The 288,358-nt window shown below is 39.0% G+C and overlaps 5 protein-coding genes, 1 long non-coding RNA gene and 1 pseudogene across 15 annotated transcripts in view; 5 read left to right on the top strand and 2 right to left on the bottom strand.

Moving 5' to 3' along the window:
• The window catches only part of LOC144615318 (uncharacterized), a 48,014-nt gene extending 21,033 nt beyond the window's left edge, over positions 1-26,981 (top strand). For 6 of the 7 annotated variants that reach the window (XM_081794739.1, XM_081794738.1, XM_081794735.1 and 3 more), the window contains 9 exons: positions 7,478-7,549; positions 8,113-8,187; positions 16,006-16,124; positions 18,158-20,142; positions 20,525-20,629; positions 24,806-24,855; positions 26,393-26,447; positions 26,527-26,669; positions 26,771-26,981. In XM_081794739.1, the coding sequence (XP_081650865.1) occupies positions 7,478-7,549; positions 8,113-8,187; positions 16,006-16,124; positions 18,158-20,142; positions 20,525-20,629; positions 24,806-24,855; positions 26,393-26,447; positions 26,527-26,669; positions 26,771-26,873 (2,707 nt within the window). In that variant the 3' untranslated portion in view covers positions 26,874-26,981. The remainder of the gene's footprint in view (positions 1-7,477; positions 7,550-8,112; positions 8,188-16,005; positions 16,125-18,157; positions 20,143-20,524; positions 20,630-24,805; positions 24,856-26,392; positions 26,448-26,526; positions 26,670-26,770) is intronic. The other variant, XM_081794740.1, reaches the window with a different exon arrangement.
• A 4,692-nt stretch (positions 26,982-31,673) lies between these two features.
• LOC145715123 (uncharacterized) lies at positions 31,674-39,077 on the bottom strand. Its single transcript, XR_014137141.1, has 3 exons — positions 39,018-39,077; positions 35,424-35,556; positions 31,674-32,207 (listed from the first exon to the last, which is right to left on the bottom strand). It is a non-coding gene; the product is annotated as an uncharacterized LOC145715123 (long non-coding RNA).
• Positions 39,078-39,117: 40 nt separating this feature from the next.
• Positions 39,118-59,599, top strand: LOC144615320 (pleckstrin homology domain-containing family M member 1-like). 4 transcript variants are annotated; one of them, XM_081794741.1, is made up of 8 exons: positions 39,118-39,255; positions 41,683-41,825; positions 44,990-45,078; positions 48,575-48,822; positions 50,557-51,183; positions 56,828-57,054; positions 57,984-58,142; positions 58,988-59,599. In XM_081794741.1, exons 3-8 carry the CDS (start codon positions 45,031-45,033, stop codon positions 59,110-59,112), a joined length of 1,434 nt encoding a protein of 477 aa, XP_081650867.1. In that variant the 5' UTR covers positions 39,118-39,255; positions 41,683-41,825; positions 44,990-45,030; the 3' UTR covers positions 59,113-59,599. The 4 variants fall into 4 exon arrangements, with proteins under 4 accessions (XP_081650867.1, XP_078298368.1, XP_078298370.1 ...); XM_078442244.2 differs by having other exon boundaries at positions 39,121-39,255; positions 59,010-59,599; XM_078442242.2 differs by lacking the exon at positions 41,683-41,825.
• Positions 59,319-83,062, top strand: LOC144615331 (EF-hand calcium-binding domain-containing protein 13-like). The gene is made up of 10 exons (XM_078442249.2): positions 59,319-59,439; positions 59,739-59,810; positions 62,835-62,978; positions 63,553-63,624; positions 67,431-67,580; positions 69,100-69,150; positions 72,790-72,933; positions 74,718-74,789; positions 78,943-79,086; positions 82,989-83,062. Exons 1-10 carry the CDS (start codon positions 59,319-59,321, stop codon positions 83,024-83,026), a joined length of 1,008 nt encoding a protein of 335 aa, XP_078298375.2. The 3' UTR covers positions 83,027-83,062.
• Positions 83,063-127,409: 44,347 nt separating this feature from the next.
• Positions 127,410-231,782, top strand: LOC144615214 (uncharacterized). The gene is made up of 12 exons (XM_081794733.1): positions 127,410-127,428; positions 212,081-212,185; positions 216,742-216,846; positions 217,666-217,719; positions 218,834-218,938; positions 219,608-219,661; positions 220,566-220,670; positions 229,800-229,853; positions 230,495-230,599; positions 230,776-230,829; positions 231,099-231,200; positions 231,712-231,782. Exons 1-12 carry the CDS (start codon positions 127,410-127,412, stop codon positions 231,780-231,782), a joined length of 933 nt encoding a protein of 310 aa, XP_081650859.1.
• Positions 231,783-232,453: 671 nt separating this feature from the next.
• On the top strand, positions 232,454-269,755 carry LOC144615215 (uncharacterized). The gene is made up of 15 exons (XM_078442080.1): positions 232,454-232,560; positions 233,345-233,398; positions 235,534-235,632; positions 237,971-238,024; positions 239,067-239,171; positions 239,701-239,751; positions 240,649-240,753; positions 252,124-252,177; positions 252,997-253,101; positions 254,228-254,281; positions 254,876-254,980; positions 260,524-260,577; positions 268,444-268,548; positions 269,204-269,257; positions 269,634-269,755. Exons 1-15 carry the CDS (start codon positions 232,500-232,502, stop codon positions 269,753-269,755), a joined length of 1,182 nt encoding a protein of 393 aa, XP_078298206.1. The 5' UTR covers positions 232,454-232,499.
• Positions 269,756-275,129: 5,374 nt separating this feature from the next.
• On the bottom strand, positions 275,130-275,495 carry LOC144615211 (iron-sulfur cluster assembly 1 homolog, mitochondrial pseudogene; annotated as a pseudogene).
• Between the last annotated feature and the right edge of the window lie 12,863 nt (positions 275,496-288,358).

Below are 288,358 nucleotides of genomic sequence, written 5' to 3'. Positions count from 1 at the left end.
TTCACCTACACAGGTGCAGACCGATGGCTTATTTTAAAAAATTCACTTCATTGCTTCTAACAGTACGAGCTCCATGAGTTTAGAAGCCGAAGGACTCTACGATGTAGAAAGGCTGTACCTTATCGGGATAGAGCACATTCACATGCTGGCTCGTCTGTGGCGCATCAGTATTGTGCCAAGAACATAAGCTCTAAGGGAGAATAAGGAAAATCTAAGCCTTACCCCTTTTGAATTATTGTTGAGAATATCGTTGAGGTAGGTGTGGCCACCCTCTGAAGGCAAAGTCGAGCCGCAGTCACAGAGACGCCCTAACGCTCCCCCAGTCAACCACCATCTGCTTCCTTTTAGACGGCTGCGTGCCCACACAAGTTGACACACTTCAGGATATTGTCATCGCTTTTTGGTATGTACTGGAAATCCTGACAGCTTCTTCTCAGATTCAGAAAGGCATCAACGTTAAGGATGAAGATGACAACTCAGGGCTGTCCTTTTGGGGTGATTTAGGGTAACTTTTATTATTTTCCGTGTGTGGTAGTTCAGAAGCTTTGCGATAGTCATACCCAACTGTTACTTTTCTTCTCCCAGCTGCCTCTGATTCTTCCCACGTATATGCCAAGGCATCTTCTTTCTCTGGGAAGCATGGTAGTTGCTCCTCTGCCCCATATCATTTCTTTAATACCTACCTCTGTTAGGTATTTACTGCGCCCCGGCACTACGCTGAGACCTTTCGCTTGTGCTGCAAGTAAGACAGTGTGTCTTAAACTCTTAGAATAGAGCCTGGCACGTGGGAAATGCTCCGGACGTGGCCCCTCACACGGCACTTCATTTTCGTTTTTCCAGCAACTCTTGTGATACAGGTAGTATCATCCTCATTTCGGGGATGAGGAAGTTGAAACTCAGAGACATCGGGTGACTTGCCTAGGTTCACACTGTCAATAAGTGACAGAACCACTTAAGAAGCTTCGCGAGTAATACAATTCCGCATTCCCTGGCACTAGGTAGGACCTGAATGACAACCGGCCTTTTGGGCGTCGTCCCTTGGAGTCAGCTTCTCACTGGAATAGGACCTTTCGAGCAGGGAGCTCCTTTTCCCTATGCTTCGGGAGCTCCTGGCCATGCCACCTATGGGCATCCCCAGGCTTCCTGCTCACCGCCTGGTGCAAATATCACATCGTCACTGCTAGGCACCCACTCTGTGCCCAGCCTTATGCTAGGTGCTTTGCACATGCTCTTTCCTTTAATCCTCAAATTGCCTTATGAGGTAAATGCTGCTAAAAAGACTCGGAGACGTTCGTTACTTAAGTCCCTTCACCAGGAAGTGACAGCCAGAATTCAGACCTAGGTCTGCCTGATTCCGGGGCCCTTGCTTCTTGGGCTGTTCCTCACTGCCAGAAACTCCTCTTCAAGGCTGTTCTCAGAACTTGAATTAAAACATGGGCTCACCATTTCAGATTCTTTAGGCTTCGCCCCTCCCCCCGCCCAACCCCTGAGAGAGGATCTACGTGATGCCGTTAGATGTCTTGTATTGAGGAGCTTCGCATGGGGAGTCATGTTCTCATGGCTCATGGACCTATGTAGATGAATAAAGGAAAGGGGTTATTCTATCCCCAAGTACTTCAAACATACTGGAATAGGGTCTAGATCACTCTACTTATTTCTTCAACTGCTTTCCTCCAAGGAGCCAGTTTTCCCTCCATGCCTTGGGATTCCAGCATAGAGAGTTTGGAGTCTGTCCTATTTGAAATGTATTTTCACTGCCTGCTTTGGACATTTTTTCAGCCAAAGCTGTTAGGATTTCAGGACATTCAGGACAGTGGTGACAAGCTTCAGTCCTCAAGTCTTCTCTGTCTCCTCAGTTAATAGAAAGGAAACGTAGCCCATCTGTCTGGACCTCTGTAGAAGAATTTGGAGAAAAAAAAAATAACACGTAAGAAATGTTCCCTTATTTTGTGAGCTACCTTTAGTCTGTCCCGTTGCTCTGCAACGGAAAGCTTTTGCAAAAATACTTGAGTTTTCCTCTTCAAATAAGATAGAGTTTTTTAAAAAACAAAAAAATATCTAGAACAGTATTTCTTCAACTTTGATTATGAGACAGTCTTTGAGGATAACTGTTGTTATGTTTTACTCCCATAAAGATAAGCCCACGAATATCCAAAAGCCAATAGACTGAGTCAGCACACGTTTTATCTGTAAAATGAGGGAATTGAACGGAAATGGAGATGATGTCTAGTGCAGCGTCCACCGTTCGTGCGTATCGCAGTCTGTGGAAAGACAATTGCTGTCGGTCCAGCAGATGTAACCTGTCGGGTCAGTTCTCATTCTCCCCTTGGCTCAGGCACAATAGCTCCATGAAGAGAAGGCGGCACTAAAGACAGGAGGAGATAGGATAACTTGGAGTGGCCTGTATTTTGTTTTCACTACAGATAAACACAGGGCATTCATCTCAGCAGGAGGGCTGCCTGGGTAAGAGGAAGCACCGAGCCGATGGGTATAAGGCCATGGGTGAGCTACCAGGAAAGAGGGGGGGACAGTGGGGGTAGAGCACTGAGATAGTTGGGGGAAGGATAACAAACTACTAAATTGTTTTGGCTGCATAATTCTTCATAGTCTTTCTTAATAGGGAGCCAGGGGGGCGGGGCGGGGGGGGGAGAAGTGGGCAGGGGAAGACACACACGTGGAAGAGGTTACTTGCACAGAGCCCGCCAGTAAGCTTGTAGGTATTAATGCCATTTTTATTTTTTCAAAGCCAAAGGACATTCGGAGCCTCAAGGTTGAGGAACTGTGTTTAACCAGACATGTGACACTCACGTTCTTTCTCTTCATAACATCGTCTGACTGGATATTAACTAGTGTTACACAAACCCGACATGTTAATGGGCCTGAAAAAACGTAGAAGAAGGGGCTGGAATAGGAAGAATAGGGGAGTTTCCAAGGCAAGAACAAAAATGCATGGCTCCCAGCCGCACCGCTAACTCCCTCTGACCTCCGTTGTGGAAGAGTTTGAATCTTCGCTCCCCTTTTCTCCACCTACTAACATGTTTGATCTTCTGGCAACTGGTTCTCTATTTATCACAACATGGTTCTTTTTTTTTTTCTTCAAATTGAGATATAGTCCGCATAATAGAATATGCAACATTATAAAGTATATAGTCCAATGGTATACTTTGATAGACAATAATCACTGCTAATTCCAGAACATTGTCATTGCCCCCCTCGAAAGAAATACCATACCCATCAGCCTTTACTCCCCATTCCCCCCTCCTCCCAGGCCCCTGGCAACAACTAATTTACCTTCTGCCCCTATGGATTTGCCTATTCTGGACATTTCATAGAAATGTGTGTCTAGTTTCTTTCACATGGCTTGTTGGCTTCAAGATTTATCCGGTTGTAGCATGTTTCAGTACTTCATTCCTTTTTTTAATGTTTATTTATTTTTGAAAGAGAGCGCACACACAAGCGGGGAAGCGGCAGAGAGAGAGGGGGACAGAGGATCCAAAACCACAGAGCCTGATGTAGAGCTCGAACTCATGAACTGTGAGATGACGACCGGAGCCAAAGTCAGATGCTTAACCGACTGAGCCACCCAGGTGCTCCAGTCACATTTTGTTCATCCATTCGTGAGTTATTGGACATTTGGATTATTTTGACTTTTTGGCTATTGTGAATAATGCTGCTATGAGTATTCATGTACAAGTTTTTGTGTGGTCATATGTTTTTAATTCTCTTGGGTACATACCTAAGAGTGGAATTGCTGGGTCATGTAGTAACTCTATATTTAACCCTTTTGAGGAACTGCCGAACTGTTTTCCACAGTGACTACACCATTTTACATTCCCACCAATGTATGAAGATTCTGGTTTCCCCAAATCTTGCTACCACTTATCATTGTCTCTCTGTTCGATCATAGCCATCTTAGTGAGTGTAGAGTAGTATCTCATTGTAGCTTTGATTTATATTTCCCTAATGACCTAAGACATTGAGCATCTTTTCATGTGCTTATTGGCCATTCATGTATTTTCTTTGGCGAAATGTCTCTTCAAATCCTTTACCCATTTAAACATTTGATTATTTGTCTTTTCACTGAGTTTTAAGAGTTCTTTATATATTCTGGATGTTCTGGATACTAGACTTGTATCAGACATATGATAGTTTTGGGTTGTTTTTTTATTTTTAAATAAAGTCCAGTTTATCTATTTTTCCTTTGGTTTGTTGTGCTTTTTGTGTCATGTCTAAGAAACCGTCGCCTAAATCCAAGGTCATAAAGATTTCTCTCCTGAGAGTTTTATAGCTTGAGCTCTTCCTTCTAGGTCTTTGACTCATTTTGAGTTAATATTTATATATGGTGTGAAGTGTAGGAATCCAACTACATTATTTTGTATGGGGATATACGGTTGTCCCAGCATCATTTGAAAAGACTAGTCTTCCCACGTTGAATGGTGTTGGCACCCTTGTTGAAAATCAGTGGGCCATAAATGTGAGGATTTGTTCCTGGACTGTCAGTTCTGTTCCATCAACTTACATGTCTGTTCTTTTGCCAGTACCACACCGTGATTACTGTAGTTTTGAAGTAGGTTTTGAAACCAGGGCGTGTGAGTCTTCCCATTTTGTTGTTCTGTGTCAAAATCGTTTTGGAGCACCCGGGTAGCTCAGTTGGTTAAGTGGCCGGCTCTTGATTTCAGCTCAGGTCATGACCTCATGGTTTGTGAGATGGAACCCCGTGTTGCAATCTGCACTGACAGCATGGAGCCTGCTTGGGATGCTCCCTCTCCTTCTCCCTCTGCCCCTCCCCTGCTCACACTTTTCCCCACTCACACTCGCTCATGTTTGCTCTTCTGCACGGGTGTGTATGCTCGCTGTCTCTCAAAATGAATAGATAAACTTTTTTTTTTTTTTTAAAAAGATCATTTTGGCTATTCTCGGTCCCTTGAATTGACATACAGATTTTAGAATTAGCTTGCCAATTTTTGGAAAGAAGTCAGTTGGGGTTTGGATAGGGATTATACTGAAACCACAGTTCAATTTGGGGTATAGTGCCATTTTAACAATATTTTCTTCTGATCCGTGAACATGGCATATCTTTACACTTATTTCAATCTTCTTTAATTTCTTTCAACAACGTTTTGTGGTTTTTAGTGTGATTCTTGCACTTCTTTGGTTAAATGTTTTCCTAAGTATTTTGTTCTTTTGAGTACTGTTATACATGGAATTGTTTTTCTAATTTTATTTTTGGAATAGTCATTGCTGATGTATAGAAATAAAGCTAATTTTTACATATTGATCTTGTGTCCTGTAACCTTGCTGAACTCATTTATTAGTGCTAAGGTTTTTTTTCTACATTCCCAGGAATATGTCTTGTGGTCTTCTAGTTACCCAGGAAGATGTTGGAGCATTTCAAAGTCCCTATGGACATCTCATTTCTCAGCTTTTTCCTTTTAGGCTTTTTGTTTAGGCTATTTTTTGTCTTGTTATCAATTGCCTCACATAGCTGCCAGATTAAAACATTTATCTATAATTGTTTTCAAAAAATGCCCCTTGGGAAGAGGCTATTTTAGCACTGTGCAGTTCTCAGTGAGGTCAAGGGCAAGGCTTTCAAGTGAAGTTTTTTAGGGACCCCACTAGACAGGTAAAACAATGACAGTTTGTTCCTTGGGAATGAGGCTTTAAGGAACTTGAGCTCCATTCTGTTCCCCTGGGATGTGGGCAATTTTTAAGGCTACCATCACGATGGAGAGCAGAGGTTGAGGACAAGTTAAAACAACAGAGCTCACTGTTCTCATAGAAATTAGTAATTTTTTCTTTAATAAATGCTCTCCGGGTTGCTGCAAGCCCATTGGTTAAAATTTCCAAAGTTCTGAGAAAGTTGATTTTGACCATTTTTGCTAGTTTTTTGTTGTTGTTGTTGCTTTTACGGAAGGATGAATTTTCAGACGTCCTTCCTTTCTCATTTTCACTGATTCACCTGTAACAGGGCTTTAAAATGTCTAAAGTCTCAGGGCACCTGGGTGGCTCAGTTAACTGCCTGACTCTTGATTTCGGCTCAGGTCATGATCTTGCGGTCATGGGATCAAGCCCCATGTCAGGCTCTGCACTGGGCATGGAGCCTGCTTGGGATTCTCTCTCTCTCTCTTCCTCTGCCTCTCCTTCACTCATACTCTTGTACTCTCTCTCTCAAAAAATAGAATACAAAAATAAAAAATGAAATCTCTAAAGTCTCAATGATCACAGGCTAATTAAATACTTAATCATGGGAGATGATTAGAGGAAAGGAATAAAAATAGAAAATGTAATTCTTAGAGAAGCTCTCCCAGATGGAGAGATGAAGTTCAGCAAAGTGTTTCTATATTTAATGCTCTCAAAGTTAAGTTTAAGGTAACGGCTATTTTAAACCCCCTTTTTTTTTCATACAAGTTAAATACAGGCTTTGGAGTCAGAACTGAGTTCAGATTCCAGCTCTGCTTCTTGACTGGCTTGACAAACTGGGACAAATTATACAACCTCTCTGTACTTCAGTTTCCTCACTTGTAAAATGGGGTAATGATGTATCTATCACATAAGGTTATTGTGAGGTTTAAATGTGAAATGCTGATCACAGATGCCCTATGGCTCAATAGTATTGGTTGTGATGATTATCCTTATAATTTTGCAAAAGTACAGTGATGATTCTTGAGCAGAGTCAACCTAAAGGCAGATTTTCTTTTCTTTCTTCCTGTTTCCTTCACTTTATTTTTGCTGTAAAGAACTGAGAAGAAAATCTACTTGGCATTTTGGAATAAAAACTTGTGTCAAGCAGTGACAAAAAGTTATTTATTCAACAAGCCTTCACTAAGTAACTAGTAAATAACAAGCACTCTGTCAGGCACAGGGACAAAAATGACAATAGAGTATGGTCCCTGCCCTCAAGGAGCTGGCAGTCCAGGAGATGGATAAGGAAACGGGATCATATGCCACCTAACAAAGGCTGTCATAGGAGAATACACATGGTGGGGGTATAGCTTTCACCATTTCCTCTTAGATTAATCCCTTTGTCTTTGGCCCCCAAACTGAGGAATTGGTCCTATTTTTGTCTTTAACCGGGTGTTTTAAACTGTGGAATTTTTTACATTTCTAGAGATAAAGGAAAAGCACCTAGAATTACAGAGGACACTAGAAACAGTATTTCCTACAGAGCCTGGGCTTCCTACCAGCATAGTCACTTCTAGGATTTTCAGCCCAAAAAGTTCTTTGGCATATCTTTGCTTTGCTGTCCACGTAAAAAAAAAATTTTTTTTTTTCCTCTTTCTGTTCTCCACTTTATCGTCCAGAGAGCTGGGTAGTTCCCAAAGGAAGAGTGCTTTACAGAATCTAAGGGTGATTTATAGGCAAAGGCAGAAAATGATTAGTTTTCACCTTCCAGTTCCATACCCCCAAAATGAACATAAACTTTCATGGTAGTCATTACTGGAAATGCAGATAATTTTAATTCCATTGCATTTTTCAGAATTATCAGTCGTAACCCTCTGTCAACTGTTGAAGATTCCTATCTTTTTAAGTTGCCAGCATTAAAATATTTGTAAGTATTGCAACAATCTCATGGCTCATGAGATGATTTCTGATCTTTTTTGTTGTCATCAAAAGATTAAGTATTTTGCGTTTTGGTTAAAAAGTCGTAATTTAAATTTTAACTGGGTTATTGAAATAAGCATTATTAGCAAAGAAAAAACGTATATGGGCAAGATAGCCTGCAGAGGAAGGAGTAGTATTGAAGAACACATAACAGACATGGGACTTGTAGATGTAGGTAGAAATACCATTTATCTCAAAGTGGAAAGTGGAGTAAGGTGTATATTAAAAGAAAAAAAGACTAATCAAGAGAGGTGGATGCAATTGAGAATGAAAATGAGGATAAGAGTAAAAAGGATTGTACTGTTGAGCACCAAGGTGATTAATTTGATGATGCACATAAAATGTCTTCATTGGGAGCTTTCTGAAATTATTGTCCATAGCAAGAAAACTCTTGAGCTGACTTGACAAAGAAGCCAGAATTGAAGTAATCACATGTTGCTAAGTATCTTTTTAGGTACAGAATTTTTATCCTTGGGTTCAAATCACGCATGTTTGGGCTTTCTCCTTCAGAGACATGGGATCAACACAGGTGTCACTTACAACAGTTGAGAGCATCCTCATGATGACCGTTGAATTGGAAACACTGTAAGTTGATTTTTCTTATGTGTATTTTCACTTAGTTGTTTACTTAGATTTGTTTTATTGTTTTCTTAAGTCAGATTTATTGAGGTATAAAATTTACTCTTTTTAAGCATACAGTTTGATGAGTTTTGACAAACGTGTAGTTATGTAACCACCATCACATTTGAGACGTAGAACATTTCTGTCACCCCAAAAGGCCCCTATGTGCCTTTGCAGCCAATCCCCTTTTCTCACCACCAGCCCTGGCAACCACCAACCTAATTTTTGTCCCTATAGTTTTGCCTTTTCTACAGTGTCTTATAAATGAAATCATACAAGGGGCACCTGGGTGGCTCAGGCAGTTAAGCGTCCGACTTCAGCTCAGGTCATGATCTCGCGGTCTGTGAGTTCAAGCCCTGCATCGGACTCTGTCCTGACAGCTCAGAGCCTGGAGCCTGCTTCAGATTCTGTGTCTCCCTGTCTCTCTACCCCTTCCCCATTTGCACTCCATCTCTCTCTCTCTCTCAAAAATAAATGAACATTAAAAAAAATAAATAAATGAAATCATACAGTATGCAGTCTTCTGTGATTGGTTCCTTTCAGCATAATCCTTTTGAGATTCATCCATGTTTGTTTTTTTTTTAACTTTTTTAACGTTTATTTATTTTTGAGAAACAGAGAGCATAAGCAGGAGAGGGGCAGAGAGAGAGAGAGAGACACAGAACCCGAAGCAGGCTCCAGGCTCTGTCAGCACAGAGCCCAATACAGGGCATGAACCTGCGGAACATGAGATCATGGCCTGAGCCAAAGTCGGTCACTTATCTGACTGAGCCACCCAGGCACCCCAGAGACTCATCCATGTTTTTGCACATGTCAGTAGTTCATTTCCTTTTTATTGCCGAGTAGTATTGCAGTTGTGAGGATATACCAGTTTGTTTATGCATTCATCAGTTAATGGGCATTTGAGTTGTTTCTAGCTTTTTGGCCTTTATGAATAAAGTTGCTTAAAACACTTACATGCAGGTCTTCGTGTGAGCATATGTTTTCATTGGGGGAGGGGGGCAGGTGGTAAAATACCTAATGGCAGGATTGCTACATCATATGCTGAGTGTATATTTAACTTTTTAAGAAACTGCTTACCTGTTTTCTAAAGTGGATGTACCATTTTGCATTCCAGCCAGCAGTATATGAGATCTTCTATCTATCCTTTCTTCTAATGTCTTTATCTATTTTTCATAAGGTGAATGTTGGCCTTAAAATTGAGTTGGGAAGTATTCCCCTCTCTTCAATTCTCTAGTACAGTTTGTGCAGAATTGGCATTATTTTTTCCTTAAATGTTTGCTAGAATTCACCAGTGAAGCCATGTGGGCTTGAAGCTTTCTTTGTGAGAAAGTGTTAAACTACAGATTTTATTTTTGTAATAGTGCTACTTAAATTACATACTTTATTTTTTTGAGTAGTTCATGTCTTTCAGGGAATCTATTTCATCTTGAAGTTATTGACATAAAGTATTTTATAATAATCCCTTATTATCCTTTTAGTATCTGTAGAATTGTAGTGATGTCATTCCTCTCATTTTTGATATTGATAATTTGTGTCTTCTCTTGTCTTTTCTTGATAAATCTGGCCAGAAGTTTATCAGTTTTACTTATCTTCTCTAAAAAGTGCCTTTTCATTACAGTGACTTCTCTATTTTTGTTTTCCTTTTCAAAAATTTCTGCTTTGATCTTTATCATTCCATTTTCTCTCCTTACTCAGTGATGAATTTCCTTTTCTTTTTCTAGTTTCTTAAAAGTGGACACTGGGGAAGATGAATACTATATGAGCAACATCCCACATGTTGACATGTTGTGTTTTCAGTTTCAGTTGGTACAAAATAGTTTCTAATATCCATTTTGACTTATTTGACCAATAGGGTTACTTAGGAGTGTGTTGGTTAGTTTCTAAATATTTGGAGATTTTACAGATCTGTTAATTTGTTATTTAATTCCATTGTGGTCACAGAACAATATGTTGGATGACTGAAATCCTTTTAAATTTATTGAGGCTTGTTTTATAGCCAATGAATTCTGGTAATAGATGAGAATATGGCCTATTTTGATAAATATTATGTGTCCACTTGAAAGAAAATATGTAGTCTGCTGATTTGGTGTGGAGTATTCTATAAATGTCAACTAGGTCAAGTAGGTTGGTAGTATTTTTCAAGTCTGATGTATCATTACTCATTTTCTATATATTTTTTCTGTCAATTATTGAGAGAGGGATATTGAAATCTCCAACTATAATTGAGTGCTTATGTGTCTCTCTTTCCTATTCTCCTTAATATATTTGGAAGTTCTATTATCAGACACATAAATTCTTAAGTTATGTCTTTTCTAATAGTTGACATTTCTATCACAATGGAATAACCTCATTTATCCCTGGTAATATCTTTGCTTTGAAATTGACTTTGTCCTATAGTAAATATAGCCACTCAAGGTTTCGTTTGATTAGTGTTAGCAAAGCATAATTTCTTCCATATTTTTAACCTACTTATATCTTTGTATTGAAGATGAATCTTATAGACAGCATATAGTTGGCTTTTGCTTTTTTATCCAGTATGACAACTCTATCTTTTAATTAGGTGATTATACCATTTATATTTAATGTAATTATTTATATGCTTACATTTAAAGCTACTGTCTACTCTTTTCTATGTATCCCATCTGTTCTTTGTTTCTTTTCTTTTTCTTTTTCTTCTTCTTCCTGCTCTTGGGTTGATTTAGTACGTTTTATTATTTTTTGGTGGGGGGATAAATAGTTACAACTCAGGTTTTGTTATTTTAGTAGCTGTTTAATGGTTTGTAGTGTTCATGTTTAACTTATCACAGTCTATCTTCAAATGATATTATATGATTTCATGAATAGTATAAGAACCTTACAATAAATAGTGTACTTCCATTGTTCCCCTCCTGACCTTTGTGCTATTGTTTTCATACATTTTACTTTTAGCACACCATATTATTTTTTTTGTTTAAATAGTCAGTTATCTTTTTTTATTTTTGTATTTTTGAGAGAGACAGAGTGCAAGTGGGGGAGGGGCAGAGAGAGAGGGAGACACAGAATCTGAAGCAGGCTCCAGGCTCTGAGCTGTAGACACAGAGCCTGATGTGGGGCCTGAAATCACAGACTATGAGATCATGACCTGAGCTGAAGTCAGATGCTTAACTGACTGAGCCACCTGGGTGCCCCTCAATTATCTCTTTTATTGAAGTATATATAGATCATGTAATATTAAATTAGTTTCAGGTGTACAACACAGTGATCTTTTATATACATTATGAAATGCTCACAACACAGTGATCAATTATATACATTATGAAATGCTCACCACAATAAGTATATTACAGTATTATTGACTATATTCCCTATGCTGTACTTTTCATCTGGTGACTTATTTATTTTATAACTGCAAGTTGGTACCTCTTAACCCTTTTCACTCATTTTGTCCATATCCCCAGTTTGTTCTCCGTATTTACAAGTGTTTTCTCTTTGTTGTTGTTGTTTATTCATTCATTTGGTTTTTTGTTTATTTTTTGTTTATTTTTTACCTTGTTTTATTTTTTATTTTTTAAAATTTGCATCCAAATTAGTTAGCATATAGTGCAACAATGATTTCAGGAGTAGAGTCCTTAGTGCCCCTTACCCATTTAGCCCATCCCCCCTCCCACAACCCCTCCAGTAACCCTCAGTTTGTTTTCCATATTTATGAGGCTCTTCTGTTTTGTCCCCCTCCCTGTTCTTACATTATTTTTGTTTCCCTTCCCTATGTTCATCTGTTTTGTCTCTTAAAGTCATCATATGAGTGAAGTGATAGGATTTTTGTCTTTCACTGACTAATTTCACTTAGCGTAATACCCTCCAGTTCCATCCATGTAGTTGCAAACGGCAAGATTTCATTCTTTTTGATTGCCAAGTAATACTCCATTGTATATATATACCACATCTTTCATCCATTCATCCATCAATGGACATTTGGGCTCTTTCCATACTTTGGCTATTGTTGATAGTGCTGCTATAAACATTGGGTGCACATGCCCCTTCAAATCAGCATTTTTGTATCCTTTGGTTAAATGCCTAGTAGTACAATTGCTGGGTTGTAGGGTAGTTCTATTTTTAACTTTTTAAAAACCTCCATACTGTTTTCCAGAGTGGCTACAGCAGTTTGCATTCCCACCAGCAGCGCAGAAGGGTTCCCCTTTCTCCACATCTGTTGTTTCCTGAGTTATTAATTTTAGCCATTCTGACACATGTGAGGTGGTATCTCATTGTGATTTTGATTTGTATTTCCTTGATGATGAGTGATATTGAGCATCTTTTCATGTGTCTGTTAGCCTTCCGGATGTCTTCTTTGAAAAACTGTCTATTCATGTCTTCTGCCCTTTTCTTAACTGGATTATGTATTTGATTTTTTGGGTGTTGAGTCCTTTATATATTTTGGATACTAGCCCTTTATCAGATTATGTCATTTGCAAATATGTTCTCCCATTTCATCAGTTGCCTTTTAATTTTGTTGATTGTTTCCTTTGCTGTACAGCTTTTTATCTTTTTTTCATGGATGTTTATTTTTGAGAGAGAGAGCACAAGAGTGGGGTAGGGGCAGAGAGTGAGGGAGACAGAGGATCTGAGCAGGCTCCGCACTGTCAACAGAGAGTCGATGCGGAACTCGAGCTCACAAACCGTGAGATTATGACCTGAGCTGAAGTCAGAAGCTTAACCGACTGAGACACCCAGGTGCCCCAGAAGGTTTTTATCTTGATGAGGTCCCAATAATTCATTAAAAAAAATGTTGTTTGTTTGTTTGTTTATGTTTATTTTTGAGAGAGAGAGACAGAGTGCAAGCAGGGGAGGGGCAGAGAGAGAGAGGGAGACACAGAATCTGAAGCAGGCTCCAGGCTCCAAGCTGTCAGCACAGAGCCTGACACGGGGCTCAGACTCACGAACTGTAAGATCATGATCTGAGCCAAGTGAGATACTTAACCAACTGAGCCACCCAGGTGCCCCTATTAATTAATTAATTAATTAAGAACATGGACACACACATACATGTATGCATGGGGGGGAGCAGAGAGAGAGGGAGAGAGAGAATCTCAAGTGGAGAGAGAATCCTGATGCGGGATTCAATCCACGACCCTGAGATCACGACCTGAGCCAACACCAAGAGTCAGGCATTCAACCCGCTAAGCCACCCAGGCACTCCTCAGTAGTTCATTTGTACTTTTGTTTCCCTTGCCTCTGGAGACATGTCTCTAGTAAGAAGTTGCTTTAGCTGAGATCAAAGAGGTTTCTGCCTGTGTTCTCCTCTAGGATTTTGATGGTTTCCCGTCTCACATTTAGGTCTTTCATCCATTTTGAATTTATTTTTGTGTATGGTGTAAAAAAGTGGTTTAGTTTCATTCTTCTGCACGTTACGGTCCAGTTTTCCCAACACCATTTATTGCGAAGACTATCTTTTTTCCACTGGATATTCTGCTTTATCGAAGATTAGTTGACCATATATTTGTGGCTCCATTTCTCGGTTCTCTATTCTATTCTATTGATCTATGTGTCTGTTTTTGTGCAGTACCACACTGTCTTGATGATTCCAGCTTTGTAATACAGTTTGAAGTCCAGAATCATGATGCCTCCAGCTTTGTTTGTTTGTTTTTTCCCAACATTATAATTCGGGGTCTTTTCTTGTTCCATACAACTTTTAGAATTGTTTGTTCTCGCTCTGTGAAAAATACTGGTGTTTGATAGGGATTGAATTGAATGTGTAGTTTGCTTTGAGTAGTATAGACATTTTAACAATATTTGTTCTTCCAATCCTTGAGCATGGGATGTTTTTCCATTTCTTTCTGTCTTCTTCAATTTATTTTCATAAGCGTTCTATTGTTTTCAGCATACAGATCTTTTACCTCTTTGATTAGGTTTATTCCTAGGTATCTTATGGTTTTTGGTGTATTTTTTTTTTAATTTTAGAGTCAGAGTGTACAAGTTGGGGAGAGGGGCAGAGGAGAGAGAGAGAGAGAGAGAGAGAGAGAGAGAGAGAGAGAGAATCTTAAGAGAATCTTAATCTAATCCATGCTGAGTGTGGAGCCTGACACAGGGCTCGATCTCACGACCCTGAGATCCTGAGCCGAAATCAAGAGTAGGATGCTTCATCGACTTAGCCCATCCAGGCACCCCTTGTTTGTTTGTTTTTTTCTGAGATTCTACATATAAGTGAAATCATATAGTGAAATGATATACATACATATAGTGAAGTGAAATCATAACCTATATAGTTACCAGTTCTAATGTTCTTCATTCCTTTGTGTGGATCCACATTTCCGTCTGCTATCCTTTTCCTTCTGCTTAAAAATACTTTCTTTAGGGGCACCTGGGTGGCTCAGTCAGTTAAGCATCCAACTCTTGATTTTGGCTCAGGTCATAATCTCACAGTTTGTGAGCTCAAGTCCCGCGTTGGGCTTTGCTTGGGATTCTCTGTCTCCTCAGTGCTCTTTCCCCCTTGCACACGCATACTGCACGTGCCCTCTCTCTCTGTCTCTCAAATAAACATTTAAAAAAATACTTCCTTTGGCATTTCTACAGTGTAAGCCTGCTAATGATGAATTCTTCCAGCTCTTGTATGTCTCAGATAGTCTGTCTTGCTTTTATTTTTGAAAGATTTGGGTATAGAATTCTAGCTTGATAGCTATTTGGTCCCCCTCTCCTTTTCACTGCTTGAAAGATGTTGCCCCACCGAGTTCTGGCTTACATTATTTCCAACAAGAAATATGTTGTCATTGTTATATCTTTGTTGCTCTGTGTGTCATGTGTGGTTTTGTTCCTTTGGCTGCTTTTAAGATTTGCTCTTTATCGCTGGCTTTGACCAGTTTGATTATCATGTGCCGTGGTGTAGTTTTATCCGTGTTTAATGGATTAAACTAAACATGTAGTTTAATCCATGTTGTGCTCAGATTTCATTGACCTTGCTGGATTTGTGAGTTTATAGGGTTTACTTATTTGGAAATGTGGGGGCTATTAGTTTTTCAAATTTTTTTTATATCTCCTCTCCTTCGTGGACTCTAAGTATACATATATTAGGCCACTTGAAGTTGTTGCACAATTCATTGAGTTAAGGAGAGGCATGGGGTTTTTTCCATATATGAAATACTGTTATAATAACTTTTTTAAATGCCCTTGTCTGCTAATTGTAGCATTTGTGTAGATTATGGATTAGTTTTTGATTGATTGCTTTTTTAAAAAAAAAATTTAACATTTGTTTATTTTTAAGACACAGAGAGTGATCAGGGAAGGGGTAGAGAGAGAGGAAGTTAAATCTGAAGCAGGTTCCAGACTCCGAGCTCTCAGCACAGAGCCTGATGTGGGGCTCAAACCCATGAACCACGAGATTATGACCTGAGCCAAAGTTGATTGCTTTTTATCCTCAGTATGGGCCATATTTCAGATTTATTCAAACTCTTAGAAGTCTACCCTCTTTCTGTGTGCTCTCAACCCGAAGTGAGACTTTTGGCTTGGAAGGAGTTACCTGTGTATTAAACTACTGATCAGTGTCACCCAGTTCTAATCTCTATCTCATTCTAAGGGTACCATACCCCATGTCATCCTTACCTTTCCGTTGGGCACCTCTGTCCTTCTATCTGTGTATTTATAATATTCAAGAGCAGCAGTTGGCCAACTGGTCCCTACCCAACCATCCAGGCCATGTGCCTCAAGAATTCCTTTTTGCACAGCCCTGTGATGACTTTGGCCCGCCTCTTCTACCTGCTCGAGTAACTCCTTTACCACTAATTTAATTGTCTGTGTTTCCATTTATAGGATTTTACCTAGCCGTATGGCCTGCTGTCTCTGCCAATTTAAAAATACTATTGAGGTTGTCTGTAAGACAGTCAAGCTACATTGTGACAGTGCATGTCTGACAAATGGCACACGTTGTGGTAAGTCCTAATTGCCTGATGATAAATTTGTAAATTTTTATTTTATTTGTGGTTTAACTTTTATTTTTAATCAACAATGATAATTTTTTTTAATGTTTATTCATTTTTGAGAGAGAGAGCATGCACGTGCGTGAGCTGGGAGGGGGCAGAGAGTGAGTGAGGGGGACAGAGAATCCGAAGCAGGCTCTACACTGACAGCAGCAAGCCCCATGCGGGGCTGAACTGTGATATCATGACCTGAGCCAAAGTCGGATGCTTAACTGACTGGGCCACCCAGGCACCCTAACAATGGTAAATTTTTAAACTAATGATGTCATTGCATTATTTTTACTCATTCAGAGTTCAGATCCCTAAATTTCTAAGAACTATTCCTTTGTGAAAAGTCAGATTCTCAGTTACATTATTAAGTCAACTACCCACCCCCAAATGAAAACCTGTTCACATAGTACATCACAGCTTATAAGCTGATTTTACGTGCGTTAGGTCTCAGGTGCCCTTTGTCTTATAGGACAGGTGGAGATACCTTTTTGTTTATTTTGTTGTTTTTATAAGTGTGTAAGAGTACAAGTGATGCTGATTTCTGAAAAAGTTTTATTTGGAGCCTCTGTGTTTCTGTGCCCTAACCAGAAGCTGCTACCCAACCGTTCTAACAGATGAGAGGGCTCTTCTATTCTTGGGCTGTCCAACTCTTGTTCTGAATCTTAAGCTTTTCTATCCAAAACACAGGTGCTTTTAGGTATTTTTCTGTTCTTAGGTTTTATTGGCACTAACTTGGTGACTTCCAAAATGTGCTTTTGCACCTGGATAGCTTGAATATGGGTCCCTGTCAATGGTCTAGGGCACAGCATAAATTACACTTTGCTACTTCTATAAGTGGTGTTGCTTGTTTTCCAAAACAATGTTTTACCAATTATCTTACTCCCTTCTCCCTTAGAGGTGGGCAGAATAGGCATTTTTTTTTTTTATCTCCTTTGACAGGCGAGGAAAAATGAGATCAGAGGTGCCTTAGCCTAGCACTCGAGTCTCCTCTCCCGTTTTGGGCGCTCCGCCAGCCCGCTGCTCCTCCTCTCTCGTGACCTTTATCACCTCCTCCTCCGATTCTCACCAGCACCACTAAAAATACTTTTAATTCTTCTGGAAAAACCCAGCTGCACAGTGCTGTTCAGTGTACACAAGCTGTACGCTTGACCTTCATGTAGTTGGAAGCTCTGGATGGTTCTCTCAGTAAAGCTAGAAATCTGGAAATGAAAGGAAATGAAAGCAAAGTAGGCATTTGACCAAAGTTTCTTTATCCCTTCTGCATTTTAAAACCTCAAGTATCATTCCGTTGATTTTTTTGAATGCCCCACAGTGGCATCTCTCTCATAGCTGGAAAATCTCTTAACCTATACCCCACATCTCTGCCCAAATTTAAGCAAAGAACCAGGGTGGACTTAGCGGGTCTTGTGTTTAGTTTTTTCTGTCTAGAGCTTATGTTACGGGAGGTGCGATATATGGGAGCAGGGACCAAGCGAAGGAATTGGTGGGTGGGCGGAGAGGGCGTGTCCAGATGAGGGCCTGCTGGTGACGGGTGTTGTCCCGTGCATATGTGATGGTAGCAAGAACTCAAGCCCACTGAAGACGTAGAAGGAGGAAGACTCGCGCTCCCTCTGCCCCCGAAGCAGGACAGGGTGGGGTATGTGAATGCCAGGAGTCGCACTAGAGCTGCACACAGTTTAGCCGAGTATCTTCCGGCCTTGGCTTTTCTTGAGGCCTGGGCAATCGGCCCTTAGGGACCAATGGAATAACTCTAAATATACTTATTCACACTGTGGAATGTTCTGAGGAAATAGCTACTTTTTCAAAACACATCTTTTTGTCCTTTTGTTGTTGCCAATCGTGGGTCCAAGTTTGAGTTCGTCTCCTCTCTAAATGGCGCTCGAGTATTTGCTGATTCTTAATTTGCTTGACTGGGACGTATGACTGTGCATTGACAAAGAGCTGTGCTGTCAGTCTTCCATTATCAGAACTCATCTCTTCTTCTTCTTCGACAGATCAGGAAGTATACCTAAGGAAGGCAGAGGGATCATTCATGAAGGTATTGACAGCTCGAAAGAAGAGCGCCAGCACGGAGCTGACTATTGAGCCAGAGAAGGCGTCCTCAGACATAGATCGTGTCAGTTTGTCAGCCTTTATGAACGAGCAGCTAGACTTCAATGACGAAAGTGATGTCATTAGTGCACTGAATTACATATTGCCTTATTTCTCGGAGGGCAATCTAGAAGACGTAGAATCGACGCTGTTACCGTTCATTAAACTTCTGTTTTCAAATGTGCAAGAGGGAGACAAGCCCGTGGGTCACTCGATGAACGACACAGGGGACCCTTCTCTTAAACCTGGATCCAACAATTCAACTTACAAGAATAAACTGAGAAAACTCTACTTTCTGGAAAATTTGGTAGATGCAGAAATTCAGGAAAAAATTGATGACGTGAAAAAGAAAGAAAAAATGGCCATGCTTATACATTCCAGCCTTTTAGGTCCCAAGTTTAAACGTCAAATCTTTCCAAAGAAATTGGAAACTGCCCAACCGCAGGAGAAGAGCCTAGACGAGGTTGAGAGTGTGGGGAAAAAGTTCCTGAGAGTGAACAAGGTCATCAAGGGCCCAAAGGGCATACGGAAAAGGCACTTAAAAGAACTGAGACGTCAGAACATCCAGAGGAAACAGAGCGCCCAGCCATCTGTGGAGAACATGGCCAAGGAAAGAAGGCTCAGGACACCATCCCCGGGGGAGCTTCCCGTGGCGCACAGGCCCAGCAAATCAGTGGGAAGCTCCTTCAATACAGAGCCTTCGTTCATAGATGAGCACAAGGCAGCGGTCTCTTCTCTCATGAAGCAATACTTTTTGGACAGGCCTTCTGCCACCCCCGCTCCCAAGGAAAGAAGGCTCAGGAGACCATCCCCAGGGGAGCTTCCCGTGGCGCACAGGCCCAGCAAATTAGTGGGAAGCTCCTTCAATACAGAGCCTTCGTTCGTAGATGAGCACAAGGCAGCGGTCTCTTCTTTCCTGAAGCAATACTCTTTGGGCAGGCCTTCTGCCACCCCCGCTCCAAAATCCCCACCTGACGTGAAAAAAGAATCAAAAGACTTAACGTACACCATTTTTGTTTTAGAAGATGCAAATGCTAGAGTTAGAAATATGAAGGCTTTCAGACCAGCCTCACTCCCCAGAAAGACACACCGCTTTCATAAAAGTCGCTCCCGTGTGGTCCACAGAACACCCAAGGCCAAACTGAATCGAAAGTCCAGAAAGGAAAGTTCACTCAGTAATAGACAGCTGCTTGCAAAGAGGCCTCCATCCTCTGCAGTCAGGAGCCTCATAAATTCCCCTTCACGAGAGGATTTTTCATCTCCGGGAGAACTGAGTCCTCAGAAAAATCCTTTTCCAGAATTATTTGCTCCTTCAGGAACTTACAGAGAAAACACTACTGTAGAGAACACTACTGCCCAAAATGTTTCTGAAGAAAATATTTCTACAGGAAACACTACTGTGCCAGAACAAACCCTCCCTGAATTCACAGACCGTAAGAATCTTTCCACTGCTAATTCTACTGTTACTGCAGACAACTCTATGCCGACCATTAAACAAACCAATGATACACAACGGGAATACCACAATGCGGGCACTGGCTTGCCCCCAAAAGCCACAGGCTTCACTGTGTCAAAGCTCTCGTCCCCAGGTGATCTGTTTGAAATTCAGTTAAACCAGCAGCTACAGTCCCTCATCCCCAGCAATGACGTGAGAAGGCTCATTTCTCATGTTATCCGGACTTTGAAAATGGACTGCTCTGAGACCCAGGTGCAGCTGGCCTGTGCCAAGCTCATCTCCAGAACAGGCCTCCTGATGAAGCTTCTCAGCGAGCAGCAAGAAGTAAAGGTGTCCAAGGCAGAGTGGGATACGGACCAATGGAAAAATGAGAATTATATCAATGAGAGCACAGAAGTCCAGAGTGAACAGAGAGGGCAGGAGTCAAGGGAGGTGAGGATAAATCCCCAAATGTGGGGTCTCGACATTTAGGTGGTTTAGGACATGGACCCAAGCACAAGGACCAGGGGCTCCTAGTCCGGGTCTTGTCTTGGCCACATAATTTTGGCTAAGGCAGTGATCTGCCACTTTGCTCATTTAGGAAACAGTGCCGCTGTTCCCAGAGGAGACAAAAAGAGGACCTAACATACAAGATACATCAAGTCTTGAAGAAAATGCTAATGATTAAGATTACATATCACATTAGATTTGGTATATTCCTTAAGAACCTATAAGCGATTCATCGGAAAGAATGGGGTTTTAGAGTCGTTAAAGAATAGTTAACTTTCATCCTATCTCTGTTTTCTAAAAAAATTGTTCTTTCCCTTTTTTTTAGCTCACAAAAGAAGTTCCAGGCTATGGCTATAACAACAAACTCATCTTGGCAATATCTGTGACTGTAGTAGTGATGATTTTGATCATAGTGTTCTGTCTCATTGAGGTAAGGACAACAATTAGTTCAGATTCCCAGACTATATTCCTTCTTTATAATAGATTCAGAACCCACAAACTGAAAATCAAAGCCACTTTCCCACCTATCACGACTTGATATCCCTCTTCAGTCTGGAGGACTGAGATATGCTTTGTCCTTTTATTGCAAAGTATATTCCAGGGATTTTAAAAGGAACCCCACTGCCGGGAGACATCTGTGGATTGTAACCAAGATAACAAGCCATTAGCTTGTTCTGAGACATTAGGTCTAAGAAGGCCACAGTTGACATGATAGTAAAATTTCTTCAACTCAAAAAAATGATGTCGATTCGATGCACTCACCAGTCATCCTCCTACTACCACTGATTTCTTTCCTCGTTGGCTAAAATGATGAGAGAGAAATAGTCTTCACCTTCATGGAGCTATCAGTCATCTTGGAAGAAAGGGCATGGCTTAGAGATAAAAGTGTCATCTTGTTGATTAATTAGATGTGCCTACAGCTCTCTCCCCCACTTCGCAAGGCATTGTGTAAACAGGTTCAGTTAAAACCCTGCAGCTAAAATCCTGCATCAGGCTACTCAGAGCGTGTCATAATTACAGTTGCCTATTCCTGGAGCTTGCCTGTTTACCTTTTATTCAATTATGTATGAATTGAATATATATTCAATATATTTATTCAAATATACATATGCTTATTATATATCTATATCTATATCTATCTATCTATCTATCTATATATATATAGATATATATATATTGCCATCTGTCATGGCAACCCTCCATTTCAGCCAAAACAGCCCCTCACCATCCCCTAGTCAGACCATGCCCATTCCTACTTTTGTTGGTGACTTTGCCCACTTGAAATTCCTTTATTTCACTCTGCTGGTGGAAGTCCCGTGAGCCTTCAAAAGCCAACTCGAGTTCATCTTTCTTCACAAAGCCTTCCCCGAATACTGTAATACTCCTGGACCTAGTCCTTCTGTGAGATTGTCACCATTTCTTAGGGTCTACAGTGACGCATTCCCCTCCCCTGATAACAAAAATATGCTAAACAGTTTGTTAAAAGGCAGCTCCTCAAGAGAGAAATATCAAGGTCATGGATCAGAGCAGAGATATGTAAGGCTTCCTGGTCTATCAGATTTGAGTAAAACCTGACTGGATGTATTAACTGCTAAGGAGAAACATGTCTGTCTTCTGGAGGGTTGGTCAGTAGTAAAAGCATAGAAATGGTGAGGAAGAGACCAACATGGGCAGTGCCCACCTAGCCTTGCCTAAGAGTAGAGATGGCACCTCAGGCAGCAGATGAGAGTCAGGCCCACCAGCCGGGCTGTGCCCGCGGGGCAGATGGATGGATCTAGCTACCTCCGTCCTTTCCATGAAACACTGGATTCAGCTAATTACTTTTCTTCCACTTCTCTTCTCACCAAATAGCCTTCTGATTATACTTCAGTGTGCCACAGAGGCCTGTCTCCACAGGAGGTGATGCCCAATCATGTGGACACAGATGCCCTATCTGTGGAATGGATGTTTTCCTTATTGTCAAGTCATGACCTGACATTCTGATTTTGATCAATCCTGTGACATTGGTAAGGTGATATTGCCTCCATGCAGAAAGAAGTGCGTTCTCTCTTGATGAGATCAGAGTCTGATTTCTCAGCCTAAGAGCCTAGGAACTAGCGTGGGGTCAACTTACCATGACCTCTGGGAAGAGAAATCATTGGCCATTGTCCAGTCAGTACTCTGCATCTTGAGGTGGCCTGCAGCCTTTTGCTTTTGGGAAGTTCTATAAACTCCTATTGCTGTTTTAAATTCCTATGTGGTTTAACCTTGTGTTTATATTTTTTTATGTGGTTTCATTATTTCCTCTCCCTACTTAGATGATACACTTTTTGAGGTCAGAGACCATGCAGTTTTTTTCCTGTAGTGGACAATAATGATGTTCAAAGGAAGAGATGAGGCATTGTGTCAATTTCACAATGAGGAATAATGCAACGTAATATTTATGTGAAGTAGCCTACAGAGTCCAGCAATAGACAGATCCGTGGGTGACGAGGACTTTTAAAATGTTACCTTTTAGAGGCGCCTGGGTGGCTCAGTTGGTTAAGCGTCCTACTTTGGCTCAGGTCATAATTTCATGGTTCAGGAGTTCGAGCCCTGTGTTGGGCTCTGTGCTGACAGCTCAGAACCTGGAGCCTGCTCTGGATTCTGTGTGTGTGTCTCTCTCTCTTTGCCCCTCTCTCACTCTTACTCTCTCTCTCTGTCGCTCTCAAAAATAAATAAATAAACATTGAAATGTTACCTTTTAGTATTCAAATCAGTGGAAGAAAATAAATAAATGGTAATAGAACAACTGCTTAATTATTTGGGAGGAAAATAACAACAGATCCCTATTTCTCACCTTAAAAAAACATATTTCAGTACATGTAACAAAAGAGAAACAGGAACCCATCAAAGTGCTAGAAGAAAACAGAATCAATACTTTTATAATCTTGTGGTGAGAAAAAGCTTTGTGACCTGATACCACATGCAGAAACATTTGATAGATTTGATCGTCTTGTCTGATTTCTGCTTGGAATAAACCAGACATCTGATTTAATCCCCACAGTCCTGTGAGGATGATATCACCATCCTTCTTTCCTACATAGAAGGGGATCAGCTTAAGGCCCCTGTGGCAAAACCCAAAGCAGAACCCAGCTGTGCCTGCAGTCAGCCTGTGCTCCTATCCCACTGTTCCGTCTCCTTCACGATAAAAACACTGACAAATATTTGAAACATTGAAATTCAGTGAAAGCCTTTGAAAGGATTAATATATTTCATATGAAGAGAGTTTTATAAATCAACAGGAAGAGGACAAACAATCCAGGGGATCAAGGGGGCAAGGACTACGATGAACAGGGGGTGTGGACAGTCCGTCACCATATCTGCCTCATGGCTTATGGGACATGGGCCTCGTTAACAAGGCCTTTTCGCCTCATGGTATAAAAATAGTCTCTGATATTTTCTTCTGTACTCTTATAATATTTGTTGTGATTTATTTATTTTTAATCTGTATGGAATCTGTCTGGTGTTTTGGTACGGTCGAGGTAGGGGATCTAACTTTTTTCCCTTGCATAAAGATCCAGTTACTTTAAAATCTTTTATTGAATGGTTCATTCTTTCTTCATGGATCCAAAATACTAGTGTTATCTGGACTCTATTCTATCAACCTGGTTTTCTTTTCCTGTATCAGTATCACGCTACATACTTAACTGCAGTTGCTCTGTAAGAACGTATTTTAACGTCTGCTCTGTGATCTTCTTCTTCATCCATTTTGTAGCTATGCTTGCACATTTTCTCTACCAAATGTCAGCTGGCCAGTTTTTGTTTGAAAAACTGTCTTGGGATTTGAATGGGATTGCCCCGAATTTGTAGGTTAATTTGAAGGGAACTGACATCTTTACACTATTCTCGGAAAATAGTGTCTCACATCACGTATTCGTTTCTTCTTAATGTCCTTCAGAAGAGCTTTAGTGTTTTCATCTCATAGGTCTTACCCATTCTTTGCTAAGTTTATTCCTAGGTACTTTATGCCTTTTTATTGATAATTGTAAATGGGATAATTCTTCCATCTTTTGATTAATTATTTATGGAACATAGGAAAGTCATTGAGGTTTACATGTTGATCTCTTGATTTTATATATATCTAGCCATCTTGCTGAATTCTCATGTTTCTTCCAACAAAATTTTAGTTGATTCTCTTGGGCCTTTTAGTTTGTCTGTAATTTCATATGCAAATACGTCTTAGTTCTTCCTTTCCACGACTCCATTTTTTCCCAGTGCATCAGTTAGGACCTCCTCAACACCAATGAATAGCAGCAGTGATAACAGACATCCTACTCTTGTCCTTGATTTTAAAACAGTGCTGCTGTTTAGGTTTCTGGTAGACACTTTTCTTTTCCTCCTCCCAAGAATTTTTATTAGGAATTACCTGTTGAATGTTATCTGAGGCAGTCAGTAAAATGTATTACCAGCTGCACGCGAGTTAGGTGTTATTGAAGAGTCAAAGGACTATTCAACAAATTCCTGTCCTAGGAAAAGTTATCATCTCACTGGGTAGATAAGACCTAAAACGCAAAGGAATGAATAAAGATGTGGAGGGAGTGGTTATTGTGATGGGTAACTGTGATCATGTTTTCTTCCAAAACAGATTTATTCTCATAGAACAGCAGCCAAGGAAGGTAAAGAAGGAAGCTCAAGGTAAATATTAGTCTGGCAATCGTTAAAGTAGAATTTTAGAACTAGATTTTCAAACTCATCTATTTCAATCCCCTTGTTTTACAGCCAGGAAATCACCAAAGGCAGAAAGAATACATATTTGGCCTAATGCTTTGCCTGGATCCAGCAAAGTTAGCTGCCCAGCCAAACCCGAGTTAGAATGGGACTGGCACAGAGCACCTGCTCACTAGACCTTTAAAGAAAGATCGTGGGGGGACGGGGGTAGAAATGTTCAGACCCGTTCCCGCTGGCGGTGGGCATCAGGCCTGGCCACAGACCTTCTCAGAGGCTCTGGAGAAGGGATAGGGAGGGCCAAAAGTCGTGGGGTAAAGGGGCTAGTCTTCAAGCATGATGGAAGGTAGAATACATGAGTCCTTCCCGTAAAGTAGGGGGAAAACTTCCTTCTTCCTCCTTCTGGTTTTCGAGGCCCCGCTCTCCATTCCCTTTATCCAGACCCAATAGAATTTGAACTGGGAGAGACCTTAGATAATCATTTATCTCTTCCTTTTATAATAATGAGATGGAGAAGGAGAAAAGGAAGATATCTTGCCGGACGGTTGTATCACTAGTACCACTAGAACCAGAAAGAAGATGGTTCCTTTCCAGTTGGGCACGTCTCTGACTACACTGTGCTTGGGCTGTGAACTGCATTTTATGTCACACGCAGTGCACACATACCGTATAGACATAAGTACCTTCTAAAACAAACTTACCATACACTCTGATTCTTTCTGTTCTGTTTTTTTTTAAGTTTATTATTTATTTGGGGGGGAGGGTGGAGCAGAGAGAGAGAGAGAGAGAGAGAGAGAATCCCAAGCAGGTTCTACACTATCAGCACAGAGCCAGACACAGGGCTCGATGTCACAATCTGTGAGATCATCACTTGAGGCAAAATCGAGACTTGGGCTGCTCACCTGACTGAGCCACCCAGGTACCCCCTATTCCATTTGTATTCAAAAAGAGTATTTTGTGTTTTAGCGCTAGCCGTGTGTTTTCAGGTGATTTCACGACTCACTCACTCATCTGCCTGCAGTGTGAAAGTCAGTGAGCTAGATAACTGCTGGTTGGACTCAGGCATTCACTCGGTGCGATTCATCTTGTAAGGTAAAGCAGCTAGGAAAATAGAAACACCTCCCCACCCGCCAGCAAATGATGCCTGTGAGGCTAAGCCTGGCGGGGACTGATGTAAAATGCTTCTGGAGAGAGTTGGTGCTTCTGCCGTGTGGTCACCCAGTTTGTTGACTGTACAAGGGCACTTGGCCAAGGGCCAGAAGGTGAGCAGGGTGAAAATCCTGCCTATACTTCATGTCAAGTTACATACAAAGGTCTCCCAGGGACACTGTGGGGCCATTATGGACAGACACAGGAAAATTCTGAAAGCCCAGCATGTATGGAATTATTTCTGAGATCCCAGGTCTGTGTTGATTTTGCTTGCTAATAAGACTGGAGAAATACATTGTGAGAGGCATGGAAAATGGTACGAATCACTAATTGTCTGTGTGTGTGTGTTTCCTTCAAGGGGCTTCTTTGGATCTCTGCTGCGTAAGAGATGCTCAGAGGAAAGTGACAATCAGGTAAATCTGAGGAGGATAAAGTACCGTGGCTGGAGAAGGCAGGGGAAACAGACCTAACGTTGTCCTTTCTGTTTTCTAGGAGGGCTTTTTCTGGAGAAGGCGGCCACTTTGGCTTAGGGACATGTACAGACCCCTCAATGCCACACGCAAGAAAAACATGGCACAGAAGCTACACGACAAGGATTCTTCTGATGAAGATGAGATTTTCAACATGGAACTAGGGTACGTGATTGGGGAAGATTTTCTCTAAAACGAGGAAATTATGAAGAGTTGAATTGTTCCTTTCGAGAGTCAAAGCCTTGGCATTCTTCTCCTTTTCCCAGGGAGGCTGGCAAAGCCACAGCAGAGAAGACTCGGACCACAGATTCCACTACTGAAGAGCTGGGTGACGAGAGTGAGACAGCATGTGAGATTGTCACAGAGTGAACGCCGTCCTGCCTCAGGCCACCTACAAAGTTTACTTTCCGATACTGGCTTCTCAGCATTGCTTGTAAAATACTTGTTTTTCTCATATTAAAATGTATAAATCCATAACCAATTCTAGCCACGTGGTAAGGAATTAAAACGTAAACGGTTAAATATTTATCTACAGACAACAGGGGCCACAGGCGAGAGAAGCAGGACTGAAGCCAGAGTCCCTCGTGGTAGCCAGTATTTCCACAAGACACAGTATGGGCAAAGTAGGGTGAACGGGGCGTCTTTCCGTCATTTCCCTGATACGGTCAGTCTCTGGAAACTGGAAAACGTATCTTCAAGGGGCTTAGACTATTAAGTTAATTAACAGCCTATTCTGGTGCTCTCTCCCCTGGCTCACCAAATACCAGTTATTCACAACGCGCTTGACCCCCTGCCCATAGAGGATCATCTCTCTCTGGCCCCTCTGTGAGGTCTTTGGGGTTGCCAGAATATTTGGATCGCTGAGCCGACCTCCACTGTAGGGCTGAGGCCTGTCTTTCTTCCCAAGAGCTCAAACTCAGACACAAAATGTGTAGTTGGAAGTAGGGTGTTCCTCAACCTTACAAGCTAGTAGATAATTCCCATTGGGTTTTTTTGTTTGTTTTCTTTAAAAAAAAAAAAAAAAAAAGTCCCCACCCTCAGAGAGCTAGCAGGGAGATGCTGGAGGGTTAGAGTAAAGAATGTGTGAGAGCAGTAATTACCCAGGACTGCCCTGCTCAGGCCTTTATTTCAGAACACTTATTGGTGGGGGCACTTACTGTTCACCTGTACCCCACTAGCCTCTGCTGACCCCACTGAGGGTCGGATGCGTGCGGCTGGGCTCTCTCCAGTTCAGCCCAGCACCACACCTACCACTGCTTTCCTACCCAGCTCAGATCAGGGCTGCACGATTCCAAGAGATAATGCAGCACAACGTGCAGAAGACGCAAACATCCCTCCACTTCTGCAGAGGAGGGCGTTAACCAGTCACATTTAGGATGTTGGGAGGAGTCGGGGTGCCTGGGTGGCTCAGTCCAGTGAGCATCCGACTTTGGCTCAGGTCATGACCTCATGGTGTGGGAGTTTGAGCCCTGCATTGGGCTCTCTGCTGTCAGCACAGAGCCCACTTCAGATCCTCTGTCTCCCTTTCTCTCTGTCCCTCCCCCCAGCTCACACACTGTCTCTCAAAAATAGATAAACATTAAAAATAATGAAGTCATCTATGCTTTCTGAGTACATGAATGACAGGTTTTAGAAAAAGGACGTCAGAGTCAAAATACAGTAGTGAATAAAAGAAATCCTGAATTAACAAGGTTTGATAATCTCTTTTCTTAATGTCTGTTTATTTTGAAAGAGAGCAAGGGGGGAGGGGCAGAGAGAGAGGGAGAGAAAGAGTCCCAAGCGGGCTGTGTGCTCAGTGTGGAACCCGATGCGAGGGACTCGATCTTACGACCGTGAGATCACAGCCTGAGCTGAAGTCAAGAGTCGGATGCTTAACCGACTGAGCCGCCCAGGCGCCCCTGACAATCTCTTTAAATGCCCCCAAATAAATGCTGGTGGCTTAGCGATAGGTGATGGAATATGGCACCAACCGCTGGCCACCAACAGAGTCCCCCGAGGGGACAGTAGGACTGGGGCACAGCCCAGCAGGTTTGGCAGGGTTGGTAGGAATGGTTCCAAGCGGGGTGATTGGCCCATCAGTGCCTCTTCGGCTTTATTAGTTTGCTGCTGCTGGGCAAGGACACCTGTTCTCCTGGTGCCTGCTCCCGTTCCCCCAGCGTTTTAGTGAGAACGGCCACCAAGTGTCTGTCTCTGTGTGGTGACGTCAGCCAACAAATAACTGTGTTGAAAGCACAAGACTAGAGAGTAACAGTAATCGGAAGCGGCAGCAGCACCTAGTTTACTATTTGCTTACTTGGTGTCAAGGCCTGGGTTGGGTGTTTTGCAGTCTTAATTTAGCCCAACAGTCCGTGAAAACATACTTTATTATCCCCATCTGGCAGATAAGGGGACAGGGCTTAAAGGATGTAGGTACCCTGTTCAGGTGCCCAAGGCCGCAAATCCAAAACTGCCAGGTAGGGGTTTAATCCAGGCCTGTTAACTCCAAAGCCTGCTGACGGTTATACTGCCCTGCTGCAGGGTGCAGGGGTACAGAGACGTCTAAGCCATGGTTACCATCAAAGAATCAATAATTATAACGATGAGGATGGTGGCCGCTACTGTTTGTTGAGCACCTGCTTTGAGCCAGGCGCAGTACTAGGCCCTTTAGTCACTCTTAGGTCACAAGGGCAGAAACTCCTCATGCCAGCTCAAACTCCTTCATGAGCTGGGTGGAGCGGGGGCCGGTGGTGACTTTTTGAAGAAGAGAGGTGGACACAGAGACAGAGCTGACGAGAAACCAAGAAGACCCATCTGTGCATAGTTGGGCTTCCCGAAGTGTGGGCCGGGATTCCAGGCAACTCCATTCTCCTATTTTGGAATATTTCCATTAGCTCAAATGTGGTTCATAAAGTGAAGCTTAGAAAATGTTGTTTCTATAACACGACCTCAAATTTGCACAATACTTATCAGTCTCAAATGCTACCTTGCCGTATTTCTTTTAATTTTTTTAACGTTTATTTTTGAGAGAGAGGGAGAGAGAGAGACAGAGCATGCGGGCAGAGAGAGAGGGAGACACAGAATATGAAGCAGGCTCCAGGCTCTGAGCTGTCAGCACAGAGCCCGATGCGGGTCTCGAACCCATGAACCAACCACGAGATTATGACCCTCTCTGCCACCCCTCCACTCGCACTCTATGTCTCTGTCTCTTTCTCTCTCCAAAATAAACATTTAAAAAAATTTTTTAAAAACAACAATAAACATTTATTCCTCAAAAAACATCTTTTTTAATGTTTATTTTGAAGAGAGAACAAGAGAGAGAGGGAGACACAGAATCTGAAGCAGGCTCCAGGCTCTGAGCTGTCAGCACAGAGCCCAATGCGGGGCCCGAAGCCATGAATGGTGAGACCATGACCTGAGCCAAAGTCAGACGCTCAACCAACTGAGCCACCCAGGCGCAATACCCATCCCCAACCCTCCCCTCCCTCCCACCCCCCATCAACCGTCAGTTTTGTGAACATATTTTAAAACTACCATAGCCAGGAAAACAAACCATTCTAGATATTGCAAACACACACACACACACAAAGGTCATACAAGCAATTGGTGCTCACCACTGGTGGGGCTCGCGGTGGTGAAGGTCAGGGCCAGGGGGGAATCGCACCACTAGCTCTCAGGTTACTTTACCACAGTTGCTCTCCATAGATTCAAAGCTGCTGCTGCCACTCGGTCAGGAAACTTCGGGAAGCCACTGCCGGGGTCACTACAGCCCCATGGCCCCAAGCCTGACTGGTGGGGAGTATGGACTCCAACATTCGGCCCGCATGTCTGCTGCTACAGAGGAGAAAAGCATGGCTTCCACCTCCTTCCACCTCCGCCTTCCAAATTTCACACAGGTACGCTTTATTGGCAGAATTCTGCTGTCGAGGGAATCTGTCAACGATGGTTCGTGGGTTTCCAGGACCTGCAAAGAAGGGGCTAGAAATGGGTGTCAAGAGCCAACCAACATCATCCAGCAAACCCCTCCTGATGGGGGGGTGTTCAAAGGCTTTGTAAAAGGGGGGTGGTGTCCACGTGGAGTAACCTGGTGGTCGTGTTTCTAAGTCGGAAACCCTGAAAGGTGTCATTCTAGCTGGGCAGCAGGTGAGGCGCTGGATGCTGACGACATACACTCATCCCCAGAGGTGACTGGAGAAGCGCCTGGAGTTGATTCTTAGTTTCATCTCTGGAACGTTCTCACTGGAATTAAAGCTGGATGGACTATTGGCAATGCAGTATCTGAGAAAACATAGCCCCCATTCAAAAGGGCTGCCAGAGAAAAGATCTCCACAGGGAAACATGTTTTCTCAAAATACAGCCTTTGGACCTCTATACGCAAACATCCCTGGGATGCTTACTTAAAAAGCTGATCCTGAAAATAATTTAATTTCAAAGGCTGTTGGGGCACCTGGGTGGTTCAGTCAGTTGAGCGACCGACTTCGGCTCAGGTCATGATCTCACGGTTCTTGGGTTTGAGCCCCACGTCGGGCTCTGTGCTGACAGCGCGGAGCCTGGAGCCCGCTTTGGAGTCTGTGTCTAACTCGCTCTCTGCCCCTCCCCCACCCCCCTGCTTGCACCCTGCCTCTCTCTCAAAAATAAATATTAAAAATAAAAAAATTAAAAGGCTGATCCTGCACACCTCCCCTGATGAAAACAAACAAAAGCAGACACTACTTAAAGTAATCCAGACAGATTTCAGTCAGTAACATAGTATTGCAGTGCCGTAGGGGAAAGGGTTCATCGTGAGCAGGCACCCGACTGGGATTATTACAGAGGTGATGGGGTATTTCACAGGGAGAATGAGGGACTAGGGAAGGGAATGAGTGGGGGGCTCTATAATCAGAAGTGAAAGATGACAAAAAGCAGGAAGGGACGCTGGCCCATATGAGACCCATCTGGCTTTGCTGACACTTCTCAAAGTTAAGCTCCTGCCCTCTCACAGAAGCTGGGAGACAGGGGCCCGATCTTCAGGCGTTGGCTGGACTCAGCAGCCAATCCTTTAGACAGCCGGGAGTTTTGCAGGCAGGCACTTTAAGGGAGGCTAGGGTCCTACTAGGGATGCGGCCACGAGCTGCCAGCAACCACGTCCGTGTTTGTTCGCCTTCACAGGCCAAGCAAGGTCGAATCAAGAAGAGGGCTCGGAGGAGCCTGGCGAGCATTTGGAGAAAGAATCTGTCACCCTCCGAACCCACATGCCCACCCCTCCTGAGCCCATCCCCCAAACAGAGGGACCACTTTGACAGGCCTTTTTATGCTCACCAAACGACTGAAGTAGGACAAGGCGGACGGGGAGGTGGGGGAAGCAGAGGTTCTCCGGCTTCTTCAGGGCTGGAGGTCGGCAGGGATTTGGGGGTGGGAGACGAAGGGCAGAGCAGATTGAGGATGACCAGGAGGCTCAACTGGATTCTTAACCTGGGAGTCCCGACTGGTCATGCTGGCCGGCTCCTGCCCCCACGGAGGTCAGGGCCTCTCAGTCCTGAGGACCACCAGGCACGACCAGCTCTGGCTCCTGTGGTCCTGGTGGGGGTATGTTGTTGAGACCTGGGGGATGGCGTGGAGCACCAGCTGGGGGGCGGGAGCACACTCATTCAAGAAGAAGAAAAGTCCCGAGGCCCAGAGCAGAGGCAGGAATGGTGCTTAGGCTGCGTGTGTTTCCAGGGCAGCGGCAGAGAGCGGTCTGGCGCCACACTGTGGAGGAAATGAAGATTTCAACGGTACAAAGGCCTCGTCTGGATGAGGGCTACACCCCAGGGTGGTAGAGCAGGAAAACAGAAGGAGCCTGGCTCCCTGACATAAGAGCCACCGAACCAGCCCCAGATCCAGTACTTAACCGGATTATCATATGAGAGATCAAGAAGCTGCTTCTTAAAAAAATTTCTTTTCAATGTTTACTTATTTTTGAGAGACAGAGACAGAGCATGAGCAGGGGAGGGGCAGAGAGAGAGGGAGACACAGAACGTGAAGCAGGCTCCAGGCTCTGAGCCGTCCGCACACATCCCGACATGGGGCTCGAACCCATGAACGGCAAGATCGTGACCTGAGCCAAAGTCAGACACCTGACCGACTGAGCCACCCGGGTGCCCCCAAGAAGCTGTTTTTTAATTTAACCCACTGTTGGGGCGCCTGGATGGCTCAGTCGGTTAGGTGTCCGACTTCGGCTCAGGTCAGGATCTCACCGTTCGTGGGTTCAAGCCCCACATCGGGCTCTGTGCTGACGGCTCGGAGCCTGGAGCCCGCTTCAGACTCTGTGTCTCCCTCTGCCCTTCCCCCACTCAATCTCTGTCTCTGTCTCAAAAATAAATAAACATTTAAAAACAAAGGAATTAAAGGGCGCCTGGGTGGCTCAGTCGGTTAAGCATCCAACTTCAGCTCAGGTCACGATCTCGGGGTTCGTGAGTTTGAGTCCCACATCGGGTTCTGTGCTGTCAGCCTGTCAGCACAGAGCCCGCTTTGGATCCTCTGCCCCACTCTCTCTGCCCCTCCCCCGCTTGCACTCTCCCCCCCGCCCCCCGAAAAAAAGGATTAAAAAAAAAGAATTAAAAAAAATCACTTAACCACTGTTGTGTTGGGTCTCTACTGCAGCAGCTGAACCTGTACGTAACCTGATAACGGAGGGAATCCATGTATCTGTTATCTTTTGCCACAACAGTGCTAACTAATAGACCATCCTCAAAACTCAGAGGAGGCTGGGAAACCGATTCTCACAGGTTGGCCGTTACCGCTGTACTTTAATGCCCTGCTGGCTGGATCGGCGCTGCTTCTCACTGCTGGTCTTTTCTCCCTGTGTTGCTGCCGGGACCCAGGCTGAAGAGGCAGCGGCTACCCAAGAGAAGCGTAAGAGAGCAAGCAAAAGAGCCATCGGGCCTCTTCGAGCCTAAGCACGGAACCAGCCCCCAGCCCCAAGCCAGGGGATGGGAAAGTACACTGTGGCCACGAGGAGACACAGCAGGAGCGGGGATGCGGGGAGGGCCCATAATTCTCTCTCCCAGAATGTGACAGAGTCCTGGGTCAGAGGCTACAACACGGTGGCCCTGCTCTTCTAGGCGTCACCTACGAATGGCGCAGAGTGAAAGACAGCGTCCGTCCATGTGAAGACTCAACCGCAGTTCTCTATCAGGTCAGGAGCCCTGACAAGACAAGAATCACATCTCCTTCCTCTTCCCAACGCCTAGGGCCAGGCCCTGCCCTCAGGGCTGACTCAGGGAGATTACTGGGTGAATCTGAGACCATTTCTTCACTCTCTGCGTCGGATTCCTTATGTGATACAGACTGACCTCCTAAAGGTCAGCACACAGTGCTAGGGGTTTGCCCGCAAAGCTGCAAAGGGACTGTGCCATTGGGAACTGAGATGTGTACCTAGGTCTGTCTACACCGCATCCTGGATCCACTGCCTGCCAGAGGGACCTCCAGAAGAAAGGACTTCTACAAGTTAAATATCGCAGACTTCACACTCCAAAGGAGAACCGTTTGAAGAGAGCCATGGTTAACCCTGACGAATGCCACCATCACCACAGAATTCCAGGCACCGGGCATGTGGGTAGAAAGCATATTTTAGGGCAGTGACTCATGGTAAGTCGTTTCCTCCAGTCCCTAAAACGGGCTATTCAATGTCAAGCTGTCTCAGGCTCAGGCTGATAACAGGGCAGCCATAGGGGACCTAGTGGGAGCTGCGTTGTCACGGTCCAAGTCTGTACGCACCGCTTGTATAACCTGCCCAAGTTCACAAAGACAGGATATCAGTCGCCGCTCTTTATGCTCCCAGTGAAAGAAATCCAACTAAAATATGCTTAAGCCAAAAATGTCATACGGTGTATCGGCTCACATAACCGGGAAGCCTAAGATCTTCAAGCTGGCCGCATCTAGCGCTCAAACGTCATTCTCTCCCCAACTATCCCTCAGTTGTGCTTTCCTCCATGACGGCTTCAGGCCACAGGATGGATGCCCCAAGACTGCAAAGATAGTCCTTAGTAACTCCAACTCTCCACTGAGGTTGAGCAAGCCTCATAAAGGAAAGCCAGTCTTCAAAAAGCCTCTGATTGGTCTGCTTGGACCCTGTATCTGGCAGGAGGAGACCCTGATTGGCCAGCCATGGTCAGCGTGCACCTGCAAGGTGGGCCTTAAACCAGTACTTAAGTCTCTGCTAGGGCACAGGAACTGAATAGAAAGTCAAGAGAGGGGGTTGTCTCACGGCAAGTTGAGGGGGCGAGGTGACAAATGGAAGACCAGACATTGAGGCTAGATTGAACTAACCCTAAGCCTAAACTTTGAACAGGCTTTCACACGTTCATAGATGCTATTGTGAGTAAAACACAAATTCACTTAAGAGCAGGAGTGCCTTCATAGTAACTTTTGGTCTTTCTGTATTTTTTGTCCCAATTAATAGATATCGAAAGGATCCCTACGATCACGAGCAGGTCCGAAGACCATTCTATTTTTTAATATTAGAAAGGGATTCTTAACTGCAGATTAAGAGAGAGAGTAAAGAAAGCAAGAAGAGAAGGGAGCCAGGAAAACCCCAGCCCAGGAAGCAGCGAAGGAAGGTTCCAGGACAGCAGCGTATGACAGGTCAAGGAGGTAGCCGAGGGAAACGGCACTAACTGTCATGCCAGAGCACTGGAGCGGAGTGGAGGAGTGATCGTGGCGGGCAGCACAGAAAGAGAAGGAGAAGAAATTAAACCCCGGGGGGTCAGGGGACAGAAACGAGTGCCATCGGACTACATGAGCAAGCTCTGCGGTGAACAATGCTTACCTAGTCACAATTCTGCAACCACTATCAATCATGGGGCAAGAGTGACAAAACTAAACCCCAAGAATGGAATGGGTGGGGGGTGTTAAAGACCTAACTCCTTGCCTGTGTTGCTAGGAAGTCCACAGATAGCGTCTAAAATGGGTGAATCAGAGCACCTGGGTGGCTCAGTCGGTTGAGCGTCTGACGTCAGCTCAGGTCACGATTTCACGGTTCGTGGGTTCGAGCCCCGCATCGGACTTTGTGTTGACAGCGCAGAGCCTGCTTGGGATTCTCTCTCTCCTTCTCTCTCTTTCAAAAAAAAAAAAAAAATTAAAAAACTCTTTTAAATGGAAGAATTAAGAGCTAGAAACACAAGATAGGTGGAGATAAGCACCAGAAGATCCAGCGAGAGGTAAGGAGGACCGAGGACTGGCGAGCTGGCCCAGGAGGGTGGGGATGGTCGAGGCAAGAAGCTGCTGCGGGTCATTCTGTTTCCTCACCACTTCATTTCGTACTATTTGAACTGTAAACTATGTGTGATAACATTTGGGAGGCTTAAAGAGTCCATTCTTTTGTCAACGGCACCTCAAAGCTGTATTTGTGTCCAACTTTATTGAGATAGAATTGACACATAATTTTTACGAACCCTTTAAATCCATTTTTTAAAGAGAGTGGGAAGAACCAGCTTCCTGCAACAGAAGCCATGAGAACATTACCTATTCCGGTTTCAAAAGAAATGGTGGCATTAGTTCTGCTTAGATGATTTCGGTCAGAGACCAAGTAAGCATACATCTGGGGTTCAAACAAGAGAGGCTCTCACTCCAGTGCTCAAAGACCAGTTAGAAAACGGAGATCTGACTGAACTGGGTAGGTACGAATTAGCCAAAACTGTAACAATAATAATAATAATAATAATAATAATATAGCTAGTTATCCTCAAGTGCTTACTTCAGACCAGAAACCGTCCTGAGGATATTATCTTATTTAATCCTCATGGCAACTGATATTTTCCCCAATTTACAGATGAGGAACTGAGGCTCAGATAGTTTGGGGAACTTCCCGGAAGTCACACACTCTGGCCCCTCTGCCTGAGGCAGAGGGGCCTCAGCGTGTTGTGATTTACTTCTCTTTTCTAACCACCAATCAAACTTAGAAGTTTCTATCTCTGGTGCCATCTCGAGGGGCCTATGAAAACCACTGACTGTGGCAGTGGTCTCAGGCCCACACTTGCTGGGTTGTGCTGGGCCCTGCGCTGTCTTAGGGAAGGCCTAGAAAACAGTATGGGGTAGAGCCGGTATTCAAACCTAAGCATTCCCGGCTCCAAAGCCCACTTGCTCGGCCACTGAATTATGCTAGTTCTCCAGCTAGAATCAGAGCTGGGTGAGGATCCCACCTGTAGTAATTATGAGTTGTATGGCCTTGGGCCCCCAAGTTCCTTAACCTCTCTTAAGCCTGTTTTATCATCTATGCCATGGGGATAACAATGGTGCTTACCTTCAGGGTGGTTGCTAAGGATAAATCAAAATTCCTATCTGGCAAATAGGAGCCTCTATTTTCCACACCTGTTAAATGCCTTGCCCTTCAGCTCCTAGGTTAAGGAGAGATTCTCACATTTTCTCACCCTTCAGATCCACGGGTGGTAGGGCAAGAGACAGAAAAGGTTTGGGTCAAGGCTAAATACTTGGACCTCATCCCAGAGTGACTCTCCAGGGCAGGGGCGGGGTTCAGGAATCTACACCTTAGACCCCCGAGAAATTCAGATGCCTGCAGTCCTCCTGCCTGGCTTTGAATGACTATGCGTAGTGCTTGAAATCTGACAGACCAGTGCCTTTGTGAGCGTCTGAGCCCTTCCTGCACTGGCCTCCAGCTCTGTCTGTGCCTCCTCCCTTTCCCCATTGCCCAATCTGTCTTTATCTCCCCCTTCCATTCTAAGCCCCCTCCCCTTACTCTAGCCTTACTTCCTAGCTTCCTCTCCACCTCTCCGTGCACCCTCCCCTGAGCTCAGTCTGCATTCCTACCCACCGGCCGTTTCTCTACCAGTCTCTTCGCAGGCATTGCCCTTTCCTGTGTCCACCCGGAAGGCTCAGATAAAAGTTGCTTCCGCCAGGATAACCTTCAAGGCCTCTTCCCTGGCACCATGGCACTTTGCACGTACCTTTATTATTGCTCAAATAACAGGGTAATGGGAGATTTTTTTTTCCGGCCTCAGATTACCTGGTGGACTCGTGGCCCACGAATGGTGGAAATGTGCGCCAGAGTAAGATGGAGAGAGGAGGACAAGCCCGTAGACTTTGCAGAGGGGCCGAGAGGCCTGAGAAGTAAGAGAAGACCAGGAGACAGGGGCTCCTGAAAAGATAGATAAGAGATTACCATGCGGGGTTCCCACAGCTTTTGCAGACAGCGGCTGCGCAAAAATTCATTGGAAGAACTGAGGAATGTTGCTGGCTCCATCTGGGGGAGGGCATGCTTGTATCAAGACACTGATGCTCTTGATGTGCTATAATTATAACCAGAAACACTATCCTTTTGCCCAGGAAACTGGATTTCCCAGTAAATTCCTTACTTTCCAAGTTGTTTAACGCTAAGATAATGCTTTGCTTCTGTGTCCTTATTTATTTATCTTTAACGTTTATTTACTTTGGAGAGGGAGAGCACAAGCGAGGGAGGGGCAGAGAGAGAGAGAGAGAGAGAGAGAGAGAGAGAATCCCAAGCAGGCTCTGCACGGTCAGCGCAGAGCCCAATGCAGGGCTGGAACTCACAACTGTGAGATTGTGACCTGAGCCGAAGTCAGACACTTAACCGACCGAGCCACCCAGGCATCCCTCCGTGTCCTTATTTCTAACTTTCTGTTCAACTGTTAACCATACTAAATGTACTCAGATTCATCTAGTCTAAAATCGAGGAGAGGTGGTTCTCGCTCCTAGAGACAGAATTATTGAAGAGGCAGCCCGCACACACTCAGGTGCCACATCTCCAACAGCTGGTTTTATAAATGGAAACAGGCACTGGGACCCCTTCTTCTCCCCTTCCCAGAAAGGCTGATGGAGAGCCTGGCCCAGATCAGTGGAGCTTTCTTCCAAGAACTGTCCCGTTCCCAGACCAGCCCTGTAGACACCCCCAAAGTCCCCCTGGACCTGCAGGTAGCAGTACCTCTCCACCCCAGTACTCACCCCACACTCAGGCCCTAAGATCCCACTTGACCTGAGCCTGCAGGTATGAAGTGTCCAAAGCACAAGACATCTGTCCCCACCCCCACCAACACACACTCTTGACCTTTTGTTCTGGGTCCATGTGAAAGAGAAATGTCAACTCTACCAAGTAAAGGAAACAAACAACTTCCTGGCTAGATGAGAATAACCAGAACCTTAAGCTTCATGCCTGGGGGCTGACGGGTACCTAAAGGTGCTCCCTTGGTGATAGGGGTGATCAAAACCTGTATGCTTGTCCTGAGAACCACCAGGCGGGAAGCACCAACTGCACTGATGCCCTCAGGGAGGCAAAACTAGGGTAGACGTTATTGGTCCGATTTTACAAGTGGGAACCTTCCGGGCAGGAGGCCAACAGACAGCCTCCGTAGACAGCACGGTAGATAGTGCTGTGCCCAGGCAAGGTCGTGAACCCAGAAGGCGGCCGGGATCTAGTGAGACGCAGACACTGCTGGGGGCGGGCAGTAGGACACGTTCCGCCCGACACTGGTGGGCTAGCCTGGTGGCCTCGCCTCTTCGTGCGCATCTCGGGTCGCAGAGTCCCCAGCCTCCCAGATCACTCACCTGCTCTGGAGCTGGGAACTTGGGCTTTCCTGAGCGCTGGCCCCGCCCCGAGGCTCCGCCGGCCCTGCGCTGGGCTCCGCGGTCCGGGGGCGGGGCCGGACGCCGAACCAACGTGATGGCGTCAGGCGCCGCGAGCGCCGTTTCCTGTTGTCCCTGGCCCGGAGGCCGCAGCGCCTGGTCGGAGGCTTAGGGGCTGCAGTGGCCAGGAGTGCCCCGCGCCCCCTCCCCGCTCCCTCTGGTGAGTTAGGGGTCAGAGGGCGAGGAGGGTGAGAAGGGGACGGCGGGGCCGAGACGAGAACGGGCGATGGGTCACCAGCCCTGTCCGTGATCGCAAACCCTTGGTTGCTTTGAAACTGTCCTGCTTCAGAGCCTTTTCCCTGCCCGGCCTGAGCCCCGCACCCTACCCCACTCGGACCCGAGCCTTCAGCCCAAACAGCCAGTGCTGACCCGTCCCCTTCCTCTTCTCCACCCGTGACCCGAGCCCAGCCCTTACCCTCACCCCTTCACCACTGGTCTTGCGTAAGTGCAGCCACACTCGATCCCACGGTAGCCCACTTCCAACCCCTAGGACAGCCACTTCCCTCCGCCTCCCTCTAACGCATCTCCTTCTCACCCCTCAACCCCTTTGGCAATCCCAGTGCTCCACGCAAACCTCCTCGAGCCCCCCCTCCCCCTCCCCGTCTTTCTGGCTTACCCCTTTTCAGGCTCAGCTTTCTTATCCCAGCCCCCCTGCTCAGCCCCCCAAGGTCTGCTCAGCCAAAACACCCACCTCCCCCCACTCATTTAATACCTACCACTACAGTAGATGCCCTATTGCGCTTACCCCCCTCTTCTTGATAACTCTGATCTCAGCCCTATCTCAAGTCTTGTATGTATCTTCTTGCCCTCACCCACTCAACCCCTAACTTCCAAGCCCACCGCATACTTTCTTTCCATCCCCAGCCAGCCTGAGGACACTTCATTCCTGAGTCTTTGCTAAACCACCCCCCAACTCTTGCTGCCCTAGTTCCCACCACCCCTACCCAATCTTGTTAGATTGACGTCTTCCTATCCCCATTTCAACTCTTCATCCCAGCTCTGTGCCCACTCTTCCCTTGATGTGGTCCCCATTTGATCTGAGAACCTAGTGCAGTCCCCTGCCAACCCCACCTGCTTTCTCAGAGCCAGGCACTTGCCGAACACCTCAATTGAGGCAGGGCCTCAGATGGTAAGTAAGTGTGGAGGAGTAGAGATCCTTCTCCCGTGGGTCAAGTGCTTTTCCTGGATGTCAGGCCCCCTGTACCTGTCCTTAAGGATTGTATTCCTGGCATCCATATTACATTACTCGCGTTGGCTGCTGGAATGATAGGTATCATCCAAATACCTGGAAGGTGAGGGAGCTACTCATTCAGCTGGGGCAGTGGAAGCTTATCACTTCCTTTTGGGTGACGATCTGGAGAAACTCAAGCGGTTCCACTGTGTGGGGTTGGCTGTGGTCACAGAATCATGTCCATGTGCATTGCCCTGCCGCTCAGAAAGGACCCTCACCCAGTGCTCCTCCTGGCCAGAACTGGTTGTAGATTAGTCCCGCTACCGAATGTGCCAGAGGTGACGTTACATGTTGTGAAGAGTAGAGATGAGTGGATCCTGGGGACGCCGAGGCCTCCGTGGAGGCTGTTGAATTGCTTCCTCTTTTTGCAGGTGCTGGATCATTGAGTTTTGACCATTTTGATTACCCATGAACACAGAGAGTCAAGTTATCTCAGAGTAGCTAGACATTCTTGAGGCACCCAGGCTCCATGGTTAACATTTATAATCTCCTGGGATTTGGGGGTGCACATCCCCTCTAAGTTCTGGTGACCAAACTCCAAAGGATTGGCCACTTGACAGCCATTGTAAAGGACCCCAAAGAAGACCCCTTGTGTTTGCTTGCATTTATAGTCTCACGCCTTTGAGAATCGGATGTCCTTTTACCTTCAATATCCCCTTCCGTTAAGGTGTGATCTCTGAAGGGTTTCAGCCTGTTGGCAGCTTGGTGTAATGGAAGGAGTTCTGCAGTGACCCCACCACTGAGAAGTTGTATACCTCAACTTCTTACAGTCTGAAACGGTCTGAGCCTTTTTATTTTACTCATCTGTTCATTCAGCAAGTATTTTGTGAGCACCACTGTGTGCCGTGCACTGTTTGAAGCATTAGAAAGACAATGGTGAATGAGTCAGGCAAAGGTCCTGCTTTCATTCACTCAGAGTTTGGTCCTTGCCAGAATCTTAAGGGATCTGGGACAAGAATATGGGAGAGATGGGTGTTGTTGGATGGAAGGAGGGAGGGAGGAAAGAAAGATACCCAGTGTTCCTAGACCTCACATTTCTGGCCTCACCCACTAGCCTTTGGACTGGGAATCACGAGCTAGAAGTTGCTTGCCCTCCAGCTGATATTCAGTTGCTTTGTCGCCCTACCCACTCCCCCCCCCCCACACCCATCCCACCCCCCACAGGGCTCTTGTCTAGAAATCCAACTTTCTTCAGGTAGAAGGAGGTGCTGTTTACTCAGCACTCACATGTCTGAAGTATCAGCTGTCTTTCTGAATCAGAAGATAACTTTGTCATTTGTTTCCAGCTGAAAACCCTGACTCATCACCTGGTACAGCAGCTGGAGGGCTTAAACACCGGCCTGTTGTCCTGCATAGCCAGGTGCAGGATCGGAGTCAGGCCGTAGAGACGAGGCTGTCGCGGATGGCGGGGAAGTCTCTAAGAAGAAGAGGTTGCTGTTTACTGATGAACGGAGTGTTTCGAAAGTGGTGAAGCCAGGTTATCCATTTCTTCTTCTAATGTAAGTCTCATCTGAGTCCTTCTCCTCTTTTCGTTCTTCCTTAGTCTCTGGAGGAAGTGAAATTGGATGTTTATAGAAGGCCAGGCAGTATCACGAAGAGAATCAACCCCAACGATTCCTTCCTGTGTGTTGGAACATTTGAGGAGGGACAGCTCGGAAACCTGGCTGCCATGGAAAGGACCTGTGGTCAGCTAGTTGGGGCCACAGATCTGATGGGCAAGATTGTTTCTTGTCAGTGTTAGGCCTTCTTTGATAAGGTGGAGCTTCTGAAGAGTCTGTGAATAATAAGTTTGCCTGAAACTCTTTGAACCAAGGACCTGGGACAGTATGAACTGACGAAAGGCACAGAGCTTGGAATGAGAAAATTCTGTCCCTCACCTGAGGCATGTTTCTACTGAGCCTCAGTTTTCTCTTCTGTGAATGAGGGATACTCATCCTTCTCTCACAGGATTGTTTTAAGAATTAAATGAGGATAGAGAATGAGATCCTGTGCCAGAGTGAACCAATACAGAGGGGCAGAGGTAGACGAAGGGTGACTTAAGAGTTTCCTAAAGGCACACGGCACTCACCTTTTCTGCTCCACTGTATCAGGGATGTTTGAACTCTCTACTTGCTCTCTTTCTTCTGGGTCTCCTGAAGACCCACCCCTCTTTCGTTTGCTTCTTGGTGTCAGTGAAGACAGCTCTGAAGATAGAAAGTGAAACCAGTCCCATAGCATGGTAGATGGGGGTCTGGCTCACCCAAGGAGCCTGCTGGAGTGCTGACCTAGCAGTCAGGAGACCCAGAGCCCAGAGATCTCACATCGTAGATGGTCGTGGTCCTGCCTCTGAGCCATTTCCTGCCTTCCTGAGGCGTTCTAGAACCGACAGGCCTATGTAGGTAGGGAGCTTTGGCTTCCTGCAAGGAAAGATGTGCCCGGAACTTTGGCCTGACCCCCACGTCTCAGTTCTGTTTTGTGAATTGTCAAGTGGCAATTCTTCTAGGTTTCTCTGCACTGTTGTCCTTTTGTGACGTTCCCGACACTGTTTTAGGTCACAGTTGTCTCTTGTCTGGCCCTGCTCTGACCTCAGTGTCAGTTTACTTTGTTTTTTCAGCAGACCCTGACTTGGCCAGAGCACCCACTTAATGATAAGCCTCCCTCCCTCCAGTGAATATTATATTCAGTGAATTAGTTGATGAGGCCTCAATGGTCTTCCTCTTCAGATTGCTGAGGCCCAAGCCTTGAGGCCGGCTGAGGGAAGGGCAGTTTTAGGGCTTGAGGCTCTGTCTAGAAGGGCAGGCCCCCGGAATTGCCAGAGGGGATTGGATGCCAGGGTCTCAAAGCCAGCGAGCCTGAACGTGGCCTGCAGGGCTGCGTAGGGTAGCCTTGAAGAAACCCAGCCTCTAGGATCAGGCACGGTTTCAGGACCGACTCTATAGTATGTCCCCTTCTCCCGGTGCCCTGGTGGCCAGAGCATGGAGCTGGTCTCCAGCGAAGGGTCCTGAGGATTCCCAGTGGGTAGGAGCTGGGAAAGTGGTGGAGGGAGAGACAGTCTGATGGGCTGTGGCCAGGGGCTAGTGTTCCTCCTGTCAGTCTGTTGTGCGCTGACCAGAGCTGGTTTCGTGGGGGCCGTCCTCCACACACCTATCTGCCTTTGCATGTCCTTACTTAGGAAGGTCGGCGCTGGGTCCTGTTCACCCTCTGCCGGATCCAGAGGCCAGGGCTTGAATCAGAGCGTCTTTCATCATTTAGGGCCACCCTGCCGTTCTCCATGCCTCACTGTTCGCCTGTAAACCTTTCCTGCCAGACTCAACCCTGATGCTCCCTTGCATCCCGCCACCTGGGCCCCCAGCTGGAGAGCCCTCCTCCCAAGACTTCCCTGCCCCCTCCCCAGCCACCCCTTAGCCCTAGCTCACACCCGCCTCTTCCAGAAGGGTGGATGTCATCCTGGCCGAAGGTGGTAGAGCCCGCCACTGATCAGCCCTGGGATCTTGGGAAGTTCCCTGACCTGGGTCAGCTTTGATTTATCTGGATAATAAAAGAGCTCGCCTAGGGTGGTTACAAGGAATGAATGAAGCAATGTGTGTAAACAGTACAAAATCCATTCATCATGCCTCCATTTGATAACTTCTTTGGGCCATAGGTTTTTGAGAACAGAGACAGCGATGACCTATTTTTTGGTGTCCCTCCATGCTCGGCAGCGTGGTCACTAGAGATCTGTTTAGATGGGAATGTGCCTGCCCAATCCTGGTCCGTCCAAGTGGCTGGGGCGGTCCAGGCGAGCCAACAGCCACCCCCCGAGGCTCAGGTTGAGCCCCCCCCCCCCCCCCCCACCTAAGCCACCCCCGGGGGGGTGGGGGGGAAGCCAGTGCCCTGAGGGATTTACCTGTGTACTGACTTCAGGTAGTTGAGCGGACTCATTCAGACAGTGGCCTTTGCCTATAAGGCTTGGCCACATCCAACCGGGGTAATAGATACCATTTATCCTTAGTACCGTCAGGCACTGTGCTGGGCGTTTTCCACATTCATAACCTCCGTTTGAGACGTCTGCCGTGGTGCCCCACCTAGCATGCCTAAGTGGTTAGTGGCAAATTGAGATTCGAACCCGTGTTGTTTCCCTTTAGGCGTGTCCCTGTGCTGCTCCAGCTGGACCCTCGTGCCTGGAGGGGAAGCAGCTATGTAGCAAGAGGCCCTCCCTTTGGAAACTTCCTTCAGTTGTGCTTGTCCCTGCCGAGCTGGCAGACATCGGGCTGGCACAGGAGTCAGAGGCTCCGAATGTGAATTGTGAGCCCCTGCTTCCTGGTCCACGTGGGCTCTTGGCACCTCCAGCGGCAGCATCCCCCTCGCACCCTTAGTTCTGTATCCAAATCGGCCCCTCATTCCCTGCTTTTTTGTGCCAGCGTTTGGTGTGGCATACAGAGGCCTCTCCATGCCCTGATTAGGGTGGACCCACCCACGGCACATAGGATTCCCCACCTCCTGAGATTCGAGCCCTCAGATTTCTTCTCTTCCCTTGTTTCCTTCCTTAAAATCCACTCTTGGCTTTTACTTTTGAATTCAGAGGCCTTTGCATTGCAGTTTGAGGAAGATGGGCTGACCCGCTGCCTGCTGGGGGGAGGGGGAGAATTGGCTGGGGGTGGTGAGCTGGAACCTGCTCATCTGGCCGCGCCGTCTGTCTCTGCAGGTGTCATGTGATTCTCCGAGGGAGCTGCAGTGTGAGCGGAAATGCTCTCGGTGGTGGAGAATGGACTGGACCCCCGGGCTGCCATCCCGGTAGGCAGTCGGAGAGGCTCAAGGGTGGGGAAGGGGGCACGGGACAGCCATGTCATTGGTCTTCCTCACTTTGAAATGAATGAGTACTGTCTGGAAAGCGAGGCTTCGGGCTGAGAAAGAGTTATAGCAGAAGCAGGCTCTGAGGAGACCCTGCCCTTTCTAGAACATCTTATTGGTGATAGAATGGGAATTGATAAAAAACAACGGATTTTAATAGGGGCTGCCTGAAGACCAAGGATTTCTCAAAGGAAGTCATACATATGGGGCGCCTGGGTGGCTCACACGGTTAAGCGTCATGATCGTAAGCGGCTCATGGTCTTGCAGTTTGTGAGGTCAAGCCCTGCATTGGGCTCTCTGCTGTCAGAGCAGAGCCTGCTTTGGATCCTCGGTCCGCTCTGTCTCTGCCCCCTCCCCCACAGGCACATACATGTATGCACATTCTCTCTCTCTCTCTCCCTCTCTCTCCCTCTCTCTCTCTCTCTCTCTCTCTCTCTCTCAAAAATAAGTAAACATTAAAAGAAGGGGCAGCTGGGTGGCTCAGTCGGTTGAGCATCCGACTTCGGCTCAGGTCATGATCTCACGGCTCATGGGCTGGAGGCCCGCATCGGGCTCTGTGCTGCCAGCTCAGTGCCTGGAGGCTGCTTCATATTCTGGGTCTCCCTCTCTCTCTCTGCCCTCTCCCTCCCATGCTGTCTCTCTCTGTCTCTCAAAAATAAATAAACATTAAAAAAAAGAAAAGAGGGCATTAGGGTGGCCTGGGTGCCTCAGACGGTTGAGCGTCCATTTGGCTCAGGTCATGATCTCACGATTTGGGAGTTTGCTGCTGTCACTCCCTAGCCCACTTTGAATCCTCTGTCCTCCTCTCTCTTTGCCTCTCTCTCTCTCTCTCTCTCTCTCTCTCCAGTCAAATAAGCAAACAATAAAAGAAGTATATGACCCATAAGTCATATGAAAAGATGTCTAACATCAAAAGACTGCATACTGTATGACTTCATTTACACAAAATGTCCAGAATTGGCAAATCCATAAAGACAGAAAGTAGATTAGTAGTTGCTAGGGGTTGAGGGAGAGGGGACTAGAGAGGAGTGACTGCTCATGGGCACAGTGTTCCTTTTTGAGACAATGAAAATGTCCTAAAATTAGGTAGTGGCTGTAGTTTCACTATTCTGTGAACATACCAAAAATCACTGAACTGTATAGTTTAAATGAGTGAATTTTAGGCAATGTAAATTGTGTCTCATTAAAGCTGTTATAAAGAAAAAAAAAAAAAAAAACAGGGGCTCCTGGGTGGCTCAGTTGATGGAGCGTCCGACTTCGGCTCAGGTCATGATCTCACGGTCCGTGAGTTCGAGCCCCGCGTCGGGCCCTGTGCTGACCGCTCAGAGCCTGGAGCCTGTTTCAGATTCTGTGTCTCCCTCTCTCTCTGACCCTCCCCCGTTCATGCTCTGTCTCTCTCTGTCTCAAAAATACATAAACATTAAAAAAAAAAAATTTTTTTTTTTAAAAAAAAAAGAACATTCGACTTTTCAAAGAACATTAACATGAACTGTTTGGGCTAAGATAAAAATAAAACAGTAAAATATTTATCCATAATCCTATCAGCTAACAGTTCAAACCAGGTTTTCTGTATTCCCTCCCAATCCTTTTCCAAAACACATAGGTAATTTTGACATGCTTATACTATGACAGAACTGTCTTTATCTTTCCAAAGGATTTTACATATATGTATTTTATAATTGATTTATGTAACAGACCTTAACGGAATACTTACATGTGTCAGGAACCAAGCCAAGTGTTGAGGATGCAAGAATGAAAAAAAAAAGCAAGTCCTGCCCTCAGAGTAATCCCCCCGCCCCCCAACTCCTGTGCTGTAGGTCAGGAAGTATTCGTTCCGTTTAACAGATGAGGAAATTAAGCTCAGTGAGGTTAAGTGAAATGTCTGTAGTGACCCAGCTGTTGACCAACAGAGCTGAGACTAACATCTGCCTCTGACTGCCAGGTCAAGGATCTTTCCTTTTTTCTTTCTTTCTTTTTAAAGTTTATTTATTTATTTTAGGGGCGCCTGGGTGGCTCAGTCAGTTAAGCGTCCTATTTCAGCTCAGGTCATGATCTCACGGCTCGTGGGTTTGAGCCCTGCATCAGGCTCTGTGCTGACAGCTCAGAGCCTGGAGCCTGCTTCGGATTCTGTGTCTTCCTCTCTCTCTGCCCCTCCCCCCTCCTCATACTTTGTCTCTCTCTCTCTCTCTCTCTCTCTCAAAAATAAACATTAAAAAGATATTTTTAAATAAATAACGTTTATTTTATTTATTTTGAAAGGGAGAGTGAGCATGAGCAGAGGAGGGGCAGAGAGAGGGAGAGAGAGAGAGAGAGAGAGAGAGAGAGAGAGAGAGAGAATCTCAAGCAGGCTCCACACTGTCAGCACAGAGCCAGATACGGAGCTCAAACTCAAAAACCGTGAGATCATGACCTGAGCTGAAATCAAGAGTCAGATGCTTAACTGACTGAGCCGCCCAGGTGCCCCTAGGATCTTTTTTTTTTTTTTGAATTTTTTTTTTTTCAACGTTTTTTATTTATTTTTGGGACAGAGAGAGACAGAGCATGAACGGGGGAGGGGCAGAGAGAGAGGGAGACACAGAATCGGAAACAGGCTCCAGGCTCCGAGGCATCAGCCCAGAGCCCGACGCGGGGCTCGAACTCACAGACCGCGAGATCGTGACCTGGCTGAAGTCGGATGCTTAACCGACTGCGCCACCCAGGCGCCCCCCTACGATCTTTCTTAATGTGGACCATGCTCCTGTTTTCTTGGTGTTTTTATGGTTCTAAAGTGGCACTTGTTGCCTCTTCATGGAATCGTAGACCCCTAAACAAGGTGGAAAGCTTCACCCCTGCCCTAGATGGATCACCCAGGCTCCCACACCTGTAACTATGATGGAGCCGGTATTTAAACACAAGATTTCTATGGCTATCAAATCACTGAAGTTCGGTTTAAAAAGCAAAACAAAAGAAAAATATACAAATATCTTTGCAAAAAAATAACTATCTCTGGGTGGTATAAGTACGTAATTTTCCTTTTCTCCTCTATGCTTTGTCTCTGTTTTCTTTCTTTTTTTAAAATTTTTTCCAACGTTTATTTATTTTTGAGAGAAAGAGAGAGCGTGCGTGCGTGTGCAAGTGGGGGAGGGGCAGAGAGAGAGGGAGGCACAGAATCCAAAGCAGGCTCCAGGCTCTGAGCTGGCAGCACAGAGCCCGACGTGGGGCTCGAACCCATGAACCGTGAGATCACGACCTGAGCCGAAGTCGGACGCTCAACCGACTGAGCCACCCAGGCGCCCATCTTTGTTTTCTATGATTAGCTTGTGCTAGTTTTGCTGTATACACACCCACAGGTAGACGTGAGCACGTGTGTGGGTGTGCGTGTATTTGGTGATAAGCACTTACCTTCCAGGGGTCACCGCAGGATCTTCTAAAGGCCTGTGTTATGTCTGACACCGACTAGGTCATCAAGAAGAAGCTAGTGGGATCTGTGAAGGCGTTGCAGAAGCAGTACGTGTCCTCGGACACAGTGGTCACTAGCGAAGACGGAGATGCCAACACCATGTGCAGTGCCCTGGAGGCCGTATTTATCCACGGCCTGCATGCCAAGCACATCCGAGCCGAGGCCGGAGGGAAAAGGAAGAAGAGCGCCCACCAGAAGCCTCTGCCTCAGCCTGTCTTCTGGCCCCTCCTGAAAGCTGTCACCCACAAGTGAGATCAGCAGGGGAGGCTTTGCTTTGGGGAGGAGCTTCAGTGTGGGTGACCCTGGGCTCTCCCTCTACAGCTATATGGGAAAGCAGCAGAGATGCTCTGTGTTCTAGAATGGAGATGGGTGAGATAGGGGTTATTGTTAGACCAAGCCTCAAGAGCCCCTCAGCGCACAGGCAATGGCCTGGGGCTGCTCAGGCCCCTGGCTGGTCGCCTTTAGCAGGAGCCGCCTTTTTGCCACACCGTGGCAAAGTTGGGTAGTTGGAACAGAGAATGTGTGGCCTGCAAAGCCTAAAATCTTTACTAAGTGGCCCTTAACAGAAGAGGTTTGCTGACCCTGCCTTGGAATGTTTGAACATCTCTATGCTAAGTATTATATCCTAACAGGCTATGGCATTTTTTAAAGACGTGGAATCCAGATCATCTGAATATCCACCCTGGGACGTTTGCCTCTGCGGCCCTGGCCCTAACTGCCTGGGCTTTGGAGCAAGCAGCTGCTGGCACGTTGCCTCTAAGGGCTATTAAATGCCACCTTCAGCCTGAAGGTGCCTTGTCAGTCTGTATCTTCCTTTTCATGCTGACTGCCACCGCCCTATCTCAGGTTCTTACCTCACTCCTAGGTGGCAGTGGCTTTCTGATTGTCCCCCTTATCTCATTGTGTCTGTCCTTAGGTCAGGCAGCTGGTCAACATTTATTGAGCTTAAGCTAACCCGAGCTCATTCCCTGAGCCCTGTGGCGCACGCACTCCTATGGGCGAGACGTGCTCAGGGCACTGTGATGGTCAGAGGAAGGGCATTTACATCAGACCAAGGGTTCGGGAACTGAGTTGGGTACATGATCTTATCCCGAGCAGCCCACCCAGAAGTCTGCGCGACTGCGGTCAAGTCATTTCCCGGTGTAAAAACTCTCAGGCTCCCCAGTGCTAGCCTGGAGTTCCATTCACTTCGTTGGGGCCCCGGAATCTGTATCCTGACCAGGTTCCCAGGTGATTCTGACGCACAGCCAGGTGTGGGGACCCTTGCCCCACCTTGCCTCACCGGTTGGATGCTCAAGACCCTGCATCACCTGACTTTGCAACCCAATCAGCCACTCCTCCTCCTCCCCGTGCTGTAACGGGAGTGCTCACCACTCCTGATACACAGCTGCTGCTTCCCTACCCTTGGTGCCTTTTCTCTGTCAGTCCTTGGTGCCTGAGGTTCCCCTTCCATCTTTGCGGCTTGAAATCGCTCAAGGCCCAGCTCAATGCCTTGCCTGTGCCTAATCCCTATGCCTAATCCCGCAATGCCTTGCCTAAGGCATTGTCCTTACTGCAACCTGGAAGTGATTGCCTTCCCCCCACCCCAGCTCTACTGACAACAGGGTTCACTTCCGTGTGCCCTTGAAAGGTAGTAACCTGGACTGAGGGCAGGACCATGTCTGTATCCTGTATCTTCACAGCTCCAAAGACCTGGCACTTAGGGGCTCATCACATGTATGCCGGATGAGCAGGTGATGTCAAGGGCGCCTGGGGAGTTGAAACTAAAATGGCAATTATCCTGCATGACAGTAACCTTGAAAAAGTGGGGAGTTGTAGCTAAATATTTCTCAATTCCCTGTAGAACACTGCTATCTGAGATATTTTCCCAAGCCTGTATATACTTGCAGTCGTTATTACTGGCTCCTGCTCACCAGTGGATAAAATGATCCTCTGTGATCTGAACTCACTTCTTGAAACAAGCCTGTCCTCTCCACCCCCAGGCACATCGTCTCGGAATTGGAGCACCTGATCTTTGTCAGCACGGACGTGGGCCGCTGCCGGGCCTGGCTGAGGCTGGCCCTCAATGACGGCCTGATGGAGTGCTACCTGAAGCTGCTCCTCCAGGAGCCCGCCCGCCTGTGCGAGTACTATCAGCCCACAGCCCTGCTTCGAGACGCCGAGGAGGGCGAGTTCCTCCTCAGCTTCCTGCAGGGACTGACGTCCTTATCCTTCGAGCCCTCCTACAAGTCCGCCATCTTAAACGAGTGGACGCTCACCCCGCTGGCTCTCTCTGGGCTTTGCCCGCTCTCTGAGCTCGACCCCCTCACCACCTCTGGGACAGAACTACAGCGGAAAGAGTCTCTGGATTCAATTTCCCATTCCTCAGGCTCGGAGGACATTGAAGTCCAGCACTCAGGCCATAAGATCCGACGGAACCGGAAGCTCACGGCCTCCTCCCTCAGCCTGGACACCGCCGGTTCATCCCAGCTGTCTTGCAGCCTAAACTCTGATAGCTGCCTACTCCAAGAGAATGGCTCCAAGAGTCCAGACCGTTCCGAGGAGCCCATGTCCTACGACTCCGACCTGGGGACAGCAAATGCCGATGATTCAGACCCGTCTCTGCAAGAGTGAGTGTCCTTCCCCCACTCCTCTCCTCCCCCTGCCTTCCTTCCTTCTCCTCTTCCTCTTTCTCTCCCTCCCTATAGCATGTGATTGCCTGTCACTGAGCATTGACCTCTCTAAGGGCATAAAGGAAAAGGGGATCGTGGCTCTTCCTCAGGGACTGGAGTTGCCGGGACTTGTAACTGGAGGCAACATGGGGCAGCGAGGAGAATGGATTCAGGGAGGGCTCGAGCTGAATCAGGCTCCAGCTCTGCCCCTGGCTGATCTTCGACCAGTTACCTAATTTCTCTGAGGCTTCGTGTAAAATATTATTGCCTCTAGGGCGGAAACCAACGGTTCGGAGTTAGATATACAACTTCCAAAAGACGCAGTGAAGCCCAGCGCGTCTGGGTGCTCCGCTGCGACCTCCCAGAAGGCCTCTGAAGGACACAGACCCTGAATGAGGCCTGGAGGAGGTGGTGCACAAAAGGGGCCAAGCGAGTGAGTGGAGGAAGAGCACAGGGAGCAATGAACTTGACTAGAGAAGGGACGCTGGGCAGAGCTGTCTCTTTAAAAGAACTTTTTTCTATTTGAGTATTGTTGACACACGGTGTTACATTAGTCTCAGGTGTACAAGGTAGTGAGTCACCATCTCTCTATGTTGTACCATGCTCACCCCAGCAGAGCCTTCTTCGTTCAGGCCCTTTTTAAACACTCATTTTTTAATAGATTTATTTTTATGGTAAGAAAAAAAAGTCTACCTACAGTGAAACGTCTTCTCCACCTTTGTAACCATAATTATTAATTCCTTACATCTTTCTTTTTCTTTTCTTTAAAGTTTATTTATTTATTTTTGAGAGAGAGAATGAGCAGGGGAGGGGCAGTGAGAAAGGGGGACAGAGGATCTGAAGCAGATTCTGTGCTGACAGCAGAGAGCCCAACGTGGGGCTCGAACTCACGAACCGTGAGATCATGAGCTAGGCTGAAGTCAGACATTTAACTGACCGAGCCACCCAGGCACCCCCTTTACATGTCTTTTTCTGATGTTTCTAAATGCATCTAACAGATATGAATAGATCTGTTAATAACTGTTAATATCTGTTAATAGATCTGTAATAGACTTTTAAATGTCTTTTATATTTCTTATCTCTGCCCCATCCCCACAAAGCTATTATAAATATACTGTTTGATACCTTGTCTTAGAAGAGATCAGGATTTTTGTTTTGGAGCTTCATATCAGTTTCTTAATTTTTTTTCCCCCCTATGGCATGTGTTTCCATTGTATGAATGTACCTTAGTTTATTTGACCAGCCCTGTATTTCCTGGACACTGGAGTTCACTCTTTCTGTAAATAACCGTGTGTATGTGATCTTTGAATTCTATGCAACTATCTCTGTTCAGTAAAGTCCCAGAAACAGAATTGCTGAGGCAAAGGATAAATGAATCTACAATTTTCATAGATAATCGCCTGTTTACACTCTGTCAGGAATGTACCTGTGCCCCCTCGGCCTTGTAGGCAGAAGGTATTATCAAACTTTTGGATATTTGCTCATCTAATAGGTAGAACATGATAAACTTTTTTTTCAAGTTTATTTACTTGTTTTGAGAGAGAGAGAGAGAGAGAGAGACAGCAAGCGAGCATGAGTGGGGGAAGGGCAGAGAGAGAGGCGGGGGGAGAGAGAGAGAATCCCAAGCAGGCCCCTCGCTGTCAGTGCAGAGCGTGATGCAGAGCTTGATCCCAGGAACTGTGAGATCATGACCCAAGCCAAAATCAAGAGTCGGGCTGGTACGGAGTGAGCTTAGAAGACATCTGTGAGGAAACAAGGCCATTAGGGCAGCCATCTTGCCCAAGCAGCAGCCTGTGGGTGGAGGAACCTAGGCCTTTGCTCTCAGGAACATACACCTGCTTTCAGGGGAAAGATACGCATGCACACACCCACCACACACACACACATGCACACGGTGACAGAAATAGCCCCATTCTGTGTTTTCATGGCATTGATAGTTTTTTTTTCCCAATGTTTATTTATTTTTGAGAGAGAGAGAGAGAGAGACAGAGTGTGAGCGGCAGAGGGGGAGAGAGAGAGGGAGACACAGAACCCAAAGCAGGCTCCAGGCTCCAAGCTGTCAGCACAGAGCCCGATGCTGGGCCTGAACCCATGAACCACGAGATCATGACCTGAGCCGAAGTTGGATGCTTAACCGACTGAGCCAGCCCAGGTGCCCCATCCAGTTCTTCACCAAGCTTCCCACCACCTTAGATTTAATATCCATTGATGATTCTTGCCCAAACTAATCTATGATGGCTGCAGAGTGATGATTTTCCAACCTCATGACCACCTCCACGTTTATCACTCACCATCTTATTGTCAGGAAGAGCTCCAACCCCATCCCCGTTATGTATCTGTTTGTCTATTTATTACTATTAAGGACTCAGGGATTCCTATCTCTTTCACTAGATTATAATCTGTCCCTATCCTTATTTTTTTCAAAGACGCTCTAGGCCCAAGGTGGGGTGCTAACTCATGACCCTGAAACCAAGAGTCGCTCGCTCCACCAACTGAGCCGGCCAAGCTCCCCTGTCGCTATCTTTATTTGTGTCGATGGCCAAACTGTCCCAGACTACCTTAGAAACCATTCTGTATTAATTCTGTAGCTACGATACCAAAAGCGTAAGCAACAAAAGAAAAGATAGAGAAAACAGTCTTCGTCATCATTGAATTCTTTTGTTTCTAAGAATACCATCAAGAAAGTGAAAGGCAACCCACAGAATGCGAGAAAATATTTGCAAGCCATGTATCTCATAAAGAATTTTTTATTTTTTATTTTTTTTAATTTATTGTTTTTAATTTTATTTTTTATTTGTTAAGAGTTACATGCAAATTAGTTAGCATCTAGTGCAACAATGATTTCAGGAGTAGATTCCTTAGTGCCCCTTACCCATTTAGCCCATCCCCCCTCCCACACCCCCTCCAGTAACCCTCTGTTTGCTCTCTATATTTATGAGTCTCTTCTGTTTTGTCCCCCTCCCTGTTTTTATATTATTTTTGTTTCCCTTCCCTTATGTTCATCTGTTTTGTCTCTTAAAGTCCTCATATGAGTGAAGTCATATGATGTTTGTCTTTCTCTGACTAATTTCACTTAGCTTAATACCCTCCAGTTCCATCCACATAGTTGCAAATGGCAAGATTTCATTCTTTTTGCTTGCCGAGTAATACTTCATTGTATATATATATACAGTCATCCGTCATCCATCGATGGGCATTTGGGCTCTTTTCATACTTCAGCTATTGTTGATAGTGCTGCTATAAACATGGGGGTGCATGTGTCCCTTCAAAACAGCACACCTGTATCCCGTGGATAAATGCCTAGTAGTGCAATTGCTGGGTTGTAGGGTAGTTCTATTTTTAGTTTTTTGAGGAACCCCCATCCTGTTTTCCAGAGTGGCTGCACCAGCTTGCATTCCCATCTGATAAAGAATTTTTACAACTCAATAAAGAAGGACAAATAACCCAACTAGAAAATGGGCAAAAGATCTGAATACTGAATTTCCCCAAAGATATGCAAATGGCCAAAGAGCACATAGAAAGATGCTCAGCGTCATTAGCCACCAGGAAAATGCAGATCCAAACCATCATGTGTACGACTTGGCACCCATTAGGAGAGCTTTGATCAGAAAGACAGTTAATAGCAAGTGTTAGTGGGGGGGGGTGCTGGTGGGCTCAGTTGGTATAGAGCATGGTGACTCTCAACATCAGGGTCATGGGCAGAACCTACTTAAAAAAAAAGAGTAAATTGAATTAAAAAAACAAACAAGCGTTGGGGCACCTGGGTGACTCAGTCAGTTGAGCCTCTTGATATCAGCTCAGGTCATGATCTCACAGTCTGTGGGCTCAAGCCCCGCATTGGGCTCTGCGTTGACAGTGAGGAGCCTGCTTGGGATTCTCCCTCTCTCCCTCTCTCTCTGCCCCTCCCTAGCTTTTGTGCACCCTCTCTCTCTCTCTCTCTCTCTCTCTCTCAAAATAACTAAATAAACTTTATAATTTTTTTTTTTTTAAAGTAACCAGTGTTGGTAAGGATGTGGAAAAGCCGATGGCAATGTAAAATGGTACAGCCACTTTGAAGTCAGGCAGTTGCTCCAAAGTTGAAACTTGAAGTTACTCTATGGCTCAGCAGTTCCATTCCCTGGCGTATATGCCCGAAGGAATGAAAACATTTGTCCACACAAACACTTGTGCGTGAATGTTCACAGCACCGTCATTCATAATAGCCCCAAAGTAGCCCAAAAGTCTATAAAACGATCAATAGAGAGACAAAAGAAGGATTCATCACAAGGAATGAGATCCCAGTGGCTGCCACAACATGAATAAATCTTGAAAACATTGTTAAGCGAAAGAAGCCGGGCTCAAAGGCCACCTATGGTGTGACTATTTGTGTGCAGTGTCCAGGTTAGGTAAATCTAGAGAAATGGAAAGTAGGCTTGTGGTGGGCAGGGGTTGGAGGAGGGGTGGATTAGTGACAGCTAATGGGTATGGGGTTTCCTGTTGGGTTGATGAAAATGTTTTAAAATTGACCGCGATCATAGTCGCACGGCTCTGCAAACACACTATTGAGCTGCACGCTTTAAATTAAGTGATTGTGCGGTATGTGAATTATGTACTGTGAATTTTATCTCAATAAAGCTGTTACCAAGAAAGTGTTCCAGATTTGGCCAGCGGGTGCCCCTCTGAGCTGGCTCTCATGTCCATTTGACGTGCCCCAATCCATATTTTGAGCACTTTCTTACTTTCTAGCACAAGATAATTCAGACTTATTTTATACTCTTTCCTAACTCCAGCCTAGGAATCAACCTTTGTCCCAGAAGTCTTGCTTCCTATTTTGGGGGGGAATGCAAAACCAAGATTTAGGCATTTATCATTTCATTTAATCATCATGACAACCCTAGTAAGTGGGTACTGGCATATCTTCCTTTTACAAATGAGGCCCGGAGAGGTAAAGTATATTGCCCAAGGTCACACTGCAGCCCAACCTTTGAAAGCAGGCGATGTGAATCCAGAGTCCCCGCCCCTTGCACCTCCCCCTACACACACACACACACACACACAGAGTGTGAAAGTGAAGTTTATTTCTTCAACAAGGTCACTTTTACTTGAGTGACCCCAGTTTTGAGTGGAAACAAAGGTGTAGAGCTTATAAGACAGCCTCTCAGGAATTGCACATGGCAGGGTATACCCTTGGGAAAAGTCACATATCATGCGTCTGGGAGCGTGGGGTTGAGGGCAGACCAACACCCAGTGGCCTGGCCCTTCCTACGAGAGCACATGTTCAAACCCACACACGCAAGTACCAGTAAAGTCCAGTGCTCATCAGTCTCCTTTGCCAGCCTCACTCCCCACCCCTGTACCCAAATGCTGCCCATAGCCAGGTGTCCTTTACAAGAGTGAGAATGGCTAAAACAGGAGAAAACCTATAGATGAAAGGAGATCAGCCTCGGTTTTTCACTGTTGACGCTGGGCAGTGGCTACATGGAGATTCATGATATTATTCTCTCTTATTTTGTAAATGTTTGAAAGTTTCTGTAGTAAAAGAAAGTATAAAATGGTGAGAGGAAAGAGAAATAGCCAGGCGGGGAGCCGTGAGTGAGCCGGGACATTTGGCTGCTGTCTCCAGATTCCTCAGGTGCTCAGAGGAGACCAGCAGCACGTCTGGGAGATCCTCGGGACCACAGGCCCTCAGCTGCACCTTCTCCCCTCCGAAGATGATGAGGATGCTACTCATGTCCTTGGTCAGCTGCCTCGTTGCCATAAATGAGGCCAAGCTCATCAGTCGCTGTGACTTGGCCAGAGTGCTGCACAAGGAGGATCTGGATAGGTGTGAGGGCTACTCCCTGAGTGACTGTGAGTGCTGCTTTCTCACACTCCCGCCCCCCCATTCCTCTTCTGCTCCTGGTCACCTCCTATGTGGCCATCTTTCCATCATTCATCTTTCGAAGCCAAGTTCAAAAAGCAGCCCTCCCCGAGAAGCCCCTCCCAACATTCTATATTCCTTCCACTGAATATTATTAACTGAGCACTTACTATGTACCGGGAACTATTTTAGGGGCTGGGGACAGAGACATCAACAAAGCCCCTTCCTTCACAGTGTTCGCATTCTAGGGGGAGAGGCGAGTCCCAAACAAACACACAAACATATGAAGCACTTCCTGGTGGTGATAAATGTTATGCAGCAGAATAAAGCCAGGGGAGTGAGAGGTAACCTTGTCCTTGAAGGGGAAGTCAAGGAATACCTCTCTGAGGAGGTGACATTGAGCAGCACTGAATGAGGCAAAGGACCGGGTCACCCAAATGTCTGGGGAAGAGCATTCCAGGCAGAGGGAGCAGGCAGTGCAAAGGCTTCGTCCTCCTCCCTGGTGGGGCTAGCTTCCTTTTGCCCAGATTTTGCACACACCTGTCTTGTGCCGTCCTTCTCGTTTTATCTTGTCTTGTGGTCCTTTAAGGGGTGCGTCTTCGTTCTTGCTGAAGGCACCAGCTGCCTTTGCCCCAGCTGAATGTCCCTCACTGGGCTTTGCACGGGTCATGGCACACAGTAGGCGATCATCAAGTGCAGGAGATGCGGATGGACAGCGGGATGATGAGCGGTTGTACTGAGGGGCAGGTGGATGGACCGAAGGGCGAGGAGAGAAGCTAATGGGTGTTTCCGGCCAGCTCGCCCCGTCTAGCCTCTTAGGCCTTGTTCCTTTCTTCTGCTTCCCCGTCTCCCTTTCTCCTCCGTGTCCTTTGTCCCTCAGTTCAGAGCCCTCTAAAAACCTTCTTCTCCCTGTTCTAAGGGCTGTGCCTGGCTTTTGTGGAGAGCAACTTCAACCTATCAAAGGTAAATGAAAATGCAGACGGCAGCTTCGACTATGGCGTCTTCCAGATCAACAGCCACTATTGGTGCAATGATCACAAGAGTCACTCGGAAAACATTTGCCACGAGGACTGCAAAGGTCTGGCCGGGGTCTCAGGGTGGGAGAGGGGAGAGGATGAGTGGGGTCTACTCACAGGACTTCTCGTCCCACTCCAAGCCTGGGAATGCACCCAGGAGTGCCTTTGCTGAGCAGAGGATTTCACTAGTGGCTACGATGCCCCTCCGGTTAGGAGATTCTCCGGGGTGCAGGCTCCAGAAAGGCTCTGCACACCCAGTAACAGAGGACAGCAGCGGCCAACATTTAGCGAGAGTGTGTTGTATGCTGAGCACTTCACATGCCAGCTTCTCATGCGGTGGAAACTATTATGATCCCCGCTTTACAGACGAGCAAACTGAGGCTCATAGAACCAGTGCTGAATGCCAGACTGGTGGCCCTGAAGGCTCAGCTCTAACCATCAAGTCCTGACTTTGGTCAATGGCCTGATTGATTCGAGGCCAAGGGCAAACTCCCCACCTCAGAGCCACTCGTGGAGGCTCCACAGGTCCATGACTTTGCCCCTTACTCCCTCTTTCGTACTCTGATCAACATCCCTGCACTCTTCACCTGAAGAGCCTCTCTCATTAGGCAAGGTTTACCTCGGCCTCTGTGCTGCCTGTTTTGACATTTCCTTTCCCTAGAAACCCTCAAACGTGGCGCGAACCAGCATGTACCCTAGCTAGGATGTGTGGTAGTAAACATACATTTACTCCTGCCCCTCCTGCCCCCACCCCTAGCCACCCTTGACCTCTAGCAGCCATTGTAGGGATATCTCCATGGGCCTCTGGGAGGGAGCCCTTGCCTAATCTGGAAGGACTCAGCCCCCGGGGGGCGGGGAGAGCCGGTGTGTGCCTCAGTCTCTGGGACTGTCCTCTGTGTTCTCACAGGTATTCTCTGTCTCCCCTTCAGAACTGCTGAGCCCCGATCTTCTCTCAACCATCAACTGTGTGAAAAAGATTGTGTCTGGAGCAGGGGGAATGAAGAACTGGTGAGGAGGTCACTGTGGGACTAAGTCAGCAGGCAGAGCCCCAAGAAGGATGTAGTGACAGGAGGGGACAGGAGGCAAGGACTCCACCCCTTCTAACCATCTAGAAAAATGTGGGAGAGCGGCGGGCTTGGAACTGGGACTTACAAGACTTGGGATCTGGGTCTTTCTCTGATGTTGTATTAAAACTGTTTTGGACACAGTAGCAAAGGAACTTGAGTTAGCTGAGGGAGATGGCTTCGGAGGGGACAAGGTGTCTCACCGAGCTTACCCAAGGGGTCTCTTCTCTGGAAGAGAACGGAGGCGGAGCTGGGAACTGTCAGTGTGGCTTTCCTGACAAGTTTCTGCCTCCTCGTGCATTTCCTTCACTACTTTCTTTGTAGAGCAGTATATTCTGCTCCCCATTCCAGAGGACAGACTGTGGCTGCCCCCAAGTTAACGGGCTAATGTTCTGAGCAGTCACGGAGACTGGCTAGTCTCAGCCCCAGAGTCCAAGGGGCTGGGATAGAGAATCTGATTGACTCGAGCCCCTTGTCTGGCTCTGTGCTGACAGGATGGAGCCTGCTTGGGATTCTCTCTCTCCCTCTCTCTCTTCCCCTCCCCCCCCCTCTCAAAATAAATAAATAAACTGAAAAAAAATGTTTTTCTTGCAGAAGATGATGAAGTACAAATAGAAGAATTTGGACAAGTGGTAAAGGATATTCGTGATGCCTCCAGGTTAAAAGGTAACTAGTAAATTATTTGTGACTGTTAAATTTACTTTTATTGAATGGATGTCTTTGTGTTTTGTTTTTTAGAATTTCTAGTTCTGTTAATTTCTGCTTACCATGTTGGCATTGATCTGTTTTAAGGCAGGCAAAACTTGATTTTGATTAAAAGTTGGCAGCATCCATGATGAAAGAAAAATGCCTTTTTCTGGAATGGGGCCTGTGTAACCTATTTTAAATCCCTTTTTTTGTTGTTGTTATTTGTGTGTGTGTGTGTGTGTGTGTGTGTGTGTGTGTGTGTGTGTTTTGTTCTGGACTTTATGTAAAGTCAGATACTAGCTTTACAATTTTTCAGATATGAAAATTTTCTATACCATTTTTAGCCTCAGACTTAGGACTCTACCCTGTGTAAAGGCTTATATATTATAGAATTTCTCAGAAATCTTCTACCTCTTCCTTTAGTAGACATTCCTCATGTTCCTTTCTTTGGATTTTGTTAACATACAAGAGTGACCATGTGCATTTTGGTACCATGGCTATTTCCTACCACTTGACTTCCATTTTTGCTTAAAAGTTAAATCATAGACCTAAAACCAATGGAGATCATACTCATGGAGTTTGTGTACTTTTCTATTGGGAAAATAAGTTTAAAACTTAATTATCACTGGTAATTTATTTGAATAACATTCAAATGACTGTTTGGTCAATGAGCGCTGTCAGGAGAAGAATAACAACATAGGTATATGTTTAGGAAAACGGAAGCGGAGTCATTTCTGGGTGTAAAGAAGTAGATAGATACTTTTCAGATTTTTCATAACCACTCTGCCCTGGTATAAAATTTTTAACATCATTGTTTCTCTTTTAGGTTAAGAAAAGTACTTAATAATTCCCTGTTGACATATAAATATGTTACCTGGGTCACGTAACATAATTAGCATCAATATAGTATAGTGAAATAGATTAGCCGTGCTATAGGAAACAATGCATACAGGTAGAAAAGAACATGGGCTATGGAGTTTGATACATGGTGGTTTGTGGGTTTTTGACTTACCAGCTGGGTAGTCTCTGTAGGTCATTCTGGTTTCCTCATCTTTAAAACAAGGAAGCTAATAAAATCACGTTTCTCCTAGAGTTGTCAGGATCAACTGCAAAAACACATATAAAGCACATAATCTAATTATTAGGCACATACTATATACTTGGTAAATGGTAGTTAATTTTGAAATCAGAAAACAGAGTTCAGAAAGACTGGTATTCAGGACAGATAACTTTTTATGTGGAGGAAGGAAAAAAAAGTGGAAACTAAACCATTGAGAAAGGAGAACAGTGAAAAAGGAGAAAGGTGTAGTTTAGGTACCTGAATCTGGGAGCTGGTCATAATGATTGGGGGTTGACACTGGAATCTGTCAGCCAGTGCAAGAAAAGGCCAATAATTACAGGGAAGAGTGAGGAAGGGCCACCCTGGAAGAAAAGTGTTAACATAGCAGGCCTGAAACTGCTCTTTTTAGAAAAGTCTCCTTGCAAGGTTGACTGTCATATGCTCAGACTGTTCCCTTCATTACTGACTGATAAGGTTAGTTCACTGTGCCTGGACTATTTGTTGACAAACTTGGAGGGGCTGAGAAAACAGGCATATTGTGGATCAAGTTCTATGCTTTCCTTCAGTATACACACAGTTTTAAGGGATTATGGTCAGTGTCTGATCTTGTAGTTGAAGATTTTAGAGGTTGGGCAGGCAGTTCTAGGTATTGATGAGGATTAAGGATAGCCATTGATCTGGATGACTTTGGAAAGGAAGTGAAAGTTTTTGGAGTTGAGAGGTCAAGGTCATTCTTATTGTCATCAGATGATAATGGGAAATGGGGCTGAGGGAGGATTATGAGCAGGGTGACCAAAGATCCTCCAAGAAGGTGAAAGAGTGATCAGAAAGTCAGTAGATGATGGTGTCCGGAGGGTAGTGTAGGTCAATGACAGGCCTGAATCTCAGGGGAGGGATAGGTTTGATTGAAGGTGGAACTAAAATAGCCAGACAGCAGAATCTTAGGAGTGTTTCTCTGCTTCCTGGTCCTATGTGGAGCATGGGAGGATGAGCAGACTCCTCTTAAGGTGTCTGTGCAAAGAAACCATATTTTAAAGGGAACCAAGCTTTAGGTAAAACAAGCAGAGCTGATACAGGTTTTTAGGTGACTGTCATTTGCAGTTGCCTCGCTGAGATGTTAGGGGGACAGAAAGTGAAGCGGGATCGGAGGTACTAAGAAGCTGTGATTACTGTTTGCAGCTATTCCTGAAGGCTTAATAATAATAATAATAATAATAATAATAGTAACTTTATTGCTATTAATATGACACTTAGTGTTTGCTATATACCTAATGTTGTTTTAAGTGTTTTTCATACATCATATATTTAATCTCCATATTAACTGTGTGAGGTAGATAGTATTATTAAATTATTTTAGATATAAGACTACTGAATTTGATAGAGGGGTTAAATAGTAATAATTTGCTCAAGGTCAGATAGTTTCAGGTCACAAATCCTGGAGCCAGGATTTGAATGTACTTAACACTGCCTCCTTTGAAAGGGCTGGAAATAAAGCAAAATTCCAGATGCCAGAGTACAACTGGATCTTGGTAGAATTGAAAAGAAAAGGTGAGTGAGTCTTTGTGATACTTGTGTTTACAATTTTACATTTCTCATGATTCTGAAATCTATTTCACTTCCACCAGGATGAGTTAATTTTGTTTGCTACCATTAGAGCTCTAGTTTAAAATAACTACTTTGTGTCATTGCAGTGAAAAATTCAGCCATAGCAACCATTTTGGTTGTGCCAATTTTATATTAGCACCAAAGAAACATGGCAGACCAAGCATATTGTTTTGCTGGACTTAGAATTTCCTGAGGGCTGGATTCTTCACTGAGATTTCTTATTCAAGAGGTGATCATAACTCATGGACTACCACTGACAAAAGTCTTGAGTGATGGCTACTGTTGTTTTTTAAGTCAGAGGTTAGTTCAATTACCGAATCACTTTTTTCTGTTTCTAGAGTTACAAGACATTGTCTTAGCTCTTGATGGGCTTGAAGGTGACATGATATCTGGGAAGAACTTGGAGAGCTTTCTAGGCAATATTGGGATTAAGTCACCTGAAGAAGAGGTAGAGAAAATTCTTCAGTCAGATCTTGTTTCTGGTAAGCATTTAAATATTATTATCCATTTTTTTGTTTTGGGTAGGAGTAACTGAAGAAAGTGTGCAAGGTTTTTGTTCAAGCGAATAGGGCTCCTTTGAGCTAATATCTATAGGTATTTGCTTGTATTGCTGTAAATGTCCTTAAAGAGGAGACTTTCTTTTAAAGTCCTTTTTTACAGTTAATGAGAATACTCTTAGCAAGCAGGTAGAAATTTTGTGGGGGAGTGGGCTCATTGGTATCCACTCTCTTTAGATAGATCTTGATTTAGTGACTAACACATAGTTTGGAAATTCCAGCTCTGTGAATAGAAAACCTAGCTTTGCTGGTTTGTACCAAGTAAAGTTATTGGACTTACAACTTTCTTAGTAGGTTAGTTGCCTTACAGGTAGAATCAGAACTAGCATATCTACAATCTTGTAAGGTTAATTGCAAGGCACAGTGGGTGAAAATGAATCCCAAGTATCTTGTATGTAAAGTAAAGAAATTGTATGCTGGTTTTGATTTTCATATGAGCTTTTTAATATTACGTTTTCCAGGGATTCTTGTCTGTTCCCCTCCCCTCTCTCTCTTACAGATGACAACGTGGTGAATGTTAAAGACTGTATGAGGGCTTTGAAGGACACTCAGAAATTTTCCACTTTTGTTGGTAAGAACTTTATGGTAAAACTGTTGAATGGCAAACAACACAGGACTCATTCAGAGGTCACGTAGCCAAACATTATATTTGGTGCTCAGATCTTCTTTGTAGTATCTGTGCCAAATGTTTGTTTCATCTACATTTGAACTCTTCCAGTTATGGCAAACTTGATTACATTTGTTTTTCATTTAAGAATTTGTATTTGAATGGAAAAGATTGGGAAAATGACAAGGTTATGATGTTTTCCAATAGCTAAAGTAAGGACATTTTATTATATAATAATGGTAATTTTGAAACTGTTATAAAAAAATTTAGTGACCAGAAATGTAAGAGATATAAAGTGCAAGGCTCATGTAATGTCACCTTCTGGAAATATCCCTGTTAAAGTGTGGTAAATATCCCTTTAGCCTTTTTTATTTGAATCTATGAATATTTGTGTATTCTGATATTATTTAAAAATTAGACGCACTTGGGTGGCTCAGTTGGTTAAATGTCTGATTTTGGCTCAGGTTATGATCTCATGGTTTGTGAGTTCAAGCCCCACATTGGGCTCTCTGCTGTCAGCACAGAGCCCACTTCAGATCCTCTGTTTTCTTCTCTCTCTGCCCCTGCTTGTTCTCTAAATAAATAAATCAATTAATTAATAATTAATTAATTAAAATAAAATTACCATGGGGGCGCCCGGGTGGCTCAGTCGGTTAAGCGTCCGACTTCAGCCCGGGTCACGATCTCGCGGTCGGTGAGTTCGAGCCCCGCGTCAGGCTCTGGGCTGATGGCTCAGAGCCTGGAGCCTGCTTCCGATTCTGTGTCTCCCTCTCTCTCTGCCCCTCCCCCGTTCATGCGCTGTCTCTCTCTGTCTCAAAAATAAATAAAACGTTAAAAAAAAAATTTAAAATAAAATTACCATGTCCATAATATTCCACGACTTGCAGGTTTAAAGAAATTAACAGTGTATCTTAGATATTGTTCCATGTTCCATTGTATCATAAACAACCTCATTCTTTTTTTTTTTTTTTTTTTTTTTCAACTTTTTTTTTATTTATTTTTGGGACAGAGAGAGACAGAGCATGAACCGGGGAGGGGCAGAGAGAGAGGGAGACACAGAATCGGAAACAGGCTCCAGGCTCCGAGCCATCAGCCCAGAGCCTGACGCGGGGCTCGAACTCACGGACCGCGAGATCGTGACCTGGCTGAAGTCGGACGCTTAACCGACTGCGCCACCCAGGCGCCCCGCAACCTCATTCTTTTTAAAGACTGCAATAATATTCCATTTGGGGGATGTACTGTCATTTTATCCACAACACTTTTGATGATATTTGCCAATTAAAAATCTGAAAATTTGCCAATTTTTCACCACTGAAACATTTTGATGAGCATTGTTGTATGTATATATGTGCATAAAGTTCTCCTGGGGGATAAAACCCTCAGAAGTCACACTGCTAGACTGAAATATATGCAGATGTGAGATGTTAACAGCTACTGCTTAATTATCCTCCAAAAAGTTTGTAAAAATTCACACTTTTATCAGTAATGGATATTATTTATTGAAAATTCTGCTGGTAAAAGAATTCTATTATTGTTTTAATATGCATGTCTTTAATGACTAGTGAGGTAAAACATTTTTCATATGATTGTCGAATATGCTTTTCTTTTATTTTAATTAGATTGTCTTTTTCATATGAATTTATAAATAGCTCTTTTTTTTTTTTTAAATAGCTCTTTATATATAAGGGACATTAATGTTCTGTCTTGTCTATTGCCATTTTTTTTCTAGTTTATTATTCATCTTTGACTTTGATTTTGGTGGACTGCTTATTGCCATCCTCTGTTTTATTTTGTCAGTTTTGGTAATTTTTATTCTCCTAGGAAATTTATTTTATTCAAGTGTTTTTTGGGAATATTAGTACAATCCTATGCAGTGATAATTCTTTTGATTTTTTTGTGTCTGGTTATTTTCTCATTCTTAAATTTGTATATATATATTTGTGTGTGTGTGTGTGTGTGTATATATGTGTGTATATATACACACATATATACACATATATATATATATATCTTCTTCTAGATTTCCTAGCAGATCTTTTAATTATCTCTCTTTTTAAAGCTCTACATCTTAGATTTATCTTTAGTGTTTCTATTTGTAGTAAAAAAAAAATTCTGCTTTTATCTTTAGGATGTCCTTTCTATTGTTCCCTTTTGTCCATTTTGTAGTTTTTCTAAGTTGTTTAAATTATGAACTTACTTTTTTCTTCTTACTGAGAAATAAATGTTTAAGACTATCAATTTTCATTTCAGTAAGACTTTGGTTTATCAAAGTCTTTATTCTTGTTTTTTTCTAAGCATATTCAGTTGTATTTTGATTTTCTCCTTGATGTAAGAGTTGCCTAAGAGAAAAACCTTAAATTTGAAAGCAATTATTTGAAAAATTTTAAATGAATTTAAAAATTTTAAATTTGAATTTGAATTTCATTATTGTCCTCTCTTTGTTGTTTATTTTTAGTTTACTGTGGTCAGAGAATGAGGTCTATAGTAGAGGATTTGATAGTTTCTGTGTTAATTAGATACGGAGTTTTTTCGATTTTTACATGTTTATTTAAAAACCGCATTAGGGGTGCCTGGGTGGCTCAGTTGGTTGAGCGTCCGACTTTGGCTCAGGTCATGATCTCGCGGTTTGTGAGTTCGAGCCCCGTGTCGGGCTCTGTGCTGACAGCTCAGAGCCTGGAGTCTGCTTCAGATTCTGGGTCTCCCTCTCTCTCTGCCCCTCTCCCACTCATGCTCTGTCTCTCTCTGTCTCAGAAATAAACATTAAAAAAAAATTAAAAAAACACATTAGTGGGCTTCAGGGACAGGCTAATCGTAAGGGACACTCATCCTACTGTTTGTCTTGGAAATCCTTATGACTCTTTGAAGCAGCGCATTCCATAATTTTTGGACAGCTGTAGAACTAGTCAATTGTTCCACATATTTGATGGAAATCCTGCCTTATAATTCCATTCCCAAACTTAACATTTGGACTCTTCCCCGTCAGTAGCCCTCCAGGGATGGGAGGAGAGCTCTTATATTTTCTTTCTTTTATGTTGAATCATCTTTTCTCTGGACTCAGATTTCCTTTCAACCATTCCTCACATGGCCTATTTTTGAAACTTCTTACCAATGACTAATGACTAACTCATGGAACAACATAATATATTAAATTATACTTTCACATAAATTAGCTAATTTTAAAGTAATTTATTATATATTTCTCTTAATGAATTCTGAAAGATTATTTTTTTAGACATGTACTTTAGAAATGTGAAGAGGTTTTTGTTTGTTTTAATTAAGGGGGGGGTGGTCAGTCATGGATTTCCTAGTTCAGATGTTTGATATTATCATGCTAAACATAATAGGCTTTGCTGATTCTCTAAATTGGGTAAAGTGAGCTGACAGGAGCAAGGGGTGTAGGGAAAGAAAGTAGAAAGGGAAGGATTGGAGTTTGGGAGCAGGTGTGACGAATGGAGGGTATTTTTTATGAAATGGTGAGCTCGTTAATAGAATCACTAGAGAAACTTTGGCATACTTTTTTGTTCATAAAGGAATAGCCCACGCAGAACCCAGAGTTTTAACAAAATAATTTTAAGAATAAAGATAAGGGGCTATAGAAAACTATAGTGGAGAACGGATTGCTCTACCTTTTTAAATGGCCACATGTGGGTAGTGGCTGCCATTTTGGACAGTGCAAAACTGGAAGAATCCATCAGTTTTACTGTTATGTTCCAAAAATTTAGATCCATGGACTGAATTACATGTTGCATGTATATTCTCTGTGTTTGTAGTATTGAATGACATCATCGGTACATTGGAATGTATGGAAGAAAGTGATCAGTCTGGCAAGGACAACTATGCAGATGTACTTGGAAACACCAATAGAATTTATTTCACTGATAATAGTTTTCAAGAAGTGTTGGATGATTCCTTGCTCGACGGTGAGTTGATTGAGCAGATAACCAGCAACTTGTAATAAAAATTTCTTCTAAAATTTTATCCAAGGTTTTAAAATATTTTACCAAATACTAATTAATTAAATCTTAATACTTAGTTCCTAAATACTACTGTAAATGTATTGAAATGCAATTTACTACAGATCAGATTTAGAGATATATCTTATATTCTATATTCACGGAGATTTAGTTATTACAGTATCAAATTCCTGGATGATCTCTTGGACTGCATTGTAAACTTGGTCTGAAAGTATTTATATACGTTGTCATATGGCTTTAAAATGTTTCTTTCTAGAGTAATTTCATTTCAAAGTTAATCCCTTTCCTTTTATGAATTTTAGAGAGGTCCTAATAGTTGTCTAGCTTTCTTTTTCTTTTAGGTGACAGGCTCTTTGAAAAATACAAGTTATTGTTGAACAATTAAACCATTGGTCTATATAACATTCTGTGTAAGTGTTGATCTGGCTATTTGCTCTATTTACAAAGAATTTACCTGATCCATCCATATTCTTATCTGGGATATACCCAGATGGGTTTTATCAATACTTGGAAAGCCATCCCCTGCCTTTAAATTTAACTTCAGCTAAAAAATGAGATCAGATCTGTGTCTCAGGGAAAACTGGCAATCTGCAAAGACAGTTTAGATTGTCAAAACTGATGGGGGAGGAATGCTGGGATCTGGTGAGTAGAGGTGAGGGATGCTACTAACCACCCTATAATGTATAGGACAGCACTCCCCCACATAATTAGCTGGCCCCAAATGTAATTTTGCTCAGGTTGAGAAATTCTGTTTTAGAGTTATCTTGTAAAATTGCCAAACCTACTATTTTGAAAGTACTTTTTAATAGGTTAGTTATATTTTTTTAATCCTGCTTGGATCACATTTTAAAAATTAATGTAAATATAATGTATCTTGATTCTAACCTCCTTTTGCTTCAAGGTAATACCTGTACTAGTTGTGAGTTATTCTAAACTGCTCTCTAACTGCGATGTGGTCCATCTATGCAAATGGACATATTTTGTTTCTATCACTTGTCCCTCAAATAGATCTCTGTATCAATTTGCATTTGTGTAGAAAATGTATAGGATGAAGCGTATAACTGCACCTTGTCCTTAGGAAAAGCTCCAGAATTAGATAGATAGGTAGGCAGGCAGGACTAAAAAAGGACAATTCAGACTAATAATTAAACACGTTATTGAATATATGAGCCTGGGGATTAAGCTGTTCTCTTAGGGATAAAGGAAGCATTTGTAACATTAGAATCTCAGCCACATTTAAGAAGCTTGGTGGAGCTTGACGAATCCATGGAGTCTAAGAAGTAAGAGGAAGATGAGTAGAGAACGTTATTCTGGAAGCTAGTGGAGGATTTTGAGAAGAAGGGGATGGTCAATGCTAAATGTTATTGAGAAATGAAGTATGTAATTTATCCATTGGTTTTCTTCCAAACTGGGTAAAATCAGGATGCTGTTCCTTATGGCATAATCTCTCTATTTAAATTTGCAGACTTTAGGAAAGAGGCTTTGTCTTCAAATCTGAAACTACCAACAGCAGATGGTAAGGACTTTATATATGTATACAAGAAAGCATTCCCTATGAAAGAGTTATTTTTTAGGATCATTGCCAGGTGCCAATGGATTCCTAGTCCATTCTTCCCACTCCAGCCAGAGTAATTTTTTTTTTTTCAAAAAAGTAATCTGATTGTGTGATGTCCCCCTATTTTCAACTCTTTAAACATTTTTCATTGTTGTTAAAGATCAAAATCCTGCATGTCCTAGCTCTCTGGTATAATTTTGTACCATTACCCTTGCTTTCTGCATTTTCAAGTACAATGGCTTTCTTTCATTTCCTTAGAACTCCAACTACAAAGCTTTTGCGTATTTTGTTCCCTGGAATAGTTTTCCCTGACACTCTTTGCCTAGTTAATGTTTACTCATCTTTCAAATGAGTGATGGGGTGCCTGGGTGACTCAGTTGGTTAAGTGTCTCACTTTGGCTCAGGTCATGATGTCGTAGTCTGTGAGTTTGAGCCCTGTGCTGAGCTTTGTGCTGACAGCTCAGAGCACGGAGCCTGCTTCAGATTCTGTGTCTCCTTCTCTGTCTCAAAAATAGACATTAAAAAAAAAATTGAATGAATGTCAATTTCCTCTAGGGAGCCTGTCATTATCTGCTAGTCGAGGTCAGCTTCTTTTATTATAAGCTTTCATTAAACTATGTCTTTTTCATAGCATTTACTTCATACTATAAATACCCATTAATATTTTTTTAAATGACACTAGAAATGCTCAATATATTTTAGCTTATATAGTGACAAAAGTAGGAGCATCTGACTGGTTCAGTTGGTAGAACATGCAACTCTTGACCTCAGGGTCATGAGTTCAAGCCCCATGTTGGGTGTAGAGCTTACTTAGGAAAAAAAGTAGCAAAAATATTAGAGAACTTTGAATTATCTTAATTCATTAAGACCAAAATAATATAATTTCTCATTAAACTTTTTTTATTTGAGTACGGTGGACACACAATGTTATATTCGTTTCAGGTGTAGTGATTCTCTATACATTTTGCTATGCTCACCACAAACATAGCTATTTGTCACCATACAACAATATTACAATATCACTGACTATATTCCCTTTCCTGTGCCTTTTATTCCCATGACATAGTCATTACATTCCTGGAAACCTGTATCTCCTACTCTCCTTTACCCCTTTTACCCATTATCCCCCTTTCTCTCCGGCCACCATCAGTTTGTTCCTGTATTTATAGGTCTGATTTTGCTTTTCTTTTTTTTATTTGTTTTTTAGATTCCACATATGAGTGCAATCATATGGTGTTTGTCTTTCTCAGTCTGACATAGTTCACTTAGTATAATACCCTCTAGGTCCATCCATGTTGTTGCAAATGGCAAAAAAAATCTCATTCTTTTCCATGGTTTTGTCAAATTCCATAATATACCACATCTTTATTCATTCACCTATTGATAGATAGTTGAGATACTTCCATATCATGGCTGTTGTAAATAATGCTGCAATAAACATATAGGGGTGCATATACCTTTTTGAGTTAGTGTTTTTGTTCTCTTTGGGTAAATACCCAGTAGTGGAATTATTGGGTCAAATAGTATTTCTGTTTTTACTTTTTGAGGAACCTCCATACTGTTTCCACATCAGCTGTACCAATTTACATTCCACCAACATTGCACAAGGGCTGCTTTTTCTCCACGTCCTCGCCAGCACTTGTTACTTCTTATGTTTTTGATTTTAGTCATTCTGACACGTGTAAGGTGATATCTCATTGTTATTTTGATTTGCATTTCCCTGAGATTGGTGATGAATATCTTTTCGTGTGTCTGTTGGCCATCTGTATGTCTTCTTCAGAAAAATGTCTATTTAGGTCTTCTGCCCATGTTAAAATCTGGTTGTTTTCTAGTCACATTTTTGATTATTTGGTTAATGATTCTTTTTCTTACGTGCCTGGAAGCATCATTGGGCCAAGAACCATGTTTCCATTTTGCTACAAGTCCTAGCATTGTTTCTCCAGATCCTAGCACAATTTTGGCTTTCAGAAGCCCCTTATTAATAGCTAATTTAATAGCTAATATTAGATGATATTTACTGTGCTAGGCATTGTTTCAAATCTTTTATATTATTGACTTATATAATTGTGAATATTTATGGAATTAAAGAATGACAATAAATCTGTCTTCTTATCTCATTAGCCTCATCTCTCATCACTTCTGCATTTGTATTTATTCTGTAACCATATTACTTATTATAATTTAAATTGGTTCCATATCTTCCATGTGCTTTTGGTTCCGTATATTTGCATGTGCTGTTTCCTTTCTGTATATTTTCTGTCAAACAAATTCACATTTTCCCCCCAAACTCAGCTCAAACATCACTCCTCAACCCATAAGACTTTTCAGAGTTATAGGTTAGGTGAACTGTCTCAGTGCTTTATATCTGAGTGCTCAGTGCTCATATCTGGCACACATTTTTCTCATAGTACCAACTATATAATGTATTATAATTTTATTTACAGACATGACAAATTCAGTCCCTGTCTTCAAGGAATTTAAAGGAAACTCTTTAAGAGGGCTGAAATTTTCATTGTTGGTCTTAGTAGCTATAAAATAAATGTTAGTAAAAATGAATATAGGTCTAAAATGGTATTATGGTATTCTTTCCAACTGAAGGTTTAGATCTGTTAGTATAATGCAACGATTTTCGGACTGTGGAAACATACATGACAACTCGTTTTGGGGTTGAGAGAGAAATGGGGTGAGAAATGGTATTGACAAAAAATTGAAACTCCCAGTAATGATCATGTTTTATATTTTAAATTGGTGTGGTATCAACAGGACTACATTTGGTTGTATGGGTTGTGCTTGCACAAAGATGCCTGGTTGAGAGGGTACAAGTAGAGACTGAAATGCATTCTACATTCCACTGTGCTCTCCAGGCTAGGACCACCAATGCTAGATTGCAGCTACCTAGAGGAAGGTATGCCTCTTTGTAATTGATACATAGAGAGGGGTGCCTTTTTTCAATTCACACAAAAGCACAATATAGACTGGTAGTGGCCCTGGAGATCAAGAGCTTTAATCTCAAATTTTAGCATTTTTTTTTCGTTTATTTCATCAGTTGATAGAAGTCTTTAGATCTACATGTACAGGATGTTACTATTATTTAAGAAAGGGTCACAGCTTACTCAGTATTTAATGGATGAGTGGATTCAGGTAACCCATCATATTCTGCATATAATTTTTTGGTTTAATTTTTTCTTTTCTTAAAATGTTTAGTTTTAAGAGACAGAGAGAGAGAGAGAGAGAGAGGGAGAGAGGACAAGTGGAAGAGGGGCAGAAAGAGAGACACAGAATCTGAAGCAGGCTCTAGGCTCTGAGTTTTCAGCCCAGAGCCCAATGCGGGGCTTAAACCCAGGAACCATGAGATCATGACCTGAGCTGAAGTTGGATGCCTAACCGACTGAGCCACCTAGGCGCCCTTAATTTTTTTAAATGCTGCTTGAAATAAATAGGTTGTCAGTTACAAGTAGAAAATACTTTGCTTTTTTTCTGCAGAGATTTTAGTTAAATATATATAGTTAAATTGAGAGTTCACCTATAGTGGACTCTGGACAAACTATTTTGCATTTTTTAAAATAATAGTATCTTATATATATTTATTTATCTTTGTAGCAGTTAAAGAAGCTGCTTATATCTTGACAAGTGTTGATAATGGCAAGATTGGCATACGTAACTTGGAGCATGCCCTGAAAAGTTTGAATGTTAATTTAGCTGAGGAGGACGTCAGTGAAGCCCTTAAATATTGTGACATCGGTGGTGAGCATTTTTTTTGGCTTGAGATTCTGCTCATTTTTTCCTGTTTATAGGAACCAGTTTTAGAGTGTTTTATATGGAGGTAAAATGCTAAAGGCAGTCGCAGTGAGGCCTAGGTTGATATAAATTAGAGCCAAAATAGTCTGCTAATTTATTTACTGACCGTATCTATCTGTTCATACTCTACATATGCTTATTTAGATAATTAGCATTCATTTCTTGTAAGCATGGGTGGGAAAATACCATTATGTAATAAAACAAAGACATGACATCAGCAGCTTCATTTTGATCTGCAGTCTTTCTTCAGAGGAGACCCAATTTCACCTTTTATTTTGCTTGTCCCATTCTGCTTTTTTAACCAAAGGAAATACCCAAGGTTTCATTACATCTCAGAAGAATAATTATTTAGTCTTGATCATTGTTTCCAAGTGGTCACATATTTATCTTTGTTTTCCATCTTTGACTTCATGTATTGTGAACTTGATCTCCTTTCCTATTTACATCCACTCTTAAGTGTCAAATCGTGTGGGAATACTTCTAGAAGCTGGTGAGTTTTACCAGTTTTAGGTGGCTTTTTATTTGGGGTTTATCTTAACCAGCTTGTTTTTTCTATGGGAATCCCATGAGCATGTCTTAGGTTTAAGAGTACCTCCCCAGCATTGATTGGTTATTGCTTTTGCCATAGATTATTATTGACCTCAATCAATTTTTATGTTTTGACCTGGAGTTTTTCATATCATGAGAGTGGTATAAATTTAGACCCTAAGCCCACATGAGTTGCAGGAGATTTTTCACAGGTGATCTTTTTTACCCACTGCCTCTCAAAATTGGGAAGATTTAGGTCACCCTGGTGTTTACATGGGCCAGTGAATATAATATTTTAATCTCCCTTTCACTGGATTGAAATTCTTTAAGCATCCCAGTTTCATTTGGTATCTAAATTCAAACTCTCCGTGTAGCAGGACCCAAGATTTCTTTTATGAATATGCATGAACATTTAAATCAAGCACCTTGCTGCTTTTGGATCTAATATGTATCCCCAAATAGCTGTAGGCTTAGTATTCACTTGGTTTTCCCCTCTGGATCTCTGTGCCCACTTAACGTTTTATTATTTCCTTTTCATACAACTTGATAATGCATTTATAGAATAAAGTATTTCATACAGCATCTTTAGGAATTTGTAATCATTCCTGTGCTACCCAGCTTGCCATTTTGTTATAAGTTAAAGTCTTTTCATTGTAGGTATAGCCCTATATTTTCTGCTGTGGTTACATTACTGCATTTTATTTCCTGTGTGTGTGTGTGTGTGTGTGTGTGTGTCCCAATAGTTAACATTGTCACCTCTGGCCTTAGACTGCCTTAGTTCAAATACAGCCTCGAGCACTTTCTGGCTCTTGTGACCTAGACAAGTTATTTAATTTCTCTTTGCTTTCATCTTTTAAGGATAGGCACATCAAGCATGTTATAGAATGAATTCTTGTGCATATTTTAGTTAATAAATGTGAAGCATCATAAAAGGATACTTAGTATACATAAGGAACTCAAAAGTTATTTTAAGTTCTTACTTTTGAGTAAGAAGTCAAAAAAAGTGAACTATTAATATCATTAACTGATCAATAGGTGTGGTTCCTGAAAGTATGAAAAATTACATTGAAATAGTTTCAGCCATTTGAGAGAGAAAATAAGGTAGAATGAGATTTTAGGTATTGTTAATCAGAGCCTTTATTTTGTGTACTGACTGAGTATCAGGGTTTTAATGACAATATGCTTGATTTTGATATTTCCAGATAATAATGAGGTGAATTTAAAAGATTTCTTTGAAAGAATTAAAGGAAGTCCACCTTTCAAAGAGTCCGTAGGTAAGTGAATACTTCCAGTTTAAAGAAGTGACTGTAAAATAAAGATAATGAAATCACATTTAAAAAAAATCACTAAATGGATTTCAAGTGTTTAATTTGTAGTCTCTATAGTGTCAAAAAGGATTTCAAGCAGCTTATGCGATATAAAAAAAAAAAAAAAAAAAAACAAGTGAAAATGGGACAAAGTTATAAAGGAGGGAAAAGAAATAAAACAGGGTCGAAGAAGATACACAGTAAATACCTTTGCTGTTAATATAAAGTCCTTCCTCAAGAGGAGATAAATTTTTCTTCACTCAAGGGGTTCTGGATCTATGAATTAAATCAGGTGTGGAAATTGGGTGAAGGACCACTACCCTCTGTGCTGTCTCAAGACAGGCCTTTGGAGTTTTCAGGTTTACCCAAATGGACTGGCCATTGATTTCATTTATAGAAATCTTAGCTTCATCTATCTAGTTTCTTTAAATGCTTGGGCCATTAATCCCTGTATCATTCTTACTACCATGTCATTTCTGTGGCCTAACCACATCATTTTGCCCCTGCTGCATAAAGACAATTGCTTGGTCTTTGTCCCCAAAGTTCCTCTCGTGCTCCTTGAAATTAGGGAAACCATTTCAACACCAGCATCTTTCCCTAAACGCCCATGTCTACAGAGAACACCTACCAAAGAACTCTCCGCAAATGCAGACACCCCTGCCAACAATGTATTTCTAAATGCGTTGGGGAAACAAATGTCTTTTTTTCTTCACGTTTGAATATCTCTAAAATTAGAACACCTTTATAATCAATGGCATTATTTATCAAATGTACATTTTTACTGAGATATAAATCACGTACCATAAAATCTCATCCTTTTTTTAAAAAAAAAATTTTTTTAATGTTTATTTTTGAGACAGGGAGAGACAGCATGAACGGGGGAGGGTCAGAGAGAGAGGGAGACACAGAATCTGAAACAGGCTCCAGGCTCTGAGCGGTCAGCACAGAGCCTGATGCAGGGCTCGAACTCACGGACCGCGAGATCATGACCTGAGCCGAAGTCGGCTGCTTAACCGACTGAGCCACCCAGGAGCCCCAAATCTCATCCTTTTAAGGTGTTCAATTCAGTGGTTTTTGGTATATTCACAAAGTTGTGCAACCATCACACTCTAATTCTGGGACATTTTCATCACGTCAAAAAAACCCCTGTACCCTGTAGTGCTTATTTCCCCACTCTCCCCAGCCACTGACAACCACTAGTCTGCTTTCTATCTGTGTTGATTTTTGAACATCATATAACTAGAATCATATAATTTGTGGCTTTTTGTGTCTGGCTTCTTTCATTTGGCATACTGTTGTTTGTTTTTTTTTTTTAATTTTTAATGTTTATTTTTGAGAGAGAGAGAGCGAGGAAGGGACAGAGAGAGAGGGAGACACAGAATCTGAAGCAGGCTCCAGGCTCTGAGCTGTCAGCACGATATGGGGCTCGAACCCACGAAACCATGAGATCATGACCTGAGCTGAAGTCGGCCGCTCAACCGACTGAGCCACCCAGGCGCCCCAGCATACTGTTTTTAAGGTTCACCTGCATTATAACATAAATGAGTACTTTATTCCTTTTCGTGGTAGAATAATATTCTGTGGTTATACCACATTTTCTTTGGCCATTTATCAGTTCATAGACATTTGGGTTGTTTCCCTTTTTTGGCCACTAAGAATAATGCTGTTATGAACATGTGTACATTTTTTTGAGTACAGGTTTTTGTGTGGACGTACATTTACATTTCTCTCAGGTACCTACCTAGGAATGGAACTGCTGGGTCACGTGGTAACTTTACATTCAACTTGAGGAGCTGCTGGAACATTTTCCAAAGCAGCTGCCCCATTTTACATTCCCAACAGCATTGTACATTTCTTTAAATCCTTGTCAGTACTGGGGTGCCTGGGTGGCTCAGTTGTTAAGCGTCCGACTTCGGCTCAGGTCATGATCTCGCGGTCCGTGAGTTCAAGCCCCGCGTCAGGCTCTGGGCTGATGGCTCAGAGCCTGGAGCCTGCTTCCGATTCTGTGTCTCCCTCTCTCTCTCTGCCCCTCCCCCGTTCATGCTCTGTCTCTGTCTCAAAAATAAATAAAAACATTAAAAAATAAAAAAAAAGTTTTTAAATCCTTGTCAGTACTTGTTACATTGTCTGTCTTTTTTATTCTAGCCTAGTCTCACAAGTATCTCACCGTGGTTTTGTTTTGCATTTTTCTGATGGCTAATAACTTTGAACATCTTTACATGTGTTTACTGGCCATTTAGAGATATGTACCCTTTGCTTATTTTAAAATTGGGTTATTTGTCACGTTGTTAGGGTTCTTATGTCCTGGATACTATAGCTTTATCAGATAGATGATTTGCAAATCTTTTCTCTAATTTTATGGGTCTTTTCGCTTTCTTGGTGGTGTCCTTTGAAGCACAAACGTTTTTAAATTGGGTGAAATCCAGTTTATATTTTCTTTTGTCACTTCTTTTGATATCATGTCTAAACATAATCCAAGATCATTAAGATTTATACTAATGTTTTCTTCTAAGAATTTTATAGTTTTAGCCTTTTAATTTCAATCTTTGATTCATTTTGAGTTAATGTTTGTATGTGGTGTGAGATGGGAGTCCACTTTAATTCTTTGGCATGCAGATAGCCAGTTACCCCAGCATCATTTGTTGACAAGATCATTCTTTTCCCCCTTAAATAAATGGTTTTGCCATCCTTGTAAAAAATCAATTGATCAGAAATGTATGGATTTATTTCTAGACTCCCAGTTCCATTCCATTGATTTTTATTTATTCTTATGCCACATGGTCTTAATCACTATAGCTTTGTAGTAAAGTAATAACCTAAACAGTAATTTTCAACCAGAGCAGGGCATCAAATTTACCTATAAAGCTTGAGTTACCTGGTTCTACTTCTGACTATGATGGAGTAGCTTATGTGAAACCAACCCTCCTGCTGAGAACAGCTAGTAAAATGTGGATTAAATTAAACAGCATCAACAACCACAACTGTTTGAAGGCATTGGAAAGTGACCAAGGCTGTCAAGATTTGTGGGGCTATAAGATAAATATAAAGAGCACGACTTACAGAAACAGCACCTTCTTCTTCTTCTTATTTTGTCTCTGTAACATAACTTTAAGTGAAATAAGGCAATAAAGTTTTGATGTAAACTTCTTTGTAATGCTTCACAATTATTTCAGGGTCCACATATGAAGTATTATGTAGCTGTAGGCATCATGGTTGACCAGTTACATACGTCTACTTGAAAGGCACAGTAGTTAAGAGCATGGGCTTTGGAAATATCGTGCCTGGATTTGAATCCTGGCCCTGCCACTTAATACCAGTGTATTCTTTAGTAAATCACTTAACCTCACAAACCTCGGGGCGCCTGGGTGGCTCAGTTGGTTAAGCGCCCAACTTCAGCTCAGGTCATGATTTCGCGGTTAGTGAGTTTGAGCCCCACGTTGGAGTCTGTGCTGACAGCTCCGAACCCGGAGCCTGCTTCAGATTCTGCATCTTTGTCTCTCTCTGACCCTTCCCCGCTCGTGGTCTGTCTGTCTGTCTGTCTCTCTCAAAAATAAATAAACATTAAATTTTTTTTTTTAAATCTCACTAACCTCAATTCCTTCATCTGAAAAATGGGGATAATAATGCCTATCTTGGAATTATTATAGGTAATAATAGACTTAAGTAGGTAAAGTAGAAGTACTCAGAAGAGTCTCCAGCACTTAGTGTTCAGTAACTGCTAGCTGTTACAATACACAATGGTTTTTTTTGTTTTTTTTTGTTTTTTTTTTTTTTTTCAACATTTTTTATTTATTTTTGGGACAGAGAGAGACAGAGCATGAACGGGGGAGGGGCAGAGAGAGAGGGAGACACAGAATCAGAAACAGGCTCCAGGCTCCGAGCCATCAGCCCAGAGCCTGACGCGGGGCTCGAACTCACGGACCGCGAGATCGTGACCTGGCTGAAGTCGGACGCTTAACCGACTGCGCCACCCAGGCGCCCCTACACAATGGTTTTTAAAACTACTAGTAATTTCATGTAAAGTTCTTTTATGCAACTCAAGCCCATTAAGTGAAAGTGAACAATGTACTCTTATTTCTGCTGTTGAAGCACGTTTTTGCTCTTTTTTTTTTTTTCTCAGTTACACAGCTACTCTTCATTACTATTCAAATTCTCCAGAATGATCTAATTGATGTCTCTAGCCTCAAGGCATTATTGATGAACAATGACTTTCATGCAGCTAATGTTTTACTTGATGAAGTATTAAGACATGGACCTGAACATGGTTAGTAGTCTGAATGCATCTAGTTGTAAAGGCCATCATCTACCAGTGGGGATGGGAGATGTATGGATGGGATATACAGCAATGGAGGGCACCCTGGGGGGGGGGGGGGGCGCTGCAGTGAGATGACTGGTGAGCACCAGTGCCACCATAGTGTGCCAAGCCTGAGCTCTGTGAAACTGAACAGATGGGTGAGTCTGGGCCTACTTTATCCCTGTGGGTGGTGGTACTTGGGAGATGAGGTCACTTTGTGAACTGACTGGCACGGGCAGTATTCAGTCAGAATGCCATGCACAGAGTACAACAGAGTCCGTGAGGCCCTTCGCCACGTGTTAACCCTTTGGAAGGTAAACTATGCTGATATCCAGGAATACCTCAGGGGGTGTTGCCTGCGGCATTGGCTCAAGGAAGCAGATGTTTATAAATGTACAAAATAACTGCGTTATTTTAATGACTGGTATTGTTGAATATCATTTTTGTTACGTTTTCAAAAGAGTTGGGGAATATTCTTTACTTTCCTATTCTCTGTAAGAGATTTTTTTTCTTCCTCAAATGTTAAGCAGAACTCACAGGTGAAGCCTTATGGGCCTAGAGTTTTATTTATGGAAAAATTCTGGACTATTGATTTAATTTCTGAAATTGTATGGTATTACCAAGAAAATATTCTATTTTCCTGTCAATTTTGGCAGGCTGTGTCTTTATAGGAATTTGTCCACTTCATCTGACTTTTCAAATGTATTGGATAAAGTTGTCCTTGACATCTGCTTTTTATCTTTTTTGATTTCTGCTTCATCTGTAATGATACCTTCATTTTCATCCTCAATATTAGTGACTTAGAGCTTTTTTTTCCCCCCACTCCACCTCCACAGAGTTTTTCTTTTCCTTTTTGTAAAATTGAGATATAATGGGCATATAATAACATTATGTAAGTTTAGAGTGTCCAATGTGTTGATTTGATACATTTATATATTGCAATATAATTATCACTGTAATGTTATCTAACACCTCTATCACATCACGTAATTATCACAATTTCTTTTTTTGTGGTGAGAACATTTAAGATCTAGTCTCTTAGCAACTTTCAATTATGTAATACAGTATTAGATCAGCACAGCATTAGATTTCCAGAATTTATTCATTTTAACTGCAAATTTGTACTTTTTAACAGTATCTCCCCAATCACCCCACCCCCTAAGTCCTTGGTAACCACCATTCTGCTCTCTTTCTGTGAGATCGGCTTTTTTAGATTCCACATATTAGCGATATATACAACATTTGTCTTTGGCTTATCTCCTCTAAGCATAAGGACTTCAAGATCCTACCATCTTGTTGCAAATGACAGGATTTCTCTCTTTCTCATGGCTGAAAAATACTCTGTTGTCTATTTTCACACTACCTCTGTTTATTCATCTGTTGATGAGCACTTAGATTGTTTCCATATTTTAGCTATTGTGAATAATGCTGAAATAGACACAGGAGTATGTCTTCAAGATCCTGTTTTCGTTTCCTTTGAATATACACTTGTAAGGGGAATTGATGGTTCATATCGTAGTTCTATTTTTAATTTTGAGGGGAATTTCTATACTATTGTCCATAGTGGCTGCACCAATCTACATTGCCACCAACAGTGTATGAGGGTTCCCATTCTCCACATCATCACAAATCCTTATCTCCGGTCTTCTTGATGATAGCCATTCTAACGGGTTTGAGCAATATCTCATTGTGGTTATGATTTGCATTTCCCTGATGGTTAGTGATGTTGAACACCTTTTCATGCACCTGTTGGTCATTTGGATGTCTTCTTTGGGAAAATGCCTATTCTATTGCTCTGCCCATTTTTAAAATAGTTCATTTGCTTGTTTGTTATTGAGCTGTGTGAATTCTTTGTTATATATTTTGGATAATAATCCTTTATCAGATATATGGTTTGCAAATATTTTCTCTCATTCTGTAGGTTGCCTTTTCATTTTGCCGATTGTTTCTTTTGCTGTACAAAAGTTTTTAAGTTGAATGTAGTTCTGGGGTGCCTGGGTGGCTCAGTCGGTTAAGCGTCCGACTACAGCCAGTTAAGCTTTCGACATCAGGTCTTGATCTCATGATTCTTGAGTTCAAGCACCATGTCGGGCTCTGTGCTGACAGCTTGGAGCTTGCTTCAGTTTCTGTGTCTCCCTCTCTCTCTGCCCCTCCCTGCTCATGCTCTGTGTCTTTCTCTCTCACAAATAAATAAACATTAAAAAAAAGAAAAATCTTAAATGGCATCTAGTTCTACTTGTTGATTTCTGCTTTTGTTGTTTGTGCTTTTGGTGTCATGTCCAAAAAATCATTGCCAAGACCAATGTCTGAAAGCTGTTTCCTTATGTTTTCTTTACAGTATCAGATCTTACAATTAAATCTTTAATTCATTTTGAGGTAATTTTGGGGAGTATCCCAAGTGGTTATTCAGTTTCCCAACACCATTTGTTGAAGAGACCATCCTTTCTCCATTGAATGTTCTTGGCTGCCTCGTCAAATATTAGTTGAGCATATGTGGGGTTTATTTCTGGGCTCTGTCACTTCTGCTGTAAACTTTTCTACTTTTTTTTTTTTTTTTTTTTTTTTTTTTGCATTGGGTTTTTTTTTTTTTCTTCCTTTTCTCTCTCCCCCTCCTTTTTTTTTTTTTTTTTTTTTCCTTTTGGTTCTTTTCATGTCTATCCTTTATGTCCCTTACTATAGTTTGTCATATCCATTCTACCTTGTGTACCTTTACTTTACTTGAGTCTTTATTTTGGAGCTGACTTGGTCTTTCTACACAGTCTATTTTCTGAGTTGTTGGCTCCCATCTCAGATCTTCCTTTGTCCATTTCTATCCTGATTTGTTGAAAGAGTTGAGGGTGTTGGGTGGCACATTCAGTGTGGAGCTCTGTCTTCAGTTTCTACTGAAGTAAATGAAGTCCGTTTACTTTAATGGCACCTTTGGGGCAGAGGGTGGGAGGTGGGGGTAGTGAGCCTTCTGACATTTTGATACTGTTTAGTAGGGACTTCATCTTTAACTGCTTCTTTCTTTTCCTTCACCACCAAATTCTGTGCACTGAGTTCCACATCAAGATGCCATCTTTGGTCCTATGGATTTCTAAGCCTTTTTCTTAGATTTCTCCAGAGTAAATTTAGGTGGTTACCATTATCCTAAAAGTAGTGTTTCTTAACCTTTAAAAAAAAATATCACTCCCCTAAGGAGACTTTTTAGACATTTTTGTCTTTTTCACCATCCCACACGCTATGAATGTTTAATGCCAAAAATAAATATTTGCTTATGTACTGTGGCCACAAACCATTGTAATGGCTAAGATTTTTTCCCCTCCAAGAACCTGTTTTCCTTCCTGAAAGCCTATCACCCTCAGTGAAAATGCATGTCCTAAAGGTATCTAGAACTTTAGTTTCTGCTTATACTGCTAAACCCTATTTTCTAGAATTTCACTTAGATGTTAACACATTTGTAAGGAATATTGGCCTATAGCCTCTTTGCCTGCCCACCGTGTGTTTGTTTTGTTTTGCTTTTGTAGTTTTTGGACAAGTAGGAGCTACTGAAGGGTTTTATTCAGAGGAGTAACCAGATTTTTTTTTTAAAGAGAAAGACCTCTCTTGCTGCATTGTTTAAAATAAATGGAGAGAAATGAGACTGATGCGATAGATTTTTAGCAATGCTATTGTAATAGCATAGGCATTAACTAATATAGTGATATATTCAAGCAGTATTTGGAAATAATTGAATAGAAATTGATAATCATATGTATGCAGAAGTTAAGGAAGAAGGAACAGTACAGGCTGACCCCCGGGCTTTTCACCTTTGTTATAACTTGACTATTAACTGCTGACAGATTAATTCAGAAGCAGTAATTCCTTCATCTACATTTTACTTTGCATTACAGAAAATGGCAAGATTACCTTTGAAGAATTTTTTTATTAAGTTCTGTGATACATTGAACATGCCTAAAGCCTCAGGTGAGTTCCACTTAATATGTATCTACTGGCTCTGTGTGGAAGGACAGGCAGTGGTTTTCATGTTAAAACAACACAGGATTGGGGCGTCTGTGTCACTCAGTTGGTTGAGCAACTGACTCTTGACTTCGGCTCAGGTCATGATTCCAGGGTCATGGGCTCAACCTGCATCCATTCGCGCTGAGTATGAAGCCTGCTTAAGATTTCCTCTCTCCCTTCATCCTTCTCCCCAGCTTGTGCTCTCTCTCTCCCTAAAATAGTAAACAAACAAACAAACAAAGATGTTTTCAAAAAAAAGATGTTTTTTAAAACATCTTTTAAAAAACACACAGGATTAGATAAAGCACAGGTAAGTAAGAAACAATATAAAGATAAAACAATATAGGGGCACCTTGGTGGCTCAGTTGTTTAAGCGTCAGACTTCGGCTCAGGTCATGATCTTGTGGTCTGTGAGTTGGAGCCCCCCATCAGGGTCTGTGCTGACAGCTCAGAGCCTGGAGCCTGCTTCGGATTCTGTGTCTCCCTCCCTCACTGCTCCTCCCCCACTCGCTCTCGGTTTCCCTGTCTCTCTCTTTCTCAAAAATAAACAAACATTAAATTTTTTTAAAGATAAAACAATACAGTATTAGTTTATATAACTTGTGTTTGAATTATATGGCAAAGACTGCTAAATTTACCCCAAACTCAAAGTTATGGGTGGTTTTACTTTGATAGTGCTAGAAAAATATTAGATTATATACTGTTCTCTGAGATTATTCACTAGGTATATCTGACCTGAATTTATTAGAATATTATAAACAATGAGAAAATAATTTTTAGAATGCAAATTGGTGCAGCCACTGTGGAAGACAATATGGAGTTTCCTCAAAAAGTTAAAAATGGAACTACCCTATGACCCAGCAGTTTCACTACTAGGTATTTACACAAAAGGTATACAAATACTAATTTGAAGGGCCACATGCACCCTGATGTTTATAGCAGCATTGTCAACAATTGCCAAATTATGGGAAAAACCCAAATGTCCATGGATTGATGAATGAATAAAGAAGTTATGGTGCATGTATATGTATATGTAATGGAATATTACTCAGCCATCAAAAGAATGAAATCTTGCCATTTGCAACAATGTGGATGGAACCAGACTGGATTATGCTAAGTGAGATAAGTCAGGCAGAGAAAGACAAATACCTATGATTTCACACATGTGGAATTTAAGAAACAAAACGAATGAACATAGGGGAAGGTGGGGGAAAGAGAGAAGCAAACCATATGAAGAGTCTTAACTATAGTGAACAAACTGAGGGTTGGTGGAAGGAGGTGGGCGGGGGATGGGCTAAAAGGATGATGGGTATTGAGGGCATTTGTTACGTTGAACACTGGGTGTCATATGTAAGTGATGAATCACTAAATTCTACTGAAACCAATAGTACACTATATGTTGACTAACTAGAATTTGAATAAAAATTTGAAAAATAAAAAGAAGACAACTTTAAAACTTTTGACCAACCTAGCAAAGTGGATTTTATACCTATCTTTTCTGTTTTTATGTATTCTCAACTACTCTCTTGACTATATTTTTGAGGAGCAAATTTATATTTATTGCAGTATAACTTGCGTGTAGTAAAATTCACCTTTTTTTAGGTATATTGTTTTTTGAATTCTTAAAAATAATGTCATGTAACCATTACTAAACAGCACATAGACTGTATCACCACAGAAGTTTCTTTGTGTCCTTTTGTAGTCCATCCATTTCGCTAACCCTCATTCCTGGTGACCCCTGATCTATTCTTTGACTCTAAAGTTTTGCCTTTTCTAGGTTGTCATGTAAATGGAATCATAACATATGAAGCTCATTTGAGTCTGGCTTCTTTCACATAGCATATTATACTTTACATTCATCAACTTTTTGCATGCAGTGTGTTTATTTTTATTGATGAGTATTATTCCATTACATGAATGTAATGTTTGTATATTTACCAATTGATAAACTATTGAAGTTTCCTGGGTTTTGGTGATTATGAGTGAAGCTGCTATAAATATTTATGTACAGGTATTTGTGTGGACATATATTTTCATTTCTCCTAGTTGAATACCTAGAAATGGGATTGCTGGGATATATATTTAAATTGATAGAAACTGCCAAACATCAATTTATGATAGATAACATCCATTTATGATTAAAAAAAACCTCTCAACAAAGTGTGTACAGAAGAAACATACCTCAGCTTAATGAAGGCCATATACGAAAGGCCACATATATGCTCAATGGGGAAAAACTGAAAGCTTTTCTTCTAAGATCAGGAACAAGACAAGGATGCCTATTCTTGCCAGTTTTTTTGTTTTGTTTTGTTTACTAAAATATAGTTTACATAAAATGTTATATTAGTTTCAGGCATACAACATAGTGATTCAATAATTCTATGTATTGCTCACGTCTCACCATGATAAGTGTAGTTATCATCTGTCACAATAAAATGTTATTACAGTGTTATTGACTATATTCCCTATGCCGTAATTTTTCTCACTACTTTTACTCAACTTGTGTTCATAGTATTGGAAGTCCTACCGAGAACAATTAGGCAAGAAAAGGAAACAAAGTCATCCAAATTGGAAAGAAAGAAATAAAACTGTTACTATTTGCAGATAACACAATATTATATGTAGAAAACCCTAAAGGCCCTATTAAAAAAAAACTGTTAGAACTAATAAACAAATTCAGTAAAGTTGCACCATATGAAATCAAATAGAAAAACCAGTTGCATTTCTATTTGCTAATAAACTATCAGAAAGAAATTAAGAAAACTATCCCATTACAATTGCATTGAAAAGAATAAAATACCTAAGAATAAATTTAACCAAGGAGGTGAAAGACCTGTACACTGAAAACTATAAGACATTGAAGAAAGAAATTGAAGATGATGCAAATGAATGGAAAGATATTCCATGCTTGTGGAGTCAAAGAATTAATAATGTTAAAATGTCCATACTACCCAAAGCGATATACGGGCTCAATGCAATCCCTATCAAAATTCCAATGGCATTTTTCACACCTAGAACAAACAATCCTAAAATTTGTATGGAGCCATAGAAAACCCTGATAGCCAAAGCAATCTTGAGAAAGAACAAAGCTGGAGCCATCATACTTTCTGATTCCAAACTTTATTACAAAAGTATAGTAATCAAAACTCTATGGTATTGGCATAAAAACAGACATCAGTGGAACAGAACAGAGAGCTCAGAAATAAACCCTTGCATATACGGTCAATTCATTTATGACAAACGAGGCAAGAATATATAGTGGGGAAAGGACAGATTCTTCAATAAGTGGTGTTGGGAAAACTAGACAACCACATGCAAAAGAATGAAACTGGATTCCTATCTTAGACTATGATTAAATACTTGCTCTTGTAAGACCTGAAACCATAAAACTCCTGGAAGAGGAGCGCCTGGGTGACTCAGGTAAGTGTCTGGCTTGGCTCAGGTCATGATCTCGCGGTCTGTGGGCGTCGGGCTCTGTGCTGACAGCTCGGAGCCTGGAGCCTGCTTCGGATTCTGTGTCTCCCTCTCTCTCCTCCCCTCCCCGGCTCATGCTCGCTCTCTCTCTCTCTCTCTCTCTCTCTGTCTCACAAAAACAAATGAAAAATGTTAAAAAAATTTTTTTAACGTTTAAAAAAAATCTAGGAAAAAACATAGGCAGTAAGCTCTCTGACATCCATCTTGGAAAAAATTTAAAAAAAAAACAATTTTATCTATTAATACAATATCATAGGTAAAGTCAAAGAACAAATAACAATATGGTAGAAACTATAATGTATATCACAGAAGAAAAATAGAAAAATGGGCAAAAGTCATGGATATATAAATCATAAAAAAGATCTTAAATGGCTTATGAACATATTAAGAGATGTTTGATTTTACTCATAATAAGAAATATGCAAATTGAAATGGACATACAATTTCTCACCCATTAGATTGGCAAAAATTGAAAACCTTCACAACTGTTAGGTTGTAGAGAAAAAGACGTTTACCTATAGCTGGTGGGCGTTTAACATGCTACCAGTCTAATGGAGGGAATTTGGCAATGTCTAACAAAACTACATATGCCTTTACCTTTGGACCCAGCAATCCTGCTTCTAGGAATTTTCCCTGAAGATACCTTCCAACAATGTGAAAATATAGATACATAAGATTATTCATTACAGAATTATTTGAGATGGCAAAAGAATGAAAATACTTAATGTGTAAACATTGGAGGTTAGTTGAATAAACTTTAGTTTCTATGTACAGTAGAGTATTATACAACTCTAAAAAAGAATTTTTTAAAAAGGAGTTTCAGGGGTGCCTGCATGACTTAGTCGGTTAGGCGTCCGACTTTGGCTCAGGTCATGATCTCACGGCTCGTGAGTTCAAGCCCCGTGCCAGCCTGGAGTCTGCCTTGGATTCTGTGTCTCCATCTCTCTCTGCCCCTCCCCTACTCATGCTCGCAGGCGCGCTCTCTCTCTTTCAAAAATAAACATTAAGAAAAAAGAATTTCATACCACTACTTTTTGTACTACTGATTTTATACCTTTCCAGCATTTAAAACTACAAATTTCCCTCTGAGCACTTTCACAGCATCTCACAAAATTTTATATGTTGTGATTTGATAATCACTTATTTAAAATATTTTCTTTTTTTTTTAAATTTTTTTTTTTCAACGTTTTTTATTTATTTTTGGGACAGAGAGAGACAGAGCATGAACGGGGGAGGGGCAGAGAGAGAGGGAGACACAGAATCGGAAACAGGCTCCAGGCTCCGAGCCATCAGCCCAGAGCCTGACGCGGGGCTCGAACTCACGGACCGCGAGATCGTGACCTGGCTGAAGTCGGACGCTTAACCGACTGCGCCACCCAGGCGCCCTAAAATATTTTCTAATTTACCTTGTGATATCTCATTTGAAACATGAGTTATTTAGAAATGTACTATTTAGGGGCACCTGGGTGGCTCAGTTGGTTAAGTGTCCAACTTCGGCTCAGGTCATGATCTCATGGTTCCTGGGTCGGAGCCTCGTGTCGGGCTCTGTGCTGACAGCTCAGAGCCTGGAGCTGCTTCGGATTCTGTGTCTCCCTCTCTGTCTGCCCCTCTCCCACCCACGCTCTGCCTCTCTCTGTCTCTCAAAAATAAATCAACATTAAAAAAATTAAAGAACTATATTATTTAATTTCCAAATATTTGGACATGTGCTAGGGATCTTGTTACTGATTTCTAATGTAATACACCTTGGTCAGAGAATTTATTTCGTACAATTTAAATTCTTTTAAATTCATTAAGATTTGGTTCAAAGACTAGCATGTGGTCTACCTAGGTGAATATTCCATGTGCACTTGAAAGAATGTATATTCTGTAGTTGTTGGGTAGTGTTCTATAAATATCATTTGGTTAGATTGTTTGCTAGTTTTGTTGGATATTCTAATTTCTGATTTTTTTTAAACATTAAAATTTTTTTTGTTTTAATATTTATTTTTGAGAGAGAGAGAGAGAGAGAGAGAGAGAGAGAGAGAGAGAGAACGAGCAGGGGAAGGGCAGAGAGAGAGGGAAACACAGAATCCAAAGCAGGCTCCAGGCTCTGAGCTGTCAGCACAGAGCCCAACACAGGGCTCTAACTCATGAACTGTGAGATCGTGACCTAAGCCAAAGTCAGACACTTAACTGACTGAGCCACCCAGGCGCCCTTAATTCTTCCTGATGTTTATTCTAGTTGTTCTATTAATTACTAAGTGCAAGATTTTCAAATCTGCAGTTCTGATTATGGGTTCATGCATTCCTCCCTTTAATTCTGCAAGTTTTTGCTATATTTGGAAGGCTCTTGTTAGATGCATGCACATTTGATATTGTTGCAAAATTTAATGTATATGACCTTATGAAATGTACTTTGTCTGTTGCTCTCTTTTGTCTTATTTTTGCTGCTCTTCTGTTTCTTTCCCCCAGTTTCCTTACTTATATTTATACATTTCTGTGTACCTATTGTCACCTATTTTAAATTATTGTAGGTACATAAATAAATACAAATACTGCCTTTTCTCTTAAGTATAATTTTATATCTTGGGAGATTTTTTTCCCCACTTTTTTTTAAATATAAAGGAGACGGGTGTCTGGGTGGCTCAGTCGGTTGAGCGTCTGACTTCAACTCAGGTCATGATCTCGCGGTCTGTGAGTTCGAGCCCCGTGTCAGGCTCTGTGCTGACAGCTCAGAGCCTGGAGCCTGCTTCAGATTCTGTGTCTCCCTCTGTCTCTGCCCCTCTCCAGCTCATGCTCTGTCTTTCTCTCTCTCTCTGTCAAAAATAAATAAACATTAAAAAAAATTAAAATATAAAGGAGAAACATGAAAATTCCTTTCTAACTGAAGGTGATTATCTCTTCCCAGGAAATAAAAATCAATTTTACAACATCAACATTTACAAAAATGAACTTAAAGACATTCCTGTACTTCAGCAAAATTTAAATGCCATTGGAATCTATCTAACAGATGATAAAATAAAGGAGACTTTGGATAACACTAATCCTAACGGTGAGTAATTATTTCAATTTAAAATAACAAATTTTGCATATTTCAGAAGTTTCACTCTAAATGCCAAAGGAAATATACTGCCATATATCTTTTAAAAGAGAAATTAAAAGTTGTTTCTTGTCTATCAATTTACGGGTTTTTATCAGAGGAATTGATGTTCAAAGTGCATCTCTGACAGCTTTATTTTAGGTCTATTCTGCATATCACATGTGTCACAATAGGATTACCAGTCCTCTCCATTATTTTTGTGTTTATAGCTCTGGTGTTATAACATCAAATGGTCCTTTTTACAATAATACCTAAATTCTTTCTTTTTTTCTTTTTTAAAAAAAGATGAAGTGGTGAGTTTTAAGGATTTCATCAGAGAATTGAACAACAGTGATGAATTTATCGAGTGCCACAGTAAGTATGAAATTCAAAATGCATATGAACAGAAACTTCATTTTTGGGGGTTGGTGTATGTATAGGTATGTGTGTATATAGACTTTATATATACTCTACCAAACCCCCCTTTTATGCATTTTCTCATTTAAACTCAGTTCATGTTGTAAACTCTAGGTTTTCACACATAGATGCATATTTTCCATACTGTAATATTCTTGAATTATTTAAAAAAATTTCTGTTGTCTCTCTTTCTTCCTTGTCATGTGTTTTATTGCTATATTCTTTCTTTTGTCCTCACTAATGCTGATGGGGTTATCCATCTTATAATCAAAGTAACAGGTTTGCTTTTTTAAATCACATCTAATGACTTTTCCCCTCTGTATTCTTATCTTTCTTGTTTATTTCTTCATATATATATTTTTTTACATTTGCTCTCTATCTCCTTGTGAAAAACATTGGCTAAATGCTTAACTTTTTTCGGTTTGTTTTGAAATTTCAGCACAGTTCTATCATGGGGACACTAAAACAGCCTTGGACCACAGACATTGAGATTGAGAACTGTAGTCCTAAAACTGGGGTTTTAAAAGAAGTATTGAAATAAGTGGATTCTCTCTAAATAATCTGTACTTGGAATGCAGTTCCACTCACTATCTCAGGATAAGTTTGGTGGGAACCTTGACAAATTAATGCTATATTCATTATAGAAGATTATAGATCTATGAATAGCTAAGACCCTTTTGGGAAAAAAAAAGATAAAGATCTTGCTTTGTCACATGTTAGTACATAGCATAATGCTGTTTTAATATAGACCTGTGAAAATAGACCAGTGCATCACAATATGGAACCCAGTAGAGACTTCTATTAATGGGAACTCGGAATGTGATAGAAATGACATCATCAGTTAGTGGGGGAAAAGATGTATTATTTAGCTTCTGATTTGAGAAAATTGCCTTACAATGCAGAGAAAATGAAGTAGAATCCCTATGTCATACCATATACAAAAATAACCTTCAAAGAATCAAATGAATGTTAAAATGGATCTCAAAGATTAAACTATAAAGCTGTTGGAAGAAAATGCAAGAAAAACTATTGTGCCTTGTGGTTATGGATGCCTTCTTAAAGATGTTACTCCCCAAAAGCACAACCATGGGGTAAAAAAGGATTTGATCACATCAAAATTAAGGATTTCTGGTAAATGAAGGACTCTAAAACATGTAACAGACTGGAAGAAGATAATTACAAGATAACTAACAAAAAATTAATATCTCAAATATAAGGGAATTCTGCAAATCAACAGTAGAAAGAAAGAAATCAATTGGAAAAATAAGTAAGGATATAAGACTTAGTATACAGGAGGAGAAACCCACATAGCTAAATATGTGTATGAAGAGAGTTGGCAATACTCACAAATTGCTAGTGAGTAGGTAAAATGGTACAGCATTCCAGATTGCAATCTAGCAGTACTTGTCAAATTCAGTATGCATATTTCTTATGATCCAATAATTCTATTGTCAGATAAATAGCCCAGAGAAGTTTCTTGTAGAGACATGTACAGGGATGCTCCCTGCAACATTATGGGAGGGAAGAAATGAAAACAATCTATGAGTCCATGATTTGGGAAATGGTTGAATAAAATATGGTCCATACATACACGTCATAACAGTAAACTAGATTTACATTTGCACCAGAGAGAGACCTCAGTAATAATACGGTTCCATGAAGAAAGGAAAAAATGGAATACGTGTATAACAAAGAATGCTTTATATAAGTTGGATTTCTACTAATGCCCATAAAACACAACCATATTTATATCTATTTCCAGGTAAACACTGAATTCTAAATAGATAAGATTGAAATAGACGGATTGAAAGAAATTGAGAAAGAGATTGAGATTGAAGTGACAATATTAACAAAGTTGACTTCAGAAACAGATTAGAGTACTCTGTATGCTAAAAACATACACATTCTTTTCAAATACTTATGGAATATCCACAAAAATAGATGATGTATTTAAGCCACAAATAAAAATTTCAGTGAATTCTGAAAATCAGAAGTCATTCAGACCACATAGTCTGACCATGATGTTGTGACATTAAAATTATTTGTGACAGAAAGGAAAAGTGTTGCTTTTAAGATGAAAAACAAATTGCCTTGTAAGTAATTCCTTGGTGGAAGAATAAAAGAAACCTGAAAGATTTTAGAAATGATGACAGTGAAAGCACTATGTATCAAATCGTGTAGAGTGTGACCAAAACAATCTTACAGGATATTTTATAGCATTAAATGCTTTTATTAGAAAACAAGAAATATCAAAAATAATTTATCTTTTTTTAAGTTTATTTATTTTCGGAGAGAGAGTGCATATGACGGGGGGGAAGAGCAGAGAGAGAGAAGGACAGAATCCCAAGCAGGCTCCTTGCTGTCAGCGCAGCTGACATGATCATGACCTGGGCCAAAATGAAGAGTGGGACGCTTAACCGACTGAGACACCCAGGCGCCTCCAGAACAATTTATCTTAAACGTTCAGTTTACAGAGCTAACCAGCAGCATAAACAACAAAAGAGCAGTACAATCCCCCTGAAAAGTGCTAGTCAGGAGCTAACAAAGTGGAAAGTTGAAGTTAGTGAAATAGAACACACACACACACACACACACACACACACACACACACGCACTTATCCATATAACCAAAAGTTGGTTCTTTCAAAAGACTAATAAAGAACTCTTTAGGAAGTATGATGAAGGGGAAAAAATAGGGAGGACATAATAAAGAAGACAGTTGTAACTTGGATACAAGGGAGATTAAAAGATATAAATGAATAACACTTGAGTTAGTAAAGCAACAAATTATTGGCATGTCATCAACAACACTGTCATTCTTTCCAAATGTTTAGATAAAGACAGAAAGGGCTGCCTTTTTTTAAATGTTTGTTTATTTATTTTTGAGAGAGAGAGAGTGAGCGAGCATGAGTAGGGAAGGGGCAGAGAGAGAGAGTGCCAGAAGATCTGAAGCTGGCTCTGCGCTGACAGCACAGAGCCTGATGTGGGGCTCGAGCTCACAAACCGTGAGATCAAGACCTGAGCCAAAGTCAGACACTTAACTGACTGAGCCACCCAAGTGCCCCCTTTTGTTTCCCCATCATGGCACTATTTTCTTAGAGATAATTTTGGTATTTTGTTGTTTTGTTTACCTTCCTGTGTTGAACTAGTAAGGTAAACTATTTCAGTGTGTCTTGTTTTCTGATATAAGCATTGTAAACCTATAAATGTTGTAGAGCTTTCAGTTTGGAGAATATTTCAGAGAGGCAAAATCTCTCAAGACTGGGTATTCTAGAAAATGAATACATCTCACCCAAATCAAGTTGTTATGTGCTTCTCTGGATAGACTGACCAACTAGATATCTTTGTATTTTGTCATGTCTCTGTTTAGGAATAGAAGATGCATGTAACGTTGTTAATAGTGTCTTTGATAGGAAAGTTGAAGTTACAGACCTTTTATCTGCGTTGGAGGGCCTGGAGAAACCTTTAAATGAAGAAAAACCTGAGGTGTTACTGAACTCTGAAACAGATGGTGAGTTCTTGAGTTACCTCTCAGTTTTCCTGTTTAGACTATACGTGTTCATGCTGGCTCATTTTTTTTTTTTTTTTTTTTTAAGAATACTAATACCATAGGTTTAGGAAGATTGTTATGGGACTGCTATGTTTATAAACTGGTTACTGAGAATTGTTGTAACCCTTTTGGAAAGTGTGTGGATACTCTTCTTTATTTGGAGAAGACTAGTAGAAACAAGTACTGTTTTTATCCAGGTTTTAAAATCAGATACTTCTTGGGGTGCCTGGGTAGCTCAGTCAGTTAAGCGTCCAACTCATGATTTTGGCTCAGGTCATGATCTCACGGTTTGAGATCACGATCTCACAGTGCTCTGCACTGACGGACGGAGCCTGCCTGGGATTCTCTCTCTCTCTGCTCTCTGCCCTTCCCCTGTTCTCTCCCTCTCTCTCTTCCTCCAAACATAAATAAATAACCATTAAAAATGTTTAAAAAGATGTTTCAAACATTTTAAAAAATAAATAAAATCAGATACTTCTTTTTTAAAGATTTTTAAAAATGTTTTTATTTATTTTTGAGGGAGAGAGAGTGGAGGAGGGTCAGAGAGAGGGAACACAGAGTCTGAAGCAGGCTCCAGGCTCTAAGGTGTCAGCACAGAGCCTGACACGGGGCTCAAACTCATGGACCACGAGATTATGACCTGAGCCGAAGTCAGACGCTTGACTACTGAGCCACCCAGGCGCCCCATCTTTTTTCTTTTTAGGTCATTTATGCTAGCGGTTTGTCAATTTTAATAACTCTTAACTAATTCCTGGCTTTCTGATCCTCTCTATCGTGTTTATTGTTTCCTCAATTTATGTTTTCATCTGTATCATTTTCTTCTCTACCATTGATTTTGTGACATTTTGTATATATATTTCACATATAGAATGAAATGATCACAACGATAGATCTAGTTAACACGTCACCATGCATAGTTAAAAAGGGGTTTTTTTCTTATGTTGAGAAATTTTAAGATTTACTCTCTGAGCAACCTGCGAATATGCAATACAGTATATTTTTGGATATATATGTATTTTCTATTCTTTTAATTTCACTCTTTCTGTACTCTTCTAAAAAAAGATAAATTTGAAAACATGTAAGGGAAACTAAAATTTGAAAAGAAAGAAACAGGACTTAAAGAAATTAAAAAAATAATAATTAAAATTAATTAGCAGACAACAATATTAGCAGATTAAACATAGGTGAAGAGAGAAATATGAAGTGCAAAGGAGTTTGAAGAAATTATACAGAATGCAGCATAGAAAGACAGAGTTGGAATATAGGAAAGAGGTTAGTGGCGCTGGGGTGGCTCAGTTGATTGAGTATCAGATTTCTGCTCAGGTCATGATCTTGTGGTTTGTGAGTTAGAGCCCTGCATTGGGCTCACTGCTGTAAACATGGAGCCCTCTTCAGATCCTCTGTCTCCCTCTCTGCACATCTCCTACTCTCTCTCTCTCCCCCAAATAAATAAACATTAAAAAAAAGAAGAAGAAGAAGCTAAAAGGAAGGCAGAATGAAGAGGTCTACTTATTGTGGCAATCAGTTTGAAATATATATGTGTATCTGATTACGTTATATATTAGTTACAACTAATATAATGTTACATGTCAGTTATATCTCAGTAAAGCTAGAAAAAGAAAGAATGAAAAGATGTGATATATAGCCACACAGGAGAGAAGAGACAGAGTGGTTGCAGAGAAAATATTTGGAGAACTATAGCTGAGAATTTTCCAGAATGAGAAAGACCTAAACCTACCAATACAAGAATTCCAGTGAATCCCACATAGGATGAAAGGAAATCCATACATAGGGTTATCATGATGAAACTGTGACATACCAAAGAGAAAGAAAAATCTTAAAGGTAGCTAGAGAGAAAAGTCAAATTATCTATAAAGGAGGAACGTTTTCTTATTCTTGATATTTTTTTCTGGGTCTTGAAATCTAGAGAAACATTTTTGTAAATTGAGGATAACCACCCCACGTTCCCCTCCACTTTGGGAGGAACTTAGGCTTTGTCTGAGCCTTTGAAACTACAAACTAAAATTCATCCAATTTTGTTTTGTTTTGTCTTTGGCAAACACTCTTTGGGTAAAAACAGTCGCCGTGTTTCTGGATTACAGCCTTTCATCAGTTGTTTGGTCTGGGAATTTCTTACTTTCTTGGCAACACATTGATGAATTCAAGATTTTTTTTAAATTTTTTTTTTTAACATTTATTTTTGAGACAGAGAGAGACAGAGCATGAGTCGGGGAGGGTCAGAAAGAGAGAGGGAGACACAGAATCTGAAACAGGCTCCAGACTCCAAGCTGTCGGCACAGAGCCCGACGCGGGGCTCGAACTCACGGACTGTGAGATCATGACCTGAGCTGGAGTCGGACGCTTAACCGACTGAGCCACCCAGGCGCCCCAAGATTTTTTTTTTTATAGCAATAATTTTATTTAGAATTTTTAGTTGTTTTTAGTAGGAGGGCTGATCCAGATATCTGGCTACTAAATACCAGAAATTGAAATCATTTTTTTCTTTCAATTAAATTAAATCAGACCCTGGGGGCAGGGTGGTTGATTACTGGCACCCTCTCCCATTCCAAAGTCACACCATAATGTGGGAGACAGAGGAAGAGCTTTTAAAACTTCCTTGCATTGTGTTTCTACTGATGCTTTGTTGTTGGAGCCTGTGGTAATCCTGCATCTGTGTGAAGGGAAGCTCCCACAGGGTAATTCTCACTCTTTCCCATCAAACCTCTAGTCTCTCAACCCCTCCCTGTCCCTCTCTTTCCTTCTGTCTCTGTCTCCAGACAAACTCTTCCTCTCTATTTAGGCATTTGGCATATTTTCTTCAATGATTCTAGGTTTTTGCAAACATAGTCCCTACCAAAACTCTCAGTCTACAAAAATCTCAGGAGTGAGGAAATATTTAAGGCCAAGCTAACTGCTTCGAATAGGAAAGATGGGTCAAATTATCCTGCCACTTCAAAAGGTATAGTGCCATAGCTCCAATATTTGCCATTTAGATAAATTACAATAGACTTCAATAGAGAAGGGTAACTTTTGAATCAGGCTCTGCAGAGTCCGCTAACTCAAATGCCTGCGGTAGCCAGGCACGTAATGCAAAATTAATAAAATGAGTTGGCTGTAAGACAAAAGGAAGGGGTGTGGACTGTAAGGTAACTTGAGAGCATGTGTCCTAGATGAAGATAGTTAAATTCAAATGGAAAGAAAACCCCACCACTCCCTAGGACAATGGACATGACTGACTCTCAGCTATATTCAGTCTGTGGGCTACCAGCCTATGACCCCTGAAGCAGGCTTCTGTAGGAGTGGGAAAACAATCTTTTCCTTCTGCCCTTCTAGGTTCCCAGCTGGAGCTCTGTAACAAGAGACAGATCAACAAGAGAAAAGCATTCAAAGTTAATATAAATTTTACATGAAAGGGGAATATTCATAAGGAGTTGTTAAAGCTGAATGTTTTGGTGTTAGCTTTGATGAAGTGTGGAAAGTGGTAGAAAACTGTGATAGGACAAAATGAGATGAGCTGAGCGTGGTAAACCAGGGGAAACTTAGTAAGGTCTGTTCGTTCAGATTCCTCTTGGTGTCCCTCCAACCCTCAGTCTTCAGAGATAAGGATGCACCCTCCCTCTGGGTATAGCAAGGGCATCTCTCACATGAGTGTCTTATGACCTGCCTCGGGGCAGGGGATGGGGAGGTCTGAATCCTAACTGTACCTTGCAATTCCCAGATTGTGTTTCCTTGCATTCCCTTTTTGTGTGTGTGTACGTGTGTGTGTGTGTGTGTGTGCACACGCACATGCTCATAATCTAAGTGTATTTCTTACCATGCATTATGGTCACAGAAGTTTGAAAGCTGAATGAAATTGAAACAATACCAGATCCCTGCTTTAATGAGCTTAAAATCTATTTAAATTCCATTTTATTTCTTAACTTTGCAGAAAGTAAAAAGATCTTAAAAGATGTAATTGATGTTTTCATTAATTCACCTAAACCATCAACACCATTCAATAGTAAGTATAGTAAAAGAATGAAAATTAAAAGTAAATTTCTAAGATCATTCAATGGTATTCTTTTTCTAAAATATAGTTTGTTTTCCCCTGTATTTTTAATTCCTTAAGTTTTCTTTGCTGTATCAAGATGTTATAATCTGCTTTCTTATTCCTTATCATATTTAATCTGTGCTTTGACTGTAATGAATTATTTAGAATTACATTCCTAGAATATGCTTTCTTAAAGCAAAATAGTTTGTCTCAGTATATGCTCCAGTATAAGGTACACATTTTCTCCCCTGGTGAATCTAATACAATTTTCTCTCACCTCCGATAATTTCCATATGCTTCTTTTTCTCACCTATAGTGAAACGTTAAAAAAAAGTACAAAAAAAAAAAAAAAAAAGGATTTACTGCATGTAATACTAGTAGGTAGGCTAGCAAGAAAGAGAGGCTTTCTAATGCCTAGGAGAGGGTGTGACTGTTTTTCAGAGTATAACAGATTTATATTTTTCAGTTTTCCTTTTGCCAACTAGCTGGGTTCTATTTTTGATATTTGACTTCATTCTAAGAGCTATTTATTATCAAGCTGTTCTTGAAATGCTTTACAGTCTATGAAAGACTGGAGCATGTAGTAGAAAAACCTTTGAGGAGAAATAGTTAATAAATAAAAGCAAACTTCTACAAAATGTTGCAGAAACTCAACTTTTAGCTGGCTAGGGGTATGTTAAATTTTGCTTATTGTTTAAGTGACTTCTGAAAACAGAGCCCACTGACATGTTTTGAAAGCCCTCTAACTCAGAATTCCTTTTGTAATGCATCTACTCTGTGCAGGTTAGGGTGTTAAGTCTAAAAAAGGGCTTTGCCTCAACTTCCTCATCACTTCTCTATTCTTGACATGTTTACAGATTTATTTAAAGAGATTACAACTCTTGATAAGATCAGAAATGATAAGATGCCTATAAATGAGCTGAGGTCCCAACTCCGGAAGGCTAGAATTCTATTAAGCAACAAGACGTTCCAGGAAATTCTGGGTCAAGCATCTATTGATGGTGAGTCCTTTTTAAAAGAACAATCTCTGTTGAAGTCCTAGTTTTACTGTGTGCTTGGGATATGTTTTATATATGTATGTTTTAGATAAACTAGGTCTTAGAAACATAATGAGAATGTAGGCATACTGAGAACAAATTAAAATTAATATTTTTTTACTCTTGGAAATATTTTTAAGAGTCACCCTCTGTCTGGCATCACATTTGTAAAATGTATACATCAATATTTAATTAAGACAAATAATACCGTTAGAATTTTTTCTTGTTTTAAGGGAATAGATTCGTGGTAAAATTATTTTAAATTGATTAGTTTTTATCTGGCTAATTTTCAGACATTAACAAAATTTGTCCCCTCCCCCCCCCCCACCCCCCCCCCCACACACACACCATTCCCTGTCATGGTTATTTTAATGATGATTATTAATATTGACACCTTGCCATTTTATAATCCTTATACTTTACTTTTTAGAAAATAGTGAAGTAAGTCTCAAACAAATTTTGGAGGCTTTGAACACAAATAAGCCAGCTCCTGAATTTGAAGGTGGGTCATATTTCCCATTGCCTTTTGTTATTATTAAACAGTATTGTGAGCTATAAATGATATTCAAAAGCTGTATATTTTTATAATTAAAAGTACACAGTTTGACATATGCACACACCTATAAATCTGTCATCACAATCAAGGTAATGAACACATCCCTGACCTGCAAAACTGCCTCATGCTCCTTTGTAATCTCTCCTGCCTTTTTCCCATCCTCTTCCTCATCCGTAGGCAACGACTGATCTGCTTTTTGCCAGTATAGATCCATTGGCATTTACCAGACTTTTATAAAATGGGTATATTCTTTTTTGCTAGATGCTTTCATTCAGCATAATTATTTTGAGATTCATCCACGTAGGATGTATCAGCAGTTCATTGTCATTTATTACTGGCATAGCACTCCATTTTGCTGATACACTGAAGTTTGTCTACTTACCTGGTGCGGCTCGTTAGGCTATTTCCAGTTTGGGGCTCTTATAAATAAAGCTGTTATGAACAGTTGTGTACAACAATATTCATCGTATGAATATATGCTTTCCTTTCTCTTGAGTAGTTACCAAAGATTGGCTGGTTCACATGGTAGGTGTATGTTTCACTTTTTAAGAAACTGCCAACTGGTTTCCAGAGTGGCCACACCATTTTACATTTCCACCAGCAGTGTATGAAGAGGTCCAATTCCTCCATATCCTTGGGAGTGCTTGGTGGAGTCAGTCTTTTTAATTTTAATCATTCTAATAAGTGTGTAGTAGTATCTCATTGTGGTTTTAATTTGTGTTTCCTCACTGATTAATGATGTTGAGCATCTTCTCATGTGCTTATTTGTCATCTGTGTATCTTTATAAAGTGTCTGTACAGATCTTTTTTAATGTTGGATGGGGGGGCGCCTGGGTGGCTCAGTCAATTAAGCGTCTGACTTCAGCTCAGGTCATGATCTCACGGTCCGTGAGTTCGAGCCCTGCGTTGGGCTCTGGGCTGATGGCTCGGAGCCTGGAGCCTGCTTCCAGTTCTGTGTCTCCCTCTCTCTCTGCCCCTCCCCCGTTCATGCTCTGTCTCTCTCTGTCTCAAAAATAAATAAACGTTAAAAAAAAATTAAAAAGTTGGATGGGTTTTGGGGCGCTTGGGTGGCTCAGTCGGTTAAGCGTCCGACTCGGCTCAGGTCATGATCTCACGGTTCGTGAGTTCAAGCCCTGCGTCAGGCTCTGTGCTGACAGCTCAGAACCTGGAGCCTGTTTCGGATTCTGTGTCTCCCTCTCTCTCTCTGACCCTTCCCTGTTCATGCTCTGTCTCTCTCTGTCTCAAAAATAAATAAACGTTAAAAAAAAATAAAAAAAAATAAAGTTGGATGGGTTTTTTTGTATTTCTGTTTGTATTCTGGATACATGTCCTTTATGAGATATATACTTAGCAAATATTTTCTCCGAGTCTTCTACTGAGCACATTTTTCTCTGAGTGTCTTCATTTTCTTAAGTGTCAAGAGCATTAGTTTTAATTTTGATGAAGTCCAGTTAATTAGTTTTTTTTTTCTTTTATATATTGTGCTTTTGGTGTCACATGTATGAAATCTTTGCCTCACCCAAGGTTACAAATGTTTTATTATATTTTCTTCTAAAAGTATTATGGGTTTTGGTTTTGCATTAAAAAATATTTTTTTAATATTTTTATTTATTTTTGAGAGAGAGAGAGAGAGAGAGAGAGAGAGAGAGAGAAAGCACAAGTGGGGGAGGGGCAGAGAGAGAGGGCGACAGAATCCAAAGCAAGACTCCAGGCTCTGAGCTATCAGCACAGAGCCTGAGGCGGGCTCAAACTCACGGGGAGATCATGACCTGAGCTGAAGTCGGATGCTTAACTTACTGAGCCACCCTGGCACCTCTGGTTTTGTATTTTAGCTCTGTGATCTATTTTGAGTTAATCTTTATATGTGGAATAAAGTATGGATCAGAGTTCCTTTTTGTTTTGTTTTGTTTTTGCATATGGACCTTCATTTGTTCCAGCACCACTGTTGAAAAGATTGTATTTTCTCTATACTTTCTATACGGAAATTCCTTTGTAGTTTTGTAACAAATCATATAAATATACATATATATTTATTTCCTGGATTCTCTCTTCTGTTCTATTAATCTTTGTCAGTTTTTTTTTTTTTTTTTTCAACGTTTTTTATTTATTTTTGGGACAGAGAGAGACAGAGCATGAATGGGGGAGGGGCAGAGAGAGAGGGAGACACAGAATCGGAAACAGGCTCCAGGCTCCGAGCCATCAGCCCAGAGCCTGACGCGGGGCTGGAACTCACGGACCGTGAGATCGTGACCTGGCTGAAGTCGGACGCTTAACCGACTGCGCCACCCAGGCGCCCCTCTTTGTCAGTTTTTACACAAACCACATTGTCTGACTGCTGTTGCTTTGCAATAAACATTGAAACCATTCAGGTAGTATTGGCCCTCTAACTTTGTTCTACTTTTAAAAAGTTGTTTTGACTGGGGCACCTGGGTGGTTCAGTCAGTTGAACGTCCGACTTCAGCTCAGGTCATGATCTCATGGTTCGTGGGTTTGAGCCCCATGTCAGGCTCTGTGCTGACAGCTCAGAGCCTGGAGCCTGCTTCGGATTCTGTGTCTCCCTCTCTCCCTGCCCCTCCCCTGCTTGCTCGCTCGCTCTCTCGCGCTCTCTCTCTCTCAAAAATAAACATTAAAAAAATGTAAAAAAAAAAGTTGTTTTGACTATTCTAGGACTTTTACACTGCCATGTGGATTTTAGAATCAGTTTGTAATGTCTACAAAAAAACCCTGCTGGGATTTATTGGAGAAATAAGGCACTCATGAATTAGGATTTGTTGGAAAATGTCTTATCTAATAATGTCTTACTAAATAGTACAACTCTTTCCTGCAATTCTTTTGAGTACCAGTACTTTGCCTCCTTTTAAATATTCTCTTAGATAAACTAGAGATTATAATCCAAACAGTGACCTTGAGTGTACCATGATTTGTGGGAGTCATTGAAAAGGCAGACAGAGGCTTGGCTCTAATCCTAAGGACCCCATTTAGAAGGGAAAATCCCTAGAGGTTTTAGATAAGAGCTGGGAATGGGGCACCTTAATACTCCCACACTCCTTGGCGGACTTCTAATAATAGAGTGAAAGTTATGAAGAATATGCAAAAAATGAAAGCAGTAGCAAAATAAGCAGAAGAAAATTCAGGACTAATATTTTTATACTCTGAAATTTGGGCTATTTCATATAGACAGAAGTAAGCCCCAAATTCTGTCTCATGCATATACAATGAAACATTTCCCTAAAAGATGCAATGGCCTATTTTAACTTTTGAGAAGCTGATACCTTGAGTGTATGATGATTTGTGTAACTCATTGGTAAGGCAGTTAAGTTAAAAAACAAAAACAAAACTGAGTCATCTTAGTTTTTTTAGTTTGAGACAAAAATAACTGAACATCTCAGGGAAATATGCTTGGAATAAAGGGATGTTTGGCTTATTAATTTTGGAATCATAATGATAATATTAATTGAAATATATGACCTATAGAATCCCCCTGTGTTTTCAGGTTTATGTACTGCCCTCCAAACTGTCAACTTGATGAACTGCAACAGAATTCAGATTGGTGACTTGAAAGATGCTTTTGATGACCTCAGTGTTTCTGTAAAGCCTGAAGAACACCAGATGTTAGTGAAAACGCTTGATGTTGATGGTATATATAACTACGTTGACTTTCCAAATAAAGTGATAGCAAATTTTCCATTCCCCTTCCCTATCCTCCATTCATCACTCCCCAATAATTTTTTTCTTTATTATCCTAATGGAAAAAGTACTCTAAGAGAGCGTGTCTACTGAGATCATAGATTTATCTTGACAGAAAAATCTTTGAATAAGATTAATAAGATTTTTTATGACCCATGAAGTATCCTGTGTTGATTCCATCAGAGTGTATCTGTGTGTATGTTTTTAGCATCTTCAGGGAAGGCAAGGTCATTCTCTGTGAAAGCTGTGCTGAAGGGAAACTGCTCTGAGCCAGGAAGAGACTGAGGGAGGACTTTCTCCCCTCTGCAGGAGACATTTGTGGGAGGAGACTGATTGAATCCTAAGAGGTTTCAGAGAAAACAAGGTATAATTTTCAAATTTTGCCAATTATTATGTGGTTCTTTTATTCATTTAAATTCAGTTCCTAAAAGTATTTTCTTTATTCCATTATTAAATGGGTTTAAGCATTGTTTCATTAATCATATTGACTGGAGCCGCTGTACAGCACAACTTATGGGTGCTTGTAAACAGCACCCTTCAGCGTTAGGCAGTGCCTGGCCTGTATGACTATGGGACAGACCTGATCCTGAGTGTCTTTGATATGTAAGGGGTCATGTAATGTGTCAGATAATCGAGTAAATATAAAATATTCATAGGAAGCTTTCAGTCTAGTTGGTGAGGCAAGCTGTAAACAACAAAAGGGTATATAACAATATAAGAGATAAAGGTTTAGTGAATTTACAATGGTATATGGCAGTACTTGAGTAATAGCCAGGGACATAGTGATGTGATGTGTTGTGATTTATAATAAGAAATATATATTTGCCCTTCAACCCCATTCCTGGCACGGAGCTCCTAAAACACTGGCAAATCCCTAAGTGATGAGAACTCTAGGGGCATCTGTTGTTCTAATAGGTGATTCTGGGAAGGCTTCTGGTTTCTAGGTGGGGACTTGTCACCATAAGGATAAGCCATGATTGGAACTTTGGAATTTTCAGCTCTATCCCCCACCCGCATTCTTCAGAAAACGGAGAGGGTCTGGAAATGGAGTGAATCATTGATTATGCCTATGTGAGGAGGTCTCCATAAAATCCTAATAGTATGGGGTTTGGGGAGTTTCCACGTTGGTGAACACATCTACATACCAGAAAGATAACTGACCCAACTCCACAGGGACAGAGCTGCCGTGCTTGGGATGCTCCCAGACCTCCCAGACCCTATGTATCTCTTCATCTGGCTGTTCATTTGTATATTTTATCATATCCTTTAATAAACTGATGAATGTTAAGTATTTCCCTGAGTTCTGTGAACTATTTTAGGAAATAATTGAGTCCAAGGGAGAGAAAGTCATGGGAACCTCCAATTTGTAGCCAAGTTGGACAGAAGTTGTAGGTAACCTGGGGACCTACTACTTGTGATTGGCATCTGCAGTGGAGGGGGAGCAGTCTCATGGGACTGAACCCTTAACCTGTGAGACCTGATGCCATCTCCAGGTAGATAGTGTCAGAATTGCGTTAAATTGTATGACACTCAGTTGGTGTTGCAGAGAATTGCTTGGTGGGAGAAAACCCCCCACATATCTAGTGTCAGAGTGCTGTAAGTGTGGCCGTAGAGTGAGAGTAAAGAAGAAACACAGGAGGAGGACTGAGTTTTTTCCTCCACAAGTGATGATAGTGAGTTGTATGAGAGTTCAGAGGTGAGCTATTTCATTCATTCAATGAAAGTTTATTAAGCACTGTTGCTTGCTAGACACTAAGTATATAAAGATAAAAGAGCTTACAGTCTGTCAAGATGACAAACAACGCGAATTCCAATTGTTAAATACCACGACAGAGGTAAACAGAGTGTTATGGGAACGTATACAATAGGTACCTAACCCACACAGGGTTGGATAAGGTAGTCAGAGAGGCTGTTTGGAGGAGATGCTGTTGGAGTTGAGTTTTGAAATATGAGTAGGAACTAGCCAAGAATTGCAGGTGCAGGGAAAGGGGCTGAAAGGAGTTAGGAAGGAATGTTCAGTATGTACAAAGTACAGAAGAACAAAGCTCATGGAGAAGCCAAGGAACTCTAAGTAGTCCAGTAGGACTTACAGCATTGGATCTCAGACTGATTTACATCAGAACTACCTAGGAATTTGTTAAAAACCCAGAATATCTGAATCATGGCCAAGGTGTATGTGTGCGTGCGTGCGTGCGTGCGTGCGTGTGTGTGTGTGTGTGTGTGTTTAACAAGCTTTACAGTTCAGGTTGATGTTTGACTATCAACTTGATGGTGCATAGTGGTGGAAGGAGTGGGAAAAGAAAGAAATGAAGTGGCCATATAGTCAAGAGCAGATCCAGAAGGGCTTTGTTTTTATCTTTGTTGTTCTCTGAGCAACAGAGTTTGAATTTTATCTTGAAGACTCTAGGGAGTCATTGAAGAAGTCAAATTTGAAAAGTGACATGACTAATTTTGCACTTTGTAATGGGCATTATGATAGCAGTGTTAAGAAAGAGCAGAGGGGGGCAAGATTGGAAGCAAGGACACATTTTAGAAGGCATGCAAGAATTCGGGTTAAAAGTAATGAGTGTTGATGTAAGGCATTGGCTCCAGGGATGGGAAGAAGGGAACAGATATGAGTTCTAGGAGGCAGAAATTCTTCATTGTTTGGTTAAGTTAGGGAAGGAAAAGAGAGAGGAATTGAGAATGATTAACAGACTTCTGGTTTGGGAGACATTTCATGGTGATGTCTTTTTTTTTTTTTTTTTTTTTAAGTGTATTGATTTATTTTTGAGAGAAAGAGTGTGAGCTGGCTAGGGGCAGAAAGAGAAGGAAAGAGAGAATCCCAAGCAGGCTCCATCCTCTCAGCGCAGAGCTGATGTGGGGCTCAAACTTACGAACCACTAGATCATGACCTGAGCCAAGATCAAGAGTCGGTCACTTAACCGAGTCATCCAGGCACCCAAGTGATGCATTTTAATAAGCTGGGGAATATAGGAGGAGGCTTTAGTGCAAAGATGAATTCAGCTTAGGATATATTGTGTTTGATGAAGGGCATGATGGAGGGAAGAGATTGAAATGAGAATAGATAAATCTAAATTCCTTCACAAAATGCACAAGGCCTTTTTAAATCTAGTTCCCGTTACTGGACCTGTTAAGATTAACCTTTGCCCACAAACTTTCTGACACATTTTTGTAAGGTTTCAAGACACTTACTAGACACAAATAGAATAATTTAAACTAAATCCAAAATTAAAAAACTACTTATAGTTTCCAGAACGCATCATACTCACTTATATACATTTTCCGTATGAGTCTTTCTGTCAACCTTCAAATATGCCGCCAAGTCAGTAAAAATGTAACCTCCTTGAAGCTTTTCTTAATTCATTCAGTTAGATGTGGAAGCCTTTTACATTTCAATAACATGCCATGTTTAGCATCATTGAGACAATTTTGCTTTATAACTGTTTGAGAAAAGTGATATTATTTTGGAGAAATTTCCATGAGAATTATGAGGAGAGGATACATTTTGAGCATTTGGTTACTGATGAAAAATGAATACTTAAACTGTAAGCAAATTAAAAGTATTCTGTGGGGAGAACAGGTTAAATATTTACAGCCATAATACAATGTGAGGTAGGTAGAAAGATCAAATGAGAAACATATGTTTTTGTTTGGGTTTCCACTTCTTACTTTGACCTACATCACAGTATCTCATTTATTTTGCAGGTTCTTCCAGCTAACGGGAAAAATATAAGTACTTGCATATTTCTGAATATACAATATGTACATATTGCTTTAAAAAATTTAACAGGAGGGGGGCGCCTGGGTGGCGCAGTTGGTTAAGCGTCCGACTTCAGCCAGGTCACGATCTCGCGGTCCGTGAGTTCGAGCCCCGCGTTGGGCTCTGGGCTGATGGCTCGGAGCCTGGAGCCTGTTTCCGATTCTGTGTCTCCCTCTCTCTCTGCCCCTTCCCCCGTTCATGCTTTGTCTCTCTCTGTCCCAAAAATAAATAAACGTTGAAAAAAAAAAAAAAAATTTAACAGGAGGGGTGCCTGGGAGGCTCAGCATCAGACTTCAGCTCAGACCATGATCTCACCATTTGTGAGTTCGAGCCCCGTGTCGGGCTCTGTGCTGACAGCTCAGAGCCTGGAGCCTGCTTTGAATTCTGTGTCTCCCTATCTCTCTGCCCCTTCCTCCCTCTCTCTCTCTCTCTCTCTCTCTCTCTCTCAGAAATAAAATAAAAACATAAAAAAATTAATAGGAACTACACTACCACTGGGTAGGTGGTCATTTTTAAAGTTTGCCCCCTAGATGAATCTTCAAGTTTCTTGTTTTCAATTGTTTAAAAAGTAAGAAATTGTTAGACAAATAGTCATTGGTTTACATTAAAACTGACTTCTCAGAAATGCTCATTCTTTTAACCAATTAATATGTGAAAACTAATTCCTTTCAGATATATGTTATAAAACCCAAAATAACAGTTTAAACTGAGATGGGAGGGTTGATTTATAATAAAATGATTTTGTTTTAAAAAGAAGATGCAAATTAATCCAGTTATTGCTTGCTTTAGACCTAATTTTGCCTCATCTTAATTTTTCATTCTTTTATTTAAATTTTGTGTTTACCTCTTCTGTCTTCAATATAAAGTAATACACCAGGAAAGAAAGTGGTGAAAATAAGTAAGAGAATATCATAAAAATAATTTGTAATAACATTAGTCAATACTTTTATATATCTAGCGCATCCAATTATCCTAGTTCTTTTTTCTCTGCATCCATTGTGCCAATTGACACTAGACACTTCAAACTAGACTCATACTTAGAGTCTGTGAAAACTTCGTACAGTGTTCATTAAAGAAGGATGTTAATACAACTGTCAAAACCACAGAAAGTTCAGAGCCATGTCGAGTAAGAAGTTGCTGCGGCTGAGGTTAAACAGGTTGTTGCCTGTTTTCTCCTCTATGGTTTTGATGGTTTCCTGGCTCACATTTAGGTCTTTCACCCGCTTTGGGTTTATTTTCGTGTATGGTGTGAGAGAGTGGTCCAGTTTCATTCTTCCGCATGTTACTGTCCAGTTCTCCCAGCACCATTTGCTAAAGAGACTGTCTTTTTTCCATTGGATACTCTTTCCTGCTTCGTCAAAGATTCGTTGGCCATACACTTGGGGGCCGAATTCTAGGTTCTGTATTCTATTCCATTGGTCTATGTGTCTGTTTTTGTGCCAGTACCATACTGTCTTGATGTTTACAGCTTTGTAGTAGAGCCTGAAGTCTGGGATTGTGATGCCTCCTGCTTTGGTTTTCCTGTTCAACATTACTTTGGCTATTCAGGGTCTTGTGTGGTTCCCTACAAATTAAAACATTGTTTGCTCTAGCGCTGAGAAGAATGCTGGTGCAATTTTGATTGGGATTGCCTTGAATGTGTAGATTGCTTTGGGTAGTATCGACATTTTAACAATATTTGTTTTTCCAGTCCATGAGCGTGGAATGTTTTTCCGCTTCTTTGTGTCTTCTTCAAGTTCTTTCGCAAGTTTTCTATAGTTTTCAGCATATAGATCTTTTACATCTTTGGTTAGGTTTATTACTAGGTATTTTATGGTTCTTGGTGCAATTGTAAATGGGGTTGATTTCTTGTTTTCTCTTTCTATTGTTTCATTATTGGTGTATAGAAATGCAACCAATTTCTGTACATTGATTTTATATCCTGTGACTTTACTGAATTCATGTATCAGTTCTAGCAGCTTTTTGGTGGAGTTTTTCGGGTTTTCCACGTAGAGTATCATGTCATCTGCAAAAAGTGAAAGTTTGACTTCTTCTTAGCCAATGTGGGTGCCTTTTATTTCATTTTGTTGTCTGATTGCTTAAGCTAGGACTTCCAACACTCTGTTAAATAACAGTGATGAGAGTTCCAAAAGCGAGGGAAATAAAAGCAAAAATGAACTATTGGGACCTCATCAAAATAAAAAGCTTCTGTACAGCAAAGGAAACAGTCAACAAAACTGAAAGGCAACTGATGGAATGGGAGAAGATATTTGCAAATGACATACTGGATAAAGGGCTAGTATCCAAAATCTATAAAGATGTTACCAAACTCAACACATGAAAAACAAATAATCCTGTGAAGAAACAGGCAGAAGACACAAACAGACACTTTTCCAAAGAAGACATCCAGATGGCCAACAGACACATGAAAAGATGCTCAACATCACTCATTATCAGGGAAATATAAATCAAAACCACACTGAGATACCACCTCACACAGGTCAGAGTGGCTAAAATTAACAACTCAGGAAACAACAGATGTGGGTGAGGATGTGGAGAAATGGGAACTCTCTTGCACTTGTTGGTGGGAATGAAAACTGGTGCAGCCTCTCTGGAAAACAGTGTGGAGGTTCCTCAAAAAATTAAAAGCAGAATACCCTACGACCCAGCAATAGCACTACTAGGAATTTATCCAAAGGATACAGGAGTGCTGATTCATAGGGGCAAATGTACCACAATGTTTATAGCAGCACTATCAACAATAACCAAATTATGGAAATAGCCCAAATGTCCATCAACTGATGAATGGATAAAGAAGATGTAGTTTATATATACAGTGGAATACTACTCGGCAATGAAAACGAATGAAATCTGGCCATTTGCAACAACATGGATGGAACTGGAGGGTATTATGCTAAGTGAAATAAGTCAGTCAAGGAAAGAGAGATCTATGTGTACACTCATGTGGAATTTGAGAAACTTAACAAGAGATCATAGGGGAAGGGAAAGGGAAAAAATAGTTTCAAACAGAGAGGGAGGCAAACCATAAGAGACTCTTAAATACACAGAACAAACTAAGGATTTATGGGGGGGTGGGGATCAGGGGAAAGTGGGTGATGGGCATTGAGGAGGGCACTTATTGGGATGAGCACTGTATATTGTTGTATGTAAGCAATGAATCATGGATTCTACTCCTGAAGCCAAGAGTACACTGTATACATTGAATGTTAGCTAACTTGACAATAAATTATATTAAAAAAACACACACACAGAAAGTTGTCCTCTCTCTTTTCTTACAGCTTCTTAAGTTATGAAGGTAAAACAAAATGTAATTAGAATAATCCACTAGGATCTTTATTTGCCACCTACCATTCTCTGAATGCCTGCTGATCAAAGTTTTTAACTGCAGATTTTCCTTGATAGACTGGAATGAGGAAAGTTTCCGTCTACTGTCAGTGCTCCAGCTGCCACAGGGGGATAAATATAGAACTGATCAAATTAAAATTTGGCAATATGGAAGTAAAAAAATGTATCTGATCTGTCCCAAAGAGTTGTTATTTGCATGGAAATAAAATCATCAGTTCATTTGAATTCACTGAATTCATTGAATCACATTCAATATATCGCACATTGGATTCATTGAACCACATTCAATATATCACACAAAAAGGAAATATTGTGTTTGAGGGCATGGAGTGGACACGGAGTTGAAGATGTGCAGTAGACAATGGTCTAGCCTAGAAATAGAAACTTGAGAGTCAGCAACATACAGTTTGTAGTTACAAGAGAATTCAGGAATGGTTTATAGAGTGCAACAAGAAGAGGGCCAAGGACATTGAAATGCTAACATTTAAGTAACGGTGGAGAAAGAATAGTTTATAAAGGACGTAACAGGAAGTAACTAGAACGAACGGTAGGAGAGAAACCAAAAGAAAGCTATAGCAACAAAACAAAGAGAAAAAAGAGTTTGAAGGAGGAAAGTATTAGATAAGACCAACAAATTAAGAAGTATTCATTAATTTGGGAATGAAAGAGGAAAGTATTAAATAAGACCAAAAAAAAGTATTCATTGATTTGGCAGTAAATAGTTAATGGGTGAACTTGGTAAAAGCAGTTTTGAGAGGGTGGAAGCTAGATAAGACCAGTTTGATGTGTGAATGACAATATGATTATGATGAATAAGAACATTTCTTTCCAGAAAATAGTTTGGGAAGGAAAGAAAAAGGAAAGAGTAGTGGTTAGAGGGTATCATCTAGGTTCAACAGAAGGCTTTTTAGAAATCTAGACTTAGGAGCTGGTTTTGACATATGAATAGGATTTAAATAGGCAGACTGTAGATTGCATTCAGGACAAAAGTTTACGTAGCTAGAAAACCATAAGATGCTTTAAGGGGCAGCAAGAGAACCGATTTAGCTCACTGTGGAAGTACTTTATGTTTCTTGAATCTACTAATTTTTCTTCTGTTTTTGTCTTCACAGAAAAGGGAGATACTTCTCTAAAGACTGCCCTTTTAGCACTGAAGAGCATTAAGCGTTTTCGAGATTTTAGAGGTGAGAATAATTAGGAAGTTTTGAACACAGTTAGAATATAGGAAACTTTTAGCTAGTTGTTGAAAAGTGATGGACTACTTACATCAACATATAACTAATATGCTACAAGATTAAATGAATGGTATACGCTCAGTATTTTGGGTATTCAGATGAAGGTGAGCTTCCTGTGTTCATGTAAGTCTAGTTTGAAACATTGCAAGTTTGTAATTGAAGCAAATAATATATCTTCTAACAAGGTTGCCAAAAATACATGACCCTAAAAATATTTTAATAAATTTAAGGGTTTTGATTAGGTAATACATTCACACAGATCATAAATAAAAAAGTATTGGGGTGCCTGGGTGGCTCAGTCGGTTAAGCGTCCGACTTTGGCTCAGGTCATGATCTCACAATTCATGGGTTCAAGCCCAGCATCAGGCTCTGTGCTGACAGCTCAGAGCCTGGAGCCTGCTTTGGATTCTGTGTCTCCCTCTCTCTCTGCCCCTCCCCTGCTCATGCTCTGTCTCTCTCCGTCTCAAAAATAAAAATAAAACATTAAAAAAATTTTTTTAAGTAAAAATAAGTAAAAAAGTATTTAAAGATACACAATGCGGGGCGCCTGGGTGGCCCGGTCGGTTAAGCGTCCGACTTTGGCTCAGGTCACGATCTCGCGGTCCGTGAGTTCGAGCCCCGCGTTGGGCTCTGTGCTGACAGCTCAGAGCCTGGAGCCTGTTTCAGATTCTGTGTCTCCCTCTCTCTGTGACCCTCCCCCGTTCATGCTCTGTCTCTCTCTGTCTCAAAAATAAATAAGCGTTAAAAAAAAAAAAAAAAAAGATACACAATGAAAATCTTCTTGCCTGGTCTATTCAGTTCCTATTCCTTTTCCCCAGTAACTAACTAATAAGTAACTAGTTTCTTTTTTTTTTTAATTTTTTGTTAATGTTTTATTTATTTTTGAGGCAGGAAGTACTTAGATCATTCAAGAAAATATGAATATATGTATGTATATATATGTATGAATATATATATATATGATATATATATATCCCTCCCTCACTTTTTACGTGAGAGCATGATATGTACATTGTTCTGTATCCTTGATTTTTTAATACAGTAATATATTTTGGATATTTGTTCCTATCAGAATATAAAGGCCTTTCTCATTCCCTTTTATAGTTGCATAGAGAACATGTGAATTCTCATTCTGATGGAAATTTATTCTTTTAATTTATTTTTAAAAAATTTTTTTGTTTATTTATTTTGGAAAGAGAGAGAGGCAGAGTGTGAGCAGGGGAGGGGCAGAGAGAGAGAGGGAGACCCAGAATCCGAAGCAGGCTCCAGGCTCTGAGCTGGCAGCACAGAGCCCGACATGGGGCTTGAACTCACGAACCGTGAGATCATGACCTGAACCAAAGTCAGACGCTCAACTGACTGTGCCACCCAGACACCCTTTGGAACTTCATATATTTAACTTATTGGGATCAGTGATCCTTCCAACTTGAATCTTTGTCTTTTCGATTGTGGTACCAAGAAACATTTTGCAGCGTCACATGATGGATGCCCTGTGTGAATTATCTAACTTTTGAGTATAATTTTGAAAATATCTAACTCACTTTAAAAATGAGTTAATTGAATTGCACCAAGAAGCATAAAATACCTAGGAATAAATCTTTTTTTTTTTTAATTTATTTTTTTAATATATGAAATTTACTGTCAAATTGGTTTCCATACAACACCCAGTGCTCATCCCAAAAGGTGCCCTCCTCAATACCCATCACCCACCCTGCCCTCCCTCCCACCCCCCATCAACCCTCAGTTTGTTCTCAGTTTTTAACAGTCTCTTATGCTTTGGCTCTCTCCCACTCTTTTTTTTTTCCTTCCCCTCCCCCATGGGTTTCTGTTACGTTTCTCAGGATCCACATAAGAGTGAAACCATATGGTATCTGTCTTTCTCTGTATGGCTTATTTCACTTAGCATCACACTCTCCAGTTCCATCCACGTTGCTACAAAAGGCCATATTTCATTTTTCCTCATTGTCACGTAGTATTCCATTGTGTATATAAACCACAATTTCTTTCTCCATTCATCAGTTGATGGACATTTAGGCTCTTTCCATAATTTGGCTATTGTTGAGAGTGCTGCTATCAACATTGGGGTACAAGTGCCCCTATGCATCATACCTAGGAATAAATCTAACCAAAGATGTAAAAGATCTGTATGCTGAAAACTATAGAAAGCTTATGAAGGTAATTGAAGAAGATATAAAGAAATGGAAAGACATTCCCTGCTCATGGATTGGAAGAATAAATATTGTCAAAATGTCAATACTACCCAAAGCTATCTACACATCCAATGCAATCCCAATCAAAATTGCACCAGCATTCTTCTCGAAACTAGAACAAGCAGTTCTAACATTCATATGGAACCACAAAAGGCCCTGAATAGCCAAAGTAATTTTGAAGAAGACCAAAGCAGGAGGCATCACAATCCCAGACTTTAACCTCTACTACAAAGCTGTAATCATCAAGACAGCATGGTATTGGCGCAAAGACAGACACATAGACCAATGGAATAGAATAGAAACCCCAGAAGCTAGACCCACAAACGTATGGCCAACTGATCTTTGACAAAGCAGGAAAGAACATCCAATGGAAAAAAGACAGTCTCTTTAACAAATGGTGCTGGGAGAACTGGACGGAAACATGTAGAAGAATGAAACAAGACCACTTTCTCACACCATTCACAAAAATAAACTCAAAATGGATAAAGGACCTGAATGTGAGACAGGAAACCATCAAAACCCTAGAGGAGAAAGCAGAAAAAGACCTCTCTGACCTCAGCCGTAGCAATCTCTTACTCGACACATCCCCAACGGCAAGGGAATTAAAAGCAAAAATGAACTACTGGGACCTTATGAAGATAAAAAGCTTCTGCACAGCACAGGAAACAACCAACAAAACTAAAAGGCAACCAACGGAATGGGAAAAGATATTTGCAAATGACATATTGGACAAAGGGCTAGTATCCAAAATCTATAAAGAGCTCACCAAACTCCACATCCGAAAAACAAGTAACCCAGTGAAGAAATGGGCAGAAAACATGAATAGACACTTCTCTAAAGAAGACATCCAGATGGCCAACAAGCACATGAAAAGATGCTCAACGTCGCTCCTTATCAGGGAATACAAATCAAAACCACACTCAGATATAACTTCATGCCAGTCAGAGTGGCCAAAATGAACAAATCAGGAGACTATAGATGCTGGAGAGGATGTGGAGAAACGGGAACCCTCTTGCACTGTTGGTGGGAATGCAAATTGGTGCAGCCACTCTGGAAAGCAGTGTGGAGGTTCCTCAGAAAATTAAAAATAGACCTACCCTATGACCCAGCATTAGCACTGCTAGGAATTTACCCAAGGGATACGGGAGTACTGATGCATAGGGGCACTTGTACCCCAATGTTTGTAGCAGCACTCTCAACAATAGCCAAATTATGGAAAGAGCCTAAATGTCCATCAACTGATGAATGGAGAAAGAAATTGTGGTTTATATACACAATGGAATACTACGTGACAATGAGAAAGAACGAAATATGGCCCTTTGTAGCAACGTGGATGGAACTGGAGAGTGTGATGCTAAGTGAAATAAGCCATACAGAGAAAGACAGATACCATATGTTTTCATTCTTATGTGGATCCTGAGAAACGTAACAGAAACCCATGGGGGAGGGGAAGGAAAAAAAAAAAAAAAAAGAGGTTAGAGTGGGAGAGAGCCAAAGCATAAGAGACTCTTAAAAACTGAGAACAAACTGAGGGTTGATGCGGGGTGGGAGGGAGAGGAGGGTGGGTGATGGGTATTGAGGAGGGCACCTTTTGGGATGAGCACTGGGTGTTGTATGGAAACCAATTTGACAAAAAATCATATATTGAAAAAAAAAAGAGTTAATTGCCTAATGTTTTATGAACTTACCAAAACTCTTCTTTAACTCTTATTTTCAGTATTAAAAGTATCTTAGGGTCAAAAGTACATAGTTTTATTTCATAGTCTCTAAAGGTATACTTTATTTTCTTTGGTTTCAAATAATATCATTAATGGTTGGCAAATAATATTTTTGCATAGTGTTTGATGTTTTACCAAGCACTTTCACATAATTTATTTTTTAATAATTATTCTTTTTTTAAAAATATATATTTATATTGAGAGGGACAGAGACTATGAGCAGAGGAGGGACAGAGAGAGGGACACAGAATCCGAAGCAGTCTCCAGGCTCTGAGCTATCAGCACAGAGCCTGATGCAGAGCTTGAAATCACAAATTCACAAATCGTCGTGAGATCATAACCTCAGCCGAGGTTGGACGCTTAACCGACTGAGCCACCCAGACGCCCCTCACATAATTTATTTTTTAACTATTCTTTATGACTATCCTGTTAAGTAGAAATCTTACAATAAAGAAAGAGAAAAGTAAAGTTCGAGGAAATTGTACCTTACCTAAGACCCCACAGCAAGTGTTGGACTCCATGTGCAGCTATTTTTTTTTACTGTATTATAGGTTAATGGTTCGGTTTCAAAATTCATTTAATGCTATAACTTACAGATTAATATTATCATGATCAGCACACATATATTGAACACAAAAATATGCATAAAGTAGGCCGTGAGAAATCTTAAAATCTAGATGAAAAGATAGGTCATTTACATAAAAATATAACTAGTATTCTGTAAGGGCAAATTAGTGATGCATATTATTTTAAGAGTTTAGGTGAAGATTAGATTCCTATGAAAAAAATGGAGGAACTGTGAAGGAAGGGTAGCATCTTGCTTGATAGGTAGAGGGAAAACCAGAAAACATTGACACCTAGAGATTTAAAAGGGAAGAAAAGATCAGAGGCGTAAGTAGGATTTGAAAGATAAGGAATGAGAGATAGTTGGTAGGTCTACATTGGAGGAGATATTAAATGTTTTGCTCAAAACAGGTCTCACTATAGTCTTTGGGCAAGAGAGTGTCAGGTACTAAGCTGTCTCTAAAAATTGATTTAACAGTGGATTGGACTAAGGAGCCACTAGAAGCAGGAAGATCGTTTATTTAATCCATTCAGTCAGCAAATGAGTGACACTATGCCGGTAACCAAGATAGGTAAATACTGGTCTCTGACCCCAGAGAATTCACTGAAGAAAGACAGATGAGCAAATAAATAACTACAAATTGTGCTAAATGTTAAGGAGAAAATGTACAAGGAGGAGGTAGAGCGTTAAGGTGCAGGGACTTAATTTAAATAGGATGGCCAGGGAAGCATGTTCTGACATGTGACATTTAGGCTGAAACCTACAGGATTAGAAGGAATCAGCTGCTGGAAGAGTTGGCAGAAGCGTCTTTCAGACAAGAGGAAGAAGCTGTGAATGGTTCTAGGGTAGGAAATAACACATATGTTTAAGAAACTGAAAGGCCTTTCTGGCTGAAGTCTAGTGAAAGCATAAGAGACTGTTAAAAACTGAGAACAAACTGAGGGTTGATGGGGGGTGGGAGGGAGGGGAGGGTGGGTGATGGGTATTGAGGAGGGCACCTTTTGGGATGAGCACTGGGTGTTGTATGCAAACCAATTTGACAATAAATTTCATATATTGAAAAAAAAATGTAAGGAATTTGAATCAAATTCAAAATATAATGGAAACCAATGAAGTGTTTTTATTTTATTTTTTTTTAATGTTTATTTTTGAGAGAGAGAGAGTGAGAAGGGGAGGGGCAGAGAGAGAGGAAGGCACAATCTGAACAGGCTCCAGGCTCTGAGCTGTCAGTACAGAGGCCAATGTGGGGCTCGAACTCGCGGACCACGAGATTATAACCTGAACCGAAGTCAGAGGCTTAACTGACTGAGCCCCCCAGATGCCCCCAATGAAATGATTTTAAACAACAGAGTGATATGATCAATTTAGTCACTCCCATTGCAGTGTGGAGATTGGATTGAGAGAGGGAAAGTATTTAATGGTATTTAGAAAAATTTGGAAATAATACAGGCCTGGGGAGGTGAGGACCTGAATAGGGTCCTCAGTATGGACTAGTAAGGAAAAATGAATGAAAGAGATATGCTAAAAGGGGAAAAAACTGTGGTGTCTGGGTTTAGAGAGAAACAAATGAAAACAGAACCATGGGTTCCAACTTAGGTTAATGAAGGAATGAATCTAGTTGAAAGTATATTTATTTCAAGTTAGTAGCAATGATGGTACCTCAGAGACTATCCAGAGAAATAGGCACATGAGAAAAGCTGGAGATGCAATTTGGCCATGTAATTGCCTCATGGAGGTAACAGCTGGATAACAATCAGGAGAAATAAATCTCAGAGATGATATAGAGAAGAAAAAGCAATGACCAAGACCTTCTAGCCTAGATTCTTAATCTGTTTAGTCAATTTCATTACTTTGATTGTTTTATCAATCTTTGAGTTAATGCTAATCCCCTTAAGGTAAAATGAGAAAGATTGTGGTAGGTAAAATGTGAAAGATTTTACCATTTTATGGATAGATGTCGCATATCATACATAAGTCACTTCTCTTTAATTGATAAATGTAATATAATTCCTGAAGAGATGTTTTTGTGGGAAGGTGTTGGAGGAAATGATTGACAGCATGATCTTAAAGTTCTTCCAGAAGAATAAGAAGAGAATAAGGAGAAATAGGAGTTGGAAAGGATGTGGTGAAATGAATGGCTTTTTTTTTTTTTTTTTCACTACCTACGTATTTGTGTAAATTGGGCCAATTCTTCTGAAAGAAAATTCTAAGAGGGTTCATTATTAAGATTCCACTGAATTTTGGTTTAGGAAGATAGGATGCAGTGGAATACTATGTGGTCATTTAAAAATAATACTCCTAGAATAATATGCTGACAAGGGAAAATGTTGAAAATACATTGCTAAATGAAACGAAACTTGATATTAAAGAGTATTAAGACCAAACACCGTTAAAATGTAAATCATTAAGCACGTGGCACGGCGTGTACTAATTCTGTAATTGGAAGGAAGGAAGCTAATTAAGACGTGAGAGCAGGTAGTCAGCTACCCAAATTGTACAGAGGACAGTGAAGGCTAAGATTATTAGATCTGACAAAGAAGGGGATTGAGAGGTTATTTGCTGTTCTTTGTAATAGCAGAAGCATTGTGCTCTGCATCAGAATGTTTGACCTGTAGTCTAATGTTTTCTTCCTCATGATCTTGGACAAATCACTTCATCTAAATATAAAATACAGGTATATGTGCTGAACTATAGATAATAGTACATGTCCTATATATTTCATAAGATTTTTTTGTGGCTGTCAAAAGAACTAATATAGAAGTACCCCATAAGTTATAAAAAGTGTCAAATGTAAAGTAGTATTGTTCCAAGAGAGCTATGGGAGCTTAAAATAGGGATTGGGTGATGAAATAGGGGCAAGAAATACTAAATTACTCATTTGAGAAGCTCAGTAATACAGAATGGAGGGAAGTAGAATAGTAGGTAGGCATGACAATAGGATAGAGGAATGGAAACATTAAGGGAGCAGAGGAGAAAATACATTAAATAGTCAATAATCAAGTAACAATTAGTGAGTCTATTTGGTATGCATAGTAGAGATCGTAGAAGTATTATAGCACAAGGGTCTTGTGCTCACAAGGGAGATTATGGTGAGATTAGAGAAAAAAAGACATTTAGAAGATTGTATACTAGATCATGTGGCACCAGCCATAAGAGCTACAAGAATTTAAGTATAATGAGAAGAATACATCTTATATATACTGATATTATGCCATTATTATATATAATGGTATATCAGAACGAACTATGATAATCTGGGGAAGCCTAAAGGAGCAGATAGAGCTTGAACTGGTTGCTGGACTGGGGAGAGAATTTAGATGTATATTCTAGATGAGGAGACTAGCCTGCCCAAACAAAACATGTGAGAATGACTTAGATGTCTATGAGGAATAAAGTAGAAAGATGTGGGATAGATTTGGGAATGCACAAAATCTGAATGATAAAATACCTACTTTATAACATTGCAAATTATAATATGGCTGAGTTTGTCTTTCCCCAAATACATAATGGAATTACTAACTACCTTATAGCTATCATATTTTTAGGTGTCTATTTCTAGGCAGAAAAGTTTTACCTGAATACAAAGGCAGTGTCAGCAAATTTTGTACCTAGGAAGTACAGTCATCACAGTCAGAAGTTATAAATCCATATTCCAAAGTGCTAAATTCAGATTGATTATATACTATTAGAGAATAAATACGGGTTTTTCCTAGACAGAATACATAACTACTTAAAGTGATAGGAAGGATAGTTAACCTCTAAAAAAAAAGCTCTGTAGGATCTTTCACAGCATCAGAAATTACTATCATTAAGACATTCTCTTGTATTACCTATCTTAGGCCACTATTAAAGTATTGTTATTAAATAAGAAGGAAACTGACATGGAGGGGGAAGCAAAGCTCTCTCTTCTGTTAACAATTATTATTGTTAAATTATTAAAAAATTATTAAAAAATATTAAAATTTTTTAAATAAATTATTTAAAAAATTATTTTAAAAATAACAATTCTAGGTTGATGGGGGGTGGGAGGGAGGGGAGGGTGGGTGATGGGTATTGAAGAGGGCATCTTTTGGGATGAGCACTGGGTGTTGTATGGAAACCAATTTGACAATAAATTTCATATATTAAAAACAATAACAATTCTATCAGCAGATTAATTAGCTGTTACTTGTGTATACCAAGGTTCTCAGATCTAAGTACAAGAGAATCAGTATAAGACAAATTAAGTTTAATAAAGGAACGGGAAAGAGGTAGATTTGAGGTGGCAGTGACTAGGGGCAGCAGAGAGATCCCTGGACACATACCGAAAGGATGTAAGAAACTTGAGAGGCAAAGATAGATGGACAGAAGGAGACAGATAGCAAGGCTTAATTTCTACTACGAGTTTGCCCTATAAGTGATCTATTTTGTAGGTATAAAATGAGAGTTAGATGTGTATGTACCTCAAGAGAATATTTAAGGTGAATGCTTAAAAAAATGCTAGGTATCTATATTAGTTTTTTGAATCATAGTTTAAGCTAATTGTTTAGAATTTGCATCTAAACTGAAAGTATTTTCTCTTGATAGAGGTTAATGAACTTGCAAAGGCCTTAAACAAAGTCACCAATGAAAAAGTTGTTGTTGATGATATAAAACCTATACTGAAAGGCTTGGGGATTTATTTGCCAGAGGAAGAATTGCAGGAGATGCTTACATCCATTTCTCTTGATAGTAAGTATTTCTTTTCTGAGTCATTTATTACATATCACACTTGTGTTTACTTTCACTCATAAACCCACAGAGCTGATTGATTAGGAATCAAATGCAGTGAGTTCAACAACATTAGATTTTCCCTATTAGGCTTGGGTGAGAATTTGCTTTGGATTATTCTCATATTGAATTATCCTAGGGATGTTGGATATCCTAGGGATGTTGAATTATCCTAGGGATCCTGTCTTCATCCCATTGCTTTGCCTCCTGAGGTTTGAATCATACGTTTTTATTGGACAGGAGCTGTGCAGCTCTCTCAAGCCCCTGAAATGCAGGGCCAAGCCTTAGTGTGGTGACACACACTTACCAGTTTGGTTTCCCCACAGTCCTCAAAGGGCTACAGTGGTGTTTTTGGAATCCTGCCAGTGGGAGGTTTAACTTACATGCAAAGCAAAGGGGTACTTTTCTTCTTCTTCAGTTCCAAATACATGGCCAATAAAAAACAAAAGATGCACACTTCCTTTACTAATATATCTTTGCTTATAAGTATATATATAGTCTCCATTAGGTATTTCGGTTGGGGTTTGGTTTATGGTACTTGTAGGGAATATCTTCTTCCTTCGTAACATAGATAGTGGTAGTAGGACTTGTAATGCTGAAAAATTCAGAGAATGTCACATACCAAAAAACACTGGTCCCAAGTGGTTAAAATATATGTAAAATTCATAAAACACTCATTGGCTCTACAACAAAAAAGACTGCAAGAGTTATCATAATCATGTTCCTTTTTATAGTCTGAGGTGTGTTTAGCAGAATCAGAGTTAGAAAACAGGACTAACTTGGTTCTGAAGATTTGGTAAGCATGCATATCTTTTGAGCTCATCCCTTTGTATCTTTGGGTTAAAGACCATTCATTTCTTGATGTTTCATTTTCAGATGAGGGGAAAGTGAACTTAAAAGATTTCCTGACTCAGTTAATGAAAATGCCATATTTTACAAAAGTTCAAAGTAAGTGAGAATTTTTTAACAATAAAAATTTTGAGTGGAAACCTTTAGTTTTGATTATATGCATTTGTGCAGTTTTCTAATGCTGAAGCACATCATGTATATAACAAATGTACTCTGGATGATGAATCAGTAAGGGATCCTAGTCCTGACCTTTTCTTGACTTAAATTTTATGAACTTATAGTATTTTTCCATCACTCAAAAGGGATTAACTAAGTGTTAATAGCTGAATGAATAAGGAAACCATAAAAAGGATGAGATCATGCCATTGGAGACAACATAGATGGACCTAGAGGGTATTATGCTAAGTGGAATAAATCAGACAGAGAAAGATGAATGCCATATGATTCAAATTATAAGTGGAATCTAAAAAAAGCCAAACAGGGGCACCTAGCTGGCTTAGTTGGTGGAGCATGTGACTCTTGATCTCAAGCTTTTAAGTTCAAGACCCAAATTGGGGGGGCGCCTGGGTGGCTCAGTCGGTTAAGCGTCCGACTTCGGCTCAGGTCATGATCTCACGGTCCGTGGGTTCGAGCCCCGCGTCGGGCTCTGTGCTGACAGCTCAGAGCCTGGAGCCTGTTTCAGATTCTGTGTCTCCCTCTTTCTCTGACCCTCCCCTGTTCATGCTCTCTCTCTGTCTCAAAAATAAATAAATGTTAAAAAAAAAAAAAAAGACCCAAATTGGGTGTAGAGTTCACTTAAAAATACAAAGAAGAATTATAAATAAATAAATAAATAAATAAAGCCAAACAAACAACAAATAAATAAATAAGCAAATAGCAGAATCAGACCTATAAATACAGAAACAACTTCGTGGTTGCCAGAAGGGAGGGTCTTGAGGGTTGGACAAAAAGGGTGAAGGTGAGAGGGAGATACAGGCCTCCAGTTATGAAATGAATAAGTCACAGGAATAAAAGGCACAGCATAAAGAATACAGTCAATGATATTGTAATAGTGATGTAATGGGACAGATGGTGGTTACCCTTGTGGTGAACAGAGCGTAACGTATAAACTTGTCAAATTACTAAGTTGTATACCTGGAACTAATGTAACATTGTGTGTCAGCTATACTAAAAAAAAAAAAAAAAAAATCAATGTTACCTTTTCTTTTTTTATCCTATTATATGTTCATAAAAATGGGATTTTATCATGAGAAGATTAACTATTGAAACATGTAGGAATATGTTGAAACATACAAGCTTCCTCCATATTTTGTAAGAGGTATTCTTCTCATTATTCCACTGCCTTAGCCATGAGGCATTGAATGTAATCTGGTTTTAATGTGTTCATTTAATTGACATCTCCAACTGTGAGATATCTGTGATATCTGTGGAACTTCTGGGTCTCCTTGGAGCCTTTGTTCTTGAGATTAATTGAAATGGCTTAATTTCCTCTAAATTTTAATTCCCGAGATTGAAACTGAACAAAATTCAGAAGGCCTAATTTAGGTAGCTACAAAAATGAAATTATTCCCTAGATTGTAGGTGTTTAGGATGTAACCAAAATGGTATGTTTTTTCAACTGACAAAATATTTTGTCCTTAATCTCTGGTTTTCTGAATGGGATCTATAAAACTCTCCTAGGTATGTTGTTTATAAGCAAATCTCTTACAGGATTAATGTTTATGATATGATAGTGTTTATCATAATACATTTAAAATTTGTTTTCTTACTTGAACAATTGAACCATGATACTTTCAGAAATGAATGTTACCTTTTTTTTGGTATTGATAGCAGTGCTGATCCTTCCATTATTTGGGGGACTTTTTGTATGTATGTGTTGGATATATCCAAGTATCCATTGAATGAAAAAAATTAAGAATAGTCACATCAAACTATGGCTGGTTATCTAATTTTTGGCAAGAGAATTGCTAGAATTACTTTTATGCTTAGTTATCCTAGCTTTAATGGAATTCCCAGCCTCTGATATGCCAGAGATGAGTATAAGCGGATGTCCTGAGATTCCTTTATATGTAATCATTCCTCAATCTCAAATTAAATATTTACAATGCCCTGTTTAGCCTAGCGCCTAAACGTTCTATGAAATCAGATAGCCTGCACTTCACACTTGGCTTTACATTTAATAACTGTGTATGCTTAGACAGACTAGCCTCTCTAAGGCTAGGTTTCCTTATCTGTTAAATAAGGGAAATATTGGTAACAACCTCACAGAATCTTTGTATTAAAATGGGATGGTGGAGGGGTGCCTGGGTGGCTCAGTCAGTTAAGCATCCGACTTCAGCTCAGGTCATGATCTCGCGGTCTGTGGGTTCAAGCCCCGCCTAGCGCTCTGTGCTGACAGCTCAGGGCCTGGAGCCTGCTTTAGATTCTGCGTCTCCTTCTTTCTCAGCCCCTCCCCCACTCTCACTCTGTCTCTGTCTCTCTCAAAAGTAAATAAACATTCTAAAATTTTTTTTAAGTGATAAAATGGGATGGTGTGTATAAAGCACTTAGCATAGTGCTTAGCAAGCACTAAGCTGAATACTTAATAAGTGGTAGAAGTAGCAGTAGTAGTACTACTAGTAGTAATTATTGTCACTCAGGACCCACTGAATATTACATATTTTTTAACTTCGTATATTGCATATTTTTTTGAATATAGAAAAAGAAGGCCCCTTGAAAACTTTGGCCGCCATTAGGAAAAATGAGGTCACTCCTGATGATCTAGACTCCATGATGAAAAATATAGGAGTTCCATTATCCCAAGATGCGATTCAAAGATCCCTGAAGAATGTGGCTATCACGGGTGAGCATTTAACATTTCTAGGTATCCTTTATCTTAGCTGACATGCATGTGTTTGAACTTTTCAAGAATCCTTAAAGGGTTTATCCACTTCATGGATTATCCGAGCTCTTTTCTACCAACTACCCACTTGGGTTCTACTTATTTTAAGTAGCATCATACAGAGGAGGATCTATACGGTAGGAGGGTATGTGTCTGAATGATACGCATGAGTCTGTCTTTTTGATGGAATCTACAAAATATCAAACGTTTTTCAGTATAGCAATTACAGTTGCCAATCTCTGTTCATATTCCTTGTTCTCTGACATGCATTTTTTCTTTCAGAAGATGGGAAAGTGAATTTAGAAGGGTTCATTGGCAATTTAGTCAATTCAGGATTTTCATTTCTACCTGAAAGTAAGAATTTTCAGTTGAATGGAGATAGCTAATGATATGTAGGTTATAGATCTCTTGGGAAAACCCTAGCTAGATTTTGAGATGGTCTTAAACTGATTTACCACTGGCATAATTGTCTAGTATGTTTACTCCACACATGTCAAATGTGTATGTAGCACATGAGAACATGCCCTTTAGAGAGCTCTAGTTACCTCTTCTGCCTAGTCTGAGACCAGAGTCTTAACTGCAGTTATCTTTCCACTGAGGACCTTGTGAAGAAAAAAATCACATTAATTAAAATGACTAAACCAGCACTTAGAATTACACTGTTTGCAAGTTACTCTACTTTAACTCAAGTGTAATTGTGTGAGACATATTAAAATGATAAATAGTGGGTTCCTGATATTGATTTACAATAATTCTTCTTTAAGAAATGAGTGAAAATCTTTGTTACTGTTAGGAAAATTTTTCTTCAGGTTTGTTTTTTTTCTTTTGTTATTTCTTTTTTTTCTCTCTCTTTTTTTTTTTAACGTTTATTTATTTTTGAGACAGAGAGAGACAGAGCATGAACGGGGGAGGATCAGAGAGAGAGGGAGACACAGAATCTGAAACAGGCTCCAGGCTCTGAGCGGTCAGCACAGAGCCCGATGCGGGGCTCGAGCTCACAGACCGCGAGATCATGACCTGAGCTGAAGTCAGCCGCTTAACCGACTGAGCCACCCAGGCGCCCCATCTTTTGTTATTTCAACGTTGTTTTCTTTGGTTATTTCTTTGTATGGGCTCCATGTTTTTGCCCCTAGTTTCTCTTTATACACTAATTCAAAGTTTAATTTTAGCACAATGTTTGTCAATTATAATGTTAAGGACCCTTTTCTTCTTTGGGTTTGCATAGTATTTCTGTAACCTTAGGCCTCTGAATTCTCTGATAAGCTGCCCTTTCTTGCCACGATGGTGCTGAAAAGGAAGGAATGATTTACATTTTGCACGTGTAAGTGAGAAGAATATCTCTGACACCAAGCCAAAATTATACACACATTCAAACCACTTCATATCGTCCATTTTTAAGTGCCCTCTATGGTTGCAGAAATTCAAGGTTTACTTCTTTGACCATGTCCACCTACTTTTGGATAAGCACATATATGTAGCTTTGATAAGCAAAAAAATATTTATGAAGAGATGTTTTGTAGAGATGCCTGGGATCCAGACCTGAGCTGAGATCAAGAGTCGGATGCTTAATTGATTGAGCCACTCTGGCGTCCCTAGAAATGCCTTTTTTGAGACAACTTCCTAATAGTATATATCAACTGCTTTTGGGAACTGGTGTTAAAAATGGCCATATCAAGGGGCGCCTGGGTGGCGCAGTCGGTTGAGCGTCCGACTTCAGCCAGGTCACGATCTCGCGGTCCGTGAGTTCGAGCCCCACGTCAGGCTCTGGGCTGATGGCTCGGAGCCTGGAGCCTGTTTCCGATTCTGTGTCTCCCTCTCTCTCTGCCCCTCCCCCGTTCATGCTCTGTCTCACTCTGTCCCAAAAATAAATAAAAAACGTTGAAAAAAAAAAAATTAAAAAAAAAATGGCCATATCAAGAGTGTCACTATATCTTCAGAAGATGTTGCCCATTAGATTATTTAGTGATGAAAAGTGTCTTGAAATTTAGATGATTGATTGATTTTTTAGAGAGAGACAGGGCAGGTGTGCTCACCAGCAGGGGAGGGGCTGAGGGAGAGGGAGAAAGAATCTTAAGTAGGCTCCATCGTGAAGCCTGATGTGGCTCTCCATCCCACAATTTACCATGAGATCCTGAGCTGAGCTGAAATCAAGAGCTGGATGCTTAACTGACTGAGACACCCAGGCACTCCTTGAAATTTAATATCAGAAAAAAAAAAAATCTCTCTTCCAAAGACCAGTGTGCTTCTTTGTGTAGGTAATAACCCGAGTTCCCCTTTATGCCTTAGCTTCCAAAAAGTTTCAGATCTAAACTTAATATTTAAGCACTATTAACCATGTTGGCCTTGTTTGTTATTTACTACCTTTTTCTCATGTGTTTTTGATGCTCACATTTCTAATTATGATTGTTATATTTTCTATTTCTCCATGAAATTTTGTCAGTTCTGTTATATACTTTTTAGACTCTCTAATTTTGCTCATCTGCATTTATGATTGTTATATCTTCCTGATGAATTGGCTGGCAGAGAATACCGAATGTATCATTTTGGAAGAGAAATCACTTTTTCCTCTGAGTACAAGCTGAAAATTGATTCCCCATTCTATGGCTACATGACTCCTTATTTACCACATTTTTTTAATGTTTATTTATTTTTTTGAGACAGAGAGAGACAGAGCATGAATGGGGGAGGGTCAGAGAGACAGGGAGACACAGAATCCGAAGCGTGCTCCAGGCTCTGAGCTGTCAGCACAGAGCCCGACACAGGGCTCGAACTTACAGACTGTGAGATCATGGCCTGAGCCGAAGTCGGACCCTCAACCGACTGAGCCACCCAGGTGCCCCTACCACAGTTTACATAGTGGCTCCTAACTGTTCCCTCAACATCAGCCAGTAACACTTCTTGTCTAATATCATATGGGCTGTACTGGGTTAAATGTTCCTGTGCTTATAGCCATATTCTCACATGTTTCTATTTCTGATAGAAGAACTGAAAGTGTGCATCTGAATACATGTCAAAAGACTCTTCTTTTCACACTGAAATGGAATATAGCGATGTGAAGATAATAGGAAGTATTTTTCTGAAATTGAAAATTATTAGCATTTCCCATTCTCGTAGCTTTTACCGCTTCTATTTTTCTCCTAGGAAGTAAGGTTGATGACAGCAACTTAGACACTTTTCTAGGAAACATGAAGATGGAGATGTCAGGTAAAGAATTTTGTAAGATTCTGAAGCACCTGTCAGTTGAAGGTGACATTTACATAGACATCGTTCACATGGTTCTATGTTGTGAGAAGTCTTTTTATTAATGTAAACTTCTTAGATATAAAATTCTTATAGAAAGAACCATAGAAAATGATAAAAAAATAATAAAAAATTACCTTAAGTGTTATGCTTTAGGCTCTCTTCCTTGAGAATAAATTTTATGGTTTCCAAAAGTTCCATTTGGGAGGTGTGGAAGAAAGATGGAAATGTATTTGTTTTGTTAGTACTTTAGATCCAAACTTACGTTTCTAGGAATACTTTGGCAACCTTTCCTCTGTATCACTGATTCAAAAAGCATCATTAAGATCCCACAATATTCTTTTTATTATTTAAAAAAAATGTTAATGTTTTCTATTTTTGAGAGACAGAGAGACAGAGCATGAACAGGGAAGGAGCAGAAAGAGAGGGAGACACAGAATCCAAAGCAGGCTCCAGGCTCTGAGCTGTCAGCACCGAGCCCGACGAAGGGCTCGAACTTTGGGAGCAGGGTAGCACCCTAAACTGCCACCGTTACCATGTATACCCAGTCCAATCCACCAAGAAAGGCCTGGCACACAACATTCTGTTCTTTAAACTTTTTTTTTTCAATTTTTCCTCCTTTCTCCTTTTAAAATGCTATTCTGCACTTTGAAAACAGAATCAAGACATGATGAAGAATCAGCTTCTGAAGAAAAGGATTACTATAGAATAAATACAGCTGTATTACACTGCTATTAAATAGCTCAATGCAGGAAAAAATTTACAAGATACAAGTTTGTTTGTGTTTTTTACAATATTAAAAGGCAGGAGTTTCAACTTTATAAATCTAAGAACATTTTATGCATAGGGTAACGTGCATTACTGTTATTTAAGGAAACACTGACAAATCCTTTAACTTGCAAATCTGATTAAAAAATATCAAAATGTTGAAAGTTGTGGAACAACCTACCCATTAAGCAATTTATCTACTATTTTTATATGATTACAAAATGTGAGGGGCACCTGCGTGGCTCAGCCGGTTTAGTGTCTGACTTCAGCTCAGTTCATGACCTGGCGGTCGGTGAGTTTGAGCCCCGCTTCGGGCTCTGTGCTGACAGCTCAGAGCCTGGAGCCTGCTTCAGATTCTGTGTCTCCCTCTCTCTCTGCCCCTCCCCCTCTCACGCTCTGTCTCTCTGTCTCTCAAAAATGAATAAATGTTAAAAAAAATCAAAATGTGATAAAAAGCCCTTATCTTGCCTCCCCCCTTTTGGTGATATGATCATACCTGGGACAGTCATAAGATTGGCCAAGGAGGGTGATGAGCGAGCAATGGGAACCACAGCTAGGACCAGACAGGGCTCCACAGGCAAGGGGAGCATGAAAGAGGAAGGGCCTAACTGATATCGACAGGGAACTGGATGTGAAGGAAACAGGACTAAATGAATCAGTCTGTAAAAATAGAATTATACAGGGAAGATGACTGCTCATGTCCTAGACCCCCTAGTTTGCAGAGAAGTGGGAATAGAGGTGAAGTAGTCCTAACATGGACTTTATAGACCAGGGCAGGTAATAAAAGCATTCTGAATGGAAATACTGGTGTGTGGGGTTATGTACCTGGTGGGGTGGAGCACAGAAAAGAATATGAAGGCATGGGCGGGGGTGGGGGGGAGAGAAATACAGTTGTAGTAAAAATCATGGGAAATTGTTGATTTCTTATGCTGTTTCACAGTTAAGAATTTCATGTGTTTGAACCTCATTATGATCTCTGTAATTTGTACCTCATTTTACAGCTGATGGAAGAGTTGAACCTAATAAACTAATGAATAAAGCTGAAGCTGTTACAGGTAAGAAGTTGATATAAAACTGAGAGAGCGATGCTTTAAACTTTTTTTAATGTTTTATTGATTTGCGAGGGGGGGAGGGGCAGAGAGATGGGGAGACACAGAATCAGAAGCAGGCTCCAAGCTCTGAGCTGTTAGCACAGAGCCAGATGCAGGGCTCACACCCACGAACCATGAGATCATGACCTTAGCTGAAGTCAGACACTTAACCAACTGAGCCACCCAGGCGCACCTGAGATAGTAATGCTTTTAAAACATATTTTTGCAAGAGTATTCTCAGCAATATTTTTTAAAGTATTGAAGTATAGTTGACATACAACGTTATACTAGTTTCAGGTGTGCAATGTAGTGGTTCAATAATTATCTACTTAACTAACTGCTCACCATGGTAAATGTCGTTACCATCTGTCATCATGCAACGTTATTATGATATTACTGACTATATTCCCTATGCTGTACTTTTCATCTTTGTGACTCTGTTCACCTATTTCATGTATCCCCCCCACTCCCCTTTCCTCTGACAACCAACAGTTTGTTCTCTGTATTTATGAATCTATGGTTTAAGAAAGTGCAACTGGGGGGAGAAATAGAGATAAAGATCTCTCTCTCTCTCTCTCTCTCTCTCTCTCTCTCTCTCTCTCTCAAAAGAAGGTTCAAGTGTTCTTGCTGCCTGCTGCACACCCCCATCATCTCTACCCTCAACCCTTCTTTCTAATCAAACCCTGATAGGAGGTAAGATAGAAGAAAAACTCTAGATGTGTTGATGGGATGGGAGTGAGGGTATAGAAAAAACCAAGGAGACCTTTTGTCGTGCTTCCTATTTGGAACTCTGGGATGTCACCACCTCACTGAGTGTCCAGACAGGATGCCATTTTCACCAGAATAGATATTGCGGTATGGTGTTCTTAGGCAGAGGGAGGGCTGGAAACAGGCCACCGCTTTGCCCCCTTTGGCTTTGTGTGGTATGAAGGATATCCAGTTTTCCCACGTACTCCCAGTAAGCAATGTAGAAGGTTTCTCAGAGATGGGGGTCAGTGGGTCTGCCATGGGACACCAAGTCAAAGGGAGAGGTGATCCCTCCAGAGGCTATGGAGTAGACAGTATGGTCTGGGGACTAACAGAATACTTGACTGAGACACAGAGGACCTCATCACCAGTGAATGCTAGGGCTTAGCCAACCAAGTTAGTGAAGGAAGGACCAAAGAACCTTGACTTTGCTAAAAAACAAAACAACAATGACACAGACCACAACGACACAGACCACAAGTTTCTCAGGCCATCAGCTTCAGCAGGAGATGTCAGGACTCATGAAATGTGGATTTTGTTGAAGAGGCTATCGAGAATCCAGAGGGCAACCCAAGGTCTGGCCGCCCTCCTTCACGGGCAGCAGGACCCCCAAGCTTTCCCTGATACTACGAGGAGGCCTCTCAGAGCGGAAGTGCGGAAAGGTTTGAAAAACTGAGAATTTCCCAAAATAAACTAGGTCAACCAAAAAGGAACTTTTTATTTTAAACCGGAAGAAACTAGGTTAACTCTATTTTTTAAGTTTTTGTTTAAATTCCAGTTAGTTAACATACAGTGTGATACCAGTTTCAGATGTGAAACTGTTTCTCCTCCATCACCTGTTTCTCCTCCCCTCACCCACTCCCTTCAGGTAGTTAACGGACTTTTCCCCTCCTCTTCTTACCAAACAGGCTATGGGAAGAAGGAGGAAAGGGAGCTTCCTTGTGTCATTTTTTTTTTTCCCTTTCAACCCTCTGGTTCACAGTAAAATGAAATGTTAGATTTTCAGGTTTGCTTTATAAAAAGTAGCTTTTGAAAATTAAAAAAAAAAAACCCTCTTTCCTCTGAGTTATATAAATTCTATGGCTGAATAGAAAAGTTTTATGGAAGAAAAGGAATATGAAAAAGAAAAATACATGAGTACAATTTACGATGTCATACCTGTACCACATGTTTCAACATGGCAGGATGTCACTCACAGCTGCTTCAAGGGGAAAAGATTTTGACCTAGCTTTTATATTATTATGGAGATAGGTATTCGAGATGTATAAGCCAAATCAGAAAAGTGCTTCTTTATGAAACTTAAGCAGTTTCATGAATTCCATTTCTCTTTCTCTGTGATTTGAATTTTGCCTTGTCTTTAGCTAACAAGAAGCTGTATCATTATGAAATCTTACCTTTCCAAGGTGAGATTGATGATGAATCAACAAACCACTCGCAATGTATCACTTATTGTCTTATTTCCTAATCATGTGATAAAGAATCCTGATACTCTCCAACATATGGATTCAATATAATTGAAATTATTTTATCTTGGTAGGTTGTTTTCTTTGGGGCTTTTATATTGATCTTATTGATATGAATTTTAACAAATTTTCCAAGAGACAGAATTTATTATTGCAGGTTAATTGTGAAACGCAGAATAAGAATGTAATTATTCTGTGATTTTGGTTAGCACAGGCAATGATCTAGTTAGAGCTAAAAAAAAAAAAAAAAAAAAAAGGAAGCCAATGCTACTTTGGCTTAGATGTAGTTATTAAAATGTATCACGTGGGGCGCCTGGGTGGCTCAGTTGGTTAGGTGACCGACTTCAGCTCAGGTCATGATCTCCCTGTTCGTGGGTTCGAGCCCCACGTTGGGCTCTGTGCTGAATGCTTGCCTGCTTCAGATTCTGTGTCTCCTTCGCTCTCTGCCCCTCCCCCACTTTGCTCTGTCTCGCTCTGTCTCTAAAAAATAAATAAATGTAAAAAAAAAAAATTAAAACAAAACGTATCAAACGTCTGCTACATACCTGACAGAGTTCTAGATCTTTTCATAAGTGTTATTTTATCTTCACAGAAGCTCTGAGAGATAGTCTCATCTTTGTTTCATACAACAGAAAACTAGGACTCAAAGTTAGGTTATTTACCTAAGTTCCAGTAGATAATATATAGTAGAGAACAATATTCAACCCTTGTGTTCTTACTCCAACCATGGTGATTTTCTCATTTCACTGGAACTGCCTATTTATTTTTCTTAAAAATTTTTAACATTTAGTTTCTTTTGAGAGACAGAGACAGAGCATGAGTGGGGGAGGGACAGAGAGAGAGAGAGAGAGAGAGAGAGAGAGAGAGACATACAGACAGACAGAATCTGAAGCAGGCTCCAGGCTCTGAGCCGTCAGCACAGAACTAGATGTGGGGCTTGAACCCAGGAACTGTGGGATCATGACCTGAGCTGAAGTCGGACACAACTGACGGAGCCACCCAGGCGCCCCCTGCCTGTTTCTATCATAAAAATTATACACTGGAAAGTAATTCCGTTCCTTTAGAAGTTTATGGGGTATATGGTTATTTTTCCAAAAAGGTTTAAGAGAAGTGAGCTTAATTCTAACCATATTGAAGCTCTGCCTTAAACTGAAACATGTTCCATGGATCTTGCATATTTCTGCCAAGTCTATAATGAATGGGTAAAATATATGGAACATTTCAGCATTAGTAGGCATTTTCATATTTTTTTCTCTTTCCCTAAGGAGAGACAGTAGCTGTCAGAGACCTGGACAAGATACTAGGGAACATGGGCTTTGAACTCACCAAAGAAGATTCTGGAGAGATGAAAAGAAAACTTCCACTTTATGGTGACTCATTTTAGATATAAAAAGTCTTTCAGGAAAATTTGGTCTCGAGGGTCTATGTAAGAGTTATTCTGAAACCAGATTAATTTTGTGATGTAAAATCTTAGGGAAAAATGTAGTTCTAGAACAAGAACTAATCCTGTCTTCCATTTTCTGAATGTATATAGAATACAAAGCACTTGACTAGACTGATTCCAAGACCATCTTTCACATCTGGGAATGTTGAGGAAGCACAGTTAAACGACGGAAAAGGAAATAAATGCAAGCCCACTGTGTACCCTTCTCACATTCCCCATCATTCCTCTCTTCTGACACAGCCCCATAATACTACTGAAAGTTCTCTCTGGGCACCAGTAACCTGCCATTTGCTAGTTGCATTAGACATTATTGACTTTTTATTGGAGCTTTCTACTGTCTTTTGTATCAGTGATAATTCTCACCTTCTTGAAATTATTCTCCTTTGGCTTCTGTGTTTTTTTCCTCCTAACCTGGATCTTCTCATTTTTTGATTTTCATTTTGCATACTCTACCTGGGTAATCTCATCACTGTCTTTTGTTCAACCTGTCATCTACATGCTTATGACTGTAAATCTGTGTTTCTATACAGCTTCAAACTGGTGTATCCAAATGCCTGCTACACATTTCTACTTGGATATTCCGTGGGACGCTTCTTTTTCTCAACTGAACTGAATTTAGAATTTAGAACTGAATTCAGTATTTTCCTGTCCAGTCTCCTAGTCCTGTATTCTCAATCTCATTTGTGCTCTCCCTATCCATCTATTCACCTAAGCTAGATATATGGAATTCATTTTTGATTCCCCCAATTCCTGTCAACCACGATCTGGATTATCTGCCACCTAATTTTGTAAGTTTTACCTTTATATAAACCTAAATTTAAAAATTGCTGCACACAGATGGGTAGATGGATGGATATGTGACAAGCCAAGTATAGTAAAATGTTAAATAGTAGAATCAGATGGTGGGCATATGGGTGTTTATTGCACAGTTCCTTCAACTTTGCTATATGTTGACAAATTTTCATAATAAACCATTGGAAAAAATCCCATATGTAAATCCATCAGTTTCTCTCACTCCCTGCTACCACTGCCCTATTTTAGGTCCTCTCATTCCTGACTTCAGCTACTACAAGGGCTTCCACAAAATATTAGACATTAGAGTGATCCATATAAGATGCAAATCTGATGACATTCTGCACCAATTTAAAATCCTTTAATGGCTTTCAGTTTGGTACTTGGGAATGTCTCAAGTCCTTTTTATGGCAAACAAGTTCTTTCATTATCTGGGTTGGCCTTATCTGTCCAATCTAGTATTTTACCCTCACTAACATTGAACTTTTATTCCAAGCATACATATATCATGCTTTTTGTCGCATCTTTGTTTTGCTTATACTTTCCCCGCTATTCAGAGAGTTTCCCCTTCCCCTTTGTTTGACCTACTCCTCACCATTGCTTATTAGAGTTGAGGGCACTTTTTCTAGTAAGTTCTTTAAATACGCAGGCTCCATTAGATGTCTCTTCTCTGTGTTTCCACAATAACTGCATACATTTTTCATTATAATTGCCACATTGTGTAAATGTATGCTTCTTTGCCTGTCTTGTCACTTTAATGTGACCTTAGAATAGAAAAGGGTATTCTGTATCTAGTACCTAGCAGAGTGTCTGGCCTATAAGTAAGCACCCTATAAATGTTGAGTGAGAGATGATAGAGTAAATGAGCGAAAAAGTGAATGATTCCTAAGGAAAACAAAAACTGCCTTTGGTCGGGCCACTAATACTTACTTCTAATACATTGTACATTGTAATCATTTGCAGCAATTCTGAGCAACAGGGAGAATCAGAGTATATTAGCAGTAAACCAGAGATGAAAATAGACTTTTCTTCACTAGAGACTCATACTTAAGAGTCATAGCATTACCAGAATCGAGGGCCTTTAGAGAATTAACTTGCATGGATGGTATTTTCTATCCTGTTTATAAGGACTAAAATAGCTGAGTAAAAGCATATTTTTCCATGGGCCAGACTTTATGGTTCAAGGGTCAAAGGCCAGCTTACTAAAATAGAATCAATGTCTTGGGGCACCTGGGTGGCTCAGTCGGTTAAGCGTCCGACTTCAGCTCAGGTCATGATCTCACAGTCCGTGAGTTCAAGCCCTGCGTCAGGCTCTGTGCTGACAGCTCAGAACCTGGAGCCTGCTTCGGATTCTGTGTCTCCCTCTCTCTCTCTACCCCTCCCCTGCTCACACTCTGTCTCTCTCTGTCTCAAAGAAAAATAAATTAAGACATTAAAAAAATTTTAAAAAGTAACATAGAATCAATGTCATAAAACTAAGAATTAAGCAATTCAAGTGAGCCCAAATGGTGATGTGGAATAATGAAATTCAGCTTATTTCTGGTTTCTTATTTTATAATTTTTTAAAGAACCTGCTTTGTATCTCCATTATGTCTTATTTTTTAGCTGAAGGGAAGACTGATCTAAAAACATTGATAGATTCAGTACAAGTTATTACAGGTCAGTGAGAAATTACTATAAATATGAGATCCCAAGTCTACACTAAATTATATTTTTTCCTGTGATAAATATTTTACTGAAGTATGAAACACGTAATTACTACATTGTATAGTGTGTCCAGCTTAAGAATTATTACAAAGTGGACATACATATTTATCTATCACCTGGATGAAGAAATACATTATCAGTAATACAGAAGATCCACTGTACCACTTCACAGTCATGTCCTCTGGACTCTCTGGAGGTAACTGCATCCTGTATTCTAGGACCACAGATTAGTTTCACCCGCTTTTGGAATTTGTATAAATGCAGTCATCTGATCTGTGTTCCATGATGTCTGACTTCTTTCACGTAACATTGTATTACATCTTATTCTCTGAGATTTGTCCACATTGTTGCATGTAGCGGCAGTTTGTTAGTTTTCATTGCTGCATATTGTACAGTCTACCAAATTACAGTCAAGGAGATCTTTAGAGAATGTGCGGTAGTAGGTAAAATGATTTCTGACTAGCTCGTTGTACCTGAATTGCCGTGCGATATTCCACTGCATCAGTATACCACAAGATATGTATCCAGTCTACCGTCACAGGACATTTCTAGTTTGGAGCAGTTATGAAGAACATATTGCTATGAATATTCTTGTATATGCCTTTTGGTGAACATATGTGCACAATTCTAGGCCATCCACCTAGAAATGAAATTTCTTTGTTGTTAGATGGGATTGTGTGTACTTGATTAGATGTTGTCAATCCATTTTCTAAAGCAGTTGTACCATTTGACACATCAACCATTGCTTTACATCCTTGCTAATACTTGGTATTATCTCTCTTCTCCGTTGTAGCCATTCTGGTGAGCATGCTGTGGTATACCACTGTTATTTTTGGATTTCCCTAATGATTAATGATGTTGAGCATCCATGTTTACTGGTTATTTGGATACCTCTACGATAAAGCTCCTTTCATGTCTGTTGCCTATTTGCTTGGATGTCTGTGTTCTACATACTGAATTTTTAAAACATTTTTTATTTGTTTTTTAAATTCAAGTATATTTATCATAAGGTGTTATATTAGTTTCAGGTGTACATTCTAGTGACAGCTATACATTATTCAACAGCTCTATACATTACTCAGTCCTCATCAGCTAAGTGTACTCTTCAATCCTCATTACCTACTTCACTCATCCCCCAACCCACCCACCCATCTGCCTCCTGGTAACCATCGGTGTGTTCTCTGTACTTCAGAGTCTGTTCCTTAGTTTCTCTCACTCTTTTTTTTTCTCTTTGTTTGTTTTTTTCTTAAATTCCACATATGAGTGAAATCCTTTGATATTTGGCTTTCTCTGATTGACTTATTTCACTTAGCATTATAGTCTCTAGCTCCATCCATGTTGTTGCAAATGGCAAGATTTCATTCTTTTTATGGCTGAATAATATTCCATTACATATATATTCCATTATATATATATTCCATTATATATATTCCATTACATATATATTCCATTATATATATATTCCATTATATATATAGTCCATTATATATATATGTATATGTATATATATATACCATATATCCATTATATATATATATATACACATATGTATGTGTATGTATGTGTATATATATATATGTATGTGTGTGTGTATGTGTACATATATACACACACACACACACACACACACATACACACACACACACACACACACACACACACACACACACACTACATCTTCTTTATCCATTCATCAGCTGATGGACACTTGGGCTGCTTCTATAGTATGGTTATTGTAAATAATGCTGCAATAAACATAGAGGTGCACATATCCTTCTGAATTAGTGTTTTTGTATTCTTTGGATAAATACCCAGTAATGTGATTACTGGATCATAGGATAGTCTATTTTTAGTTTTTTTGAGGACTCTCCATAATGTCTTCCACAGTGGCTGCACCACTTTGCATTCCCACCAACAGTGCACGAGAGTTCCTTTTTTTCCACATCCTCACCAACACTTGTTGTTTCTTGTGTTTTTGATTTTAGCTATCCTGACCGGTGTGAGGTGATATCTCATTGTAGTTTTGATTTGTGTATCCCTGATGATAGGTGATATTGAGCTTGTTTTCACATGTCTGTTGGTCATCTGTATGTCTTCTTTGGAGAAATGTCTGCTTGTGTCTTCTGCCCATTTTTTAATTGGTTTATTTGGGGTTTTGTTGATGTTGACTTGGTGTAAGTTCTTTATACATTTTGATACTAACTCTTTATCAGATACATCATTTGCAAATACCTTCTCCCATTCAATAGGTTGTCTTCTAATTTTGTTGATTATTTCCTTTGCTATGCAGAAGTTTTTATTTTGATGGCATCCCAATAGTTTATTTTTGCTTTTATTCCCCTTGCCTCAGGAGACATATCTAGAAAAAATGTTGCTACAGCCGATGTCAGAGAAATTACTGCCTGTGCTCTTTTCTAGATTTTTATAGTATTAAGTCTCCTATTTAGGTCTTTAATCCGTTTTAGTATACCTTGGTGTGGGGTGTAAAGTGGTCCAGTTTCATTCTGTTATATGTAGCTGTCCAGTTTTCCCGGCACCATTTGTTGAAGAGATTGTCTTTTTTTCCCATTGTATAATCTTTTGTCAAAGATTAATTGACCATATAATTGTGGATTATATGCCTAAATATGCTTTACATGCTTTCTACCCTTTTCTATTGATCTATATGTCTACTTTTATACCAGTACTATATTGTTTTGATTTGTACCGCTTTGTAGTATAACTTGAAATCTGGAATTGTGATACCACCTGCTTTGTTCTTCTTTTTCAAGATTGTTTTGGCTGTTTGGGGTTTCTGAGGTTCCGTATAAATTTTAGGACTCTTTGTTATAGTTGTTACTGGTATTTTGATAGAGAATTCATTAAATCTGTAGATTGCTTTGCATACTATGGACATTTTAACAATATTTGTTCTTCTACTTCATGAGCATGGAATATCTTTCCATTTGTTTATGTCATCTTCAAATGTTTTCATCAATATTTTATAGTTTTCAATGAGTGGGTCTTTCACCTCTGTGGTTGAATTTACTCCTAAATATTTTATTATTTTTAGTGCAATTGAAAATGGGATTGTTTTCTTAATTTCTCTTTCTTCTACTTCATTATTAACGTGTAGAAATGCAACAGATTTCTGTATATTGATTTTGTACCCTGTAACTTGGCTGATTTCATTTATCGGTTCTAGTAGCTTTTGGTGGCTTTTGTAGTTCTTCTTTGTTCCTTTCTTCTCTTGCTTTCTTCCGTTGTGGTTTGATGGCCTTTAGTGATATGCTTCAATATCTTTTTCTTTTGTTTTTTGCATATCTATTACACGTTTTTTTATTTGTGGTTGCCATCAGGTTTATATATAATATCCTATGCGGATAGCAGCCTATATTAGGTACTGGTTGCTTAAGTTTGAACCCATTTTAAAAGCACTAAATTTCACCCCCCCACACACACACATTTTATATGTATGATTTCATATTTTACTTCCTTTTATTTTGTGAATTCCTTGACTGATTTCTATAGCTATAATTGATTTTACTGCTTTTATGCTTTAGCTTCCATACTGGTTTTATAAGTGATTGATCTACCACTTTGGTTATGTTTGTATGCCCCCGTGAATTTTTTTCCTTTCCTAATTTGCTTGCTCCTGATTATGGCCTTTCCTTTCCAAAGAATTCCTCTTAACATTTCTTGTAAGACTGGTTTAATGGTGAGGAATGCCTTTTACTTTTGTTTGTCTATCTCTCCTTCTATTCTGAACGATAGCCTTGCTGGATAGAGTATTCTTGGTTGCAGGTTTTTTTCTTTCAGCACTTTGAATATATCATACCACTCCCTTCTGGACTGCAGAGTTTCTTCTGAAAAATCAGCGGATAGACTTAAGGAGTTTCCCTTGCATATAACTTTTTTCTCTTGCTGCTTTTAAAGTTCTCTCTTTACCACTATTTTTTGCCATTTTAATTATTATGTGTCTTGGTGTAGACTTCCTTGGGTTTATTTTGTTGGGGACTCAGAGTCTTCTGAATCTTGATTTGTCTCCTTCTCCACATTAGGGAATTTTTCAGCTATTATTTCTTCTAACAAATTTTTCTGGCTGCTTTTCTCTCTCTTCTCCTTCTGGGATCCCTATAATGCTAATGTTATTACATTTGATGGTGTCACTGAGTTCTCTCTTCTCATTTTATATTGTTCTTTTACTCTTTCCTTTTCAGCTTAGTTGCTTTCCATTACTGTTCTTTCAGTAATGATCTGTTCTTTTGCTTCCTCTAGTCCACTATTTATTCACTCTAGTGTGTTTTTAATTTTAGTTAATGAGTTCTTCATCTCTGGTTCTTTTTTTATATTTTCTAATATCTTTGTTGAATTTCTCACTATGATCCTCTACTCTTTTCTCACATCCAGTAAGTATGTTCATGACCATTACTTTGAATTCTCTATTGGGTATATTGCTTATCTCTGTTTCATTTAGCTCTTTTGCTGTGCTTTTGACCTGTTCTTTCATTTGGGACATAAGCCGCAGTTTCATTTTGTCTAACTCCCTGTGTCTGTTTCTATGTATTGGGAAAGTCAGCTATGTCCCTGATCTTGAAAAAAGTGGTCTTATGAAGAAGAGGCCCTGTAGTGTCCTGTTGTGTAATGTCCCCTGTTCACCAAAAACTAGCATTTCAGGTGTCTTCTCTGGGTGTTGCATGCCCTAGGGCTGTGATTGTTGAGTCATGTTTGCCATCAGTTGTCATCTGCAATGGCCTTCTTTGCCTGTTGTGGACAAGGTTTGGTCCCTGTGATGTTAAAGGGCCAGTCTGGGGCCACCTTGGGCTTGAGTTGGGTCAGACCAGATGCCTGGCCTCACCCCATTTGCCAGAACTGTGGTTGTACCAAACTTCAGGGTGCTCACTTTCTGCTGCCCGCTGTGAGATCATCGTTGGTGGGTAGAGCTGGCAGTCAGAGGTCTGTACCCATCCCAGAGCTGGGAATATAGTCAAACTGATGTGTGTGATTATATTCCCTCTCCCAGGGCAAGAGTCACTTGGGAGTGGTCCTGGACAGTGTTGGAGCTGCCTGCTGCTTACAAGATGAGAGGCATCTAGTGCTGCTTTGGATGGACTCCTGCCCAGTGGGGATGGTTGGAGGGGGCAGCCTGCAGGAGAATGCAGGAGTGGGTGAAGCGGTGTTAGCAAGCTACATGGCAAGTGTTCCAGCTGGTTCCTGCAGCTGTCTGGGTATCTGGATTAGGGTGGGGGTAGGGGAGAGAAATGGTGCCTGCCAGGTCTTTTATTCTTGGAGAAGTCTCCTAAAAATCCCTGCCCTTCCAGGAGAAGTTCTGAGATTAGTAAATAAATCTCCTTTCTCAATATCCCAGCCACTTTTCAAACTGCCACTTCTATGCTGTATCCCTGCAGGGCTGTTTGTTATGCTGTCTCTTTAAGGATGGAGACTGTTTCCTCTTGCCCTCCAGCTCTCCCAGAGCCAAGCCAAGTGATTTTTAAAATTCTAGGTGTTAAGCTCCAGTGATTGTAAAAGTTAAAAAAAAAAAAAAAAAAAAAAAAAAGTTAAGCCCCTCTGTCTTTCAAAGACAAATATTACGGGGGTTTGTCTTTACAGTGCAGGTCACCCATGTCTGGGGTGCCTGGCAGGAGATCTCTTCCTCTCCCTTTTCCGTGCTTGTGGCATCCCTCACATTTGTGGTTGGTTTTCCTGGGGGTCTGGTTCTAACCACATCTCCATTATTCCTCCCATTCTTTTCATTGTGGCCTCTTCTCTTCAATTAACTGTGGAGGGTCTGTTCTGACCGTCTTCAGGTTGTTTTCTGGGTTGGTTACACTGATACGGGTGTATCGAGGGGTATCCATGAGACAAATGAGCTTAGGATCCTCCTACTTTGCCATCTTTCCCAGAAATTCATATTGCATTTTTCATTTATCTTTTACCTGTTTGTTTTTTTTTAATGTACTCTAGATACAAGTCCCTTGCAGGTTATATAAATTATAAATATCTTACTGTATAGTTTAACTTTTCACTTATATTTTATCTTCTTTTTTTTTGATAGGGAAAAATGTTTTTTAATTACACACTCAATCCATTGGATGTATTTCAAAATACCCCCCAAAACACTTTTCTTCATTTATCAGTGAAAGAAGTTAGAAAGTAATGTCAAAAAAATAGCATATGGCAATCAAATTTCCCTGAAAGTCACAGTCACGTATAGAGTACATCCTAGAAAAGAGGAGGGGCCAGACAGGTTCTCCCTACTTTCAGGAATTTCATCAAGTACTGGACCTACTCATGGGTGGAGAGAAAAGGCAACTTTTAACTATGAGTATGTTATTAAATGAGGCGTTTACTATACTCCTTCCTAAGAGTACCAGGTGGGGGACAAGTGTTCTAAACTTGATCTAGGAAATGGAATGTGGAGTCAGTCCATCCTCTTCCCTCTAAGAGCTGTCCAGTGGCTAATGAATTTAAAAAACATGACTAAATAAAAACAAATGCCCCACATACTCTCTCCTCCCCCCCCCCCCCAATAAAGGTAAAAGAAAAAACCTGGATTTCCCAGATTATTCTCCAGAATAATAGTTGCTTTATATATTTGGTATAAGTGGGATGTTAAAGTCCTTTACTGTTAGTTCATTGCTATCAATTTCTTCCTTTACATATCTATTAATAGTTGCTTTATGTATTTGGCTGCTTTCATGTTGGGTACATAAATATTTGCAACTCGAGAGTGGATGGAGCCTGGGAGTAGCTTTAACAACCCAAATTCGTCGATTACAGAGTCATCACAAGCATGCCTTGCTTTTAAACAACAAAAAAAATATTTTTGAAACAACAAGATAAAAACCTAGTACTAATCACTTTCTGACAATACACAATTACTGAATTAACTAATATTGAGAAGGGGAAGGGAATCATACCTATGGGCCTTGTCTCACACAAGTGCATGTTTGTAGGTGCAAGGCACTTGTCATTATTGCAGAAATGAATTTTAATTTTTCATCTTTAGTTTAACATTGCTTTTAGTACAATGCTGACACCAGCAGTGCAGAAAGGACTCTGGAGAGTTGTTCATAGCAGCAGCTCTCCTTTGGTTCTGGAGGCTCCAGGCCAGCCAATATTGCCTCGTCACATACATTCTTTAGGCCTTTCTGTGAGTGCAGAACCCGCCACATATTTGACCACCTTCAGGTCATGGGCCAGCTTTTCACATCATTTCAGCAGTCTCCGGAGGGATAGACTTCTCTTTGTTCTTGGTTTCTCAATCGTAGAGGAGTCATCTTTAAGATCAATTTGGGTCCCAACAAGCAAGAAAGTCTTGGGACAGTGGTAAGTTATCTCAGGCACCCACATTTCCTTCACATTTTCGAGTGAGGAGGCAGAGATCACTGAATAACAGACTGGAATACATTTGTAGAAATGTATTCGTAAATACGTTGAAATACGTTTGTAGAATAACTTGGCAGTTGTAATCTGTCATAGTCCTCTTGCCCCGCAGTATCAGAAAGTCCAAGAGTGTATGGCCCCCTATCGATCATAATGGTGACTGCATAGTTGTCACCAAGAGTCGGTACATATTCAGAAATGTGTTTGTTGTGTAGGATATCAGGAGACACGTTTTACCAACAGCACCGTCACCCACAGCAACGCACTTAATTGTCTGCATTACTGAAACAATTTTGTATCCACTTTAAATATTTCAAATTCGGTGGTGATCTCAGCTTCTCCGCAGGGGCATTGGCAGTGCCGTGTGGTGTCTCCTCTTGTATTTTATCTTCTGATGAACAAAAGTTTCTCTTTGACACGTAGTTGAATTAGTCAACCTTTTTTCTTTTATAGTTAGAATGTTTGGGAGCCTGTTGAAGAAATCCTTCCATACACCGCGGTCATGAAAACGTCTCCTATTTAACTTCTGGGAGCTTTATTATTTTCCTTTCACATTTAGATCTATAATCCACTTAATTGATTTTTCTATATGATGTGGGATAAGGGTCCCTTTTTCTTCTAAATGGATATTCACCATTTATTGACAAGGTGATCCTTTCCCTACTTTAATGTAAGGCTAGCTTTTTCATAAATGAAAGATAATAAATGTGTTGCTATATCTGGACTTTTTATTCTTTTTGTTCTTTGTTCTATTTGCTGGTCCTTGCACCAGTATACCTACTATTTTAATGTAGATTTAATATGTCTTGATATCTGAAGCATAAATCCTCCCAATTTTATTTACTTCTTTAAACTCTTCTTGGCTATTCTTAGTAATGTCCTTTTTGTCATTAGAAATATTTATTCTTTGTGCTTTCTCTCTTTTTTTCCTTTGTCAGTCTTAGTGCAGGTATGTATCACTTTTGTTGGTCTTTCCAAAACCCAACATTTGGTTGTATTGATTTTATTTAAAGTTTGCTTTTCATTTCAGTAGTTTCTGCTTTTGTCCTTAGAACTTTTCTTCTCCTTTTGAGGGGTTTAATTTGCTGTTCTTTCCTAACTTTTTAAGATAGAACCTTGGGTTATTGATCTTTTCATCTTTTCTATTACATGCATTTAAGGCTGTGAATTTCCCTCAGCACAACCTTACCATATCCTACAAGTTTTAATATGTAATATTATTATTTTTACTCAATTCAAAATATTCTAACTTCCAGTATGGTTTATTTTTTTGACACATGATTTATTTAGAGAGGCATTCTTTAGTTTCCAAAGTTAGGGGAGTTTCCTAGTAGCTTTTGCTATTGATTTCTAGCTTAATTTCCATACCCTATGTTAAGTTATTTGTACCGATCATCTTTATTACTCTAATAATTTTTAAATTATATGAACCTTATTCAATTGTGAAATATTACTTTATAACCATTATTATGGGAGCATCTCTTTTACCAGTGTTAAAGAAACACTGTTCATTTTGTGTCTGTAACTGACTGCTTATTTTTTAGCAGGTATCATTATGCTTTATTTCTCTTTAATAATTGGAAATTATGCTATTTTTTAAAATGTCATCTTTCTCTACTTCTTTTGTTCTGCAGGAGGAGAAGTTGACCTCAGTGACCTGGAAAATGTCTTGCAAAATACGGGGATAGAGTCCTCACCAGAGCATTCGGAGCTAAAGAAATTACTTCCAATTAATGGTGGGCATTTCAAATATCAGAATAGTCTTCAAGAGAGTTAATATAGTCATCCAGGGAGTTGTTCAGCCATTGCAAGTATCAGGTAGAATCTTGAGGGAATTAGAATTATAGCCTACAATTTTTTTATAATCCAAATCTCCATGTTTATTCTAGATCACTTAGAAGTTAGAGTTAAAAATATCCATAATTCTAAAGGTAATTATTTTTAATATTTAGGAACACATAAATTACCATTTAAAAATATGTCTAAATCAAGAGGCTCATCAATCATCAGTCTTGCCATTTGGACTAAGGAATATTGATAGTTATTTTTCCTTCCATTGAGATGCCTTGGGTTGGAGAGGAGGACGAGGAGAGATGTAGAACTATACTTACTAGTAGAGGGGGTAAAATGTGGACTCAGAAAAAATACAACATAAGGAAGTGTTTTTTCTTTGGCCTGGTAAATATTAATAATTGTCTCAGGTGCTAAAGAATTGATTTACCATATTAAGAATTTCGTTTACATTTTTTGTTTTATTATTTCTAGAAGATACTAGGTAAATTTTAGGAGCAAATTATTTTATGCTGTATATTTCTGAACTTGGATATTTGATATTGTTTTAGCATGTCTAGATGTTTTCTCTATGACCTAAATTATGTGTTTCTTGCAGCTACAGCTAGTAGAAGAATATATAAGACTAGTTTGCTGAATTGTGCAGATGTAAAAGGTGAGTGAGATTCAAATAAAGATGTCAGATTGAGACTCTTGTGTTTTGCTTTTTTTCTTATTAAATATTGCCCCCTGCCATTCTCATATATATTTCCACGATTAGTTTTAATACACACATATGTTCATACTGATTAAATAATTTTGTCTTGTTTTTAAAAGGTGTTCTAAATATTTAGGTTTACCTAGATTTTTGATGTGGAAATAATAAAATTTAGGCCCAGCTATAAAAATTTAAGATAGTATATCTTGAAATACAGTGACCAAACTGAATCTCCTTGTATAAATGTTTATATAAAAAAAACTATTATGTTTGCAGTTTTGCTGCTAAAATTAACCTGAGTGGTGTCTCAGCCTTATTCTGATGTATTGTGTTATGTAAGCTTATCTTCAGTGTAGGATATTTTGGGTATAAATGAATAGATAATTTTAGTCCATTAGTATTTCTCTTTAAAAATTTAAATGTCCTTAGCCTCTTTTTTTATGATGAAATTGATACCACCATACATTAGGAATTTATATTATATTTTGATTTTTATTTTAATGTCCTCATATCTTTCTCTTTTGTTGGGTTGCAAGATGATGACCATGACCTTGACTCTATTCTTGAAAACATGGCAATCAGACTTACAGCTGAGGAACTTAATGATGTACCAGTTGCTTCAGATGCTTCAGATGTACCAGTTGATGGTGAATGATTTAGATATCATTATGCCTTCATGAAAATTTGGGTTTTGCAGCTGACATTTTTTATAGGACTTATGTAGCTGAAATAAGAATTATTTTTTCTCTCAATATATTAATCTAAAGTTGATACTTATTCGTTTATTTAACAAACATTTACTGAGCACTATATATCATGTATTCTGCTCAGTGCCAGAAATACAGTGACCACGAAATACAGACATAGTCCTTGACCCAAGGAACGTAATGTCTAGTGTATCACATTTCTTAGTATTCTAGTAGAGGCTGAGAATGTTGCTGGGGCCTCAGTCAGGTTAGTAGTTTTCACAGGAACAAGGGCTTTGGTTTCAGCCAATATGAATGACATTTTTGCTACTTCTATGTAGGTATGGATCATCATATCCTTGGACCAGACTTCACGATTCAAGGTCAGTATTGTATGTATTAAATAAAATATAAGGATTGAAGTGTGATGTATCACAAAGTAATCCCCACTTTAAATAAACCAAAAAAGAATATATTTAGCTGAGCACAATCCACTGAGGTCAAGCAATATCACCTAGAAACATTTTACTGAATACTGCCTCTTACCTGGAAAAATATTTTTTTTCACTTGATTCATATACTATTTAGTTATGTCTTTGCCATGGGTTTTATACCCTTCTGATAGGGTGAGTTTTTTTTTCCCCAAAAGATATTTTTATTAAATCATTCCTTAATTTTCAAGTACTACTGTGTACCAATGAAAAACATGTAGTTAGTTTTTTATTTGCTTATTTTCTTTATGCTTTTAAGTTTCCCTGGGACATCTGGAAAAAATAATGAAGTGGGACTATCAACAATTGCCAGAGGTTATTTTTAGCTTCAGAAACTCACTTGTCGATGTCAGATAAAAGGCAGAATAGGAGCCACCGAAAAACTCTCTCCTCCATAAGAGCAATGAGCAAACTGGCAAAAATTGTCAAAATTAACATTTTCAGAACTGGAAATTAACCAAAGGTTTGCTGCAATCTGGGGAGGATTTAAGAGAAAAAAGACTGAATCTCAGTAAGAATAGTGAGCTTTGTGATATTTTAATTTGCCCTATTCCCATCCTCTGTCTCACAGCTCCATAATAGCCTTGAAAAATAACATTTTCTATTTGCAGTGAAAACTAGTAGCCTGGAAACCACTGGAGGGAGCAGAGGGGAACTGGAGCTCTTTCAAAGCCTTATTGCCAAAGAACTGTCATTATTTGGTCTGTTTGGTGGTTCCTTGGAGTGAGGCTTTATATCTGTCTCCCTTTATGTATGAATTGATAAATGAATAATCCATGAGTATGGAAAGATGAATCAACTGAAAAGAGCAGAAAAGAATAAGAAAAAATAATAATTGTTTGGAGTCATAAAGAACTAATAGCAATTACTGCAGTGGTAGAGTAATAATTAGTCAGCAGCCATACTGAAATGGACGCAGTGATTAGAAAGAAGAGGAGAAAGTATGTTAGTAAAAGACATGAGATGAGAATTATGGCCTTTACTTCTTTTACTCTTGGTACCTGCATGAGTCTTGTCCCTGCCAGAACAAAGATGAACACAGAGAGCATGAACTGTCCTGTAGAGTTTATGAACTAGTGTGGCATCATAAAATGTTTTTCCTAGACTCCGAGTCCATTTTGCAAATACAAATTGAACCCCAGAAAGCCTGAAATTAAAAATTAAAAATGGACTCAAATAAAATAGTGGAAATACTGGACTCTGCCTTAAGTTTTTTTACAGTATGGGTACTTTATGTTTTCATTCTAAAGCTCTATCATTTTCTGGATCCCAACTAAGTCTTTTTTTTTTTTTTTTTTTTTTAACAACTAATGGGAACTTTGATGTTGGTATCTTAATGGATGGAATGGGTGGAATAAAAGCCAAAACAGGTAATAGAATAACAACTAAGAGTAAGATGCTACTAGAAATCTAAGAACCAAATTATTTCCACTAAATTACAATATAATGCTCTTTCCACATCATGATTGCATGGACTTTTAAAATCTGTCTTACACATCTTATAAAAATGTTTATGTATAAATGCCTACAGTTAGATAATAGATTATCAGAACTTTTAGCAATAAAACTTCAGTGCTCTTTGTTGTTTCCCAAGTCATTATCTGAAATCTCTGCCAATAATTAGCATACCTTCTTTTATGGCGGAAAGCTAAATTCCAGTTTAACACAGTAAAAAGTGAAGGAAAGTTTTGGTAAAGTTAGAGGCGATCTCAAAGCAATAAAAGTGCTGATAAAACTATTTAGATCAGCAATCTGTATCATTCTAATGTACTGCAAAGTTTATACTCAAATCGCATGCTCTGTTGCCCTGCCTATCATTCAGAGATTATGCTAGAAATAACGAGAAACCTTCTCTGTAGGCCCAAAGGCCTATTTTTTTAGGCTGGGTCTCTTTTCATTCAGCAGTTAGCTGTAATGCTACAAAGGCAATTTTTTTTTTTTAATTGTGTGGAATCACGACATCATTCACAATAATACCAGAAGTCTCCCTTCTTTTGCTTTGAAGGAGAGGTTGAGGTCAATGACATGAAAAAAGTTCCAGGAAACATGGGGATAGAACTCAAAGATAAGAAACAGGGAGAGTTGGTGAACAATCTGCCAGTCAATGGTGAGAATTTCTCTAATAATTCTATTTCATATCTAAGTGAAAAAGATTGTCCAAAAAAATCTTTTACAAGGTAATGACTGTTTTCTCTTACGAAGAAATACCAACGGTGTCATCTCATTCTTAGTTGGGAATGAGGTGGCTTTAGTCAGAAATCCTGCGACCATGGTTGAGAAATCCTGGCTATTATTCTTGAATACACTGTGATTCTGAAATTTTAAAATGAGAAGAGGAAAAGGAAGGCATTGAAAAGTATGAAATGGAAATAAATGAGAAATTACAAAGAATAAATGGATGGGAGGGGTTCTGCCTGTTAGAGGGTCAGCAATAACTGCCTTAGGTGCCAATGAATGAAGAGTGGCCTTATTTTCTCCATTTCATATATTTTTAAAAATTATTGAGAGTATATTTGTACTGTATGGAAATGTAAAATCTGACTTTGTGAAATGATGGCTTCTCTGTTGCTTAATAACGAATTTTGGTGAGATTTTGATTTGTATGCTTCTTAAAGCTGATACATCTGTCAGGATAGGCTGATGGTTGGCACGGAGGCCTTTTTCATTAATTTATTCTAAACCAAAGGATAACTGACATATAACATTAGTTTCGTGTGTACAACATAGTGATTCAACAATTACACACATTATGAAACACCATGGGAAGTGTAGTTGCCTTCTGTGGTCATAGTTATTACATTATTGACTCTGTTCCCTATGCTATACTTTTCATCCCTCTGACTTATTTTCTTTATAACTAGAAGTTTGCACCTCTTAATCTTCTATTTCACCTAATCCCCCACCCACCTCTACTTTGGCAACCACCTGTTCTCTCTATTTATGAGTCTGTTGTTTGTTTGTTTTACTTTTTAGATTCCACAAGTAAGCAAAATCATACGATATTTGTATTTCTCTGTCTCACTTACTTCATTTATCATAATAGCCTCCAGGTCCATCCATGTTGTCATTAATGGCAAGATTTCATTCTTTTTTACGGCCGAGTAGTATTCCATTATGTGTATGTGCACCACATCTTCTTTATATCCATTCATCTGTTAATGGACACCTAGGTTGCTTCCCCATCTTGGCTATTGTAAGTAATGCTGCAGCAAACAAAATGGCATAGTATCTTGCCAAATTAGCGTTTCCATTTGTTTCTTGTAAATACCCAGAAGTGGAATTACTAGACCACATGGTACTTCTATTTTTAGTTTTTGGAGGAACCTCCCTACTATTTTCCAGAGTGGCTGCACCAATTTACATTCCCACCAATAGTGCACAAGGGCTCCCTTTTCTCCTCACCTTCACCAAGACTTATTATTTATCTTTTTGATACTACCCATTCTGATTGGTGTGAAGTGATATCTCATTGGGTTTTGATTTGCATTTTCCTGATGATTAGTGATACTGAGCATCTTTTCATGTGTCTGTGGGCCATCTACATGTCTTCTTTGGAAAAGTCTATTCATGTGCTCTGCCCATTTTTAAATTGGATTATTTGTCATTTTTCGGTGTTCAGTCGTATGAGTTCTTTGCATATTTTGGATTTTAACCCCTTACTGGATATATCATTTGCAAATATCTTCTCCCATTCAGTAGTTGCCTTTTTGTTTTGTTGATGGTTTCCTTTGCTGTGCAATGAAGGCCTTTAAAGATGAAAATATACATAAGATGTTAAATTTTGATACTTGCCACTTTTCAGATATTTTGATAAGATATTTATGCTTCTTTTAATCCGCCCGTGCTTTTGCAGACAATGTATGTTCTATCCTGGGGGATAGAGTTCCATAATTTATTGAAAAGTTTACAATTTGTGGCAAAGAAGAACATAAGTCTAGTCTGAAAAGTGATTATAATAAACAAAAAAATTAGTAATGGTTAAGGAAATTTACTCAGAAAAAGAAATTTTTCTCTGGGTATCATCAACAAAAAAATCATGCTTATTGGATGGAAGGATGAAATTTGTTATCCCCACTGGTGTATTTCACTGAGAAGCTCACCGATTACCTTTAAAGCTTTCTGCTCTATGGACTGACCAAAGGAAGATATTTTACTCTAACTCTATTATTGAACATATTTTAAATATTTGAACAATGTATTTAGCTATGTTTTTTGTGCTAGAACTTGTAACTGTATATTATACACGAATTAATAGTTTTGGTCACATTTAAGAGTGACTACATTTTGGTGTTATTTCTTTCAGTTTCCTAGGGGTGAGGATGATTGATATCAACAATCATGTTGATATAACAACAATCACTGTTCTGGAAAACATGAGGTTGAATCTTACAGAAAAGGAACCTAAAAATATGAGACAGAATCTACAAATTAATGCTGAGCATTTAATATAGCATTGAACCACTTGGGAAGTCTTGGGCGTATGAAGTGATGGAAAGACTCTCGAAAGCCACTAATTTGGCACTAAGAAGACATTTTAAAAACTCACAGAACACATCTCTAAATAGAAATGAATGCTATCCTAAAAACTTATATTAAGTTTATTATATCAACAACTTCTTTCACTGTGAATCATAAGTAATGCTGAGGTTTCCACAGGCCACAAAAGGCCAGAGAAGAGTCAGGGGGACAGGGAGCATGGAAATAAGATGAAAAAAAATCTTAAATTGGAAAATCAAATCTAGGTCTATACCGCAGACACTGAAGTGAAGGACTGGCAATTGTTCAGTGGAAGTGACCTGGGAGTTCAGGAAAATGAGAATGGCTCCTGTTCTTGTCTGCAGCAATGAGATCTGTGGTCTAATAGCCCTAAGGTGCTAAAATATACCTTAGCACCTTTTGCTGTCTCAAGCTGTCCCAAGATAAGGTGAAAGGAGACAGGTTCTGGTTTTACCCATCCTATTAAATTTTTCCAGATAATTAGAAAAGTCAAATGAGTCTTGGTACTACTATTTAAAATGTTAAATGATAATATGAAGACATAAATTACACTTTCTCTCTTTTTTCATATCATTAGCACGGGCTGATTAAGTTAATAATACACAGAAACGAATGCATTTTTAATATTGTGGAAACATTCCATTTTTCTTATTTCCCATCCCTATTGCTTTCCTAAGGTGGGAAGGTTAATGTGAGTAACTTGGACAGCATTCTGGGGGAAATGAGGATTAAGCCCCCAGGAAAGGAACAGAAAAAACTGACAGAAAACCTGCTACTTAATGGTGAGGATTTTAGAAATAACTGTGTCTTTGAAGGGAGTTAGCGCTTGTGAACATGCATACCAGAATTTCTAAAGCACTCAGAAGATATTTGCAGATCTTAAGGAGGGATTAATTCCTAATGTAAAAGTCCTATTTCTTCATTTTTATAAACTCCAGGGAGCAGAATGAAGTTCTGTTTGTAGTTCATTGTTTCATTTAACACTCTCTGAAAAAACTTCCTTTCTCCCATCATCCCTATATCCTCAAAATATTTAGATTTATATCTTCAGATCAATTTTCTCACTCAAATATTGTGTGTTATAAGTTTTATAGGACACTTCTTTCTTTTTAAAGTTTATTTTGAGAGACAGAGACAGAGAGAGTGGGGGAGGGTCAGAGAGCGAGGAGAGAGAGAGAATCCCAAGCAGGCTCTGCACTGTCAGCACAGAGCCCAACGCAGGACTGAATTCCACGAACCATGAGATCATGACCTGAGCTGAGATCAAGAGTCAGACACTTAACCAACCGAGCCACCCAGGTGCTGCGTAGGACATTTCTATGACTGTCCTTCAGACATCATAGATTTTGTCAGACACTGAATTCATAGTTTTCATTGTGGTATTTGACCAAAGCAGCTACATGGGGCTTTTAGAAATATGTTGGGGGAATATCTGGTTGTTACAAACTGTTGTCACCAAGTGATTGTAAAAGTGGATGCTCTTAGCATCATATTCCCTGAGCGTCAAGGATACTCAGTGCTGTGCAATTCATCGGGCTTTTCAACACAATGAAGAATTATTCCTCAGGAAGATGCCAGTGGCTCTTCCAGTAGCTGAGAAAACTCTGTTTTTATACTCTTTTACAATTGTGGTACTATCGTTATTACCCTAGTAATATAAGCTAAAACACCGAGAGACCTTTCCTCACCTCACTCTCACTTAACTAGTTGTATTACAAATGAGTACCACTCTTGCCTTTTATAAAACGTGAGCTTCTTTTGTCAGAGACCCTGCCTGATCCTTCATTGTAAATCTTTCTCCCCCGACCCAGCAAAGTATCTTTTACATATTCGCTATGTAATAAATATTTGATTAATGAATAGAATAAATGAAAGGAGTTTCTTCCCCAAATGAGAGCAACAAATAAAAAGAATGGCAATCCTAGCGAGTGATAGTACAATATTAACAGATGCCTCAAATATTTGCTGACTTTTGTACTTGAATAAACCCTTTGTAGTAATCTTATACCAACTGTTCTTTGGTACCGAGACGCTCTCCTGGTTATCCCACACAGAATCAATTGTCTTCTGACATTATAAGAAGTACTGCTATTTTGTTTGTATTTGGGAACTTGTATTCTGAGGGAAGCTTGTTTATTTATTTTGTATTTATTTATTTGGATAGAGAGAGACCGAGCATGCGGGGGAGGGGCAGAGAAAGAGGGAGGGAGAGAACCCCAAGCAGGTTCCACACTGTCAGCCCACAGCCTAACGTGGAGCTCGATCCCACAACCCTGAGATCATGACCTGAGCCAAAATCGAGTCAGATGCTTAAGTGACTGAGCTACCCACGTGCTCCGCTCAAGGAACCTTGTAACCTATTGCAGTCTCTTCAATTCTCAATGACATGGTAAAAAGGTGGTTTCATAGACAATACAGAGATAGAGACCGAAACTTCTCTTCTTATTTTCTTCCAATTACTTCTTTGTCATCTCCCCATTCTACCCCATGTCCTTCTAGTCTGAGTCACTGAATGTCCCTTTTTGGGTTATCATTTACTTTATTGGGACTAATTACAATTTCATTATAGTTAGTAGCTTTATCAAAGGACTTTGTGAATACCCAGAACACCCCAAAAGGAAACCCTATATCCTTTAGCTATCACCCTTTTATTCTCTCCCCACCACCCTACAAGCCCTAGGCAACTTACTAATCTATTTTCTGTCCCTATAGATTTACCTATTCTGGACATTTCATATAAGTGGGATAGTATGTAGTCTTTATGATTAGCTTCTTTCACTTAGTATGATGGTTTCAGGTTCATCTATATTGTAGCATGTATCAATATTCGATTCTTCCTTTTTTCCAATTTATTTATGGTGGTAAAAGGCACATAACATAAAGTTTATTACCTTAACCATTTTTAAGTGTCCAGTTCAGTGTTATTAAGCACCTTCACATTTTTTGTGCAATGACTACCACCATCCGTCTCCAGAATTCTTTTCATTTTGTAAAATTAAAACTCTGTATCCATTAGGGATGCCTGGGTGGCTTGGTCAGTTAGGCGTCCGACTTCGGCTCAGGTCATGATCTCACGGTCCGTGAGTTCGAGCCCCGCGTCGGGCTTTGTGCTGACAGCTCAGAGCCTGGAGCCTGTTTCAGATTCTGTGTCTCCCTCTCTCTCTGCCCCTCCCCTGTTCATGCTTTGTCTCTCTCTGTCTCAAAAATCAATAAACGTTAAAAAAAATTAAAAAAAAAAAAACCTCTATATCCATTAAACAAACACTTCCCATTCTCCCCTACCACGAGCCCCTGACAACCACCATTCTACTTTCTGTCTGTATGGTTTTGACTAATCTAAATACTTTATATAAGTGGAATCATGCAGTGTCTATTTTCGTGACTAGTTTATTTTACTTACCCTAATGTCCTCATGTTTCATCCAGGTTGTAACATATGTCAAAATTTCCTTCCTTCTTAAGACTGAATAATATTCTACTATATGTATATATGTTCATTCATCCATCAGTGGATACTTGAGTTGGTTCCACATTTTAGTGATTGTGAATATGTTCTGTGAACATGGGTATACAATTTCATTCCTTTTTGTTGCCTAATAACACATTCTGTTGTATGTGTATATGTTTTGTTTATTCACTCATCCTTTGATGGGCATCTGGGTTCTTTCTGCCTTTTGGCTATAATGAGCATTTCCAAATGTATACAAAGTAGGAAGAATAATATAATGAATGATAAAGAATAAAGAATAATAGAATGAACCTAGATTCAACAGTTATGAAGATTCATCTCACTTGCTTCTTATTTATTTATTTATTTTTTAAATTTTAACGTTTATTCATTTTTGAGAGACAGACAGAGACAGAGCATGAGCGGGGAAGGGGCAGAGAGAAGCAGACACAGAATCCAAAGCAGGCTCCAGGCTCTGAGCTGTCAGCACAGAGCCTGACGTGGGGCTTGAATTCACAAACCGCGAGATCCTGACCTGAGCCGAAGTCCAATGCTCAACTGACTGAGCCACCCAGGCTCCCCTCTGATTTATTTTTTATATTTCTGACTGAAATATTTCAAAGCAAATTTTCATTTAGTCCTTATATACTTCAGTATACATCTTCTTAAAAGTATGGATTTTTTTACATGACTGCAATACCATTATACAGCTAATTTTTAAATTTCCCTTCTTTAAAATATTTTTTACAGTGAGCTTATTCAAATAAAGAACCAAACAAGCTTTACACACTGCATCTATTATGACACTTAAATCTCATGTACTCTACAGCTATTCCTCTACCTTCTTCGTCTTTTCTTTTTAGGCACTGATTTTTTTTTAAGAAACTGGGTTGCCAATTGTCTTGTAGCATTTCTATATACTAAAAAAAGAAAAATTTCCCATATACTAAATTTACCCGTTTTTGTCTGTTTTCTCATCTCTCTTGTTTCTCTGTTGTCCGTATTCCTCATAAACCAGGAGTCAGCTCTGATGGCTTAGTTATTTTCATCTTCAACATTTTTTCACAAGAATACTTCATAAGTAATACCGTTTATTTCACATTGCATTCCATCGGGAAATACAGATCTAGTTTATCTTTTTGAAAACGGCTCTACAGTTGTCCCAAATCATTTATTTAAAAGTCTGTCACCACATCCTTGAATTTGAGATGCCATCCTAACTATATACTTGATTTCCACGTGCACTTGTCTATTTTGAGAATTTCCATTCTGTTCTATTGGTCTGCTTATTCATGCTCTAAATTGTGTTGAGTATAACAGCTTTATAATCTTTTGCTATGAGTAGATCTAACCCCTCACTCCTCAGCCCTTGTACGCACACACACACACGCACACACACACGCTCCCTTGTCCACCCCGCCCAGTTCTGGCTGTTCTTTATAGAAACATCTTTTTTGTGTGACTTTTAGTAGGAGTGTATTTGTCTTGGTTTTTTTTCTTTCATTTTCCACTTGCTGTGTGACATATTTCCTGGTGAGAAGATTGATTTCTTAGGGTTTGAAAACCACTTATATTATGAGAGGACTTATCACATGTACGTGTTTACTGTTGTGCCAAGTTTAAATCCCAACATAGGGGCGCCTGGGTGGCTCAGTCGGTTGAGCGCCGACTTCGGCTCAGGTCACGATCTCGCGGTCCGTGAGTTCGAGCCCCGCATCGGGCCCCTGTGCTGACAGCTCAGAGCCCGGAGCCTGTTTCAATTCTGTGTCTCCCTCTCTCTGACCCTCCCCCATTCATGCTCTGTCTCTCTCTGTCTCAAAAATAAATAAACGTTAAAAAAAAAAAATTAAAAAAAATAAAAAAATAAAACCCAACATAATGAAGAAATATGAAAGCATATCATGCACCCTTATTTCTTGTTTTCTGTGGTATAGAAATACTGACTAGCCTTTCAACTTTAACATCGAAATCTTCCACATTCAATACAGATCCGCGTTATTGTGAGTCAAGATTTAACCACGTGGTGATGTACCCACTTGGCTGTAGCTCCGGCCTCCATGGGTGCAGACAATGCCATATGCACGGTGTGCACCAGTAAGAGTGCCCCGTAGACACCGTGAGCTGCCCACTAGGAAGCTCGGGAAAGACACACCACCTCTACTTGGCACTAAACCGAGGATTGTCCCAAAGGACTTTCCCACAGCCCTAGATTCACTAGTGGGTAGAGGATGAGTTCCACGTGGTTCAAGGTCCCCTTCATGTTCCCATACAGCTGTCTTGTTTCCTTCCTCCCTCCTTCCTCCTCTTTCCCCCTTCTTTTCATTTCTAAACATTTTTTTTTCTCTTTTTCGGCTATCCTGGGTCATTTTGTATTGTTTCCTATCTCCTGCAGATGCAGATACTTTTAGCTTGTTTTCCATTGCTTTACACATAGGAAGCACAATAGTTTTGTAATTTGTGCCTGATAACTTCTAAATCTAAAGTTTTTATGAGCATGTTGCTGCTGCCCGTTATTTCTGCTTATTGTCTCTCAGGTAACTTGTTTCGTTCTGTGTTTGGTTCTTTTGAGCGTGAGCTATTTTCCTTGGAAAATTATAGAAAGAAACCTTTGAGGCTAAGGATGGAAGCATGTTCCTAAGGAATACTTGCCTTTGCTGCTGCTGGGCACTTGGACAGAATCACCCACACTCCATGAGGTCATCAACATGACAGTTCAAATCCAGATGGAGCAAGTATCATTAGAACAGAAACAGTAACAGGGCTCTGCTTACCTCCCTAGGTTCCTACTTTTGATGAGACTTTGCACTAGTAACTTACTCTCTTATCAGCTCTTTAGTACTTTTGAGGAGATGCTTTTTACATTTTATCCAAGATTTCAGTTTCCAGAGGAAGGTTGGTCTGAATAACATCGTCCTCCACATAAATGGAAACAGAACTTGATTATAGATTTTTGTCGGGAGTTGAGGCATCTAATCTGGGAGTTCAGGAAAAAAAAAAAAAAACCCTCATTGTCAGCCACAGTTTGATTTTACCATTTGCTGTGAAAGATTTGAAAATTGCTCATTCACCTGGAAGATTTCTATTCGAAGTCTAACATCCTTATTGACCCCCTTGATATATGTGAATAGACTATATTACATCTTGTTTTCCTCATGAGACTGATAATCATTAATGCACTGTGAGTAATGCGAGTGGTCACATTTTGGAATCAGTGAGTTTTCCCCATATTCTTTACTTTTTCACAAGGAGAGATTATTGATGTCGATAAAATGGATTCTCCTTTGCAAACTATGGGGATGAACCTTTCAGAAGAGGAAATTAATGATCTGACACGTGATCTACCAGCTGACGGTGAGTATTTAAGATATGTTTGAATTGGTTAGAATTGGTTAATCTGAGCTTCTATAAAAGAATCTCTGAAAACTCTACTTTGGCATTAAGAAGACGGAAAACATGAAAGATGACTCAGACTGAAAGTAAACATGTTTTGCCCCTTGACATTTTCAATAACTTCATTTCCACTTGGAGTATGGCCAAGGCCAAGGCCACTATTAGAACTGAACAAAATTAGAGAGAGACCCTGCTGTGGAGGGAAGGGAGTGGGGTGCATTAAATAGAAGAAGCTTTAACACAGAAAAAATTTTTAAAAATTATAGAGAAAAGAGAGCAGAGCCCAAAGTGGGAAATTATTTTTAATTTCTTTTAAGTAAGCTCTAGGTCCAGTGTGGAGCTCAGTTCACAACCTGAGATCAAGAGTTGCATGCTTTACCACCTGAGCCAGCCAGGTACCCCTAAGTGGGAGGTTATTAAAATAGCATTTCTGTCTTCGCCTCACCATTTTCAAGGACATGTAGAAAGCCAGAATAAGGGCGTTTGGGCGGTTCAGTCTGTTGAGCGTCCAACTCTTGATTTCGGCCCATGTCATGGTCCCAGGGATGTGGGATCGAGCCCTGCATCCAACTCTGTGCAGAGTGTGGCCTGCTTTGGACTGTCTCTCTCTCTCTCTCTCTCTCTCTCTGTCTGTCTCTCTCGTGCACACGCGCGCTCACTCTCTCTCTCTTAAAAGAAAAAAAAAAGCGTGATAAAGGAGGAATATGAAGTGTAGGACCTATTTCCTGCACCAAAGGAATAGGACCAAGTTTTCCAGATACCCTTGAGGGGAAAAGGAACAGTAACCACTCAGGCCTGAATGTGTGGAATGCCTGAATGCTCAGTGGCCCCCACCTATGCCTCTGCTTACATCCCCTCATTCTGAGCTGGATTCCATGGTTCAAGGACTGACTGTTCCCAAAGCTCTAATCTCCCTTGATGGGCTAGAGACAAAGTCTAAAGTTTAGTACATTCTGAATTGGGGCTAAAAGAATTCTCAAGCTAAATAAGCAAATGTTAAATATCAGCCTGAGAACGTTATAGTAGGGCTAAGAAGTATCTGTCTGGAACATTCCTTAACTATCATATAACCTTAGATGAATCAATACTTGCTCATCTTATTAAGGCGCATTTATTCACATCATTGTGTAAGATAAGCACTGTACCCTTAAAAATATTTTTGTTAATTCATTTAATTTATTCTCTAATTTTTACCACTAGTAGTATACAAGAAGGACCATGCAAGTGGTCTTCATTGTCTTGTTTTCTTTGCTTGCAATGGTGTATCCATGAATGAGACTAGATATGGAACAATCAGCTTTCATAATAGAAAACTATTTTTTGTCTATTTGAGATTATGGTGGAATTTTTTTTAATATTGCTAAAAAAAGCAGAATTATGGGTGGAAATATAGCTATTATTTGAAACTATCCTCTGGTATTGCCATTGATTTCTGTTCCTTATTTTAAAATAATAATTTCAGATCAACCAACATAATGAAAATCATTGTGAGATTAAAAAGTACACATGAAATAAAATGGACATGTGGAATGATTAATCCTTTTTTCTTTAAGTCAGAGTTAGAATTTTTTTAAAGTTAATTTATTTATTTTGAAAGACACGAAGAGAGCGTAAGCGGGGGCTGGGACAAAGAGGGGGGTGGACAGAGGATCCAAAGTGGGCTCTGTGCTGACAGCAGCAAGCCTGATGCAGGCTTGAACTCATGAACCGTGAGATTATGACCTGAACTGAAGTCAGATGCGTAACCGACCGAGCCACCCAGGCACCCCCAGAGTTAAAATTTTTAAGTTATTGCTTATTGGTGATCTGCTCATCTGAAGAGTTACCATCAGTATTGAGCTTAAAAAGAAGTTTTGTGAAAGATTAAGGCTCAAGCATAGAGCCCCAATTATATCATTTGGGACAGAAAGACCCCATTTAGGGCAAAGCTTTTCTCATACTGTGTCTGTCAGGACGGAGATATGAATTTACTGGAGAGGGCAAGATTCAGTTGAAGTAGGACCCAAGTTAAATAGCAAGTTTTACACCCAATAGGTGTTATCATCTTTGTTTCTGAGAATTTCCAGTGGCCCCATAAAACTGACATGTATCTTCATGCTTTCCTGACCTCACTAAATGGTTTTACTACAGAAATAACTTTTGGAGTATTCTGCCTCAAAAGATCCAGAAGAAAAACAAGGAAGATTCTCGTTAGCCTAGATTTAGCAACCAATGAATACATGTATATTTATCCTGCTCCCTGTTCTAATACTTGTTATTGTGTACATGTAAGTGTCACACAGCTTCTGCTAAGAGTCACTGCGTACTTCTAATACTTCAGTAAATATTTTTGAGTTATCCAGGACCTTCATTTGTAAATTTTCCACCGTATAGGGGTTTTTAGATATTGTATACTATAATTTATTACTTACAATCTAAAATCAGGAATTTTTCAAGTAACTTACCAACAGTGACAGTTTTTTAGGTCGTTTTTCTTTCTTGGCAAAATATAGATCTCAAAAATCATCTATTTGTGAGATATTTCTGTTCTTTAACATATTAATGTCTTTTTAAATATTAATTTGTATGAAATTCAATTGGGTGTCTACTATGAAAACTATGCACATCATTAGAGTTGGGAAGTTAAGCTCAAAATGAATATTGCCCTCAAGCAAATCATACGTCATGCAAATCAAGAGTAAACTGGTCTGCCTGGGTCAGTGAACATGAAAGGAAATAGTAATTAGAATCTCAGTAAAGAAAGAGATAATTTCAAAAGTCCAGTTGAAACAGTGGTGAATAAGATCCCAGTTTTAAATTTTGTTTTCCCTGGTGTGGCCCAAATCATCTTTGGTTTTCCAAAGTCTAAAGCTAAAAATAAAGTCTGATGAGAAAAGGTGACTTTTGAATCTCACACCTTTAGAGTTTTGCCATATGACAATGGATGAAAGCAGTTGTTAAAACAGGCACCTTTGTAACAAGTAGAATGATTATTTTCCATGTCCTTTTGTGCTCCTTGGGATAGGTGGGGGATAAAATTCAGTAGCCAATGAATGCCATTGTGCTTCCTGTTTTGCATTTCTCCGTGAATACCACTGTGTATTTGATTTCCATTTTCTTACAGTTCATGGGAAGGTTGAAATGAGAACGCATATGGATGGAATGAAACCTTTTACAGGTAAATAAGAGACTGTCACTTTTGTCCTGGAAAATATTTTGCTCACAGGGATGGATGATCAAAAACAGTTTGGGGAAGGGGGTCAAAATGCCACAAAGCTCTCTTACTATAAGTCACCTTTTTCTCAATTCTGCTTTCACTTGGTTGATGTACCAAACTTGGACTCTTTTCCAGAGTTCTAATCAGTTCTAATCAGTTCCAGAATCAACTGATTCTGGTAGTTCTTTCTCACTCATTTAGTGTTTCGGTGGAAGGATAGTTTCATGAAGCAACCCACTCACTGCTCAGCTGTTTTTGCCAATGTCGCTCAATCTTTCAATAAGAAATTACTTTTAAGTAGATCTAGAGGGTACAATGCTAAGTGAAATAAATCAGTCAGAAAAAGACAAATGCCGTTTGATTTCACTCATGTGGAATTTAAGAAACAAACGAATGGGGCGCCTGGGTGGCTCAGTCAATTAAGCATCCGACTTCGACTCAGGTCATGATCTCATGGTTCATGAGTTTGAGCCCCTCATTGGGCTCTGTGCTGACAGCTCTGAGCCTGGAGCTGCTTCAGCTTCTGTGTCTCCCTCTCTTTCTCTGCCCCTCCCCCACTCACGCTTTGTATTTCTCTCTTTCTACACAAATGAATAAACATTAAAAAAAAATTTAAAAAAACAAAACAAAACAAAACAGAAACACAAGCCAAAAAAAAAACTAGACTCTTAACTATAGAGACCACATTGTTGCCAGAAGGGAGGCGGTGAGGGGATGAGTGAAATAAGTTGATGGGATTAAGAGTTCATTTGTTATCATGAGCACGGATTAATGTCTAGAGTTGTGGAATCATTATATTGTGCATTGCACACTTATTCCAGTTACACTGTAAAGCTTTGACAGGATCAAATTATTGTCATTATGTAGAAAAAAGCCACATTATTCAGAGACAAGAATAAATACAATAAATGATAGCTGAATTTATATGTTTTCCATCTAGTATCTTAATTTGCTGGCCAATTGTAAAACAAATTTGTTCTCAGCAGGGCAGACTTGTTCCCAGAAATAAAAGACCTTCCTTTTGTAAACACTAAGGGGTTATGTTCTATTATGTGACTTCCCCATAATTCTGTGTAAACGTGTTTCCTTTTCCCCTTCCATTTCCTCAGATGGGGGGGATGCATTATAATGAGAATGAATTTTTCACCATTTCATGGAATGATTATTCTCAGACATTAATGTTCTTGTATTTTCAAAGGAAAAAAGGTTCATGTCAGTGATCTGGAGAGAGTTCTGGGAAGCATGGGGATCGAGCTCACAGCTGAGGAGCTTAAAAAGCTGCAGGAAACTCTGCCAATGGATGGTGAGCTATACAGAAGCCACAAAGACTTTCCAGGGAACTTGGTTTTGTGGCCCGTGTGAACAATTTAAAATTTTTACCTGTCGAGGGCTTTCTGAAAAATCCTGAAATTGATTAGGAAAAGGCATTGTCATTTGGATTTAGTCTGCAGTTTACCAAACCCTTCAGCCATAGCTTTGCCATCTGAGTGTCAGGTAGTTGATCAGCCTATATCCTAAGGAAGAAAAGGAAGGAAACTGGAGGGGACTAGGAAAAGAAATAAAAGGGGAAGTCAACCGAAAAAGGAAAGATGTGTGATTGTTCCAACATAATAGTGTTTCCCTCAGCTGTCAGTCGCCTACTTGCCAGAAAATACATATATTTGTCACACTGAGACAGTTTTCTTTTCCATAACTTCTTTTTAAATTTAATACCGAGACAGAACACATTTCCCACTCAATTACAGTTGTTTTACTGAAGTTGTAAGTAAGTGAATGTTCATACCATTTCCCTTCTGACATGAATTGTTCCTTTTCCTCTAGCTGCTGGAAACGTATTTCAGAATGCAATGTTGGATGGGGTGAAATCCACTAAGGGTAGGTTAAAAGCCTGATAAGAAAGGCAGAGACATCTGAAATCTTCAAGGTTCACATTTATCATTTAGATGCGAGTCCCGTCTAGCTTCCTATGTATAGATTACTTAGTTACTTTCTTTTATTTTAAGTTTATTTATTTACTTTGAGAGAGAAAGATAGTAAGTGGGGGAGTGCAGAGAGAAAGAGAGAGAAGGGGAATCCCAAGCAGGCCCTGCACTGACAGTGCAGAGCCAGACGCAGGGCTTGAACTCACCATCCCTGAGATCATGACCTGAGCTGAAATCAAGAGTCAGATGCTTAACTGACTGAGCCACCTAGGCACCCCAGTTACTTAGTTACTTTCATCATCATAATATTTTATGCTATAATGTCTCAATACATCTTTCTAGGAATCCATACTCACAACCCAAAAAATCTAATCATACACAGCAAATTATGAAGAAAAGGATTACCAAATTTTTAGGGAGTTGTGTAAGGAAAACTTGTTATGAAGGAAGATCGAAGGCAAATCCATAGAAACAAAAAGTAGATTAGGGTTGCGGGGGGCTGGGTGGAGAGGGAAGTAGGGAGTGACTACTTAATATGTATGGGCTCTCCTTTGGGGATGATGAAAATGTTTTGGAACTAGAAGTGATATCTGTACAACATTGTGACTATGTACCAAATTCCACTAAAGTGTTCACTTTAAAATGATTAATTTTATCTAAAAAAGTGCTAAGATTCTGCTTGTTTTTAAGGTTACCTTATGATCTTCACTCTGTTTTAATATTAGCTAGTTAATAAATTAATGAGGTCCTATCATCAAAGCTCATTCCTATTCTCTCTAATATTGGTTATAATCAAATCATGTAGCCTATCCCTTCATGAGCTGTTTATAATACAGGCTTCTATTCAAGGTTTAAAGGAAGAATTACTAATTCTGATTTTTCTGTTGATTATTTAATGCTCTTAGACATGTTAAATGGGAGTTCATACAGAAAAGTAATAATCACATAAGTACATTTTCTCTTTTGTTTTTTATTGTAATAATGACAAAGTCTATATATTCAGATAACAATTCACATTCAAAAATATATTTCTAATATTTTAAACTCATTTTTTTTCATGTTTCATTCCTGTATGTTTCCTAAGGAGGCAAAGTCAAGGTGAATAACCTGGACACTGTCCTGGAAAACTTGGGAATCAAGCTCACACAAAAGGAACACGAAGATGTGACAGAAAATCTACCACTTACCGGTGCGTGTTTCACATACTTCTGTATCTTACAGGAGACTTTCTGCACTTGTAGATGAGTGTGTCCATAATTAGTTTTACCTAGTATCGAAATGACATTTTTGCAAAGCTTAGAGAAGAAACTAGCCTTCTCTTCATTTCTATAAGCCCCATATCTTTAACCTCTTCTCTTTTGGATTCCAAGCATCACACACAGAACTATTATAACTACTTTCTGACCCAGTAATGAATTTACAAGAAGCAAAATGAATCTCATAGGCTATAGAATAGAAAGGAAGGAAGAAAAATATGACTAATTTCCCTATTATTAGTATCCCTCAAATAGTTGTGTCCTAAGCCCATTAATCACTCTAACTTTTACAATTCCGTGTTACAATTTTCAGTGGACAGTATTATCCACACTCCTATTTCCAACTGTCATTATATGCTGAAAACTTCTAGATGTTTTTCTGCAGCCCAAATTCCTCCCCAAATATGGGTTGGGTAAAACCACATCCAGATTCCTGTTGGGTTGTATCTGCCAAATTCATTCTTGCTCAGCAAAGCCTCAGATCTTAAATTCACTATATTTAAAAATACCTACCAAAAACTATCTCCTAATTATACATTCCCTTTCTCAGCTGGTGGCACCATCATGTTCTCAGTAAAACAAATTTAAAAATTGACATTTTTCAGGGCACCTGGGTGGCTCAGTCGGTTAAGCCTCCAACTTTGGTTTAGGTCATGATCTCGCTGTCCATGAGTTCGAGTCCCGTGCTGGGCTCTGTGCTGACAGCTCAGAGCCTACAGCCTGCTTCAGATTCTGTGTGTGTGTCTCTCTCTGCCCCTCCCCCAATTGTTCGTTTTCTCTTTCTCTCTCTCTCTCTCTCTCTCTCTCTCTCAAAAAATAAATAAATATTTTTTAGAAAACCCGAATTGGTATTTTTCACTGCAACTTTTTCTTAGTGCCACATCTCATTGAATACCAAGTCCTACCAATTAGGAGTGCTGACTATTTCATACGTCTGTGATCTGACCCTTGCTTTCCTTTTGGCTTTATCTTATATTATTTCCTGCTTCCACATTGCCCTATAACACCTCAGTGTCTGAACCATAGTATTGGATATAGGCAGGGTTCAAGATTCTTATATAGTCGGCTCTCCACCCTGTTGCAAAGCAGTAGCTATAAATGGATGAATTTTAGCGGGAGCATCTCCTGATTTTATCATTTGCTGTACGTCAACCCAACTGCTCTATTACAGTATGTTTACTTGTCCGTCTCACCCCAGAAACTGACTTGTTCAGAAATTATATTAAATTTATTATTAAATATATTTTAATTTTTAGTGCCTCATATGGTGCCTGAAATTTAGTAGATAATTCATGAAATTTTCTTCAGTTAATATACAGATCTTCTTTGTTATTTAATGCTTGTACCATGGCATCTGATTTGATTATCCAATTGTCCTTTTCCACATACTCTCCAACTCCTAGAACAAAAATACTTAGGCATATTTCACCAGGCCAATTCTTGTCTATAAAATTAATCTCAAAGTTTACCTTTTCCAGAGCTCCCTGATCCCTGGAATTCACTTTATTTACTCTTCCTCTTAGTTTAAAATTCATCCTATTCACACATATATTATTATATACTCAGCATATTGTATAAAAAGTGAGTGTCTTTATGTCACTCTTCTTTGTTTATGAACTGTGATTTTCTTGTAAGTAGAAACCATACCTACATCATTTTATATTTAGAGGCAATAAATATTGAAGAATGAATGGAATGATGGAATAATTAGACTAAACAAATGAAAAACAGTGAAAAATACAAATAATTCAAAGTGACAGAAAGTCTTCAAGAGGAACGTCAAATATAGGCTGGCCTTCTAACACTTCATTTGAGCAGTACATAACCAAAGGGCTCCAAATCATTGGTATAAATGTTATCAAAGCAAAAAGACAATTGCCTAATCATCAGTCATGCAGTTTTCTGCTTTCCAAAGAAGGTTTGGCAGAAATTATACTCATTTTGAAACAACCAGCAACATCCTGGCCAATTTCATTGGTATACAAGGGAATACTTGTTCATACTTAGCACACGGGTGCAAACTTGGCCTTCTCTTGAAACCCCCCCTCAGAACCATCCTACTTCCAAGTTATTACCAATAAGGCATAATATTCTTCTAAAGTTTATTGCTTTTTTTATGACTCATGACCCTTTTTAAAAAAAAAAATAATTACTAGTGTTACACAAGGACTTCATGAAGCCTTAGGACATAGGAGAGCAAGTCTGCACATTCGACTCATCACGTAGAATTTTTATTAACCCATTAGCTTTCAGTGAACTGTTGAATCCCCTTTGTAACTAGTTATTATGTTACCACAAGTCCTTTCAGTTTGGAGACTCTCTGAAATATCTACCCATCTTTTAGGGTTAAAGAGAAATACATACGTATCTTTACACACAAGTGTATATAGTGTTAATCGAAGAAACAGGTCACCAATTTATGTGATCAAAAATCCCAAGACAGTTGTGATAGACAAAGAAACTAGAGAAAGACAAATTGGGAAAAGGTAAGAAGACAAGAAAGGTGGTCCCCAAAGACTCCTCTGACAAATGTGGCTGAACCAAAGCTGATAAATTGCTACACAGCCAAATAAGTCACTGGGACCTCTCACCCTGCCAGTAAGATGGAGAGCAGCCTTCAAATTCAAGAGGTTCATTCAAGACTCCATTTTGTCCAAGAGATAAAGACTCTCCCTCAACTAATGTGGAGTTAATTCTTTAAATCCAGGGTTTATATCCTTATAGTTGAGTCAGATAAAGCAGTGGAGCTAATGAACTTCGATCTCTTATTTCCCAATTTACCCTATTTTTTGTCTGTTTATATATGGCTCTCTGGCCTTATTACCTTATTTTGGCTTTCCTTGTAGCTAATGGGAAGGTTGAGCTCAGCACATTGATGGATGCAGTGGCCACTGTTACAGGTTAGTGAACAATTACTGTGACTCTAAGCTCCTAATTCGTACATTAAGTTATATTTTAATGCTCTATTCCAACTCTCCCTCACTACCTTTTTACTCTGCCATTTTACCATTTTATTGGGGAAGTGTTTCTACTTTAATTGTCTAAACTACGGGTTGGCAAACTCTGACCCTTGGGCCAAATCTGCTTCCGTTTGTGTAAACAATTTCATTGGAACACATCCAGCCCATTAGTTTGTGCATTATTTATGGCTGCTTTTACCATACAAAGGTGGAGCTGAGTAGTTGTGACAGAGATCATAAGTCCTACAAAACCTAGAATATTTCCTATTGTTTATAAACTTTTATAGAAAAGTTGGCTGACTCCTAGCCTAGAGTTTAACTTCAGAGTGATCTTACATCCTCGATTGTTATGGTTTACCACGGAGGGAGATTAATTTTAACGAATTATTTTTAATACCCTCTTTTACTCCAAGTAGTCCTTGTATATGTGATAAATTGTATGGAATTTTAACTTTTGATATTTACACTATATACTGAAGTGCAATGCTTGATAAAAAATTCTTTATCCTCTGAGGTTTCTTCCAAACAGTACTTCGATATGCATAATCTGAGTGTCATGAAGGGAAACTGACTTTCTGCAAACGTAGCCTCAAAGTACTAGCCCAGAGTGCGCAGGACAGAAAGGCTCATGGACCCAGTTAAAATGTTTGAGTCACACAGTATTACATCATTTAAAAACACACAGCAAAACAAAACAAAACAAAATAAAATAAAAACACACAGCAAAAATGGGGCAGAAATATGGAATACATTAACAAATTCAGGGTAGAGTGAATGGAAGGACTACACTACTTGAATCTAAGGTGTGTGATGTGCATAATAAGTTTTGTGTCTCTCTCTGTTCAGCAGCATTAGTTTTCCCTGCTGCTGATGTGGTTATAAGGACCAGAATTGAGATTCAAGCAGATGGACCACAGATGGAAAGTGCTCTAGCCTGTGACACAAACTCTTTCAGAAAGACTCAGGGTTAGGGGCACCTGGGTGGCTCAGTCAGTTGAGCATCTGACTCTTGACTTTGTATCAGGTCATGATCTCACAGTTCGTGAGATCAAGCCCCATGTCAGGCTCTGCACTGACAGCACAGAGCCTGCATTATGGGATATTCTCTCTCTCTCTCTCTCTCTCTCTCTCTCTCTCTCAATCTCTCTGCCCCTCTCCCCACTCTATCTCAAAGTAAATAAACTTAAAAAAAAAAACAAAAACAAAAAAAGAAAGACACAAGGACAAGTACCTGTAGCTAATAGTTGTAGCTTGCCATTAAGGCCATCAAAGAGCCATAGGTTTTGTGTTCCTTGAGCAGAGGACACAGAAGACCTAAAAATGGTGTCACCAATGGATTGCCAAATTAGAGTCATTTGAACAAGTGTCATAAATATTTTCCACATCTTGAATATTTGGTGCCTCAAGCAATTTTAGAGTATCGCAAATATTTAACGCTTCTTATACATTTAGCCTAGCATATATTTAGTGAACAGGTTCTCCATGTGCATGTAATGCCTCGTGAGTATTAAATATTGCTCAGTTCTTTCATTCCCTTCTATCTCACTTACATACCCTTTACTTAACTACTTGTCTGTACTGCAAAACATCTTAAAAGATGTAGCCCGTGTTTTGTAAACTACAAACTTGAACTAATGTACTTACTTCACTTGTGTAATAGAATTAAATGTTCTCAAAGGCAAATGCACATTATGCTGAATTAACATATTAAGTAGTGAAGTAAAACCAGACACAACACTCATAATTAAGGTAATAACAGAGACACTGAATTTTAAATATCTGTGATATTTTAAATAACTTGGAATCCCCCAAGCCACTTATATCTTGCTTAAATTGCTTTACTCAAAAAAAATTGCTTTACTCCATAATTATAGATATTGAATTTTTTGAGTAAAGGGAACAATTCTGTTTCCATGATGTCTGATGGCGCAAAGGTCTCATGCTACTTTGTTCATAGCTGTTGCATGATCTGCTAAATAGATAAATGACTTCTTTTTTTCATATTTTGGAGATTTTAGGTCATATCCAAACTTTTCATCTACTTACATTTCTTTCTTTGAAGGAGGAGAAGTTAATGTCAGTGATATTCAAAGTATTCTGGAAAAAATGGGGATAGAGCTCACAGATAAGGAGTGCTCAAAACTAAAGAAATATCTGCCAGTCAATGGTGAGTATTTAAAAAAAACAATGTAGCCTTTAAGGAACTTAGACTTGTGTTTATTTTTTGAGAAGTTCTAGAATTATTTCCATTTGATAAGAACAGGATTTAGAAGGAATTATGCAGTTCCAGTTTAAGAAGTAACCCCAGCAGTGCCACTTTATTTATAGAATCATTGGCCCCTTCAGTCACTAACCTGGTATTAAGTCAAGGAAGTGTCTATTCTAACTTTTGATTCTAGTCAGAAGGCATCCTCAAGAATAAACAGGGACATACAGGAAAGTAAAAAGAGTGAGAAAATACCAGAAAGGGAAAATGGGGAAATTAAAGGGAGGCCTAGGGAATTAAGATGTGTGTGTTTCAGCATAGTAGAGTGCCCATAATAACTCCCTCAGAAGCCAGGGAGCCATATTGAAAATTTTTTCTACTTGTTAATTGTTTTCTTGGTTATTTACAATTAAATTAGGCCTTTTCTGGGGGTAAATTATGATGTCTGTCTTTCCTAAATGCCTAACTTAATCTCTCATGGGTGTGGTCTGATTTCTTTCTTTCTTACAGCTGTTGGAAAGGTGTACCAAAATAGGTTGATGGATGGTGTAAAAACCCTTAAAGGTGAGTGACAGGTATAGCAAAAAAGCAGATGAATCTGAATCTGAAAAGCAGATGAGAAGCCTTTACCACTGTGTGTGTATGTGTGTGTAAAACTACATTCATGTTTTTTCCAAAGATCTTTTCTGTATTTATTTTACGAAATGGCCTCCTGTACCATTCTTTTACCTTAAGATGGAAGCAAAAATCCACATAAAAGTAGAACTCTTGAATAACTTCACCCTTAAGGAAATGGTAAACTAGAAAAATGTCTAATCAGCACAAGTAGGTAAAAGGAAGTTTATGTGTATAGTCATGGATTCTAAGATCATGAAGAAATGTCTTCTTTGAAAATTCATGACTATGGACCTATGTTCATGTTGGTTCCAATTCATATCTGCACTCCCTGCATGGCCCAGGAACTCACAAAAATTTAACAAAAAGTGAGGCACCTGGGTGGCTCTGTCAGTTGAGTGTGTGACTTTGGCTCAGGTCATGATCTCATGGTTTGTGGGTTTGAGCCCCATGATACGCTCTGTGCTGAGAGTGCAGAGCCTGCTTTGGGTTCTCTGTCTCAGTCTCTCTCCGCACCTCCCCCACTCACATGCACGTGCGTTCTCTCTCTCTCTCAACAGAAATAAATATTAAAAGAAAATTTTTTTAAAGTTTGCACCAGCATTGTAGTAACTCTAGTATTCAAGAAATTCATCCTCACATCATGGTCAGAAGAATTTTCCCTATAAAACTTTTCTTAAAATGAACTTGAAACAGAAAATTACAAAAGATGAAAAAATTTTGCCAAAAGGGAATTAAAAGCAAAAATGAACTATTGGGACCTCATCAAGATAAAAGGCTTCTGCACTACAAAGGAAACAATCAACAAAACTAAAAGGCAACCGTCAGAATGGGAGAAGATATTTGCAAACGACATATTGGATAAAGGGCTAGTATCCGAAACCTATAAAGAACTCGCAAACTCCACACCTGAAAAACAAATAACCCCGTGAAGAAATGGGCAGAAGACACGAACAGGCACTTTTCCAAAGAAGACATCCAGATGGCCAACAGACACATGAAACGATGCTCAACATCCCTCATCATCAGGGAAATACAAATCAAAGCCACACTGAGATACCACCTCACGCTGAGTGGTCAGAGTGGCTAAAATGAACAAATCAGGTGATTATAGATGCTGGCCAGGATGTGAAGAAATGGGAACCCTCTTGCACTGTTGGTGGGAATGCAAACTGGTAGAGCTGCTCTGGAAAACAGTGTGGAGGTTCCTCAAAAAATTAAAAATAGATCTACCCTATGACCCAGCAATAGCACTGTTAGGAATTTACCCAAGGGATACAGGAGTGCTGATGCATTGGGGCACATGTACCCCAATGTTGATAGCAGTGCTTTCAACAATAGCCAAATTATGGAAAGAGCCTAACTGTCCATCAACTGATGAATGGATAAAGAAGATGTGGTTTATATATGCAATGGAATACTACATTGGCAATGAGAAAGAATGAAATCTGGCCTTTTGTAGCAACGTGGGTGGAACTGGAGGGTATTATGCTAAGTGAAATAAGTCAGGCAGAGAAAGACAGATACCATATGCTTTCACTCTTATGTGGATCCTGAGAAACTTAACAGAAGACCATGGGGGAGAGGAAGAGGAAAAAAAAAAGTTAGAGAGGGAAGGAGGCAAACCAGAAGAGACTCTTAAAAACTGAGAACAAACTGAGGGTTGATGGGCGTTGGGGGAGAGGGGAAAGTGGGTGATGGGCAGTGAGGAGGGCACTTGTTGGGATGAGCACCGGGTGTTGTATGGAAACAAATTTGACAATAAAGTATATTTAAAAAAAATTTGCCAATATATACGATAAAAAATGGAACCCCCAAAGACTTCATATGATACAAATATTTTAGATAGTCCATAAAATAAGTATGCTTTAAATGACTAAATTCACAAAAGGAAAATGGAAATACTCTTAAAAACTAGCACAGGAAAAAATGGATTTGAAAGGAGTCAAAATTTCTAGAAATGAAACGTCTAGCCTGAAAAATTTAAAAACATAATGGTTTTATTAGCAGATGTAAATGAAGAATTAATTGGATTACTGGAATAGAACTCTGAAAAAATTACCAAGATTCCAGCATAGAGACAAAAACGTTACAAACAGGAAGGAGGAGTAAGAGGCCTGAGGGTCAGAGTGAAAAATCTGCCAATTTATCCAACAGCATACAAAAGAGCTAACAGAGACAAAGAAAGAAAATGCTAATTTGAAGACCTAACAGTTGGTAATTTTTTGTGATTGTTCAAAGACATGGGTCCTAAAACACAGGGCACGTAATGAGTCCTAAAATGTTGCTTAAGAGGTCTCTGGTTAATCATATCGTAAGGAAGTCACAGAACACCAAAACAGAACAAAACAAAAAACCCTACGGGCAACCACAGTGCATTCTGACTACCTACAAATGAACAATTAGACTTATAGTGGACTACAATGAGATGCCACCTTACACCCCATAGGATGGCGATTTTATAAAAAGGGACAGAAGCGCCTGCATGGCTCAGTCAGTCAGTTAAGCATCCAACTTCAGCTCAGGTCATGATCTCACAGTTCGTGAGTTTGAGACCCACATCACGCTGTGCTTTGGATCCTCTATCCTTGCTCTGCCCCCCCCCACTACACCCCGCTCATGCTTTCTCCACTCCCCCCACTCAAAAATAAACATTTAAAAAAATAAAATTTTTCAAAAAGGAACAGAAAATAACAAGTGTTGGTGAGAATGTGGAGAAGTTGGAACACTTGTGCGCTGGTGGTGGAAGCGTGAAATGGTGCAGCCACTATGAAAACCAGTATGGCAGTTCCTCAAAAACTTAAAATTACTACATGATTCAGCAATTCCATTTCTGGGCATGTGTCTTAGTTCATTCAGGCTGCTATAATAAATTTCCAGGGACTGGATGGCTTATAAACAACAGAAGTTCATTTCTCACAGTTCTGGGGACTAGAGTCCAAGATCAGGATGCCAGCATGGGCCCTCCTTTGGGTTGTATTTGTACAGTGACTTCGCATTGTATCATTTCAAGGTGGGAGGGGCAAGGGATCTCTGCAGGTTATCCTTTATAAAGACACTAATCTCATTCATAAGGGCTCTGCCCTCATGACCTAATAACCTCCCAAAGGACCCATCTCTTTTTTTTTTTTTTTTAATTTTTTTTTTTTTTAACATTTATTTATTTTTGAGACAGAGAGAGACAGAGCATGAACGGGGGAGGGTCAGAGAGAGGGGGAGACACAGAATCGGAAGCAGGCTCCAGGCTCTGAGCTGTCAGCACAGAGCCCGACGCGGGGCTCGAACCCACAGACCGGGAGATCATGACCTGAGCCGAAGTCGGCCGCTTAACCGACTGAGCCACCCAGGCGCCCCTAGGACCCATCTCTTAATACCATCAATTTGAGAATTAGGCTTTCAATATATGAATGGCAGGGGGTAGGGGGGCACACAGACATTCAGACTTTTGTAGTGCGTATCCAAATTTGTATATCCAGCACTATTCAAAGAGCCAAGAGATGGGCTCAGTCTGTGTGTTCATCAACCTTAAAATGGAAAGAAATTGTGACACAGGCTACAACATGGTGAACATTGAAGACATTTTGCTAAGTGAAATAAGCCAATCACAAAAAGACAGATACTGTATGATTCTATTAACGTAAGATAACCTGGAGCAGTCAGATTCGTAGAGACAGAGGCTGGGTGTAGGGAGGAATGAGGAGTATTGTTTGAGGAGTACGGACTTTTAATTTGGGAAGGTAAAAGGTTCTGGGATGGATAGTGGGTGATGGTTCTAAAACAAGGTGAGTATATTCCATGCCACTGAACTCTATCCTGAAAAATGGTTAAAATGGTAAATGTATGTCATGCATATTCTACTATATATATATTTCAGTCTCACAAAATGAGAGAAATTATTAGACATTTTTGGGAAAATTTATTCAGAGGAAAGAACCATGTAAACTGTTCAGCAAACAAAAATAATACTTTCCTACTGGCAGAAGCATATGAATTTTGTTTTCTGTATTTCTGTAAATCATCTTGAAGTTCTGCCACAGTCTTTAAAAGCTAATTATATGAATGGATTCCCACAATTACTCATTGGAGGAAATTCTAATTCCACCTTTATTACTGACACTCTTAGATACAACCGAATATACATTCGACCTTTTTCTTTAAGGTGAAACCAATATCTATAACACACAGTAATTCATAGCTATTGTCACATTCTAAGGTTATTCAATGTTGCTTACATTCTTCTCTTTCTTCCAAGGAGGGATTGTTGATGTTGCTAACCTAGACACTGCTTTGCAAAACATGGGAATGAATCTCACAGGAATGGAAAATAGCGATTTGATAAAGAACCTACCTGTTGATGGTGAGTAAGCATATAAATTTTTGCATCACTGAATATAACTTGAGTTGTGAGCTTCTATAAAATCATCTCTGAAGAAGTTTGTTTGCCAGTAAGAAGATATTTGTAAAAACTTAAAAATGAGCTCAGAAAGAAAATAAAGTAATATTCTTTCTTGTCATTTTATTAACATATTTCATCAATCTTTTTAATTCTGGATCCAAAGGAATGCTAAAAACATAGTTGTTTGATTAGGACTACAAAAAGTGAGGGAATAGATAAATAATTAGGGGTGAAAATAACATGAAAAACGGTCTAGAGGAGATACAGAAAAAAATAGGAAAATAAAAGAGAAAATGTGGGAGATTAAACATGAGAGGCACATTCCAAAGCCGTATGATAGCACTCATTCATTTTCTCAGAGCGGTCTGCAAACACTCAGGCTATAACATACGGAATTTTGCCTTTTTCTGAAGCTACATAATATCCCACTCCTATTTCAAATTCCATGATCTAAATAAAGGCCACATTCTCAGGCAGCTCCCTTGGAGAACTAGAAACACTGAAATACAATTGAAGCTGAATTAGGGCTGAAATGCAGTGGTTCAATGAAAATATTATGCTAAGTGAAAGAAGCCAGTCACAAAAGAGCGCGTATTGTATGATTCCATTTATAGGAAATGTCCAGAATAAGCAGATCTGTATGTACTACATATTAATGTTTCCATTTGGATTTTTAGAAATCTTTTCCTCATATAATATACTGACACTTAGTCCTGACACTTTCCCTGACACAGATAGATTAGTGATTGTCTAGGACTGCGGTTGGGGCTATAGATGGGAACTGCAAATTAATGGTATGAGGTTTCTTTTTTGATAATGAGGTTTCTTTTGTGGAATATGAAAATGTTCCAAAATTAGATTACAGTGATAGTTGCAGAATTCAGTCTATATCCTAAAACTGTTCACTTGTATACTTGAAATGGATGAATTTGTTTGGTATGCAAATTATATCTCAATAAATTGTTTAAAAATGAGTATTGGCCTGCTCTGTACTTTTAGAGCCAGAAGATAATAAAGAACAAAAATGACATGAAGCTTCTATTTACATATTTGTCATCTACAAATTAGACAAAAAATAATAATTTGTGCAAATGCAATGTCTTAGTTGTTTTTGGTCTAGTAAGGAAAAATGAATCTGAGATCCTATAGAATCCCAAATTTCTATCTTTGTAATATGCTTTCATGTTAATGTCTTTAAATATTGATTTAAAAATATACAGAATCTCTCCTTTTAAAATTATCTCAAGCCAATCACTGAAGTGATCATTAATTTACTCATAGGGAATAAAGGAGTAAGAAACTCTGTGTCAAAAAAAAAAAAAACAAAAAAGTCAGGAACTACTAAGTACCAGCCTATTACATAAGGAGATCAATTGTAAGAGCCAGATACAAACATTAATATGTAGCACACAAAAATTGTAAATTCTGTTCCTTGTGCATGATGTAAACAGTGGAGAGTTTCCCAACGTATAGGAGTCATGAAGCAGACTCTGTGGGAAACGGTGACTTAATTTTATATCTCATCCTTAACTACCAGAGGTTTAATTTTCTGTAGTTCAATGACTCAAAGCTCTAGTAATATTTTAGAACTTCTGGCTCAAGATGAATATAGGATAAAATATTAGAGTATACATATATTGCTTTCTTTTTTAAATTCCATATTGCTAATGAGTGCCGGTGTTATATTTGTATTTGATTTACATGGCTCTCTTAACAGATAATGGGAAGGTTAAAGTGAAAAAGTTAATGGATGCATTGAAAATGTTTTCTGGTGAGTGGCAAGTTACTATAAAATTGTACTATTTTTAAAATATCTCCTCGACTTCCCCAAACTGTTTATATGTCTTTATATTATGTCTCATTGAATACTTGTTTTCAGAATCTTATGCTGTATTTATTTGTACAACTTAAATTTTAAAAATACAATGAAAATTCTGTGTCTTGGTAAGAAATCTGGCCCAAATGTTTTTAATAAAGCAATAATATCACTTACCTCACTAATATTCAAATAATCCCATACCTTGATAGGCATATATGAAGAGAAAAATCACATAATTTAGGATCTCCCCAGAATTCTAAGTTCCCCTGCCAAAATTATAAATTTCCATGATTTCCATCATTCTAATTTGCTGGCCAATCTTAAAAGCAAATCTACCCTCTGCTGCATTAGATGCACACAGATCCATCACTAAGAGAGTATGCCTTTTAGGAGATTAAGGACCTGTGTTCTATTTGTGGCCTCCCTGTGATTCTGTGTAGTTGTATGTGTTTCCTTTTACTCGCTCGCTACTTCCGAGCTGAAGGTGATCATTTTTTCATTATCTGGAATCATTAGATTCCAAATTGTCACGCACTGATGTTCCTGTCTTTTGAAAGGAAAAAAGATTGATGCCAACGATCTGCTAAAGGTCCTGGGAGCCCTGGGGATCGAGCTCCCTGAAAAGGAACTAGTGAGGCTGAGACAGACGGTGCCTATCGACGGTGAGCCATATAAGTCTCAGAACAGCCTTTCCGGGGACATTGGTTTTGGGGGTCATTGTCAGCAGTTCTAAATTGTTGTCTCTTTGTTTCTCCTAAAAAGTACTGAAAATAATTTTTAAAACAAATTAAGTTTGCTGACGTACAGATTCAACCTGTCAACCCAGCTCTTTAACCATAACCATATTGCCATCAGAGTTGATGCAGGTTGTAATAACACTACCCAGTCACGCCCCTGAGAGGCCTGCATGATAGGAAGGAAACTGAGGGAAGTGAGACACAGGTTAAAAAAAAAAGGGGGGAGGGGACATAAAGAAGTAGTGATTTTTTTTTTTTTTCCTGCACAGTATAGTCTTCCCAGCAGTCTTCTTTGTTGCTGAACACTGGGTACATTTTTGTCACAATTTTTTTCCTAAAATAATTTTTATTTGATGAGGAGATAGAACAGATTTCCTAGGGAAAGAGTAAAAAAGATTGCTCCTAGAATTACCCAGTTGCCCAAAAACTGTGTGTCCATGTTCTTTTCCTTTGGATATAAATTATGGTTTTTCTTTTTTAATAGCTACTGGAAAGGTGTATAAGAACAGATTGTTGGATGGTGTGAAGTCTGTAAAAGGTATTTAAGAACCATGATTAGCAGAAAAGTCTGCTAAATGTCAACACAAATATCAACACAAACATCTTACCCCCAGGTTTTGAGTCATGTCTACATTCCTGTATTTAGATTTTTTTTATTTCATTATGTTAAGTACTTTTGCATAATCACCCATGGTATAGTATTGCAAGGGATCCATTCACTCTTGGAGAATATTTCTAAATAGCACCCCCAAAGAATCATTTGAAATCTAATTTATACAACACATAATATACAGAATATCATAGGCAGTTTTTCTGAGTGTTTGCCCAACAACAATACAAAGGATTTTGGAGTGATCTTTAATAATTTTATGGCACAAATCAAGTTATTTTATTTTTTATTTTTTTAATTTATTTTTTTATTTTATTTATTTTTAAGGCAAAGAGAGACAGAGCATGAGTGGGGATGGGGCAGAGAGAGAGAGGGAGACACAGAACTGGAAGCAGGCTCCAGGCTCTGAGCTGTGAGCACAGAGCCCGACGCGGGGCTCGAACTCACAAACTGTGAGATCATGACCTGAGCCGAAGTCGGACGCCCAACCAACTGAGCCACCCAGGCGCCCCTCAAGTTATTTTCTATAAAACATTCTTTCCTAAAGACCAGTTAACAACAATAGCAGCAACAGCAAATGTGGAAAAGAAGCATGGTATTGTGGCCAAAATGCTTTTTTACTTCCTCTTCCTGTAGGTCCTTAGAAAAAGAGACCAGAAGGGGAAGTAGGAAGGGAAAGAGGAAAAGGGTAGAAGGTTTGCTGCTATTTAATGAGAGAAGCCTCTTGCAGGTGGCAGTTGGCCTCCTGACATGCCAGATACTTGGAATAATTCCAGTCAGCAACATTCCTTGGAGAATTTTGTGGTGAATGTGTTATTCGTGACACTTCTCTTTGAGAGCATTGAGTCCATTTTTATAGTCTTTTCATCTTTAATATACTTTTTGTATATTGCAATAGCAGAACATTGATGATCTGAATCTTGAACTATCCCTCTCAGCTGATACCTTGGCTTTGTTTTGGGGACAGACCTGCACAGTATTCTCTCTGTATTCCCCATGGGGACAGTCCTATCATTGCTATTCTTTTGGCCCCTCTTTTAACAGATGAGTATTACTTAATACTACAAATAGTAACTTTAAACACATAATCACAGCCTGTCACCCAGTAATGCTTCAACCTCAGAATATTTTTTAAGTAGGCTAAATGCCCAATGTGGGGCCTGAACTCACGACGCCAAGATCAAGAGTCACACATTCTACTGACTAAGCCAGCCAGGCACCCCCAACCTCAGAACATTTTATCTAAGTTGTTCTTGACATCATTTTAGGTGATTTACTGAGTCAACCTTATATGCCTGTTCACTAATACAAATAAATTGTACCTTTTCCTTTGTTTTTTTTATCATACTAAAATGCATGTGAGAAAAAAAATTATATATAATCTTTGGAAATCACGTAATATTTTTTTTTATGATTACTTCCTGTTTGTTTCTTAGGAATGGTTAAAGCCAATAACCTAGACAATGTTCTGGAAAATCTGGGAATTGAACTCACTGAAAAGGAACGTGAAGCTCTGGCAGAAAATCTGCCACTTAGTGGTAAGCATTGTAGATAATAATGAGCCTTAGGAGTTTACATTTATGGGCTTGTGTAAGAGAATGTATATTAACTAGTGATATTTGGTATACCAAAAGAAATTAGAAGCATTTGCAAAGATAGGGATGAACAGTCTTCATTTAAGAACAGATCACGTATTATTTAGGGTAAACTACATTTTTATTTAAAAACAAACCTGAAATTATGTCCCGGTTAAATGCAGCAGAAGTTAAATTCTTTCCCCCGTGAAAGTCCAAGGCGAGAGTATCTTTGGGTAACGGACAGTGGCTCTTCTCCATTCAGCGATACAGGGATCCAGGTTCCTTGCCTGTTGGATTCCTTTTTAAGGCCTTGTCATCGTTTCTATCGAATAATGGAATGGAAAGGAGAGCATGAAGGAGAGAGAGTGCACACGTTATTTCCTTAGCCATCCCTTTGTGGAGAACCGGTCACGTGGCTGCACCTAAATAAATGTGAGGCGGAGGTGGGGCGGTAGAGATGTAGTATCTGTCTGGGCATCCACTTCCATTTATGATTCTACGCTCTGAGAGGAAATCAGAGTATCGGTAGGTAGTTGGCTGCTTTTTGTGTTTTGTTTTGTATTCATTGACAGTTGCCTCAAATATACATGCACCATGTGATTTGAAGCCCAGGAGGCCTTCCCTAAAAAGTCTCCGTGAGACTAGAACTGAAGAAGATAAAATAAAACTAAATCAAATCAAAATAAATCAATAAAGGAACACTGTTTCCTAGTCATCTTCATTGAGGTTAACAGTATATATTTCCAGGTAACAAGCCCAACACCAGATTGCAGCAGATAGTTTTGCTTTGTCCCCAGCTGAGGACTGTTAATGCCTAAAGGAGCCTGCAACCAACCACAACTTAGACAAGCCTTAAGTTCCGCAATGGGGAAACTGGCTCATTAATAGAAAAAAGGTGTAGTCGGGGCGCCTGGGTGGCGCAGTCGGTTAAGCGTCCGACTTCAGCCAGGTCACGATCTCACGGTCCGTGAGTTCGAGCCCCGCGTCGGGCTCTGGGCTGATGGCTCGGAGCCTGGAGCCTGTTTCCGATTCTGTGTCTCCCTCTCTCTCTGTCCCTCCCCCGTTCATGCTCTGTCTCTCTCTGTCCCAAAAATAAAAAAATAAACGTTGAAAAAAAAAATTTAAAAAAAAAAAAAAAAGAAAAGAAAAAAGGTGTAGTCTTAGGCTTCTTTGCTTCTCTTGCACACGCTTGGCTTCTCTGTCACCTGCCCATTCCAGCTTCATGTTCTTCAAGTCGAATCACTTACCTTCTCATTATGCTTTAAAACATCACTCAGAAATGTTAGAAAGACCTAAGGAACAGGGGTTATGGTTTATGCAGTCAGCTATCCTCTTGAGGCTTTTGGTTTATAGATTTGTGAAATTGTAGGCCTTCCTTTATTTTGCTTTGAGGAATGGTGGTGTGCAACCAGTGAGGTTAGTTGGACAGAGCCGTGATCTCAAGAGTGCCATGCTTGGGGTTTAGTGCTCTGATTTGGCCATCAAGAGAGTCTTCATAATTTGCTTTTAAATTTTTTAATGTTTATTTATTTTGGAGACTGAGAGAGAGCGTGAGCAGGGGAGGGGCAGAGAGAGAGGGAGACCCAGAATCTGAAGTAGGCTCCAGGCTCCGAGCTGTCAGCACAGAGCCCGACGCGGGGCTCGAACCCACGGGTGGTGAGATCGTGACCTGAGCCGAAGTCGGCCGCCCAACCGACTGAGCTGCCCAAGTGCCACAAGAGAGTCTTCACAATTTTATCTTTGAATTTGTGTTTCCTAATTGAAGTCTGATGGGAAACTAGAGCATGGCTGGGGCTTGGCACCCTGGTTCAGGCATGTTACTGCCCCTGCCATTTAGTCCCCAGGATGTATTCTGGATCAACCACTCCACAGCCTCTGGTATGGCCAACCTCCCTTTCACCACCATGCCTGGCAACATCTGCATCCCGTGACCCCAGCAGGGACCTGGGCATGGTTGCAGGGAGGGCTGGCATTGGCAACCTGTACCTGAAGGCATCTTGTGACAAGACATGGCAGCAGCAGTCCCCACTCTGGGCTGGCAGGGTCAAGCCTGTTCCTCATCCCCTTCCAGGTATCTAGTGTGTCCCCATGTCAAGGCTGCATTACTCTTGGGAGTCGCCTGTCCATAGTGAGTTGAGGCAACCAGTGCATAGGAAAGTGAGACACGTGACTCAATTTTCAGATGTGTGGTTCTGGCGGCAGGAGGAAGGAAGGAAGTCTGCTGCTAGTGAGCCTCGTGCATGCTGAGTAATGGGACCACCCAGGGTGCCTGTGAGGTTCTGCACTCAACCCTAGAAGATGCCATGCCTGTGACAGTGCAACATTTACCAGCTGACTTATAAACAAAAACTAAAACAAAAACACCACCATGACAGTTTGGGAACAAGACTGTGGAAGAAAAAAAAAAAGCAAAGCTTTTTTTCCTGATTTTTGAACAAGGGGTCCCACGTTTTCATTTTGTACTTGGCCCAGTAAATAAAGTAGCTGGTCTTAGGGGGTTGATCAATCCTTCCTGATATTGGAACAATGCCATATTGCTATAACTCTCTAGCTTTAGCTAATGATTTCTTTTTTCCCAAACATAGAAAGGTAGAAACATTTACCCAAACTTTATGCATGTGCTGGTAACAAAAGATTGAGAACACATAACCAGCCATTCCAAGTTAATAGTTGAAATAACTAAAGAAAAGTATTAGTAAAAGATAGAACATGAAAAATGTTTTCAACATCAACCATGGGAAGAAGCTTGCGTTTGCATCAGAAGGGCTATCAGAGACCAAACAACATACTTAGCCTACTGTAACATTCCTGCAAGCATAAGACAGAGAAAGCTTTCTTGGGTTAACCCTCTATCTACCATAGAATGAATTCTTTGCAATCAATCCATTGCATAGAAGTTTTTGGCTGGTGAGATTAAATTGTGGGGAGAATCTCTATTTCTTAATTTAGCTCCTTTATCTTTTTATAATATTGCCAAATTATGATATTTCTTACAGCTAATGGGAAGACGGAGCTCAAAAAATTGATGGAAGCAGTGGAAACTATTACAGGTTAATTAGAAGTTTCTATAAATCTAATGTCTTTATTCTTTAGCTAATTTATATTTTTATAGAGAACCATCATTTTCACATTCCCTTTTTTATTCTATTCTACCCATTTTTCTTCTATATTGATGAATATCTGCATACAGTTGCCCAGAATTACACATTAGAACATTTGCATTTTAGCACTAATTTTTCAGTGTGAATTTATAGTAGCAAATTTCTTAGTTTCTGGAATATTTGCCAAGAATAGTCACTATTCTTGATTTTGAAAGCCTAAATTTGAATTAGCATAGCTAATGATACAGCAAACTTTCACAGAGATAAAATTCCGTTATCGTTAAGAGATTAGGGGAGAGATGATATCCTTACAAAATAAATGGATCTTATGCCTACAGTGTCCTAATTTGTATTATATAAACTGCATCAGTATGTCTATTACTTTACTAAGCGTAAGAGAGAAATTCTATTTCTACCCCCAATTAATGACAGTGGCGAACAGTTAACATATTGTGTGTGTTTGCTCATTCAGCTATTGTAGCTGAAGCTGCAAAGGGTCAACAGGTTTGGGGGGGGCTGTGGTTAGGCCCTTCTCTCTACTAATCTGTGACCATTTTGTTATGTTGAAGGGGGAGAGGTTGATGTCAGTGATGTAGGAGATGTTCTGGAAAACATGGGAGTAACTGTCACAGATAAGGAATGTGTAGAGCTCGTAAAAAACCTGCCAGTTAATGGTAAGCATTTAAAATATTAATATGGTCTTGAAGGAAGCACGCATTTCTTATTTTGTTTATGGGAACTTCTATATACTTTCTGATAGCATAGAAAAAATGCTTTCAAAAACTACTTAGTATGAATGATTTCACTCATGTAATTATGTATCTTCACATACTGATAGATAATATGTAGGTATATTCTAGGTTGTTAACATGAATCATCTAGGGACTTGTGGCTGCACCATAGACTCCGAAGGAAGAAATAGAAAAAGGCACTTAAACAAAAACAAAGACCGAAAAAGTACAGCCATTGTGATATGGTTCAATTTATACACTTATGTACGCAAATAATTTTTTTAAAAAAATGAATGGTACGTTTTCACCTTAAAAGGATGCTATCTAATGGTAGAACATCAGTAACTGTAAGCTGAGTGTATATGGGGATTCATTGTTTCTATTCTACTTTTGTATATATTTAAAATTCTTTACAATAAAAACATTTCAAGAGAAGATTTTTAAGAAGGAATTCCATTAATTTTTAGTTGGAAATCAGTTGCTGCTTTATTCACAACCTGCCATCAGGGCTAAGAAGTACCTTTTGTAGTTGTGGTTCTATAGATGGGGAATTGTAAAAGTTATACTGGGTACTAACTAGGTGAGAGAACAGAAAAGGACATTAGAGAGCTGAAAAGGAATTTTAAAAAAAAGCACTAAGATTACAAGATTAACATGCTTAAGTGTCAATAATTGAATAGAGTGGATACATTGGTGGCTATATCATTTTTAAAAATTTGAAAGTAAATTGGAAATTTTCTAGAGAAAATTACAAATCCTCCTTACATTAAATAATGACTTGCTGCCTTGGTGAATCTCCACATCACTTACTTGTGTATGACCTGATTTATGTTTCCACGTAGCTAAAGGAAAAGTCTACAAGAATAGGTTACTGGATGGTTTGAAGTCTCTTAATGGTAAGTGAGAAGCATAATACAAAGCCAGTTGATTCTAAGAGACACATTATACTATGTCCTAGATATCCAATTGTGAACTTCACTAACCTCCTTAAATACTGATATCATTCCTAGCTTCTGATATAGACCTGTGAGCAAATCATCTCCATATAGAAATTTAAATAATATTTTACATAAGAGAAAATAAAGTCTGTGTCAGAACAGTAAAATTAAAGGGAAAATATTTGGGGAATTTGGTTAGGCGTTGAGACAATCAATAAAATAAACAAAAATGAGCCCACTTATTAGTGAGAAGATAAAATAATGTTTTTCATTACTATGAATTATTAAATAGTAATGCAGGCCCTTTTAAAGCTTATGCTTTGTAAACCTGTCCCCATGATCCCACTAAAGAAAGAGGTTCTTTTTAAAGAGCTATTATCTATTATTATCTATTATTGACCCTCTTTGTACTATAGACACTTGATGTTCCTGCTGAAAATAACATTAGTATATGTCAACAATTTGATGTATTTGTTAAAACAAGTCAACTGTCATGCTATATATGAGCCTATTTAAGTTATTTAAATCCAAAAACTATACAGCATGCTAATTGACTATAATAAAATGCATTCTGGACAATTAGTTCAAGATTTCAGTTTTGTTTTTTTTTTTTTCTGCAGACGGAAATTTCTAAGAACTAAAATCCCCCAAACAAAAATTTTAGAAAAAGATCCCTTGCCTGCAAAAGAAAAATATTTCTGACAGGGGACACCCTTTATATTTCCACCTACACTACAGCCATGTGGGCCCATAGGTTATTTAAATATAGAAACTGTATTTTTCTTTCCTTTGGCTATTTCTTGACCATTTTGCTTTTCTAAGGAGGGATTGTTAATGCCAATAAACTTGATTCAGTTTTGAAAACCATGGGATGGAAACTCACAGAAGATGAAATTAAGGATCTCAAATGCAACCTGCCCACTGATGGTGAGCATTGAAAATATTTTTAAGTTCTTTGGGAAAAATCTTACCATGATGATTAGATTCCCAGCTCATTGTTCTCTATGGATCTTGGTTATGGGATTGAAGAAGTTCTACCCTTTTCCATTATTCTTCTTCTCACATCTGAAGAAGGCATTGAAGAATAACCCCTTCTTGGGGGCTGGGGCAACTTTCTTAGTGTACTTCCTATTTGTAGAGGGCAGGAACCCCACTTTAAGTCATGAACAGAGTACCTTTTAGTTTAAGTTTTACACTAAAATAGGGTTGACTTTTTATCTGATTGATTACGACTTGCTTAATGTGCCAGTAGTTACATCTACAATTCTTTTTGAGATGTGCTTCTCATTAGATTTAATTGTAGACCCCTTGAGTTTTATCAGACTACCCTGAGGAGAAGCACAACCTAAGATGCTTGTTCCTGAATTATTTTTTCAAATTTGGAGGATTTACTAGGCACCATGTTAATCAAATCAGAGGTTTCAACAAAAGGAATGATGATCACACTCTTCATATTGTCTTTGCCAGAAGCCTTAGTTTTGAATGCCCTTGGTCACTAAAAGAAATTCCAGGTGTTATCTTCGATTTGTAGAAGATGAGAACTAGTTCATTTTTTGTGCCATGTCACACCCAGACTCTCTGGATTCTCTCTGTTCTCCTTTATCCTTGCTTGCTAGCCAGCCAGTTGTTTTCTGGGTTCATTTCTTTTTGTAGTAACTTGTCCGTTGCTGCCAATATCAACCAGATACTCTAGTAACACTGTATTTCCTAGCTTCTTCTTCTTTTTTTTAAAGTTTATTTATTTATTTTTGAGAGAAAGAGAGAGAGGGAGTGGAGGAGGGATGCAGAGAGGGGGAGAGAAAGAGAGAATCCCAAGCAGGCTTCAGCATGGAGCCCGATGTGGGGCTCGAACCCACAAACTGTGCGATCATGACCTGAGCCAAAACCAAGAATTGGAGGCTTACATGACTGAGTTACTCAGGCGCCCCACCCAGCTTCTTCTTTTAAAGTACAAGCATATTCAGTACATTATCTGCCTTCTAAGTTGTTGAAATTGATAAACTCACCAACACCATTGCAAGGCATGGGTTCATTCCAGGCTCCAGTAACAATTTCTTCACCAAACACTTCCAGGACCAGAGCCAATGCCACATAGTTTTGGTGTTTTTGCTACTACTTTTGTTGTTGCTAAGACAGCAACACACTTGTGGTTCCAGTTCCTTTTTTTTAAGTTTCTTTATTTTGAGAGAGACAGAGATGGCCTAAGCAGGGGAGGGGCAGAGTAAGAGGGAGAGAGAGAGAGACAGAGAAACCCAAGGAGGCTCCTCAGTGTCAGTGCAGAGCCCAACATTGTGCTCGAACTCATGAACTGTGAGATCATGACCTGAGCTGAAACCAAGACTCAGACGCTCAACCGACTGAGCCACCCAGGCGCCCTGTGGTTCCAGTTCCTATTATCAGCTAGCTATGCCGCAGTAGCAACAAACAACCCCCAAATCTCAGTGGCAACAGAGTTTTTTTGCATGACACTCAATATTAGATACTGCCCATAGGTTGGCTGTCCATCTGTTCTCTACTATAGGGCATAGGATGCAAGAACAGTCCCTGTCTGGACAGTGTCACTTTTGTAACAGGAAAAAGAGAGATGATGGAGCCATGTGATAGTTCTTAAAGTTTCTACTCAGAAGAGACTCAAATATTTCATTTGACAAAGCAAATTGCATGGTATCATTGGGAACAGAAATATAATCCTCCCATAAGACAGACTTGATACAGAGGGGAAGAGAATATTTGAACAAACAAGATATATTCTCTTAAAACAATGGTATCTGAAAATGCAAGGAAAAGCAATTTATACCCATTTTGATGCATTTTAAAATTGATTCCATAATTACAGAACATCTAGTCAATTTAATATATGGAGCCATCAAAAGAACCAGTCAGCTCTATTCTTATATACAAACATATGCATAGAATATCTCTAAAAAAGATACACAAAAAATGTCAATGTTTGTTCCTTAGAAGGAAGAGAATTCTGACAATGGAGATGTTTATAAAGGAGATATATTTTTCACTGTATTCTTATTGGTAACATTTGAGTTATGTAATTTATGCTTATGCTGCCTAGTAAGAATACATTGATTTAGAAACATATTATGCGAAAAGCATGATTCACAAAAGGAAAAAATTGATAAATTGTACTTCATTAAAATTAAAAGCTTTCACTCTGGAAAGCTGTGTGGAGATGGTGGAAGACAACCTACAGTCTGGGAGAAAATATTTGCAAATGATACATCTGACAAAGAAGCAGCATCTATGGCAAAACTCAGCAATATAGGGGCATCTGGTGGTTCAGTCAGTTGAGCGTCTGACTTTGGCTGAGCCTCGTCTTGGGCTCTATGCTGACAGCTCAGAGCCCGGAGCCTGCTTCAGATTCTGTGTCTTCCTCTCTCTCTGCCCCTCCCCCTCTCGTGCTCTGTCTTTCTCTCTCTCTCTCAAAAATAAATAAACATTAAAAGGGTTTTTTTTTTTTTGATTTGAGAAAACCTCAGCAATATAAAATACAGACAAACCAATAAGAAGATGGGGAAAATATATGAAACTATATGAATGAAAATACATTGCACCAAAGAGGATATACAGGTATCAGATAAACACATGAAGAGATGCTTGACGTCATTAGGTATTAAGGAAGTGCAATTTGAAACTGCAGTGAGATATCACTGCATACCTATCAGAATAGCTAAAATAAAAAATAATGACAACACCAAATGTTGATGAGGATGCTAGAGAAACCGGACCACTCATACTTGGTAGTGGGGATGTAGTGATACAATCACTATAGAAAAAGTACCAGTTTCTTACAAAACTAAGCATAGAGCTACCGTAGCAATTACACATTTGAAACTTATGTTCGCACAAAATCTGTACATGAACGTAAGAGCCAAAAACTGGAATCAGCCCAAGTCTCCCTCAACAGGTAAATGACTAAACAAACTTGTGGTACATACATATTATGGAATACTATTATTCATCAGTAAAAGTACACTATCTGATTCATGCAACATCTTGGACAAATTTCCAGATAATTATCCAGAGCTAAAAAAAGCCAACCTCAGAGCTTACATACTGTAAGATCTTTACATATCATTTTTGAAATAACAAAATTTTAGAAATGGAGGACAGATTAGAGCTTGCCTGGATTTAGAGATAGGGGATTGGTGGAGGCAGAAGGAGGTGGATGTGGTTATAATAGGGTCCTTGTGGGACTGGAACTGTTCAGTATCTTGACTGTGGCAGTGCATACATGAACCTACACAGGTAATAAAATTGTCTGGAATTTAATAATACAGAGACATACACATGAGTACAAGTAACACTAACGAAATCTAAATAACATCGGTGGATTGTCTCAATGCCAGTATTCTGTTTTTGGTATTATTCTATGGCTTTGTAAGTCTTATCATTAAGGGAAGCTGGGCAAAAATGTACAAGGCATCTCTCTCTATTTTTTTCTACTAACTTCATATGCATCTACAATTACCCAAATAAAATTTTCAAAAAAAATATTAAATTGGAAATAAAATCTGTTAGTCTATCAGTGTGATAACTGCCCCCCCCCCCAATTGCTAATATAAAGGATTTGTCTTCAAAGTGCTTAATAATTTATCTTGTAATCCAAATGGAGGAAATAAATCTTTCTGGGTCTGTTAAAACATCAGGGAATATTGAATGAGAACACATTACCTGAGAAAATCACTGCTGAAACCCAAGTTTAAACATTTTTGAATAGCATGTACCAAACATAAACCCGTTGTCATGGCCTGATAGAAATAAGAAAGTTCTTCAAAGTCTTAGAGCTAAAAAGTAGACCCTGGACAGCAAATGGCTTTTGAATCTTATCCCTTGACTATTGTAGGTTTGATTTTTTATAGAAGGATTAAGTCATAGTTGTACTGTTGACGTTATATTTTTCATATTCAACTTCTTTACACTCATTCTCAAGAAGAGGGTAAAAGTAGAGAATATTATTAGTACGGAAGTGTTGCTGGAATATTTTCCTCTCCTATTACTTGTGTGTTTCACTGTCTCTTCTTATTATTTGCATTTCTTCTTACAGTATATGGGAGAGCTACAATGAAAAAGTTGTGTAGTGGATTAAACGCTTTTACAGGTCAGTGGGAAGTTATATAAAACCAAGATCTGCAGACTTTATATAGTAGTATAGTTTTAAATCATATTTTTTACCATTCTATTGCTGGTTTGTAAATTGTAGCTTTCAACCTTTTCTAATGAAACATTTGCTCCTAATGTCCCCCAGTTTACCTTTATATATAGTAATTAAAAGCCTATAATTTACTAATAACTTCTGAACTTTCTGGAGTTTTTATACTAATAATACTCACTTCAACATTATTAATAGATTCCCAAGTCAGAGTATATCAAGCAACAGCAAAATAAAGCTTTTTTTTCCCATTCTTGGAACTGGAAAGAATTATGCTGAGTGAAATAAGTCAGAGGAGGACAGATATCATATGTTTTCACTCATATGTGGATCTTGAGAAATTGAACAGAAGATGATGGAGGGAGGGAAGGGAAGAAAATAGTTACAAACAGAGAGAGAGGGAGGCAAACCACAAGAGCCTCTTAAATACAGAGAGCAAACTAAGGGTGGATGGAGGGGTGGGGGAGAGGGGAAAATGGGTGATGGGCATTGAGGAGGGCACTTGTTGGGATGAGCACTGGGTGTTGTATGTAAGCCAATTTGACAATAGATTATATTCATTTAAAAAAGCTTATTTGTTGTCAGTATCAAGAGCAAATAACATATTTCAGAAAAAAAAATTTAAATATATAGTATTCTCTGGTAAGATGTATAAATGAATTGATGTTGATATTTCATTAATCAGACAGTTATTTAGGTAAAATCTATTCTCTTCGACTTTGACTTCTTGTCAGATTAAGAAATCATACTTTTCAGTATTTTTAAGCAAATTTGATATATGACCCTTCTCAATTCTGTATGGATGTATATATCTTATTATATCTTTGAACTTCCTCAAGTTAGGAAGAAACATGCTTAACAGTATTAAATTATTACTTGAAATAATTCTATAAAATTCTTGAATGATCACGTTTCATATTTTCAAAGGAAAAAACATTAATGTGCAACATCTATCAGATTTTGTGAGGAACATGGGTATTGAGCTAACAGATAAAGAACAAAAGAGGCTGCTAAAGAAGCTTCCAGTTGATGGTGAGCCATAAAGATACTTTAGTAGCTTTCTAGAATACTTAGCTTTATGATACCATGGGAGAAGTTTTAAAAGTTCTCTTTTAGGGGCGCCTGGGTGGCTCAGTCGGTTGAGCGTCCAACTCTCGATTTTGGCTCAGGTCATGATCTCACAGTTCGTGAGACTGAGCCCTGCTCCAGGCTCTGTGCTGGCAGCATGGAGCCTGCTTGAGATTCTTTCTCTCTTTCTCCCTAGCTCTCTCCGCCCATCTCCCACTCACTCTCTCTCTCTCTAAATATATAAACTTAATTTTTTTTATTTCTCTTTTAGCATTTAAAAATATATATATATATTTAAAGTAATTAGAAAAGGCAGATTTTAAGTTATATCTATCAATCTATATATCTCTATCTCTCTATATAACCCAGGCCACCAGGGGCAAAATAAATGCTGTCATGTCATGCCCTCTAGCCAATGACAAAACTATAAGAAAAAAAATGAAGGAATGTGATTAGGGGAGAGAATTTTAGAAGAATTGGACAAGAGAAATCAAAGGATAAAGAAACCAGCATAGGGAGACTGTCAAGTGTTCTGTCAGGGGTTTAGAATGGCATAATTGTCACTATTGTATCCCGTCTCATTTTTTTGTTGTTATTAGAGGATGAATAAGAACATATTTACTCAGTAAATGAAAACCCTCCCTGAAATTCTGAAGTATATGTATTATGTTTCTGAGCATCTATATAATGCTTTGTCTGACATAGAGTGTGATTTGCATTGTAGCTTCTGGGAAGATCTATCAAAATAGATTGTTGGATGGTCTGAAGTCTTTCAAAGGTGAGTTAATGAGCAGTTTGAGATTTAACATTTTAATTTATATCATTAGAGCTTTACCCAAGCCATCCTTTTATGAACTGATTTTTAAATGTAGTTTCTTTATTTTAAAAGAGGTATTTTGTGATGAGTTTTTTTAAATCTTTGTAGGTCCCACATTTTCTTGTATTTTTCATAACTTAATCTTGAAAGTGTAAATTGAATTCTAGGTAGATAAAACAAAACATGAAGAGAATGGTAGGTAGTCTGAAAATTAGTTAAGCAAAGAAAATAAAAATAGTTTCTATTGTTAGAAATATTGGACATTGTTTCCTGATAGAATCCAAATCATAAATTAATGTTCATTATAATTCCCCTAAAAAGAATGTGTTTTTAGTGTGAGATTCAGTTAAGACAAAAAAAAAAATGTAGGCAAAGGTACCAACTTGTGCCTAGGATTTGTTTTGGTTTTGCTTTCCCTCCTAGTGCTTAGTCCAAAAGAAGAGAAGAACATAAAGAGAATGAAGAAATGACTTAAAAGCTCTGCCACTTGGTACCTATTGAGAGGAGTCACCTGTCAAAAGAAGAGTGCCTCTTCGCACTCCTAGGCCCTCCAGAAGAGTGGGAGCAGGATTATTTTTTAATTTAATGTGGAAGTTGTCCACCATGCTGCCCATTTGATAGCATCTTGCTATGTGTCTTTATCAACTAAATCGTCACCTTAACAATGAGACAATGATAGCCAGATACTTGTCGGCCTCCCTGTAGTTCTCTTTCCCTACCTATCTAGTTTTTCTAGTCTCTAGGCCTCCTGTTTTACAATTTTAATAATAAATTTTCCTTTCCATGCACTCTGAGCCTCAGCTCCTGCTTCAGCTTCAGAACATTTTTAACTAAATTTTTAACATTTTAACTAAAGCCCTCTGTAAACTACCATGCTAGGTAGTTTACAAGATAATTATCTATTCTTTTTAACTAATACAAATAGTTTTCTATCTTAAAATATTCACCAAAAACTCGGTGTTCATAAACTGTTTCACAGTATGGATAAACCAGGCATAAAGTAATTGTCAGGTTCCAGTGGAAAGCAGTACAAGTTTTTTGGCAACTGAGAGTTTTTTTTCAAAATCCTTCTCTACTGCAAATTCAATTAGTTGTCTTTAGCTTAAGTTGCAAAATCCCTTCATAAATTATTTCTTGTCCATAGTTTCATCAAGGTAAAGCTTAAGGCTCTTTAACACAATGTTAAAATAGAGTTTGGTACTCATGTTTCAAAGCAATATTAATAGTACTGAAAAGGATTCTATTTTTCCTTATTCCTAGTTTTTTCATATTAATAGTAAAAACATTTTCAATATAATAGTAACAGAGCACTGATAGATTTCTAGTATTTAATGTTCTTTCATATTTTAATATTTTTTGTCATTCTTTGTGTCTCTTTCCTAAGGAGGGAAGGTTGAAAGAAGTAAGGTCAATACTGTTCTAGAAAACATGGGAATCGTGCTCACAGGAGAGGAGCTTCAAAGTCTAACAGATAACCTACCAGTTAACGGTAAGCACTGTGGTTATTACTCTGTGTTTCTGCAGAGCTTTGCCTGTGAATGTGCATATGAGAATTTTTGAAATTAGGATTATTTGATGCTGAAAGGAAATGTATCTTAGAGTAGAACCCATTCTAAAGTAAAAAGAAATCCTGCCTCATTTTTAAAATGTAAAGTTATCAACATGTTTTCATATAGAAACCAGAGAAGCCAGAATGTTTATCTGAGGAATAGTCAGAATGTAGAATAAAACTTCTACGGATTAAATTTAAAAGTGATCATACGCTTGCTAACGCTTCATTTCTTAGTTCTTCCAATCTGAACCATTTGCTTTTTTGCTTTATGTGTTCTCCCTGAGTGATTTTATGAACCCCTACTTTTAACCATCTGTTTGAACCATCAGTTATATTCTTTCCAGTCTTCTCCCCAGTCTTCAAACTATTTTATTCTAAATCTTCTGAGACATTTCTATTTAGTCCACCCCAAATAGCTGTTCAAGGATAAAATTCGTAATCTAATATATTCCATATCTTTTTAAACTGATCATCCTTTTTTCTCCTTCACTGACCCTGCCAGAAATCTCTGTCCACTTAATTACTTGCTGCTGCCTATTTAAACTCCTAAATATTTTTAAAATCCATTCCTACTCTTTAGCCCTGTATCACTACCCTTATTTCTATTTCTTTTTATCTCTTCTTAGACTGCTAGATAACTCTCTCTCTCTCTGCCTATAATTTTGTTACTTTTAAATCCACTCTACACACAGTGGGCAGAATGATCCATTTCTATGAAACTAGTTGGGGTTTTTTTCTCCCCATCTTATCTTCCCCTCTTCTACTTTTCTGTACCTTCTTTCAAAACGTTGAAATAACTCAAGGCTCTGATGGGTTCTCTAAGTGATCTTACCTACTTTTTGAGCTCTGAATTCTATCTGTATGGTAATGAATCACTGATAGATATTCCTAACCTAAAACACTCCTTGGATCTCTATTTGGCTTATTTACTACCTATTTGCAATCTCCACTTGGATAGCTCAAATAACTTGTAACTTAACTTGTCTTAGTCTGAGCTCTTGATTTTTCTACTAAAACTCATTCCTTCCCAGTATCATTACAAGGCATCACCACTGGAGTTTGTCTTGTGATGTCTTTGTCTAGCTTTCATATTAAGGTAGCACTAGCCTCATAGAATGAATTGGTGTTTTTTCCCACTTCTGTTTTCTGAAATAATTTATGTAGGACTGATATTATTTCTTTAATTATTTGTAATAATTTACCAAAGAAGCCATCTGGACATAGTCCCTTCTCTCTGAGAAAATTTCCAATGCTTAATTTTCTTGTGTGTTACAACACTATTCAGATTTTCTGTTTCTTTTTTATTCCATTTTGGCAGCTTGTGTCCATTTTGGAATCTATTTCATGTAAGTTGTTTAATTTCTGGCATAAAGTTGTTCACAGTATTCCCTCTTTAGCCTTTAAATTACTGTTAAGTTCAATAGGTTAATCCTTTCTTTCATTACTAATTTTAGTCATCTGTGTCCTCTCTCTTTTTTTCTTGGCTAGTCAATTTTGATGATGTTTTCGAAGACTAAATGTTTGGTTGCATTGAGTTTCTCTGTCATTGTTCTCATATCCACTCTAATCTTCATTATTTTCTTCCTTCTGCTTGTCTTTGGTTTGGCTTGCTCTTACTTCCCTAGATGAAGATAAAGACTTAATTATGGATTTGAGATCTCTCTTCTTCTCTAACATAGTTATTTAAGGCTATAAATTTTACTTTAAGCGCCACCTTCACTGTGTCTCATGTATTTAATTTTTATTCAGATAAAAATACATTCTAATTTCTCTTGTAATTTCTTCTTTGACTCATGGATTACTTTGAAATGTGTTGTTTGATTTCAAAATATTTGAATTTCTCGGATTTCCTTTGGTTGTTCATTTCTAATTTAACTCTGTTGTGGTCAGCGAGCATACTTTGCATGATTTCAGTCCTTTGAATTTTGTTAACACTTGTTTTAAGATTTAGCATACAAGACAATCAGACGCTCTTTGGAGTCTCCAAAAACTTCTAACAGCGTAAAGGGATTCTGTGACCAAAATATTTGTTTTAGAGCCTTTTTTTTTTTTTTTTTTTTTTTTGATAATTCTAACACTTGAGTCATCCAAGGATTGGCATGTGTTGATTGCCTTTTCACTTGATAATTGATCTCATTTTCCTAACTTTTTGTATGTTAAATAATTCTGAATTGTATCCTCAACTTTGTCAACTATTTTGTTGTGTAGACTCTGGGTCCTTTTAAAATTCATTGAACAATGCTGGTGGGTTTTGTTTTAGCAGGTAATCAACTCTGAGATTCAGAACACAAATTCCATCTCCCATTTCTCTGGATGGTTCCAGTCTCAGTTCATTCTACAAAGCTTTGTTTTACTGCTGTGGGTCTGTCTGCATGTGCCACTTGGGTTAGTCTGAGACTTGGGCCCTGGTTTAAATCTTAATTCAGTTCTCAAAGCCGTTGCAAGAATGCTTTCTTTGTATCTGTCTCATGCATGCACAACTCAAAAGTGAGCCCAAGACTTTTACAGATTCATACACAGAATTAGGGGATCCCTTTCTCCATTGTTCTCTCCTCTCTGGAATTACGCCATATTTTCCAACCTGAAGGGGCCTCTTTTCCAGGTTTCCCTGGTCAAAGAGATGGAGTTTTTATCAATCTTAGCTTCCTGCTCTGCCTCGCAGTTCTGTGATTGGGGCCCCACCCTCAGGACAAAGACATTAGGGAAAAGAGAAAACAAAAACAGAAGGCTCACTCCCCTTGCCAGTCACTTCTGCAAGTTTTGGTTCTCTTCTACAGTCTAGTGTTGTTGCTTTTTGTGTTTTCTTTAGACTTTTAGTCTAATCATCAGGAAAAATAGATTGTAGAGAGCTGATACGGCCATGGCAGAATCAGAATCAGCCTCATATTTCATTATTTAAAAAATATATATTCTTTAAAATTAAAAAAAAATTAAAAAATATATATATGTAAATAATACTTTCACATTTTAGCATGTGAATCAGGATGCATCTTATAATTGTTACCAATCACATAGTAGAGTTATTACATTCTTGTCATTGAGTCTGCATTTGTGAATTTGGTTTTAGCCTGTCACTGTGGCACGTTACCACTTTAAGTTGTGTATTGTTGGTACCCCATGTGTGGAGTTTAATTGCTGTTTAAAAACTTCTCCAAAAAAATTGCGCTGTCATTAAGAATTGAAGGGAAAGTTGTGTCTACAGGAAAAGCATGGAAACAGTGGCAAAGTATAAATTTATGATTAGTGAAGAAAACATCTCACCATTGGAGGAAAGACCACAATTCTGTTTTTCAAAATTTTATTGCAAAGCTACAACAAAATGCTTTTTGGACCTAAGAAAGAAAGAAACCCACAAGTAGAAAATCTATACTACCTGTTGTTAATGATGCATACACAAAAGAATTGCCTATGATACACCATACAGTGTAAGTGAAGGCAAAAGAAACTGCCAAATCCCTCACAAAGGTAAAATAAAGTTCAAAGCAATGAGGATGGACATCAGACATCAACTTGTCAAAATTTCTTGTTAACTTTAATTGCACCAAAAAGAATGAAATGGGAATAAACTTAACCAAAGAGGGAAAAAAATCTGTGCTCTGAAAACTATAACACATTGGTGAAAGAATTTGAAGATGACACAACAAACAAATAGAAAGATATTCCATGCTTAGGGATTGGAAGAACAAATATTGTTAAAATGCCCATACTATCCAAAGCAACCTACAATTCAGTGCAATTTACCAAAAGCGCGTTCTACAAAACTAGAAAAAATAATCCTAAAATTTGTTTGGAACTGCAAAAGACCCCAAATAGCCAAAGTAATCTTGAGAAAGAAAAACAAAGTTGGAGATATCACAATTCCATATTTCAAGATCTACTTCAAAGCCATACTAATCAAAACAGTATGATGCTGGCATAAAAATAGACACATGGATCAAAGGAACAGAATAGAGAGCCCAGAAATAAACCCGTGATGACATGGTCAATTAATCTATGACAAAAGAGGCAAGAATATACAATAGAGAATAGACAGTTTCTTCAACAAATGGTATTGTTGGACCATTTGTCCAGAAAACTAGACAGCTACATATAAAATAATGAAACTGGACCACTCTTTAATACCATACACAAAAATAAATTCAAAATGTATTAAAAACCTAAATGTGAGACCTGAAACCATAAAAGTCCTAGAAGAGAACACAAGCAGTAATTTCTTTGATATCAGCTGTAGCAACATTTTTCTAGATATGTCTTCTAACACAAGGGAAACAAAAGCAAAAGTAAACTATTGGGACTACCTCAAAATAAAAGCCTTTTTTGCACAGTGGTGGAAACTATCAACAAAACAAAAAGGCAACCTACTGAATGGCAGAAAATATTTGCAAATGATATATCCAATAAGGGGTTAATATCCAAAATATATGAAGAACTTATACAACTCAACACCAAAAAAAAAAATCTGATTTTTAAAATGAGCATAGGATCTGAATAGATACTTTTCCAAAGAAGTCATACAGATGGCCAAAAGACACATGAAAAGATGCTCAGTATCACTATCAGAGAAGTGCAAATAAAAACCACAATGAGATATCAACTCAGACCTGTCAGACTGGCTAAAGTCAAAACAATGAGAATAATAAGTGTTGGTGAGGATAACAATTGTTGGTGAGGATGTAGAGGAAAAGAACTCTTGTGCACTACTGATGGGAATGTAAATTGGTACAGCTACTATGGAAAACAGTATGGAGGTTCCTCAAGAAATTAAAACTAGAAATACCATATAATCCAATAATTCCACTACTGAGTATTTACCCAAAGTAAACAAAAATACTGATTCAAAAAGATAGATGCACTCTATGTTTATTGCAGCATTATTTATAATAGCCACAATATGGAAGCATCCTAAGTGCCTATCAATAGATGAATGGACAAAGAAGACACACACACTGGAATATTACTCAGCCATATTCATCAAGAAAGATGAAATCTTGCCATTTGGGACAACACGGATGGACCTAGAGGGTATTATGCTAAGTGAAGTAAGTCAGAGAAAGACAAATATATCAATTCACTCACACGTAGAATCTAAAAAAAAAGTCAATAAACGAACAAAAAAACAATCAGACCTGTAAATACAGAGAACAAACTGATTGCCGGAGGGGTGGGGATGTGAGTATTAGCAAAATGGATGCAGAGGAGTAGGAGATGCAGGCTTCCAGTAATGGAATGAATAAGTCATGCAATAAAAGACACTGTATAAGGAATATAGTCAATTGTATTGTAATAGTGTTGTATGGTGACAGATGGTAGCTAGACCTGTGGTGCTATGGCATCACGTGTAAAAACCTATCAGATGACTGCGTTGTACACCTAAAACCAATGTAGCCTTATGTGTCAACTACTCTCAAAAAACATTTTTAATTTCTTGTTAGCTTTAAATAAAAAACTCTAGTGGAGCCCTCATCTAAGAAATGCTGTGTCACCAGTGCTGTTGATAGCACACTGGACAATATTTTGGAGACAAAAGCAGACACCAGTGATTCTGAGTTGAAGAGCTGAATGGCAATTTAAAAGAATTAGATTCTAAATATGAAATTATAGTAATTGCAAGTTTATCTCGCATATTTTTATGTTTACATAAGCATGACATTTTAATTTTTTTTAATTTTTAATTTTTTTTAATGTTTCTTATTTATTTTTGAGAGAGAGAGAGAGACTACAAGGAGGGAAGGGGCAGAGAGAGAGGGAGACACAGAATCTGAAGCAGGCTCCAGGCTCTGAGCTGTCAGCATAGAGCCCGAGGTGGGGGGCTTGACCTCACAGACTGCGAGATCATGACCTGAGCCGAAGTCGGATGCTCAACCAACTGAGCCACCCAGGCGCCCCTGCATAAGAGTGATATTTTAAAAATCGGTTTAACTCTAAACATCATTCAATGATATAAAATAAATATTCTAAATTATAAGGAAAAAAAAGCAAGTTAGCCGATTTCCAGGCCTAGATGATTTTCATATTCTTCTTACAGTTTGTAATCTATCTTTTACAATAGGACATATGTATATTTAAAATACTTTGCTTAAAGGCAACAACCTCTTTGACCTCAGCCACAGCAATTTCTTGCTCGACACCTCTCCAAAGGCAAGGAAATTAAAAGCAAAAATGAACTATTGGGACCTCATCAAGTTAAAAAGCTTCTGCACTACAAAGGAAACAATCAACAAAACTAAAAGGCAACCGATGGAATGGAACGGGAGAAGATATTTGCAAATGACACATCGGATAAAGGGCTAGTATCCAAAATCTATAAAGAACTTGCAAACTCCACACCTGAAAAACAAATAATCCAGTGAAGAAATGGGCAGAAGACATGAATAGACACTTTTCCAAAGAAGACATCCAGATGGCCAATGGACACATGAAACGATGCTCAATATCACTCATCATCAGGGAAATACAAATCAAAGCCACACTCACGCTGAGATACCACGTCACACCAAGTGATCAGAGTGGTCAGAGTGGCTAAAATGAACAAATCAGGTGATTATAGATGCTGGCCAGGATGTGAAGAAATGGGAACCCTCTTGCACTGTTGGTGGGAATGCAAACTGGTAGAGCCGCTCTGGAAAACAGTGTGGAGGTTCCTCAGAAAACTAAAAATAGAACTATCCTCTGACCCAGCAATAGCACTGCTAGGAATTTACCCAAGGGATACAGGAGTGCTGATGCATAGGGGCTCATGTACCCCAATATTTATAGCAGCACTTTCAACAATAGCCAAATTATGGAAAGAGCCAAAATGTCCATCAACTGATGAATGGATAGAGCAAATATGGTTTATATATACAATGGAATACTACTTGGCAATGAGAAAGAATAAAATTATGCCATTTGCAGCAACGTGGATGGAACCAGAAGGTATTATGCTAAGTGAAATAAGTAAGTCAGAGAAAGACAGATACATGTTTTTACTCATGTGGATCTTGAGAAACTTAACAGAAGACCATGGGAGATGGGAAGGGGAAAAAAAAGAAATAGTTAAAAACAGAGAGGGAGGGAGGCAAACCACAACAGATACTTAAATACAGAGAACAAACTGAGGGTTGATGGAGGGTGGGGGAGAGGGGAAAGAGGGTGATGGGCATTGAGGAGGGCACTTGTTGGGATGAGTATTGAGTGTTGTATGTAAGCCAATTTGATAGTAAATTCTATTAAAATATATATATAAATAAATAAAATACTTGACTCAACAATAATAGATAATAATCTCCTAATTTAACTTGTTATTTATGGAAAAGGAAAATTACTATGTGGTGTATATGGGAAAATTTCAGGCAATTTGATCAGAGTCTTCCATAAAAGTACACTATCTCTGAATTTTATTTACTCAGCATACCAGTTTTTCTAAACTCTGAAGTCCTTGAAAGTAGAAAGTGTACTTTAATTATCTTTGTACCCTTAAGACCTAGCATATTTCAAATATTAGATATGTAATTTGAGGGAAATGGTTCTTCTCTAACAACTTTGCACATCTCCACCTAGGCCACATAAATATATCTTGACCACAATCTTACCAAAGTCTTTCTTGAAAGCGTCACACTTCCTCCTGGAATAAGGAGAAGTAGACAGCCTTGTGAAGAGCTGCCACCAAGCAGTGTCTCCATCTGTTTCCCTATCTACAGGAGACAGTCACAGGTCATTTCTCATTCATCTCCCTAGTTTCAGTTGAACACAACTTTCCGCCTCTCTCCCTTAGGATACAGCTGCAGATTTCTGTATAAGTCTATAAAACTTGCTGCGTACCATTTGAGTGAGCTCCCCAGCAGCAGAACAACTCATCGTATGTCCCACCAGTCCACTGTCCAGCTGGTTCCGTGTTGTACTCTGGGACTAAAGTGTCAGAGATCCAACACCATGCTGATCTTACTTCTTGGGTATAAGTAATAAACTATCTTAATCCATTTGGGCTCATTGTCTCATTACCATCAAAATCTGTGGAAATGTGACGAGCCAACCTAGCAGTTTCAGTGGCAATCTTTGTGATCCTGTTAAATACCATACCTCTTCTTAGGAACTTCTTGACCACTTGTCAGTAACTAATGTATGATGACTAAGTAAATAAAAGTAGTGGAAAATAAGAAAAAAAAAAAAAAGGGAAATTTGCCTATAATGAGATGAATGAAGTTTTTTAACAATTGCTTCAAAAATACACCAGTCATATGTCACTAGCCATTCCATGATTATCATAGTAATTGAAAAGACTTTTTTAAAAAATTATATTGGGAATATATGAAAGATTACTTCATTTTTCCTTTTATTATACAATGATAGGTAGGATTTATGGATATACCATAATTGAGGAGGGTCATAGAACATGGCCAACATCAATAATAGTTTCTTCCAGGTTTATAAAGTAGGGTGAATCTAAACAATTCAGGAGTATAAATTGCCTCTGAGTGGACTCTATCTTCTAGGGCAGGGTCAGCAATGTTTCTATAAAGGGCAAATAATAAATACTTCAGGCTTTGTGGATGATGTCATACTTCTCAATTATGTTGGTGTAGTACAAAAGCAGCTGTAAACAATGTGTAAACAAATCAGTGTGGCTGTGTTCCAATAAAATTTTATTTATGGACACTAAAATTTTAAATTTGTGTAAGTTTTATGTGTCACAAATAATATCCTTTTGGGTTTTACAATCATTTGAAAATGTAAAAATGATTCTTAGCTCATGGGCCATATAAAAATAGGTGGTGAAAAAATAAAAAGATACGTGGCAGTGGGCTGGATTTGGCCAATGGACGATAGTTGGCTCATGTCTGACAGGGAATAGGGCACGTCCTCTATCACAGGATTTCTGAAGAACTGGATTTATAAGTTGAGGATTGACATAGAGCACAACGAAGAGAAGTGGACTTTCACAATATAAGGTTTTCATACTCTGTTTTTCTGAGTCTGCATCATTTTATTATTTTTATCTTTACCTTTTTTTTTATAGATAATGGGAAGGTTGATCTTGATAAATTGATGGATGGAGTGAAAACTCTTACAGGTGAGAAGTTAATATAAATCTAAGAATATACTCAAAATTATATTTCAAAGACTTTTATTTCTTTGCTTATTCTACCATTTTATCCTTCATTTAATAGATCGTTTTTTATCTAATTTCTTAGAGTTAGACTTTTAAATCTCTGCATGTTAGTAATAAAATTTAAATTCTGGGGTGCCTGGGTGGCTCAGTTGGTTAAGCAGACGACTTTTGATTTTGCCTCGGGTCATGGTCTGAGGTTCATGAGATCAAGCACCACATGGGGCTCTGCCCTGAAAACATGGAGCCTGCTTGGGATTTCTGTCCCTCTCTTTATCTCTGCCCCTCCCTCACTCATTCTCTCTCTCTCTCTCTGTCTCTCTTTCTCTTTCAAAATAATAAATAAGAGTAAATAATTTCAATTCTGTGTCTTGGTAGCAAATTCTTTTTTTTTAAATTTGACATTAATATATGACACCTCTTCTATGTTGGGGAAAAATATTCTGTATTAAATCAGTGAATAATAGAGTTAGGACGGAGGGGAAGATGGCGGTGTAGGAGGATGCTGGGCTCACCGCGTCCTGCTGATCACTTAGATTCCACCTACACCTGCCTAAATAACCCAGAAAACTGCCAGAAGACTAGCAGAACGGAGTCTCCGAAGCCAAGCGCAGACGAGAGGCCCACAGAAGAGGGTAGGAAGGGCGGAGAGGCGGTGCGTGCTACGGACTGGCGGGAGGGAGTCGGGGCGGAGGGGCAGCCCGCCGGCCACGCGGAGCCCCCCGAGTCTGGCTGGCAGAAGCAGAAGGGCTGGACGGAGTGTGTTCTGACAGCAAGCGGGACGTGACATCTGGAAGGTTATAAGCTAACAGCTCTGCTCGGAGAATGGGAGGGCTGGAGGACAATGGGAGGGAGAGTTGCTGAGCCCCAGGACGACAGAGCTCAGTTTGGCGGGGAAGAAAGGCACTCGCCAGCGCCATCTCCCTCGCCCACCCCCCAGCCAAAATCCCAAAGGGAACCAGTTCCTGCCAGGGAACTTGCTTGCACCACGCAAACACCCAACGCTGTGCTTCTGCGGACCCACACCTCCGGCGGCGCACCTGACTCCCTCCAGCTGCCGCAGGGCCCCTCCCAAAGCGGATCACAGAAGGAGAAGCGAGCTAAGCCTGCCCCTCCCGCCCCCATGCACCTTGCCTATCTACCCCAGCTAATACGCCAGATCCCCAGCACCACAAGCCAGGCAGTGTGCAAGTAGCCCAGACGGGCCACGCCACCCCACAGTGAATCCTGCCCCTAGGAGAGCGAAAGAGAAGGCACACACCAGTCTGACTGTGGCCCCAGCGGTGGGCTGGGGGCAGACATCAGGTCTGACTGCGGCCCGCCTGCCAACGCGAGTTATTCAAGACAGCACAGGGGAAGTGCCCTGCAGTTCCGCACCACTCTAGGAACTATCCAAAATGACCAAATGGAAGAATTCCCCTCAAAAGTATCCCCAGGAAATAACAACAGCTAACGAACTGATCAAAAAGGATTTAAACAATATAACAGAAAGTGAATTTACAATAATAGTCATAAAATTAATCGCTGGGCTTGAAAACACTATAGAGGACAGCAGAGAATCTATTGCTACAGAGATCAAGGGACTAAGGAATAGTCAGGAGGAGCTAAAAAATGCGATAAATGAGCTGCAAAATAAAATGGAAATGACCACGCTTCAGACTGAAGAGGCAGAGGAGAGAATAGGTGAACTAGAAGATAAAATTATGGAAAAAGAAGAAACTGAGAAAAAGATAAAAAAAAATCCAGGAATATGAGGGGAAAATTAGAGAACTAAGTGATGCACTAAAGAGAAATAATCTACACATAATTGGTATTCCAGAGGAGGAAGAGAGAGGGAAAGGTGCTGAAGGTGTACTTGAAGAAATCATAGCTGAGAACTTCCCTGATCTGGGGAAGGAAAAAGGCATAGAAATCCAAGAGGCACAGAGAACTCCCTTCAGACGTAACTTGAATCGATCTTCTGCACGACATATCATAGTGAAACTGGCAAAATACAAGGATAAAGAGAAAATTCTGAAAGCAGCGAGGGATAAACATGCTCTAACATATAGAGGGAGACCTATAAGACTCATGATCGATCTCTCTTCTGAAACTTGGCAGGCCAGAAAGGAATGGCAGGAGATCTTCAATGTGATGAACAGAAAAAAATATGCAGCCGAGAATCCTTTATCCAGCAAGTCTGTCATTTAGAATAGAAGGAGAGATAAAGGTCTTCCCAAACAAACAAAAACTGAAGGAATTTGTCACCACTAAACCAGCCCTACAAGAGATCCTAAGGGGGATCCTGTGAGACAAAGTACCAGAGACATCGCTACAAGCATGAAACCTACAGACATCACAATGACTCTAAACCCGTATCTTTCTATAATAACACTGAATGTAAATGGACTAAATGTGCCAACCAAAAGACATAGGGTATCAGAATGGATAAAAAAAACAAGACCCATCTATTTGCTGTCTACAAGAGACTCATTTTAGACCTGAGGACACCTTCAGATTGAGAGTGAGGGGATGGAGAACTATTTATCATGCTACTGGAAGCCAAAAGAAAGCTGGAGTAGCCATACTTATATCAGACAAACAAATCCCAAATACAAAATCTAACAGCACACCTAAAGGAAATAGAAGCAGAACAGCAAAGGCAGCCTAAACCCAGCAGAAGAAGAGAAATCATAAAGATCAGAGCAGAAATAAACAATATAGAATCTAAAAAAACTGTAGAGCAGATCAACGAAACCAAGAGTTGGTTTTTTGAAAAAATAAACAAAATCGATAAACCTCTAGCCAGGCTTCTCAAAAAGAAAAGGGAGATGACCCAAATAGATAAAATCATGAATGAAAATGGAATGATTACAACCAATCCCTCAGAGATACAAGCAATTATCAGGGAATACTATGAAAAATTATATGCCAACAAACTGGACAACCTGGAAGAAATGGACAAATTCCTAAACACCCACACGCTTCCAAAACTCATTCCCATTGTATATATGCCCCATATATACCCTCATATCCCATTGTATATATACCCCACATTTGCTTTATGTATTCCTCCATCAATGGATGCTTAGGTTTTTTCCATGTCTTTGCTATTATAAATTATGCTATAATGGATGTGAAGATGCAGTTATCTCTTCAAGACAGTGATTTTGTTTACTTTAGATATATACCCAAGTCATAATTTCTGGATCATATGTAGTTCCATTTTTAATTTTTTGAGGAACCTTCATACTCTTCACGTTGACTGCACCAATTTACACTTTCACTAGCAGTGCACGAGGCTTCCCTTTCCCCCACATCCTTACCAGTACTTTCTATCTCTTGTCTTTTTGATGATAGCCATTCTAACAGGTGTGGGGTGATACCTCATTGTGGTTTTGATTTACATTTCCCTGATGATTAGTGAGGATGAGCCACCTTTTAATGGACCTGTTGGCCATTTGAATATCTTCTTTGGAAAAATGTCTTCTCAGATATTTCACCCATTTTTAAATTGTGTTATTTGGTTTCTTTGTTATTGAGGTATATGAGTTCCTTATATAGTTTGGATATGAACCTCTTATAAGATATATGGTTTGTAAATATTTTCTTCCATTACATAGGCTGTCTTTTCATTTTGTTGATTCTTTTTTTATTATTATTATTCTCAAGTTAGTTAACATACAGTGTAGTCTTAGCTTCAAGAGTAGAACCCAGAGATTCATCTCTTACATATGACACCTAGTGCTCATCCTGAAAAGTGCCCTCCTCAGTGCCTGTCACCCATTTACCTCCCCTCCAAACCTCATCAACCTCAGTTTGTTCTCTGTATTTAAGGGTCTCTTATGGTTATTTTGCCATGCAGGGAAGCTTTTCAGTTTGATGTAGCCCTACTTATTTGTTTATTTTTTATGTTGTTGCTTGTGCTTTATAGGAGTCACATCCAAAAAATCATTCCCAAGAGCAACATCAAAGAGCTTTTTTCTCCGTTTCCCTTGGGAATTTTATGTATGATTTCAGGCCTTACATTTAATTCTTTAATTCATTTTGAGTTGATTTTTGTGAACAGTTTAAGACAGTGGTCTAATCTCACTCTTTGTCATATAAATATCCAATTTTCCTAACACCATTTAATGAAGACACTCTTTTCTCCATTGGGTATTCTAGGCTTGCTTGAATATTGTTGGCTTCTGTGTCAAATAGAAGTTGGCCATATATGTATGAGTTTGTATCTAAGCCCTTGATTCTCTTTCATTGGTCCAAGTGTGTGGTTTTATGCCAGTGCCATACTGTTTTGATTACTATAGCTTTATAATATGGTTTGAGGTAAAAAATTGTGATCCTCCAGCTTTACCCTTCTTTTGAGGATTGGTTTAGCTTTTGTGGTTCCAAATGAATTTTAGGATTATGTTTTATGTATGTGTAAAAAATGCCATTGGAATCTTAAGAATTACATTGAATCTATAGATGGCATTGCCTTAGTGTGGACATTTTAATGTTAATAATTCTTCTAATCTATGAACACAGGATATCTTTCTATTTGTGTCTCTTCCAAATTTACTCCTAAGTACTTTATAGTTTGTGATGCTGTTGTAAGTGAGATTATTTTCTTCATTTCTTTTTCTGATAATTCATTGTTAGTATATAGAAACACCATTGATTTTTGTATGTTGATTTTGTATCCTGCATCTTTACTGAATTCATTCATTAAATTTAACAAGTTGTTATTTTTTTTTTTTGGTTGAGTCTTTAGGATTTTCTATACTTAAAATAATGTCATCTGCAAATAGACACACTTTTACTTCTTTCTTTCTTTCTTTCTTTCTTTCTTTCTTTCTTTCTTTCTTTCTGATTCTGGTGACTTTTATTTCTTTTCTTGCCTAATTGTTCTAGCTAACACTTCTAGTACTATACTGAATAGGAGTGGTAAGAGTGAGCACTTGTCTTATTTCTGATTATAGAGGAAAAGCTTTCAACCTTTCACTGTTAGAGTATGATGTTAAGTATTGAGTATTGTCATACATGGCCTTTATTATGTTGAGATTCTTTCCTTCTATACCTAAATTAGTGACAGCTTTTATCACGAATGGATGTTGAATTTTGTCATATGCTTTTTCTGCATCAATTGAGATGATCATGTGATTTTTATCTTTCATTCTATTAATGCAGTATGTCACATTTATTGATTTGCACATGTTGAAATACCTTTGCATCCTAGGGATGAATCCCACTTAATCATGCTATATTATCCTTTTAATGTGCTATTGAATTTGTTTGCTAGAATTTTGTTGAGAATTTTTGCATTTATATTCGTCAGGGACATTGGCCTATAGTTTTAATTTTTTTGTAGTATCTTTGTCTGGCTTTGGTATCAGGGTAAATGCTACCTTGTAAATGAGTTTGGCAGTGTTCCCTTCTCTTAAATTTTCTGGGAAGAATTTGAGAAGGATTGGTATTAATTCTTCATTAAATGGTAAAAATTCAGCAATAAAACCATTTGTCCTGGACTTTTGGGGAAGAAGATTTTGATTATTGACTCAATATCCTTACTTGTTTTTGGTCTCTTCAGATTTTCTGTTTCTTCATGATTCAATCTCAGTAGGTTGTATGTTTCTGGGAATAATTTATCCATTTCTTCTAGGTTGTCAGTTTTGGGGTCTCTGCTCAGGCACCATTATAACCAGATCTGTAGGATGGACTATGCAACTTCCCAGGTGTTCTGGTTAGGCTTCTTGGTCAGATAAGGCTGGAAGCTATATTCATCCCTGGTCAGGGCTTTGAATTTCCTTCCCAGCCCAGTCTCTGTATCATAGGCTCCTTTGCTGATAAGGCTTATTGGCTGGGTACCTGAGTCAGGCAGGAGTATCCATCAATATCCCTGGCCAGATAGTGCCACTAGCTCAGTTCTGCAGAGAGGCAGAGCCAATGAGTGGGCTCTTCACTCAGGCACTGCTGTAAGAGGGGCTGTAGGGTAATCTACACAGTCTCTGGGATGCTCTCAATAGGTTTTCTGGTCAGGCAGGACAGAGGACTATCTATACTCAGCAATAGGCAGGAGCCATGAATTTGCTTCCTCATCTGGATGGGGTGATAGAAGAGGCTCCAAGGCCAGAAAGGCTTATTGGCTGGGGACCCAACTCAAGCAGAATGGTTCCCTGGCCAGAGGGACCACCATCTTGGCTCTGCAGATGGGCAAAACCACTGTGTCAGATATCTACTCAGGCACTGCTGCTAGGAGAAACAATCTGCCAAGATCCAAGTGCTGGTTAATGTTTCCCTTCTCCATCTCATTCTGATCTCAAATGGTTAAGACCCACGGATACCTCCCCCCCCAATACCTATGGGACAGGACCCAAGTGGGCCTTCCAGGAAGCAACCCCCAACTCTGGAGGAGCTGGATGTCTACCTTGGGCTCTCTTTTTCCCACCAGAGAAACCATAGCTCTGGGAAGCCCTCTCAGTGCAGCACTATACTAGCCTGGGAGAGGGGCAGTGCAGCCAGAGCATAGCTGATTGTCTTACCCTTCTAATGTGGTCCTTCTCAGTCTCTGTGGTTCAGGGAGATTCATCAGCCTCACAACCATATCCTGGGATTTTCACAATGGTGTCTTGTCTGTGGATACTTGCAAGATGGTCTTTTTGTGAGGGGGACTGAAGTCAGGAAAAACTTATGTCACCGTCTTGATGACATCACTCTCTATATATTTCAATATAAATGTAATTTTGTAATAATAAAATTAATTATAATTTAAAGTTAAAGAAAATTAAAATAAAATGCAAATTGGTCCATATCATTCCTGAACTTATAACCACTCAATGATTCTATATAACCTAGTAGATAAAGGCTAAGCTTCTTAAAATTACTTACAAATCCCTTAATAATCTGAGTCCAACCTACCTCTCTTGTATGAACTTTCCTTTCCCAAATCCATACTTTATTCTTCTGCAGTGCTGAACCGACTATAGTTCTCCATGCACTGCATATGTATATGTTGTATATGTTGTACCCAGGTGTGGTTTTACTTTATATTTCTCAGCCCCTCTTCCATGTAGAAGACTCTTTCTATGCATTCCCCTTTCCTTTAGTTAAAATCTGATATTTTAACTTGTCCAGGCACTACATACTCTATGATGTATACATTTAACAGTCTAGTTTGAATTAGTGGTTCCTATATGAGCTATGGCACTCATGGCTCACAGCAGTACCTGAAGTGCTACCAGAGAGCTGATAAATACCAATGATCCAGAAACACTGGAAAAATAGATCAGCTTAAATCCTTGAAATTCACAGATTTAATATAAGTATGTATAAAATTATGATATTAATGGAATTTATGTGGAATTTTCCATCAACATATATCCTTTGTATATGTTTTTTGGAGCTCATGACATTGATTACATGTCTCAATTGTCCCTTCTCTTCATAGCTAATGGAAAAGTTGATCTGAATAAAGTGATGGATGGCGTGAAAGCTGTCACAGGTGATTGAGAAGTTAATGTAAACATAGGATCCTAATTTTTACAGTACTGTTTTTCTTCATGCCTTAATTGCTAGGCTAATTCTATCATTTTTACCTCCTATTTGTTTAAGGTTTTCATAGCCAGTAGCCCAGAAATTGGAGAATTTTCTGATGTATTCTTCACGAATACGCTTCATTTTCCTTATTTTAAGACAGCCAAAACGTACAATAAAGGGTGAAATGAATCTTTGGAAAAGACCCTGGTAATTACTTAAAGGAGAGGTGATACATTCTTCATGTCAATAGAATTATGAAGATAAGCCATCTGCAGCTTGAAAATTGGCAAAAGAGATCTATAATACCCACTTTGTGTCATTGTCATTTTGAGTATGTTAGTCCAAGCCTCCCAAGAAGCAAAAGCCGGGGCAGGGTTAAACATGCCAGGACATTATTAGGGGAAATGCCTGCGTAAGAGAAAATAAGGAGGATGCCTGAAAGGCTGGGAGGCTGTCAGACTGCAGGGCAAATCTGGCACCAGGTGAAGGAAAGAGGAAGAAATGTTTGGGCGGAAGCATCCTAGATTGTCATGCAGTCTGAGGAGGGCCTGGCAAAAGTGCTTTCAAGAATCCTCTGGTTAGAATCACCATTCTGTATCTTCCAGGAACAGGGCTCCCCTAGTATCTTGGCTGCACTTGTGATTGGCCAGTGCCAATGATACATATGGCATTAGTGCAAAAAAACACAGGTTAATTTCAAAGCAGAAGGTGGGGCCCTTGGTTAATTATGTTCTCCATAGTTGGAACTCCTGTGGATACATTCTCATGACCGCCGTTGAGAGTGCCATCTCTCTCTCTCTTGTTTTTTTATTAAGTATAATTTATTGTCAAATTGGTTTCCATACAACACCCAGTGCTCATCCCAACAGGTGCCCTCCTTGATGCCCATCACCCACTTTCCCCTCTCCCCTACCCCCGATCACCCCTCAGTATTGTTCTCAGTATTTAAGAGTGAGAGTGCCATCTCTTATTAGCCTTTAGAAAGCTGGGGCACCTGGGTGGCTCAATCGGTTAAGCGTCTGACTTCAGCTCAGGTCACGATCTCATGGTCCGTGAGTTCGAGCCCTGCGTCGGGCTCTGGGCTGATGGCTCAGAGCCTGGAGCCTGCTTCTGATTCTGTGTCTCCCTCTCTCTCTGCCCCTCCCCCATTTATGCTCTGTCTCTCTCTGTCTCAAAAATAAATAAACTTATTTTAAAAAAAGGCAATTATGTTTCCATAAATGACATTATCTCCATGTATTTGGGCAGAGCTCAGTGATCATTACTTTCCCCAGCTCATAATCCTATTGTTTTAGCATCATAATTTAGTTTAATTATTTGCAATAATTTGATTGTACTTAAATTCCATGTATGTCATTGTTTTGATCTTTTTGTTAAGGAGAAAATGTTGATGTCAGTAGCGTTAAAGCTGTTCTGGGAAACATGGGGATCGAGCTCAAAGGTAAAGAATGCTTGGAGCTGGTGAAAACTCTTCCTTTTAAGGGTAAGCATTTTAAATATTGATGTATTCAAAGAGTGGTTTTTTTTAAGTTTATTTATTCATATTGAGAAGGTGAGAGCATGTGTGAGTTGGGGAGGAGCAGAGAGAGAGGGAGAGCGAGAGAATCCCAAGCAGGCTCCGCACTGTCAGCACGGAGCTGGACTCGGAGCTTGATCTCACAACCCGTGAGATATGACCTGAGCCAAAACCAAGAGTTGGATGCTTAATTAACTGCGCCACCCAGCTGTCCCCAAAAAGAAGTTTTAGATTTCTGCGTCTGCGAGAAGCTCTAAAATTACCTCCATTTCCTAAGTTCTAGGATATAGAAAATCCATTTCAAAAAAAAAAAAAAATGTTTTTTTAGAAAGTCCACTTATACCTGAAATGAATCCCTAGGTGGTTTTACTTTTAGATTAGGAAGCAGCATTTCCATTATGATGAGTCTTTTTATCAATAGGGAAAAACAAAAAAGGAAAAAACAAAGGTTAAACTGGGATTTGTGAAAGAAGAAAGGATTAATAATTGGAAGTGAATAAAGGCAGGATTGGGAAGAAGAACAGAGGTGTGCATGATGTGCTAAATTTCACCCAATTTTCTCTCAAATTTTATTAAAATAAGAGAAAACTCTCGAAAAGTCATTTTTCCTAATTTCTCTGTGATTTTCCACATTTCTCTGTGACTTAAATTCTGCCTTTTCTTACAGATGATGACAAGATCTTTCAAAACAGGTTGCTAGAAGTTGTGATGTCTCTAAAAGGTACGTGAGCGGCATAATGAGAGTGTAGACCAATATGGGATCCTTGCTTTTATACTGTTTCCAAGGTATTAGTGGTTGCTGCTATACTGATCGTATATACTGATTGCAAATTTATGCTCCCACTGAAGATCAAGCTTCACGGTAGCTGCTGATCTTTTACTTTATATCTAGGAAGAAAGCCTTCTACTTTCTCAAGATTCTTCCAAACTTTTCAAGAGAAAAAATACCAGATTTCAAGTTTGCATAGCAAAATGTGACAGACAAGAATTAGTACTGATTCAGGGAATTTAATCAGCTGCAGATAAATACTAAACTGGGAATTCAGTCATCAAAACCTATTGTTTAGAAGTAAAAAATGTTTGCCTCCAGAACTAGAATTCACTTAGCATTTATTCAATGATATTTAAAACTTTGTATTTTGTAGTCTGATCCCCAAGACAAATCTCACGAGAAGTGACCTTCGTTCTAATGTCATAGTTGACTTTCTCTATAGGCATAATAAGGTCCTTAGTCTCTTGTTCTAAAATTGCTGTGGTTTTTTTTTCTCCACATTTTAGAACAAGGATTATTAACCTTACTACTAAGGGGGGTCTGTGAATAGGCTTTAGAGAATATATGCCCCCCCCTGAAATGATATGTAATCTTTGTGAACACTAGCATATAGCTCATGAAATTCACAACAGGGCATGTGTCTCTAAAAGGTTTATGAACCTCTTTTTTGAAGTTACATAATTTTCTTCATGGACTCTCTTTCCTTAGATGGGAAAGTCAATGTCAACAACTTGAACGCAATACTGGATAATATGGGAATCAAGCTCTCAGATAAGGAACTTGAGGCTCTGACTCAAAATCTCCCTGGTGATGGTGAGCAAGTTTCCAGATACCATAGTTCCATGTTGGGAGAGCTTGGACAATAAAGGTTGAGGGGAAAGGGCCCTTAGGAATGGTAATCTACACTGATAGTAAGAAGCTATAAATATGGGCAAAGCATGTAAAGAGCATATAAGCAGCCAGCTACCAAGTCACCGTGAAAACATTGCCCTTTGTATGAATGTCTTTTATGTTCTTTACCCATATTATGGTCACTAGAAGACAGTCTTCCACATTTTAAAAAGAAAAATGCAGGCCACTTAGATGACAGTACTTCTGAATTTCTTCCCATTACTAATGCATATAGCTTTGAAATAGTATAGAACTATAAGTAAAATTAATATTTTTGAAATGGCATGTTGTTATGTTTAGGCTTTTCTTTCTAGTATTAATGAAGCCAATGAAAACTGAATAAATTAATAGCCTAGAAAGATATTCTTCAGTAAATAGTTCTTAAGTAAGCATATATAAAGTACTTAAGATAATGCCTGGCACATAGTAAGTTAGGATTTATTATATTTACTCCGACATTGTCTTTCACAATATTTCATGAGTCTTTTATATCTCATTATGACTTTAATTTTCTTCTACAGTTGATAGGAGGACTTCTCCTAAAACACCGATGAAGGAACTGCAAACTTTTACAGGTAAATGAGAAGTTGATGTAAATCTAGGGTTTCAGTCCTTTATAATAGTTTTTTTCAGTGGTATTTCTGGTATCTTATAAATTCTGATGTTTTATTTTTAAATATATGAATCATGGATTGACATTAGGAAAGTTTCTACACTAGGATACAAGACTATATGTCAATTTTAAATCCTAAGTTTTCTGTTACTTGTGCAAGTAATATGCTTCGGGTCACAAATGTTTAAATGAAAAATATCTAGAAATGTATAGAAAATGGCATGGTGAAGCTTAGAAATGATCAAGATAATGTATTCCTGATATCATCAATAATTCTTACCAAAGCAAATGTTTTTGAAGAATAATTTATATAAGAATCTGCGTTATCTTAATTCACTCATCAGATTTTATTCTGAAAGTTGTTTTTTTCCAGCTTTAGGAAAAATGGTCTTCAATTTATAATAAATGTGGTATTTTATTACCATAAGATACCATAAGATACGCTCATAAAGATATGCTTTATTACCATAAGATATGCTCAAGGGTTCTGCAATTGAGAATATCTTCGCCTAACACCTCATCTTGAAATTAGGATATCATTAAACTTCATAGTACATATTTTACAACTTGATATAATACCAGAGTTCCGAAAGCTTATATGTCTATTGTTCCCTCTCTTAAAAGATGAGAAGGTTGATTCTAATAACCTGAAAATTTTCCTGGGAAGCCTGGGGATTGAGCTCACAGATCAGGAAAAAGAGAAGCTACTGAAAACACTGCCAATTGATGGTGAGATTGATAGAGGTGTCATGGAGGTCTTTTGTTGGTCTTTAGGTCTGTGCAAATATTTTCAACTTTGTTTCTATTTATTTTTCCCCAAAAGTATAAAAGAAAAAATATTAAATTGAGTTATAAGTATATAGCAACCTGTCACTGTCGCTTAGAATTTATATTGGAAGTTAAATAACCCTTTAGACAAGAGTTGACATTAACAGATAAACATATTGTTACCTATCAAGCTACTAATTTGTTCATATCATGAGAAGAGAAAAAAAAAGAAAGATTGGAGATCCATGAAAAAAAAATAAAGATGGGAAGCAGAAATTTAAAAGCAAAGGGAAGCTATACTCATGTTTGAGCAAGGAGACTTCCTCAGGTACTGGAATAAAGAGGTTTGTCACAAGGAGAGAGGTTTCTGTTTCCAACCTTCATTATATTAGATGAAATAAACTAAAAATTAGAGACAACTCTTCTTAAAATGTTATTTTTGAAATTGTTTATTTAAATTATTATTTATTTCACACCATTTTTGCGATTTCATGTTAATTTCCCCATTGCATGAATTATGGCTTTTCTTACAGCTGCTGGAAAGGTATATCACAACAGGTTGCTAAAGGGTGTGAAATCTCTCAATGGTGAGTAAGACCTAATTAAAAGTCATACTGTCTGACATTCCCCAACTTGACAATTTTATTCCAATTATGAATCCTGGCTCCTCACTTTGGTATCATTCCTTATTTATGATTCTTGCAGTCTACCCACATTTTAACTGATAACAGCGTATATTTTATCTTGTAGGAAGTTCCATATGGAACTTGCATTTTTTTTCAACTCTGTACACCCCTTCTCTATGCACGAAAAAATCACTTCACCTTAAACAAACAAACATAATAAATAAATAAATAGAAAGTTGATATGCATGCAGAATTTTGGCATAATACACTTTTTTTTCATGTTCCTACCTTCTATCTTTCCTAAGGGGGAAAGGTTCATGTAAATAACCTGGACAACACCCTTAAAAAATTGGGACTTGAGCTCACGGAAGAGGAACTTGCAAAGCTGTCAAAAAATCTACAAGTTGATGGTGAACACTACAGATGACCTCAGGCCGTTTTTTAATTTTTCCTTTATATCTGATATGTTTGAAAATAGATTTAATTGACAGATACATGTTAGAAAGCTTGGAGGAGAGCCCAATTTTATTTTTTTTACTGAAGTCTTTAATTTTAATTCCAATATAGTTAACATAGAAAATTATATTATTTCAGGTATATAATATATTAACAATTCTATATATATGTGATAAGTATACTCTTTAGTCCCCATCACCTGTTTCACCCATTCCCGCACCCACCTCCCCTCTGGTAACTACCAGTTTGTTCTCTATAGTTAAGAGTCTACTTCTTGGTTTGTCTCTCTCTTCTTTTTTTTTTCTTTGTTTACTCATTTTGTTTCTTAAATTTCACATATGAGTGAAATCATATAGTATTTGTCTTTAACATTTCTCTTAGCATTATACTCTTTAGCTCCATCCATGTTGTTGCAAATGGCAAGATTCCATTCTTTTTTAAGGCTGAATAATACTCCATCATACACACACACACACACACACACACACACACACACACACACACACATGTTCTACGTCTTTATCCATTCATCTATTGATGGACACTTGGAGGAGAGCCCAATTTTAAAGTCAGAATAAATCTTGGATCTTCATTACAATTAACCTAAAACAGCATCACCTCTCCGTAAATATACCAAAAACTGCAGAGGGTGCTGTCAGGACTCTAATAGTCTAAACAATAAGAAAGCAAAATAATAGGGATCTGAAAATCTATTTATAGAGAAGTCAACAAGCCATTCTTCTATCTATCCTCCTGTCTAATGAAATCTTCATTCGAAAACGTGTTCAAAGATTTTTATCATAGTGCATGAGACCTTCAAGCTCCATCTGCCTGTGTGGACATATCTTCTCTCATTTTTCTACTGTTCCAGCCATGTTGAGCTGCTTGTAGTTTTACCCACATAGCATGATGTCCCTGGACATTTTTCTCAACTTCTCCTCCATGTGAAGGCTCTTCCATCCTTCCATATTTCGTATCAACTGCTCTGATACATTAATGTAGTTCACACACATCTCCTGCAGGAAGCAATCTTAGAACATACCAAGCTGGATTAGTGGTCCCTTCCTCAGCTGTTTGTGGGTACATGAAGTAAAGTTACCAGAATACCTGGCCAACTCCAATAGTATCTTCAGCTATGGCTTATAATGGCATCCAAAATACTAGGAAGAGCACACTTTTCCTGACCCAGTTTCTAGTATACAAGAGACCTTTGTATTGATGGAGATCATCTTAACTCCCTGAGATCCAGGCATTTTCTAAATGGTCTCAGGTAAAATGAAGATGTAAGGAATTTTTAATGGAATTGTTTCCTTAAAATATATGTCTTAAATTTGTCTTCTGGGCTTCTGACATTATTTTCATTGTGCCTTTTCTTGTAGCTAATGGAATGGTTGGTCTGAAAGAGGTGATGGATGGAGTAAAAGCTACTACAGGTAAGAGAGAAATTATGAATCTAAAACATTTAGTATTTATAATAATTACATTTCATCATTATTCCTCAATTGCCATATTAGTTATGGCATTTATTTCTTGGTTCATTAAATTACTAGCAACTCATTTGTTTTCTGGTATATTTTTTATTTGTATATTTTGTTCTTCTCTTTTTTAGAATGGCCAAACTCTGTACTAGTGAAATAATATATGAAGTAAAATTTTGATAAAGACTACAGATAACTGACAAAAAATGAGACTAACAGATCTTACCTTATTTTATACATTTATTTGAATAAGTAATTTATAATATTCCAATTGAATAGCAGATACATAATGTAAATCTCACAGGGTTCAGAGTTGCCTTGCCATTGTCATTGTGACTGTGACTTCTTTTATTAGCACTTAGAGATCAAATTCTTTTTCTGTGAAAGTCATCGTCAGTATATTTGGAGAGGTCTCATTGGCCTATGCTCTTTATTCTGTACCGATTCAATCTATATAGCCATAGATTAATTTTCCCTGTTTGGAGTCATTAGATGATCCTTTAAATTCGTATATGTAATGATGTCTATTTTTTTAAGGAGGGGAGGTTGATGTCAAAGATGTGAAAGCTATTCTGAAAAACATGGGAATAGAGTTCACAGATAAGGAACGTTTGAAGCTGCTGAAAAATCTGCCTTTCAATGGTAGGCATTTATATACTGATGTGACCTTAAAGTGTTCTTTGAAGCTTTTAAAGATTTTTTAATTTAAATTCCAGTTAGTTAACATACAGTGTAATACTAGTTTCAGGTGTACAATTTGGTGATTCAACACATCCACACATCACCCTGTGCTCATCTCAAGTGCCCTCCTTCATCCCCATCACCCGTGTCACCCTTCCCTCACCATCTTCCCCTCTGGTGACCATCAGTTTGTTCCCTATAGTTAGGAGTCTGTTTCTTGGTTTGCCTTTCTTTTTTACCCCGTGTTTGTTTTGTCCCCTCTTAAGCTTTTTTTTTTTTTTTTTTAGAAACTCAAACTATCCCCATTTGCTAAGATGCAACAGTAAATAAACAAGCAAATGCCAAACAAAATAATTTAAATGTTCACTTATTGTAGAGGGAAATTTCCATCTATGCAGTTTAACTCTCTGTTTTGGAATAATCATCCCCATGATGCTGACTCATGCCATCAAGGGGACTACATTTCTGAGGCTACCCTTACCTTTTTAGATACCTATAGGCAGTTGTGGGAAGCAACCAAGGGAAAGAAGTGGTGTTAGACCGGAAGGGGATAAAAGGTCAGAGGTGATATTTTCCAAAAAAGCTGTGCATGTTATAGAGTGCCTTGTATGCTAAATTTTAGATAGACTTACCATATTATAAACTTTCCCTAATTTTCTCTCAAACTTTATTTTAATGAGGGAAGTTTCTAGGGCAAATCATGAAAATCTCAGTTTTACTAGAGTTTTAGTGAATAGCCACATCATTTCTCTATGACCTTAATTGTGTTCTTTTTTATAGATGATAACAAGGTCTTTAAAAACAGGTTGCTAGATGGTGTGAAGTCCCTTAAAGGTGAGTGAGAAACATAATAAGAATACAAATGAATATGAGATCTTCATTTTATACTGTTTCCAAGATATGAATTTGAATGCTGCCATCTGTCATATGTACTGATTGCAAATGTATGCTTTTTTGGACCTCAATCTTTACTTTAGCAGTTGAATCTGATGTTCTATCTTGGAAGTAAAGCACCACACTTTCTTGTCATATTCGAAATTTTCAGGAAGAGAAATATCAAATTTCATGTTTACATGGGAAAAAATATAAATGATTAGCAGTGATTCAGAGAACTTAATAAATAGAAAAAACTAAATTGGAAGTTCATTCATCAAAAGTCAACCTACTATTGTTTAGAACTACATAATGTTTGCCTCCAGTACCAGAATTCCCTAAGCATTCATTGAACATCATTTTTTTCAACCAGATTTTTTTTAATTCATTAAGAAAATTGAGGCTGGCAAGAGTGATAGCCCTCAGCTTTACATCTTCAATCCCTCCCTATTCAGGTATCTTTAAGCACACCCATGTTAGTATAAAGGATGAGTGAGAAGTCCCTCTTCCTCCTCAAAGCTTACCAGGATGCCCTTGACTCCACTGTCTCCCATATCTTTTAAGACCTTGCCCCACTGGCCATTTTCAACCTCTTCAGCCCATTTACATGTTCAACATACACCATCCTATAAAATAAGCAAACTAGAACTCTCCACACCCCTTTTTGGCCACAACTCAATCTCTTTCTTCCCTTTTTCATCCATTTCTTGAGAGACTTTTCTGTACTCTGAGCCCATATTTCTGTACCTAATTCTCAAACTAATTTCAGTATTAAATGCCATTTAAAACCTTGTGTTTCTGTAGGCTGGTCCCCAAGACAAGTCTCAAGGGAAGTAGCCATAGTTCTAAATTTGTAATTGACTGCTTAAAATATTTTGTCTCTGTGCTAAAATTGTTGAACATTAATTTATTTTTTTCACTTTAGAGCAAACATTTTCTGTTTGGTCCGAAGCAAATTTTGTGAATAATGATCTACTGCTTAAGAAATTCACAATGGGATATGTGTATCAAAAAAGTGTAAGAACTTCTCTTTTGAAGTCATTTAATATTCTTTATGGACTGTCACTTTTCTTAGGTGGGAAGGTCAATATGAACAACCTGGGCACTGTTCTGAACAACCTGGGGATAAAGCTTGCAGATACGGAACTTAAAGATCTGGCTGAAAACATGCATGTTGGTGGTAAGCATATTATCATATATACTAGTTAACCCTAGAGAGAGGTTAATTACAAGAAACTTGGGTGGGGGGGGGGAATGCCCTTTTTCATAGGGAAAAGGGAAGGCCCAAGAGCAGTGTGAGACACCATATCAATGACTAAAACACAGAGAATGTCATTTGAGGTTATGAGTATCCAGTTAACAAAGTCAAAATTAAACCAGTTTTTTATATGTGTGATATGTATGACTTTTATGTTCTCTGTAAGTATCATGTTTAGTAGTTGAGTCTTTCCAGTTTTGAATACAAGAATGCAGATTCTTTAGACACATTCACTTCTAAGTAACTTCCCCTTACTAACACAAATAAATTTGAGATATTATAGGCCAAACCGCACCATTGCGATAGCGTGGTTTTCATGTTTAGAATTTTCTTGTTATTCATGCTTGTCTTAGAATAAAAGTTGAGTAGAATAATAATCTAAAAAGTGTGTTCAAAAATATTTGTTTAAATAAATATTAGCAATTATGATGGGGCCTGACACATAGTTAAGTGCAACTGTTATAGTTCTTCCCATGTTTTCCCACAAACTTTTGTATTATATCTAGAATGTAATATTTGAAGTCTATATAATATATGAGATCCATAATATATGGGATCTATAATATACTGCGATTTTATCTTCTCTTATAGTTGATGAGAAAATTCCTCTAGAAACACTGATGGAAAACATCACAGATTTTACAGGTGACTGAAAAGTTACTATAAAATTAGGATTCCAATTATCTACATTAAATTTTGGTTTTTGCTAATATTTCCTGGTACTTCATCACTGACTTGTAAATTCTGGCATTTCTCTATATTTATTAATGAAATATTTGCTTCTAGTGTTACATGTATTGATATAAAATTATCTGATTTTGCAATGAAATTACCATACTATTTCTTGCTTTCAAATTCTACAATCTCTGTTGTTTATGCCAATAATGTAATTCACTTCGCCAGTGTTTAATAACCACAGTATAGAATGGCACAGCAAATTAGAGAGTGAAGCCTAAAATTGATGGAAGTAATGAATTTATTGTATTTATCATATAATTCTTATTTTTTAAATTAAAATACTTTTTCAAAGAAAAATTCATATAAGCATCTATTTTTTTAATTAATAGATCAAATTTCAATCTGAAAGTAGTCTGTCCTGATTTTAGAAGACTCTCTTGTTCACATTAAGAAAATAAATTTGACCTATCATCTACATTGATTCTGTAGTTGAAAATGTTTGTTTGTTTTTATTACTGTAGTTTTCAGTCTGAAAACAAGGAGATGGTATTAATTATCCTAAAATAACTTTTTTCATTAGAAATAATTACTATTATCTGGAGGCGCCTGGGTGGCTCAGTCGGTTAATCGTCCGACTTCAGCTCAGGTCATGATCTCGCAGCTTGTGAGTTCAAGCCCCGCATCAGGCTCTGTGCTGACAGCTCAGGGCCTGGAGCCTGCTTCAGATTCTGTGTCTCCCTCTCTCTCTGCCCCTTGCCCACTTGCTCTCTCTCTCAAAAATAAGTGATAAAACATTTAAAAACTTTAAAAAAAAAGAAATGATTACCGCTATCTGAAATGAAGATGTATACCAAATTTCTTATTTTCAAAGGTGAGAAGATTGAATCTAGTGAGCTAAAAAATGTTCTGGGAAATCTCGGAATTGAGCTCACAGATAAGGAACTAGAGAAGCTGCTGAAAATCCTGCCAATTGATGGTGAGTCATACAAGTGTCTGTGGGAGCTTCCAGGGAAATTAGATTTTTACAGATCTGCATGAAAAGTTTCACTTCTTCTCAAACATGATGGAACATTTTTAAAAAACTAAAATGTAAGCTACATCTAAAAACAGTAAGTGTCGTTTAGAGTTTATTTTAGAAGCCAAGCAACTCCTCAGATGTAAGTTGCCATCAGAGCCAACAAATGTCTACTGTCACCCTTCGGGGCTTATACCATAAGAAGGAAAAAGAGAGGGATAAGCGGGCAATGGAAGAAATTAAAAATAAAAGAATTAAAAAGAAAGGAAAGAGATATTTGTACAGTACAGTAGGCCCACTCAAGGGGACCAGCTTATCATATTGAAAAAGCCTTCTCTTCCTTAATTTCACTGTTCTATAAAGATGAAAATTTTAGGTGAAACATTTTTTAAAAAATTTTTAATGTTTATTTTTTTTTGAGAGACACAGAGTGATAGAGCACGAGCAGGGGAGGGGCAGAGAGAGAGAGGGAGACACAGAATCCGAAGCAGGCTCCAGACTCTGAGTTGTCAGCACAGAGCCTGACGCGAGGCTCAAACTCACAAACTGCGAGATCACGACCTGAGCCGAAGTCAGACGCTTAGCCACCTGAGTCATCCAGGCACCCCATAAGTGAAATATTTATAATGGTACTACTGAGTTATCATCCACATATTGTACAAGTAACCCAATATAGCATACAATTAAGTGAATTCTGATGTATTCACCACATTCATCACAACAATCAATTTTAGAACATTTTTATTATCCCAGAAAGATATTCCATACCTATTAACAGTCACCTCCCAATTTCTCCATCTCCCTCAGCCCTGGGCAACCACTAATCTATTTTCTGTCTCCATCAGTTTCCCTATTCTGGATATTCCACATAAATAGAATCATATAATATGTGGTCCGTAGTGACTAGTTTCACTTAACATAATGTTTTCCAGGTTTATCTCTGTCCTGTTATGTATTAATACAGTTGATGCTTGAACAACACAGGGGTAAAGAGCGCTGACTCCCTGTGCAGTCAAAAATCTGTGTATAACTTTTGACTCTCCAAAAACTTAACTGCTAATTGCTTTCTGATGACCAGAAGCCTAACTGATAACATAAAGTCAATTAACATACATTTTGTTGTTATATGTATTATATACCCTATTCTTACAATAGGTAAGCCAGAGAAAATAAAATGCTAATAAGAAAATCATAAGGTGGGGCACCTGGGTGGCTCAGTCAGTTAAGCGTCTGACTTGAGCTCAGGTCATGATCTCATGGTTTGTGGGCTCGAGCCCTGCATCAGGATCTGTGCTGACAGCTCTCTCTCAAAACTAAATCAACATTAAAAAAATAATTTAAGAAAATCCTAAGGAAGAGGAAATACATTTACAGTGCTATACTATAAAAAAAAAACCACGTATAAATGGACCTGCACAGTTCAAACCTCTGTTTTTCTAAAGTCAACTGTACTTTGTTTCTTTTCACTGCTGAAAAATAGGCTATTCTATGGATATAACACATTTTATTTATCCATTCATCGGTTGATACGCATTTGGATTGTTTCCACATTTTAGCTATTATGAATAATTCTCCTATGAACGTTCATGTACAAGTTTTTACATGGGTATATATTTTCATTTGTCTTGGGTATATACCTAAGAGAGAAATTGTTGGGTCATATGGTAATTCTGTGTTTCACCTTTTGAGGAAGTGCAGGCTGTTTTCCAAAGAGGCTGCATTACTTTCCATTTCCACCAGCGGTGCATCAGAGTCCCAGTTCCTCCACATCCTGGTCAACACTTGTTACTTCTGTCCTTTGATAATATCTTAGTGGGTATGAGGTGGTATCTTATCTGGTTTCGACTTGCATTACCCTGATTGCTAATGATGTTAAGCATCTTTTCATGTGAATATTGGCTAAACGTATACCTCCTTTGGAGAAAAATCCACTCATAACCCTCATCCGTTTTTAAATTTGGTTATCTTCTTATTATTGAATCGTAGAAGTTCTTTATACATTCTAGATACAAGTCCCTTATATTTTCTAGATATAAGTTCCTTATCAGATACATGATTGCAAAAGTTTTCTCCTGTCCTGTGAATTATCTTTTTACTTTCTTGACAGTGTTCCTTGATGCACAAAAGATTTTTAACTTTGATGATGTCCAGGGTATAACTTTTTCTTTTGTTGCTTGTGTTTGGGTGTCATATATTAAAAAAATGTCTAATCTAAGGTTAAGAAAATTTACAGTTATGTTTTCTTTCAACATTTTTATAGTTTTAACACTTATAATTAGGTCTTTGATCCATTTTGAGTTACTTTTTGTATAAAATGTGAGATAGGGATCCAAAAGAATATTCTCTTTGCATGTGACTGTCCAGTTGTCCCAGCACCATTTATTAAAAACACTGTTCTTTCTTCATTGAATGTGCAAGTACCTTTGTCAAAAATCAGCTGACCAAACATTGGAAGGTTTATTTCTGGATTGTAAATTCTATTCCATTAATCTATATATCTAGTTTTATGCCAGTACCTCACTGTCTTGATTACTGTCACTTTGTAGTTTAAACTGAAAAGTGTGAGTCCCCTACTTCTTTTTCCTTTTTAAGATTATTTTTGCTTTTTGGAGCCTGAGCTTTACCATATGAATATTAGGACCAGCTCATCAGTTTCTGCAAACAAACCAGCTGGAATTTTTTATAAGAATGTATTGACTCCATGGATCAGTTTAGGGAATATTGTCACATTCACAGTATTAAGTCTTCCAATCCATAAACATAGGATGTCTTTTCATTTATTTAGGTCTTATTTAATTTCTTTCTATAATGGTTTATAGTCTCCAGAGTATAAGTTTTGTACTTCTTTTGTTAAAATTATTCTTTTTTTTTTTTTTTACATAGTTCTTTTTTTTTTTATTTTTTTTTTTATTTTTTTTATTTTTTAATATATGAAATTTACTGTCAAATTGGTTTCCATACAACACCCAGTGCTCATCCCAAAAGGTGCCCTCCTCAATACCCATCACCCACCCTGCCCTCCCTCCCACCCCCCATCAACCCTCAGTTTGTTCTCAGTTTTTAACAGTCTCTTATGCTTTGGCTCTCTCCCACTCTAACCTCTTTTTTTTTTTTTTTTTTTTTTTTTTTTTTTTTTCTTCCCCTCCCCCGTGGGTTTCTGTGATGTTTCTCAGGATCCACATAAGAGTGAAACCATATGGTATCTGTCTTTCTCTGTATGGCTTATTTCACTTAGCATCACACTCTCCAGTTCCATCCATGTTGCTACAAAAGGCCATATTTCATTTTTTCTCATTGCCACGTAGTATTCCATTGTGTATATAAACCACAATTTCTTTCTCCATTCATCAGTTGATGGACATTTAGGCTCTTTCCATAATTTGGCTATTGTTGAGAGTGCCGCTATAAACATTGGGGTACAAGTGCCCCTATGCATCAGTACTCCTGTATCCCTTGGATAAATGCCTAGCAGTGCTATTGCTGGGTCATAGGGTAGGTCTATTTTTAATTTTCTGAGGAACCTCCACACTGCTTTCCAGAGCGGCTGCACCAATTTGCATTCCCACCAACAGTGCAAGAGGGTTCCTGTTTCTCCACATCCTCTCCAGCATCTATAGTCTCCTGATTTCTTCATTTTGGCCACTCTGACTGGCGTGAGGTGGTATCTGAGTGTGGTTTTGATTTGTATTTCCCTGATAAGGAGCGACGTTGAACATCTTTTCATGTGCCTGTTGGCCATCCGGATGTCTTCTTTAGAGAAGTGTCTATTCATGTTTTCTGCCCATTTCTTCACTGGGTTATTTGTTTTTCGGGTGTGGAGTTTGATGAGCTCTTTATAGATTTTGGATACTAGCCCTTTGTCCGATGTGTCATTTGCAAATATCTTTTCCCATTCCGTTGGTTGCCTTTTAGTTTTGTTGGTTGTTTCCTTTGCTGTGCAGAAGCTTTTTATCTTCATAAGGTCCCAGTAATTCACTTTTGCTTTTAATTCCCTTGCCTTTGGGGATGTGCCGAGTAAGAGATTGCTACGGCTGAGGTCAGAGAGGTCTTTTCCTGCTTTCTCCTCTAAGGTTTTGATGGTTTCCTGTCTCACATTCAGGTCCTTTATCCATTTTGAGTTTATTTTTGTGAATGGTGTGAGAAAGTGGTCTAGTTTCAACCTTCTGCATGTTGCTGTTCAGTTCTCCCAGCACCATTTGTTAAAGAGACTGTCTTTTTTCCATTGGATGTTCTTTCCTGCTTTGTCAAAGATCAGTTGGCCATACGTTTGTGGGTCTAGTTCTGGGGTTTCTATTCTATTCCATTGGTCTATGTGTCTGTTTTTATGCCAATACCATGCTGTCTTGATGATTACAGCTTTGTAGTAGAGGCTAAAGTCTGGGATTGTGATGCCTCCTGCTTTGGTCTTCTTCTTCAAAATTACTTTGGCTATTCGGGGCCTTTTGTGGTTCCATATGAATTTTAGGATTGCTTGTTCTAGTTTCGAGAAGAATGCTGGTGCAATTTTGATTGGGATTGCATTGAATGTGTAGATAGCTTTGGGTAGTATTGACATTTTGACAATATTTATTCTTCCAATCCATGAGCAGGGAATGTCTTTCCATTTCTTTATATCTTCTTCAATTACCTGCATAAGCTTTCTATAGTTTTCAGCATACAGATCTTTTACATCTTTGGTTAGATTTATTCCTAGGTATTTTATGCTTCTTGGTGCAATTGTGAATGGGATCAGTTTCTTCATTTGTCTTTCTGTTGCTTCATTGTTAGTGTATAAGAATGCAACTGATTTCTGCACATTGATTTTGTATCCTGCAACTTTGCTGAATTCATGTATCAGTTCTAGCAGACTTTTGGTGGAGTCTATCGGATTTTCCATGTATAATATCATGTCATCTGCAAAAAGCGAAAGCTTGACTTCATCTTTGCCAATTTTGATGCCTTTGATTTCCTTTTGTTGTCTGATTGCTGATGCTAGAACTTCCAGCACTATGTTAAACAACAGCGGTGACAGTGGGCATCCCTGTCGTGTTCCTGATCTCAGGGAAAAAGCTCTCAGTTTTTCCCCGTTGAGGATGATGTTAGCTGTGGGCTTTTCATAAATGGCCTTTATGATCTTTAAGTATGTTCCTTCTATCCCGACTTTCTCAAGGGTTTTTATTAAGAAAGGGTGCTGGATTTTGTCAAAGGCCTTTTCTGCATCGATTGACAGGATCATATGGTTCTTCTCTTTTTTTTTGTTAATGTGATGTATCATGTTGATCGATTTGCGAATGTTGAACCAGCCCTGCATCCCAGGAATGAATCCCACTTGATCATGGTGAATAATTCTTTTTATATGCTGTTGAGTTCGATTTGCTAGTATCTTATTAAGAATTTTTGCATCCATATTCATCAGGGATATTGGCCTGTAGTTCTCTTTTTTTACTGGGTCTCTGTCTGGTTTAGGAATCAAAGTAATACTGGCTTCATAGAATGAGTCTGGAAGTTTTCCTTCCCTTTCTATTTCTTGGAATAGCTTGAGAAGGATAGGTATTATCTCTGCTTTAAATGTCTGGTAGAACTCCCCTGGGAAGCCGTCTGGTCCTGGACTCTTATTTGTTGGGAGATTTTTGATAACCGATTCGATTTCTTCGCTGGTTATGGGTCTGTTCAAGCTTTCTATTTCCTCCTGATTGAGTTTTGGAAGAGTGTGGGTGTTTAGGAATTTGTCCATTTCTTCCAGGTTGTCCAATTTGCTGGCATATAATTTTTCATAGTATTCCCTGATAATTGTTTGTATCTCTGAGGGATTGGTTGTAATCATTCCATTTTCATTCATGATTTTATCTATTTGGGTCATCTCCCTTTTCTTTTTGAGAAGCCTGGCTAGAGGTTTGTCAATTTTGTTTATTTTTTCAAAAAACCAACTCTTGGTTTCGTTGATCTGCTCTACAGTTTTTTTAGATTCCATATTGTTTATTTCTGCTCTGATCTTTATGATTTCTCTTCTTCTGCTGGGTTTAGGCTGCCTTTGCTGTTCTGCTTCTATTTCCTTTAGGTGTGCTGTTAGATTTTGTATTTGGGATTTTTCTTGTTTCTTGAGATAGGCCTGGATTGCAATGTATTTTCCTCTCAGGACTGCCTTCGCTGCGTCCCAAAGCGTTTGGATTGTTGTATTTTCATTTTCGTTTGTTTCCATATATTTTTTAATTTCTTCTCTAATTGCCTGGTTGACTCACTCATTTGTTAGTAGGGTGTTCTTTAACCTCCATGCTTTTGGAGGTTTTCCAGACTTTTTCCTGTGGCTGATTTCAAGCTTCATAGCATTGTGGTCTGAAAGTATGCATGGTATAATTTCAATTCTTGTAAACTTATGAAGGGCTGTTTTGTGACCCAGTATATGATCTATCTTGGAGAATGTTCCATGTGCACTCGAGAAGAAAGTATATTCTGTTGCTTTGGGATGCAGAGTTCTAAATAGATCTGTCAAGTCCATCGGATCCAATGTATCATTCAGGGCCCTTGTTTCTTTATTGACTGTGTGTCTAGATGATCTATCCATTTCTGTAAGTGGGGTGTTAAAGTCCCCTGCAATGACCACATTCTTATCAATAAGGTTGCTTATGTTTATGAGTAATTGTTTTATATATCTGGGGGCTCCGCTATTTGGCGCATAGACATTTATAATTGTTAGCTCTTCCTGATGGATAGACCCTGTGATTATTATATAATGCCCTTCTTCATCTCTTGTTACAGCCTTTAATTTAAAGTCTAGTTTGTCTGATATAAGTATGGCTACTCCAGCTTTCTTTTGGCTTCCAGGAGCATGATAAATAGTTCTCCATCCCCTCACTCTCAATCTAAAGGTGTCCTCAGATCTAAAATGAGTCTCTTGTAGACAGCAAATAGATGGGTCTTGCTTTTTTATCCATTCTGATACCCTATGTCTTTTAGTTGGCGCATTTAATCCATTTACATTCAGTGTTATTATAGAAAGATATGGGTTTAGAGTCATTGTGATGTCTGTATGTTTTATGCTTGTAGTGATGTCTCTGGTACTTTGTCTCACAGGATCCCCCTTAGGATCTCTTGTAGGGCTGGTTTCGTGGTGACAAATTCCTTCAGTTTTTGTTTGTTTGGGAAGACCTTTATCTCTCCTTCTATTCTAAATGACAGACTTGCTGGATAAAGGATTCTCGGCTACATATTTTTTCTGTTTAGCACACTGTAGATATCGTGCCAAGCCTTTCTGGCCTGCCAAGTTTCAAAGGAGAGATCAGTCACGAGTCTTATAGGTCTCCCTTTATATGTGAGGGCACGTTTATCCCTTGCTGCTTTCAGAATTTTCTCTTTATCCTTGTATTTTGCCAGTTTCACTATGATATGTCGTGCAGAAGATCGATTCAAGTTACGTCTGAAGGGAGTTCTCTGTGCCTCTTGGATTTCAATGCCTTTTTCCTTCCCCAGTTCAGGGAAGTTCTCAGCTATAATTTGTTCAAGTACCCCTTCAGCACCTTTCCCTCTCTCTTCCTCCTCTGGGATACCAATTATGCGTATATTATTTTTTTTTAGTGTATCACTTAGTTCTCTAATTTTCCCCTCATACTCCTGGATTTTTTTATCTCTCTTTCTTTCAGCTTCCTCTTTTTCCATAACTTTATCTTCTAGTTCACCTATTCTCTCCTCTGCCTCTTCAAGCCGAGCCATTGTGGTTTCCATTTTGTTTTGCAGTTCGTTTAAAGCGTTTTTCAACTCCTCGTGACTGTTCCTTAGTCCCTCGATCTTTATGGCAAGAGATTCTCTGCTGTCCTGTATACTGTTTTCAAGCCCAGCGATTAATTTTATGACTATTATTCTAAATTCACTTTCTGTTATATTATTTAAATCCTTTTTGATCAGTTCATTAGCTGTTGTTATTTCCTGGAGATTCTTCTGAGGGGAATTCTTCCGTTTGGTCATTTTGGAGAGTCCCTGGCGTGGTGAGGACCTGCAGTGCACTTCCCCTGTGCTGTGGTGTATAACTGGAGTTGGTGGGCGGGGCCGCCGTCCGACCCGATGTCTGCCCCCAGCCCACCGCTGGGGCCACAGTCAGACTGGTGTGTGCCTTCTCTTCCCCTCTCCTAGGGGCGGGATTCACTGTGGGGTGGCGTGTCCCGTCTGGGCTACTTGCACACTGCCAGGCTTGTGTTGCTGGGGATCTGGCGTATTAGCTGGGGTGGGTAGGCAAGGTGCACGGGGGCTGGAGGGGCAGGCTTAGCTCGCTTCTCCTTAGGTGATCCACTTCAGGAGGAGCCCTGTGGCAGCGGGAGGGAGTCAGATCCGCTGCCGGAGGTTTGGCTCCGCAGAAGCACAGAGTTGGGTGTTTGCGCGGAGCGAGCAAGTTCCCTGGCAGGAACTGGTTCCCTTTGGGATTTTGGCTGGGGGATGGGCGGGGGAGATGGCGCTGGCGAGCGCCTTTGTTCCCCGCCAAGCTGAGCTCTGCCGTCCGGGGGCTCAGCAGCTCTCCCTCCCTTTGTCCTCCAGCCTTCCCGCTTTCCGAGCAGAGCTGTTAACTTCTGACCTCCCAGACGCTAAGTCGCGCTTGCTGTCGGAACACAGTCTGTCCGGCCCCTCCGCTTTTGCCAGCCAGACTCGGGGGCTCCGCTTGGCCGGCGAGCCGCCCCTCCGCCCCGGCTCCCTCCCGCCAGTCCGTGGAGCGCGCACCGCCTCGCCGCCCTTCCTACCCTCTTCCGTGGGCCTCTAGTCTGCGCTTGACTCCGGAGACTCCCTTCTGCTAATCCTCTGGCGGTTTTCTGGGTTCTTTAGGCAGGTGTAGGTGGAATCTAAGTGATCGGCAGGACGCGCTGTGAGCCCCGCGTCCTCCTACGCCGCCATCTTCACAATACTCCTCTTGTTAAAATTATTCTTAGGCATTTTATGCTTTTCATGCTCTTGTAAATGAAATTGCTTTCTTAAGTTTTCATTTGCTTGTTGCAACTCTATAGCAATACAGTTGATTTTTGTATGTTGATACAAGACTGCATTTTCTGCTTCTGAAATTATTCAGTTCATGCTATTTTTGTGAAACTCGTATTCATTCTACCATTACATGAATTATGACTTTTCTTACAGCCAATGGAAAGTTATATCGTAATAGACTACTGAAGGCTATGAAGTCTCTCAAAAGTAAGTAAAAAACAAAATTATAAGGCATGTTATCTAGGTCTCCAGATACACCATCCAAGGATGAATCTTGGCCCTATCTAAGCTTTTAATTATAATTCTTCCAGCATAACTACATCTTACCTGCTGTTAATATATACTTTCTCTTGGCAGGAAGTCCACTGTCTTCTTAGATTTTTTTCAACTTTTTCTCAGGAAGAAAAACCAACCCTGGCAAAAACAAACAAAAAACCCTGGTTGTTATTGAAAAGCAATGGTCAGCTACAATAATAACTAATAAGTCAAAACATAACCCTACTTTTTATGCAGAGTAATTCAGTTAGTGGTCTGCAGTTCTGTTTGTTCCAGCACCTTAACCTTGTTTTACTTTGTAGGCTTGTCCACAAGAATAGACTAAAGGAAATACAGTTCTGACTCCATTGACTTTCTATTTGAGTCTTTAAGTGGAAAAGTCTATTTGGGATTTCAGCCTTGTCAAAGTGTAATAATAACAGAGGCATGAAATATATTTTATCTTTTGTTTCTTTTGTTTTAATAGTATGTGTTCATTAAAGTTAATAATAGTTTTCCTAAAAAACATTTTTACATTTTACTATTATACAACTTTTTTTTTTCAAATGTCGCTTTACTGTCTCTTTCCTAAGATGGGAAGATTAAAAAGAATTACCTCCATACTAGTTTGGGAAATATGGGAATGGGGCTCACAGACGAGGAACTTGCTGGATTGTCAGGAGACCTACAAGTTGATGGTGAGTGCCAAAGATAGCATTCAGGATCTATTTATCTTGATCTTCGATTTAAAGGAGTATCAATTAAAATTATGTTGTGAGACAGATTTAGCTGGACTTTATTATACTCTATAAACAAAGTGTATCTTTTTCTGAGCTCATGTCATTGATTACATGTCTCTTTTGGACTTCTGTAGCAAACGGGAATGTTGATCTGCATGACGTGATGGAAGGAATGAAAGCTATTACAGGTGAGCACAAAGTCACTATAAACCTAAATTCCCATTAGAACACTAACTATATTTTACCATTAACCTTAAATGCCATGTTGATTCTGTTACTGTGCTCCTTATTATAAATATTTGTCCAGAGTCGGGCTTTGTGGTATTCGTGTTTTGGTAACAAAATTTTAGCTTCAAGTCTTGGTAGGAAGACCCTTACTCTCTTAAAAAAATAATCTAAAAATAACTTTTTTAGACTCACTAAATTTCCCTCACGAGCCTTTCTCTTTCTGATTAAGGGAAAGTTGACATCAAAAACCTGGAAACCGTTCTAGGTGACATGGGAATCAAGCTCACAGACCAGGAACTTGAAGATCTGAAAGAAAACCTGCCAGTCAGTGGTGAGCACGTGAGATACCATTGGATTTTGAGCTTTCAGTGTTATGTACCGTTAGCAATGAAAGGAATGGAACGAGGGAACTTTCTACGCAGAAGAGGTCCAGATTGTAGATGGGACAAGAACACTGACAAAGAAGTTGAGAATGTAGTATTTGGACACAGGTGGCGTGGCTACTAGAAGAGTCTGCGAAGTTCTGAGGACAACAAAGTTTGCCTTTACAAAATGGCCGCTTTTGAATCTCATCTTTTTGTTATCAAATTCAAGAGTTGATATTTTATGAAATAGAAAGTCAAATTTACATTTTTTAAATAAGTATATTTTTAATATTTTAAATCTTTTCTTCTGTTCTATACTGAAGCATATTCTGAGTAAATGTTTGTTGAATGGCTATTTAAAGTGCATAACAAAATGCCCAGTAACAAAAGGCTGTTATAATCTGAAGGGGAGGAGAGCGTTCTTACGCTATTTTATATCACTTTATGAGCTTCAAGTTATGTTTTTTTTGGTTACAGTTGATAATACAGTTGCTCTGAAAACTTTGAAGGATGAAGTGAAAGCTTTTACAGGCAAGAATTTGTTATAAATGATTTGCAACAAATTGTGATTGACACTAAAAATTTTAATAGCATTTTCTCAAAATTCTACTACTGCTTTACAGATTCACATACTTTCAGTATTCATTTTGATAAATATGTGCATCTACTGATCAACATCTTAATCTAACATTATCTGGGTTTATAAGTAAAACAAAAGGACTATTTCTTCATTGTAAGTCATATATTCTTTGATGCTTTTTTTTCAGTAAAAGTGCCTGGCTCTTATTTATAGACCCAAACCTAGATGATCACAGCAAAAGCAGGGTGGAGCTTTAGAAATAAAAGTCCATTACCAACAGCTAATTACATAGTTTTAACAAAGTAAAGTAAAATATGTCATACTTTGTTAATTGTGTCTTGTATCATACTAACCGTCTCTTGACCTTATTTCTGGATAATTATATGACCAGATTTGCTTCTGTACTATGTGATATCATTCCCAGTGTTAGGGATACATCCCATTTGCTAATACTGAGGGACAAATTCTATTTTTTTATTTAGCATTTGACTCTTTTTAGTAGCAAATCTTTCACTCCATCTTTCCTTTTCATTCTGGTATCAGAGAAAGGACTAGAGCAGCAAAAGTAAATGTTTAGACCATGTTAAATAATAAGATTGTCCGTTAATAGTTTAACCTGTAACTATTCTGTCTTTTCAAAGGAGAAAAGGTTGATTCCAGGGACCTACAAAATACTCTAAAAGACATGGGGATTGAGCTTACAGACGAGGAGGCCAAGCAACTGAGGAAAACACTGCCCCTTGATGGTAAATAAATGCCACATAAATGCCACCATGCCTTCCAGGAAACCTGACTTTATGGGTCAGTGCGAGCCATTCTCAATCTTTGAGTAGTACAGTTTTGTCTTAAAATGCCATAAATTAATAGATAAAGGCACTTCTGACTTGAAAAGAAATTCTTTCAGTACCTCTTGGAACACAATCTGAGATTCATCGCTACATTGCCATATAGTAATCTGAGTGATTAATACTATCCTCTCAGATTGGTATCAGTTTTGCAATAAGAGCAAGGAAACATAATGAAGGAGAAAGAGGACATCAGTAGAATAAAAAGGAAGAAATATTTTAATGTATTTTTTAGAATTGCACCATGGGAGAGTTTAATAAATGTCTCTAATTCCAAAGAATGGGTAAGTTTGTCACTGTGGAAAACATCTATCTATCTATCTATCTATCTATCTATCTAGAGCACACGAGCAGGGCAGGGGTAGAGGGAGAGAGAGAGAGAGAGAGAGAGAGAGAGAGAGAGAGAGAGAGAGAGAATCTCAAGCAGGCTCCACAGTCAGCACAGAGCCTGACATGGGGTTCAGTCTGATGACTGAGATCATGACCTGAGCCCAAATCAAGAGTCAGATCCTTAACCGACTGAGCCACTCAGGCACCACAAACATTTATATTTTTAAATGTCCATATCGTATAACTATAAAATAGATGCATTTTTAAAGCAAATCATTGAAATGTATCTTTCTACAATCATATAATTTGTAATGTTTTGGTTTTCTGGAGATCTGAATTGTACTTTTTCTTACAGCCCACGGAAAGGTGTTTCAAAGCAGGTTGCTGAAGGATGTGAAGTATAATAAAAGTGAGTAAGAAGCACAAAGATGAGGCATATGAAATATCCTTAAGCATTAAATTTATATCACTAGAATATAACACCTTATTTTGCTTCTTGTACCACATCTATGTTTTTGCTGGTAGTAATCCTTACTTTATCTTAGATGAAAAGTTCTCTACTGCATTGTGTTTTTTTTTTTTTCAACGTTTTTTTTAATTTATTTTTGGGACAGAGAGAGACAGAGCATGAATGGGGGAGGGGCAGAGAGAGAGGGAGACACAGAATCGGAAACAGGCTCCAGGCTCCGAGCCATCGGCCCAGAGCCTGACGCGGGGCTCGAACTCACAGACCGCGAGATCGTGACCTGGCTGAAGTCGGAGGCTTAACCGACTGTGCCACCCAGGCGCCCCCGCATTGTGTTTTTGAAGCTTTCTCTGAAGAAACAATTATATGAACAGAAATAAAGATGGAAGGAAAGGAAGGAAGGAAGGAAGGAAGGAAGGAAGGAAGGAAGGAAGGACGGCAGGCAAGCGTGTGCAAGGGAGGAAGGTGGGAAGGAGAAAGGAAGAAGGTTTGGGACTTACTCCAAAATGTGAGCAGAAGCAGACAAAACAATCTCAGAGTAAGAGTTTAGGAAAGGACTATAATCTCTCCTTCTTGGTGGAGATTACTGGTTATTGCTCTTTAGTTACACTTGCTCAGCCCTGCCCCACCTAACTTTTTCCTGGGCCTGTATGTTTAACGTTTGAGGAAACAAATTCTAATTCTAACTCTGCTTTTAACTCTTTATTTTTTTTTAATTTTTTAATGCTTTTTTATTTTTAAGAGAGAGACCGAGAGAGACAGAGTGCGAGTGGGGGCGGGAGGGAGCAGAGAGAGAGGGAGACACAGAACCCAAAAGCAGGCTCCAGGCTCTGAGCTGTCAGCACAGAGCCCAACGTGGGGCTCGAACTCACAAACCATGAGATCATGACCTGAGCTGAAGTTGGACGCTCAACCAACGAGCCGCCCAGGTGCCCCTGCTTTTAACTCTTTAAATTGTAACTCAGCTTGTAAAGAGTTGTACATATATATTGTAGTTTTGTTCTTTGCTTGAAAATTTTAGCAGTTATGCTAGATTGTGAAGTCATTCTCTTTTAGCAGTATATTCATGTAACAGCACCAACTATTACTATCTTAAAGAGATATTTGCACCCCCATGTTCATTGCAGCATTATCTGCAATACCCAAGACAAAGACACAACATGTCTCTTGACAGATGAATGAAGAAAATAGAATAAATATATATAAATATGTACATACATAATACATAATAGAATATTATTTGACCGCAGAAAACAAGGAAAGCCTGCCATTTTCAACAAGGATGAAACTTGAGGGCATTATGCTAAGTGAAATAAGTCAGACAGAAGAAAACAAATACTATATGATACCTCCTATGGGTGGAATCTAAGAAACCAAACTCATAGAAACAGAGACCTGATCAGTAGCTGCCAGAGGCAGGGGGTTGGGGAGAGGAATAGGTGAAGGTAGTCAAAAGGATGCAAACTTCCAGCTATAAGAGGGGTAAGTTCTGGAGATATAATGTAAGGCACGTTGACTATAATTAACAACACTATCATATTTTTGGAAATTGCTAAAAGAGTAAATTTAAAAGTTCTCACCATACACACAACCAAAAATGTAACTATGTGAGATGACAGATGTGTTAACTAAACTTATTGTGGTAATCATTTTGCAGTGTATATATATACATATATTGTACACCTTAAACTTATACACTGTCATATGTCAATTATTCAATAAAACTGGGGGAGGGGCGCCTGGGTGGCTCAGGGGTTGAGCGATGGACTTCGGCTCAGGTCATGATCTCGCAGTTCGTGAGTTTGAGCCCCGCGTCGGGCTCTGTGCTGACAGCTCACAGCCAGGAGCCTACTTCAGATTCTGTGTCTCCCTCTCTCTGCCCCTTCCCTGCCCATGCTCTGTCTCTCTCTGCCTCTCAAAAATGAATAAACATTAAAAAAAATTTTTAAATAAGATAAAACTGGGGGAAAGGGGGAAAACATTAATGTCTGTTAGTTGAAGATAATAATATACGTTCATGAATTTTTCTAAATATTTTGTATTCATTCCATTTTTTCTTTCCTTTTCATGTTTTCAAGGAGGGAAGATTGATGTAAATAACCTGGACCCTGTTTTAGAAGCTATGGAGGTCAAGCTGACAGAAAAGGAACTGAATCTGTTAAAGGATCTTCTGCGTGGTGAGCATTATAGAAAACACTGTGATTTTAAACAGATGTGCTTGCAGGATTAATTTTGACTGTTTCAAAAGTTTAAATTATTTGTTGCCTGAAGACATTCGAATAGCTTGCAGAAGAACTCAGGGGGTAAAAAGGCTGTTCTTTTTTTTTAGTGTTTTTTTTGTTAATGTTTATTTATTTTTGAGAGAGAGCCAGACAGAATGTGAGTAGGGGAGGGGCAGAGAGGGAGACACACAACTCGAAGCAGGTTCCAGGCTCCAAGCTGTCAGCACAGAGCCCAATGCCCAGGAACCGTGAGATCATGACCTGAGCTGAAGGTGATGCTTAACCGACTGAGCCACCCAGGTGCCCCAAAGGCTGTTCATTTTTGTTGCTTTAAAACCTCTCATCTATTTCTTTATACATCTTGGACTAGGGGTGGATGCTAGTGAGAAGGGGAGGGATTTTTGTTGTCTGGTTTTACAAAAATAGGATCTGCAATGTGGTTTTTGTTTGTTTATTTGTTTGTTTTTGCTGATCCGTATATCACTGCCATTCACACCGTGGTGCAGAACATCATCCATGAGAGGCTCCACTCCTCAGTGCCAAGGCCGTTGTGTGTACCTGCCAAATACAGTCCTCTCTGTGTTCTGACCATTGAGCCGGATGGCTTATTCGCTTATAAAAGAATATGAAGATTTGACAGCCACTAAGTGCACCTGTCATTGACACAGGGTTCTCAAAACTAAAACCTAGAAATGCCACACACCTATCTGTGCCTTCAGGAGAAAGCTCCGTGTGTCAAATCTTAATAATGCAGTATGTCCTGTGTAAAGAGGAGCCTGTGTAGATTGGCACATTCTGAGGAATCTGTCAGTGTAAAGTGGTAACATCTGCCTTTTTTATTTACAAATGTAAATGAAATGTAATTATTCAGCCATTCCTCATTTCTCTATTCATAGATATTGAGATGCTTTCTTTTCTGGTCACTATAACAAAGAAAGTTAACAGAAAAATATGTGTAGTATTACAATTTTTAAAAAATATATGTAATACACTTTATAAACATAAGAAAGTTCTGGAAGGCTATACACAAAACTGTTAGTAATAGTGAGGAGAGGTACTGAAGCTGAGGAGAGGTAAAAGAAGGGACATTTACCTTTTCTTAAACGCTCTTTTTTTTTTAGCCTGTTACACAAAGTATGTTTTAAATTCTACTTTTTTAAGCTTAATTTATTTTGTTTTTAATTTAAGATGAATACATGGGGTGCCTGGGTGGCTCAGTTGGTTAAGCGTCCAACTTCGGCTCAGGTCATGATCTCACGGTTTGTGAGTTTGAGCCCTGCATCAGGCTCTGTGCTGACAGCTCAGAGCCTGGAGCCGGCTTCGGATGCTGTGTCTGTCTCTCTTTCTGCCCCTCCCCTGCTCACATTCTGTGTGTGTGTGTGTGTCTCTCTCTCTCAAAAATAAATAAACACTAAAAATTTTTTTAAAAAGATGTATACAAATGGTGTGGTAAAATGACAGGATTTTGGCTGTTTTTTTATCTACCAATTAGGTTCAGCGGATCACTAAATTGACCACTTAAGTAACTAGTTCCTATCAAATATCCCTCACTGCTTAACATTGGTCTCTACCTGCCCATTGCATCAACATGTGGTAACACAAGATAACAATCCTAACGAATACTGAGAGATACATAATTTTAAAAAGTGAGGAAAGTAAGATTGAAGGATTACTCAAATCACACAAAGCCACTAACGAATGTGGGCCTGGCAGAGTTAGAACATTTAATAATTGAAGAAGAAAAATTGTACATGAATAATATGTACATGAATAATATGATAGGACATTCAACATACAGTGTTTTCAATCTCAAAAGATTTTAAAGGACCTCTTGGAACAAAATCAATCTTTTGGTAAAGGTTATTTTTATACGTCTCATTTCAAAGTTCAAAAGCTGTGGAGTACAATAACCTAATTTGCTCAGAAAAAAATCACATCCCAACACACTTGAAACAGTCGGCATTGAATTCATTGTTTCTTCTAAGAATCATGGAATAGTTATAATGTGAATTTTCTTAAATATTAGGTGAAATAAACTTTGACAGTTTTCATCTTTATTATTTAATGAAACCATTTAAGATCTTTTTTTTTTTTTCATTATTTATTATTAAATCTTGGTCCTCATTGCTAATGAATTATTTTCCTTGGTCATCTTCTGGAACCAATCTTAGATTGGTTAAATCTTAGATTTAAAAAAAAAAATCTTAGATTAAAAAAAAAAAACCTCCTGTCCTATGTATCTTTTTTCTGAGTCCATGTTATTATTCTTCTCTGATTAAACTTTGTCTTACAGGCTCTAAGAAAGTTGATCTGCAAAAACTTATGGAAAAAGTAGAGGATGTTACAGGTGAGGAAAAAGTTACCAAATACATATGATTCTGATTCTTTACACATATTCTTCCCTGTTACTTTATATTCCTTTTAAATTATGATATTTTGGGGCACCTGGGTAGCTCGGTCAGTTAAGTGTCTGACTCTTGATTTTGGTTCAGGTCATGATCTCACGGTTCGTGAGATCAAGCCCCGCATCTGGCTCTGCACGGAGCCTGCTTGGGATTCTCTCTGTCCCTTTCTCTCTGCCCCTCCCCTGCTTACTCTCTCTCAAAATAAATAAGCATTAAAAATAATAGTAAATAAATTAGGCATAATTTTTAATAAACTGATTTCCTGGACTTTGGTTTTTCAGGGTTTTCTTTTTTTTTTTTAAGTTTTTCTTTAAATTCTAGTTAGTTATCATATAGTGTAATATTGGTTTCAGGAGTAGAATTTAGTGATTCATCACTTATGTAACACCCAGTGCTCATTATAACAAGTGCCCCCCTTAATACCCATCACCCATTTAGCCCATCCCTTGCCCACCTCAGTTCGTTCTCCATCAACCCTCAGTTTGTTCTCTATAGTTAAGAGTTTGCCTCCCTCTCCCTTTTTTTTCTCCTTCCCCTGTGTTCATCTGTTTTGTTTCTTAAATTCCACATAGACTGAAATCAGAAAGTATTTGTCTTTCTCCGGTTTGTCGATGCTTTAACAACAAAACATAGTGCCATATTTTGTTAGGCCCTATAATCTCATTTTTTCCAGATTTTTACTAAAAACATTAGTGCAATAAAAAGAGACTAAAGTTTTATTACCTACTAGTAATCTCCCACAACAGAATATTATGAAATGCATTACTATGCACTCTGTTATTTTGTCTCTATTATTACTAAAGTTATGGAAATAAACACTTTAATATTTTACCATAACTACAGTCAAACAGGACTCATTTGACTTTATTATGTATTGAGTAGTTGGTGCTAATAATTAAACAGTAATAAGAGATTTCATTATTATTTAGAATAATTAGATGGTTCTTTAAAATCTCACATGTTACCATTTCTGTCCTTTTAAAGGAGAGGAAATTGATGTCAATGACATGGAAACAGTTCTAGGAAACATGGGAATAGAACTCACAGATAAAGAACTCTCACAACTGGTGAAAAATCTGCCAGTTGATAGTGAGTATTTAAAAAAAAATGTAGTCATACAGGGAAGTGTATTGTTAACTTGTGAAAACTTGTAAAATTGTCTCTATCTTATTGCTTGTCAGAAATAATTTCATGATTCATGTTACATAATTTTAAATGACTATTATATGTTAAAATTTTCTCTGTGCCAAATTTATCTTTAGTTTGAGAAGTAACCGTTGTATCATCGTGGCTCCTATCATCAGGATTCAGTTATATTACTTATAACTTTTGAGTCTATCAAGAGATGTAAAATTTAATCCAGAATAAATGAGAAAAAGAGAAAGGAGTGATCTAATAGGGGAAAATGAAAATATCACAAAAGAAAAGTAAAAGATATTTTTCAGGATGGCAGAATGTCAGTATCCCCATCCCTTACAATTTCATTATTTGCCACTAAATCAGAAAATTTCTAAGGCAGTTCACAAAAGATGTCTTACTGAAATTGCTGATTTCTTACTAGACAGTAATGAAATTCCACATTGCTCTTCTGTGATCTGAATAGTCCTTTTCCTTACAGATGGAAAGGTCTATCGAAGAAGGTTGCTGGATGGTATAAAGTTTCTTAAAGGTAAGGGAGAAACTTAACAAAACACAAATGAGTCTGAGATCATCACGTTTGGCATTTAGACTAATTCCTTGTGATTAAATTGTCAACTCTGCCACTTAACACATTATTATATACTTTTGTTTCTTTTGTGGATGATCGTGTTCTTTAGGAGATCATCTTTTATGTTGTAACTTGGAAAGAATTCCTATGCTTTCTCGGGATTTTTCAAACTTTGACAGAAGTAGAAATTATCAGAGCCCAGGAAACATAGCAAAAGTAAAGGGAAAATTAGCACCTCTTCAGTTAGTTTATTCAGCAACAAAAGACTACTAATCTGACATTTAGACCAAGAGAGCAAGAGAGTGCTAGAAAGTCTCCAAGAAACTGAAAGAACATGGGACTGAATAGATAGACAGGGAGCAGGCCAGGAAAAAGGTCATGTCTAAGCAAGGTTCCGAATACCACCTTCATGATTTCTACCAAATCCACACACTATTTGTACTACTATTAATATTTTCACTGATACTGATTTACTTTTTACTTAAATTTTAAAAAATTTTAAATGGTAATGGAAAAACAGCATGCCTTAACATAACTAGACATTAATTGTAAAAACGAACACAATCAAAATGAGACAATAGTGGTTAGAAAAGCTGGAATTGTTATCACCCTACTAGAATTCTCTGAGAAGTCATTCTGTCACCTTTCAGTTTTTATACTGGGCGTGCTTATATTAAGATTAAAATTAAAACAATAAACTCAAACTCAAACTCTTATTATTGACTCTGTCCTCCTGTAAAGATCTCATCAGGCTTTGGTTTTTTGGAGGAACATGATAACCATAATCCTCTGGAGGTGAGGGTTTATCCCACATTTTAGGGACATTAACTGTTACCTGTATACTTCTTTTTCCATAAGGAGGGAAGATTGATTCCAGTAAAGTGGATGAAGTTTTGGGAGCTATGGGCATGGACCTCACTGAAAAGGAGCTTAAAGACATAATGCAAAATCTGCCAGTTAATGGTGAGCATTTTGGATGCCACTGAACACTCCAGAAAAACTACTTTTGTAAGCCTATTTATAACAATCATTCAAAATGCTTGTTTGACATCAAGAAGGCATTCTGAAAAGCTTGGGGAAAAAAACTCAGGTCCAAAGAAAGAACGCATCCTGTCTGTCGCTGGTTTCACACGCACACTAGAGAAAGATTTCAAGATAACTTGACTTTTTCACTCAACCTTACCTTTTTTTCCCTACAGAGTAAGGGAGAATTGATAGGTATTGCTCAAATTACAATTGAGCTCTTTGGCCACATTTGCTAATGCGTGACATCAGTATTTATAAAAAGGGTACTTAGTATAGCTGTGGCTATCTGTAATGTTGTTGTTACTTTTCTTTGTTAATATGGCCAGAGTATCCCTGCACTACATGGCCGCCATCTCAGTGTTTGTCTGTGTCTCACCTTCACATGGGTCCTATGGGGAAAAGTCTATTGCAAGCAACTTAAAACAGTTCTCCTCTAAATCTGTAGCCCAGTGAAGTCACAGAAGTCACAGAGCCTCCCTTCCACCAAATGCTGTTACTGAAGCAATCACAAGACCCTGCCCAGATTCAGTCTAAGCTTTTGGTGGGAGATGTATCAGTCACACTGTAATAAGATCGTGTGGGGCGGGAAATCTATGTCTCAGCCATCCTTGAAACATATGTTCTGCCACAGCTCCTTTTACTCAGCATATGTGTTTTAGATTCATCTCTGGTATTGTCTGTGTCAGTGATTTGTTTTGGTGGGAGTTAAGACAGTGGAGCAGCATGGGGACCCTGAGCTTGCCTCATCCCTGAAGCGCAGCTAGATCAGCAGCAAACCACGTCAAGCACCTAGGAAACTGAGCTGAGGATCAACACAACAATCTGCATAACTTGAGCCACAGAACTCAGCAGGTACACAGTGTGGAGAGGTGGACTGGGGGAGAGAAAAGCCACGGAGGGTAGGGAGCTGTTTTTGCTGAGAGAGGACAGAGAAAAGAGAGGAAGAGAGCGCGGTCCATCACGATCATGGAAGAACAACACTTCCCTGAAAGTAGCTGGAGAGAAAGAGAAAGAGTGAAAACACTCTCAGGGGACTGAACAAGAAATCTGCCCCCCCCAAATCTATTGATGGGAAGAAAGGAGAGGGTGTCAGTACCACCAGGATTCTATAAACAGTGGAGCACAGAGCCTGAAGTTCTGGAGGTCAGTGCCTGGTGGTGCTCTGGTGAGGAAGTAGGGCAAATCCCCAGGGGCAGGTAGTGGGGTTTGACGGGTCCTTGTGCCAATAAGGAGAAGCAGTTCTCCTACTTGGGGTGCATTTGGTAGAGGCCATATGGCCTCCCCATGGGCAAAAGTCCCGTCAGACCCCAGAGAGCAGCCACGTTTGCTGGTATTGGACGTCAGAGTACGATGAAACCTGGAACCGGCTGTGTGTTGTGGTTTGCCGTAATCCCTGACCCTCTGCCACTGCACGATCGCACAAATGTCTTCTGGGGCAAGTCAGCACCTGGCCATTGCTCAGCAAGACTCTCCCCAGAGTTGGCACGGGTCCCAGCCTCAGGGGTCTCTCAAGTGTCTGGGGTTTTGAAACACAGCTCCATCTGAGATAAACTCTAGAGGGAGGTGCCACCTGGCAGGTGGACAGCTTGGACACAGACCGGGTAGGGACAGGGAGTCGAGGAAGGCCTGAGACAAAGGAGGGGTGCTTGATTGTGTCAGCGAAAGCACAAAGTTCCTATGCCAGAGACTAGGGAGCTGGGCGAAGCCACCTCTCCCTTGCACGCACATGCTCACCACACTGATCCACCCCAGCAAGCTAAGCAGCGCCACCTAGTGGAGAACAGACCGTTACACCAAGCCCCACCCAACTGCGCTTCCAGGCACATCTCCTAGAAGACCAGCACAAGTCACTCCACCTGTTTAGTGTACGGTCTAAAGAAGACTTCGTAGTTCCAGTTCTAGGGGAAACTGGATATAACTTCATTCAGGTTTCATTCCACTTGATGGTTCATTTATTTCTTCATTTTCTTTCCTTCTGTTTTTGCTTAAATTGTTTTCTGTTTTTCCTCTTTCTTGGATACAGAAAGAGAAAATTTTATTTTTATTTTTTATACCTTATTCTTTATTTTTAAAAATACTTTCTTCCATTTCATTTTCTTTAATTTTATTATATAAATTTTCTTACCTTTTTTCCCCCTTTTCTTCCCCCTTCTTGCTTCTATTCTATCAAGCTTCTTTTAAGAAGCAGACCAAAACACATATAGGATCTATCTTCCTTCATTTGATATTTTGTCTTCAATTTTTTAATTTTTATTTTTTATTTAATTAATTTTTCTTCCTCTAAAATGACAAAGCGAAGGAATTCACCCCAAAAGAAAGAACAAGAAGAAATGACAGCCAAGGGCTTAATCAACACAGATATAAGCAAGATGTCTGATGTAGAATTTAGAACCATGATAATAAAAACACTAGCTGGTGTTGAAAAAGTAGAGAATCCCTTTCTGCAGAGATAAAAGAAGTAAAATCTAGTCAGGACATAATTAAAAATGCTATAACTGAGATGCAATCTCAAATGGATGCCACAGCGGCAAAAATGGATGAAGCGGAGAAGCAAAGAGCGATATAGAAGACAACATTATGGAGAATAATGAAGCAGAAAAAAAAGAGAGAGATATAGGCAAAAGAGCATGATACAAGACTTAGAGAACTCAGTGACTTATTAAAAAGGAATAACATCTGAATCATAGGAGTCCCAGAAGATGAAAAGAGGGGAAAGGGGCAGAAGGTTTATGTGAGCAAATTATAGCAGAAAACTTTCCTAATCTGGGGAAGGACACAGACATCAAGATCCAAGAAGCACAGAAAACTCCCATTAGACTCAACAAAAACGGACCATCAACAAGGCATGTCATAGTAAAATTCACAAAATACACAGACAAGGAAAGAATTGTGAAAGCAGCAAGGGGGAAAAAAGTCGTAGATCTATAAGGGAAGACAGATCAGATTCACAGCAGACCTATCCACAGAAAATTGGCAGGCAAGAAAGGAGTGGCAGGATATATTCAACATGCTGAATAGGAAAAATACGCAGCAAAGAATTATTTATCCAGCAAGGCTGTCATTCAAAATAGAAGGAGAGAGAAAGGGTTTCCCAGACAAACATAACTAAAGGAGTTTGTGACCACTAAACCAGCCCTGCAAGAAATTTTAAGGGGGCTCTTTGGAGAAAAGATAAAACAAAAAAAGACCAAAAGCAACAAAGAATGGAAAGGACCAGAGATTATCACCAGAAACACCAACTCTACAGGCAACACGATGGCTCTAAATTCATATCTTTCAGTACTCACTCTAAATATCAATTTAGATTGGATATCTACATTGGATATCTGAATTGGATATCTAAATATCCAATCAAAAGACATAGGGTATCAGAATGGATAAGAAAAAAGATCCATCTATATGCTGTTTATAAGAGACTCATTTTAGACCTAAACACACTGACAGATTGAAAGTAAGGGAATGGAGAACCATCTATCATGCTAATGGTCATCAAAAGAAAGTTGGAGTAGACATACTTATATCAGACAAACTAGATTTTAAAATAAACACCATAACAAGAGATGAAGAAAGTCATTATATCGTAATTAAGGAGTCTGTCCACCAAGAAGATCTAACAGTTGTAAATATTTGTGTCACCAACGTTTCCACCCAAATATGTAAATCAATCACAAACATAAATTCATTGATAATAATACCGTAATAGTAAGAGACTTCAACACCCCACTCACAACAATGGACATACCACGTCAGCAGAAAATCAACAAGGAAACAATGGCTTTGAATGACACACTGGACTGAATGGACTTAACAGATATATTCAGAACTTTTCATCCTAAAGCAGCAGAACACACATTCTTCTCGAGTGCACAAGGATCATTCTCCAGAGTAGATCACATGCTGGGACACAAATCAGCCCTCAATGAGTACAGAAAGATCAAAATCATACCTTGCATGATTTTACACCACAATGCTATGAAACTCAGAGTCAACTAAAAGAAAAAATTTGGAAAGACCATGAATATTTGGAGATTAAAGAACATCCTACTAAAGAATGAATGGGTTAACCAGGAATTTAAAGAGGAAATTAAAAAGTACATGGAAGCCGATGAAAATGAAAACACGACAGTCTAAAACCTCTGGGATGGAGCAAAGGCAGTCACTCGAGGGAAATATATGGCAATCCAGGCCTTCCTAAAGAAGGAAGGAAGGTCTCAAATGCACAACCTAACGTTACACCTAAAAGAGCTGGGAAAAGAACAGCAAAAACAAACAAACAAAAACAAAAACAAAAAAATGAAAAAAAAAAAAACAAACCCTAAACCAGCAGAAAAAGGGAGATAATAAAGATTAGAGCAGAAATCAATGATATTGAAATAGAAAAAAAACAGTAAAACAGATCAATGAAACCAGGAGGTGGTTCTTTAAAAGAATTAACAAAATGGATAAAACTGTAGCCAGACTGATCAAAAAGAAAAAGGAAAGGACCCAAATAAATTAAATCATGAATGAAAGAGGAGAGACCACAACCAACACTGCAGAAATACAAGCAATAATAAGAATATCATGAGCAATTACATGCCAACAACTTGGGCAATCTGGAAGAAATGGACAAATTCCTAGAAACAAATAAACTACCAAAACTGAATCAGGAAGAAAAGGAAATTTGAACAGACCCATAACTGGTAAAGAAATTGAATCAGCAATCAAAAATCTCCCAAAAAACAGGAGTCCAGGGCTGGATGGCTTTCCAGGGGAATTCTACCAAACATTTAAAGAAGAGTTAACACCTATTCCTTTGAAGCTGTTCCAAAAAAAAAAGAATGGAAGGGAAACTTCCAAACTCATTCTACGAGGCCGGCATTACCTTGATTCCAAAACCAGGCAAAGCCCCCGCTAAAAAAAGAACTACAGACCAATTTCCCTGATGAACATGGATGCAAAAATTCTCAACAAGATACTAGCCAACCAGATCCAACAATACATTAAAAGAGTTATTCATTCACAATCAAGTGGGATTTATACCTGGGATACAGGACTGGTTCAATATCCACAAATCAATGTGATACATCACATTAATAAATGAAAGGATAAGAACCACATGATCCTCTCAATAGATGCAAAGAAAGCATTTGACAAAATACAGCATCCTTTCTTGGTAAAAAACCCTAAAGAAAGTAGGGATAGAAGGATCATACCTCAAGATCATAAAAGCCATATATGAGAGATCCACTGCCGATATCATCCTCAATGGAGAAAAACTGAGAACTTTCCCCCTAAGGTCAGCAACACGACAGGGGTGTCCACTCTCACCACTGTTATTCAACATAGTATTGGAAGTCATAGCCTCAGCAATCAGAAAACATGAGGAAATAAAAGCATCCAAATCAGCAAGGAGGAAGTAAAACTTTCACTCTTCAAAGATGACATGATACTCTTATGTGGAAACCCAAAAGATTTCCCCCAAAAAACTGCTAGAACTGACCCATGAATTCAGCAAAGTCGCAGGATATAACATCAATGCACAGAAATCACTTGCATTTCACTACACAATAATGAAGCAGCAGAAAGAGAAATCAAGAAATCAATCCCACTTACAGTTGCACCAAAAACCATAAAATACTGAAGAATAAACCTAACCAAGGATGTGAAAAATCTATACACTGAAAACTATAGAAAGCTTATGAAAGAAATTGAAGAGAACACACACACAAAAGGAAAAATATCCATGCTCCTGGATTGGGAGAAAAAATATTGTTAAAATGTTGATACTACCCAAAGCAATGTACATATTCAGTGCAATCCCTATCAAAATAACACCAGCATGCTTCGCAGAGCTAGAACAAACAATCCTAAAATTTGTATGGAACCAGATAAGACCCCAAATAGCCAAAGCAATCCTGAAAAAGAAAACCAAAGCTGGAGGCATCACAATCCCAGACTTCAAGCTGTATTACAAACATGTAATCATCAAGACAGTATGGTATTGGCGCAAAAACAGACACATAGATCAATGGAACAGAATAGAGAACCCAGAAATGGACCCACAAACGTACGGCCAACTAATCTTTGACAAGGCAGGAAAGAATATCCAATGGGATAAAGACAATGTTTTTAGCAAATGGTGTTAGGAAACCTGGACAGTGACATTCAGAAGAAAAAACCTGGACCACTTTCTTACACCGCACACAAAAATAAACTCAAAATGGACGAAAGACAGGAAGCCATCAAAATCCTAGAGGAGAAAGCGGGAAAAAACCTCTTTGACCTCAGCTACAGCAACTTCTTACTTGACATGTCTCCAGAGGCAAGGGAAACAAAAGCAAAAATGAACTATTGGGACCTCATTAAGCACGGCAAGGAAAACAGCACAACTAAAAGGCAACTGACGGAATGGGAGAAGATATTTGCAAACGACATATCAGATAAAGAGTTAGTACCCAAAATCTACAAAGAACTTATCAAACTCAACACCCAAAAAATAAATAATCCAGTGAAAAAATAGACAAAAGACATGAATAGACATTTTTCCAAAGAAGACATCCAGATGGCTAACAGGCTTAAAAAGATACTCAGCGTCACTCATAATCAGGGAAATACAAATCAAAACCACTATGAGATACTACCTCACACCTGTCAGAATGGCTAAAATTAACAACTCAGGCAATGACAGATGTTGGTGAGGATGTGGAGAAAGAGGAACCCTTTTGCACTGCTGGTGGGAGTGCCAACTGGTGCAGGCATTCTGGAAAACAGTATGGAGTTTCCTCAAAAAAAAGAAAAATGGAACTACCCTACAGCTGAGCAATTGCACTACTAGGTATTTATCCAAAGGATACAGGAATGCTTTTCGAAGGGGCACATACACCCCAGTGTTTATAGCAGTGCTATCAACAATAGCCAAAGTATGGAAAGAGCCCAAACATCCATCGACAGATAAATGAATAAAGAAGATGTAGTACGTGTGTGTGTGTGTGTGTGTGTGTGTGTGTGTAATGGAGTGTTACTCAGTGATCAAAAAAGAATGAAATCTTGCCATTGCCATTTGCAGTAACGTGGATGGAACTAGAGTGTATTATGCTAAGTGAAATTAGAGAAAGACAAATATCATATGACTTCTCTCATATGTGGAATTTAAGATAGAAAACAGATGAACACAAGAGAAGGGAAGCAAAAATAATATAAAAACAAGGAGGGGGACAAACCATAAGAGACTCTTAAATACAGAGAACAAACTGAGAGTTGGTGGACGAGTTGTGGGTGGGGGGATGGGCTAATTGGGCAAGGGACATTAAGGCAGACACTTGTTGGGATGAGCGCTAGGTGTTATATGTAGGGGATGAATCCCTGGAATCTACTCCTGAAATTATTATTGCACTATACATTGACTAACTTGGATGTAAATTTTTAAAAAATTAATAAATTTTAAAAATGAAAACGAATACGATTAAATACTTAACCAGAAAAAAAGAAAATTGAATCAGACCATAATCCATATTCAAATTCTAAATAAATGTTGATAAAATATTAATCTTTGTTTATAGGTTTATGACTGTTATAATATTATTCATAAACTATACCTTTTGATGTCCCCCTTTATATCTGTTTAATGATTTGACTCTAAGTTATACTTTGATATTAATAACTGATGGTACGGGTTTCTTTTTGCTTGTATATATGCCTCAGATATCTTTGCCCATTCCTCTGTTTTCAATCTTCTTATCATTTGGTTGAAATATATTTTGCGAAATCATCATATAGCTGGGTTTTTAAGGAACCCATCTGACAATCGTTCCTTTTTTATTTTTTTTATTTAAAAAAAATTTTTTTTAAGTTTATTCATTCTTGAGAGACAGAGAGAGAGACAGAGCACAAGCATGGGAGGGGCTGAGAGAAAGGGAGACACAGAATCCGAAGCTGGCTTCAGGCTCTGAGCTGTCAGCACAGAGCCTGATGCAGGACTCGAACCCACGAACTGCCAAGATCATGACCTGAGCCGAAGTCAGACACTTAACCAAGCCACCCAGGTGCCCCTATCATTCCTTTTTTTTTTTTTAATTTTTTTGTAATGTTTATTTATTTTTGACAGAGAGAGAGAGAGAGAGAGAGAGAGAGAGAGAGAGACGGAGCATGAGTGGGGGAGGGGCAGAGAGAGAGGGAGACACAGAATCTGAAACAGGCTCCAGGCTCTGAGCGGTCAGCACAGAGCCCGGCGAGGGGGTCCAACTCACAGACCGCGAGATCATGACCTGAGCCGAAGTCGGACGCTCAACCGACTGAGCCACCCAGGCGCCCCTGTCGTTCCTTTTTTAATGAGAAATTTCAGTTTGCTCAGATTTGGTGTAATACTGGATATATTTAATTTTGTTTATTTAATCTTATGTTTATTACTTATTTTCTGTTGTTTTTTTTTCTTTTTTCTTAGGCTTATTATCACTGGTTTGTTCAAGTTGTCATTCATTATGTTTGTTTTCTTCCTAATTAATTCTGAAGTTTCAGAGGAGGATCACATTTCATCAAGTCTTACATTTCTTTTCCTCCCATTCACTGTCATACTTACATATAATAACTATTACTGGCAATAAAATACTACTTTATTCTCCATCAAGATAGCCTTTCCGATCAAATATTTCATTTCACTTTTATCCCTTCCCTCTGACCCCCCACGCAATCACAATAAGTGATTTAGAAGACTCTTATTCCTCCTACCATTTCCCCCACTCCCCACCATGAGACCTTGGGAATGTCTTTTACTTCCCCAACCATACAGTTTTAACTCCCACAAACAAACAACTCATAAAATTTCTCTTAGGGGTGTCTGGGTGGCTCATTCAGTTAAGCATCCAACTTTTGATTTCTCCTCAGGTCATGATCTCACAGTTGTGAGATTGAGCCCTGCATTGGGCTCTGCACTGAGCACAGAGCCTTCTTAAGATTCCCTCCCTCTCCCTCTGCCCCTTCTCTGCTTGCTCTGTGTGTGTGTGTGTGTGTGTGTGTGTGTGTGTGTTTCTCTCTCTCAATAATAAAAAAAAAACTATCTTAAATAATTTCCTTTCTATTTCAAGATTCTTTAGCACTTAATATTACATATTCCATAAAAGATTACTTTCAAACTTCTAGAAAAGAAGGAAGCATCTGTTTTGACATCTCTGTGTTTCTACCACCTCAGGAGCATATATGTTTCTGCCCACCTATTTTCTTCCTTCGTGCTCTTTTAGGAGTCGGAGGAATTGGAATGCCCTCATGCTGGCCTCTACTGATCTTCACCAGGGTCTTCAGGATTCTAAATGCCAAGCTTTTCCCCAAATCTATTACTTTCTAGTTCTCTTGGTGCACTCTGACACCTCTCTGGTGCTTCCCTAGTTGAGAGGGGAAAGAATCCCATGCCCATTCTTTCTTCCAGGACACAACCAGAGCTGAAGGTTTGACATAGCCCTGGCAGCCTAGAGAGACCAGCAACATTTGAATTTCAAAGGCAGACAGCTTTGAGGTGGTAGTTAAAGGGATATGAGCCATCTTCCACTCTCCATGTTCACAGAAGCCCTTCCAAAATTTTTATTAAAGTAAATACAAAAGAGTAAGAATAACATTATAAATAAAGGAAAATGATCAACTTCAGTTTTAAAAAATGCCCTTGTCACACAGATGTTTTAAATCTTACTAGTAGATTCCTCCTCTGCTGAGAAGAACTTGGAATATTTTAATGGAACAGAATTCCCTCCCAATTAGACGGCCTATGGCAGAGAGCCCTTTCATCTTGGGTCAGAATTTTCCCAGTAATAAGCCAGATGGGCAAAGGAAAGGATGAACAGAAAACCACAGTGACCCATGTACAAAGCCAGGCCAGAAATTGTAATCCTCTCCAAGGATCCCATCTCTTTTTCATGACAGACTTGATTACTTGTAATGACCCAGGTAAACCAGCACACATTTTCCATTTTGCCCTGACCTGTAGTTGGTATTGATGCAGAAGTTATTAGTGGCTAAGAATACTTTGAGAGATAAAGAATAAGGTCCAAAAATTCTCACCACAGAATTAACAACATTATTGGTAATTGATACACTTTTCTGGTTTTTCTTTGAGTATTTTGTAGGCACTCAAAAACAAGTTTGTTGAATTCATGAATAACTACATGTTACACCGTGTTTCCTATAACACTAGGTTATAGCTAGATTTTCTCATTAACATGGAGTATTATTTTACTATGGGGAAAAAAGCACTTTTCAGAAACTAAATGATGGGAATTAGCCACTTTTCTTCCCTGAGCATAATATATTGGAAATATTGGAGTATTACTTGTTTCAGGAAATAATTGTGCTTATTATCATTCAAGCTGACATCTTTCTTCTTCTACCTTCTTTTTTTTTAATGTTTATTTATTTTTGAGAGAGAGATGGAGAGACAGAGCATGAGGCAGGGAGGGGCAGTGAGAGGGGGAACCACAGAATCCGAAGCAGGCTCCAGGCTCTGAGCTGTCAGCACAGAGCCTGATGCAGGACTTGAACTCATGAACCGTGAGATCATGACCTGAGCCAAAGTCAGCTGCTCAACCAACTGAGCCATCCAGGTGCCCCTCTTCGTCTACCTTCTTATGAAGGGTGTAGCAAAGGTTAAGTTTTAGTGTGTGTGCACTTGTGTGTGATGTGCACGTGCGTGTGTGTGTGTATGTGTAACCAGTTTTTATATTTTTTATATTGAGGTATAACTGACATATAACATTACATTCAGGCATAATGATTCAATATTTGTATATATTGCAAAATGATTACCATATTAAGTCTAGTTAACATCCATCATAATATACAGTTACAAATATTTTTTGTTTTGATGAGAACTTTTAAGATCTCTCAGGGTGCCTGGGTGGCTCAGACGATTGAGCATCCGACTCTGGATTTCAGCTCAGGTCACAATCCCAGGATATTGGGATTGAGCCCCACATCAGGCTCCATACTGAGCTTGGAGCCTGCTTGGGATTCTCTCTCTCTCTCTCTCTCTCTCTCTCTCTCTCTCTGCCCTTCTCCCCTGCCTGGTCTCTCTTTGTCTCTCTCTCTCTCAAAGGAAAAAAAAAACGTTAAAAAAAATTAAGATCTACTCTCTTAGCAACTTTCAAATATTAATATTTCAGTATTAAGTATAGTCATCGTGCTGTGTATTACAACCCCATGACTTATTTTGTAACTAAAAGCGTGTACCTGCAAAAGGTTAAATTTTCTAAAGCAAATAAATACTGCTAAGTTTTTCTGCTCTATGCAACACATTTTCTTGGTCTCATTGTCATGTTTCTATCCAATTTATTCCTTGCCTTACAGTTAAAGGCAAGGTTGATCTGGAAAAGCTGATGAATGAAGTGAAATCTTTTTCGGGTGAGTAAGACATTACTTAAACATTTTTAATTAAATTCTAACCCTATGTTATATTTTGCATAGTGTTTTCCCAATATTATATCATAAATTTATTAATGTTGATATTTTACATATTTTCATGAAGTATTTCCATTCAACTTTACTTCTCCCTTTGACTTTGAATTATCTAGCATTTGGCTACAAAAGAAAATGGTGATATTTAAGTAATAATGATATTTTCTTGTAGTTTCTGCCAGTATTATATTGATCCTAACCAGTGTTTAAATCAGAGGTTTAACAAACGGGCCACCCATGAATTGAATCCAGTCTGCAGTCAAGTTTTGTAAGATAAGGCAACACTGGCCCTACATTTCCTCACCACAATAACTGATGTATTTTCTCTTGGGACAAGGCATGTGCTAGTTTCACTCATTCCTTCTTTGTCTAGGCTCCTATAAGCTTTTGAGTTAATGACTACTGGCTTGAGTAGCCAAATAGGCACAGAATATAGGAAGATGAATAAGTTTAGAAAATATTCTGCTTTAAATAATAATCACATGATTCAACATTAAAAAGAGAAAAACAGATTAAATATCCTAAATTACTAGCCAATTATATAACCATTTTCTTCTATGGTGTCTTGCCATTAGTCTTAGGAGGCCACTCTGTCTTTACGAAGAATCAAGGAATAAGTTTTGCCTCATTATTCTTAAACACTATTAGAATATATGAGAATATGAAAGTGAGGATGGTATTCTTCTAAGTCAGCCGTTTCATTATTTTGGATCATTATAATGTCCTAAAATTTCCATGTGTCAACAATCCGTTTTTCTTTCAAAGGAGACAAAGTTGATGCCAATAGACTTGAAAGTGTTTTCGAAAACTTGGGGATCAAGCTCACACCTAATGAACATTTGAACTTGCTGAAGACACTGCCACTTGATGGTGAGTCTTATGGGTGCTATTTTGGTGTTTTAGAAAGACTAGTTTTGTAGAAGTATATGAAAAATTACAAAATAAATTAAAAATGCTTGAAAACTGTTAAAAAGCTAATGCAAATACACAGAAAAATCTCACCACTTGGATTTTGATTTAAAAATCATCTGTCTAAAAATAAAAAATAAGATAAAATAAATTAAAAAATAAAAAAAAAATAAAAATCATCTGTCTAAGCCTTTTCAGTTATGAGTTGCTATCAAAGGAAAAATTCATTACTCAGCCCTCAGGTTACTGATCAGCTGGATTTAAAAAAAAAAAAAAAAGCATTTAAAAAAAAGAAAAAAGAAAGAGAGGAAGGTGTCCAGTTTTCCCAGCACCAACTAATAGTTGTGTGTTTCTGCAGCATCGAATATATAGTTTATCAATAAGTGGGTAATATGGCACATTGAGAAAAGGCCATAGTTCTTAACTACAACAAAAAATTTCATAAAAAATGCTTTTAGTCCTCTAACCCAAAGATAATCATTATTAATATTTTCATACATTTCCTTCTAGTGCACAGTAGATACTAGATTGATAGATAATATTTATGTGTTATTAATTTATTTATAACTGTTATGTCTTCACAATGGTAACGTATTTATCATAGAAACCTTGATAGTGTAGATAAGTGAAAATAAAACCTCTCTATTCCCAACTCAAAGTGATAGCTACCGTGAAAAATGAGATGTATATTTTACAGTTTTCCATCTTTGAATATATGTCCTTTTTTTATTTGACAGCCTTGTGGATAAATCTTTGTAAGCATTCTGAAATCTTTTGAGATGAAATTCCTTTAAGTAGACTTACAGAATGGAAGATATTTTGTCTTCTCACTTGCCTTTCAGAATATTTATAATTTGAACTCCCACAAACAGTATTTGAGGCTGTTATTGTCCCTACATTCTCAATACAGAAGAACAACAACAAAAAAGAGTATCTCATGATTATGATTTCCCATTTACTCCTTTACCCCTGAGAGCAAACATTTTGGTGTATCTATTTATCTGTTTGTAATTTGAAATGTTCCTTACTCGAAGATTTCTAAACTCTTTCTTTCTGACTCTGTTTTCAAAATACCCATTTTTTATAGCTGATGGAAAAGTGTATAAGAAAAGGTTGATGAAGGGCCTAAAGTCTCTCAAACGTGAGTAAGAAGCACTGTGAAAAGACAGAATCTGAAACCTTTAGTTGTGTCGTTAAAATCGGAATCGTCCTTTCCTATATAGTTGTGTCTTTATTTATGTTTCTTTAGTAGATCTGCATTTTATCAGGTAAACCAAGTAGTTTCCTGCACTAATACTTTACAGAAAGTGTTAAACTGTCTGGGATTTTCCTACCTTAGCCCCAAAGAAACAAAATAAAGTACGAAGCAAAAGGTGAAGAATGAATGCTGTCAGGTAAAGATTTCAATCAAAAGTAAAGGCAAATAATTTGAAAGTGCAGGCAACAAAAATACCTCTTGTTTTATAGAATATTATGTCAGTCGCCTCTAGCTCTGGCTTTTCAGAATCCTAACATAAAAGTGAAAGGAAGTTTATTGTCCTATTCACTGAACAAAACTGGATTTTTGGTGTTTGCCTTGAAAATCTTAACAATAATGCTAAGAAATATGTGAAGTGTTCCTTATTATAATAAAACATATGCTTGATAAAGAGGAATAATAACACAGTAGAGTGAATGCACGGCCCCAGTTTTAGAAAGATTGTTTTACTATATTCCTTTCCTGCTCCTTACTTAGGAGGCAGTGTTGATGTCAATAAGCTGGACACTCTTTTAGAAAACATGGGAATCAGCATCACAGAAGGAGAATTCATGGATCTGATAGAAAGATTGCCAGATGATGGTGAGCACTGACATTCCCCCTTTACTTTTTAAGAGATATTTATTGTTTTCATCTTTATTGAGATGCAGTCAACATATAACGTTGTGTAAGTTTAAGGTGTAAACCTGTTGATTTTATATACTTGTATATTGCAAAACGTTTATGCCATAACTAACACCCCTGTTGCATCACATAATTACCTTTCTTTTTTATGGTGAAAACATTTACGATCTACTCTCTTAGGAACTTTCAAGTATGTAAGACAGTGTTATTAACTATAATCACCATTCTGTATTATAGTCTCAGAATTTACTCACATTAGAAATGGGAGTTTGTACCTTTAACCTAACACCTCCCCATTTCCCCACCTCCTCCCTCAGCCCCTCATAACCACAATTTTACTGTTTCTGTGAGTTCAGTTTTTTTAGATTCCACATGCAAGTGATATCATATAGTATTGGTCTTTCTCTGTCCAACTTATTTCACTTAGCACAACGCCTTCAAAGTTTATCCATGTCACAAATGGCAAGATTTCCTTTTTTCTCATGGCTGAATAATTTTCTATTGTATATAATATACCACATCTTTCTCTAATCATCTGTTGATAGAGACATATCTTGGTTATTGTGATTAATGTTTCAATGAACATGGGAGTGCAGATATCTTTTTGAAATCCTCTTTCAAAGTGGGATTTTGAATCATATGCTGTGGGATTGCTGGATTATATGGTAACTCTATTTTTCATTACTTGAGGAACCTCTGTACTGTTTTCCACAGTGGTTGCACCAATTTATATTCCCACCAACGGTGAACAAGGGTTTCCCTTTCTCCACATCTCCATCAACATTTGTTATCTCTTATCTTTTTGATGATAGCCATTCTAACAAGTGTGAGGTGATATCTCATTATGGTTTTGATTTGCATTTCCCTGATGATTAGTAATTTTGAGCACCTTTTCATGTACCTATTGGCCATTTGTGTGTGTTCTTTAAAAAGATGGCCATTCAGTTTCTTTGCCCATTTTTTCCCTGGATTTTTGGGGGGTTTGCTACTGAATGTACAAGTTCCTTATATAGTTTGAATATTAACCCCTTACCAGAAATGCAGTTTGAAAATATTTTCTCTCATTCTGTAAGTTGCCTATTCATTTGTTTGATTGTTTCTTTTTCTGGGCCGAGGCCTTTTGGTGTGATGTAGTCCCACTTAGTAATTTTTTCTTTTCTTTTTCTTTCTCTTTCTTTCTTTCTTTCTTTTTTTTTTTTTTTTTTTGCTTGTGCTTTTTGTGTCCTATCTAAAAAAATAATTGCCAAGACTCATGTCAAGGAGCTTTCTTCCCTATGTTTTCTTCTGGAATTTTTACAGTTTTCAGGTCCTACATTTAAGTCTTTAATCCATTTCAAGTTCATTTTTGTGAGTGGTATGAGATTATGGCACAGTTTCATCCTTTTGCGTGTGGTTATCCAGTTTTCCCAATACCATTATATCAGAGACTATCCTTTCCCTATTGAGTATTCTTGGCTGCCTTGTTGACAGTTGACTGTATATGTGAAGTTTTATTTCCAGGCTCTCAATTCTGTTCTCTTGGCCCATGTATCTATTTTTATGCTGTACCATACTGCTTGATGAGCCTTGTAATAATAGTTTGAAATCAAGAAGGGTAATGCCTCCAGCCTAGTTCTTCTTTCTTAGTATTGCTTTGGCTGTTCGGGGTCCTTTGTGGTTCCATATAAATTAAGGATTTCTTTGTATGTCTATGAAAAAAATACCATTGAAATTTTTATAGGAATTGGATTGAATCTATAAATGACTTTTGGTAGTATAGACATTTTAACAATATTAATTTTTCTGACCCATGAATATGAGATATATTTCCATTTGCTTGTGTCTTCTTCGATTTCTTTCATCAAGGTTTTGTAGTTTTCATTATATAGATCTTCCACCTCCTTATTTAAATTTATTCCGAAGGGGCGCCTGGGTGACTCAGTCAGTTAAGTGTCGAACTCTCAATCTCAGTTCAGGTCTTGATCTCCGGGATGTGAGTTCAGGCCCCACATTGGGCTCCGCACTGGTTGTTAAGCCTATTTGTAGATAGATAGATAAATAGATACATACATACATACATACATACATACATACATACATACATTTATTCCCAAATATCTTGGGTTTTTTATGCTATTGTGAGTGGTATTGTTTTCTTTATATCTTTTTCAGATATTTCATTGTTAGTGTATAGAAATGCAACTGATTTCATTATGCTGATTTTGTATCCTGCAACTTTACTAAATTCATTGATTAGTTCTAACAGTTTTTTGGTGGAGTCTTCAGGACTTTCTATATATAAGATGATATAATCTGCAAACAAAGACAATTATGCTTCTTCCTTCCTATTTGGATGCTTTTTCTTCCCTTAGACTGATTGCTCTAGAATAGACTTCCAGTATTGTGTTGAGTAGAGGTGGTGAGAATGTGTACCCTTGTCTTGTTCACAAGGCTCATTTTCTTTTCTTTTCTTTTTTTTTTTTTTTTTAACGTTTATTTATTTTTGAGACAGGGAGAGACAGAGCATGAACAGGGGAGGGTCAGAGAGAGGGAGACACAGAATCTGAAACAGGCTCCAGGCTCTGAGCTGTCAGCATAGAGCCTGACGCGGGGCTCGAACTCACGGACCGCGAGATCATGACCTGAGCCGAAGTCGGCCACTTAACGGACTGAGCCACCCAGGCGCCCCACAAGGCTCATTTTCTTATAGGCTTTTCTTTCTCACTTCAAACCAGTGGGTTGAGTTTTTTTTTTAATAAAATAGAATAAAATAGTAAAGCTAGATATTGTTTCATGAGTCTTCATGATCACTTGTGTGTGTGTGCACGTGCTCAGAGTTCTCAGTATGGTTTACAGTAAAAATTTTTGAAAATCACTGGCTTAAATGATAGTAATATAACAGTTCTATTTTCAGGCTCTTTCCACACTGTTCCTGTATGATTCCACTTAACCATATGTATTTAAGATTTCAAGCCTTTTATCTCAAACCTATACTTATTTCATACATTTCAGTTTAGGACACTGAGGTCTTTTTATGTACCATGGCAGGGGCAAGATCTGATAATATAAAAATTTAGTTAAAGTAAGGAATAATAAAATTTATATATATATATATATATATATATATGTATATATATATATATACACACATATATATATATACATGTATATACATATACATACCTTAAATTTATATATATATACATGTATACATATATCCATATATATATACACATATGTATATGTGTATATATATATATATATATATACACACACATACCTTAAATGTTTTGTTTCCATGAAAAAAATTGAGCCAATGCTATTTTAATTTAATGTAGCCATGCTCTTTGGAGATTTTCTTGCACAAATATACCCATTTGTCATCTACACTCCCATTTTCTGTTTCTCTCTTTTCTTAAGTTTTTTTAAAATTTATTTTGAGAGAGAGCATGCATGTGTGTGCATGAGCTGGGGAGGGACAGAGAGAGAGGGAGAAGAAGAGGGAGGGAGGGAGGGAGCGAGGGAGGGAGGGAGAGAGAGAGAGAGAGAGAGAGAGAGAGAACCCCAAGCAGGTTCCACACTGTCAGCGCAGAGCCTGTTGTGGGGCTCATCCTCATGAACTGTGAAATCATAATCTGAACTGAAACCAAGAATTGGATGCTTAACTAGCTAAGCCATCCAGGCACCCCCCATTTTTAGTTTCTCTTAAGTGGAGCAAAGTGCTTTTTTAAACGTTGAGCAGAATTTTCCATCAGAATCCATCTAGATCTTAATTCTTTCCCCAATTTTTTTATAGTTCTTTATCCACACCAAATTCAACACAACTATTTTTTAGCAATTTGCCTTTACATAAACTCTCTAAAACATTCAAATTTGTTTTTATGGTAATAACTCCCTTTTCCATTTATAGTTCCTCAGTTTATATAATGATTAAGTTATCAATTTAATAATAAGTACACCTCTTTATAAAAAGAAGCCTGGAAACAAGTTCAACAACTCAACCCATAAGAACACAAATGTGCTGGCTTACTAAAAGTGTAGCTTACTAGATGTAAAAGTTTAGCATACCATCAGCATCAGTATGAATGATGAATATAGTTCAGGCCATCAGGTTGATTAAACGGAGATCAATTAAGAGATCTCCTATATCAACAAATCCATATTGAGACATAGATATCCCAGTGGAAATCCAAATTCAACATATGAAAAGTAAACTATTTTCCCTGTTAAATTCATTCCTAGTTATTTTCTTATTCCTCTGCTGCTGTCATCTACCCACAATTGCCCATGAAATAAGCCACAAACTATCTTTGACTTATGTTCCCTCATTTTCTCTCCTAAACATATCCCAAAGACATATTCTCTGACTTTGCTACCCTACTGATGAATCTTCATCATCCTTCACTTACTGCTACAGAAGGCTCCCGATTGGTGTAACAGCCACTGGTCACACTGCCTTAAATTCATTCTGTACACACTAGCCTGAATGACTTAACCAGAGTGAAAATCTGACTTTGTCATTCCTCCGATTAAAACCTTTCACTGGGGGTGCCTGGGTGGCTCAGTCAGTTAAGTGTCTGGCTCAGGTCATGATCTCACAGTTCCTGAGTTCAAACCCTGTGTCAGGCCTTGCACTGTTAGCGTGGAGTCTGCTTAGGATAGTCTCTCTCTGCCCCTGGCCTGCTTGCTCGCTCTCTCTCTCTCTCTCTCTCTCTCTCTCAAAAATAAATAAATAATAAACATTAAGAAATTTTTTAATTAAAAAGAAGACTTTCAGTGAACCCCTCTTACCTTATATGCATCGAGTCTTGCAATATTCCAGACACAGTGCTAAGCATTTTTATGATAAATTAATTTATTCATTCATGTAACAATGTCTATTAAACACCTAACACCTAGCAGTCTCTATTTTAGCCTTAGGAATACAGCCATAAACAAAGCAAATTAATGTAAATTTTGTGGAGCCAAGATTTGTATCTTTTTTTTCCCCACTACTCTATTCCCAAATCCAAGCAATCTGATGTCAGTGTCTAAACTGTTGGTTCCAACCAATCTCTTTCAAATCATCTTTCCACTCCCTACATGACATTTTTCCCTCAAGCAAAATTTAAAAGCTTTAGTTTTACCACACACTCTGCTCTTCATTGATCCTTTTCCTGAAATTTTTTGTCTTTCTCCAATGATAGAAAGCAACATAATACCACAAACAATAGTTTTAAATGTATACCAGTCATGTGTTATCAGCCATTCCTAAAGAAACATGGAGTTCGAAACAGAACGAATCCAAAAGACTTAAGAGAACATTTTACCTAAGATAAACTGTATGATTCAAACAATCTTAGTGTCCCTTGCAGATAATGGAGCTATCTATCAAAATCCAAGAATTATAAATTTAAAAAAGGACAAGATATAGTGAATGGCTTTCATCTAGGCTCTACTCTAGTTCATAATTTAAGTGTTTTATGCTTTATTTTTTTTTGAGTTTGGATTTTTCAGTGTGTAAATTTTGTCTTGACTTGTAGATAAAGGGAAGGTCAAACTAGATACGTTGATTGAAGAATTGAGTTCTGTCTTAGGTAAGTGAAAAGTTACTTAATTCTTTACACGGTTCAAATGATATTTTCTACCATCCCTTTATTTGTTAATTTCACTATTTTAACCTTTCATTGATTAAATATTTCTACCTGCTTTGATAACCTATTTATTTTTGATAATCTGTGCTTTTGCAACAGAGGCACTAGGTCTTTACCTATGAGAAGAAATTTCAAAATGTAGGTTATAACTGAGATACTACATGTAGACATAATTATTTGAATAGGTCATCAACAACATAATTTTCTGCGCAGTGATATTAGCCTTATATTATTATATGTAGTATTTTCCTCCAACACGAAGATGTGCCTTTTATTATAAATAAGGAACAATATATATTTTTAAGTCTGGTATTCACTCCGCATAATACAGCAGGTGACCTTAGGTCTTTGTTTTTCATCTGGCAATAGAATATGGTACTGTCCAAATACATTTTGTTCTGTCTTTCACAATTTGTATTCTTTTGATAATGTTGTATTATAGCCACAGACTTTTCTTAATAATGTGAGAATGTTTTTATTCCTAATTCCACCATTTGATCCTCACTCAACCATAGCCCTAGGAGAGATTACCAGGAACTGTCCAGACCTTCACCATTATTGATTTTCTTTGAGATGAGCTGACATCTGAATGTCAGGATAGTTTCGTCCTGGTTTTGTCTCTGAATCATTTGTTTAATTATTTGTTCATACAGCAGCTACATAGAAGCATTTAAGACTCTGAAAAGCAGAACTCAAACAGCTGTGACACAAACAAAACTAGCTGAAGGTGTTATAAGAAGGAAATGGAAGGCAGTCTAGAATCATGGTCCAGTATTTCTTAGGCCTGAAAGAAAACTAGTCCCAATAATGCCTTAAGTCTACCTTACATAATCAAGTTATCTTTTCTTAGATAAATTGGTCTATGGTATGAATCTAAGTACAATACACACTATTAACAATGGGGCAAATCCCCCTCTAGTCAAAAGAAAATTGAAGGCAATTCTATCATTTATCCCGGGAATTTTACCTGGCTTATTGTACTGAATAATAGGGCATGGACTGTATGATATGCTCAGTCAGCCACAAATTTTTTTTATTACTGTAGATGGAATACGTTATACTTAGGAATCTGTTCCACTAGATATTATTTATTTCCCCAGAAAAGTTTCTAATCTCATGGACTCTTTATAAGAAGGCAAGGTCCATCAAGAGTATTGGAAAGTCATGCACAATTCATACACATAAATTGTCACTTAACCCCACAGCAGTTCTTTAAATTGATTTGCTAGTAAAAGGATGAGTTATAGAGTTAGGATTGTCCTAACTGTAGCAAACTGATTGTCTCTAGTAAAACTTAAACTTTGATAAGTTATTGATAGTAGTAAGGGAGATCATGATAGGCTAAATCAGAAGTATATAATTAAGTAATAAAAAGAATAAATATGACAAAATAAGAATAAAAATACGTGAAAAGTATACAAAGCACTGATAATCAGTGTTTTCTTATTCTCATGATCTTACATGGAAGCTGTCTACTTCATGCAGTTTTCCGCTTGTTCTGAGGATCTCGGATTTGGGGTCAGCAGGTGAATTATATGAACTACCTGCTTCTTGGACTCTCTGAAGAACCTCAGTTTGAGGTCTTTAATGTAATTTTCCAATTCTGATAATGTCTCTTAAATATTCCCAGAAGTTTTTGTGTTCAAAAGACAGTGAAATTTCTGAATAATAGGAAAAACTTCTTGTATAATCATGAATAATTACCAAAAGAAAATATATTGCCCTACAATTGAATAGATAAGATGGAATGCTCTAGGTAGGTAACAGGACATCTAAAAGTTTGTTAACCACTATGTGTGCTATGGATTTTTGACAAAAGAGTGTTTCAACCCATCCAGAAAATAAACATAATATTATTAGTACATATTCATAACTCAGAAGCAACTATATAAAATCCATTTGGAAATGCCCAAATGGTCCCTCAAGGTATAGTTGTAATTCAGGGCTCAAGGTTACAGATTTTCCAGAGTTATTTTTATTTCAGAGGAGGGAGGCATGAATTGGTGATGTCCTCTAATATAATACAAAATATCTTAATCAGTTTTTAATAATGTGGCAAATTTGGGGCACCTGATTGAGCGTCTGACTCTTGATTTTGGCTCAGGTCATGATCCCAGGGTCATGGGTTTGAGGACCACATCAGGCTCCATGCCTAGCATGAAGCCTGCTTGGGATTCTCTCTCTCTCTCTCTCTCTCTCTCTCTCTCTCTCTCTTTCTCTCTCTCCCTCTCTCCCTCTCTCTCTCAAAATAAAATTAAAAATACAATAATGTGGGGTTTTTATTCCTACAGTGATATGTTGTTTTATGTAGGATTGTGGCAAATAATCAATTTGAAATGTATGCAAGGAGGTAAAAATCCTGACTTTGCTGGATCTTATTGTCATGGATATTATAATCTGACCATTCCAAGTATTTCTTTACAAAATTGAAGTCAAATTTTGTGATTCTATAATGGAATCTTTGAATCTGATCCTACACATGTTTTTCTTATCTATAAGAGGTCACTCAGAAAGAACTTTAGTTTAGGGACGCCTGGGTGGCTCAGTTGGTTAAGCGTCTGCCTGTTGGTTTTGGCTCAGGTCATGATCTCGTGGTTCATGAATTTGAGCCCCATGTCCGACTCTGCACTGACAGCACAGAACCTGCTTGGATTCTATCTTTCTCTCTACCCCTCCCTACTTGCATGGGTGAGCATGATCTCTCTCACAATAAATAAATAAACTTAAAAAAAAAAACAAACAAACACGAACTTTAGTTTTTAATATGAAAAAATGAGCCACAGACGGGAAGGACATATTTGCAAAACACATATCTGATAAGGGACTTATATCCAAAATATTCCAAGAATTCTTAAAACTAAACAATAAGAAAACAACCCTAATTAAAAAGTGAACATGGGCACCTGAGTGTCTCAGTTGGCTGAGCATCTGACTTCACCACAGGTCATGATCTCATGGTTTATGAGTTCAAGCCCCGCATTGGGCTCTCTGCTGTCAGCCCAGACCCTGCTTCGGATTCTCTGCCCCATCTCTCTCTGCCCTTCCCCTGCACACTCTCTCTCTCTCATAAATAAACAAACATTTTTTAAAAAGTGAACAGAAGATCTGAATATTCACCTCACCCAGGAAGATATACAGATGGCAAATAAGGATATGAAAAGATGGTCAACATCATATGTCATTAGGGAATTGCAAATTAAAACAATGAGAGAATGCTACGTACCTATTAGAATGGCTAACAAGAGGAACTCTTATTCATCGTTGGTGGAATGCAAAATGGCAGAGTCACTCTGGAAGACAGTTGGGCAATTTCTTACAAAGCTAAACTTAATCGGTATTACCATAAGATCCAACAGTTGCAAATTAGGTATTTACCCAAATGAGCTGAAAACATGTCTACACAAAAGCCGCACACAAATGCTTATAGTAGCTTTATTCATTACTGCTGAAACTTGGACGCAAATAAGATGACCTTCAATTAAAGAATGAATAAACAAATGGTGGTACCTTCACATAATGAAATATTATTCAGTTATAAAAGGAAATGAGCTATCAATCTATGGAAAGACATGAAGGAATCTTAAATGCATACTGCTAAATGGAAGAAGCCAGTCTGAAAAGGCTACATACATATTGTGTTATTCCAACATATTACATTCTGGAAAAGGGAAAACTATAGAGACAGTTAAAAGATCAGTGGTTTCCAGGAGTTTACGGGGGGTGGCATAGGAAGGAGTGATGGACACGAGAGTCACAAGGGAATTTTAGTTCAGTGAAACTGTTCTGTATGTTACTGTAATGGTAAATACGTGACATATTGCACTTGTCAAAACCCATAGAACTGTATGATGCAAAGGGTAAACACAAAGGATATAGCTGGATCAGTAAGAGAAAAACACGTAGGCAGCTTCTAGAAGAATCTATGTGGAGGCTTCCTATGCTCTCCTTCTTATGAAGGGTCACACATAACATACTTTCCCTCCAGCAGCAAAAATGCAGTTTCACATGTGTGCCCAGGGAAGCCCATTAAGCCCTCAGTGCCCAAGGTTTTTTACTGGAGGCTTGTCACATAGGCACCCTCTGCCTAACAACTCTCAATATACCAGACTCCCAGAAGAAAAACCAATATTCACCATAAATCGCATTGTTTGCACGAGTCTAGGCACAGTGACTTAGGCTTATCAGTTGATATTGGAGGGAACATTCTGAAATCCGAGTTCCCATATGCCAGCCAAGTACCACCTGGCAAGCAGGCTCTTGTAAAGATCGCAGACTTAGGTTTGCTGTGTTAACTCTTTTCTGCACAGTCTATTTAATAGGATGATCTGCTACAGCATTCTCTCTAGTCATTATATCATCTATTTTACTGTGGACTTCTTCCTTTATGATAGCAATTTCTTTGAGCAGCATCAAAGCACCAAGTAATAATTACTACAAAAGTATGTCACCTATCCTTGAGTTTTACCAGTTTGAAATCTCTAGAAAGGGCAATGTTCAGTCACTTGAACCAATATTATATCAGTTAAGGACTTGGATCTTTCAAGAGAAACTAAACCAATTATTGCATATTTAGCCTACTATGTCCCTTTTCACTTTTAAGACAAGACCCACCAACAAATAATATTAAATCAGAGTGTGGTACTGAAGTTTCCAAATGATCTGTTTAGGATATGGACCCTTCTTGAACTCCAGAAATTGTAATTACAGAAGTAGAATTCTTCTCTACCGGTGAAGGAAATAGAGTCCCTGGATTGAGAGTGTTACACCAAAAAAAAAAGAGGTTAGAGTGGGAGAGAGCCAAAGCATAAGAGACTGTTAAAAACTGAGAACAAATTGAGGGTTGATGGGGGGTGGGAGGGAGGGCAGGGTGGGTGATGGGTATTGAGGAGGGCACCTTTTGGGATGAGCACTGGGTGTTGTATGGAAACCAATTTGACAGTAAATTTCATATATTAAAAAATAAAAAAAAAAATAAAAAAAAATAAAAAAAAAAAAGAGAGTGTTACACCATTGATAGTAATATGGGGAGAAAGTAGCAATAGTCCATTATTAGTAACCAACTAGTCAAAACGATATTGGACACTTTCAGGTAGCAGTAGAGATTATAATGGTATATAGTGCTGTCAGATTTAAATATGATCTTAATGTGAGATCTGAAGATGTTTTGACTAACTTTAGAAACGGCCGTTTCTCTGAAGCAAGGAGGATATAGCCAAGGCTACTGAATTAAGGGATAATCTATAATAAGCGATGGTCTTTGTGTATTGATGTGCTATGTTAATGCTCCTGAAGTGTCACCTGACCTCATGCACTGATAATCTAGAATGAATCAATCTGACTCTTGTCTTGAAGGGTACTCTCTTTCTCAAAACAAAAATTTCACATAGAGAGCAGTTTATAGTTTAAAATTATTATTAAACATACAAAGAAACAAGTCACCATGAGTAAGACCCCCATAATGAACAACATTTAGCAGATGAGCAGAGATTTTAGATTTTGGTTTTTTTATTTTTATTTTTTAATATTTATTTATTTTTGAGACAGAGAGAAAGAGAGCATGAACGGGGAAGGGGCAGAGAGAGGAAGACACAGAATCTGAAGCAGGCTCCAGGCTCCGAGCTGTCAGCACAGAGCCCGATGCAGGGCTCGAACCCACGGACTGTGAGATCATGACCTGAGCCAAAGTCGGACGCTCAACCGACTGAGCCACCCAGGTGCCCTGAGATTTTAGATTTTGGAATTATCAGACCAAAAATTATTAAATAAGCATGCTTAATATAGTTTAATAATCAAAAGAGAGGCTGGAACACATAAGTAAAGAGCAAGCAATTTGGTAAAGAACCAAAAAGACTTTTGAGAGGTGAAAATAGTAAAAATTTAAAACATTTGTCCGTTTCTTCCAGATTGTCTGGTGTATTGACATATAAAATTTCATAATACTCTTTTATAATTATTTGTATTTCTGTGGTGTTGATTGTAATCTCTCCTCTTTTACTCATGATATTATTTATTTGGGTCCTTTCTCTTTTCTTTTTGATAAGTCTGGCTAGGAGGCTATCAATTTTATTAATTCTTTCAAAGAACCAGCTCTTAGTTTCATTTATCAATAAGAGCCAAACTATGGAAATAGCCCACGTGTCCATCAACTGATAAATGGATAAAGCAGATGTGTATATATACAGTGGAATAATACTCAGCCACCAAAAAGAATGAAATCTTGCCATTTGCAACAATGTGGATAGAGCTAGGGTGCGTTATACTAAGTGAACTAAGTCAGTCAGAGAAAGACAATACCATATGATTTCACTAAGATGTGGAATTTAAGAAACAAAACAGATGAACATATGGGAAGGGAATAAAAAAGAGGGAAGAAAACCTTAAGAGACTCTTAATGGTAGAAAACAAACTGAGGGTAGATGGAGGGAGGTGGGCAGGGGATGGGCTAAATAGGTGATGGGCATGAAGGAGGGCACTTGTTGGAGGGAGCACTGGATGTTATATGTAAGTGATGGATCACTAAATTCTACTCCTGAAACCAATATTACAGTATATGTTAACTAACTAGAATTTAAATAAAAATTTGGAAGAAAAAAAAGACACTGGACTATTACTCAGCCACTAAAAAAATAAATAAATATAATACTTGAAGGATTTATAAATAGCTGAAGAAAGAACTAAGGAACTTAAGAAATTACAAGGCGTATAGCACAGAAAGACAAAGAAATGGAGACTCTGAAAGAGAGGTTAAGAGACACTGAGGATAGATAAGAAAATCTTAGATATATCTATTTGGAATTCCAGGAAGAAAAGAGAAAGAAAACAAGACAGAGGCAATATTTGAAGAGAACTTTCCAGAACAGATAAATAGTATAAATCTAATGAAGCCAAGTGACTCTTAAGCAGAATAAATAAAAAGAAATTTATACTAGACATATGCACTTGAAATATGCAACATACCTAATTTATGAACTAAAAGTTTAGGATTCTAGGCAGCAAACTTCAGAGATGCCCTTTACACTGATTTAAACAAAAGGCTTAATTAAACCAAAATTGTTTTTCCTTCTTAAAGTTACAAAAGTATAGTAATCAAAAGATTATTTACCATAAAAATAGTACAAAACAAAAATTATTGTGGAAGCCTGAGGCTCTGTTTTGAAACATACTTTTTAACAAGCATCACTATGTGTATTTTTATATATATTATATTAATTTTTAATTCATATTAAGGCATATAATCTTTGTACCTTTCTAGATTTATGTGCCTAACATTATACTGCTCCTAACATAATTACAATTTCAAACCATCAGGAGAACTACTTACATTTCTATTTTGTGAAGAAAAGACCCAAATTATTATTTTATTATTTATATATTTATAAACCAGCCAAGGTGATAATAAATTTTAATTTTGGGGGGTGCCTGGGTGGCTCAGTCGGTTGAGTGTCCGACTTCAGCTCAGGTCATGCGTGATTGGATCACATTCATGAGTTCGAGCCCCACATTGGGCTCTGGGCTGGCAGCTCAAAGCCTGGAGCCTGCTTCAGATTCTGTCCCCCTCTCTCTCTGCCCCTCCCCACTCATGTTTTGTCTCTCTCTCTCTCTCTCTCTCAAAAATAAATAAACATTAAAAAAAAGTTTATTTTAATTTTTTTGTTTGTTATAGATTATGTGATTCTTAAGTACCGATGAAATTATCTTAATGGCACATGAGTAAAAATATTGCTAGTTAGCAGCATTTGATTGTAATCAAACTCACTAATTTTGTGTTCTTCGCAAGTTCTTTTTTATCACCATTTCTGTCTTTTCTAGGAAAGCAAATTGATGTCAGTGATGTAGACAGTGCTCTGAAAGACATGAAAGTGGAGGTCACAGACAAGGAATACTTTAATTTAGTAAAAACTCTACCAGTTGATGGTAAGGATTTAAAATATATATGTAGACTTCAAGGGGTTTAGACTACTTGCCTGTGAGATTTTCTTCTAAAATGCTGTCAGATTGTTACAGGTTGTTTTGTTTTATTTAATCATTTTTGAAAACTTTTAACATTATTTAGAATAATTCTAAATAATTATTTTAGAATAAAACTAAAATTTTAGTTTTTATTTTAGAATAAAAACTAAGTGACCCAAAAACCCAGGGTCATTTCATTTTCATTATGGTAATCAATAGCTATTTCACTTAATCTTGCCAATAAGATATGTGTATTGTTGTCCTTGGTTCCATTAATATTCCTGAGAGTAAGTGGAAAAATGTAAAAATGGAAAAAGAAAGAATGTAAGGAAAGAAGTCAAGGGTAAAAATAAATCAAATGAGATATGTTTTATAAGTTTTAAACCACTAATCCTTGCCTTTTATGCAAAAGTGAATAAATTTGCCTCATTAAAAATCTTTCTCCAAACCAACTTTGTCATTATTTGAGAGGAAGTTAGGTACATTTCAGAAAAATCATTAAAAAGTCTATTTTTTTTTTGAAATTATGGAAATAGGGAGAAAATTGTAGAATATTTATTATTTAGGTGCATCTCCCTTATTATTTTTCTCTGACCGTGCATCATGTCTTTTCTTACAGCTGAAGGAAAGGTGTATCAAAAAAGGCTGCTGGATGGTGTGAAGGCTCTTCAAAGTGAGTGAGAAGTATGATGAGAAAGCAGATATATCTGTGATATTCTCTTATTTTTCATATACACTGATTTATTTTTATTACGTTAAAAATTTCACATGTGTATTTCCCAATATTTATGGATATGTGGTATATGCCATAAATCCCTAGGAAATTACCCAGCCCCTTTCGAACTTGCACTATGTTGATATGAACAACAAGATACAGTCTGAGGATGAGACTCTCCATCTAGTCTTAAAATTGACCCTCCTTATACCGTTGACTAGCTTTTACTGGACCTTAAAGTCTTCATGAGTAAAGTGATAACCATAATATACATGAATTAGTAAGGAGTTTTTCTGCATCTTGGTTGTTTTTATGATAATTTGTCTCTCCTAAGGAGGAAAGGTGGCTATGAATAACCTCGTCCCATTTCTGGAAAATATGGGGATTAAGCTGTCACACAAAGAACTTGAAGATTTTTCACAAAACCTACCAGTTGCTGGTGAGCATTGCACATAAAAATGCATTCCCTTTAGGACAGCTTGGGTTTGAGAGTATCCATAGACCAGTGATAGTGTTTATTTAGTATCAACAGGGCATTTTTTAAAGGATGTGGCTGAATTCAAGTTTCACGTGAAAGTACATCCTGTCTCTTCTTTAAGAGAGTGTTCTACTATGAATAATTAAAATTGGTGAGAGTACTGACAAACAATTCTCAGATCAAAGAATAAAGAAGAAAATGAAAACAGAATGAGAAACATTTCAAAGAAACACTAAACAATAAGAGAACAGCCTATGATGAAGAATGATTCAAATTGACTAATGGTTGGGGTGCCTGTGTGCCTCAGTCTGTTGAGTGTCCGACTCGATTTCAGCTCAGGTCATGATCTCATGGTTCATGGGTTCAGGCCCTGCATCAGGCTCTGTGCTGACAGTGTGGAACCTGCTTGGAATTCTCTCTCTCCTGTTCTCTCTGCTCTTCTGCTGCTATCTCTCTCTCTCTCTCTCTCTCTCTCTCTCTCTCTCAAAAATAAATAAAAACATTTAAAATGTTTTTAATAAAAATAAATATAAAAAATAAAAATATTTAAAACATTGACGGATGGTTATTTCCAGTATATATGCCTCAGCTATTCTGATATAGTCAGAAAGACTAAAAAGGGATAGAGAGAAACATACTAAGAATTTTAAAAACATACTAGATATCAAGCATAATAATACTATTACAATATGTTATATATAACATGAGATTAAGATGTTGAAAATATTAATAAAATGAACATTTTTCCAGTGTAAAATAAATAAATTACCTATGTTGAGCAAAGAAGTGAAAAAAATCGAGAGACCAATAATAATAATTGCAAAAACCTATCAAATAATTGCATCTATCAACTGTCCACCACCACCTATCACTCTAACAAAAGGTGACAGGCACAGAGAGTTTTAGGAGTAAGTTCTTTCAATTCTTCAATTTATTTTAATACTATCTAAACCGGTCCAGAGGATTCCAGTTTGAGATGATGAAAAAACCAAAATCTGTCTAGTTTTTCTTTCCTCCAATACCTAACAAAGTGAACAAGAACAAAGAGCTACAGGCAGAATTGAAGGTCTGATGGGAAGCCCAAGAATACCATCCCATGCACAGATCTGTGGTTTGGTTAAATGTCTTTACCGAGTTCATTCTACTTAACTAGAGCAACGAACCCTGCTGGGACATGAAACCAAACCTCAGATATGGGAGCAGGGCTCACATATAATGAAGACCATGTAACATATCACCACACTCTCCGATTACAATAGAAGTGAGTAGAACAGTTTTCTTTAAATACACCTAGCTGAAGAAAGCTAACTGGTCTGAGATGCTATCAAGAGAGCAACTAAACATTGTTACATTAAATCCTGAGAATAAAATGAAAATCTGAACACAACTGCTGAAGTATATGCAAAACGAAAAGAAAGGATATGGCACCAATTCTAGCATTAGCACAGCAGAGAAAAATAGCAAAAGAAAAATAAGGAAAGAAGATGGAATGGAAGGAAGATAGCATGCAAAAAACAAATAACCCCATCTTGTAGTAATATAGTCAGTTTAACCTAAGGAACAACCAAAAAGAAGTACTTGACAATTAATTCACATTACAGAGCAATTTCATGGATTCAATAAAACTAGATCTCAAAATGAGAAGGTTACATAACATGGTGGCACTAAAAGAGACAGGGGCACCCATATGGCTCAGTCGGTTAAGCATCTGACTTTGGCTCAGGTCATGATCTTGCAGTCCATGAGTTCAAGCCCTGCATCGGGCTCTGTGCTGACAGCTCAAAGCCTGGAGCCTGTTTCAGATTCTGTGTCTCCCTCTCTCTCTCTGCCCCTCCCCTGCTCACGCTCTCTCTGTCTCTGAGAAATGAATAAACCTTAAAAAAAAATTTTTTTATAAAAAAAAAAAAAGAGAGAGAGACAAGGGTGCCTTGGTTGCTTAGTCGGTTAAGCATCCGACTTTGGCTCAGGTCATGATCTCATGGTTCCGTGAGTTCGAGCCCCTTGTTAGGCTCTGTGCTGACAGTTCAGAGCCTGGAGCCTGCTTCAGATTCTGTGTCTCCCTCTCTTTCTGTTCCTCCCCTGCTTGTGCTCTCTCTCTCTCAAAAATAAATAAAACATTAAATTTTTTTTTTAAAAAAGAGAGAGAGACAAACCATGAAACAGATTCCAAATGATAGAGAAAGAACTAAGGGTTGTGTCATAGACTCTAAGTCTAAAGTTCTCTTTTGACCAGCAAAAGAGTGGACACAAGATTAAAGCAAGAGATGGATAATGTCTGGGGAAAAGACAAGAGCCCCGAATAAGGGCCCTTGCCCCATATTTATTCAGATCAGAAGGCTTACACCCAAATGTAATGGGTGTGTACAAAGAGACAAACTAGGAACATTAACTTGGGGACGTGAGGGAAAAGGGGGGTTTTGAAGATATACAGTGTTTGGGGTTTGGGTCAATATAAAACAAAATCTGGGCACCAGGCAGATGGGTAGATGGTTGTTAACAACAGACAGGAGGCGCTATTTATCATACCTGTTTATCTTTGCCAGCCTAGGGGATAAGGCAGATAGGGGAAATAACCTCAGGGTTAATAAGGCACCTTTTCTTACGTTAACCATCTCCCACTTCGGGCTGCTTTGCCTGCAGCACAGCGGTCCATAGTCCAATTCACCAATTTACCTAACCTGGCCCTATTCTCCTATGAAAGCAGATTTTCTGCTGTAGTACTAACTTGGGGGTGCTTCCACCCTGAATATCTAATCTTGTTCATTTCATATACCTATCAGGGGCGCCTGGGTGGCTCAGTCAGTTGAGCATCCGACTTCAGCTCAGGTCATGATCTCACGGTCTGTGGGTTCAAGCCCCGTGTCGGGCTCTGTGCTGATAGCTCAGAGTCTGGAGCCTGCTTCGGATTCTGTGTCTCCCTCTCTCTCTCTCTGCCCCTCCCCTGCTCATGTTCTCTCTCTCTCTGTCAAAAATAAATAAACATTAAAAAAAAATTTCATATACCTATCTATATATTGGGCACCTTAGCACCATACCTATTTTAGGCCTTTGCCTCTCCCTCTCTATTCTGGGACCTCTGCACCCCCTCTCTATTTTGGGGTGCCTTGGCTCCTCCCTATTCCTGGCACCTTTGTGCCTCCCTATTCTTGGGGTGTCTTTGCACCCCCCTATTCTTGGAGTGCCAATCTAGTTTACCCAAACTTGGGTGTGAGCATTTTATGACTTTGTATTTCTTTATGCCTTGTTAACCCATTGGTGTAAACCTGGGGGATTCCTAAGCTTATCCCCACAGGGTTGCTGGAGGGAAGGTGGGGAGGGTGGGCTAAATGGGTGATGGGGATTAAGGAGGGCACTTGTGTTGAGCACTGGGTGTTGTATGGAAGTGATGAATCACTAAATTCTACTCCTGAAAGTAATATTACACTATATGTTAACTAACTGGAGTTTAAGTAAAAACTTGAGGGGCGCCTGGCTGGCTCAGTTGGTTTTAAGCATCCGACTCTTTTTTTTTTTTTTTATGTTTCGGACATTTGTCCATTCTTCATACATGCCCTGATGTATGCTTGATGTAAGAGTCGGATCTTACAGAGTATGTATGCCTGATGTAAGAGTCGGATGCTTAAAACCAACTGAGGTTTTAAGGTTAAGCATCCGACTCTTTTTTTATTTAATGTTTATTCTTTTTTGAAAGACAGAGAGAGACAGAGCACAAGCAGGTGTGGGGTGGAGAAAGAGGGGACACAGAATCTGAAGCAGGCTCCAGGCTCTGAGCTGTCAGCACAGAGCCCAATGCAGGGCTCGAACTCACGAACCGTGAGATCATGACCTGAGCCGAAGCCGGACGCTCAACCGACTGAACCACCCAGGCACCCCTTAAGCATCTGACTCTTAATTTCAGCTCACACCATGATCTCACAGTCCTGAGATGGAGCCTGGCTTCAGACTTAAGATTCTTTCTCTCCCTCTCCTCTGCCCATCCCCTTCTCATGCACACTTTCTCTCAAGATAAATTTTAAAAACATTTAAAAAAATTAATTAAAACTTGAAACTATAAAAAATAAAATTAAAAAATAATTAAATTTTAAAAATAAAACAAGGGGAATTGCCTAACTAAAGAAACAAAGTACTAAGCAATCATTATAGAACTACTAAATAAATTATAAACATCAAAGTAAAAAATAGATGTGGCTGAAATCTTATTGACAGACTAAGAGAACTTAAGATAATCACAGTAAAAGCAGAGGGAAAAGATTAATGCTATCAGGAATTTAAATTTTTTTTAATGTTTATTTATTTATTTATTGAGAGAGAGAGAGAGAGAGAGAGAGAGCAAGCGAACAGGGGATGGGTAGAGAGTTAAAGAGACAGAGAATCCCAAGCAGGCTCTGTGCTGTCAGCACAGAGCTCTATGAGGGGCTGAAACTCACAAACTGTGAGATCATGACCTGAGCTGAAATCAAGAGTTGGACATTTAACCAACTGAGCCACCCAGGCACCCCTAATGCTATCTGGAATTTAAGTAAAAACTTAAAAAAAAATATTAATGCTCTCTGGGAAGATCTTTTATGAAGACCAATCTTTTTAATGTAATTTACCTGCCTAGTATAAGTGTCCTAAGACGTATGTAAACCTCCAAATCTGTTTTGTCAGTGTATTTAGAAAATACACAAGAATCGTTATCAAACCTAAAAATATAAACTTGTGAGCACTAAACAATTGTTTTTAATGATTAAAAGTCAGTCCTACCTCTAAATTTTAAAAGCTGTCAACTGGTCAGGAAAATACCAATGGATTTGCAGTCAGGCCATTCAACAGAGATCTAATGACTGCACACCTATTAAGAATACATTTCCCAAAATCCTCTCAGAAAGGCAATTGTAATGGAATTAGTTCTAACAGAAAAGATTCAAGAGAGTTAAGTGCAGAGTAGGATTTTTTTCCTTAACAGAAAAGTGAGTGGAGCAGGTGAGTGAAATAGGTAAAGGGGATTTAGAGTAGAATTATCTTGATGAGCACTGAGAAATGTATAAAATTGTGTAATTAGGATATTGTACATCTAAAACTTACTGAATGTTAATTATACATGAATCTTTTAAAAGGAAGGGAAAAAGTAGAAAAATGACCCCCCCCAAAAGTGATGGCTTCTCATTTTCTGTCCCCTAAAAAGAATACAAATAACACCATCTAGAGTCTAACATAGTGGCTTCATTTTCAAAATGCATCACTGTATTTTCCTCACAAGGCAGTTATACATTATAAACCTTAAGCATATAACAGTCACGTGATTTTTTCCGTAAGCCCGCAGACTTCCACAAGCCTCCAGGAGCTTACAGCCAGACTAGTCCCGAGGTTTCACATATTAAAGCTTTCTCCACAGCCACAAGTTTCTTTTCTTGTTGGGGTTGTTGAACACAAACTCTTCAACTTAGACCAATTCTGTTCCTAAAAGTGTTAGCTGTGCTTTCTTTTTGATGAACACTCTGACTCCATCTTGAACAACGTCCCCATCGGAATCTACTTTTGTTTTGGTATATTCTAGAATATAAGAAAAGCTATTACAATCCCTGGTTTGAACACAAACTTTCCCACCTATGTGTTCAAACTTATTTTTAAGAAGTTGTTTACTGCTGAAAGTGTCAGAGTAGGGGCAGGTGGGTCGGCCTGCATCTTCCTTTTCCTCACAGTCCAAACAGTGGCTTGGACTAACAAAGTTAACATCATCTTCTTGGTGTTCTGGTGTCCTAGGCTGGCTATTGTATAATTTTCTAGGTAAAGTTTTGCATTTAATGCAATGGATTTATTTTTAGGTATTTTTTATACTGTTGAAAATGGTATATTTAAATTTTTTTCTTTTTCAGTTTGTTGCTGATACATAAAAAATATTGATTTTTGTGTAATGACCTTGTACCCAGCAACCTTTCTATACTTTTATAAACTATAATTATCTGAATATCCTCCTGAGTTTTCTACATATATAATTATGTTTCCAAATAATGGCAGTTTTCTTTCTTTTCTATCATTATGCCTTTTATTTCTTCATCATGCCTTACTGCTTCAGTTAGAATTTCCAATATAGTATTGTAAATGTGATGATAGCGGACATCCTTACCTCATTTCTTTTCCTTTTTTTCTTTTAGAGAGAGAGAGAGAGAGAGAGAGAGAGAGAGAGAGAGCACAAGTGGGGGCTGGGCAGAGGGAGAGGAAGGGAGAGAATCTTAAGCAGGCTCATGCTCAGCACCACACCCGATGTGGGGGCTCGATCTTAGGACCATGAAATCGTGACCTGAGCTGAAATCAAGAGTCAGATGCTTAACCGACTGAGCCACCCAGGAGTTCCTACTTCATTTCTTTTTTTTTTTTTTTAATTAAACATTTTTTTTAATGTTTATTTATTTTTGAGAGAGAGAAAGAACATGAGTGGGAGAGTGGCAGAGAGAGAGGGAGACACAGAATCTGAAGCAGGCTCTGAGCTGTCAACACGATGCGGGGCTTGAACCCATGAACCATGAGATCAAGACCTGAGCCGAAGTCGGACACTCAACCGACTGAGCCACTCAGGTGCCCCAGCCTGCCTCATTTCTGATCACAAAGAGAAACATTTCCATATTTCACCATTAAGTATTACCTTATTGAAGTTTTATATATGTAACTTTTATCAGATTAAAGGAGTTCCCTTCTATTCCTATTTTGCTAAGAGTTTTGTCTTATTTCTTTCAACAGTGTTTTGTAGTGTTTGAAGTATGATCTTTGTACTTCTTTTGTTAACTTTATTCCTAGGTGATTTATTCTATTTAGTGCTCTTCTAAGTGAAACTTTCCTTACTATTATTTTTGAATTGCTTATAGCCATTACTTTTTAGTGTGTTGAGATTTGGCTTTATAATCCAGTACATGGTGATTTTTGCTAAATATTCCCTATGTGAAAAAATATGCATTCTGAAATTATTGGGTACGGTGTTGCCTATATCTCCATTAAATCAACTTTGTTAAATTTCTTGTTCAAATATCCTAAAGTCTTAATGATTTAATATCTTAATATCTGCTTCTTCTATTAACTACTGACAAAGATGTATCAAATCTCCCCCTGGGTGCCTGAATGGCTCATGACTCAGGTCATAACTCATAATTTGTGACTTTGAGCCCCACATCTGGCTCTGTGCAGACAGCGTGGAGCCTGCTTAAGATTCTCCCTCTCTCTGCCCCTGACCTCTGCTCGCACACTCTCTATCTCAAAATAAATGAACTTTAAAAAATTTCTCTCAGTGTAATTTTGGATTTTTATTTCTCATTATAATTTTATAATTTTCTTTGTTTTTTTTGACACCATGTTAATACGAGCATACAAGTTTGGAATTATGACATCTTCACGGTGAATTAAACTTCTTTTTGTTATTACTAGAAAAGTTTTTTCTTAAAGCCTGTTTTGTTTGATGTTAATATTCCTACTCTACCTTTGCTTAGTGTTTGTATGGTCTATACTTATCCATCCTTTTACTTTTGACTTCTCTGAATCCTTAGATTTCAGATATTTTAAATTCTTAAATTTTAGAGCCTTAGATCACTTCCTTGATGAATTTTACCTAGCATAGAAGTAAGAAATAATTTCCACGTTACTCAACTCTTCAAAAAACATAAAAACAAGAAACACTTGCCAGTTTGATTTATGGAACTATCATAATCTTTATGCCGAAATTTGATGAAGAAGACACAAAAAAGGAAAATCACAGGCTAATCTTTGTATAAACAAACAATGCAAAAATCCTAACCAATTAGCATGCAAAAACCCTAAACAATTAGCAATCTGAAAATCATTTTTGCAATATTAGTAGTAATTATGAGATTACTGACATATTTGTGTTTAAATCTACTTTTACTGAATTCCTGTTTTTGTACATGTTCAACTTTCTGTTTCCTTCCATTCTTGCCTTCCTTTTGGACTAATTATTTTTTATTTTTCTTGTTAATTTAGAAGCCTCAAAGGTTATTGTAGAAATTACAATATGCATCCTTAATCTATCATAATCCGATTTTATTTTGGACTTTTATCCTCATTCAAGATGATACTGTTTTTGTTTTATACAATGTTTTCCCAGAATTATTTATATATTATCATTTCATTTCTTCTTATCCTTCCTTCCCTGTTGTCCTATATTGAAAGGGAACACTGAGAGCTAAGTCAAATAAAACAATTTTTTTCAGGCATCTGGATGCCTCAGTTGGCTAAGTGTCTGACTCTTGATCTCAGCTCAGGTCATGATCTCAGGGTTTGTGAGATCAAGGCCTGTGTCAGGCTCTGTGCTGCCAATGTGGAGCCTGCTTGAGATTCTCTCTCTCCCTCTCTTTCTGCCCCTCCCCTGCTTGTGTGTGTGCTCTCTCTCTCTCTCAAAATAAATAAACTTAAAATTTTTTTTAATTAAAAAATTAAAAAAATATATTTTCAACCTGTACCTAAACAGTCATATAAAATTTTACAGCATCATGGGGCGCCTGGGTGGCGCAGTCGGTTAAGCGTCCGACTTCAGCCAGGTCACGATCTCGCGGTCCGTGAGTTCGAGCCCCGCGTCAGGCTCTGGGCTGATGGCTCGGAGCCTGGAGCCTGTTTCCGATTCTGTGTCTCCCTCTCTCTCTGCCCCTCCCCCGTTCATGCTCTGTCTCTCTCTGTCCCAAAAATAAATAAAAAAACAAAAAAAAAAAAAAAAAAAAAAACCCCAAAAAAAACGTTGTAAAATTTTACAGCATCAGGAACCAAAAGAAATGTATAAATAGTTAACAGGAGAACAAAAAACCGACTATAAACAAAATAACAGAATCTGAATACAGGGGAAAAAACTGAGATGCATGAAACAAAGTGGAGGAAAAAACTTTAAAAAGCATTCTTATATCTAAGTAAATATGATGAAAAATGTAATATAATAGTCTGGAACTAAAATTCAAGATGATCAATGTTCTAGTTGGGGGAGAGGTATCATAAGTAGAGAAAGCAGAAGGAACAGTCTCATTGTTGGTCTGTGACTGCTTTTTGTCCTACAGGTGGTGGGAAGGTTGATCTGAAAAATGTGACAATGAAAACGAAAGAGTTTACAGGTGAGTTTCTATGACACTGAAACCCTAATGCTTTATAATAAATTATATTTAAATTTTTATATTCCTAGTAGTCTATTGTCCATATTAATTTTGCCATTTTACCCAGTTATTATAAAATATAAAATATTTCTGCCTGATAAAATCCATTTGATCTTGGATTATCTGTTTGAAAAATAAACTATAAGACTTGCTTTTGATAACATGTCCTATGTACTGTACAGATTTTTTTCTCATATATGTATATATGTCTTCACCTACATGTAAATAGCTAAATTTTAGGTAAGCACATGAATAAATAAGGTAAAGTTTTGGAAAGCTCAAGATAATGTGGTTTTGTCAACGATCAATTACATAAGTCAGTATAAGATCTCCTGCTATAATCATTTCTTTTGGCAATTCATTATCCAATTTGGTAACTAGATTTTATTCTGTTCATTATCCCCCAAATTAAGGGAGCCTTTATTATATCAATAATTTAGGAACAAATTTGCTTTGACTTCTAATGACACACTGTATTTCCACATTCCATTTTACTTTCACTCTTTAATCCCCAACTGGGAATGATGCCATATAAGCTATTTTAAGTATATTTAAAAGTACATATCATATAGGTTAATAACATTTTCTTATGAACCTCTTAAACTTACATAATACTGAGTAATTAATTTCTATAATTTTCACCTATAAACCTGTATTTTCAAAGGAGAAAAGATTGATGCCACAGATCTGAAAAACATTCTTGGAGACATGGGGATAGAAGTCAATGATAAGGAATGTCTGGAACTACAAAAATTACTACCCACTGATGGTGAGCTGCATCTGTGACCTCCAGAGTTCAGTTTAATAGTTCTATTTATGATCTTTATATTTTAAAGTGACACATGTTCAGGTATTTGTTACCTGCACCCATCCTCCAGCTCTTGCTTGAACAGTCTCTTACTCTGTACTATTCAAGTACAGAGTTCAGCTGTGAAAAAGAATCCTTTCCCACAAAATCAGTATTGAGGAAAGATGTTACTGATGATTTGGGAAGGGAAAGGACAGAGGGATTTATATCTTGTCTCAGTAAACATTGCAAAAGTCCTCATAAATTCCTGATCTCTCCCAGAGTTACTGTTCCTTACATTGTCCCTGGGGGATTCCCTTTTCCTAATCCTTATCCCTCTAAGAGCTGAACCCTCAAAACTCCCCCCTCTGTTAAGCTCAATTTCTTTTTTATTAAGTTTTTATTTTAATTCCAGTGTAGTTAATATACAGTGATATGTTCATTTTAGGTGTACAGTATAGTCATTTCAACAATTCCATACCTCACTCAGTGCTCATCACAAGTGTACTCCTTAATACCCATCACCTATTTCACGATCACCCCACTCAGCTCCCCTCTGGTAGCCATCAGTTTGTTCTCTATAGTTAAGAGTCTATTTCTTGGTTTCTCTCTCTCTCTCTCTCTCTCTCTCTCTCTCTCTCTCTCTCTCTCCCTCCCTCCCTCCCTCCCTCTCTCCCTCTCCTTGTTTTGGTTCTTAAATTCCACACATCAGTGAAATCATATGGTATTTGTCTTTCTCTGACTAACTTATTTTGCTTAGCATATATACTCTCTGGCTCCATCCATGTTGTTGCAAATGGCAAGGTTTCATTCTTTTTATGGCTGAATAATATTCTGGGGTGTGTGTGTGTGTGTGTGTGTGTGTGTGTGTATTTACCACATCTTCTTTATCCATTCATCTATCTATGGACCCTTGGGCTGCTTCCATAATTTGGCTATTGTAAATAATGCTGCTATAAACGTAGGGGTGTATGTATCCCTTTCAGTTAGTGTTTTTGTATTTTTGGGGTGGACATCCAGTAGTGCAATTCAAAGGTAGTTCTATTTTTAGCTTTTTTGAGAAACCTTCATACTGCTTTTCCACATTGGCTATACCAGTTTGCATTCCCACCAACAGTGCAAGAGTGTTCCTTTTTCTCCACATCCTCACCAAAAGTTGTTTCTTGTGTTTTTTATTTTAGTCATTCTGACAGGTGGGAGATGATATCTCATTGCAGTTTTGATTAGCATTTCCCTGATGATGAGTGATGTTGAGCATCTTTTCATGTGTCTGTTGGCCATCTGTATGTCTTCTTTGGAGAAATGTCTGTTCACGTCTTCTGCCCATTTTTAAATTGGATTATTTGGTTTTTGAATGTTGAGTTCTATCAGTTCTTTATATATTTTTAGTACTAACCCTTTATTGGATATGTCATTTGCAATTATCTTCTCCCGTTTAGTAGATTGCCTTTAGTTTTGTTTATTGTTTCCTTCGTTGTGCATAAGCTTTATATTTTGATGAAGTCCCCATAGTTTCTTTTTACTTTTGCTTCCCTTGCCTCTGGTGACATATCTAGAAAAATGTTGCTATGGCTAATGCCAGAGAAATTAGTGCTTGTGCTCTTTCATAAGATTTTTATGGCTTCAGGTCTCACATTTAGGTCTTTAATCCATTGCGAATTTATTTTCATGTATGGTGTAAGAAAGTGGTCCAGTTTCATTCTTTTGCATGCGGTTGTTTAGTTTTTCCAGCACCATTTATTGAAGAGACTATCTTTTCCCCATTGGATATTCTTATCTCCTTTGACAAAGATTAATTGACCATATAATTGTGAGTGTGTTTCTGGGTTTTCTTTTTTTTTTCTTTTTTTTCTTTTTTTTATTTTTTAATATATGAAATTTACTGTCAAATTGGTTTCCATACAACACCCAGTGCTCATCCCAAAAGGTGCCCTCCTCAATACCCATCACCCACCCTGCCCTCCCTCCCACCCCCCATCAACCCTCAGTTTGTTCTCAGTTTTTAACAGTCTCTTATGCTTTGGCTCTCTCCCACTCTAACCTCTTTTTTTTTTTTTTTTCCTTCCCCTCCCCCATGGGTTTCTGTTACGTTTCTCAGGATCCACATAAGAGTGAAACCATATGGTATCTGTCTTTCTCTGTATGGCTTATTTCACTTAGCATCACACTCTCCAGTTCCATCCATGTTGCTACAAAAGGCCATATTTCATTTTTTCTCATTGCCACGTAGTATTCCATTGTGTATATAAACCACAATTTCTTTCTCCATTCATCAGTTGATGGACATTTAGGCTCTTTCCATAATTTGGCTATTGTTGAGAGTGCCGCTATAAACATTGGGGTACAGGTGCCCCTATGCATCAGTACTCCTGTATCCCTTGGATAAATTCCTAGCAGTGCTATTGCTGGGTCATAGGGTAGGTCTATTTTTAATTTTCTGAGGAACCTCCACACTGCTTTCCAGAGCGGCTGCACCAATTTGCATTCCCACCAACAGTGCAAGAGGGTTCCTGTTTCTCCACATCCTCTCCAGCATCTATAGTCTCCTGATTTCTTCATTTTGGCCAGTCTGACTGGCGTGAGGTGGTATCTCAGTGTGGTTTTGATTTGTATTTCCCTGATAAGGAGCGACGTTGAACATCTTTTCATGTGCCTGTTGGCCATCCGGATGTCTTCTTTAGAGAAGTGTCTATTCATGTTTTCTGCCCATTTCTTCACTGGGTTATTTGTTTTTCGGGTGTGGAGTTTGATGAGCTCTTTATAGATTTTGGATACTAGCCCTTTGTCCGATGTGTCATTTGCAAATATCTTTTTCCATTCCGTTGGTTGCCTTTTAGTTTTGTTGGTTGTTTCCTTTGCTGTGCAGAAGCTTTTTATCTTCATAAGGTCCCAGTAATTCACTTTTGCTTTTAATTCCCTTGCCTTTGGGGATGTGCCGAGTAAGAGATTGCTACGGCTGAGGTCAGAGAGGTCTTTTCCTGCTTTCTCCTCTAGGGTTTTGGTGGTTTCCTGTCTCACATTCAGGTCCTTTATCCATTTTGAGTTTATTTTTGTGAATGGTGTGAGAAAGTGGTCTAGTTTCAACCTTCTGCATGTTGCTGTCCAGTTCTCGCAGCACCATTTGTTAAAGAGACTGTCTTTTTTCCATTGGATGTTCTTTCCTGCTTTGTCAAAGATGAGTTGGCCATATGTTTGTGGGTCTAGTTCTGGGGTTTCTATTCTATTCCATTGGTCTATGTGTCTGTTTTTATGCCAATACCATGCTGTCTTGATGATGACAGCTTTGTAGTAGAGGCTAAAGTCTGGGATTGTGATGCCTCCTGCTTTGGTCTTCTTCTTCAAAATTACTTTGGCTATTCGGGGCCTTTTGTGGTTCCATATGAATTTTAGGATTGCTTGTTCTAGTTTCGAGAAGAATGCTGGTGCAATTTTGATTGGGATTGCATTGAATGTGTAGATAGCTTTGGGTAGTATTGACATTTTGACAATATTTATTCTTCCAATCCATGAGCACGGAATGTCTTTCCATTTCTTTATATCTTCTTCAATTACCTGCATAAGCTTTCTATAGTTTTCAGCATACAGATCTTTTACATCTTTGGTTAGATTTATTCCTAGGTATTTTATGCTTCTTGGTGCAATTGTGAATGGGATCAGTTTCTTCATTTGTCTTTCTGTTGCTTCATTGTTAGTGTATAAGAATGCAACTGATTTCTGCACATTGATTTTGTATCCTGCAACTTTGCTGAATTCATGTATCAGTTCTAGCAGACTTTTGGTGGAGTCTATCGGATTTTCCATGTATAATATCATGTCATCTGCAAAAAGCGAAAGCTTGACTTCATCTTTGCCAATTTTGATGCCTTTGATTTCCTTTTGTTGTCTGATTGCTGATGCTAGAACTTCCAGCACTATGTTAAACAACAGCGGTGACAGTGGGCATCCCTGTCGTGTTCCTGATCTCAGGGAAAAAGCTCTCAGTTTTTCCCCGTTGAGGATGATGTTAGCTGTGGGCTTTTCATAAATGGCCTTTATGATCTTTAAGTATGTTCCTTCTATCCCGATTTTCTCAAGGGTTTTTATTAAGAAAGGGTGCTGGATTTTGTCAAAGGCCTTTTCTGCATCGATTGACAGGATCATATGGTTCTTCTCTTTTTTTTTTGTTAATGTGATGTATCACGTTGATCGATTTGCGAATGTTGAACCAGCCCTGCATCCCAGGAATGAATCCCACTTGATCATGGTGAATAATTCTTTTTATATGCTGTTGAGTTCGATTTGCTAGTATCTTATTAAGAATTTTTGCATCCATATTCATCAGGGATATTGGCCTGTAGTTCTCTTTTTTTACTGGGTCTCTGTCTGGTTTAGGAATCAAAGTAATACTGGCTTCATAGAATGAGTCTGGAAGTTTTCCTTCCCTTTCTATTTCTTGGAATAGCTTGAGAAGGATAGGTATTATCTCTGCTTTAAATGTCTAGTAGAACTCCCCTGGGAAGCCGTCTGGTCCTGGACTCTTATTTGTTGGGAGATTTTTGATAACCGATTCAATTTCTTCGCTGGTTATGGGTCTGTTCAAGCTTTCTATTTCCTCCTGATTGAGTTTTGGAAGAGTGTGGGTGTTTAGGAATTTGTCCATTTCTTCCAGGTTGTCCAATTTGCTGGCATATAATCTTTCATAGTATTCCCTGATAATTGTTTGTATCTCTGAGGGATTGGTTGTAATCATTCCATTTTCATTCATGATTTTATCTATTTGGGTCATCTCCCTTTTCTTTTTGAGAAGCCTGGCTAGAGGTTTGTCAATTTTGTTTATTTTTTCAAAAAACCAACTCTTGGTTTCGTTGATCTGCTCTACAGTTTTTTTAGATTCCATATTGTTTATTTCTGCTCTGATCTTTATGATTTCTCTTCTTCTGCTGGGTTTAGGCTGCCTTTGCTGTTCTGCTTCTATTTCCTTTAGGTGTGCTGTTAGATTTTGTATTTGGGATTTTTCTTGTTTCTTGAGATAGGCCTGGATTGCAATGTATTTTCCTCTCAGGACTGCCTTCGCTGCATCCCAAAGCGTTTGGATTGTTGTATTTTCATTTTCGTTTGTTTCCATATATATTTTAATTTCTTCTCTAATTGCCTGGTTGACCCACTCATTCGTTAGTAGGGTGTTCTTTAACCTCCATGCTTTTGGAGGTTTTCCAGACTTTTTCCTGTGGTTGATTTCAAGCTTCATAGCATTGTGGTCTGAAAGTATGCATGGTATAATTTCAATTCTTGTAAACTTATGAAGGGCTGTTTAGTGACCCAGTATATGATCTATCTTGGAGAATGTTCCATGTGCACTCGAGAAGAAAGTATATTCTGTTGCTTTGGGATGCAGAGTTCTAAATAGATCTGTCAAGTCCATCTGATCCAATGTATCATTCAGGGCCCTTGTTTCTTTATTGACTGTGTGTCTAGATGATCTATCCATTTCTGTAAGTGGGGTGTTAAAGTCCCCTGCAATGACCACATTCTTATCAATAAGGTTGCTTATGTTTATGAGTAATTGTTTTATATATCTGGGGGCTCCGCTATTTGGCGCATAGACATTTATAATAGTTAGCTCTTCCTGGTGGATAGACCCTGTGATTATTATATAATGCCCTTCTTCATCTCTTGTTACAGCCTTTAATTTAAAGTCTAGTTTGTCTGATATAAGTATGGCTACTCCAGCTTTCTTTTGGCTTCCAGGAGCATGATAAATAGTTCTCCATCCCCTCACTCTCAATCTAAAGGTGTCCTCAGCTCTAAAATGAGTCTCTTGTAGACAGCAAATAGATGGGTCTTGCTTTTTTATCCATTCTGATACCCTATGTCTTTTAGTTGGCGCATTTAATCCATTTACATTCAGTGTTATTATAGAAAGATACGGGTTTAGAGTCATTGTGATGTCTGTATGTTTTATGCTTGTAGCGATGTCTCTGGTACTTTGTCTCACAGGATCCCCCTTAGGATCTCTTGTAGGGCTGGTTTCGTGGTGACAAATTCCTTCAGTTTTTGTTTGTTTGGGAAGACCTTTATCTCTCCTTCTATTCTAAATGACAGACTTGCTGGATAAAGGATTCTCGGCTGCATATTTTTTCTGTTTAGCACACTGTAGATATCGTGCCAAGCCTTTCTGGCCTGCCAAGTTTCAAAGGAGAGATCAGTCACGAGTCTTATAGGTCTCCCTTTATATGTGAGGGCACGTTTATCCCTTGCTGCTTTCAGAATTTTCTCTTTATCCTTGTATTTTGCCAGTTTCACTATGATATGTCGTGCAGAAGATCGATTCAAGTTACGTCTGAAGGGAGTTCTCTGTGCCTCTTGGATTTCAATGCCTTTTTCCTTCCCCAGTTCAGGGAAGTTCTCAGCTATAATTTGTTCAAGTACCCCTTCAGCACCTTTCCCTCTCTCTTCCTCCTCTGGGATACCAATTATGCGTATATTATTTTTTTTTAGTGTATCACTTAGTTCTCTAATTTTCCCCTCATACTCCTGGATTTTTTAATCTCTCTTTCTTTCAGCTTCCTCTTTCTCCATAACTTTATCTTCTAGTTCACCTATTCTCTCCTCTGCCTCTTCAAGCCGAGCCATCGTGGTTTCCATTTTGTTTTGCATTTCGTTTAAAGCGTTTTTCAACTCCTCGTGACTGTTCCTTAGTCCCTCGATCTTTGTGGCAAGAGATTCTCTGCTGTCCTGTATACTGTTTTCAAGCCCAGCGATTAATTTTATGACTATTATTCTAAATTCACTTTCTGTTATATTATTTAAATCCTTTTTGATCAGTTCATTAGCTGTTGTTATTTCCTGGAGATTCTTCTGAGGGGAATTCTTCCGTTTGGTCATTTTGGAGAGTCCCTTGCGTGGTGAGGACCTGCAGTGCACTTCCCCTGTGCTGTGGTGTATAACTGGAGTTAGTGGGCGGGGCCGCAGTCCGACCCGATGTCTGCCCCCAGCCCACCGCTGGGGCCACAGTCAGACTGGTGTGTGCCTTCTCTTCCCCTCTCCTAGGGGCGGGATTCACTGTGGGGTGGCGTGTCCCGTCTGGGCTACTTGCACACTGCCAGGCTTGTGTTGCTGGGGATCTGGCGTATTAGCTGGGGTGGGTAGGCAAGGTGCACGGGGGCTGGAGGGGCAGGCTTAGCTCGCTTCTCCTTAGGTGATCCACTTCAGGAGGAGCCCTGTGGCAGCGGGAGGGAGTCAGATCCGCTGCCGGAGGTTTGTCTCCGCAGAAGCACAGAGTTGGGTGTTTGCGTGGAGCGAGCAAGTTCCCTGGCAGGAACTGGTTCCCTTTGGGATTTTGGCTGGGGGATGGGCGGGGGAGATGGCGCTGGCGAGCGCCTTTGTTCCCCGCCAAGCTGAGCTCTGCCGTCCGGGGGCTCAGCAGCTCTCCTTCCCTTTGTCCTCCAGCCTTCCCGCTTTCCGAGCAGAGCTGTTAACTTATGACCTCCCAGACGCTAAGTCGCGCTTGCTGTCGGAACACAGTCTGTCCGGCCCCTCCGCTTTTGCCAGCCAGACTCGGGGGCTCCGCTTGGCCGGCGAGCCGCCCCTCCGCCCCGGCTCCCTCCCGCCAGTCCGTGGAGCGCGCACCGCCTCGCCGCCCTTCCTACCCTCTTCCGTGGGCCTCTCGTCTGCGCTTGACTCCGGAGACTCCCTTCTGCTAATCCTCTGGCGGTTTTCTGGGTTCTTTAGGCAGGTGTAGGTGGAATCTAAGTGATCGGCAGGACGCGCTGTGAGCCCCGCGTCCTCCTACGCCGCCATCTTCCGGAACCTCTCTCCTTCCTTTGTTTTATACAAATAGCATTGTGCTTGTTATTGTGAGAAATAATTCAAAGAATGATAAGATACCAATCCATTCTTTCAGTCCATCCATGAAATATAAGTTATAGTTGATATAGGAGATGTATATGTGGCAAATAAAAATACAAGGCAAATGATTAATGCCAGTTGAATAGTGAAGACAGTAACAATGGTGGAGACCATACTATACCAAATAGTTGCTAAGTAAAGATTGAGCTCATGAGAGAAGACCTCGAAGAGGTTACATCGAGTGGGTTGCTGGGGAAATCTGCATAGCCACCTAATGTCTTCTGAGATGGCTATTTGTCACAAGGTTTCATTTGATTTTTAACATGGTTTGAATTCCAGGAATGTTGGACATACCACATTCAGCAGTAATTAGTATAACATTTCAGAAGTAAGTGATTTTAAAGTACTATCTCTGTTAAGAATATTAATACTTGCAGTAAAACTTCATGGTATGCAAATGACCCTGAAAATTGTAACAATGTAATATAACTAGCAATGTAATAAATAGCACATCCACTGTAACTCAGATATAAGTAAAAAAAACCTGTGAAAATGCAAGGAATTTTGAAAATTGGTTGGTATGTGATGTGGAAATCTTTGATTTAAAACAGGCTAAGGCATCTTTTGTTTACAATAGTATTTTTTTGAGAGGCGATGTTATAGGGTGCTGAAGACCATGGCTCTTGAGTTAGGCTGTCTGACTTCAAATTCTGACTCCGCTATTTGTTGGCGGTATAATCTTGGACAACTTGATCTGAGTCTTTATTTTCCTCATCTGTAAAATAAAGATAATGATAATTCCTTAAACAAATATCTGTAAGGAATAAATGAAATAATTTATGTTA

Source organism: Panthera onca (assembly GCF_046562875.1).
Source record: "Panthera onca isolate mPanOnc1 chromosome E1 unlocalized genomic scaffold, mPanOnc1 haplotype 2 h2.Chr16_ul_11, whole genome shotgun sequence".
In the NCBI taxonomy this organism is placed as follows: Eukaryota; Metazoa; Chordata; class Mammalia; order Carnivora; family Felidae; genus Panthera; species Panthera onca.
Note: the sequence above shows the minus strand (reverse complement) of the source record. Positions and strands in the feature narration are given on the sequence as shown.

Bases quoted from the DNA above. Each gene is read 5' to 3' on its own strand.
- LOC144615320 (XM_078442242.2), top strand. From the start codon at position 45,031: ATGCTCTCGGTGGTGGAGAATGGACTGGACCCCCGGGCTGCCATCCCG. The intron at 51,184-56,827 runs GTGAGTGTCCTT...TGCTGTCTCCAG, and splicing joins TCAGACCCGTCTCTGCAAGA to ATTCCTCAGGTGCTCAGAGG. The intron at 58,143-58,987 runs GTCTGGCCGGGG...GTGTTCTCACAG, and splicing joins TTGCCACGAGGACTGCAAAG to GTATTCTCTGTCTCCCCTTC.
- LOC144615331 (XM_078442249.2), top strand. From the start codon at position 59,319: ATGGCTTCGGAGGGGACAAGGTGTCTCACCGAGCTTACCCAAGGGGTC. The intron at 59,440-59,738 runs GTGCATTTCCTT...TTTTTCTTGCAG, and splicing joins TGACAAGTTTCTGCCTCCTC to AAGATGATGAAGTACAAATA. The intron at 63,625-67,430 runs GTAAGAACTTTA...CTGTGTTTGTAG, and splicing joins GAAATTTTCCACTTTTGTTG to TATTGAATGACATCATCGGT.
- LOC144615214 (XM_081794733.1), top strand. The intron at 219,662-220,565 runs GTGACTGAAAAG...TTATTTTCAAAG, and splicing joins AAACATCACAGATTTTACAG to GTGAGAAGATTGAATCTAGT. The intron at 229,854-230,494 runs GTAAGTAAAAAA...CTCTTTCCTAAG, and splicing joins GGCTATGAAGTCTCTCAAAA to ATGGGAAGATTAAAAAGAAT.
- LOC144615215 (XM_078442080.1), top strand. From the start codon at position 232,500: ATGGGGATTGAGCTTACAGACGAGGAGGCCAAGCAACTGAGGAAAACA. The intron at 232,561-233,344 runs GTAAATAAATGC...TTTTTCTTACAG, and splicing joins GAAAACACTGCCCCTTGATG to CCCACGGAAAGGTGTTTCAA. The intron at 254,981-260,523 runs GTGAGCACTGAC...CTTGACTTGTAG, and splicing joins AGAAAGATTGCCAGATGATG to ATAAAGGGAAGGTCAAACTA.